This window comes from Cydia pomonella, chromosome 11 (genome assembly GCF_033807575.1).
Source record: "Cydia pomonella isolate Wapato2018A chromosome 11, ilCydPomo1, whole genome shotgun sequence".
Lineage (NCBI taxonomy): Eukaryota > Metazoa > Arthropoda > Insecta > Lepidoptera > Tortricidae > Cydia > Cydia pomonella.
Window position 1 is genome coordinate 15696878 of NC_084713.1, and position 288358 is coordinate 15985235.

Sequence of the window (288358 nt, forward strand, 5' to 3'; positions counted from 1 at the left end):
AGTGCTATTGCTAACCGTATGGTGGACATGACACGAGCTAACCGCGACAAAGTATTTACTAGGAAAGTCAAAATAGATCTGAAGACTCTCAAAGAGACTTCTCCAAGGAACCAACATCTTGCCAGACCCTTTGAGATGGACGAAATAATGAAAGCTGTAAAGTCCCTAAAAACTAACAAAGCTGCAGGCCCTGATAACATCTATAACGATTTCTTTCGGCACATGGGTCCTGTTGCAGTGAACTGGTTAACGACGCTATTCTCTTTCATTCTCAAACACAACCGACTTCCTAAGGAGTTTAAACTGGCGAAAGTGGTTGCAGTCCTTAAGCCGGGAAAGCCAGAAAATCAACCGGATAGTTATCGGCCAATAGCTCTTCTCAGCTGTACACTTAAGCTCCTTGAACGTGTTCTCTTGACAAGGATTGAACCGTTCATAGAAGCTATCACCCCTCCTGAACAAGCTGGATTTCGACCTGGAAGAAGTTGCACGGACCAAGTCCTAGCCCTCACGACCCACATCGAAACTGGATACCAAAAAGCGCTTAAGTCTACAGCAGTTTTCATTGACTTAACTGCTGCTTACGACACGGTGTGGAAACATGGTCTCATGAGCAAAGTTTTCAGCGCGATTCCGAGTAGAGAGGTGGCGGATCTTATAAATAGCATGTTGAGCGAGCGGGAATTTGAAGTTTTCCTGGGAAGCTCAAAAAGTAAAAGACGGAAGCTGAATAACGGCCTACCTCAAGGATCAGTATTGGCGCCGAAACTCTTCAATCTTTACATCCACGACCTACCACCAACGGAGGCAACAAAGTTCATATATGCCGACGATATAGCCCTGGTCGTACAAACCAAATCTTTCTCAGCGGGAGAAAATGCTCTAACTTCGGACCTTACAAAGCTGGCAGAATATTTTAAGTTCTGGCGCCTAATACCCAGCATAAGCAAGACAGAGGTATCATGTTTTCACCTTAGCAACCAAATGGCGAACTATCAACCAACTGTTTACTTCAACGGAGAAAAGCTCAGGTACAACAATTGCCCCAAATACCTAGGAGTCACCCTTGATAGATCCCTCACGTATAGGGAGCACCTCACCAAGCTATCACTTAAGCTTGCTTCGCGGAATAACATGATACACAGACTGTGTGGCACATCTTGGGGAGCATCCGCTGAATGCCTACGCACGACTGGCATCGCCTTAGTCTACTCAGCTGCAGAGTACTGTGCTCCCGTATGGTTGGAAAGCGCACACGTAGCTAAGGTGGATACTAAACTCAATGACACTATGCGATGCATAACTGGAACCATCAAATCTACCCCCACATACTGGCTGCCAACTCTGTGCCACATAGCCCCCCCACATCTGCGTAGGAAGCATGCATTGAGGAGGGAAACAGAGAAGATCATCTCAACTGGCTCCTTACCCATTCATAGAGATTTCTGTAACCCACCTCACCAGCGTCTGAAGTCCAGAAAACCCGCATATACCCAGAACCTCACAAGTTTTAACATTTCAGAGGCTTGGGAAAATGAATGGGCCGCCGCCAATGCAAACTCAAGAATTGAAAACCCTACACGTCGACTCCCAGGGTTTGACCTCCCGAGAAAACAATGGTGTCGGCTCAATAGACTAAGAACGGGACATGGCCGATGCAACTACTTTTTGCACAGGTGGGGGTGGAGGGACTCGGCTCTGTGTGATTGCGGCGAGGAGGACCAAACCATGGAACACATTATCCAGCGCTGCCCCCTGTATTCCTACCAGGGGCCACCAGAGGATCTGCTGCATCTCACACCCGACGCAGCTGCTTGGATCGGCATCCTGAACGTTGACGTTTAAATTACTTAATTTTAATGTAAATAATTGCCTATTTTTATATTTATGCCATACGATTAAATAAATAAATAGCTTTGTATATTGAAAAATATGTATTTTATTACATATATTATACGGACAATATTTGCTTATAGTACGGTCGAGGAAATTGATTCCTTAGCAGTTTACGGTTCACTTTACATTTTACTTGAACCGCAAATTATTAAAGATTCAATTTCCTCGATCTTAGTACTTACCTTAGGGAATTGCAAGCTTTGCTTCGGCAGCATAAAGTGCAAATTTAGAACCATTGCATTCCTCTATTTTCATTCCGAGGAGAGATCGTTCGTGTTCAGTTTGAGTCTTTAATCACAATATTTACCAACTATTCGAGTCAGTAAATGCAGCTGCTAGTCATTAAATCGCTTAGTTTGTGAGACAAACAACCATTGTATGTGCAAAATAAAAAAGCGATGTGTGTGTTTTTTTCTTAAGTATCTATAAAATAGTACCGTAGAATGGAATTATTTACTTTGATTCTTGGGTTTGCATTAATAAAGCCATTTTTTATCAAAGGAACTCCTTTCTATAAGCTTTTATTAACTTGCAATGTTTGTATGAGTATTGCAGCAAAAACGGAGAAGGGGAGTATACTAGATGGATCAAGTAAAAGAAAATTCAATATCGTACCGTATCAGGCTGTCAAGGAGAAGGTAGAGGACCGACATGCATGGAAAGCGCTCCGCCGACAAGAGTCTCTTAAACAAATGATGATGATATTGTACCGTCGAGCTGAACTAACGATTGACACGAGAGGTGGCCATAGGAACATAATAGGAACCCTGTGATAAAACAACGCAACCTAATTATGGTTGGGTTTGTTAGAATTGTCTCGATGAGTATTAGTTGCCTTGCCTATTGAATGAAAAGTACAGTCAGCAACAAAAGTAAGTAAAAAAATAATATATATTCTTTCTTGCACTACATACAAAACAAAATTAAAAAAAGGTTTACAATATAAATAAAGGAAGCAACAGGCGGTCTTATCGCTGTAACCAAGAGATCCAGTCAACTTTAGGGAAGCAGGATATGAAACAAAACACTTTTAAAACAGGTAGCGCACGAATAAATTAGATATTTTATAGAAAGAGAATAAATTAGAATTAGAGGAGTAAGAAAGTTACACACACACACACATTAAGTAAACAGTATAAATACATTTAAAAAAATATCTAAAAGCTTGTATCAAAAATGTCTTTTTTTTTACAAAAAACTTATCCAATCATAAATGGTTGGCTGCAATGAACCTTCCTTTTTGTGTGTGAAGGTCACATTCGTAGGATTAAGTACGAAACATTGATAAATAAAAAGCAATTTAAAATATGTACCTATGTAGGAATTAGTTTCATTAATTATTATTAATTAACTGAAATCAACTTTGAGAAATTATACAGACTCTGTAACTTAAGATTTTTTATATAATATAGCACCTGGGCTTCGTGCAATGTACATAACTGTTAATTTTACGTTGTTAGTAATTTGCGTGGTAGTTTATAATAATAGTAGTACGATACAAGTGCGGAAACAAGGACATTCGCAATGAGGAGTGATACATTTTTTTAATACCACGACGGTGGCAAACAAGCATACGGCCCGCCCGATGGTAAGCAGTAATCGTAGCTTATGATCGCCGGCAACTCCAGAGGTGTTATATACGTGTTGCCGACCCTTTAAAATTCCCTTCAAAATAAAGCACGACCGAAGGGAGTGATTTCAATATTTTAAATAGACACTAGTGCGCGAATAAGCACTTTCCGTGCCGATGTCGAAAGAGCCATATTGTGTACTGTAAAACGTTGTACGAAACACATGCGAATAAGTTGGTAATTCTTAACTCGTGCCAATTAACAAAAATGGTTTCGGTCGTGTTTTAATTTAACACTACTCGTGGGAATTTCATACTATCCGCACTTGTATCATAAAGTACTATTAAATAATACATGACACAATTTCGTAATTAAATATAAATACAAGTACTTTCTACTGTCTACAGGCAGAGAACTCCGTAGTCGAACAGCTTGAAAAGTTAAATAATTATTATCTGGGGGCAAGGTAGTGCCCCGCCAAGACTAGCCAAGCGAAGCGCAAGGGCACTACTTACAGTTTCTCGGAGCGCTTCGTCGTTTTTTTGATCCCTCATAACTTGGGTTTGGATTATCCCAGGTAACTAAGTTCTCGGGATATTATGTCAATAGTGAACCTGCGAGTATGAAACATAAAAAGTTTCAATTGCACAGCTTTTATACTTTAGATTTTATTCATATCTAAAAAACCCGATTTCGTCACTGACTCACTCACTCACTGATGATCATCAAAACCCTTGTGTGTAAGCTAGTGTTAGTACACAAACAACAAAAAAACTAAAACTTGGAATATATACCCCTCAACCCAGGGGTTCCCAATCTTTTTCAACATGCGGCACAGTTACAAGTTTAGTATTTTGCAACGGCGCCCTTGTAAATTTAAAATCACGGTCGAAAAAGAGTGACACGACGCTATATTATTTACCGATGCGAGCGCTCAAATAGGTACCCGCGAATATTTGTGGTTTCGGATAATGATAGAACTCACGGCGCCCCTCTTTACTTTCTACGGCGCACCAGGGCGCCGCGGCGCACACTTTGGGAACCCCTGCCTCAACCCCTTAAACTAGGGGATGAAAATTTGTATGAGGGTTCCGCAAATTTTGATTTTTGAGGTCTGAAAATTGATATATAGATTCCTCGTTATAAATAATAAAATACATATTTCAGGATTTTTAGTAAATAATCCCCCACCATTTAAATTAGGGGTAGGAAGATTGTTAAACCATTTTCATGTAATATTTTGCTAAGACGAAACCATAAGGCTTGCTCTAATAATTATCAGATCTCATGTAGGGCCAAGCTACTAATTCTACAAGCTCTAACTTCACAAACTTTACACCTTAGTTAAAATATGTGGCTTGGCCGTTTCGTTACTACAAGAACTATTGTATAATAGAAAAGTTATGAACAGTAAATACATTTTTAGCCATTGTATCTTATGATGTGACATGTATGTCTATTTGTTTAAATTTTTTTAATTATTTCGCAGATAAATTATGTAGGTCGAATAATAAGATATAGCATTACTTGCATCTTTTTGCAGATCTTCCACGCAGTACTTGTATTTAACCGTATTCCAAACAAATATGAGATGTTAAAAACTTATTTTTAATTCACCTATTTCTAAATGTAAAAACACTATTCTTTTCTGATGAATATTTTGAAACCAATGACATTGATTCAAAACCCCGATGTTTTGCCAAAAAAACATTCCAGTCTGGCACTCTTGACTATCTGATTTTACAATCTAAGCGAAAATGTGGCAATAAATAATAATGCGTTGGCGTTTATATTTGGAGCCGCGAGCGTGCCCGCCTCTCGCGCCGACAGTGAGCGCCCGCTTCGACGCGCGAGTACGTCGAACGACTCCCGCGCACCCTACGCCGTCGCCGCGGTGACGAATTCTTCATTACTAAAATGTACGTGTACAACCCTAAAATGGCGTTAATAGAAGTGGCCAAACGTACACATACCTTCAACAGTGGATTTAATATTTAACAAAATTTTGATAGGAGGGGTGACATTTTTGGCAATGAACAAAATAAAATATGATTTAGTATCGTAATTTGGTAGTAAAAATTTGAATTAAAAAAAAAGTTTTTATCACCTATTTGCAACGTTCCTAGTGTTAATGAAAAGATCTTTGTGTGAAATAAAAACCACATTAAAACCATTGTCAAATTTTTCATTCTGTACGTAGGAATAAATTTAACCGTTTTTAATGAAAACATACTCGTATTTTTATCTTTGAAACTAAGTAGTATTTTAAATATAAAAGTTTTATTTGTATGCATACCGCTTTCGCCACCTCATTCAAATGTTATTTTATCTATTAATTTATTATTGTGATGTATATTATGTGAGCAGGTAAATATTTTAATAGTGCAGTGTATTGGAATATTTGGAATGCTAAGTTTACCCACTCTTCATACGTAAGTGCGGTTATAAATATTGTAGATGCCAAATAACGGATAGTGAATAATCGTATCCCAAATATTTCTCACTGTTTACTATAACACCGTTGTATTGAACTATTTGAAACCCTGGAGGCTATTAAATTTGGAATAATGAAATTAATTTACTTTGAGTCTGATATCTCAATCTTGTAAAGGTTTATGGAATCGATTTGTTTCAACTTTGAAATAATATTCAAGTAGCGATTATAAAAGCTAATTGCCTACCTTAATTACAAATACTTAGCCCAAAGAGTTTCTAATACCTCGGTAACGTAACGTCACTGACCTCATATTTTCCCAAACTAAATACATTAAAAAATATTAATGTATGTATACCTATATTCTAAGAATAAAAAGATTAGCGCACTGAACTGATAGAAAAAAAAATAGGTCAAATTTTAAGTATAAAACGTCAACAAAATATCATAGCCGCAATAAAGAGTATTTGTATTGCATTGTATAACGGCTTCTAATTGCAAAGCGTTACAATGCATGTTTAGATCTTTTTGAGCACTTTGGTGGCTCCGAAATTTTGTCACTTCACCTTCCCTGTTCTCTTTTCAATCTGAAAACTGAAAAATCCATTTAAGTTCATATTTAATCATACCTCCGTGAAATAACTCTCGAGTAACCGACAAGACATGAGAAGCACATAATGTAAATCGGAACGGAAACCCATCAAACACGTTTATTTACGTACGTCGATAAAATTGGTATCGATCCATACGTTACGGTTGCCTCGACCAGGAAAACCTTATTACTCTACGGTACCTATCCGTAGAAATTACCGTCGCTTAATCCAAGGTTGATTACGAGTGAAAAAAACATTTATACTGTAGGTACGATTCGGTAAACGAGCATTACGTGTGTTTGTTTTGTACAGTTCCAAGGATTTTAATATAAATAAATGTTTCTTAGGTCTCAAAGTTTATTGTTTGATATATTCGTTGCGAAATGAGTTTCTTTTTAGGCTTACAATCAAATAAAAAAATTCAGATTATTCAACAAGCAACATTATATATATTGCTTTTTCTACATAACATACATAAGGCACAGACACACAAAGGAACGGAACGCCTAGTTTCCCAGAGATATTCGGTTCAACTGCGTCTTTTTACCGACAAAAAAGGAGAAGTTTGTTTTTTTTTTGTTCTCAATTCATCGAAAGCTTCATTATGTAAGTTCACCGATTACTCGGACACTATTAGAAATATTTCTAAATTTATTTATTTTTGTTTTTTAAAGTGTTTGGTTTCGAGTTGGTTCCATTCGTCTTCAAGTCATGATCTGATAACGGGATCGAGAGAACTCTTTAAATATGATGTGATGATAATATGGTACGGGTATAATTATTTTGGTAGTTTTTTTAAAGTAGCTCGTGCATTTGTTCTAGGAAAGCATCATTTTCTAAAGTGCTGGCTTTATAACCCGCTTTGTCAAGTCGGTATTTTTTTTTCAACCACTCCCGATATTTATTGTATTATATAATAGATATAACAGACATTCCATAGTTTTAGTAACCTACAGGATAACTTTTTGTTAGTAGCACTATACGTAAATAGGAACTTTTATAGAGATGTCATGTAACAACTTGATATATTTCTAGGTAAGTAAGTAAGTAAATATTCTTTATTGTGCACCATTACATTTACATTTAAAAATAGACAGGAAATGAAAAAACGCGTAAAAGTTAGGTAACAACAGGCGGTCTTATCGCTATGAAGCGATCTCTTCCAGACAACCTTTGGGTAGCAGGAAACTATGAACTTACAACATACATAACATACTTATGTCGTCTTAAGAGTTCAAATTATCTTTTTAACCAAAGATAGCTAGGTACATGGGCATGTTATAATCTTGGTAAAATTTCGTCCTTGTCCCGATATTTGTGATAGATTTATGACCGTTTAGTATACGGAGAAGCCAAATACAAATATAGTTGACTAAAATGAAACATAAATTTAAAAGCGAATGTGTGTGTAATTATTATAATATCGTACTGTAATTTAGTATTAAATTTATTATGGATTAATGTCCAAAATAAAAGCTTTTCATTTTTTTTGAACACATTACTTAAGAGGCATGTGGACGACCGCTCCTCCATACAAACGTAAATTATGTATATGCCTGTTAGTTCGATTTTTTCGATTAAAAAAAATCGATAATGTCAATATCCATTGAGAAATATGGGAACTAAGATTGTATGGAGAAGCAGTATTTAGTATCCTCTTAACAAGAAAGCTTTAAATATATTGAAATAAATATTAGATACGATATAGTTAATAGATATAGGTCGAAATCTTAAATCTTAAATTGTATTTGCGACATATTTAACATTTGGAGTAGGTAGTTAATGAACAAGGCCTAAAAGGATTTACTTATCAAAAGCGAACAGTGTGGTAGGAATTCGAGTTTATTTTTAGATCATGATTTTTTGTTTTATTTTTATTTATTTATTTTTTGCTTGAATGCTTTCACACTGAGATAAGATTGTTTGAATGTATTAACTTACCTAATAGTTCAAAGGTTTAAAATAGTAGATATAGTCAGTGAGAAGGATTTCACTGTAATAATATAACTACTGAGGAGCTCGTTACAGCCAGCGTGGGAGCCTCTGACAAGGCCACGAAACGCCCTGGGATAAATCACAATTACCCACAGGGATCTTATTCCTGCCACATACCAAAAATTCGCATCAAGTAAAGCAGTATATAAAAATAAATTTTCGTTTTTCGTTGACTTGCATGACATTTATATGTACTTCTGGTCTCCCGCGATACAGGCCTAGCCTAGTGCGGGGACTCCTGGAAACTCTGTTGTCAATCTAGTTATGCACCAACTCTTAAAAACAACCGCTGTATACTTTTTCTGTGTCCTTTCTTGTGCAATAAACATATTTTTTTATCTTTATCTTAGTATAATTCTACCTTTGAGATCCCTCTTTAATATGTTCATTATCATGTCAACCAGACGCGCTCCTGCTGCTGGGCATTCAGGGATTAGATAATCACCATACTAGGATCTTATTCGAAATTTTAAAAGGTCAGCATGATTATTTTGATTATTATTCTCAGTTCATCGTGCGTACTTTGCTATATAAGTAAGACTAAGACATATTGCGAGTATAATATTAGATTTGTAGATGCAGGTGGCTCCTGATCCCCTAACGCCCCACTCTCTCCAGGAGGCTAATTCAAACTTACATTGTGACATCAAAATGATTCGTAAATTATGTCAGTCGCGCGAGCATTTCGCTCGTCTGTACATGTAGGAACAAGCGACTAACATCATTTTTATATTCATGTCACAATGACCACAATATAAGTTTCAAGCAAGTGTCCTCCAGGAACAAGACATTTCAAACATTATCAGATCAGAGCTCACATATTAGACAAGTATCGCCTGAAGCAAATGTTTGTTAAGCTTTAAAAATAGCAAGTCAGTTCATGTTCAGTAGCTCACGCTAAACCTATTACTTACCTTCTTAAAGCATAAAAATACTTTTCAGTTATCACGGAGATAAAAAAATAAATGTACTTAAAGACTGAAAATAATGAGTCTGATTTCTTATGTTGATGTATTAAGGAGACCAATTCTGCCCCACCACGCAATACAGTGTAAGTAAACCCTAACGAAACATTCAAACACTCATTTAACTGACGTCGTTAAGCAGAATTATATAATTAAGTCGAATTTCAGAAAAAACGTTTGAATATAAGACACTAATAATTTTAACCAATATTTTCTTAGAGTACCAAACTAAAAGTTAACAAATATCGGATAATAATGAATGAATTCACACATGTCGACCCAGTTTCAAACCAAGGTTGAATAAATACACACACACAGAAATATCCCTAACTCACCCCATTACCAACTATCTGAGGATAAGCGTTCTTGGCTGTTTACTACATAGTTTAACTGCTTGTAGGATATAAAACCCGGAGTTATTTAAATGTAAGTTACATTAAAACATTTTGAACAAAATAATACTTTCAGTCAATCAGGTTCTGTTTCAGGAAAAAACCCTTTTGTATTTGTTGTGAGTACACGAATATCCGAGTTTATTTCATTTGTATTGATGTCTCTGGGAACAAATAGTGTTATATCCCCGAATGTCCAGTGGAGTGGGTTCGTGTGGGTGTGCCGAACTCCAAACGCGCATTATGCGGTCGGTCGTCCTACTTAGGATGAGATTGGCGATCCAATGCATCGCTCTCTTTCATTTAACCTTGAAGGAAAACCTGAGGGACTTCTATTCCAAATGGTACCTACTATTTTTGCGATATTCATTTATTTATTCTTCCGTTTGAAACTGCTAATACTAATACGTTCAATAGGAGTAAAGTATATTCAATTCAATTCAATTTTACGTAATCTAGACACATTTTATTAGTAACACTTAAGGGGTAAAACTAAGGGGTCAGAAAGTAAGTACAAGGGGACTTAAATTTAAAACAAAATAATAATACTGACTTAAGAATGCAATACCTCGCAGTGTGACAAGTAGGGATAGTCAACAGTCCGCTATCATTTAATTTTTATTAAATCTTAAAAAAAAAACTTATTTGGCACGAACAATTTTCCGAAGCCTATTTATTCCTATTCAAAAAATTAAGGGTTCTAAAAGGAGATTACAGATAAGTACAAATTGTATCTTTTATATGTAGTTTGAACTTGCTTGTGAAGCTTTTAAATTATTATTTGTTGACCGGCTGTTATGTATTTGTTGGTCTAACCATAATATGGATTTTCTGTTCTAAGAAGGCGATTGTGTTGGAGAGCGTGTGAATCATCTTATTTGTTTAGACTTTATTACACAATTTAAAGATGGATAATAGTGGACTTGTCATACATACTTGTGTGTATGTGTGTGTATTCTGTACTACTAAATCATACTAAATGCTTAATCAATTCGTACTAAATAAAGACAAATAATAAGTTCCCAGATGTAAGTACATAGTATTTATTTTAAACATCGTTAATTATAAGATGCTAAAACTGATCACGTTATTAGATACCGTTAATATTTCTTCGAATAGGGAAGAAAACAGAAAATAATGGAATTAATTAACGTTCCTTGTTTAATCTAATCAAATGAACGTTTAATAATATACCGGTGTGAAGTTAGCGGCCAAAAGTTGGCGGCCAAATGTTGGCACCAATCTGCCGCCAACATTTGGCCGCTAACTTCACACTAAAATTAACCTACCAAATTAAGAAGTCCATATAAAATCTCACGATACATAACACAAATGCTGGAACGTTACGTTACAGCAGTGTCTCGTTATATTAGGGCATTTGGCCTTAAAGAAAATAATTGAAGATCATTATTATATATTTTTTTTCTACAAAACGTATAGATCGATGATTATGGTCACTCTATATGTGTCTAATTAGGCATCTAGTAGGCTATTAAATACAGCTTTTAGAACAACAGTACCTAGTTCAATTTAGACGTTACGAATCAAGAGCCGAAATTTTTCTAAAAATTTGTGGAGAACTATTTAAGATTTCATATTGTTCACCTACCTTCTAGACCAAAGATTGAGGTTGCACGATAACCATCTAAAAGGTTATCCAAAGCAGGTTTTAGTAGAGCTGTACCTCGTTTAGTTTGGCCGTTATCACTCAGCAGTCGAACATTTCTGAACTTGTAGAGGACTATTTAAGTTTTTTTTTTTCACCAAATTTATAGACCGATGATTGGGGTCGCACTATATACGAGTAATAGAGCATATAAGAGGGTATTCAAAGCAGCTTTTAGTAGTGCTGTACCTCGTTTAGTTTGGAAATTATACTATCAGCCAAAATATTTCTAAAACGTTTGAGGAAAACTATTAAAGAATTCATTTTTTTCACCTAATTTCTAGATCGATGATTGGGGTTGCACTATATAAATGTCATTAGGCATCTTAAAGGAGATGCAAAGCAGTTGTTAGTAGAGCTGTACCTCGTTTAGTCTGGACGTTATTACTAAGCAGTCGTATATTTCTAAAAGGCTTTGAGGAAAACTATTAAAGATTTCTTTTTTTTTTTCACCTAACTTCTAGATCGATCATTGTGGTTGCACTATAAACGTCTTATTAAGCATCTAAAAGGCTATGCAAAACACGTTTAAGTAGAGCTGTACCTTGTTTAGTTTGGACGTTATGACTCAGCAGTCGAATAATTCTGAACTCGTAGAGAACTATTTAAGATTTAATTTTTTTCACCTAACTTCTAGATCGATGATTGGGGTCGCACTATATACGATTGATAAAGCATCAAAACGAGTATTCAAGGCAGCTTCTAGTAGAGCTGTACCTCGTTTAGTTTAGACGTTATAGCAGCAGCCGAAATAATTCTAAAAGGTTGGTGGAAAACTATAAAAGATTTCATTTTTTTCAACTATCTTCTAGATCGATGATTGGGGTTGCACTACATACGTCTCATTTGGCATCTAAAAGGCTATGCAAAGCAGGTTTTAGTAGAGCTGTATCTCGTTTAGTTTGAAAGTTATGACTTAGACGTCGAACATTTCTGAACTTAAAGACAAATACTTAAGATTTAATTTTTTTTTCACCAAACTTCCAGACCGATGATAAGGTTTGCACTATATACGAGTAATAAAACGTTTAAACGAGTATTCAAAACAGCTTTTGGTAGGGCTGTACCTCTTTTATTTTGGCCGTTATAACTCAGCAGTCGAACATTTCTGAACTTTTAGAAAACTATTTAAGATTTTTTTTTACCTACTTCTAGATTGATGATTGGGGTCCCAATCATCGATCTAGAAATTAGGTGCAAAAAATTAAATTGTTAGTAGTTTTTCAAAAAGATTTCATAAATATTTCGGCTGCTGATTCATAACGTCCAAACTAAACGAGGTACAGCTCTACCAAAAGCTGTTTTAAATACTCGTTTAAACGTTCTATTACTCGATTATAGTGCGAATCCAATCATCGATCTAGAAGTTAGGTGAAAAAAAAAAATCTTAAGTATTTCTCTTTACGGTAATAAAATGTTCGACTGCTGAGTCATAACGTCCAAACTAAACGAGGTACAGCTCTACTAAAACCTGCTCTGCATAGCCTTTTAGATGCCTAATAAGACGTATATAGTGCAACTCCAATCATCGATCTAGATGTTAGGTGTAAAAAAATAATACTTTAATAGTTTTCCAAAAACATTTTAGAAATATTTTGGCTGCTGATTCATAACGTCCAAACTAAACGAGGTACAGCTCTACCGAAAGCTATTTAAAAATTCGTTTAAACGTTCTATTCCTCGTATATTGTTTGAACCCAATCATCGATCTAGAAGTTAGGTGAAAAATTTCAATTTTGAATATGTCTCTTTACGGTAAGAAATGTTCGACTGCTGAGTCATAACGTCCAAACTAAACGAGGGACAGCTCTACTAAAACCTGCTTTGCGTAGCCTTTTAGATGCCTAATAAGACGTATACAGTGCAAATCATTGGATTTGAACTATATACGTCTTGTTCGATCGATAATTGTATCGATCTTGAAGTTAGGTGTAAAAATGAGAACTTTAATAGTTTTCCAAAAACATTTAAGAAATATTTTGGCTGCTGCTAAAACGTCCAAACTAAATGAGGGACAGATCTACCAAAGCTATTTTGAAAACTAGTTTAGACGCTTTTTATTTCGAATACAGTGCGACCCCACAACTTTTTAGAAATATATTGGCTGCTGGTATAACTTCCAAACTAAACGAGGTACAGCTCTACTAAAAGCTGATTTGAATACCCTCTTACATGCTCTATTACTCGTATATAATGCGACCCCAATCATCGATCTAGAAGTTAGGTGAAAAAAAAAAATCTTAAATATTTCTCTTTAAGGTAAGAAATGTTCGACTGCTGTGTCATAACGTCCAAACTAAACGAGGTACACCTCTACTAAAAATTGCTTTGCATAGCCTTTTAGATGCCTAATGAGATTTATATAGTGCAACTCCAATCATCGATCTAGAAGTTAGGTAAAAAAAAATTAAAACTTTAATAGTTTTCCTCAAACGTTTTAGAAATATATTGGCTGCTGGTATAACTTCCAAACTAAACGAGGTACAGCTCTACTAAAAGCTGATTTGAATACCCTCTTATATGCTCTATAACTCGTATATAGTGCGACCCCAATCATCGATCTAGAAGTTAGGTGAAAAAAATTAAATCTTGAATATTTCTCTACAAGTTCAGAAATGTTCGACTGCTAAGTCATAACGGCCAAACTAAAAGAGGTACAGCTTTACTAAAAATTGCTTTGCATAGCTTTTCAGATGCCTAATGAGATTTATATAGTGCAACTCCAATCATCGATCTAGAAAATAGGTAAAAAAAATTAAAACTTTAACAGTTTTCCTCAAACGTTTTAGAAATATTTTGGCTGCTGGTATAACTTCCAAACTAAACGAGGTACGGCTCTACTAAAAGCTGCTTTGAATACCCCCTTACATGCTCTATTACTCGTATATAGTGCGACCCCAATCATTGATCTAGAAGTTAGGTGAAAAAAATTAAATCTTGAATATTTCTCTACAAGTTCAGAAATGTTCGACTGCTGAGTCATAACGGCCAAACTAAATAAAGTACAGCTTTACTAAAAATTGCTTTACATAGCCTTTTAGATGCCTAATGAGATTTATATAGTGCAACCTCAATCATCGATCTAGATGTTAGGTAAAAAAAATGAAAATTTTAATAGTTTTCCTCAAACGTTTTAGAAATATTTTGGCTGCTGGTATAACTTCCAAACTAAACGAGGTACAGCTCTACTAAAAATTGATTTGAATACCCTCTTATATGCTCTATAACTCGTATATATTGCGAATCCAATCATCGATCTAGAAGTTAGGTGAAAAAAATTAAATCTTAAATATTTCTCTTTAAGGTAAGAAATGTTCGACTGCTGTGTCATAACGTCCAAACTAAACGAGGTACAGCTCTACTAAAAATTGCTTCGCATAGCCTTTTAGATACCTAATGAGATTTATATAGTGCAACCCCAATCATCAATCTAGAAGTTAGGTGAAAAAAAATGAAAACTTTAATAGTTTTCCTCAAACGTTTTAGAAATATTTTGGCTGCTGGTATAACTTCCAAACTAAACGAGGTACAGCTCTACTAAAAGCTGCTTTGAATACCTTCTTACATGCTCTATTACTCGTATATAGTGCGACCCCAATCATCGATCTAGAAGTTAGGTGAAAAAAATTAAATCTTAAATATTTCTCTTTAAGGTAAGAAATGTTTGACTGCTGTGTCATAACGTCCAAACTAAACGAGGTACAGCTCTACTAAAAATTGCTTTGCATAGCCTTTTAGATGCCTAATGAGATTTATATAGTGCAACCCCAATCATCGATCTAGAAGGTTGGTGAAAAAAAAATTAAAACTTTAATAGTTTTCCTCAAACGTTGTAGAAATATTTGGGCTGCTGGTATAACTTCCAAACTAAACGAGGCACAGCTCTACTAAAAGCTGCTTTGAATACCCTCTTACATGCTCTATTACTCGTTTATAGTGCGACCCCAATCATCGATCTAGAAGTTAGGTGAAAAAAATTAAAAATTGAATATTTCTCTACAAGTTCAGAAATGTTCGACTGCTGAGTCATAACGGCCAAACTAAAAGAGGTACAGCTTTACTAAAAAATGCTTTGCATAGTCTTTTAGATGCCTAATGAGATATATATGGTGCAACCTCAATCATCGATCTAGAAGTTAGGTGAAAAAAAATAAAAAATTTAATAGTTTTCCTCAAACGTTTTAGAAATACTTTGGCTGCTGGTATAACTTCCAAACTAAACGAGGTACAGCTCTACTAAAAGCTGTTTTGAATACCCTCTTACATGCTCTATAACTCATATATAGTGGGATCCCAATCATCGATCTAGAAGTTAGGTGAAAAAAATTAAATCTTGAATATTTCTCTACAAGTTCAGAAATGTTCGACTGCTAAGTCATAACGGCCAAACTAAAAGAGGTACAGCTTTACTAAAAATTGCTTTGCATAGCCTTTCAGATGCCTAATGAGATTTATATAGTGCAACTTCAATCATCGATCTAGAAGGTTGGTGAAAAAAAATTAAAACTTTAATAGTTTTCCTCAAACGTTTTAGAAATATTTTGGCTGCTGGTATAACTTCCAAACTAAACGAGGTACGGCTCCACTAAAAGCTGCTTTGAATACCCCCTTACATGCTCTATTACTCGTATATAGTGCGACCCCAATCATCGATCTAGAAGTTAGGTGAAAAAAATTAAAAATTGAATATTTCTCTACAAGTTCAGAAATGTTCGACTGCTGAGTCATAACGGCCAAACTAAAAGAGGTACAGCTTTACTAAAAATTGCTTTACATAGCCTTTTAGAAGCCTAATGAGATTTATATAGTGCAACCTCAATCATCGATCTAGAGGTTAGGTGAAAAAAAATGACAACCTTAATAGTTTTCCTTAAACGTTTTAGAAATATTTTGGCTGCTGGTATAACTTCCAAACTAAACGAGGTACAGCTCTACTAAAAGCTGTTTTGAATACCCTCTTACATGCTCTATTACTCGTTTATAGTGCGACCCCAATCATCGATCTAGAAGTTAGGTGAAAAAAATTAAATCTTGAATATTTCTCTACAAGTTCAGAAATGTTCGACTGCTGAGTCATAACGGCCAAACTAAATAAAGTACAGCTTTACTAAAAATTGCTTTACATAGCCTTTTAGATGCCTAATGAGATTTATATAGTGCAACCTCAATCATCGATCTAGAAGTTAGGTAAAAAAAATGAAAACTTTAACAGTTTTCCTCAAACGTTTTAGAAATATTTTGGCTGCTGGTATAACTATAAAAATGTAATGTATAGCTATAAAAAAATAATACTTTAATAGTTTTCCAAAAACATTTTAGAAATATTTTGGCTGCTGATTCATAACGTCCAAACTAAACGAGGTACAGCTCTACCGAAAGCTATTTAAAAATTCGTTTAAACGTTCTATTCCTCGTATATTGTTTGAACCCAATCATCGATCTAGAAGTTAGGTGAAAAATTTCAATTTTGAATATGTCTCTTTACGGTAAGAAATGTTCGACTGCTGAGTCATAACGTCCAAACTAAACGAGGGACAGCTCTACTAAAACCTGCTTTGCGTAGCCTTTTAGATGCCTAATAAGACGTATACAGTGCAAATCATTGGATTTGAACTATATACGTCTTGTTCGATCGATAATTGTATCGATCTTGAAGTTAGGTGTAAAAATGAAAACTTTAATAGTTTTCCAAAAACATTTAAGAAATATTTTGGCTGCTGCTAAAACGTCCAAACTAAATGAGGGACAGATCTACCAAAGCTATTTTGAAAACTAGTTTAGACGCTTTTTATTTCGAATACAGTGCGACCCCACAACTTTTTAGAAATATATTGGCTGCTGGTATAACTTCCAAACTAAACGAGGTACAGCTCTACTAAAAGCTGATTTGAATACCCTCTTACATGCTCTATTACTCGTATATAATGCGACCCCAATCATCGATCTAGAAGTTAGGTGAAAAAAAAAAATCTTAAATATTTCTCTTTAAGGTAAGAAATGTTCGACTGCTGTGTCATAACGTCCAAACTAAACGAGGTACACCTCTACTAAAAATTGCTTTGCATAGCCTTTTAGATGCCTAATGAGATTTATATAGTGCAACTCCAATCATCGATCTAGAAGTTAGGTAAAAAAAATTAAAACTTTAATAGTTTTCCTCAAACGTTTTAGAAATATATTGGCTGCTGGTATAACTTCCAAACTAAACGAGGTACAGCTCTACTAAAAGCTGATTTGAATACCCTCTTATATGCTCTATAACTCGTATATAGTGCGACCCCAATCATCGATCTAGAAGTTAGGTGAAAAAAATTAAATCTTGAATATTTCTCTACAAGTTCAGAAATGTTCGACTGCTAAGTCATAACGGCCAAACTAAAAGAGGTACAGCTTTACTAAAAATTGCTTTGCATAGCTTTTCAGATGCCTAATGAGATTTATATAGTGCAACTCCAATCATCGATCTAGAAAATAGGTAAAAAAATTAAAACTTTAACAGTTTTCCTCAAACGTTTTAGAAATATTTTGGCTGCTGGTATAACTTCCAAACTAAACGAGGTACGGCTCTACTAAAAGCTGCTTTGAATACCCCCTTACATGCTCTATTACTCGTATATAGTGCGACCCCAATCATTGATCTAGAAGTTAGGTGAAAAAAATTAAATCTTGAATATTTCTCTACAAGTTCAGAAATGTTCGACTGCTGAGTCATAACGGCCAAACTAAATAAAGTACAGCTTTACTAAAAATTGCTTTACATAGCCTTTTAGATGCCTAATGAGATTTATATAGTGCAACCTCAATCATCGATCTAGATGTTAGGTAAAAAAAATGAAAATTTTAATAGTTTTCCTCAAACGTTTTAGAAATATTTTGGCTGCTGGTATAACTTCCAAACTAAACGAGGTACAGCTCTACTAAAAATTGATTTGAATACCCTCTTATATGCTCTATAACTCGTATATAGTGCGAACCCAATCATCGATCTAGAAGTTAGGTGAAAAAAATTAAATCTTAAATATTTCTCTTTAAGGTAAGAAATGTTCGACTGCTGTGTCATAACGTCCAAACTAAACGAGGTACAGCTCTACTAAAAATTGCTTCGCATAGCCTTTTAGATACCTAATGAGATTTATATAGTGCAACCCCAATCATCAATCTAGAAGTTAGGTGAAAAAAAATGAAAACTTTAATAGTTTTCCTCAAACGTTTTAGAAATATTTTGGCTGCTGGTATAACTTCCAAACTAAACGAGGTACAGCTCTACTAAAAGCTGCTTTGAATACCTTCTTACATGCTCTATTACTCGTATATAGTGCGACCCCAATCATCGATCTAGAAGTTAGGTGAAAAAAATTAAATCTTAAATATTTCTCTTTAAGGTAAGAAATGTTTGACTGCTGTGTCATAACGTCCAAACTAAACGAGGTACAGCTCTACTAAAAATTGCTTTGCATAGCCTTTTAGATGCCTAATGAGATTTATATAGTGCAACCCCAATCATCGATCTAGAAGTTAGGTGAAAAAAAATGAAAACTTTAATAGTTTTCGTCAAACGTTTTAGAAATATATTGGCTACTGGTATAACTTTCAAACTAAACGAGGTACAGCTCTACTAAAAGCTGCTTTGAATACCCTCTACAGCTTTACTAAAAATTGCTTTGCATAGCCTTTCAGATGCCTAATGAGATTTATATAGTGCAACTTCAATCATCGATCTAGAAGGTTGGTGAAAAAAAAATTAAAACTTTAATAGTTTTCCTCAAACGTTTTAGAAATATTTTGGCTGCTGGTATAACTTCCAAACTAAACGAGGTACGGCTCCACTAAAAGCTGCTTTGAATACCCCCTTACATGCTCTATTACTCGTATATAGTGCGACCCCAATCATCGATCTAGAAGTTAGGTGAAAAAAAATTAAAAATTGAATATTTCTCTACAAGTTCAGAAATGTTCGACTGCTGAGTCATAACGGCCAAACTAAAAGAGGTACAGCTTTACTAAAAATTGCTTTACATAGCCTTTTAGAAGCCTAATGAGATTTATATAGTGCAACCTCAATCATCGATCTAGAGGTTAGGTGAAAAAAAATGAAAACCTTAATAGTTTTCCTTAAACGTTTTAGAAATATTTTGGCTGCTGGTATAACTTCCAAACTAAACGAGGTACAGCTCTACTAAAAGCTGTTTTGAATACCCTCTTACATGCTCTATTACTCGTTTATAGTGCGACCCCAATCATCGATCTAGAAGTTAGGTGAAAAAAATTAAATCTTGAATATTTCTCTACAAGTTCAGAAATGTTCGACTGCTGAGTCATAACGGCCAAACTAAATAAAGTACAGCTTTACTAAAAATTGCTTTACATAGCCTTTTAGATGCCTAATGAGATTTATATAGTGCAACCTCAATCATCGATCTAGAAGTTAGGTAAAAAAAATGAAAACTTTAACAGTTTTCCTCAAACGTTTTAGAAATATTTTGGCTGCTGGTATAACTTCCAAACTAAACGAGGTACGGCTCTACTAAAAGCTGCTTTGAATACCCCCTTACATGCTCTATTACTCGTATATAGTGCGAACCCAATCATCGATCTAGAAGTTAGGTGAAAAAATTAAATCTTAAATATTTCTCTTTAAGGTAAGAAATGTTCGACTGCTGTGTCATAACGTCCAAACTAAACGAGGTACAGCTCTACTAAAAATTGCTTCGCATAGCCTTTTAGATACTTAATGAGATTTATATAGTGCAACCCCAATCATCAATCTAGAAGTTAGGTGAAAAAAAATGAAAACTTTAATAGTTTTCCTCAAACGTTTTAGAAATATTTTGGCTGCTGGTATAACTTCCAAACTAAACGAGGTACAGCTCTACTAAAAGCTGCTTTGAATACCTTCTTACATGCTCTATTACTCGTATATAGTGCGACCCCAATCATCGATCTAGAAGTTAGGTGAAAAAAATTAAATCTTAAATATTTCTCTTTAAAGTAAGAAATGTTTGACTGCTGTGTCATAACGTCCAAACTAAACGAGGTACAGCTCTACTAAAAATTGCTTTGCATAGCCTTTTAGATGCCTAATGAGATTTATATAGTGCTACCCCAATCATCGATCTAGAAGTTATGTGAAAAAAAATGAAAACTTTAATAGTTTTCGTCAAACGTTTTAGAAATATATTGGCTACTGGTATAACTTTCAAACTAAACGAGGTACAGCTCTACTAAAAGCTGCTTTGAATACCCTCTTACATGCTCTATAACTCGTATATAGTGCGATCCCAATCATCGATCTAGAAGTTAGGTGAAAAAAATTAAATCTTGAATATTTCTCTACAAGTTCAGAAATGTTCGACTGCTAAGTCATAACGGCCAAACTAAAAGAGGTACAGCTTTACTAAAAATTGCTTTGCATAGCCTTTCAGATGCCTAATGAGATTTATATAGTGCAACTTCAATCATCGATCTAGAAGGTTGGTGAAAAAAAAATTAAAACTTTAATAGTTTTCCTCAAACGTTGTAGAAATATTTGGGCTGCTGGTATAACTTCCAAACTAAACGAGGCACAGCTCTACTAAAAGCTGCTTTGAATACCCTCTTACATGCTCTATTACTCGTTTATAGTGCGACCCCAATCATCGATCTAGAAGTTAGGTGAAAAAAATTAAAAATTGAATATTTCTCTACAAGTTCAGAAATGTTCGACTGCTGAGTCATAACGGCCAAACTAAAAGAGGTACAGCTTTACTAAAAAATGCTTTGCATAGTCTTTTAGATGCCTAATGAGATATATATGGTGCAACCTCAATCATCGATCTAGAAGTAAGGTGAAAAAAAATAAAAAATTTAATAGTTTTCCTCAAACGTTTTAGAAATACTTTGGCTGCTGGTATAACTTCCAAACTAAACGAGGTACAGCTCTACTAAAAGCTGCTTTGAATACCTTCTTACATGCTCTATTACTCGTATATAGTGCGATCCCAATCATCGATCTAGAAGTTAGGTGAAAAAAATTAAATCTTAAATATTTCTCGTTAAGTTAAGAAATGTTCGACTGCTGTGTCATAACGTCCAAACTAAACGAGGTACAGCTCTACTAAAAATTGCTTTGCATAGCCATTTAGATGCCTAATGAGATTTATATAGTGCGACCCCAATCATCGATCTAGAAGTAAGGTGAAAAAAAAGAAAACTTTAATAGTTTTCGTCAAACGTTTTAGAAATATATTGGCTACTGGTATAACTTCCAAACTAAACGAGGTACAGCTCTACTAAAAGCTGATTTGAATACCCTCTTATATGCTCTATAACTCGTATATAGTGCGATCCCAATCATCGATCTAGAAGTTAGGTGAAAAAAACTAAATCTTAAATATTTCTCTTTAAGGTAAGAAATGATCGACTGCTGTGTCATAACGTCCAAACTAAATGAGGTACAGCTCTACTAAAAATAGCTTTGCATAGCCTTTTAGATGCCTAATGAGATATATATGGTGCAACCTCAATCATCGATCTAAAAGTTAGGTGAAAAAAATGAAAACTTTAATAGTTTTCCTCAAACGTTTTAGAAATATTTTGGCTGCTGGTATAACTTCCAAACTAAACGAGGTACGGCTCTACTAAAAGCTGCTTTGAATACCCCCTTACATGCTCTATTATTCGTATATAGTGCGACCCCAATCATTGATCTAGAAGTTAGGTGAAAAAAATTAAATCTTGAATATTTCTCTACAAGTTCAGAAATGTTCGACTGCTGAGTCATAACGGCCAAACTAAAAGAGGTACAGCTTTACTAAAAATTGCTTTACATAGCCTTTTAGAAGCCTAATGAGATTTATATAGTGCAACCTCAATCATCGATCTAGAGGTTAGGTGAAAAAAAATGACAACCTTAATAGTTTTCCTTAAACGTTTTAGAAAAATTTTGGCTGCTGGTATAACTTCCAAACTAAACGAGGTACAGCTCTACTAAAAGCTGTTTTTAATACCCTCTTACATGCTCTATTACTCGTTTATAGTGCGACCCCAATCATCGATCTAGAAGATAGGTGAAAAAAATTAAATCTTAAATATTTTTCTTTAAGGTAAGAAATGTTCGACTGCTGTGTCATAACGTCCAAACTAAACGAGGTACAGCTCTACTAAAAATTGCTTCGCATAGCCTTTTAGATGCCTAATGAGATTTATATAGTGCAACCCCAATCATCAATCTAGAAGTTAGGTGAAAAAAAAATGAAAACTTTAATAGTTTTCCTCAAAAGTTTTAGAAATATTTAGGCTGCTGGTATAACTTCCAAACTAAACGAGGTACAGCTCTACTAAAAGCTGCTTTGAATACCTTCTTACATGCTCTTTTACTCGTATATAGTGCGACCCCAATCATCGATCTAGAAGTTAGGTGAAAAAAATTAAATCTTAAATATTTCTCTTTAAGGTAAGAAATGTTCGACTGCTGTGTCATAACGTCCAAACTAAACGAGGTACAGCTCTACTAAAAATTGCTTTGCATAGCCTTTTAGATGGCTAATGAGATTAATATAGTGCCACCCCAATCATCGATCAAGAAGTTAGGTGAAAAAAAATGAAAACTTTAATAGTTTTCGTCAAACGTTTTAGAAATATATTGGCTACTGGTATAAATTCCAAACTAAACGAGGTACAGCTCTACTAAAAGCTGCTTTGAATACCCTCTTACATGCTCTATAACTCGTATATAGTGCGATCCCAATCATCAATCTAGAAGTTAGGTGAAAAAAATTAAATCTTGAATATTTCTCTACAAGTTCAGAAATGTTCGACTGCTGAGTCATAACGGCCAAACTAAATAAAGTACAGCTTTACTAAAAATTGCTTTGCATAGCCTTTTAGATGCCTAATGATATTTAAATAATGCAACCTCAATTATCGATCTAGAAGGTTTGTGAAAAAAAATGAAAACTTTAATAGTTTTCGTCAAACGTTTTAGAAATATATTGGCTGCTGGTATAACTTCCAAACTAAACGAGGTACAGCTCTACTAAAAGCTGATTTGAATACCCTCTTATATGCTCTATAACTTTTATATAGTGCGATCCCAATCATCGATCTAGAAGTTAGGTGAAAAAAATTAAATCTTAAATATTTCTCGTTAAGTTAAGAAATGTTCGACTGCTGTGTCATAACGTCGAAACTAAACGAGGTACAGCTCTACTAAAAATTGCTTTGCATAGCCTTTTAGATGCCTAATGAGATTTATATAGTGCAACCCCAATCATCGATCTAGAAGTAAGGTGAAAAAAAATGAAAACTTTTATAGTTTTCGTCAAACGTTTTAGAAATATATTGGCTGCTGGTATAACTTCCAAACTAAACGAGGTACAGCTCTACTAAAAGCTGATTTGAATACCCTCTTATATGCTCTATAACTCGTATATAGTGCGATCCCAATCATCGATCTAGAAGTTAGGTGAAAAAAATTAAATCTTGAATATTTCTCTACAAGTTCAGAAATGTTCGACTGCTAGATGCCTAATGAGATTTATATAGTGCAACCCCAATCATCGATCTAGAAGTAAGGTGAAAAAAAATGAAAACTTTTATAGTTTTCGTCAAACGTTTTAGAAATATATTGGCTGCTGGTATAACTTCCAAACTAAACGAGGTACAGCTCTACTAAAAGCTGATTTGAATACCCTCTTATATGCTCTATAACTCGTATATAGTTCGATCCCAATCATCGATCTAGAAGTTAGGTGAAAAAAATTAAATCTTGAATATTTCTCTACAAGTTCAGAAATGTTCGACTGCTAAGTCATAACGGCCAAACTAAAAGAGGTACAGCTTTACTAAAAATTGCTTTGCATAGCCTTTCAGATGCCTAATGAGATTTATATAGTGCAACTTCAATCATCGATCTAGAAGGTTGGTGAAAAAAAAATGAAAACTTTAATAGTTTTCCTCAAACGTTGTAGAAATATTTGGGCTGCTGGTATAACTTCCAAACTAAACGAGACACAGCTCTACTAAAAGCTGCTTTGAATACCCTCTTACATGCTCTATTACTCGTTTTTAGTGCGACCCCAATCATCGATCTAGAAGTTAGGTGAAAAATTTAAAAATTGAATATTTCTCTACAAGTTCAGAAATGTTCGACTGCTGAGTCATAACGGCCAAACTAAAAGAGGTACAGCTTTACTAAAAATTGCTTTGCATAGTCTTTTAGATGCCTAATGAGATATATATGGTGCAACCTCAATCATCGATCTAGAAGTTAGGTGAAAAAAAAAAAAAATTAATAGTTTTCCTCAAACGTTTTAGAAATATTTTGGCTGCTGGTATAACTTCCAAACTAAACGAGGTACAGCTCTACTAAAAGCTGCTTTGAATACCTTCTTACATGCTCTATTACTCGTATATAGTGCGACCCCAATCATCGATCTAGAAGTTAGGTGAAAAAAATTAAATCTTAAATATTTCTCTTTAAGGTAAGAAATGTTCGACTGCTGTGTCATAACGTCCAAACTAAACGAGGTACGGCTCTACTAAAAATTGCTTTGCATAGCCTTTTACATGCCAAATGAGATTAATATAGTGCAACCCCAATCATCGATCTAGAAGTTAGGTGAAACAAAATGAAAACTTTAATAGTTTTCGTCAAATTTTTAGAAATATATTGGCTACTGGTATAACTTCCAAACTAAACGAGGTACAGCTCTACTAAAAGCTGATTTGAATACCCTCTTATATGCTCTATAACTCGCATATAGTGCGATCCCAATCATCGATCTAGAAGTTAGGTGAAAAAAATTAAATCTTAAATATTTCTCGTTAAGTTAAGAAATGTTCGACTGCTGTGTCATAACGTCCAAACTAAACGAGGTACAGCTCTACTAAAAATTGCTTTGCATAGCCGTTTAGATGCCTAATGAGATTTATATAGTGCAACTCCAATCATCGATCTAGAAGTTAGGTGAAAAAAAATGAAAACTTTAACAGTTTTCGTCAAACGTTTTAGAAATATATTGGCTACTGGTATAACTTCCAAACTAAACGAGGTACAGCTCTACTAAAAGCTGCTTTGAATACCCTCTTACATGCTCTATAACTCGTATATAGTGCGATCCCAATCATCGATCTAGAAGTTAGGTGAAAAAAATTAAATCTTGAATATTGCTCTACAAGTTCAGAAATGTTCGACTGCTGAGTCATAACGGCCAAACTAAATAAAGTACAGCTTTACTAAAAATTGCTTTGCATAGCCTTTTAGATGCCTAATGATATTAAAATAATGCAACCTCAATTATCGATCTAGAAGGTTTGTGAAAAAAAATGAAAACTTTAATAGTTTTCGTCAAACGTTTTAGAAATATATTGGCTGCTGGTATAACTTCCAAACTAAACGAGGTACAGCTCTACTAAAAGCTGATTTGAATACCCTCTTATATGCTCTATAACTTTTATATAGTGCGATCCCAATCATCGATCTAGAAGTTAGGTGAAAAAAATTAAATCTTAAATATTTCTCGTTAAGTTAAGAAATGTTCGACTGCTGTGTCATAACGTCGAAACTAAACGAGGTACAGCTCTACTAAAAATTGCTTTGCATAGCCTTTTAGATGCCTAATGAGATTTATATAGTGCAACCCCAATCATCGATCTAGAAGTAAGGTGAAAAAAAATGAAAACTTTTATAGTTTTCGTCAAACGTTTTAGAAATATATTGGCTGCTGGTATAACTTCCAAACTAAACGAGGTACAGCTCTACTAAAAGCTGATTTGAATACCCTCTTATATGCTCTATAACTCGTATATAGTGCGATCCCAATCATCGATCTAGAAGTTAGGTGAAAAAAATTAAATCTTGAATATTTCTCTACAAGTTCAGAAATGTTCGACTGCTAGATGCCTAATGAGATTTATATAGTGCAACCCCAATCATCGATCTAGAAGTAAGGTGAAAAAAAATGAAAACTTTTATAGTTTTCGTCAAACGTTTTAGAAATATATTGGCTGCTGGTATAACTTCCAAACTAAACGAGGTACAGCTCTACTAAAAGCTGCTTTGAATACCCTCTTACATGCTCTATAACTCGTATATAGTGCGATCCCAATCATCGATCTAGAAGTTAGGTGAAAAAAATTAAATCTTGAATATTGCTCTACAAGTTCAGAAATGTTCGACTGCTGAGTCATAACGGCCAAACTAAATAAAGTACAGCTTTACTAAAAATTGCTTTGCATAGCCTTTTAGATGCCTAATGATATTTAAATAATGCAACCTCAATTATCGATCTAGAAGGTTTGTGAAAAAAAATGAAAACTTTAATAGTTTTCGTCAAACGTTTTAGAAATATATTGGCTGCTGGTATAACTTCCAAACTAAACGAGGTACAGCTCTACTAAAAGCTGATTTGAATACCCTCTTATATGCTCTATAACTTTTATATAGTGCGATCCCAATCATCGATCTAGAAGTTAGGTGAAAAAAATTAAATCTTAAATATTTCTCGTTAAGTTAAGAAATGTTCGACTGCTGTGTCATAACGTCGAAACTAAACGAGGTACAGCTCTACTAAAAATTGCTTTGCATAGCCTTTTAGATGCCTAATGAGATTTATATAGTGCAACCCCAATCATCGATCTAGAAGTAAGGTGAAAAAAAATGAAAACTTTTATAGTTTTCGTCAAACGTTTTAGAAATATATTGGCTGCTGGTATAACTTCCAAACTAAACGAGGTACAGCTCTACTAAAAGCTGATTTGAATACCCTCTTATATGCTCTATAACTCGTATATAGTGCGATCCCAATCATCGATCTAGAAGTTAGGTGAAAAAAATTAAATCTTGAATATTTCTCTACAAGTTCAGAAATGTTCGACTGCTAGATGCCTAATGAGATTTATATAGTGCAACCCCAATCATCGATCTAGAAGTAAGGTGAAAAAAAATGAAAACTTTTATAGTTTTCGTCAAACGTTTTAGAAATATATTGGCTGCTGGTATAACTTCCAAACTAAACGAGGTACAGCTCTACTAAAAGCTGATTTGAATACCCTCTTATATGCTCTATAACTCGTATATAGTTCGATCCCAATCATCGATCTAGAAGTTAGGTGAAAAAAATTAAATCTTGAATATTTCTCTACAAGTTCAGAAATGTTCGACTGCTAAGTCATAACGGCCAAACTAAAAGAGGTACAGCTTTACTAAAAATTGCTTTGCATAGCCTTTCAGATGCCTAATGAGATTTATATAGTGCAACTTCATTCATCGATCTAGAAGGTTGGTGAAAAAAAAATGAAAACTTTAATAGTTTTCCTCAAACGTTGTAGAAATATTTGGGCTGCTGGTATAACTTCCAAACTAAACGAGACACAGCTCTACTAAAAGCTGCTTTGAATACCCTCTTACATGCTCTATTACTCGTTTTTAGTGCGACCCCAATCATCGATCTAGAAGTTAGGTGAAAAAATTTAAAAATTGAATATTTCTCTACAAGTTCAGAAATGTTCGACTGCTGAGTCATAACGGCCAAACTAAAAGAGGTACAGCATTACTAAAAATTGCTTTGCATAGTCTTTTAGATGCCGAATGAGATATATATGGTGCAACCTCAATCATCGATCTAGAAGTTAGGTGAAAAAAAAAAAAAATTAATAGTTTTCCTCAAACGTTTTAGAAATATTTTGGCTGCTGGTATAACTTCCAAACTAAACGAGGTACAGCTCTACTAAAAGCTGCTTTGAATACCTTCTTACATGCTCTATTACTCGTATATAGTGCGACCCCAATCATCGATCTAGAAGTTAGGTGAAAAAAATTAAATCTTAAATATTTCTCTTTAAGGTAAGAAATGTTCGACTGCTGTGTCATAACGTCCAAACTAAACGAGGTACGGCTCTACTAAAAATTGCTTTGCATAGCCTTTTACATGCCAAATGAGATTAATATAGTGCAACCCCAATCATCGATCTAGAAGTTAGGTGAAACAAAATGAAAACTTTAATAGTTTTCGTCAAATTTTTAGAAATATATTGGCTACTGGTATAACTTCCAAACTAAACGAGGTACAGCTCTACTAAAAGCTGATTTGAATACCCTCTTATATGCTCTATAACTCGCATATAGTGCGATCCCAATCATCGATCTAGAAGTTAGGTGAAAAAAATTAAATCTTAAATATTTCTCGTTAAGTTAAGAAATGTTCGACTGCTGTGTCATAACGTCCAAACTAAACGAGGTACAGCTCTACTAAAACATGCTTTGCATAGCCTTTTAGATGCCTAATGGGATTTATATGGTATAACCCCAATCATCGATCTAGAAGTAAGGTGAAAAAAAATGAAAACTTTAATAGTTTTCGTCAAACGTTTTAGAAATATATTGGCTGCTGGTATAACTTCCAAACTAAACGAGGTACAGCTCTACTAAAAGCTGCTTTGAATACCTTCTTACATGCTCTTTTACTCGTATATAGTGCGATCCCAATCATCGATCTAGAAGTTGGGTGAAAAAAATTAAATCTTGAATATTTCTCTACAAGTTCAGAAATGTTCGACTGCTAAGTCATAACGGCCAAACTAAAAGAGGTACAGCTTTACTAAAAATTGCTTTGCATAGCCTTTCAGATGCCTAATGAGATTTATATAGTGCAACTTCAATCATCGATCTAGAAGGTTGGTGAAAAAAAAATGAAAACTTTAATAGTTTTCCTCAAACGTTGTAGAAATATTTGGGCTGCTGGTATAACTTCCAAACTAAACGAGGCACAGCTCTACTAAAAGCTGCTTTGAATACCCTCTTACATGCTCTATTACTCGTTTATAGTGCGACCCCAATCATCGATCTAGAAGTTAGGTGAAAAAAATTAAATCTTGAATATTTCTCTACATGTTCAGAAATGTTCGACTGCTGAGTCATAACGGCCAAACTAAAAGAGGTACAGCTTTACTATAACTTCCAAACTAAACGAGGTACAGCTCTACTAAAAGCTGCTTTGAATACCTTCTTACATGCTCTATTACTCGTATATAGTGCGACCCCAATCATCGATCTAGAAGTTAGGTGAAAAAAATTAAATCTTAAATATTTCTCTTTAAGGTAAGAAATGTTCGACTGCTGTGTCATAACGTCCAAACTAAACGAGGTACAGTTCTACTAAAATCTCATTAGACATCTAAAAGGAGATGCAAAGCAGGTGTTAGTGGAGCTGTAACTCGTTTAGTTTGGACGTTATGACTAAGCAGTCTAACATTTCTGAACTTGTAGAGAACTATTTAAGATTTTTTTTTTCACCTACTTCTAGATTGATGATTGGGGTCGCACTGTATTCGAGTTAAAGAGCGTCTAAACGAGTATTCAAAACAGCTTTGGTAGATCTGTCCCTCTTTTAGTTTGGACGTTATAGCAGCAGCCAAAATATTTCTAAAATGTTTTTGGAAAACTATTAAAGTTTTCATTTTTACACCTAACTTCTAGAGCGATGATTGGAGTTGCACTATATAAATGTCATTAGGCATATAAAAGGCTATGCAAAGCAATTTTTAGTAGAGCTGTACCTCGTTTAGTTTGGACGTTATGACACAGCAGTCGAACATTTCTTACCTTAAAGAGAAATATTTAAGATTTAATTTTTTTCACCTATCTTCTAGATCGATGATTGGGGTCGCACTATAAACGAGTAATAGAGCATGTAAGAGGGTATTCAAAACAGCTTTTAGTAGAACTGTACCTCGTTTAGTTTGGAAGTTATACCAGCAGCCAAACTATTTCTGAAATGTTTTTGGAAAACTTAAAGAACTTATTTTTTTTACCTCACTTGTAGATCGATGATTGGGGTTGCACTATAAAAATCTCATTATGCATCTAAAAGGAGATGCAAAGCATGTGTTAGTAGAGCTGTACCTCTTGTAGGTTGGCCGTTATGACTCAGCAGTCGAACATTTCTGAACTTGTAGAGAACTATATAAGATTTTTTTTTTCACCTACTTCTAGATTGATGATTGGGGTCGCACTGTATTCGAAATAAAGAGCGTCTAAACGAGTATTGAAAACAGCTATTGGTAGAGCTGTCCCTCGTATAAGGGGTCTAACCATAATATTAAAACAACGGTAGGTGTGATCAAAATACATTTATATGGCACAATGAATATAACCTCTTCTAATCTAACTAACCACACGACAGTAGTGCGCTTAGACAAGCAATTATATTCTGAACTTGTAGAGAAATATTAAAGATTTAATTTTTTTCATCTTACTTCTAGATCGATGATTGGGGTTGCACTATATACGAGTATAAGAGCATATAAGGGGGTATTCAAAGCAGCTTTTAGTAGAGTTGTACCTCGTTTAGTTTGGAAGTTATACCAGCAGCCAAAATATTTCTAAAACGTTTGAGGAAAACTATTAAGGTTTTCATTTTTTTTCACCTAACCTCTAGATCGATGATTGAGGTTGCACTATATAAATCTCATTAGACATCTAAAAGGCTATGTAAAGCAATTTTTAGTAAAGCTGTACCTCTTTTAGTTTGGCAGTTATGACTCAGCAGTCGAACATTTCTGAACTTGTAGAGAAATATTCAAGATTTAATTTTTTTCACCTAACTTCTAGATCGATGATTGGGGTCGCACTATATACGACTTATAGAGCATATAAGAGGGTATTCAAATCGACTTTTAGTAGAGCTGTACCACGTTTAGTTTGGAAGTTATACCAGCAGCCAAAATATTTCTAAAACGTTTGAGAAAAACTATTAAAGTTTTCATTTTTTTTTTCACCTAACTTCTAGATCGATGATTGGGGTTGCACTATATAAATCTTATTAGGCATCTAAAAGACTATACAAAGCATTTTTTAGTAAAGCTGTACCTCTTTTAGTTTGGCCGTTATGACTCAGCAATCGAACATTTCTGAACTTGTAGAGATATATTCAAGATTTAATTTTTTTCACCTAACTTCTAGATCGATGATTGGGGTCGCACTATATACGAGTTATAGAACATATAAGAGGGTATTTAAATCAGATTTTTGTTGAGCTGTACCTCGTTTAGTTTGGAAGTTATACCAGCAGCCAATATATTTCTAAAACGTTTGACGAAAACTATTAAAGTTTTCATTTTTTTTCACCTAACTTCTAGATCGATGATTGGGGTTGCACTATATAAGTCTTATTAGGCATCTAAACGGCTATGCAAAGCAATTTTTAGTAGAGCTATACCTCTTTTAGTTTGGACGTTATGACACAGCAGTCGAACATTTCTTAACTTAACGAGAAATATTTAAGATTTAATTTTTTTCACCTAACTTCTAGATCGATGATTGGGATCGCACTATATAAAAGTTATAGAGCATATAAGAGGGTATTCAAATCAGCTTTTAGTAGAGCTGTACCTCGTTTAGTTTGGAAGTTATACCAGCAGCCAATATATTTCTAAAACGTTTGACGAAAACTATTAAAGTTTTCATTTTTTTTCACAAACCTTCTAGATCGATAATTGAGGTTGCATTATTTAAATATCATTAGGCATCTAAAAGGCTATGCAAAGCAATTTTTAGTAAAGCTGTACTTTATTTAGTTTGGCCGTTATGACTCAGCAGTCGAACATTTCTGAACTTGTAGAGAAATATTCAAGATTTAATTTTTTTCACCTAACTTCTACATTGATGATTGGGATCGCACTATATACGAGTTATAGAGCATGTAAGAGGGTATTCAAACAGCTTTTAGTAGAGCTGTACCTCGTTTAGTTTGGAATTTATACCAGTAGCCAATATATTTCTAAAACGTTTGACGAAAACTATTAAAGTTTTCATTTTTTTTCACCTAACTTCTTGATCGATGATTGGGGTTGCACTATATTAATCTCATTAGCCATCTAAAAGGCTATGCAAAGCAATTTTTAGTAGAGCTGTACCTCGTTTAGTTTGGACGTTATGACACAGCAGTCGAACATTTCTTACCTTAAAGAGAAATATTTAAGATTTAATTTTTTTCACCTAACTTCTAGATCGATGATTGGGGTCGCACTATATACGAGTAAAAGAGCATGTAAGAAGGTATTCAAAGCAGCTTTTAGTAGAGCTGTACCTCGTTTAGTTTGGAAGTTATACCAGCAGCCTAAATATTTCTAAAACTTTTGAGGAAAACTATTAAAGTTTTCATTTTTTTTTCACCTAACTTCTAGATTGATGATTGGGGTTGCACTATATAAATCTCATTAGGCATCTAAAAGGCTATGCGAAGCAATTTTTAGTAGAGCTGTACCTCGTTTAGTTTGGACGTTATGACACAGCAGTCGAACATTTCTTACCTTAAAGAAAAATATTTAAGATTTAATTTTTTTCACCTATCTTCTAGATCGATGATTGGGGTCGCACTATAAACGAGTAATAGAGCATGTAAGAGGGTATTAAAAACAGCTTTTAGTAGAGCTGTACCTCGTTTAGTTTGGAAGTTATACCAGCAGCCAAAATTTTTCTAAAACGTTTAAGGAAAACTATTAAGGTTGTCATTTTTTTTCACCTAACCTCTAGATCGATGATTGAGGTTGCACTATATAAATCTCATTAGGCTTCTAAAAGGCTATGTAAAGCAATTTTTAGTAAAGCTGTACCTCTTTTAGTTTGGCCGTTATGACTCAGCAGTCGAACATTTCTGAACTTGTAGAGAAATATTCAAGATTTAATTTTTTTCACCTAACTTCTAGATCAATGATTGGGGTCGCACTATATACGAATAATAGAGCATGTAAGGGGGTATTCAAAGCAGCTTTTAGTAGAGCCGTACCTCGTTTAGTTTGGAAGTTATACCAGCAGCCAAAATATTTCTAAAACGTTTGAGGAAAACTATTAAAGTTTTCATTTTTTTCACCTAACTTTTAGATCGATGATTGGGGTTGCACTATATAAATCTCATTAGGCATCTAAAAGGCTATGCAAAGCTATTTTTAGTAGAGCTGTACCTCATTTAGTTTGGACGTTATGACACAGCAGTCGATCATTTCTTACCTTAAAGAGAAATATTTAAGATTTACTTTTTTTCACCTAACTTCTAGATCGATGATTGGGATCGCACTATATACGAGTTATAGAGCATATAAGAGGGTATTCAAATCAGCTTTTAGTAGAGCTGTACCTCGTTTAGTTTGGAAGTTATACCAGTAGCCAATATATTTCTAAAACGTTTGACGAAAACTATTAAAGTTTTCTTTTTTTTCACCTTACTTCTAGATCGATGATTGGGGTCGCACTATATAAATCTCATTAGGCATCTAAATGGCTATGCAAAGCAATTTTTAGTAGAGCTGTACCTCGTTTAGTTTGGACGTTATGACACAGCAGTCGAACATTTCTTAACTTAACGAGAAATATTTAAGATTTAATTTTTTTCACCTAACTTCTAGATCGATGATTGGGATCGCACTATATACGAGTAATAGAGCATGTAAGAAGGTATTCAAAGCAGCTTTTAGTAGAGCTGTACCTCGTTTAGTTTGGAAGTTATACCAGCAGCCAAAGTATTTCTAAAACGTTTGAGGAAAACTATTAAATTTTTTATTTTTTTTCACCTTACTTCTAGATCGATGATTGAGGTTGCACCATATATATCTCATTAGGCATCTAAAAGACTATGCAAAGCATTTTTTAGTAAAGCTGTACCTCTTTTAGTTTGGCCGTTATGACTCAGCAGTCGAACATTTCTGAACTTGTAGAGAAATATTCAATTTTTAATTTTTTTCACCTAACTTCTAGATCGATGATTGGGGTCGCACTATAAACGAGTAATAGAGCATGTAAGAGGGTATTCAAAGCAGCTTTTAGTAGAGCTGTGCCTCGTTTAGTTTGGAAGTTATACCAGCAGCCCAAATATTTCTACAACGTTTGAGGAAAACTATTAAAGTTTTAATTTTTTTTTCACCAACCTTCTAGATCGATGATTGAAGTTGCACTATATAAATCTCATTAGGCATCTGAAAGGCTATGCAAAGCAATTTTTAGTAAAGCTGTACCTCTTTTAGTTTGGCCGTTATGACTTAGCAGTCGAACATTTCTGAACTTGTAGAGAAATATTCAAGATTTAATTTTTTTCACCTAACTTCTAGATCGATGATTGGGATCGCACTATATACGAGTTATAGAGCATGTAAGAGGGTATTCAAAGCAGCTTTTAGTAGAGCTGTACCTCGTTTAGTTTGAAAGTTATACCAGTAGCCAATATATTTCTAAAACGTTTGACGAAAACTATTAAAGTTTTCATTTTTTTTCACCTAACTTCTAGATCGATGATTGGGGTAGCACTATATAAATCTCATTAGGCATCTAAAAGGCTATGCAAAGCAATTTTTAGTAGAGCTGTACCTCGTTTAGTTTGGACGTTATGACACAGCAGTCAAACATTTCTTACCTTAAAGAGAAATATTTAAGATTTAATTTTTTTCACCTAACTTCTAGATCGATGATTGGGGTCGCACTATATACGAGTAATAGAGCATGTAAGAAGGTATTCAAAGCAGCTTTTAGTAGAGCTGTACCTCGTTTAGTTTGGAAGTTATACCAGCAGCCAAAATATTTCTAAAACGTTTGAGGAAAACTATTAAAGTTTTCATTTTTTTTCACCTAACTTCTAGATTGATGATTGGGGTTGCACTATATAAATCTCATTAAGTATCTAAAAGGCTATGCGAAGCAATTTTTAGTAGAGCTGTACCTCGTTTAGTTTGGACGTTATGACACAGCAGTCGAACATTTCTTACCTTAAAGAGAAATATTTAAGATTTAATTTTTTTCACCTAACTTCTAGATCGATGATTGGGTTCGCACTATATACGAGTTATAGAGCATATAAGAGGGTATTCAAATCAGCTTTTAGTAGAGCTGTACCTCGTTTAGTTTGGAAGTTATACCAGCAGCCAAAATATTTCTAAAACGTTTGAGGAAAACTATTAAAATTTTCATTTTTTTTACCTAACATCTAGATCGATGATTGAGGTTGCACTATATAAATCTCATTAGGCATCTAAAAGGCTATGTAAAGCAATTTTTAGTAAAGCTGTACTTTATTTAGTTTGGCCGTTATGACTCAGCAGTCGAACATTTCTGAACTTGTAGAGAAATATTCAAGATTTAATTTTTTTCACCTAACTTCTAGATCAATGATTGGGGTCGCACTATATACGAGTAATAGAGCATGTAAGGGGGTATTCAAAGCAGCTTTTAGTAGAGCCGTACCTCGTTTAGTTTGGAAGTTATACCAGCAGCCAAAATATTTCTAAAACGTTTGAGGAAAACTGTTAAAGTTTTCATTTTTTTTACCTAACTTCTAGATCGATGATTGAGGTTGCACTATATAAATCTCATTAGGCATCTAAAAGGCTATGTAAAGCAATTTTTAGTAAAGCTGTACTTTATTTAGTTTGGCCGTTATGACTCAGCAGTCGAACATTTCTGAACTTGTAGAGAAATATTCAAGATTTAATTTTTTTCACCTAACTTCTAGATCGATGATTGGGGTCGCACTATAAACGAGTAATAGAGCATGTAAGAGGGTATTCAAAACAGCTTTTAGTAGAGCTGTACCTCGTTTAGTTTGGAAGTTATACCAGCAGCCAAAATATTTCTAAAACGTTTAAGGAAAACTATTAAGGTTGTCATTTTTTTTCACCTAACCTCTAGATCGATGATTGAGGTTGCATTATATAAATCTCATTAGGCTTCTAAAAGGCTATGTAAAGCAATTTTTAGTAAAGCTGTACCTCTTTTAGTTTGGCCGTTATGACTCAGCAGTCGAACATTTCTGAACTTGTAGAGAAATATTCAATTTTTAATTTTTTTCACCTAACTTCTAGATCGATGATTGGGGTCGCACTATATACGAGTAATAGAGCATGTAAGGGGGTATTCAAAGCAGCTTTTAGTGGAGCCGTACCTCGTTTAGTTTGGAAGTTATACCAGCAGCCAAAATATTTCTAAAACGTTTGAGGAAAACTATTAAAGTTTTAATTTTTTTTTTCACCAACCTTCTAGATCGATGATTGAAGTTGCACTATATAAATCTCATTAGGCATCTGAAAGGCTATGCAAAGCAATTTTTAGTAAAGCTGTACCTCTTTTAGTTTGGCCGTTATGACTCAGCAGTCGAACATTTCTGAACTTGTAGAGAAATATTCAATTTTTAATTTTTTTCACCTAACTTCTAGATCGATGATTGGGGTCGCACTATAAACGAGTAATAGAGCATGTAAGAGGGTATTCAAAGCAGCTTTTAGTAGAGCTGTGCCTCGTTTAGTTTGGAAGTTATACCAGCAGCCCAAATATTTCTACAACGTTTGAGGAAAACTATTAAAGTTTTAATTTTTTTTTCACCAACCTTCTAGATCGATGATTGAAGTTGCACTATATAAATCTCATTAGGCATCTGAAAGGCTATGCAAAGCAATTTTTAGTAAAGCTGTACCTCTTTTAGTTTGGCCGTTATGACTTAGCAGTCGAACATTTCTGAACTTGTAGAGAAATATTCAAGATTTAATTTTTTCACCTAACTTCTAGATCGATGATTGGGATCGCACTATATACGAGTTATAGAGCATGTAAGAGGGTATTCAAAGCAGCTTTTAGTAGAGCTGTACCTCGTTTAGTTTGAAAGTTATACCAGTAGCCAATATATTTCTAAAACGTTTGACGAAAACTATTAAAGTTTTCATTTTTTTTCACCTAACTTCTAGATCGATGATTGGGGTTGCACTATATAAATCTCATTAGGCATCTAAAAGGCTATGCAAAGCAATTTTTAGTAGAGCTGTACCTCGTTTAGTTTGGACGTTATGACACAGCAGTCAAACATTTCTTACCTTAAAGAGAAATATTTAAGATTTAATTTTTTTCACCTAACTTCTAGATCGATGATTGGGGTCGCACTATATACGAGTAATAGAGCATGTAAGAAGGTATTCAAAGCAGCTTTTAGTAGAGCTGTACCTCGTTTAGTTTGGAAGTTATACCAGCAGCCAAAATATTTCTAAAACGTTTGAGGAAAACTATTAAAGTTTTCATTTTTTTTCACCTAACTTCTAGATTGATGATTGGGGTTGCACTATATAAATCTCATTAGGTATCTAAAAGGCTATGCGAAGCAATTTTTAGTAGAGCTGTACCTCGTTTAGTTTGGACGTTATGACACAGCAGTCGAACATTTCTTACCTTAAAGAGAAATATTTAAGATTTAATTTTTTTCACCTAACTTCTAGATCGATGATTGGGTTCGCACTATATACGAGTTATAGAGCATATAAGAGGGTATTCAAATCAATTTTTAGTAGAGCTGTACCTCGTTTAGTTTGGAAGTTATACCAGCAGCCAAAATATTTCTAAAACGTTTGAGGAAAACTATTAAAATTTTCATTTTTTTTACCTAACATCTAGATCGATGATTGAGGTTGCACTATATAAATCTCATTAGGCATCTAAAAGGCTATGTAAAGCAATTTTTAGTAAAGCTGTACTTTATTTAGTTTGGCCGTTATGACTCAGCAGTCGAACATTTCTGAACTTGTAGAGAAATATTCAAGATTTAATTTTTTTCACCTAACTTCTAGATCAATGATTGGGGTCGCACTATATACGAGTAATAGAGCATGTAAGGGGGTATTCAAAGCAGCTTTTAGTAGAGCCGTACCTCGTTTAGTTTGGAAGTTATACCAGCAGCCAAAATATTTCTAAAACGTTTGAGGAAAACTGTTAAAGTTTTAATTTTTTTTACCTATTTTCTAGATCGATGATTGGAGTTGCACTATATAAATCTCATTAGGCATCTGAAAAGCTATGCAAAGCAATTTTTAGTAAAGCTGTACCTCTTTTAGTTTGGCCGTTATGACTTAGCAGTCGAACATTTCTGAACTTGTAGAGAAATATTCAAGATTTAATTTTTTTCACCTAACTTCTAGATCGATGATTGGGGTCGCACTATATACGAGTTATAGAGCATATAAGAGGGTATTCAAATCAGCTTTTAGTAGAGCTGTACCTCGTTTAGTTTGGAAGTTATACCAGCAGCCAATATATTTCTAAAACGTTTGAGGAAAACTATTAAAGTTTTAATTTTTTTTACCTAACTTCTAGATCGATGATTGGAGTTGCACTATATAAATCTCATTAGGCATCTAAAAGGCTATGCAAAGCAATTTTTAGTAGAGGTGTACCTCGTTTAGTTTGGACGTTATGACACAGCAGTCGAACATTTCTTACCTTAAAGAGAAATATTTAAGATTTTTTTTTTTCACCTAACTTCTAGATCGATGATTGGGGTCGCACTATATACGAGTTATAGAGCATATAAGAGGGTATTCAAATCAGCTTTTAGTAGAGCTGTACCTCGTTTAGTTTGGAAGTTATACCAGCAGCCAATATATTTCTAAAACGTTTGAGGAAAACTATTAAAGTTTTCTTTTTTTTTCACCTAACTTCTAGATCGATGATTGAGGTTGCACCATATATATCTCATTAGGCATTTAAAAGACTATGCAAAGCAATTTTCAGTAAAGCTGTACCTCTTTTAGTTTGGCCGTTATGACTCAGCAGTCGAACATTTCTGAACTTGTAGAGAAATATTCAAGATTTAATTTTTTTCACCTAACTTCTAGATCGATGATTGGGGTCGCATTATATACGAGTAATAGAGCATGTAAGAGGGTATTCAAATCAGCTTTTAGTAGAGCTGTACCTCGTTTAGTTTGGAAGTTATACCAGCAGCCAATATATTTCTAAAAAGTTGTGGGGTCGCACTGTATTCGAAATAAAAAGCGTCTAAACTAGTTTTCAAAATAGCTTTGGTAGATCTGTCCCTCATTTAGTTTGGACGTTTTAGCAGCAGCCAAAATATTTCTTAAATGTTTTTGGAAAACTATTAAAGTTCTCATTTTTACACCTAACTTCAAGATCGATACAATTATCGATCGAACAAGACGTATATAGTTCAAATCCAATGATTTGCACTGTATACGTCTTATTAGGCATCTAAAAGGCTACGCAAAGCAGGTTTTAGTAGAGCTGTCCCTCGTTTAGTTTGGACGTTATGACTCAGCAGTCGAACATTTCTTACCGTAAAGAGACATATTCAAAATTGAAATTTTTCACCTAACTTCTAGATCGATGATTGGGTTCAAACAATATACGAGGAATAGAACGTTTAAACGAATTTTTAAATAGCTTTCGGTAGAGCTGTACCTCGTTTAGTTTGGACGTTATGAATCAGCAGCCAAAATATTTCTAAAATGTTTTTGGAAAACTATTAAAGTATTATTTTTTTACACCTAACATCTAGATCGATGATTGGAGTTGCACTATATACGTCTTATTAGGCATCTAAAAGGCTATGCAGAGCAGGTTTTAGTAGAGCTGTACCTCGTTTAGTTTGGACGTTATGACTCAGCAGTCGAACATTTTATTACCGTAAAGAGAAATACTTAAGATTTTTTTTTTTCACCTAACTTCTAGATCGATGATTGGATTCGCACTATAATCGAGTAATAGAACGTTTAAACGAGTATTTAAAACAGCTTTTGGTAGAGCTGTACCTCGTTTAGTTTGGACGTTATGAATCAGCAGCCGAAATATTTATGGAATCTTTTTGAAAAACTACTAACAATTTAATTTTTTGCACCTAATTTCTAGATCGATGATTGGGACCCCAATCATCAATCTAGAAGTAGGTAAAAAAAAATCTTAAATAGTTTTCTAAAAGTTCAGAAATGTTCGACTGCTGAGTTATAACGGCCAAAATAAAAGAGGTACAGCCCTACCAAAAGCTGTTTTGAATACTCGTTTAAACGTTTTATTACTCGTATATAGTGCAAACCTTATCATCGGTCTGGAAGTTTGGTGAAAAAAAAATTAAATCTTAAGTATTTGTCTTTAAGTTCAGAAATGTTCGACGTCTAAGTCATAACTTTCAAACTAAACGAGATACAGCTCTACTAACACCTGCTTTGCATAGCCTTTTAGATGCCAAATGAGACGTATGTAGTGCAACCCCAATCATCGATCTAGAAGATAGTTGAAAAAAATGAAATCTTTTATAGTTTTCCACCAACCTTTTAGAATTATTTCGGCTGCTGCTATAACGTCTAAACTAAACGAGGTACAGCTCTACTAGAAGCTGCCTTGAATACTCGTTTTGATGCTTTATCAATCGTATATAGTGCGACCCCAATCATCGATCTAGAAGTTAGGTGAAAAAAATTAAATCTTAAATAGTTCTCTACGAGTTCAGAATTATTCGACTGCTGAGTCATAACGTCCAAACTAAACAAGGTACAGCTCTACTTAAACGTGTTTTGCATAGCCTTTTAGATGCTTAATAAGACGTTTATAGTGCAACCACAATGATCGATCTAGAAGTTAGGTGAAAAAAAAAAAGAAATCTTTAATAGTTTTCCTCAAAGCCTTTTAGAAATATACGACTGCTTAGTAATAACGTCCAGACTAAACGAGGTACAGCTCTACTAACAACTGCTTTGCATCTCCTTTAAGATGCCTAATGACATTTATATAGTGCAACCCCAATCATCGATCTAGAAATTAGGTGAAAAAAATGAATTCTTTAATAGTTTTCCTCAAACGTTTTAGAAATATTTTGGCTGATAGTATAACTTCCAAACTAAACGAGGTACAGCACTACTAAAAGCTGCTTTGAATACCCTCTTATATGCTCTATTACTCGTATATAGTGCGACCCCAATCATCGGTCTATAAATTTGGTGAAAAAAAAAAACTTAAATAGTCCTCTACAAGTTCAGAAATGTTCGACTGCTGAGTGATAACGGCCAAACTAAACGAGGTACAGCTCTACTAAAACCTGCTTTGGATAACCTTTTAGATGGTTATCGTGCAACCTCAATCTTTGGTCTAGAAGGTAGGTGAACAATATGAAATCTTAAATAGTTCTCCACAAATTTTTAGAAAAATTTCGGCTCTTGATTCGTAACGTCTAAATTGAACTAGGTACTGTTGTTCTAAAAGCTGTATTTAATAGCCTACTAGATGCCTAATTAGACACATATAGAGTGACCATAATCATCGATCTATACGTTTTGTAGAAAAAAAATATATAATAATGATCTTCAATTATTTTCTTTAAGGCCAAATGCCCTAATATAACGAGACACTGCTGTAACGTAACGTTCCAGCATTTGTGTTATGTATCGTGAGATTTTATATGGACTTCTTAATTTGGTAGGTTAATTTTAGTGTGAAGTTAGCGGCCAAATGTTGGCGGCAGATTGGTGCCAACATTTGGCCGCCAACTTTTGGCCGCTAACTTCACACCGGTTAATAATATCAGCAATCTCTTTGCTGCGTCTGTATAAATTCGTGTTTGTAAATTATTATATAATTTAATCTTCTTATGAAACGTAGGCTCATGGATATCTGCATACTTCCAGTTCTCAGCCGCCGCATTACTGCCGCGCTCATGACGTCCAATCCGTCACTCATTTTATCAAGGAAATTGACAAATATAGATCAGATCAATCTAACCTTTAATATCATGACAATATGTGTAAACGCACGCGTCTTCGTGAATGACACGATCTATACACCGGCGGCATCAACGCCACAGCAGTAAATAAATCACCACCACATTCCATTGACCTTATTGGAATTTATTCGGCCCAGGAAATAATAAAATATTACCTGCACATTATTTATAGACATAACAACAACAGAATTAAAAATATATCACCACCACCTTCCATTACTCTTATTGGATTTGTTTCAGCCCGGGCAATAATCGGAACAATACCTTCAAATCATTTAAAGACAAACAATAACTGAAATAAAAACATAACACAACCGACTTCCATTGATGTTATTGGAATAGAGGTAAATCCAATTCAACTTTCGTATTTGGGAGAAACAACTTTTTAGCGTCACTCGTTGCCATGGTTACGATTAGTTGTCCAGGAGACAAAAGTTCATTGAAGTACTGATTTTATGGTACTTAAATGTATTAAACTTGCGTTTTTGTGGTAGTTATAACCAATGTCCATAATGGACCCCCTACTAAGCATGTTAATAGAACGGCATACAACGTCTCTTCAAACAAACTGTGCCACCGTTGTCCCTTGGACAACAGGACAGGATAACAAAACAAAAAAAATTGATTCACCTATGTATAAATCATAACATAATTGAAATACAGAATACAGATTTTTATTAGTAAAATAGAAGTACATTTTACAAGTAAAATAAAATACAAAGCTACAAGTAATAATTATAGATTCAACTAAAGAAATCAATAATGAAAAACAATAATAATTTTCTAAAAAGGTTTGAAGAGGGTTTGCCAAAGGGCCATGGAGCGCAACATGCTTGGGGTGAAAAGGATTGACCGGATCCGAAACACTACGTTGCGCACCAAAACAGGCATCGACGATGACGTTGATGACGTTGGGGTTAAGGCTGCCAGGCTGAAGTGGGACTGGGCAGGCCATGTACGACGTATGCACCCACAGAGGTGGGCTAAACTAGCCACGGAGTGGGTGCCACAACGTAAACGCTGGCATGGTCGGCCTAAGAGGAGATGGCGGGACGACCTGGACGCATTTCTCAGCAACTAGACGGATGCTGCAGTTAATCGGGAAGATTGGAAGTCTAGGAGGGAGGCCTTTGCCCAAAAGTGAGACACTAAGGATATAGGCTCGTTAAATATAATCGTTTCACACGGTGTTGGGTCAATGATCTTTGGTTAATGTTATACACATAAGCTCATCAATTGAGTATCATGCATTTTTTTTTAATTGAGTAACATCTAGTCCCTTAATGTAATCGGGAGTGAATTATACAGCTTTTGTCCGATGATAATAGATTATAAATGATGTATATGACTACTGTATAATCAAATTGGCTTGAGTGCATCTCGCCTTCACAAAAAAATTAAAACATAAAGTGAAGTTGGTTGACTGGTAGAGTGACTTATTGTGCAATCAAGATTATATCAATAAATAAATAAGTTGACATGACAACCTACTTTTTCTAAATCTGTTAATAATGTACACTGATTTTATTGAGATCACCTAGCCAAGGGACCTAGCCAAGATACCAGTCGATGATAGAAAACGCCTACGATAGATTTTGTTGAATTAAACTTGATACGGACTTCATTGCGTCTTAGAACTTTCTTTGTTTCGTGTTACTGATCCAAAATTTTAGCTTTCGTTTCGATAGTGTTAACAACTTAAATGAACTAAATAAAATGTGGAATCGTTTAGACACATTTAACCGAATGCGGAATTTGTGGATAAACTAAGAGTTAGTAAAAGTACGGAAAATGATCGGCAATAAAGTCCAAGCTAAAGAAGTCGTAGAGGTCATACGTTATCTCATATACAGAGGTAAATTCCTATAATAATCCAGAACAAAACAAAAAAAAAACAATTTAGTCTCAGTAAAGCGGTTTGTTTTATCTCACTAGCAGAGGTTTCAGTACTAAAGGGTCGGGGCGGCACCATAAGTTCCAACTATAGAGGTTTCCCACTTTATCCAGGTCCCAGTTAAACAAGTTTCACTGCATTAAGAAAACATGATTGTACTGTTTTAGTGGATGAGAAGTTCAGAAAATCCACTACTTACTGTTTTTTAACTTTAAAAATAAAACCGGACAAGTGCGAGTCGGACTCGCCCACCGAGGGTTCCGTACTTTTTAGTATTTGTCGTTATAGTGGCAACAGAAATACATCATCTGTGAAAATTTCAACTGTCTAGCTATCACGGTTCATGACATACAGCCAGGTGACAGACGGACGGACGGACGGACGGACGGACGGACGTACGGACAGCTGAATATTAGTAATAGGGTCGTTTTACCCTTTGGGTACGGAACCCTAACAATCATGTAGGTACATATTAACTGAGAAAAATCAATGCTAACAGAATATTTATTAAAGCCGCCGTATTTATTAAAGTCCACACTACAAAGTAAAGTATTATACGCACTCCGTTTCAAGCTATACCTATGACAAAGTGAGATAGGGAGATCAATGATCTACCTTAAAAGGATTAAAGTGGATTGCATCCATTTCGTTGATAATATTAAGGCCAAAAAGTGTAAATAAATAATATAAAAATAAAATAAAATATGATTCACACGGTGTTCCGTTATTGATCGAATACTACTATATGGTTTCAAGTGTTATGGATTCATATATCTTTTAACCAGTCATACAAGTGGGATGGTATCCCATGGTGATTAAAATAGGAAAACACAGTGTAAACTGGGCGTCTTTTGCCTGATTGAAAATAAGTACACACATACACACCTTAAAGACCTCTCTGATATATTGAATTTTGGTTATTTTGTGGATAGAATTTTTTGAAGTGAAAACTTCTTTAGCGGCGCTGTGCACTGTTTGTGATTGGGAAAAAATGTTAATCTCGCGACAAGTCACGTGACGTACAGATTCGTCAGATTGAAAATTCGTAAGACGGGCGCGTGACCTGAGGGCCTACCGCGAACCACGTTCGACGTGTTGTCTCTCTGTCGCACCTGTAAATTCATACGTAAGTGTAACAGGGAGGCAACACGACGAACGTGTTTCGCGGTAGGCCCTCTGATATGGATGGAAGTTGATTTTTCTGAGAAGTAAACTTTTTAATGTTAAATAATTGTAATAGTTCTGAAGTGTAAATTTTTTAATGTAATATAAATTGTCATGTTTGTGTACGATAGCGATAAATGAATATTGTATTTTATCACATAAATGATAGTACTTTTATACTGATAATTAAAGCAATTCGTGCAAAATTATTCCCTAACCATTCCAAAAAAAAACCACAACTATAATATTCAAGTTTTCACTTCTGCCGGCGGCACTCCCGGAGTGCAACCCGTTGTATTTTTGTTTTCTAAACTACGTCCAATTATTATTTTTATCTTGAATAAACATGGCAGTATGAGTTGTGGCTTAAAGTTATAAAAATTGAGGAGGGAAATTGTTTTTGATGTAAAAAGAAAGGTTAAATTCGGGCGATGCTGAATGCTTAAATAATTGATTTTACGTATTTCTTCGCTTGTTTGGAGCAAAGCACTATATTATAAGCTTCGACAAGAGTAGCTTTTCGGGCATTCGTCTTCTTTGTCGGCTTTGCATCGTTCGACAAAATCTAATCTCATCCACGAATTGCCTTTTCCCGGCCTCTGCAATAATGTACTATTAAATATTCAAAATATGCCGCTACCGCCGTCGCATCAACATGAAAGGTGAATAAGGATTTGTTAGTAACGTCCATAGTTACGTATAAACAATTAATACTACATAGTTATTTAATTTTGTAGAAGGGGGTAAAGTTGTTGCTTACACCCTCAAGTTAATCTATTATTGATATCCGGGTAAGCACAAGATTCCAAAAAATTTAATGTCGAAGAATTTTAGCGAATTTAAGCGAGAGTTTCAAGGCACTAGAGTTAAACAAACTTGGCCACAAAGTAAAACACTATATTTTTAACACACCAACGTGAGGAAAACACTAGCTGTGATACAAATATCTGATGTAATCAATATTTCTTTTTACTCGTACAATAAAGTGTTTACTTATTTACAAGAGGAAACAACTATAAATCTTTGCCACTCATTTGAACAAAGTGCAATTTTTGTAGCCGGCGAACTAAAGCGGTAAATGAAAACTAGGGTGTTTTTAGCTTAAGAGGTAAAAATAATGTAATAATAAAAATAAATAAAACTTAGTCAGTACGTGAGCCGTATGTAAGTAAAGGATAGTCACTGGCCTTGACGTCCGTAGATCTTGAGGTAACTCGGAATCGAACGAATATGGCTTCGAATGTTGCAAGCAATTCGCCAGAGAAAAGAAAATACGAGCGAAAAGGGCATATTTCTTTTTATCACCGGCCAATGCGCGGAGGCTTCACCATGCAGGTTTACCATGTTACACTTTGCTTTTTTTTAATAAAGAGCCATTACGAGCTGGTGTGGTGAAAAATGTATTATTGGTTCGTAACGGATACCCGATTACGTGTAAATAAATAAAATTAAAACAAATCCGTACTCGTAGGTAAAGTGCATAAATAAAGTTGAAATTCGTTGTGGGTGCGTGTGCGTTTGTACTAAAATACGACCATGATTACAATTGAGAAATAGTGCAATTAGAGTCAGACCAAGCTAACTCGGCAACTATTTTGACAGTACAGACTATCCAAGTGTTATTTTAAACGTCATAATTTCATAGAAGTTTGACTTTTAAAATAACACTTGAACAGTCTGTGCTGTCAGAATCACTGCAAAGTTAGCTTGGTTTGACTATATATTTTTAAAAGAACATCAATCAATTCATAAACGGTTAATGATAGAATTTTTAGGTCGGTCGCAGCGTGTATTCCAGAAATAACCGCGTCCGGGCGGTCACCGCGCGACATTTACATCGCGACTGTGCACTTTCTATTTGCGAACCGCACCGGCCGCCCAGGGATCCACTACAATAATAAATTACGTCATATCGTCAGGTGAAAGGTTATTTATATTTGTGCCGTGTTTTTTGTTACACTTAACACCATTATGTAGTGCATTAATTAGGTAGCTTTTGAGACTCTCTAGGGTTTAAGATGGTGCACTAAAGTCGATACGCACGATTTAGGCGGCCAAGATTATTTTATAGATAGTGTAAATCAATTCTAAAAAATATAAAAAAAAATGTTTTTTCTTAAAAGCCGTTTATATTATCTTAATCAAGTAAATACGTATAAAAAAACAGTGCTACTGAAACATTTGCCGCAAAGTATTAGCAAACAATACAGCTACATAAAGTGCAGAAATGGAAAATAATTTTAGCAAAATTTGTCATATTTGTTTATATGTAGATGTATAAATCAGTAACGTCAACAAAGTCGTAAAATTAAAACTAAAAAACTATTTTTTTATGGGAGCCAAGCCACTACACGAAAAGTGGGGATGTATTATTTTTTGTCACTTCAACCCTATAGTGTTGGGTGTCGTTGGATAGGTCTTTCATATCTTTTGAACCATGGGTCCAAGAAATCGTGAAAGTAAAACCTAGTACAGACTTTCAAGGAAATCTATAGCAAATCTGATCGGTCCAGCTGTTTGGAGTTTTTGCAAAAAGTATTTTTTGACCATACAAAAACCTACACTGAGCATGGCCTGACATAGGGTGCACTCCATTTTATATAATTAATGTTCATATATTATAGTTTGATATATCGTTATTTCGAATAACGTAATAAATGGCATAATACTTACCGTAATACCTAATTAACGGCATAGATTATGTTATAATTGGTATAATGGTCATCATGTATTTTTACACTTCATCTAAAATTATTATTATTATTATTATTTGGAGCCTGTCGTGTCCCACTGCTGGGCAAAGGCCTCCCCCCAATCTCTCCACTGATCTCTGTCGAGTGCTATGTCTGGCCACTCCTTCAAGAAGGAGTCCAGTTCATCCCGCCATCGCCGGTGAGGTCTGCCAGATCCTCGATTCGAGTTTTCGGGCTCCCACTCTGTAGTGACTTTGCCCCACAACTCAATCGGCACTCGGCAGACGTGACCAGCCCAATCCCATTTTAGCTTGGCCGCTTTCCGAGCTACATCGATGATTTGTGTCTTGGAGCGCAGCGTGGTGTTCCGGACTCGATCCACCAATTTGACACCTAATATGCTACGCTCCATAGCTCGTTGGCAAACTCCGAGTTTGGACTTCTGAGCTTTAGTCAAAGACCAAGTTGCCATAATTATTACATACTCTAAAGCATATTATTTGTTCTAACAAGTGATATCACACAATTATTTGTGTGGCATAATTAGTTGCATGACATAAATGGGTTAGGTTAGGTTGGAACTGCGACTCCGCACAAACGAATAACTACCTAGCAAAAGGAGGGTAAGGTTAGGTTAGAACTTTGATCCCCGTAGAATAAAATACCAAGAAAAAAGTGGATTAGGTAAGGTTTGAACTGAAAACATGAAGAAAATGAACATCAGGTCCTACTCGTTAAAAAATTGTGCAGATAGAACTTTTCGTTATCATTAAATGAAATATTACAATAGATGTTATAAAATATATGTATTTATACTTGATAAAATTGTATGGATTATTATGTTATACAAAAATATCATATAACAAAAGTCATTATAAAACATGTATATATACAACTTAAAAACTATATTACAATGTATCAAGGACAATTTAGAGGAAATAACAATATAACAACAGAAACGTATAATAAAAATTACATCATAGCAATATAACATGGCATTATAACAAATTAAAAAAAAAACAAATTTTAATTTATTATATAAATTTAATGTATAATAGTTTTTTTTTTGTATAATTATATTAGGCAATACACACCCCGCGACATACTCTTGGCCGGTTTCATGAGCACTGAATTACCAAACTACTTCATATTAGTGGTTTATACAGGTGTGGTGGTTTGCATACGCAACGCTCGGTTACCAAATACCATTGTTATAATTTTCGTTTAAAATAGGGTATAACTTGATTTCATTATTATAGCTTGATGTAGGTTACCTCTTTCAAAGTTTTACCTGTCGATATGCGACTCTCATCATTATTCATAAACTCGTGAATTTTTATACGGGATTTAGTTAAAATCGTGCTTCTGTGTAAATATGCATATCACGTTGTTGGAATATTTACTTTGACAGTGCTTTAGGATGTTGTTATTTCTGCGGGTATATCGTTCATCAAATTTGTCTTAAAGGGTAAAGTTGTTTACGTTCTAAAAATGAGTCAGGATTAGTAAATAGTCATGTGTAGAATACATGCATTCTTAGCCGAGCGGTAAAGAGCACGGCTTCTATATCGGAGGTAGGGGGTTCGAACTGTGGCGCTTATTAATGAACTTCTCGGAATTATAAGTCTGTCTAAGCTAATTCTATCTATGAGGTGGCAAAGTGAGGAAGTGCCAGTATAATCGTCATATTTTCATAGAATATTGACGTTTATGTTGACACTTTATCATTGCAAGGTTTCTCTAGTTAATAGCTTGGTTCGAATCTATCCACTTACGAAATGTCATTAACCCCCGACGCAAAAAGAGGAGTGTTATATGTTCAACGCCAATATCTGTCTGTCTATCTGTCTGTCTGTCTGTGTTATTTCTGCCTGTCTCTCTGTCTGTGGCATCGTAGCTCTCCAACGGATGCGCCGATTTCGATGCATAATGGCGGGTTTTCCTGCGGTGATTCTTAGCAATGTTTCATAGAAATCGATACAGTAGTTTGAAGAGTATCAACTCTTTTCCAAAATGATATCAGGTATTTTTGGCATGAAATGGATTTTGTTGGCATATATTTATTACTAATTGCTATTCTGTCAAGGAAAACGTCGTGAAGACATCTGTATGCTTATCACTCAGCCCACAAAATGAACTAATTGTCACATCTCTCATCAAAATTTGATAATGTAGTAGCCGACGCTCCGGTAGAACACACAAAAGGATACAAACATATCCACAGCCACATATTATAACTGCTACAATTAATTACTGTTACTTTCTTTGCCGAAGTCGGGTTAAAAATTCATACAATTGTCTTAAATCTCACTCAGTGTAACGCGAGGTCGTGAATTACTGAGCTTTATTATTTATTATTCTTATTGTTAACAAGAGCAGGCTAGCGTCCACCTCATCCGACCCATTGTAAGTAGATTTGATATGAACTTGATCTTGAACTTTAGTTTTGATTCTTGAGTCTTTTGAAAAATATACTTATTACTCATTATGGAACTCGTGCATACCTTACGCACATACGTCAAAATGTTTATCGTAAGAAATAGCTGCGTTATTTTTAAAAAATCTGCGTGAAAATGAACACAAACCAAAAAAAACATACCTTCACGAATACATTTTATGGTGGGAGCTTATTGGCCCGAGGCAATAGCTCTCCCTTGCTCAGTAATCGATTGCAAACAGCCCGGTCTTGATATTAAGGAGATTACACCGCGGCCTTCAAAAGGCAGGGCATTGCAATCCGCAGGGAGAGCGAGATAATATTGTTTTTCCTATGACGACTAATGTTCTGGAAACGTTCATTGTTGACCTCGGTAAAATTAAAATAAAAACCTTTTATTTTTCAGTTTAGCCTTATCACAATGCTTAAGCCTACTTATGAATGTCTAACTAACATCGGCTCTAATACAAACGACTTGTTTGTGATCAATTCAAAGGATATATTACCTAATAGGTTAATCAAATTAGATCCATAAAAACCGTTTTGAAGAATCAATTCCCAGCAAGCTGGAAATCGTTTTAATGCCTTCACTTGGTCTTAAATGCGTGTAATCCGAGTTTGCGAAATCCCAGGAGGTGTACATAAATTTTGAGAGTCTTAGGAGATAAATGTTCCCTTGGATTGCCAAACCATTCGATGTAGAAGGAACCCACCATTAATTACAATGTCACTACAATGTTTTCGGATTTTATTATGATCATACCAAAAATAAAGAAATTCTAAATGGCTGCCATATTTTACAACTTTGACGACGAATTCATATTAAAGTATCTTTCGGATCCTCAGGTATCAATTTTCATAATAATTAGTACAAGATTTCCGTCGGACGTACCGTTTTCGATATAAAAACTGAAAAAAGGCAAAAAATTATGCACACAAATATCTAAAAAATACTTCGGTAGAATGCTGAGCTCCGAAGCAGAGTAGCTGAGGATGCAACGCTACGCTGAGAGTGAGAGAGAGTGATTTTTCAGTGATAAATAGATATGTTTTTATTTTATTTGTTTCATGCTAACAGAGAGTACTCTTAACATTATCCCAACAATATATTTTTAATTAATTATCCTGTCTCATATTCATTCTAGTTAGCTACTATATTTATTCAATATAAAATGTTTTGTTCTCAAGATTTATTTACTCACTCGATAAAATAACGGAGGTACTAATATTTACCTCATTCTTTGTTCTCTTACTACATTCTTGAAAATGAAATATAAATTAACCATCTTTCTTATAGCCTTTTTGAAGACCATTATATCTTCTTTCGGATTCACCTAAAAATAAATCTGTACATAATAAAGGAAACTCCAGCCGAAATAAATACCGTTCACTTGAATATAAAGCTTTATCAAGCAATGAAGTTTCTTTGCGAGATCAAAAAACCGCTTAATAACTGCAGAGCTTTATTTGAAACTACAACAAAGCAACGTCGCATTCCTATATCCATCGCAGACGTCTCTCCAGAGACGAGCGGAATTGTGGAATAATGTAATAGATCATTGTGCAGTAAGGGAGGTTTGGGCCAATTGTCAACGAAAGTCGATAAAAACACGATGCGCAGAGTGTTTTTATATATAGCAGAGTGGTTACTCAGAAATATACAAAGTAGAGTAGTTGACATAATATATTTAAAAGCATTTTATACAAACTAAAATGAAAGAATATTTAAGCTGTCAAGAAAATTTATTATGAATATTGTACTAATACGCAGGGCACATTAAACCATAATAACCATTAGGTACATGAGACGTAATATTTAGGTGAAGGGCGGGTAAATATCGGTCAGAAATAACAACGCCCTAATTTCTTAGGATCTTGACACAACTGTTCATCTTTTTGATAGGTATACTTATACTGACAAATCTAGCTCGTATGTCAGACATTACAAATGGATATTAAAACAAAAAAAAACTTGCCCCTACAGTTAAGTGCTTGTAAAATATTTTTTCTACCTAATATCTCTCTTCTATAAATATAGACAAAAACACATGCATGTTTATGTTAATTCCATACTATTAGTAGGACTGTTGCAATCCCTTGACGTCACTTCTTTTTACCATTTAGTATCAAGCTATTTGAGCGCTCTATATATTTCTTTAACGTAGTCCTATTGAAATTATGATCCTTAAAAAAGGCTGTTGACACCATGAAAAAGTAATGTATATTTATTATATTTTCCTCTTTATTTGCAGAGTGACGTGGTAGAGCCAGCAGCATGGTGGCGGGTGACGTGACGAGGCGCGCGTCGCTCACGGCGCCGTCTATGCACCGCCGGCCCTCGGTGCGCCGCGGCTCACTCATCAAAGGCTCTCAGTCTCAATCCCAGGTACGTAGAAGTAGGAAGATGCCAGCACACCTCGAATAGAGCTGATTTTCTGAGTTAAATTGCGTCAGACGACAGTTACAACGAAAGCTAAAGTAGGCAGTATTTAGCGGGCGTAGGCAGGTAGAAGCAGAGCGGGGCAGCTTCCCTCCCCGGAGCTCAAATTTTACATACAATGTTTATCAACTTGCCTCTCCAAGTTTGAAGTCGTATAAAAAAGAAGCATAAAGCATAAATCAGTGCCTTTGCGTTAATGTCGAATGTGCCTAAGTATGGTAATTATGACGTGATAAACGCTTCCCTCGACTCGAGCGAAGTTTATTCGAGTTTATTCAGCAAGATTTGCCGCGCAGTAACTTCATCGACACAATCGTCCAATCTCACGAACTTGTCCCATGCCGAAGTGCCACACGAAGTTTGGAAGTAATTAAAGCACTCGCAAAGTAGGAAGTGTCAGTGACCTTCAGCGCAAGGCTATGTAGTTAGTAATTTGTTTGTGAATTTACTTGGGAAGAGTGGAAAGACAAAAGATGTTGAGCTAGAAAATTATCCGGACACTGGCACTAAGCTAAGGTACGTCTTTGTGCTTATTTGCCACTTTTCTGAACCTAAATAAAGAAACTGGGTTTCGCTTAGCAACCCAATTAAATCAAATAGCGCAGGGACTCGTACTAGTTTATGATGAAAGCAACTAGCATCTGACCTATTAACTCACTGTGGAAACCAGGCCTTATTGAGTTAAGTCCGGTTTCCTCTCGATGTTCACCGACTTGAAACTAATTAATGTGCGTTTCTTTTTTTTGCCACTTTTGTGTTATTTCTAGTCAGGGTCGCGAGCCCTTTACATCCTTATAGGAGAAAAAGTTGTCTCAAAATGTCCATACATTTTTCAAAGTTTCTTATTTGTTACCACCATAAAAAGAATATGGGGAAATGGTAACACAGTAGGAAAATAACACTGCGACATTTTTTATCCCATTAAAATCGAAGAGGTAGAGATTCTGAGTAGAAAAAACATAACATTTATAAAAAAAATACACAATTAAAGAAAATGGCATTTTTTTAAAGAAACGCACAAATAGCAAATCGTATTGATAAAATAGTGAACTTAACCTTTCTAGAAACCTGTTAAAAACGTATCGTTCTTGTTTCACAGTTCAAAACGAAGACTAAGAACAACGTGGTCGTGCTTATCATGGTCCTTTTCCAAATAATTATGTTTGAGAAATCTAGAATGTTATTGCACTCGAAAAGTAGAAAAATCAGTTCCAGTTTAAGAAATTCCGTATAAAATTAAAATATATACAAAAATAAATGACATTATTACACTTTACCAAGTCCCGCATTAAGCTTAATAAGCCTTGTGTTGTGGGTTTTATATACACTATTTATATTTACTTGTTTGAAACTATTATTGCATACATACATACGTATTAAAATCTCTGATTAAATACTTTTCTCAAAGGCTTTTTTGATTCGCAATCCGTTCGGCATTAGTGAATATAGTTTTATGTAAATAAGCTTTCGTTAAATTAGTTCTAAAGTATATAAAAAAACTGTTATTTTCTGAATATCTTTGCATTCGTTATTATCTATTGAAGATTAAAGGGGCTATAGTAGGTAAAGCTCCAAAGAACTTTTAATCAAATGAAAGTCGCATAATTTCGTTGAGTGGGAGTAGTAGGTATGTACTGTTTTAGAAGTGGTAGGATTGCGTTTCTATTTCTCGAAGACTTTGTTCCCATGTTTTTATGAGTAGGAGTGATTTTTATACGCGTTTACTAGGCTTCAATCCGTTTATTTGTGTACTGTTTATACCTATATTTATTTAATGCGAATCTTATGAACCATTTCAAGTGTCTGATTGAGCTAAAATTTGCTAACTTCCGTACCTAGTACCTGGGTAACTTACATGACTATTAGGTTGAAAAAACTCTCGACATGTTTCGGTCCTGTTTTCGAGGATCTTCTTCATGGAGCACCGTATACATATATGTCGTGATCTGATGCTGCATTCAGAAGTTGACCAAAGGAAATCCTCGACAAAAAAGTATTTCACGTATAGCTTAGGCCTTTGGGCTAATTTAAAACTGATAGAAGTACAAAGGACATGAGATGAAGTAAGCCATATTTTATAAGCGAATAGCTTATATTTATTAGCAAAAAATGACTAAGTCTCACAAATCGTATGACAAAAATAGATTTGTATTCTAATGTTTCATTTCTAAGAGAAAGTTCTCAGCTTAGTACGTCTAAATATTTCGTGGAAATAAAAACAGGACTCTAGAAATAATTAACCTTCAAAGACATCCAGAAAAAGTTATTTTTAATTTATTTGTCTTATAATCTTATTAATACTGTGCGCAATATTAAATTTTCCTGCTTTGAAAATTTAATATTGCTCGAGCCCAGGAAGGAGTGATTCAGTTGTATATTTGGTGTCGTCCACGATGACGTGCAGATTTGTCAAATCTAACCTTTAATAACATGGCATTACGAGTCAACGTGCCTCGTTGTGAATTGCACGATCTATAGGTTCCTAACTAATATCGCATAAGTATTTAATTGTATTTGGTGATTAAAAGACACTTATTGGTAGCAAAATATAGTATTTTATAAAAATCGTGGGAATCGTGACATAATATAGAAGTTTGTACGAGATTTAAAAGCTTGATTATATCACTATTGTATACCATATTTTTTCTAAGAGTCACCTAAAATAAAACTTTTTTTTTACTATAAAACCTAAATAATTCATAGAAAAAAATGTGGTACAAAAGACATAACCCCGCGACTCCTCTTGCGCGCGCCCCTTTAGTATTTTATATGGGAGCGCGGCGGCACGTGATTGGTCAAGTTTTTTATAGTTGACTACAGCGTATCGAAATGAATCGTATAGTTGAGTTGGGAGCTCATACATGCAAAAGTACGCTATTATAGTTAGGTATACGAAATCGTAATTCAACTATTACAGTCGACGAGTAGAAAAATACATTAACTACTGATGGGAGTACGGCTTAAGAGTCACACAAACCTAGCCTCCGCAATACAATCGAAGTTACGCTCTTATTCTGAAACGACATTTGGAAATAACATGAAATTTGACATTCAAGTAACTAGTTTTTGTTCCTAAAAATTGTAATACAAAGAAATTAGAGCGAGTAGAATTTTATACACAAAACTTCTACCTGCTCTAGTTTAGTGCGCTAGTTTTTTTGCCACAGATTTAATTTTTGGTACAAGCTTTTATCCCTGACTATTTTTAACTATTTGAACAGGCAACTAATACTCATCGAGACAATTTTACTCTTACAAAGTCAAATAAAATAAAATTAGGTTGCGTCGTCTTATCACAGAGTTCCTATGGCCACCTCCCTGTCTCCTGTCCATCATCAGATCAGCTAGATGGTACCATAATATTGCATTTTCACCCAACTTACATATTATGTATGTCAAGTTTCCGGTCAATCGAATCACGGTAAGCAGGTCTAATTTAGTTTGCAATATTTGACCTCAACATACAGGCTGTTTCACAAAAGCTTGCATGAATGGAATGAACGAAACGTTGATTGTATGAGTGACACATGACTGTATCGGTAGGTATAAAATCAGAGCCGCCATTTTGTTGGTTAATTTCTCACATACATAGATATTTTCATTCTCTCATTCGTTCCATTCGTGCCACTGCCAGTTCTTGTGAATTGACAAGGTAAACATATTTATGGCACATTGACTGGAAATTTCTGTAAATTTCAATGTAAACATAATGTCATCAAAAATATAACTTGTTAAAAAACAAAGTCACGCAACTCAGTTCTTCTACCGTAAAACGTAGTGAGATCCATGTAATATCAAGTCAGTTAATTTATTCAGTCCCTACTTAAGGGACCTTCAATCTTAATAAGCTATTACGTAATTAGCTAACCTAACAACATCTTATAGTGACCATATCAATCTTAAAAATCTTTTATGTTTTAAATAAATAGATTGACTTGGCAATTGCACTAAACAATCGAATTTCATGTAATATTTAATACTTGTGAGAAACATTGTGTTTTCATGCGATGGCCAAGTCATTTAACATAAGACAGAAGGTCCCTTAGGTAGGGACTGAATAAATTAACCAACTTGGTATTACATGGATCTCACTACTTTTTTACGGTAAAAGAACTGAGTTGCGAGACTTGTTTTTTTTTTACAATTTATATTTTTGATGGCATTATTTTAGTTTACATTGAAATTTACAGAAATTTCCAGTCAATGTGCCATAAATATGTTTACCTTACCTGTGTCGCTGTATAGAAAACTGCGCAGTCGAATGCTACACACGCTCCGTTTACCTGTGCAGTTGATAAAACTGACACACTGGCCACTGGCCATACGCCAGCATCAGCGTTTTCAACCTTGCTATAGTGCAGTATTCGGGTCCTTAGAAATGTTTTAGTAGTCGGAGTCTTATTTAGTTATTTTCGTGGTCATAAACGTATTTGATATTACAGGAGGTGCCGTGGGACATCATCGACCGGTGCGCGCTGCCGATCGTGCTGTGCCACGCGTTGGCCGTGGTGCTCTCAACCGTGCTCAATGCTCTGCATCTGAGCAGCATCTCTGTGTTCACGTTATTCCTCTGGTTCGCCATCTCCGTCACTGGCTCACTCTGGTTCTACCACAACCTGCAGGTAAGTCTCTCACTGCATCCAACTTAGAAAGGCGCTGTTTGGCCCTTTGGTTGACTGGTAGATGACATTTTGAGGCATTAAGTCGAAAAAACCATGTCTCTCTTTAAAAAATGTAAGAATACCATATATTATTACTTGCAGTGAGAAGGCTACGGAATAAATATTTCTCTCCCTAATTAAAAGCATTTTTATCAATATTATGTTAGTCTATTCAGTTTATAATGGAATAGAAAGTTTTTTCATATTTTCAATTTTCGTGTTACATTTAGTATGTCCGTAAGTGGTGTGTGTAATACGAGTAATATGAGTAATGAGTAATATGACATATATAGATTTATAATATACATATATATATATATATATATATATATATATGACATAAAATATATAAATATTTTATGTCCTGGATACAATTTATAGCTCATAGACACGTGTTGTAAGGGTATGCCGTTTGCGCTTCAAACGCGTTACCAACGATGGCGTTTACCACGTAATAACGTGATACAGCAGGATACAACATCCATCTCAATATTTATTTCTTAAACTTTATTGTATAATATCAAAAATATATATATATAGCGGCCTACACGACTAGACTTGATACTGATACGAGTATTTAACTTAAACAAAATTCATCAATTTTGCATTGTTTTATAAAATCTGCAATATCTCGAAAACAGTAACCAGCAATTTGGTACCTTTTTATTGAAAATGACACAAACGTCAAGCGAACTTGTAAGCAATTTTGCATAACACCGTTATGACCCCGAACCCAACTAGAACTTAAAAAAATCCCTTTAAATATGAATTTGTCAGTACTCGCTGTCCAGCTCACTAGTATTTTTCACTTAGCTTGGGTATAGTGACAGCTGTCACCTCAATAGAATTTTGCATGTTAAGGTTATAAATCACCTATCAATCAATCAATCACGTACAACTATCACCGTACCCAACATAGTTAATAAACTATTATACCGTCATCGATGGCGATTACATTTAACTATGTAACCAACCCCGAAATCACCAAAAATTGGCTGTACTGTTCAGCTGGTCCGATGTTGATATTTTCTATGAGAGAGTCAATTTTTTTTCGCGATATCAGGGTTGGTCCCTTAGTTAAAGATCATCATCAATGACTAAAGTAGAAAAATTGGTTCCTGATCACCGATTACAATTCATCATGTATGCTGTGAATATTGTCAAATTAACATCAAATTATTAAAGTTCGTTTGCCGTTTCTGAGGTTGATTAGCGGCAGGCACGCCGCAGGTGACACAATTTAAACAGGAGATTACAGAATTACATTCCCCATATCAAGCACATTTCCACCAACTTCATCGCGTATGAACTCTCTCAGATGTGAATTAAAACGGGACGCGGTTTTTAAATTAAGTCTACTTTTAAGATAAAAGAGCTCTCTCTGATTCTTCCTTTTAAATAATTTGGCTCTCCGTAATTGAGTTTATGTTTAAATTTACATTTAATGAATTATTATAACCTAATATAATAATATGTTCTTAGACCAAAATTACGGGTCTTTAAATTTTAAATTAACGGGTTTTGAATAATTAATTTTTATGAGACTTGCACGCAATAAGTATAAGTATACCAGCCGCGGTATCATGGTCGCATTTTTATCACTTGTCATGGCATGCGTCACTTTCGCACTTACATACTTGTTAGAAAGTGACAGTTATGGTGACAAATGATAAAAAGCCGATCATCTTAGCCCTACAGGAGTATCCAATATTTTTAGTTAAGTATGCACTACACCGAGTCATATAGTTGACACAAGGTTATTATTTCGATTGGTTTGTAAATCAAGCTATTAATAAGTCTTTATTTAATCATTCTTATTTAATTCAATTCATTTATTTGTGCTTATGTAATTAAATTAAGGCACACTGTGGACGCCCTCTGCCCCATCTAGGGGGCATAGGACAATAATTCAAGTCATATAATTCAATTATGAGTAGCTTTAGAATTTGAGTTAGCTGTTTGAAATGTTTTGAAACTAATCCCAATTATGACTATACGTACAAGAAATAAGTTACATAATTTTTTCACTCTTCACGTCAAAAAGTAAGAAAATAGCTACAACACAACACCAAATCTGTCCATTTTATTGTGATTGACATGTATTTTCATTTCTATTTCCCAGCTGTGACACAAAACGTTGTGTGTGTAGGTAACATAAGCCACTTTTGGGCATAAAGAACTCTTCGACTTTAGAATGTAGGTACCTACTATTATATATATTTTATGATTGTACAAAAAAAATAATTCCATGAGATTCAAAATACTTTAGTTTTGTGTAACAAAAAAATGTATTAGCAATTTGCTCAAATCCTGGGAGTTTATATTCATATTTGATTCACATTCAGCCCGCGAATTGCTTGTAAATGTATTGTAACTTTATCGAAGCTATTACAACTTTGACGGTCGGCATGCATTAGCTATCAGTATTCGAAGGGTGAGGGTTTCCACGGCATTTTCCTTGTGTATTGGCTTTTATTGTTTGATACTTCAACTTAGTTATAATACGATGCACCTATGCTTGGGAGATTAATTTAATTAGAAACTCGATTCTGCTCTTACCGGCACCAATACTTGAATGTGAGATCCCGTTTCGTGGTTTCCGATTACGCTGGAATTTATCATACTTATGCAAGTAGGACATCTAGGTGATTTTGTGACATTACAAAGTGATAAGTACCATCAAGCTGATATGATCATAAAGGCAGTAACTAAAGGCAGTAATCGGGCAACTTGATAAGTGTTTAAAGAAAAATCAAGTCGGCGCACAAAGTTTATATCGAAAATGTTTTTCGATGATAGGTACTAGTTTTTTATGTACTGTAGTGATGACGACACGAAATCGGAGTCGATCAAACAATGTTTCGCATAATTTTGGTGTATAGTTTCGGCAACGTTCCAGCAATGCGTGGGCAGGGAAACGCTGACTAACCCATTGTGCGGAATTATGTCAAGCGACATTTTTCATTATGGCTCAAATGTGGGTGTTCCCCTGCAGATTCATTTCCATATTCAGTTGTTTTTTTTACAATAAAATACTCATTTTTCGTGACTCACTATTTGAATTCAAAATATAAGTAGATAGACAAACAATAAAATGAAATAAAAGTCACTCTTACAAATATTTAAGACAATTAATGATAACATTTGATATAGTTAAATTTTTTCACCTTTTAGGGCCGCAACACCTGCCATAAGAATGAACTCACGTAGTTAGGTATGCATGAAAATAAGTAAATAAATTAATTTGTACGCAGGTACGCTCGTAAATCATTACATAATCCCCTTCTTAGCCAGGACACATAATTTGCAAGTTGCACTTAAGTATTACACTGTATTACAGTGTGGTGCCCTGTTACGAACCCCTTCGGTATTTTTCATTACAAAATATAATACATGTACTGTGCCAACAAATATTTAATAAGGGGTGTAAATAAATATAAATAAATAAATATATTATTCGACATTCTTACTCAAATTGACTAAGCCCCACAGTAAGCTCAAGAAGGCTTGTGCTGCGGGTACTCAAACAACGATAAATGTAATATATAAATTAATAAAAAAAAATCTGTTTATTTCATTAAAAAAAAATGCATTTTTACAAACTAACTACTAATCTTAAATTAAAAAGATTGAATACTTAAATTAATTATTTTTACTTTATTACTTAAATACATAGAAAACACCCATGACTCAGGACTAAATAAAATGTAATGGTGTACAACTTGTAATGAAAATTAGACGTATTTTGTGTTTTTTTTTTCTATCGAGCTGACTTGACATAACACATAACATTAAATAAAAACTAGTTTCCATGTGATATTTTAGTGACATTTTATCTCAATTAAATAATAATAATAATAAAAACGTTTAGGCCAAGAGCCCATAAAATTGTTACATACATTTAAAATAAAAACAAGTAAAATTAAATTATACAATGAACATTAAATAACAATAAAAATAATTAAAATTAGAATTAAATTACACAATTAGCATTACATAAGATTACTTATCAATAATTATTAGAGCCCAAGCATTATTGTCCTCCATTTATTGTAAATAGGGCAGTCAAATTTACAGGTTAACACCTTTAGGATGCCGTTGCAGCTGCTACGGGCGCGATAGAGCAATGAGTCAACTTTTTTACGAATGATTGCTTCAAAACCATCCGTGCGCGCTTCAGCAAACATTCCTGACGCACTGCAAAATCGGGGCAACCGCATCAGCATCCTAAAGATGTTATTATACTGGACTCGCAACGCATTGACGGCCTTCCGAGTATATGACACCCACAGACTGCTGGCATAAAACGACTGGCAGTAAGCTTTAAAAAGCGTTATCTTTACCTGTCCGGAGCATCGAGCAAATCTGCGAGCAATCATATTTCCTCTAACCGCCAGTGCCCTGTGCTCTTTTTCTATATCATTGTCGTCATTCAGCTCATCAGTGACTATGTGACCTAAGTAGTTAAACTTTGTCACCACCTTAAGCTCTAACCCGTTCAGCATAAAAGGCAAAACACGCGCGGGTCTGGCTTTATCACACTTAAAGAAAAGTACTTCACTCTTGCCTGAGTTATACCGCAGCCCATGTTCCGCCGCATAAGCTTCACAAATGGAGACAAGCTTTCTGATAGACCCCACCTGAATTAAAGCGAGCAACAATTTACTTAATATAAAATAATTTTGCGTTCATCCCCTCTTAAGGCTAGCTATAGTTCGTATTTTTAGCACTAGAAAATAGGTAAACAATCTTGAAATGTATTTTTATTGAAAAGGTTTTTTTAAAAATCAATAACTATTATTTATGAAAGCAAAATAACGTAAATGATTTATATTATATTTATTTTTCAAACGTGTTTTTTAATAAGTCACGTCAAAATCGCTTAGTTTCTTTCTAATGTTAAAAAAACGGACTATAGTTGAACGATTACCTACATAAAAGATGACTTACGCTAGACCGGGCTGGGCCCGAGCCGAGGCGTCCGACACGTCATTTTCTATGATGGCTGATCGGTGATCACGTGGTGCTTCCATAGAAAACGAAGGTCGGAAGCTCCGGCCCGGCACCGGTCCAGTCTAGCATGAGTCATCCTAAAACTACGTTCCTGTCTTCTTGTTTTCAAATTTTGATTAATTTGTTGTTATGAAACTTTCTGCTTGTTTTCAAATGTATAACTATTAAAGTAAAGCCATCGTGCTTAGAAAATCTATATACATAATGAGATCAAATAGGCATCTATGAACTACTTATACATTAACCCCCTTATTCATGAACGTGTACTAAAGTTACGATGCTGCTGATCATCATTTGTCTCTTTCCGACGTATTGGTATGATGGATAGGGACAAACGATGATCAGCGGCATCGTAGCTTTAGAACACGTTTATGAATAAGGGGGTAACTAAACTAAATCAGTATTAAATAACTCATCCAAGCTATAAAAGCAACCTCTTTACAAACAGCATTTAATTTTTGCCTTAAGATAGTAGAGTATATACTTTGAAATAGATTTAAATGCTTGCAGTTTATTAAATGACTTAACAGCCTGATGTCTCACACTATTTCATTTCATAATAGTATTATTTAATTTAGTTAGTTTTATTTATTTTCAAATGAATATTCTCTAAAAATGTAGGTACATCATTATCATAGAGCAAACTAGAGCATTTCACTAGTTACACAAGTCCATACAAGACCCTCGTTTAATGAGGGTCCGGGTCAAGTCATTTTCAAATAATAATTCGGGCGCACTTTTACTTACTTACTTACTTACTTTTTTACTTTAATTCCCTTAAATTATCAGAATTTAATAGGAATATTCGTTCACTTTTTTAATATTGGCGGGTGTTACTTTAAAGTGAAAAAACAAGACAAATTCATGAATTAGAATTCAATAAAAACTTTACAGCAGGTGCTCGGACTGCAAGGTGCTGCGTAGCAAGTCTCGTCTCCTGGTCTTCTCTTATTGCGTTACATCTTCCTCCAATCCAATCATTCAATCAATGCAATCCTCTCTATCAGCTGTTCCATTGTCTCGGGTACGTCTACGTACACTCGTTGTTTCAGGCTACCCCTCAAATAATAATGTAGTAGGGTCAAGTCCGGGGAACGCGGCGGCCATGCGATATCTCCCCCACGACCATCAACGCAGCGCTGAAACTACAAAAGCTAGGAAGTTGAAATTTTGCACATTAAGTTGCATAGTTTATAAGAGAAATAAAAAGCGATTTGAATAACTCATCCCGTAGGGGGTTAAAAAGGGGTTTGTCAGGAAGTCATTAGCACGAGACATAGGCAGGTCCACACAGAGCGAGCATACGCGCGAGGAAATTTCCTCGCTCAGTGTGGACCCGTCTATTGATTACGAAACGTAAGGGCCGCGGTGCGTTGGCGCGCTTCTACTGAGTCTGGCCTGACGTTCGTGCACGACCGGTGGTAGGACTGCAGGTATAAAACCAGTATTTGGCGTGGTGTTGTTTTTATTATAAACGAAAAAAAATTGAATGTTTCATCTTGCTCGCACCTACTCCGCTCACTATGGCTAACAACGAGTTCAATATACCTGATCGTCCGTCAGAGTAAATTTTTTGTATGTGGTACAATTAGGTCTCTATTGTTTCCCATAAAGTTTTAAGTCATAATGTATTATTTGTCAGCATTTTCATTAGCCATAATTAGGTTTTTCTCAAACACGCGTATCTTTTCAGGATTGCCATAAAACAAACCTAACTTTTCTATAGGATAACCTAAGGAAATTCCTGAAAAGTTAACGGTTTCAGAGTTATGACTAATGATTGTATGACTATCATTACATTATGACTTTCAATAATTATGTCAAACAAAGCGATCCGGGTACAAATTTTATTATGTTAAGCTAGGAACCTGAAATTTTGTACAATATTTTATTAAAATACAAGCTAACTGACTTCCGCGTTTTTGACAATTCATCTCCTAAAGTGTTGAAAAGGGGTCGAGCACAATCTTTTATGAGGCAGGGGCTGGCAACTACGTAGAAAAACACAATATTAAAAATAAGAAAAGTAATTTCAGGGTTATTGAAAGTTCGTTCTCTTTGGGCACTAACAATGGGTTGAAAAATATTTTTTCAAATAAGAAACTAAAAACTAAACGACCTAATCCGCAGAGCACTCGGTACCGTCTCCATACCAGCAACCCTGGAGCCAGTTGGTTTATCAGCGGCAGATGGCAAAAGGCCCGACGGCTGCTCGCTCGTACCTTGGTTCCTGGGGCGGCCCCTGGCGTGGGATGTAACATGCGTTGATACGCTGGCCCCATCTCATGTCCGGCGCTCTGCCAGGAAGCCGGGGACGGCAGCAGACGACGCCCAAATTGCCAAGTGTCGCAAATATGCATTTTTAAAAAGTAATTATGTATTTGCGGCACTTGCGATTGAAACTTTCGGTCCTTGGTCGTCCGACACCAAGAAACTAGTAAAAGAAATTTCTACTAAACTAGTCTGGGTGTCTGGCGACCTACGAGCTGGCGCTTTTTTCGCACAAAAACTTAGCCTCACTGTGCAGAGAGGGAACGCGGCCAGTGTCCTGGGAACAATGCCTCAGGCTAATTTAGGCTTAGTTTTTTGATAATATAGCTATTGTAATTGATTATGTAAATATATATTTTATAACATTTTTCAGAATAAACTGGAAAAGAAACTAAAATAAGAAACTTGAAACTTCGTAAAAAGGCAAATTTTCCCATAAGCGTGTAAGCTTGAGGTTGAAAGTTTGTATCGAGAACATGTTTTTACAAGCTTTTTATTAACTTGCAGTGTACCTATGTATGTACGGGTCAAATCTTGCAAGTTAAATTTGAACCACTTCCCGGTTACCGATGAAGATGAATATTTGCATACATATATGTAAGTCGGGTGACAATGCAATATTATCGTACCATAGAGTAGACGTGATGATAGAGACAGGAGGAGGCCATAGGAACTCTGTGATAAAAAAATGCAACCTAATTGTGTTTGGGGTTTTTAGAAGTGTCTCGATGAGTATTAGTTGCCTGTAGAAAGAAAAATACAGTCAGCGATAAAAGCTTGTACCAAAAATGAACCAATATAAAAATCCACGCGAACGAAGTCGTGGGCAACACCTTTTATATTCACACACACAATATTTTATATTCGGGTGTATGTTGAAATTGTTATTACCCACAACATACAAGCTTTTTGAATAAGGTATAAAGTGTAGGTATATACTGTATAGCGATTGCTTACCAAATCTGAAATATTTGTTACCTCTACGTTGAACTTAAAATGTCAAACATTTGCTTAATGTGCTACGTGTAAAAGTATTTTAGCTTCACCTTTTCTAAAAATATCACCCATCTAACTTAATGTGTCTATAAAAGGTCATGCATATATTAATAAGAAGTAAAACTCTTATAATCATGTACAGATATTTGTTTATTTACAGTCTTATTTAGTAGTCTTATTTATATTATAAGATAGTGTTCAACTAGAAAATCGAAAGTTTACTTTTAATTTATGTTAAAAATGTTAGATCAAACCCTAATACCCAAATATCTGTAAAAAATATTCCTTTAATCACACGCTTACAACCTATTGCAGTACCAATCCTTCCAAATAAAAACTAATTGAGTGCGCAGATAACAACAGCACTTTGATGTATTACCAACGCGCGGAGGTGATTAATTGCTTCATTACAGCTAAAACATTTAGTAGATACACTGTAACGCAGTTATAGATAGAGGTACAGTCGCAGATCACACACCTACTTACAAGATGGAGCATAATTTATACATAACATTTGTTACACATTGGCGTTACTTTACTAATCTGGCACGAGAGCACGATCACAAATTTCAGCTACGTTTGCATTTACAACCAGGACCAGTATTTAAATTTTATAATCTAGCTTGGTTTTGATACGATCCGATGGCTTGCGCTTTTTGCTGCGCGTGAAATGCATTTCGTGTCGTATCAACCTTTAAATAATAAGAAGAAGGTTATTTTTTTTATTTCTTTTTTTTTATGAATATTGAAAAAAGTGTTTTTTAGGAGTGAATATTCTTAAAATGTTGTTTACCGTGTCTCGCAAACAATTAAGACGCGACACGCGAGCCTCTTAGCGCCGCTGTGTACACAACGATTTAGGTTTATTTATTTCATAATATTGAACTAAAACATAAATTATTCTACACTATTCTATACGAATGCGTGATGACATCGCCTCTTAAACGCGGTCTTCTTATACGCTATATAAAACGGAGTTCATGGATGGTAGTCTATGGGTACAATATGTATATCCACGGCTTTGGAAGACACCCAATCGCCCACGCGCGTCAAATGGCGGATCTCTGGAGCATAGAAACCTCTCAAGAATAGCTACGCTTATTTATTTTTATTAGTAAATTTTTTATATGTATACGAGTACAAATGCTATTTTAATATCAATAGAGAGCAATACATAAACGTTTCTATTGATCGTTAGATTAGCTGTACAGTCATTATTGTTATTATTGATGAGGCCCGGAAACTGCAATTCGTAATTAATGAATAGGTACATAGATGAATACGTGTATAAGACAACTCCTCAATTTTTTGCAATTCCTAAAATGCTTTAAGAGAGAGTTACTATGGTCATTGGTCATGGTAATAAGTCACCTCTCACACTCGCAGCTCACCTCCCGAATTACTGTAATAATTAAAGTATTTTAAACTGATTGACATATAACGGGTCAAACGATTAAAAGCAGAAAATCGAAAACAATTTCGACAAACATAAATAAGTCTTTGTTGTTTCATGTTTCCGTTTCTAAGGTTCCATTCCACAGCTCAAAGAGAATTTACTTTATTTTAAGTATAAAGCGAATGATTCATTATAAGGTGAAACACCTTTATATTCTGTTGAAATAATATTTTATTAGATATACCCTTTGACGTAAAGTTTCGTTTAGGTATTATTAGATATTCGCAAACTAAGTATATTCATCTAAGATACTGTTTTTTAAACAACAAGGGTATTTTAATGCACTACATTAAAATGCAAGACAATTTGAATGTGAAATAAAAAGCCGGGAAAGTTTCAGCTATGAAATGATATATATAATTATATATTACAAGTTGTTGCTCACGACTTCTTTCGCGTGAATTTTGATAATGGTTGTTTTTATTTCTTCATGAACGTTGTGCAGCAAAAAATAGCAGTTGGGTTCATATGTAGATACTACGTATTATTCGTCTGTCACAATGTCTTCCTACGGAGTCCCAAGTCCCTCTTAAAGACCTATAAATTTAACCGATTTGCTAGACCGAAGTGTACCCATAAGTGCTCCGTGCTCCGTAAACAAAGTTTTGTCCTGAGTATTAAAAACATTTGATCTCGATACAAACTTTCAACCCATGTTTAACCGCTTTAGGAAATGAATATAAAAAAACCGCTGGAATCACTTTTCTGCTTTTCAGATATAGTAAATTTTTACGAAGTTTCATGTCCCTCACTAAAATATAGTACATTTAAATGCAAGTGTGTCATTATTTACGACTCCCGACATCTCTTTTATGAGCCATTGGCGAATTAAAGACACGGGACAAGTAAATAGTGACACTTACTCACGTACATTAAACGACGTTTTTTAATGCATTTGCGAAAAAATTGCAATAAAACAAATATTGGTTACATAAGTATTACACTTACAGACCTTACAGCAACAAATTTTCCCTTGGACTTTAATAATATTGTTAATTCAGCACTATACACTACGTACAGCGATGATTTTCATTGCAAAAAATAATCCCAACAATTCATTTCATACAAAAACACTCTCACAGTTGCAATTTAAGTTGAATTATTTTGATACAACTAAATTTTAAGTGAAGTGAAAATACTGAAAATAGCGGGCGCCGGTTTTACTTTTTAATCTTTCTTTTTTTCTGTTCACCACAGTCAACGTGGCAATGATAGTTTCATTCAGCCAGTAATAAAAAAATGTTTTAGAGAAATATCGTAATATATAACATTTTATTTATACAAAAACAAATAAATATTTAATGTATATGGTGTAGTAATAATATTTTTGGTCATAATAAACGTGTAATAGTGAAATAAATATATATATAAAGTGTTTGGTCATCCAATCTCTTTGGTGTGGTCGTATGGATTACGGTCAGAAATAAATTTAAAAGAGTTGCAAAAATAAAAAACACTAGTTCACAAAAACCATTTTTGCTTACGCTAAATAGTTAAGTAAAGTAGCACGTTTTGAGCATAATAAACGTGTAATAGTGAAATAAATATATATATATAAAGTGTTTGGTCATCCAATCTCTTTGGTGTGGTCGTATGGATTACGGTCAGAAATAAATTTAAAAGAGTTGCAAAAATAAAAAACACTAGTTCACAAAAACCATTTTTGCTTACGCTAAATAGTTAAGTAAAGTAGCACGTTTTGAGCAACTCTATTAAAAAATATTGTTTTTAAAACAATCTTTTAACTCCCTTTTAACCACTTTGGAGGATGAATTTCCAAAAACGCTGTAATTACTTTTCTTGTATTTTAATAAAATATCTTTTCACGAAGTTTCAAATTGTTGGCTTAAAATAAAATTTATTTTACGAAAAAACTTTCATCCCCAGCGGGGTTAAGTTTACCAAAATTGTTTCTTATTTGTCTTGTACACATAAAAAATTTACATTTGAATCACATTTGCTCGAAAAAGATCTTATTTCATGCAGGTATACAGGGTGTACTGAAGGACAAAGGCCTATACTGATCCCGGGGGACTTATGTATTGTGAAAAAAAAGCTATAATTCCCTCGGGAGTTACAGATTTTTTTTTATGCCAGTAACTTAGGAACCAAGTTGGTAGATGTCAGTTTTACTTTTAAAATACAAACGTTTATAAATTATTTGATTAATTTTATACCCGTTTCATTTGTGCAACGGGGGGGGGGGGGGGGGGGTAAGTGAAATTTTGCAAACGAGTTACACACAATGATTTTCATCACACTTGCGAAGAAAAAGTTTAATTTTAAGCGAATTTATTATTAAATTCAGTGATATTTTAAAACTTCGTTCTCAATTTTGTCATTCTTTCACGGGTTAGGCATTAAAGGCACAGACTTATCCGGCATTTAACCACGATTAAAAATTCTGTAAAAATATTTTAACCGGCTATTAACTTCATCCAATTAGATATTTTTTTACCATAAACACCAAAAATAAATTATAAACGTCAGTATTTTAAAAGTAAAACTAATTTATACCTACTTGGTTCGTATAAGTTAGTAATGCAATTAAAACAATCTTCAACTCCATATATCCTAAGTCTTAGTACCGACTTCTATCATATCATTTACTAATACATACGTATAAAAGGAATGATATTTTGCATTCCTTTTTGAAAGCCGATTTTAACGTCAGTTTTTTTATCCGTTTGATGCACTGGTATATGCAGCCCTATCTCCATCTATTTGTGTCTGTGAACTAGACGTGTCCGACGATTTTTCCACGCCCCCGCCGCCGATAAATTTGATCGGCGTACAATCGGCGTGGAAATTATTGATACTTATTGCATGTTACATAATGAGTAGATAGTGTCAAAGGTATAATTTAAAGATGCTTATGCTTTTTCACTTATTATTTGCCAGTGAAATAAATTGGCATCATTTTTGTCGTTGCGATGGTAGCTGCGATAAAGATTTACAGTTAATTAAAACAAGATCTAGTTTTTGGATTACATGTTATTATTTGATATTTTATTTGACGACCGGTTTGGCCTAGTGGGTAGTGACCCTGCCTACGAAGCTGATGGTCCCGGGTTCAAATCCTGGTAAGGGCATTTATTCGTGTGATAAGCATGGATATTTGTTCCTGAGTCATGGGTGTTTTCTATGTATTTAAGTATTTATAAATATTTATATATTATATATATCGTTGTCTAAGTACCCTCAACACAAGCCTTAAATATTGAGCTTACTGTGGGACTTAGTCAATTTGTGTAATAATGTCTTCTAATATTTATTTATTTATTGTACGGCTTTTTTATATATAGCATTTTGTTTTACGTTAATAATCTCTTGATAGTCAGTTTCATCAGTAAAGTGTCGTCAAAGAAAATAGCAGGTTTATGTCAACAAATAAAGAGCTTATTGACATAAACATGCTATTTTCTTCTTAGAAACTCCAGCCACGATTTTAAACGTGTGTTTTATGAATTTTCTGTGACATTGGTGACACGCATAAGGGTAATTGTATATTTTGTGATGTGTAAATTATATATATCATTGATATATATTATATGATTTACTTATCACACAATATACAATTATACGTAATATTACACATTTCATAGGAATTTATATGGTGATAATCAGTTTGTTTTATTTCGCATTAATATAAAAAGTTACACTTAGTGACAATCAAAATTATTAAAGTCAGCTTAAAGCATCATATCATAATAAATAATAGAAACAATTAGAAAATAAAATCGGCAAGAACAGGTAACGGGTTATTATTGAGCTTCCAAATAAATAAACAGAATTGAGCATTTATGTCACATAAGTTCACCACGAGAGGGGCTTAACTTTGAGGGGTACTTTTATGGATTACCGTAAAATGGTCCCACTTTCCTCCAATATTTGCTCCAAATGAAGGAAAATCAATTATTAAATTTATTCTTATGAATTGATATTAATGAAGCAGGAGGTCCCGGGTTCAAATTCTTGTAAGGGCATTTATTTGTGTGTTGATCACTGATATTTGTGTCTGAGTTATGGATTTTATTTATATATAAGATTAGGATAGCTAAAGTTACAGAAAATGTGTGTTACTCTAGGCTAAGTCGAAAATCGTACAATTTCCTTCGTACAAAAATCGCATTTGGCAGTTGACATAGAATAGAGTAACAGCTCCAAACGTCCGGCAGTGCCGTTCTCACAACTATTATTGGGCTCAAATCAAATGTATTAAAAGAGAAAAACGAAACAGCCAAAAAACATTAACGATTCCAGCAGGTGGTGATGGGCTTATGCAGGCAAATATGAAAAATGGGGCCGTAAAAAGCCGCCACTGAATGCGCTAGGAAGAAGCTGCCTATCACTCCAACAGAAATAGTAATAAATAAATATACTTACAATTATCGAAACTAAAATTGGAGTTATTCTAAATACCTTAGTTTGTTCTAAATCGCATCAGTTTTATTAATTTAAAGTTTACAGTTTTTTTTTCGGTACACCCCTTACCTACATATTTGGGTTGCCTCTATTTATTTTGGCCAAAAATAGGCAGCAATTACGGTGAAGTAATAAGGGACCATAGAGCTGTCCTAATATATACTCAAAAGATGTATTAGACCCGCGTATGTGGCCTTTGTACATAAAAAAACGGACGACCTATATAGTTGCCAGTTTATGACTTCATATTGTCGGGTGAGAATACGTTCGTGGCATACAGTACTTACATTATTATGCAGGAGAGCGAAAAAAAGCAAAAAAAAATATTGTTGTGAAACAAATTGTGACATGCCACAAAGTTTTGGATATATCACTTTTTTTTAAATTTTCTGTTATCAGAGTGTATTATCCAATAGTAAAACGAGGCTATAATCAACTAGGAACCCTTATAGTTTCACCATGTCCGTCTCTCCCCCCTCTCTAACTTTTGAACCATAGGTCTAAAAAATATGAAAAAATCATAGAAGTAGAGCTTAAGAAAGACATTAAATGAAGACTATAGCGGACTTTAACAGTTTAGCTGTTCTTGAGTTATCGCAATGTCTCCTTCATAGTAAAAAGACGTCCATCCACAGTTAAACGTTATTAAGACATTAAATGGGTTGTTAAAGTTATTTGGCATTATTCATGTAAATAAACTAAAATTGAAGATAATTGCTTATTTTACCCATTCTACTTTTTTGTAATATTTAATTTATCTAAAACAGTTTCATTGGCTGTATGAGTAATGCCTATAGAGTGTGGATTTAAGAGGAGAGAAATCTCTTATGATAGAACTGTTGCAAAAGTGTCCAGCTGTCAGCTATAAATAATAGTTCCAAATCTCTCCAGAGTAGCGCTAGAGTAGCTTAGATTAGGCGTTATTGACGGAGTGAAGTGCGCTGTCTATGATTTGATTTTTTGTTCAAGTACTCTAGGTATTGTAGCGCCACCTATTTAAGGTTTTTTGATGACACTTTTTGGTATATGGAGATTTCTTTCCTTACCTCCACCTTCCATAGTAATGCCATTGACTATTGGCAGTTTTTAGGACGAAAGAATAAAAAAATATAAATAAGAGGCAATCCTGCTAATTTTATATTCATATTCATATTCGTTTATTGGACTCATGTACAATGCATTATTGCTATACTTTACTTTTTCATACTTTAATGAACAAAATCATTTAATAGTTTTTCGCTATTGGATATTTATCTACGGACATGAAAATCTCCGATTACAAGTAAGTCCAAAGGAAAAAATCATGGCCATACGTCTATTACTTTAATTAGGTACTGATTATGCAAATTTTTCTATTTGTTTAACTGGGGTGAAAGGTACAATTTCATCCCTTGGTTAACAATCTACTATACTAATAGCTCCAGTTTAGCTTATTGTGACGGAAGGGTAACTACGGATCCCTACACTGTGCATGACCCAATATGCTTTTGGCCGGTTTTTCGTGTTCTGAATATGCTTTTACGATTGGCGTGCACTAACCGAAAAATAGCATAATTCCGGCGGGTGCATTTTCAGCGACTCCTGTCGCCTTAGGCAAATTGTGACATATTGCCTTCCTTCTTCGCTCCATTCTGGAATACGGGTCACTTTTAATGACATTACTGTTATATTTATTGTGTCCATATCATATCACGGACCGAGTTTGTTGCTGGAAAAATAATTTACAAACAAGGCAGCTTAGGTTGGCAAGTTGCGTACTGACTAAACTTTATCTATGAATGAACTATAGCATTCATTAGGTATTCCATTTTGAATATATATAAAAAAAATCTTACTTATCTAAATAATAAACTGGAATACTATACGGAGAAAGTGACCAAGGTAATACCTAACTAATATCTTTAATTATTGTATTATTGCACAGCCAATGTTCAATATTATATTTACTTTTTTTGCCTTGTTATACATATAGGGGAAAGGTACAAAAGTGTAGACATATCCTTGACGTCGACTTAACTACCTTGCCAAGGATCAATTTAAACTTCGTAATTCATTTAGCATTCAATCCGGAGGTCGCGGGTTCTAATCCTGGCTCATACCACTGAGTTTGTCGGAAATTATGTACGAAATGTCATTTGATATTTACCACTAGCTTTTCGGTGAATAAAAACATCGTGAGGAAACCTGCATATATCTCCTAAGGAATTCAAAGGTGTATGCGAAGTCCCCAATACGCATTGGGCTAGCGTGGGGACTATAACCCGAACCACGCCCGAACCCTCTCGCGCATGAGAGGAGGTCTTTGTCCAGCAGTGGGACGTATATAGGCTGAATTATTATAATTATGTCCGTCTTTTACAAATTCTCGGGACCATGGGGTCGCGGGCATTTGGAAGGCGTGCGTGGGGCCGAAGCCAACACGTAGAGGCCCCTTGTAATAAGACAATTTACTCTAAATGTAACTTGACACAAACCGACGATTATCCCTGTTCACACTATAGCAGTGCACCCAAGGACATAAGCCCCGGTTAGTGTAGGACTATTGTAAAAAAAGGGTACCAAAATAAACCGGGCTATTGGGTTGAGTTGCAAGTGGACTGGTAACCGGGACTATGGAGAATACTATGGCACCTGCCCTGATCATATGTCTTTAAAAACACGACAAAATGGGCAGGTGGTGACTTGCCAACTCACAATATGGGTCCCCGAAAACGGCCGCTCGCACGGAGCGACAAGGGGACAACATTGCGTGAGCGGCTCAGGGTGTGGAGAGGTGTACGCCGCTTTCTACCCAGTGTCTGTAAGCAGCCACTGTGCCAACTCGCGTCTTATGCAAATTTCACTTCCACCCTGCGAGCATATAGCTCTGTCACCCCACTCTGGACGGCCGGTAAAGGCAAGCCAGAGGTGAGAGTCCTGCGGCCCCTGCTCAGTGTTCACTCCAGCCGACCAATCAAGGCAAGCCGGAGAGAGGGGCCTGACCGACTCTCAGGGGTATGGGACCCAAGGGACGTCACTTCCCATTCAGCTCGCCACAAGCTGCCCTGGGGGCTTATTATTATTATTATTCATTTAGCAATGATGATTTGATGAAAAATTGTCTTAGAGGCACCTATGAAATAATGCGACGTTAACACGGCTATATCTGTCAATTTATTTCCAATGACCCTAACAGGTATAACGGCCAATCAAATTAGATAAAAAAAAAGCGTTTTGAGGAATTATTTTCCAACAAGCTGCGATTAGGCTACGCGCATCACACCTTAGTAGGTATGTATGTTTATATATATCTGACAAGCATGTCTAGTATAACTATAAGCCCCTCTCAAAATAGCTGCGCATAGGACCGGGTAAGTGCTGCCTTGTAAGTATGTCAGAACAATTGATTCAGTGGGTGGGTACTACCCCTGATATTCTTGAAATTAAATGCATGGCCTTCGGCGAGCGTGCAACCTTTTACCTTTCTAGGACGGGTCTCTGCCATTTTACAGGCATGACAAGATATTGTACTATGCATATATAAAAGATAATGAAGCCTTAAGATTATATTTATAAGGGATTTTTAAAATAAACTTCGTGAATAATTTTGAACTTAACTTGACCTTTTTGCTTTGTCAAGTTCATTTGTTTTTAGTTGAAGGTATATTTGGGTCAACTCCGTAGATTGCGTAGTTTATGAGGTTTAGTTAAACTTCTAATTTTTACTGCAATGTATGTGACTATTACACCGACACGGTTTCCACGACCAGTCTGGCGTAGTGACCCTGCCTATGAAGCCGATGGTCCTGGGTTCGAATCCCAGTAAGGGCATTTATTTGTGTGATGAGCACAGATATTAAATATTAGTTCCTGAGTCATGGGTGTTTTCTATGTATTTAAGTATTTGTATACATATTACATATATTATATCGTTGTCTGAGTACACACAAGCTTTTTGAACTTACCGTGGGACTGAGTCAATTTGTGTAATAATGACCTATAATATTTATTTCTTTTATTTATTATATCTACTTTATTTCGTTTACTTCATGTATTTTATTAACTTTGTTTATTTTATTTATTTTACTTACTTTATTTCATTTATAATCTTCATTTAATTATTTATGTATTTATTTATTCATTCAATATTATTTATTTATATAAGTATGACGGGTAATTTATCTAGATATTGTAAGGTGACATTTGGATGGCAACTGCAGCTGCATTACTGATACGACATTACTGCTGCTGCTTTGACGCGGCAGCTGCATCTGTCAATTTCCTTAATGAAGATTAGGGACAGATTGATTGATCATAATCAATTAAATTGAGAGATACAGAAACAGAAATTGTCACAACAGTAATGCAGCTGCAGTTGCCATCCGAAAGTCACCCTAATAGTTAAACCCTAACAGTGGCCTTACTAAAGAGCTAAACTAAGTTAGCCGTGTGGATTTCAAAACCAGACGTCATGGGTCAAAACCCCAGTTTGTACGGTTTCACTTAACGTACGAAATACAGGCGCAACTGCACTTCGGCAAATGAAAATATTGTTATGTAACTGCAGGAATAATGTAATAAGATCTAGTTTAGGTAAAGAGCTTAGATGGCAATTCTAGGAATTAGGTTGCCACGAAAAATTGCAGACCCCAGACTTCTTTTGAATGCAACCGAGATGTTCGGTGTAATTCCTCGGTGAAACGCTTTGTATCTCTGTATCACTCTAACATATCAGTGCAACAGTGACAGTTACGGTTGGTTCGCTACGGAGCGTAAGCGATTGACATGTTGGCTACACACCAGAGGCAACACGTCGAACGTGGTACGCGGTAGGTCCTCAGAGGGCATACCGCGAACCACGTTCGACGTGTTGCCTCTCAGTCGCACTTGTACATTTGTACGTAAGTGTGACAGGGAGGCAACACGTCGAACGTGGTTCGCGGTAGGCCCTCTGGTATCGTAACGATACGCGTCAAACTTCAGGGCGTAGTACGTATGTATGTACGTACGATTGTACTATACATATATCACATTAATATCTCAAACGATCACCTAGCGTAACGCTCAGACCAAGATTACACCCCTCAGGAGACTTCACTGGCTTCTTTATTATTTTTAACATCAGAAAGTCGACTGTTGCGGTAAGGAGCTTGTCTTTTTACTACCATAAAACGGTTTTATAAATACACCAAGATTACGAGAGTTGGCACCAAAAATATTTATATAAGTGTTAAAGAATTATTTAAAAAAATGTGTCAGCTTCCACTTTGCTTTTTCACAATTCAAATTCAAAGGAATAACGAAATGTTACGTAAAGTGGTTGTGTGCTAAAAAAAATTGGCATTTTATAATGCACTTAACGTACGACGGTTATCCGTCGGATAAAAATGAAATACTTACGACTGTTATGTATTTATAAAATGAAGACCTATTTGATCCCACGCACATCATGAACATGCGGTAAATTCGATTAAAACACAGATTGTACGGAGCACTAAATATTGAAAGATTCATAAATTTTTAACAAAAAAAAGTGCCTTAGTGCAGGAATATTCAGCTTTTTAATAATATTTGGAAAGTTCTTCTTAATTCAGAGCACATATGCGAAAGTAATTCTCTCTCTTTCTGTATGTCACTTACTTATTTCAATAAGTTTAAAGGCCTTGTGTTCGTTTAGTAGATCGGATATTCTACAATATTATTAATATAGTCACCCTGCATAGGCTGAAGCGACTTACATGAGGTAAAATAAATATATAATGTAATTACTGTTTAAAAGCTTCAACTCGAGAAAAGTGAGCTCCACCTTCTTGTTCCCGTATAGTATGGTTGGCAAATTCTCCTCTCCTTGGAATTTTAAATAATAGTGCAGTGCCCAACAGGGTTCACAAAGACCTAGCTTATAAGTTTACCACCCGTACAACTTTGTGAATTTGCAATAAAATATTGAGTATGTTGGGTATGGTGGAAATCATTCATAATACCATTTTCGTAATGAGAATTAATCATTTGTTGCTGTGTATTTACAGTGTGTATAACTAGCGCAGGAACAGCGCATATTTGAGCATATATGCGTATTTAATTCAGAAAATCCCAGGTTAGATATGTGACGTTCCCGAAGCCTGCCAATTTCAACCCTCCCACGCTCAGTACTTATTAAAATTGTTACTGTATTTAATGTCGCAATTTATATCAATAAACCTGCTTCTGTTTATTATATTTGTCTCCTATCTTTACTATACCACTTCCAATTAAGTGCTACAATTAAATTGTAATGGTTATTGTTTATTCAGGCACCACTTATATATAATTACAATCTTTATTGCACAAAAGAACGCCTTAATAATGAAAAAAGCAACCTTTAACAGAGAACGTAATCTCTTTGTGAGTCATTGCTTCTATATTTGGCGGTCTAAAATTATTTCATATTTTATTTACGTCCATAGAGGTAGTTAGTTATACTAATTATCGATAGTTTTCAGAATTACAAGGTGTACAGTGCTTAGTGGAAATTGCCTCGTATGAATTTATATAGCTTTTTTATTTGTTAATATGTGTGTAAAGAAAACAATATTTATTTTCTATCCTAAATCCATGATGGATACAAACATCTACCTATGATCGGAATTCAGGCATCTTTGCATCTGACTGTACTGACATTTTTCTCGAGGTAGAGTAGGTCATTCTCTTAGGAGGCCACTTTCGAGTTAAGCCTCGTTCTGACGTCACTTTCGAAGTCACTTTCTGAGTTCGTCACTTTCTGAGCTCGTCACTTTCTGAGTTAATGACTTTTTTTGGCAACCAGATTCGCTACTCTGGTTGCTGGTCCATTGTTTGTGCAAGTACATATACGGTTAAATCTTACTCTGCCAAAAAGTGACGAACTCGGAAACCAGATGACATACGATCGCTTTTATGTCCGACATACTTTTTTTTTGTGGACATTTAAGGGAAATCCGTATCTACAAACGATATAGAAAAATTGTCTCGGAATCCCTTATTTTGTATGGATTCTGGAGATCTCTAATGATAAATCTGAGGTCAAAATGTAATAACCGGCCAAGAGCATGTCGGGCCACGCTCAGTGTAGGGTTCCGTAGTTACTCTTCCGTCACAATAAGCTAAACTGGAGCTTAAAGTATAGTAAATTGTTAACCAAGGGATGAAACGGTACCTTTCACCCGAGTTAAACAAATAGGCAAATTTGCATAATCAGTACCTAATTAAAGTAAGTCTTTTTACTATGAAGGGAAAACTTTTTGCGATAACTCAAAAACAGCTAAACTGATCATGTCCGCTATAGTTTTCATTTAATGTCTTTCTTAAGCTCTACTTCCACGATTTTTTTCATATTTTTGGACCTATGGTTCAAAAGTTAGAGGGGGGGGGGACACAATTTTTTTTTCTTTCGGAGCGATTATCTTTGAATATATTCACTTTATCAAAAATGTTTCTTGAAAACCCCTATTACTTTTAAAAGACCTTTCCAACGATACCCCACACTCTAGGGTTGAAGCGAAAAAAAAAAATCACCCCCACTTTACGTGTAGGGGAGGTACCCTAAAAAAAATTAAATTTTTAGATTTTATTGTACGACTTTGTCGGCTTTATTGATTTATATATCCATGCCAAATTTCAGCTTTCTAGCACTAACGACCACGGAGCAAAGCCTCGGACAGACAGACAGACAGACAGACAGACAGACAGACAGACAGACAGACAGACAGACAGACAGACAGACGGACATGGCGAAACTATAAGGGTTCCGTTTTATGCCATTTGGCTACGGAACCCTAAAAAACGGCCATCATCTTGAATTTATGCATTTTTAGTACCTAGACGAAGAGCCACAATACCCATAAATATTAACGCTTCAACTGTCCCTCGCTTTCGCTACTGGGGGCCTACCGCGAAAACTGAAATTCGCAAATAGCGGGGATCTTTTTCTTTTACTCTCACTAAGACGCAATTGCAGCGACAGAAAAAAATGCCCGCAATTGACGATCTTCGGTTTTCGCGGTTATAGCCCGCCTGACATGATCGATAAATCCGTGCATGACAGGTAATGCAAAAATGTATAGAGCCATCCATTTCCAACGTCGTCGCGTAGACGTGACAGAGTTAGGTTGATGGTGTATGTCATGTACTCGTAATGCACCGACAGTAAAAGTGTTAATAGGCTTTAATTACAATGTGATTACAAGTTTGCCAGTTCAAAATTAGTTCCTCTACTGAAGCTACATACGTATGTCTCTTTATAATTAATTGGTCAAATTATTGATGTGTTAATAATAATGCCCCGTGACCTTTCATTGATTTAGACCAAGGCACGCAGAGTTATCCCATGTTAACTATCGGTATTCGTAATCGTGTAAGCTTGTGACCTTTTCAGATACCTTTTATCGAGGTTATCGAAATTTGTTCCAATCCGACTAATTTTTCAATGACTTTTTTAGGATTCCATACCTCAAGAAGAAAAAAATGGTCAAGTGCGAGTTCCGAGGGTATCGTACAAAATTTCGAATATCTCACACGTATCTCATGATAAGGAGAAAAGATTGTTGAAGTACATATACTAAGCATAATTGTGTCATCTATCGGCCAATTGCCTAACTAATTTGAGCGACGTGTATGTATGTTGGTTTTGAAGGATAATTCTTTATCATTTGAACCGATTTCAACATTTTAAGTGTAATCACAAAGAAATCCCAATTTAAAAAAAACACCCGCAAAGGGGGTTCAAATCAAATTGGAAAATTGTTTTTGTTAATTATAAAAAAGTTGTCAAGGTAAAGGTGTGATTATATTTTTCCTGTAATATTGATAATAGTTTTTTTTTTTTTTATCTATGTTAATGTTATGTAAAAATTTCACAACTTTTCGTCAAAAATGTTTTGAAATATTACATTCGAGCTCTTTCAAATGATACCCCACATGACTAGACTTCCGTCTTCCGTCTTAGACTTTGAAATTTTGCCCCCAAATTAGAAAATAAACAAAAAAGTGCTAACTGTAACGTGTGATGCAGTCGTGATGTGATGTACAAGACGCCAAGTTGTTAAACGTTGAGTGATTTTCTATCGGCCTAAGCGACTAATTAGCTGGCCAACTAACTAGATAGGTGCGTCATATATATTATGTATAAATTATTGGTAATTTTAAAGTTATTTAAGAAAATATGCGAAAACTGACCATCTCGCCCCTGTCCCTTCTCATTATCTGCTAAACTGCAAGTCAAACATGACATCCTAAAGAAACAAAATATTTGTTAAAAGAATTGTGTGATTACGGAACCTTTGAACCGCGAGACCTATACTCAAAATTTCCCGTGTTTTTTTGCAGCCCGTCGACACGCGTAGCAGTACCTATCAGCAATTATCATTAGAGTAATTGTTTCAGTTCAGGCCTTAAATAGGTTAAATTTAATAGACTCGGCAGTTTTTCCAGCTAATGATCTAATGAATTGGGTAATTCCAGTTGCAAAAGGGTAGGCAAATAAAACTGTCAACACATCAGCTGTTAATAAAAATTAGTTTTATTATATTACAGTGAATTACTTGGGACAATAAGTAGATTTTTTTTAATGTCAACTTAACATCTATACCTACCAGCAGTTATCTCCATTCACAATTCACTGATAAAATTTCTCCACTTCAGTCAAGATTAACATAACCTAAAAGTCAACACAAAATGGAATCTGTCAAGCAGTCTATAGATGAAATGACAAAGAACTTCAATGAGCAGATGGCGACCTTCCAGAACCAGCTTGAGAAGAATGCTCCGACGAATCCCACAGTTTCATCGCTGGCGGCAGAGTTCAATGCCTTTAAAAATTTCACAATAAAAGCACTGGAAGCACTACAGTCACAGGTAAAGCTGCTGGCTAAGCAGGTAGACCAGCAGGAAATGAGGACCCGTCGTAAAATGCTCCTTTTCCATGGCGTCACCGAAGCCAAAGATGAGAACACATCGGAACGGGTGCTTGAACTACTCAGGAAGCACTTGAAGTCCGACCTGGCTCTGAAGGATATTGCCCGCAGTCATCGCATGGGCCGGCCGCGAGGCAATCAATCTCGGTGCATTCTTGTGAAGTTTCGTGACCTCTCTGATCGTGACACTGTGTGGTATGCCAAAACTGCACTGAAGGGAACGGGCATTACGCTATCAGAATTCCTAACGAAGCCCCGGCATGATGTGTTTATGGCGGCCCGAGATCGTTTTGGAGTGCGTGGCTGCTTCACTCGTGATGGAAGTGTTTTTGTTATCGGTGCGAACAACGAACGCCGCTGCGTAGCATCTCTCGAGGACGTTAATAAAATCCAAGTGGACGCTGATGCTAATAAGGTTGAGCCCGGGACTTCTTCAAACCAGTCGGACAAAGAGGCTAAAAGGCTCCGAAGGCAAGCGGCGAAGTTGCGCACTTAGTACTTATTATAGAATCATATTACTTTCTTTTTTTTGATATTTTTAAATCCGGACAAAGCTTCTATTGATTAATTTTAGTGTGACTTTCATCCATAGTCGTATAATGTAGTTGTTTTCGTACCCACTTTTCTCTATAATGTAATTACTTGCGTATTACTCATTTCATGTTGTTATTGTTAAATTAAGGTATTTTATGGCTCGAATTTGGCACTTGGCAGTGACAGTACTGACCTTTCTTTTTAAGTTTTATAATGTTGCCAGGGTTTAAAGTAACGTTACGTTACAAATAACGTTATCTAGATCGTTTTTCTGTAATTTTATTTTTGTGTTGAAATGTTTTAACATTATGAATTGTATTACTGCTGGCGGGTAGTAGAATGAAATTTAGTCTTATTTTTATTTTTGTACGTAGTCATTTTATATTTTAATCATATTCATATTTTTATACATATATATAACTATATAATTTAATTTTTATGACACAACCTAGTTTAGCTTGCGACAGTGATAGTGGTGATGAGTTTATTTCTTTGTCGTCTGGTGAAGGTGACGACAGTTTCCACAGCCTTCCGCCCTCCCTTCATGACATACTTAACAGACAACTAATCGACTTGCCTAAAAACTTTAATGTTGTACATATCAACGCCCAGAGTATTCCCGCCCACTATAATGACCTTTTATTAACCTTTGATTTAAATAACATACATGCCATTCTTGTTTCTGAATCATGGTTCAAACCTTGTTTGCCGTCCACTTCATATTCCCTGCCAGGATTCCAGTTGGTGCGGAATGACCGCTCTGGTAGAGGCGGTGGTGGGGTTGCCATCTATCTTCGATCTCACATTCCCTTTTCTATTATTAGTATGTCACCCGCTTGTTCCAACGAAGCAGAGTATCTATTTCTTGACGTTTCCTTGTCCCATTCAAAGGTTCTTCTTGGTGTTTTTTATTCTCCTTCTATGCATATCAATTATTTTTCTTCACTTGAAAAACTCCTCGAAGACCTTATGCCTTCATTCAATCATCATATTATTATGGGTGATTTTAATACATGTTTATTAAAAAATGATTTCCGAGCCAAATCATTAAAATCCTTAGCTAGCGCTTGCGACTTAGCTATTCTCCCTTCTGGTCCTACTCACCATTTTCCCAATTGTTCTCCATCTTTACTGGATCTTACTCTTGTTTCCTCTTCAAGTCATGTTACTAAATACGAGCAATACCCGGCAGTAGAATTCTCTTATCATGATTTGCTTCTCTTATCTTATAAAATTCGACCGCATAAATCTAAACCTAGAATCCTATTACAGCGCAGTTTTGGTAGAATGAGCATTGAGCAGTTGTGTGATGATGCTCTTCAGATTGATTGGAGCGTCATATCTGAGGCTAGTGATGTCAATGACAAACTTCTTTTATTTAACTCTCTCCTATCACAGCTTTATGATACTCATGCTCCAATCCGCCCAGTTAAAATTAAGCACCTTCCGGCTCCCTGGCTAACCGATAGCACACGATCTTTGATTGCTAAGAGAAACGTAGCAAAAGTAAAATACAGGATAAATCCATCAGACAGAAATAAGGAAAAATACCATACGTTGCGTAACAGATGTAACACTGTTTGCCGTGATGCCCAGAGACGCCACATCCACTCTTCCATTGAAAATGGCGATCCTACTAAGACCTGGAAATTCCTTAAGACATTAGGAGTAGGTAGATCTCAGCAATCCCCTGTAAATAACGATGTAGATCTTGATTTACTCAACCAGCATTTCTCCGCTTCTGCTACTTTTAGTGGACCAGCCAAAACTCAGACTCTCAACAATCTCTCTAATTTCACAACTTCTGCCTATTCTCATTTTTCTTTCTCAAAATTTTCCGAATGTGACGTTAAGAAGAACATACTATCGGTATCCTCTAACGCTGTTGGCGTAGACAATGTAAGCCGTAATATGATCCTTCCGCTCCTTGATCTCCTTGTTCCTATCATTACCCACATCCTTAATAGCTCCATTTCGTCCGGTGTTTTCCCAACGCTTTGGAAAGAAGCTCACATAATCCCTTTACCTAAAAAGTCTAAACCTTCTTCTTTTTCTGACTACCGTCCTATTTCCATTCTTCCCTTTCTTTCCAAGGTTCTAGAGCGTTTAGTCCATCAACAACTAACCTCTTATTTAAATAGATATAGCCTCATGAACCCTTTCCAATCCGGTTTCCGTTCCGGTCATAGCACGGTTACATCGCTTATTAAAATCACTGATGACATCCGAGCGGGAATGGATAAAAGGATGGTAACGGTATTAACGTTGTTGGATTTTAGTAACGCATTTAATACCGTAGATTTTGACATTCTCATTGCAGTATTATGTTCCCTTAATCTATCACCTCCGGTTCTTCAATGGTTTAGAAGTTACCTTGTTGGCCGTCGGCAGAGAATTAAGGTGGAAGATTCTCATTCCTCTTGGTGCAACACTCTTGCCGGCGTTCCGCAGGGTGGCGTTCTATCACCACTTCTCTTCTCGGTTTTTATTAATTCAATCACTAGTAACATTGTCTCTTCTTATCACTTGTATGCTGATGATTTACAAATTTATTCTCAGGGTGTGCTTGATGATCTACCATCCGTTATTAATACTACAAATAATGATTTGGAAAATATTTTAGACTGGAGTCATCGCCATGGTCTCATTGTCAATCCGTCTAAATCGCAAACAATCATTATAGGTAGTTCAAAATTAATCTCCCGAATAGATTTTTCCAACTTACCTACGATTTTATTTAACGGCACACAGATCCCTTATTCTTTTCAAGTTAAAAATTTAGGCATCATTATGGACCGTACTCTATCTTGGGTTCCTCAGATCAATGAGGTTAGTAGGAAAATGTTTGCTGCAATAGGATCGCTACGGCGGCTTCGTAACTTTTTACCGCTCGCTACCAAAGCTGCGCTTGCTCATGCTCTGCTTCTCCCCATTTTAGATTATGCGGATATCAGTTATCCCGATCTTACTGAAGAACAACTAAATAAACTCGAACGTCTTCAAAATCTATGCATCCGGTTCATTTATGGCTTGCGAAAATATGATCATGTCTCCTATTACCGTTCGCAGCTCAAGTGGCTTCCCATACGTTTGCGACGCAATTCGCATATTCTTGCTCACCTGTACGGTATTTTATTCAACCCCTCTACCCCACTCTACTTGAAGGAGCGCTTCAAATACCTCTCTTCTTTGAGATGCTCCCAAAATTATATGCTTGCCCAAATTTCTTCTTCTTCAAAATTCTATAACGATTCTTTTACCTTCAAAGCGATTCGGTTATGGAATGCCCTGCCGTCTGAGATAAGACATGCTAAATCGCTCCCCATTTTTAAGGCTCAACTCAAAATACACTATCTGTCCCTTCCTCAAACTCGTTAATCATTCGATTCAGTCTCTTTGATTCTGTGTTGTGTGAAATATGTATGTATATGTTTATATATATATATATATCATATTTATGTATATATTTATATGTTATACATATATTTGTGCTGTTTTATTTTTTTCCTCTGTTCTGGTTCTCCATTTATATTTGCTACCCTTATACATATTTCTTCCTTACAGTAATTTCTACTACCTGAAGGTTGTCTGGAAGAGATCGCTTTTTAGCGATAAGACCGCCTGTTGTTGCTTAGTTTTTTATGTTAATTACTGTATTTAATCATGTTTTCGTTGTGCACAATAAAGAATATTATTATTATTATTATTATTATAATTCCACCCAATCTAGCTTAGTGCTTTGGATTCATCACTACATAGTCCTGCCATAAATCCTTTCTTAAAGTTAATTCTCTCTAAAGATTATGATTTGAAAGTTAGTTAATTGAGTTTTATACTCTTAAGAAAGGAAATAATAACGACCATTAAATATAACTTAATTTTAAACTGTCGCGTTTTGTACACATATTTAATGTCATTAACGATTTTATCCGACGTTTCAGCTGTAGTCACTGTGATAGCTGTGGTGTGATGGCTGGCTGAAACGTCGGATAAAAGATAAAATAATTAAATTTAATCGCGTTAGACCCGTAAATGATATTAAATACAAAGATCAAAAGCCTAATAATGACTCAATGATATTGCCCTCGCCTCAATACCTCTTGTTAAAGAGCAAGCGATTCGTCCCTCGCCATGGGCCAATAGTTGCCTGAAAATAATGAAACATGTTTTGTTCAGCAATATGACATTCGTATTTTTGTAATTTTTTATTAAGTTACCCATATTTGTGCCATCGTTCATACATTTTTTGTCTGCATAAAAAGCTAAAAAAGCGGCAGAAGTAGTTCACAAAGTTCTATAAGGCTGTCATCCCCGTTTAGCTATTTTATGGTTTTGTGAGAAAACCACGATGAAAGGGTAAATTGAACCCTGGGAAAAAGTGTTCCTGCCAGAATGTTAAAAAATACCTTATCAAACGCTTATGTTTAAAAAATTTATCACATCTTATTCCAAGATTAAAATTGGACATTTAAATGAAGGTCATATCGAGAATACGAAAATCCTACTCTTCCAACCTAATGATATCATATCATATATCCAAAGTTTATTGGGGCAATTCACATGATCCCGGCAAGCCAATATTACATTCTCTGGATAAAAAGTATCATGTACTTGTAAGGATCTTAGAGAACAAGGTCTGTTTTACGCGACACATATAGGTATTAAGTAGTTTGTTATAAAAATCTTTAAAGGCTAGAAATTTCCGACGGAAGTGGTGAAAAAGTTGTTCCTACGTGTTTTTGAGGCGTGTCGCTCGATCGCTCGCAGAAGATGGCAATATCGCAGAATCATTAGGTATTTTTTAATTTATTAAATACGTGAGTGACCCGTTGTAACATTTAATATGTTTGTATCTCATGAAAGTTTTGTTATTTTTTATTTTACTTATCAAATAATTTACTTGATATGTACAATTGGATTCAATAACTTGTATTTGATAATTTTTCTGTACAGTTCACGGAGGGACATTTATGGTTAGACTAGGTAAACAATAGGTTACGTAAATTAAATTAACCTCTAAGCCATTTTACATATGTGAAGACACACCGTGGCGTTATTTATTACTACATGTGGTCAAGATTGCCGAACGAGATTTTAAAATGTATTTATTATATCAACCGGCAAGCACAAAGCGCTTAATGCGGAGAAGGTTTTCTATCAAACCGTTACAGTAGTTACTTTTTTATTGTAATCCGAGAATATATGGACCGCGAGCCATGGCCAACTCGTCAAGTACTTTTAAGGGAGATGCATCACAAAGCCGTCGTGTCAACGACCAACGTGATACTTATAAATTAGCAAGAGTTTATTTATACAGCTTATAAGATAGTCACTTTCCATCTGGCTTGCCGACCGAACGACGTACAGTCAATTGTAAAAATATGGAGGCACATAAGTTGTCGGTAAGTGGTCGGTCGTATGTCGGTGAATTAAGATCTATGGGACATATTTTTGAGCAAGTTGTGTGGACCCATATTTTACACTTGACTGTACATTAAATATAAGAATAATTCCAGGCTGTTCTTATCGTGCGAGTTCAGAAAAGTAATTTTCGCGGGAGTTTAATCTCTAGCTACATCAATATTTTGTCTCCGTAAACATCTATAACATAAATGCCATCAAAATCGTTGGAGCCGCCTGTAACTCGAAAAATACATTTACAAAATACATTTTACAAAAAAAAACTCCTTATTAAATCGAACATCAAACGATGGCCGTTTTCTGTTTTATCATAAAGCGAGGGTTATTTTTATAAAAAGTAAAAAAAAAATTATCCATGAGATCTATATAGGTGCCAATGACACGTTTTAGTTCACTTGGTATGTAATTAAGGTTATGATTTGCACTGGGTAGTTTTTACGTATCTACAGGCTATTTTATATTTGTTTATGTTACTCTTCTAGTATTAAGATTGTTGGTATAAGAACTAGCCAAGACAAATCCTAAACTTTAATTACATAGGTACCAAGTGAGCTAGAACTAGGCATCCATATTAGATCTTAGAAATAATCTGAATAGACCTCAGCGTAACCCAGTAGATAAATAGCTAAGAAGGCTATTAAAAGTTGGCTCGATATAAAAACATCACACTGCATACCTTGGCATCTGACGAGCAAAATTTAAAACATACGTACCTAAGTATATTTTCACAGTAATTGAGATAAAATTTCACGTGGTTCGCCATATCTTTTGTTCCCTTGTATTTTCCTGGTTTTAAGACCCCCTCCTCAAAGACATCTTACAGAGAACGGTAATTAATCTAGGTATGCTAGTAAAACAATGCAGCAGATTAAGAACTAACTTCTGCATGTAATAAAAAATATTTATTTAAATTTGAACTTTATTAGCTGTCAATAGAGTTGAATATCATATCAGCATGTATGGTTTTGTATGCGGTAAAGGGTTAAGATCGCGGTCATGGAATAGTTTAACCTCTAACGTTCCCGCGTCACGCATTACATCAAATGCCGTATAAAATATTCATTCAGCAGTTACCGGGAGGTCGATTCTCGAATAACAATTACGGCCCGATTCGAACTTTAAGATACGTCAAATATTAGGTCTAGATACGATATGGATCGGATATGTCAGTGTCACTTTTGACATCGACATATCCGTTTCGTCGTTTCTTCAAACAAAAACGTCACTTTTTACACTGACATATCTGATTCATATCGTGTCTAGACACGGTCTAGGTCTAGACCTAATATCTGATGTATCTTAAAATCCAAATCGGACCGTTAGGCTTATATTAATTTCTGCAGGACTGAAACCGCAAGAAATTAATCGCAATGCGTTCTAAGACTTAAAGGGATTGGCATCCGATTGGGTTCGCTTTAGATCGTTGGTGCGCATCGTTTCAGCTATTTCCGCGTTCTAATTGAAACGTCAAACGGCAGAAATGTCAGACCAACTATAAGATAGCTCGAAAGTGTTTGGAGATCTGAACAAGGATTCTTGTTTTGTCAAGGGACAATATAGGCTTCTTAAGATATTTGTACGCACCTTTTAGTTGTCGACTGCACCAAAAACGTTAGCCGGTACTGTTCCGTAAACTTTATTTTCGTGTTTAAGTAAATCTGTTATTAGATGCAACGTAACCTCGATCAATTCGATCGATTTTATGTGGCATTTTGCTGTCGACACAATGATGTCGATGTTTTGTCTTCGGAGGGTATACAAATCGTTATTTTTATAATCATAATTTTTTCTATAATTTGCTAGAATCTAGAACTGCTATTGGCTTATTATGTGTTACCTGTAGACATAAGAGAGGACGGTAAAAACCCGCGCGACGGCAATATTTTCTGTCGTAAGTTTCGCGCGTCATCATTTGTTTCCTTCTTATTTCCTGTCAGTTCACCCTTAAGAGTGTTGCTGTTAGTAAATAAATCGCTTTAATTGTTATGCAGGTGACAGCAGCCGGTAAAGCGGTGTTGGTGACAGGCTGCGACAACGTCCTAGGCAACGCCGTGGCGAGAAGACTGGACGACCTGGGCTACCACGTGTTCGCCGGCTTCCAGAGCAAGGCTGGGAATATCGACGCGGACATGCTGAAGGAAGACTGCTCCGGGCGGCTGCATACTCTGCAGTTAGACATCACTTCTGAGACCCAGGTATTTACCCCGGCCATCCAACAGCAATTGCTAACAGCTGTGAGATGCCGCTTCTATCGCTTTCAATTCCACTTCGGCCTGCTGTCTTACATACTCGATTTTCTGTACCTTTCTAGGGTTTTCTATATGTCTACTGCTTTCATGTCTAACTGAGACGATTGAAAAGAAGTTATTTTATTAGGCCAGCTGCGGACATGTAGAAGGGATGAAGTTGATTTGAATTCGCTATCGCTTTCAATTCCACTTCGGCCTGCTGTCTTACATACTCGATTTTCTGTACCTTTCTAGGGTTTTCTATATGTCTACTGCTTTCATGTCTAACTGAGACGATTGAAAAGAAGTAATTTTATTAGGCCAGCTGCGGACATGTAGAAGGGATGAAGTTGATTTGAATTATGTTAAGTATTAAAGCTAAAGAATCTTTAGTAAAGATTAGCTTTAGCCAAAACGAGTCTACATCTTTTCTGAAGACTTTGAAGAAATGTTGTATATGATAGTTCGCAAACGAGCAGACAACCCGCCTGATTGCAAGCGGTGATCGTCACCCATGGATATAAGCAACATGACAGGAGCCACTTAAGCGTTGCTGACCCTTGAGAACCCTAAATATCCGCTTAAGTTGCACTCAATCGCTTGAGATAAGAAATTGACAATTAATTACGGGGTCATACTTAAGTGTAACTTATAAAAACTTCTTAATTAACGATTACATGGATAGATTCTATATCCGGTTTAATTGATCGCGAGTATTGGATTAACACACTCTATAAGATATTAATGTCTGGATTTCTAAGGGATAGACGTCATCTGCGAGCGTAAGTGCGAACGTCTTGAATTAGAACAGGGTGATGTACGCCAAATATACCTTCCCCAGCCACGAAATATTACATTACAAGTAATCAATTCAGACTAAACTAAGCCTTATCCTCAATTATAATCTTCATCGTCATAGCGCTATTACGTCACAATCTATACGCTTTAAAACTACTGACTTCCCATCTTTATTTTATTATATTTTATTAGGTATACTGAACAGATATCATATAATATCACGAGAAACATACAATTGCATATCATGGCTTAAAAACTAGCACGAGATCTAAAACGAAATGTTACAAATTAATTGAACACCATATCATAGCTACAGTGAAAAATATCAGAGAACAAATAACTATCTAAACATTCCAATATAAGAGAGTAATAAACTTTACATTATAGAGATTAAACCTCACAAATGAGACAAACTTAGAGAGTCAATGCAGATGTCATCAGTCAATGAGAGCAGAGAAGAAGAGGATGTCAGCCAAGCATTTCTTAAACCTAGCAATGTGGGGGTCAAAAATATCAAAGCCCCTACCGCCCTAATCCGGCTATTAAATCATTATATTGGCGACATATTCTTGTATTGTATTATAGAATGAAGTATTGATTTTATATACTCTAAGACCGAAAAGTTTAGTGTTACGATCTCTAAATGTAAGTGAGTTAAAGGTAATGGATGATAACAGTGCTGCCAAATCAATTCTAGAGTGTATAATTTACATCGTACTTAGTTACACGATTATTCGTTTTAGTTAAAAGGTTACTCTGCTACTTTTATATGAATGTCAATCGAGATATATACAACTTTGGGCTTAATGCGCCTATTTCGATATTTCTCTAATACGATTGGTCGGAACGCCCGCTTTATTACGTTCTGTTCTCCAAGATCGCTATATCCAAGTAGCTCAGGCTTTTATCACTAGATGACGGGAACTCTTGTAATTCACGTTGTTAAAAGAAAGACGCAACATAACGTGCCTTCCAATTTGCGGAAGTGATCTCTTAGTAATCTCACTGCACTATTGTATGATATTTTTACTCTGGTCACGTTTCTTTACTTTTGTTTTGTGACTTAAAGGAGGCTACTGTAGTAACTTACTTCAGCCATAGAATAAATAACAGTACTACCATACAGAAAGGAAACTTCCTACAAAACCAAAGTTTGACAGCGATTCAGGGCCGAAACATGTTGTCCCATTCTAATGTATGGATCTATCCCTTTCGGCTAATTAGGGTTGTCAAAGTTCATGTAATTATCTTATCTGTGGTTGTGCACGCAAAGGAATGTCAATAGTCACTGGACGGCAAATGTATAAGACTTTGTAAGGAGGAAATTCAAGGGGTTGGTGATGAAAACGGCACTACTTTTCATCCCTCATCATCAAGTTTCTTGAATCCTAGGAGAACCACTACAAGAATCGGATGATACTGAAGTCAAACTGCGGCTTAATAATTATACATATAGAATTTTTCTAGAGAATTTCGTCTATATTATAAGAGAAACGAAAAATATATTATACAAGCCTAGCTAGCCCCACAGTATAAGCTCAATAAGGCCTCTGTTATGGCCACTAGACGACGACATAGTTATATATAATACTTATAAACATAGAAAACATCCATAACTCAGGAACAAATATTTATGATAACACACACAAATAAGTAAATGCTCTTAGTTTACACTAACCACCAGCCACCACTCAGGCCTTACACTTACTCGTTGCTCCTGCTTCGTAGGCAGGGTCACAACTGCGACTAGGAGGCCGTTTAAAAGAGTATCGTCATCAGAAACTAAAACAGAGTTCGAATTTTGAATTAATTACGCTAGAACACGATAAACAATTGAATGAGTTTCCTAATGGCAATAACAATTACAGCCGTTATGCATGGTAGAAAGGTAGAAAAGGCTGGGATGCTATGCTATTTCAGCTCATATTATTTTTCACTATTTTAAGCTTAGAAATGTGGCCGTGGTCGATACTTTAAATTTAAAGCTGTCTTGAGCCACACTAACACTAAATAAATCATACGGTTTAACTCGCGTATTTTTATTAACTTCCGTGACATGATTTAGAGAGCCTAGTTCTCCCTTTTAAGAATAGAATCGAATAGTATAGAATTAAAAATCACGAACATAGGTCTAAACAGTACCTTGAAACTTGTATAAAAAAAACTCCTATAAATGCCCAGTTTTATTTTTTTAACTCATTGATTACTTTTTTTGTTAAAACTCACTAAAAACATAAATTTAAAAACAGGCACGCACTCTCGCTGACGCTCACACTCACTTATCACTGAGAGACAAACCTGAACCTACGAGGCCTTAAATTGATTGAATTGATCAATTACTATGAAATTAACATGAGACTCACGCTATGACGTCACAAAATGTTATGATAATATCCCCTTATTTTGAGTTGAAGTTTTGATTATATTCTGGATGGATGACACACATCTCTAGAAACTCATAAATAGGAAATATAATAAAAACTCCAACTCAAAATAAGGGGATATTATCGAGTAAATATTGAGTATTTACTCGGTAATTACTGAAAGTACCCGATAAATACCCGTATTGACTCTTTTAGGTGGGTAAAATCGATTGCTAATATAATATTTAAACACATGAGATTTAAGAACTAAATTGATTTTTATAAAGGTGCAAAATTCAAATTTTCTATGGGACAATAACCCTTTGCACCTACATTTTTAAATTTGCCGCTTTTTTCTACTAGCGGAAATGGCTTGATAGACTATAAAAAGCATATAGGATGCTTAATTTTTGGAAAAAAATGTTTTTGGAAAACTTGTTATAATGCGTAGTTATCAATTTTATTTATTAATAAGAAGGTATTTACTTTAAAAATATGGGACTTAAGCTATATCGATCTTCTCGATAGCTGTATTCGCTATGTGCACGACTGTCGCGCAACCTAGCGTCCGCAAGTCTAGGGGAAAACGTCAATGCACTACATCTTATAAAACTACTCCAAAACTAAAAACTACTGAACGGATTTTCATACGACTTTCATCTATCAATAGAGTGATTCTTGAGGAAGGCTTAAGTATATAACTTGTTAAGGTTTTGTGTTAATTGATTGAAATATAACGATGTTGTTCTAAGTATTTTTAGGGCTCTATTCTAAAGCTAATTTCCCGATATTTTTTCATATTTTTAGGGTTCCGTACCAAAAAGGTAGAAAAGGAACCCTTATGGTGCGACTCTGTCCGTCCGTCTGTCACATTGCTAAATATCTCGAGAAGTACTTAAGCTATCGATGTGAAATTTTGAATGGTAATGAATAACGTTAACCCAAACATATTGGATGTGTAATTTTTTTATTTTTTAAGTTCCCAATATAAGGAGGGGGCAAAATTTTAAAGTTTAGTTACTAGGTCAAGTGGGGTATCATTTGAAAGAGCTCAAATTGAACATTACAAAACAATTTTTTTTTCATAGTGAAAAAAAATTTACTTATGAAGGAAAATGTTAAAAAAAATACCATTCCCCCCTTATCTCCGAAGTTTACGAATTATGAAATTTTACATAATAATAACATTATCATAAAGATTGTAGGAAAAATAAAATCAGACCTCTATCTTGATAACTTTTTTTTATTAAGAAAATAACATTTTGTAATTTAGTTTGCTACTTAATCCCATTTGCGGGTGTTTATTATACCTAGTTGATGAGATTACACTAAAGGCACCATCTTTCAAATAAAATAAAAATTATTGAAATCGGTTCACATGATAAACAATTATGCCTGAAAAACCAACATACATAGAGATCGCACAAATTAGTTAGCCAATTCGCCCATAGATGGCGCTGTACACAATTATATTAGTAGTATACTTCTGGTCAAAACTCTTTCATGAGAAAATTGAAAGTTTGTACGGAACCGGTGCGCGAGGTAAACGAACTCGTACTTGACTAGTTTTTTTTTTAACTTTGGTTCGAAAGCTATAGAGGGATAAACATTATTTCGGCCTTTAAAAACGGTTTTATTCCAAATATATTCAATTTACTACCGGACTGGCGGGATCTTGCTCAGCACAGGGAGGATTGGAAAGCTAGAGGGGAGGCCTTTGCCCAGCAGTGGGACACACAAATAGGCTAATAAAAAAATATATATATTCAATTTATTCAAAAAAGTTTTTAGAAAGATTTAAGTTATTTTTAAAGACGTGCAACACGTTGGTGGTTTCTGATTTTTTTTTTGTGACATTTAGTTACATGTGCCCCCCTTAAAAATATATTTCTTACAATTTTGAGTACTTAATTCAGTAGCGGCTTACAAAATACACCTTTATTTCAAATGTATATGCCCCTTTCAGCACTTTAAATAGTTTATACCTGGGTATAAACGAGTAAATACTAATTTGGGCATAAACGATATTGGGTATTTACTGGGTATTTACTCGGTAAACGGGTAAGTACCCGTGAGTATTTATTCATTACCCATCATCGATGATTGATTGTGTGTCATGATTGAATGTGGTATAAATAGTATAGGTATAGTTAGAGCTGTAGTATGTAATGTAGCTGTGAGAAAGGAGCCAGTTTATTCGAGCAGTAGTAAACGGACCATTCTTTACCCCTCACCTCATGTTAATAATTATAGGCAATGTTTTTTTTTTCAATAACCTTGGTAGTAAGTCTTGAGGCATTAAGTCGGCCATATGTGCAGTTTTATATCGTACAATTAAGTTTATATAAATAAAAGGAAAGAAAGTAGGAAGTGTAATTTCTGTACGGTAGTACTATTATTTATTCTGTGATGATGCCTTCAAAATCTGTAAATAATAGCCAACATTACGATAAACAGTTTTGTTACTATAAATAAAATTTCCTCGCTATATTGTTGACAGTCGCTACAGAAGCTGCCAGCTCTTCGATCTCCTGTGGCGTCTTACCCCCTTATTCATAAAATTTAACGGGCCTGGTTTAGTTAAATTATGTTTTATCCCTTTCTGATAAATACAGAAGTCAAAATAACAGACAAGACAAACGATTCATAGCTAATTCAGGCCAGCAACGCGTTCATGAATAACGCCGTAAGTCTTTTCGAAAGATATTTGGAGAGGCTCAGAGCGCCAGGGCCCCGTATTTTTCTACCCTGCGCTCTCCGCCGGCTCTGCCGCTGCCGCTGTATACACACGTTGAATCTCAAACCAGCACCGGTCCCATACTCTACGGTACATCCCATCCGGTCTCTTGCTGTCCGTTCTTGATTGTTCTGATCCTAAAGGGGCCTGAGGCCCGGAACTATAACTTCAAGTTCCGGGCCTCAGGCCCCTTTAGGATGCAAAGCGCTAAGTTAATCTTATAAATAATTTTAAAACCATAAGAGATAACGTTTGTATTTTTATTAGTTCAATTGGTAATATTAACCTTAATAGGTACCGATAATACGATCTTTAACAACACTTTCTCAGGAATAGTATAAATCAATACATCACCATCAGATACGATTCAAATTCAGAAAACACTCCTTATGCCAAAGGTCATCTGCGCCAACACAAGCGTTTCATTCGTATTAATCTCCCACGCAGTTTAAGGGGAGGGCTGACGCAAAATTGAAGTTTTTATATTAAATTGTTAACCATGAAAAAAGTCACAATAATCTAGACTATACTTGAAAGGGCAGACTCTAATCAAAACCTTAAAATTGTCTCGATAGAAGAAAAACACGATATTACGTCTAATTTTCGTTTATTTTGAATTGTATATCGTTACCCTGCATTCCAAAGCAATATAGTTTTAGTATAAAATATCTAGTGATATAGCTGAGGAATTTAACTATCAAAATATTAAACAGAAGCATACTTTAGAAGTTATTAAGGTAAAACATTAAAACCCGCGCGATCACCAAATCTTCCGTCTCAAGTTTTGCGCGGCGAATATGTTTTGTTTCTTTCAATATCCTGGCATTACGCCCCTTCTTGATTCTTGATTCTATTTGCATCCCTACTCGATGCGTCGAATGTCTGCACAAAGTCTTAAATTTTTGGCATATAGTCTTCCAAGGATGTCCACAACGAGCGGTTTCGTGCCGCCCTACTCAATAACGGCTATTCACGTCAGCGGCAGCACACAAACTACTGCCTTTCCTATCTTATTTATTTCAATAGGTATAGGTATAGCCTGTCCGATTTGTAAGATCAAGTTCGCCACACATTTACTATGGCGTACTTGATCTAAGAAAAACGGACAGACTATACGTCAAAATGGGGCCGGTACAGCCGTGTCTTGCACACGAATCGAGCCAATAGTGCAGTCTAACGCCACAAAGGTTGATAAAAGCGACCGGGCCGTTATCCCCTTCGATGGGTTTTTGAAGGGGTATTTCGTAAGGCTTTGCTTACCAAAGCCGTTGCTAACTAAAACTCTTTTATTTGGCTAAGCGCTGCATAATACGGGTAAGCTGATACCCGTTCCTAAGCGCTAACCCGTTGAAAGGGTATTGATTATAAATTATAACGCTGATGGCATTTTCAACTTTCTCTTGATAAAAATATAATCATCAAATATTGCTTATTTATTTTTAAAGACTAGGATTAGGTGTCTAGGGCGTTGACAGCACAGGCGTCATATATTTTGAATTAGGAAAGGCGATTCCTATTCATTTAGCGGTATCTCTGAAAGGAAAATCCCTTCCTAGAGCTAAATCAAATGAACGGGTAAGCCATTCAACGGGAAAGCCAATCGTTGGGGCTATTCGATGAACGGCTAAGCCATTTAAAGGCTTTTTCTGGGAAGCGGTGGACGGGTCCCTGATTGATGAGTTAGTATCACGCGCGTGATGGTCGCAACTAGTTTTTTTTTTAATACTACGTCGGTGGCAAACAAGCATACGGCCCGCCTGATGGTAAGCAGCCTCCGTAGCCTATTTACGCCTGCAACTCCAGAGGAGTTACATGCGCGTTGCCGACCCTAAACCCGCCCCCCCTCATTGAGCTCTGGCAACCTTACTCACCGGCAGGAACACAACACTATGAGTAGGGTCTAGTGTTATTTGGCTGCTGTTTTTTGTAAGGTGGAGGTACTTCTCCAGTTGGGCTCTGCTCTAGATCTGGAATGACATCCACTGGCTGTGCCCTACCTCACAAAGCGAGATGACATTCACAATGCCCATACCTCTCTTAAAAGAGTTGCGTTAGACTGCGCGATTGGCTCGAATTCGTTAGTGACACCACTGAACTAGTACCATTCTTAAATAGTGCCCGTAAGGTCAGTCTCTAAATATATGTCAATGGTTTCCGCTACAACTAAGCCCTCTCATTATTCCTTTTTAAAGTCAAAGATTTACGACACCTTGACAGCAGGTCAACGCGCTAGACACACAGTGCTTCATTTTAAACATAAATTTGCAATGTTAATCCTTTTTTTATGGATAGAAAAATCTAAATGGCATAAACTTTGTAAGGTGCACCCCTTCAAGAGGCTGCCTTTAAGAAACGGTTTTTAAGCGATCAGGAGGAACGGGTATTAGACATTCGAAAAAAGAACTGCTTATCCGTAAGAAGCGCTTTAAAAGCTAAATGAAAGGGTTTTAGAAAGCAACGGCTGTGATAAGTAAAGCCTTACGAAAAACCCTTTCCAAAACCCTCGGAGGGGATACCGGACCGGTCCCTGCTTTTATACAAACACTACAATAGGTATTAAGCTAAAAGGTGAGCAGTTAAACAGTATTGTCAGAGATTACACAAGAGCAGATATAGCAGTTTCGAAAACTTGAGATAACCAAAGAGTGGCTATCAATTATACACTGGCAAACCCACTTTGCCAGTAGAAAAAAGAGTGAAATTCAATTTTTTTAAGCAAAAACCTTCCTTCCTAAAAAAATTTCGTGCTTCGCGCCTACATTCTTTTTCATTTTCAGCCGTTTTTTGCTGACGGAAATGGCTTGGTAAACTGTATAATTATTGTTATTTATTCCTCATGACACTAAACTGTCAGACCTCTCATCTTAACGTTTAACCGGTTGCATCCCCAGCTTACTGCTTCTGAGGCACATACCACGCACAAACAGGTTCAGCATCTTCTGTTGTGAAAAGATTTAGCCTTCACTTCTTTTGAGGTTCACTCTTGTTTTTCAGGTTTGAGGTTTTGATGACCGGTCTGACCTTGGTCTTGGTGGGTAGTGACCTTGCCTATGAAGCCGATGGTCCGGGGTTTTGTGTGATGAGCACAAATAATTGTTCCTGAATCATGGGTGTTTATATATTATACATATCGTTGTCTGCGTACCCACAACACAAGCCTTCTTGAGTTTACTGTGTGGCTTAGTCAATCTGTGTAAGAAGGTCCAGTAATATTTATTTATTTATTTATTATTCTCCGTTTTGGCAAAGTGTTCCTCAGATAGCTTATTAATGAATGAGAAGGAAGGAGAATTCATGTCCATGCTGTAACATACCTTCTGTTGCTGTTGATGCTAATGGAAGCTTTAATAAAATGTAACGATAGTTTACTCGACGTAAAAGACTGTTCGCAAATCAAACCCCATGATATGGAGTAGGTACTGCTGTTGTCTGCGGCAACTGAATACCAATTAAGCCCATGTTCGCCGATTGGCGACAAACAAACTAACAAGCGATGCGTGTTCTATTTCTTGTTTTTAAATGCCTCGTACAGTCGCCATCAGATATATCGGAGTGGCCAAGGTGCTCACGAATATTTGAACATGTCTCTATTGTCAAGGCGTTAGAGAAAATTAGCTAACGTTTCAATCGTTTGCGCTCCGTAGCGAACGAAACGCAACTGTCTCCGTCGCATTAATATGAAAGAGTGATAGTGAGAGATCACTACGCTACGCTACGGAACGTAAACGATTATCACGCAACGGCGAATCTACATTTCATAAAGTTTAATCTGTAATTTTGTATACAACACAGAGGCTTTGATCTTAATAATTCTGCCGAGAGCGCGGCACAAATTTATCTCATTTAGTTGCGCCAATTTGAAACCTTCCATCTTTGTGTTGGTTCTTTATTGTAATATAGACATTAAAGCGTTTGTCCCTGGCTTTGAACTTCTGTTAAATAACTGAGTTTACGCAAATGTCAATGTACGAAAAATAGCTTGACTTATTTTACCATTTTATACCACTTGCGACTTCGTTTCTATTATAGAAAAATTTCATCATGTAATATTATCTTGAATAGGATTTAAATATGTAGGTATTTTAGGAAATATTTTTTTAAATAAACTGTATAATGTTTCTCATAGCGATAACAAAGTTATTTAGAGTACGTAGTGCTATAATTAGAAGAAGCGAAGACTTAACTTAGAAATTAGGCATATACCTACGAACTCAACAATATTTAGAATTGAGTGGCAAAGTTATGCATGTCGAAGATTTAATTGGTTCTTGGTAACACTAGTTAAATATATTGGTAAAGTTTTACAAGGAAACACAGTACCAATAAGTAATATAAGTAATAAAAATCAAAACAGAAGTTACATACTTATTTACTAAGAAATTAACGATTTACGATTTAGAACAGTTTAACAGAAATGTGCTGTTTTTATAGTCCGGGAGCTAGCCGCTCCAAACCCTACCTTATCGTATTACCGGCAATAAGGATTTTACAGATAAAGTAGACCATTAGTGGTCCTAAAATAAATTGGTTTGCCGTGGCGCAACCAGGCACGTTTTGAACAAGATTTTTTTTAACACCCTTTTTTTATAAAATATTTTACACACTTACCGAATAAAACTAATATGCTGAGATAGAGACTATTAAGTAGAACGTTAATCAGCAAGTCTGCCACGTCAAATACTGGCGGGTGTTGCAGGCAGACCACATTTAGCAGTCAGCTGACAGCCATATGGCCCCTAAAGATTCTTAGGTATTCAAAAACTTACGGTATATAAGTAATTGACAAAACCGCTCATATGAAAAACTGCCAGGCTGCGTGCTGGCAGACCAAAATTTATGTATGCAGTTTTACTTGATCCAATGTAAAAAATTGGTTTCACTCGGTCGTCGATAAGGTAAAATATGGCTGTCAGGAGACTGCTAAATGTGGGCTGCCTGCAACACCCGCCAACATTTGACGAGGCAGACTTGCTGATTCACGTTCTACTTAATAGTCTCTATCTCTGCATATGAGTTTTATTCGGTAAAACTCTGCTTAAAAAAAATCTTGTTCAAAACGTGCCAGGTTGCACCACGGCAGACCAATTTATTTTAGGACCACTAATGGTCTACTTTATCTGCAAAATCCTTATTGCCGGTAATACGATGAGTTAGGGTTTGGAGCGGCCAGCTTCCGATCTATCACATAAAAGGGCACATTTCTGCTTAAATGGTATATAATAGTTATGCTATATTTGTTAATTGTACAAAGGGACTGATAGTATGGAATCATTTATTCGTGGTAATTTGGTACTAACAGGTCATGCTTTGACTTCAAACTGATAATTATAATGATACTGGAATCATATCAGTTAGCTTCAATTCGCGCGGGCGTCTCGCTTGCACGAATACTTGTACGGAACGGTTTAATGTCAGTGCACGTTCGAATTGGCCAGTATATCTGTAAAAAAAATTGAAAAAATTTCCTTTTCATTTCATTAAATAAATATTATTGGTACCGCATCGCATTCCTGACAAGTAACTCTACTATACGAGCAATTTCAGCTCATGGGCTAAGGTCAAATTCCCTGTCCCGTATTCCGATTTGTTGAAATTGGATCTGTAATAAATTTAATTATGAAGGTTGATGTTATTATTTTGCCGTCGTAACGCACCCTATGAGCGGAACCTCTGTTCTTCAGATCCTGTCTGCGTCGCTGTACATCGTGGACCACCTACCAGAGGGCGCGCAGGGCCTGTGGGCGATCGTGAACTGCGAGTCGTGGTGCGCGCTTGGCGAGCTCGAGTGGGTGCCGTTCTCGGTCATCCGGCGCGCGATGGAGGTGAATCTGTTAGGTGAGTAAGCTACGCTAGGTGGTTGCTGATGTGATTACTTGCGGAGAGATGGCGCTAGTAACAATATTTTTATATTACCCATGATAGAAAACACGAAAAATCGGCATGACATGGCTATTTCCATCGTTCTTAGTTTCCAAGATACACTAATAAAAAACCTTATTTTAAGTTTTTGTACGCTTTTCACTCAGGTTTTAGGCATAAAGAAAGAGATCAAATTTCGTTTTTTACATACTCATGCTTCACATTTTCAGCTATTTCGTAGTTAGCAGAAAAAACGTTCGCTTCACATCTGCGAAAACTTATGAATAATAAAATCTGAAGCCACTTAACATTGCGTGAAAATAATGTGCAAAAAACGTTAATATTATAAAATAAACGCTGGGCACAGTAAAAGCCGCCCTCTTTTACCCGCCAGAATGTCATCAATCTAATTTAATTTTCCTCATAATTTCCCAACTAGCGGTGTTGACATCGCACGCACGATTTTGTAATCGCGGCCAAGAATTAAAATATGATTAGATCTGAACACGCTACGTATAGCGATTTTGTTCTTCAGGATTCGTTGACAATCGTTATTAATTTTATTTTTGCATACTTCATTAATTTTAAGAACAAAAACCACTTAGCAGTATTATTATATTACAGTTTCCCAATGAAATAATATATCCAGAACCTTAATATTCGCGGTGTTCAGTTTAAAATAATGTAGTGCAACAGTATGTCGGTTTCACAAAACTTTAGAAATAAATGAGTTTTAATGATTGCTGATTTTTTATAATATCACAATATGTTTGACGACTGTTTGATGTTATTCGTGTAAAATTAAATGTTTATTTGAGCTGTCTGCGTGTTTTAGATGATGTCACGGTCGGTTTAAATTCTCGAAAACGACTACTTAGCTTTTATGACAATGTGCAATAAAGAAAATATTTTGACGGGTTTTATGTCGTCAAATAAATAAGTATAGATAACGATGAGACCAGACCTCGTATGAATATTTAGGGTTTTCAGATTCCCGCAATATTTTAATTCCGAGTGCCGCAATTGAGCTCTTCAGAAAATTGAAGACACTAGAGTCAATAATTATCTGGTTTACTATACTTACTTAGTCCTACAGTCACGTTAAATTATCAATTATAATGTAGATGTCGTAACAAGGATTCCACATAACGGATACATATTCGAGGATAGATCGCACAAACGAGCAGTATAATACTTTTATAGGCTTTACTATTTTAAATTTTGATGTTGATCTCATGATTATAGAGATCTGGTAGCTTTCTGTACTATTTTCTTTATATGGTTATCAAATAGAAGCTTTGGGTAATCAAATTGAACAACTAAATCTCTGGTTGAATATGAATTGACGATGCCAGTTAAGTTAAGTGTGTATTTGATTAAGATTGGGTTGGGTTTACGAGTAAACAACATGGAATGACACTTTTCAACATTAAGGTCTAATCTGTTTTCGACTCAGTATTTAGAGAATCTATTTACGAGTAGGTTATCCTATAATAAAAAACAGTCGTTAACATTCTTAACAGCTCTATATATTTTAGTGTCATCAGCATAAAGAGAAAAATTAGAGTGTTTAAAAATACAGTGGATATCGTTGATGAAAATGGCAAATAGCAAAGGACCTAACAAAGATCCTTGCGGCACACCGAAAGGAATGCCAACCAAGATGAAGTAAAACCGTTAACTGCAAGCGCTTCAGATTGTATTGATCCTAAATAGGCATATAACCGCTTCAAGTCTGCCGACGATTGTTTTTGTAAGTTAGGTTGTCTCATAAATGCCAAGTGATTTTAAATTTATAATAGAATAAAGGAACCTTGAGCGGTTTATAAGCAAGCCTTTAATTTTGTCTTTGAGTACTTAAATATTAAAAATAAGAATAAAACATTTTTTTTATATTGATACCAAATTACAGAAAAACAATACTGTATATTAAAAGAAGGTAAAAATGCCCATTATTCTTGTTTGTAATATTTATGTATAAGGTACTCAGAAACAAAATTAAAGCATCATTTATAAACTCGTCAAGGTTCTTGAACTTGATTACATACTTAAAATACGTCAATAAAACCATGAATGACTTTTGAAATTTTATTGCTAATGTCGACTCCATAGCATGCTAACGTCTTACCATGCGATAAAATTCCGATGCCTAAACATCATAGTTAAGTCAACCAAACAATTGAAAACATGCCATATCAACATCATTTCGAACATCGATCATACAAATTACGCAAATGTATATACTAAACACTAATCAAATGTAAAAAGGCCCTCAGGCAAATGCACACGCTCGTAAAATCCTTTGCAGATAAAAATAAATTATTGATTAGTATCAAAATGGAGTTAATTAAAATGCCGGTGTCTACGAGAAAGTAACGTAATTTAACTATATTTAGGGTTCCGTAGCCAAATGGAAAAAAAACGGAACCATTATAGATTCGTCATGTCCGTCTGTCTGTCCGTTTATGTCACAGCCACTTTTTTCCGAAACTATAAGAGCTATACTGTTCAAACATGGTAAGTAGATGTATTCTAGGAACCGCATTAAGATTTTTACACAAAAATGGAAAAAAAAACAATAAATTTTGGGGGTTCCCCATACTTAGAACTGAAACTCAAAAAATTTTTTTTCATCAAACCCATACGTGTGGGGTATTTATAGATAGGTCTTCAAAAATGACATTGAGGTTTCTAATATCATTTTTTTCTAAACTGATAAGTTTGCGCGAGAGACACTTCCAAAGTGGTAAAATGTGTTTTTTTTTAACTTTAAAATATAAAATATGTGTACCACAAAACCAAATATTCGCCAAACTGCGAGACAGTTTGTTGGCGATGAGCTCGCTCGTTATACTTATAAAAAGGTACATGATTTTGCACTGTCCTACCGTCCCGGCATGGCCAATTTTTATGTAGGTATTACAATTATGAAGTAGGTAAACGTAGGATTGGTGACTCAAAACTGGTGGCGCGGGCACGGGACAGGAGCACAGCGGTGCTTAAAAAAATTACCTTAACGCTAATTACTACGTTTGGTTACAAACTAACAACTCGTTACATTTTTACAACACAAGTGGCAAGAGGCACTACACTAGTTGATTTATATGAAGTTATTTTATGATACTAATATTAATGTTAGGTATTTAATTTACTATTCATGCTTTATGGAGTTATCGAATGTGTCTATTAATATTTCTTTCAATTTTTCTTTCAGGCTACCTATTTTTAATTTAGGGATATCTAGCAATATTGGGTATTGGGGAATCCAATGTGTGTCCCCCCCCCCCCCTGTAACTTCTAAAATAAGAGAATGATAAACCTAAAAAAAATATGATGTACATTACCATGCAAACTACCACCGAAAATTGGTTTGAACGAGATCTAGTAAGTAGTTTTTTTTTATACGCTATAAAATTAAAAAAATATATATCTTTTCATCAAACCCATACGTGTGGTAGTAGGTAGTAAGTAGTTTTTTTTTTTACGCTATAAAATTAAAAAATTATATATATATTCATCAAACCCATACGTGTGGTAGTAGGTAGTAAGTAGTTTTTTTTATACGCTATATAATTAAAAAAATATATATATTTTCATCAAACCCATACGTGTGGGGTATCTATGGATAGGTCTTCAAAAATGATATTTAGGTATCTAGTATCATTTTTTTCTTAACTGAATAGTTTGCGCGAGAGACACTTCCAAAGTGGTAAAGTAGCAAGTCTTGTGGCTATGACGATATGTCAACGATTTTACTTAAGAACAATTCTTATGTTGTCCCATGGCACACTTGATAAATCTGTCATTTGTTCAAGGATTTTTTCCTGAACAGCTTATGTTTTCTATTGTAAAACCACTTTTCAAGAAAGGAGACGGGAAAGACCCAAATGATTATAGACCCATTACTTTGGTCCCTGTTATGTCTAAGGTTGTTGAGAAAGCTATGTTTGTAAGACTAATTGATTATTTAACTTTACATAACATACTATTGCCTGAACAATTTGGATTTCGAAAGTCACGCTCTACTGAACTGGCTTGTTTTGATTTTATTAAGGAAATATCAGAGGTGTTAATGACAAACTACCAGTGGCATCAATATTTCTTGACATGAGTAAAGCTTTTGACTGTGTTAACCACTCGAAGCTCCTTTCCAAACTTAGTGGCTATGGCATTAGGGGTAATGCCCATGATTGGATAAGAAGTTACTTAGCCAACCGAATCCAATGTACTGAAATCTCAAGAACGGTTACTAAGGATAATAAACTTATAAGGGAGAAGTTCAGGTCTCAGGGTCGTGTCAATGGGTCAGGGGTACCGCAAGGGAGTAATTTAGGCCCTTTATTGTTCTTGCTATACATCAATGATCTTCCGCAAGCAACATCGCAAAGGTGTATACTTTTCGCAGACGACACAACATTCATAATAAAAGGAACTGACAAAACCATGTATGAGTCGAGCGTAAATAATGCACTGACCGACGTTAACACATGGATAGAAAATAATGACCTTAAAATTAATATAAACAAGACTTCATTTCTACAATTTCATTCATATAACTCAAATCTAGTACATTGTTGACCTGGTATGTTCCAAGCTATCGAGGTTTGTTTTTGCCTTAAGAAGTCTAAGAAATTCAATTTCTATTCGGGCCGCGTTAACTGCTTATCATGGGTATGTGTCGTCCACTCTCAATTACGGACTCTTACACTGGGGCAATTCTGTTGACGTTCAGAGGGCATTTATAATTCAGAAAAAATGTTTGCGTGAATTAGGTGGGGTTAGATTTGACGATAGTTGCAGACCTCTATTCCAAAAGTTTAAAATTCTCCCCTTAGCCTGTATGTACATTTGAAAGGCATGCCTATTTACTAAAAGCCACCCAGGATATTTTAAAAAGCGAGAAGACATGTTTGCAAGAGAGCTACGAGCCCAGTATAAAAATATGATATACCAGCCAGCATGTAAAAGCGATATCTATAGGAAAAATGCGTATAACATGTGTATTGTTTTGTATAATAAGCTCCCTCAAGAATTGTGAATGTTGCGTGGAAATGAATTTAGGATAAAACTGACTAAATGGCTACAAGACAATTGCTAATAATAATAATAAATATTTAGGTTTCTAACATAATTTTTTTCTAAACTGAATAGTTTACGCGAGAGACACTTCCAAAGTGGAAAAATGTGTTTCCCCCCCCCCCCCCCCCTGTAACTTCTAAAATAACAGAAAGAAAAATCTAAAAAAATATATAATATACATTACCATGCAAACTTCCACCGAAAATTGGTTTGAACGAGATCTAGAAGTAGTTGTTTTTAATACGTCATAAATGGTACGGAACCCTTCATGGGCGAGTCTGAGTCGCACTTGGCCGCTTTTTTTTTTTATAATGGATGGCCCATTTTCTATCCATTTAGTTAAATTTTGTTATAATACATGTGTCAAGTACCCAATTGTAAGTTTTTAGCGAACTGTCATTGACTCCAGGTCCGTCCCGGCTGGTGCAGGTGATGCTTCCGCTGGTGCGGCGCGCGCGCGGGCGCGTGGTGCTGGCGTCGTCGATCCTCACGCACGTGGCGGCGCCGGTGCGCGGCGTGCACGCCGCCTCGCTCGCCGCGCTCGACGCGCTGGCCGCCTGCCTCCGCCGCGAGCTCAAGCCGCGCGGAGTGGACGTAGTCAGTTCATACAGCTACTATTATTAAATCGTTTCCAGGTCTACCGTTGAAATGAGGCGGTCTGTAAGAAGTTATTGTGATCAGCTACGGATTGGTTGAGGGCTTGGCTGCGTGAAGCTTATTTGTATTATGTTAAGTGAGTAAACATTTTATATATTTATACATATAATATAGTTTATAAACTAGTCCTAAAACTCAGCTACTTTCTACTAGAAAATTACCGCTTAATTTATTTACCAACCGTCTGAGATAAGTAGACCTAAGTAAAGTAGTTCGTATTGGCATGTACTTATAGTTACGCCGTTCGTCGTAAAAAGCATAGCGTCAAGGTGCTTTTTTATACTACGTCGGTGGCATACGATCGGCACCTTAACTGAAGTAACCAAGTATCCATACTAGTTATATAGAAAAGTGGATACTTATGTTAAGGAACCGACTGATTGACAGCGTGGTAGTTATTATTTATAAGCCATATCAAACAAGTTATTTAAAAAAAAGAGCGATTCTTATTTTTGCTTATTAAAAAATTAAGCGCGCAATGTATCACAACAAATGCGATTTCAAACTTAGGACAAGTGATGATAGCAATGAGTGCACTGAAACGGGCTTCTATGTGACGGTACTTGTGTACAAATCGTAATGAAATAAAATCAACAGAATTTTTTTACAAAGGCCCAAAGACAACCTAAAATAAATTACAGACACACAATGCTAGAATGTGACGTAACCTCGTGCGTGATATTAAATAATTCGCAGAAACGTCGGAATTCGACTCCCTCCGGTCAAGACTTTTCTTTGTAAAATGAAAATAGCCTTTCAAGCATTTCACATCGTCCCTTGGGAAAACACGCTACAGTTGCACTCGTTGCTATGTTTCACTATATAAAGTATCATCCTTTTACCTGACAATATTAATATCACTGAACCGCAAGAGCTGCAATAACTCTAGTCTCTAAGGTACAAACAAAGTTTAAAACGATATTTTGAAATAGAGCGTTCGACCGAGAGAGGTTATTTTTTGTTTTTATTTTATGCACCCCGAGACACCGGTAGAGAAAATTGCACTATTTTGAAATGTCTCACTTGGGATGGAAAACACAGTTGTGAATAAAAAAGGAGAGCGTGAACAGTTCCTGCTGTGCAATGAAAAGGCTTTAGACCAGGAGTTTCCAAATAATGGACAAAGGTTTTATTTTAGAATAATACGTATTATAAAATGTATTAGGTATGCCTCGTATAAGTATTAGATATACGAGTAAAAACTTACATTTCGTTCCTGCAAAAGTACTCACGGCTACACGCCGGAGGTAATAAATTACGGAGTCTAAGGAATTAAAAACTTAACAAAGATATGAAAAGCATTTATTGTGGGCATGTTTATTTATTATGGCTCCTCTACACGATGGCCCAGCGCAGGCCAGTCCAAGGGACGCATTTATGTGTTAGAGGGAGTAAGTGATATTGCTATCTCATTCCACCGCATAGCTGCGTCCCCTAGACTGGCCTACGCTGGGCCATCGAGTAGAGGAGCCCTTATTTGTACCCTGCAAGGGCGCAGCGAGCAAGCATATTAAATATTTAACGACATACAACATAATATAAATGCTACTGTATAAATAATCTAGCATAGTTTTATTACATCATGATAGCCTATTTATTGTACAGTGTGTTTTCTTATTTGCAATAAAGATTAAATAAATAAATAAAATAGCCCTAATAAACCTACACTTTATGGAAAATACCTAAATGAAAATGTGAGGTGCAATAAAATACGAAATGTTATATCAACTCATAAAAATTCAAACATGTGCCACATCGGCCGTTCACTACACACGTACCTCTGTCTTGACTACTCGTTTACCTACATATTTGAATGGGAGTTTCACATATATCTTTTTTAACAAAATACTGTGAAGGTGAAGGTGCAGATAACTGGCAACAGTTATAGATTTCGCCCTGCCAGATGAATAAAGATCTGCAAACGAGCATTCGGAAGGTGGCAACCATCAAGAGTAATCTTGCTGATTGAAGATAAAATATATAATATCAGAAATCTACGTCTGCATTTATATTCTCCACCACAACCTAGCCGCATTTCCTTTTTACATAGTGGAGGATGCTACAATTAGCGTAAAGATTCCGCCAGTTACGCGTTATAGATAAAGCGTGACGAATAACGCTAGAAGAGCCCCGACCTCTAATCGGACGAATAATGCATTCCTACATACTTAAAACAATAAGTACTTCTTCCCTAGTTTTAGCTAACATATGGGATAAAATCATTGCAGATGGGTGTACTATATATACCTATTCTATATAAGGTATTATTATAGTTATGTGCTACACATATTTCATTAATTACCAATACATATTATATAAACATATTTTGACCTACAACATCTACGTTCGACACTCAATTAGGAATGTTCGAATAGCATTTCAACAATTTAGGTCAGTGGCTCTAATTTGAGGCATTGTTTAGTGAAACGTGAAGCCAGAACGCCAATGAAGATAATGTAGTGGTGAACCTTTGCTATTATCACGTTATTAAATTTTCTCCAAATATGTATGTGCCTCATAAATCCCATAATAGGTATTTATTTTACAAACACTTAGGAGATTATCTGCTACATATTTGTTGGTTACATACCTACATTTTCATGGAAATAGCCTCAAGTCCCAAAAAAGGACAAATTGGACATTTTTTATTTAACTCAAATAAAGGTTTTTTTAAGCATATAAATAATAAGTATTTACTAACGGAGAAACTAATTAATGGTACACGCCAATAACTGATGGTAGGCACAGTCAAGGTAATATCGACACGGCCAAAGACCCAAAAATATGCAGGCATCTTGTTAAGTTAGCCAGCTAATTAGTCGCCTAGGCCGATAGAAAATCAACGTCAAATCAACTCGACGTTTGACAACTTGGCATATTAAAAGTGAGCTCTTTGAAAAAGACTGGTTTACTCAGCCAAGTAAAATGTAACGTAAAAAACTTAAAGAATTGAAATAACATAAGATAAAATAAATTCGGAACCCTAAAAAGTATAATACAATAAAAAACAACTAAATGACTACACAACGTTCAGCCATCTGGTTAAACATTGCGATCAGTGACTTGGCTGGTTGTTCTTTAACCAGTTAATTAGCTGGCGAATATAACGCGGCGGCGACATACATATACTCGACCTTATTACCCATGTCGGCGGCTGATCGTAAATTCTCTAGACTCAGGTCCTCCACAAAAAGCTCCGTCGACTCAGGAAATGAGATATTTTGACGATTTTCACGTTTCACGATATGCTTTGTGCACTAATTTCATGATGTGCCGGATTTTACGATCGGCTGCCGACGAAGTCTAGTGACTAGGTCAAGTGGGGTATCATTTGAAAGAGCTCAAATTGAACATTCCAAATCAATTTTTTAATGTACATTTTATAAGGAAAATATAATCAGATCTCTTTTTTTAATAACAAAAAACATTTCCAAATTCAGTTTACAATTTAACCAACTTTATGTGTGTTGAAATTTCTATGAGATTACATTAAAGACCTTTCAAATAAAAGATCAATTTTTGAAATAGGTTCACATGACAGAGAAATATCTTTGAAAAACCAACATACGCGCAAATTACTAAGCCAATTTGCCGATAGATGGCGCTGGACACAATAATACTTAGTATAGGTACTTCTGATCAAAAGTCTTTCGCCTGTATTCTTATTTGTTCGCCTACACGAGATAATTCGAAGTTTGTTCGGAACCCTCGGTGCGCGAGTAAAACGAACTCGAACTTGGCCCGTTTTTAATAACATTAATAATGTGTTGCCGATTGAGAGACTTTTTGTTGGATTAAACCGTTGTATTCTGTTAGTGAATTTATGAGTGATTATAGATTTTGACGATCCCCCGCAGGATTACCAAACCACCACATTATTTTGAAATCTTATTATTTTGTAATTATTTAATATTTAAATTGATATTTTATCGTTAACGTTTTTGTAACATCCTTGTATTGAGCATCATAATATGAATAATTGTAGATTGACATACCTGCAATTTATAATGTAATCTGTATTATGTAATAAATAAATCTATCTTAATTTTCTACCAATTTAAGATACATATCGATAAATCGATAACAGTTCTTCATTGTATCAAACCCTCGTTTTAGCCAGAAAAAAATATATGTACAATTATAACTTATAACAAGCATCCCGACTAGAATATACTTCTAGTGAACAATAACATAATATTAATTTCACGCAAACGAAGTTGCGGGTGTAAGTTAGGCCGTGGGTATAATAATTACATTATGGCACTGAACAAAAGGATCAAACGTGACTCCGTCGACTAACGGTGCTCCCACGTTGGCTTTATATTATATAAATAAATATTATAGGACATTATTACACAAATTGACTAAGTCTCACAGTAAGCTCAATAAGGGTGTTGTGGGTACTTAGACAACGATATTAATGATATTAGGTATATAATATATAAATACATAGAAAATACCCAAGACTCAGGAACAAACATCCGTGCTCATCACACAAATAAATGCCCTTACCAGGATTTGAACCCGTGATCATCGGCTTCATAAACAGGGTCACTATCCACTAGGCCAGACAGGTCATCGGATGTAATAAAATGTTATATAAATTTGTGTAACAGAGCCAACATAATAAAACACACAACATTTTATAACAGCGAATGTGGGAACTTCCTTCTTCCTCGCGTTGTCCCGGCATTTTGCCACGGCTCATGGTAACCTGGGGTCCGCTTGACAACAAATCCCCAGAATTGGCGTAGGCACTAGTTTTTACGAAAGCGACTGCCATCTGACCTTCCAACCCAGAGGGTAAACTAGGCCTTAGATTAGATTAGATTAGATTTATTTATTTCTTAAAGTAAAAGACACAGTATTTTACACAAAATGATAAAACAAAGGCTTTCACTAAAAGATCGTCAACTTAACATTAAAACAAAAAATATAAAAATTTAAAATAATAAATAAAGAAATGTTACGACAAAAAAGAAAATGTCAATGTATACATAGCTAGGGACAACCTAGGTATTTTCGACAATACCGTAATACATCGTACGTATCGAATCGTACATAAGTTCTGAAAAACTTATTGGTACGAGCCGGGGTTTGAACCGGGGTTTGAATCCGGATTGCAAGTCGCACGCTCTTATCACTAGGTCACCAGCGCCACAACAGCGAATGTGAGAACACCATAAGTAAATAAAGTTGCCAAAAAATGGGAGTCTAAATACAGCTCAGCCCTTGATTAAATGTCAAAGGTAGTTAACAAGTCCCTAGAGGCGAGGGCGTGGGCCAGTGTCTGGATATTGCTTAGAAACTCAGGAATGGTAATTAAATTTAATCACAAGACAACTGGGCAGCTAGTGCCGGAGGTAATCAACATCGAAACTAACACTTTCAATGTTTAAGTAATAGGCAATAGCAATCACGGTTTTAATTTGTGAAAATATACGTCATCAATGAGCTAACATATTTTGGCATTATATCCGCTTTTCATGTAGATAGATAGATATATAGAATACTCTTTATCGGCACACCTTAGTGAAAGATACAACAACAACAATTAGTTTTTATTTTTAATTTATGTATGTACTTGCCTAGTCCACGCAGAATTGCAAATTATATATACTTACTTAGTGAAGTTAAGGACATAGACGCTATTGCTGCATGGAGTGAGAACAACCGCTTACAATTTAACGTCTCTCAATGTGTCTATATCACTTTCTCCAGACTCTGAACGCCGATTCCCACCACCGCATGACACGCCCCTACTTCAAACTGACGAAATACGTGACTTAGGACTATATTTGGACAAACAACTTGACTTCAGAGTCTTCAGACATTATATAACGATAAGATAAAGATAAAGATAATTTATTATTCAAGTAGGCATATTACAATGTGCTTATGAACGTCAAATAAAGCTACACCGGCTCTAACCCTACACCTCTGACCCGAGAAGATATAAATCCCCCCTTAATTGGAGGAGGGTATCCCAATATGGACCGGCAAGAAACTCGGCGGGACACATCTTTTCAAAACATTACATTTTATAATTAACATGCTTTAAATAAGAAAAAAAAATACAATTTAGATTACTATAGAAATCATGCAATTACATACAGTACCTAGTTTTCATTATAGAATATGATACAAAAAATAATAATATGTCATATCAAATCGTACAAATACGCTTTCAGACAACATATCGAATTCTTACAAAGGGAAAAGAAAAATAAAATTAATAAAGAAATGAGAATATACATTATACGAGTATATAGTAAATCTGACAGATTGCATATCTACAAAAAATATTTGATGTGCTTTCTTACCAGGGGGCTGATTTTTGAATTTCGATTGATCGAATTCGTCACTCGAAAATCTGTGGAAAACGACGAATTGATATTTTAGAAATACGAGCAATAGAAATTGGGAATCTAGGGGTATTGACCAGTCGTTTTCAATTGTATTAGTAGAATTTAAATGCCTAGTAGAGGAGATAAATTGAAGGGAATTACACGAAATCGAGCACACGAAATTCAAAAATTGGCCCCCTGAGCTGTGTCACCTATACAATGATTTTACATATACACATAATACAATGATTTTAATTGCTACTTGTTTTTACAGTTTCTGGTTTGGACCATGCATGTTTGTCTGTCAAGTAGTCCTTGACTCTGTAATAAGCCTTCAACATCAATGACTTTTTTAAGTAATTCTTAAGAGCTGGCAAGGTTAATCTTAAAGCATCGTCAGGTAACTTGTTATAAAAATGAATGCATAGTCCAACGAATGACTTTTGTACTTTGCGGACACGAAACTTTCTGATAGAAAGCTTATTTTTATTTCTAGTTCTGTAGTTATGGACATCTGAATTCTTAGTGAAGGAGTCTAGATTCTTAACAACATAAATAATACTATCATAGATGTATTGGGAAGCTACAGTTAAAATATTAATTTCTTTGAAAAGTTCACTTAATGATTCACGTTCTTTTAAGTTATATATAGAACGAATGGCTCTCTTTTGTAAAACAAATATAGTCTGTATGTCAGCTGCTTTACCCCAAACCAGAATACTATATGACATTACATTATGAAAATAACTATTTCCTACTCCTCTACTGTTATCTGTCATTTATGCATTCATTAACACGAATATAAGAACATACATAAAAGATTTCAAGAAAAGTCTATATTGTCTATTCCTCATAAAAGCTCTTGTGCTTTTATAAGCTATAATGTTACTGCGATTAATGGCTACCAACCTAACAAAACCAAAACGAATACAGTTTTAAACTAAGTGCATTGCTGCCAACTTACAAAATATTCATTTGGTTGCATAGTAAAAATAATTACTTCATAAGTCAGAAACCCGCATGTGACACCCATAATATAGCAACACCCATAGACTACGAAGACCGCTTAGCGTTGCTTGTTAGTCTCCGTAGGCTACGGTGGCCAAAATTGAGAAAAAACTGACCAAAAAATTAATTTAGCAAGTAGCAAGTACCAGGGCCTCATGAGTTACGAGGAGGTGTCACCGACCGGCCGGCCGCGGCCCGGGGCGGGCCGGGCGCGTAACAAGATATACTCGCACGTCTTGGCTATATACTTTTGCTGTAATTTGTTTACCTAAATTAAGATTTATTTTAGTTGATTCGTAGGAAAAATATTGTATGCAACGTTGTATAAGTAGGTCAAAAAATTCTCGTGGCGTATTCCTTTACAATGTTCGCCTACGCCTTCGGCTCCGGCTCACATTGTAACTCACGCCACTCGCCTTTTTTGACCCTTCTTATACAACTGTTGCATAAAATACTATAATAGACAAGGCGAGCTCTCTCAACATTGGTCAATTGCCTGATTCTCCTAACAGCGTAAGCGGCCGAACTTAATTTTTTAGCTAGCATTCTTATATGAGGACTCCATTGTAAACCAAGAAATAGTGCTTTATCTACCAGCTCTAAGCATTCATTATTCAAAAGTATCTTAATCTCGACTGTTTATTTATAGGTAGAATTGCTTCACAGTTTGCTAACATTAAGGTGGCTATCATGCTTTACAACGACTTCGAATGTAGGCGGCTTGAATTCGGTGCTGCAGTATGGGATCCCTATAAGACTAAATATATCACGATCTTGAAAAGAGGGCAAAAAAAAAATTCAAGGCATATTTACAAACGTCTTTATGGATATTATCCATACATGTATCCGTCTCTATTTATAAGGGCACTGTTATTCTCATGTATAGGGTGACAGTTCAGTTTAGTATGAAAAATTTAGTTCCGAAGAAATTCGGCAATATGGCGCGTGATCATATATTACTGGTCAGGCTTAATATATTTTTCATATTTAATATTACTCAAAGTAATTGGTTGGATGGCGTACGGAGATAAAATCGTTAGATACTTTAACGTTGTAATGAAATATGAAAAAGCTTTTTGTTAAGTACATCGGGATCAAGATTGGAATAAAATATGAATAACAGGAAAACCTTTTATTCCAATACCTTTAGCAAAGTATCTGCTCAAAACAGGTAAACACGTGGATCATCTTGTCATATCAAGGCCGTCAATTTCATATCTTTTGTCAGGTTATCGAAGGTATTATTTACAGCCAGGCCCTGACAACGCAGTATGTTAGGTATATACTTTTTCTCAAACATGCGTGAAAATATCGTTATTACTTTTATAATAGTAGGCAAGCTTGAGTCTTAGCCTGAACGCATGCGATAACGGAATGTAGGGAAAATGACAATGCGCTTACCGCTGCGTTTACCTCTTAAAACAATATACGGTCATTAGATTATCTGGTTTAAAATGGGTGTGCGGCAAATGCTACGTTTATGGCAAAAACAACCGCGCGCTTTAATGTTCAATATTTTGATTAGCCAATATTGTTGACAGGTAGTTGTGGCTGCTGGGGAATATACGACGGGTAGTGCCTGGTTGTCAGAGGAGAAATTGCTGGAGCAGGCCAGGGACATGTGGAAGCGGCTCAGCGACGAGCAGAAGGGTGCCTACGGCGAGGACTACTTCGAGAACGCGCTCCGCAGCCTGGAGAAATACACCAAGAGCGCTGTAAGTAACACGAATGAATTCAATTAGGTAGTGTCCTGGGAATACATTAGTCCGTCAAACTACCAAAAATTTTCGTACACGTTTTTTTTTTTTTATCTACAAAGAAAATAGCAAATCACGTCCTTCTAAAAAGTGTAGCACGGTGCTAAGTCGCCCGGAACTTTAACAGGCTATAAATAAAATAGCCCGATATAATATATAGATACATATGTATGTGTGGTTGGTTATCGTATAGATATATTATGTAGTACCTAGCTCTCTCTTCAAAGATATTATATTCATCATTTGTGATGATAGGCATTCTTTTTTATTTTTAAATGACGGACTGATTATATTTTTAAGACCTCGTACCTACCTCGTTTTTTTAGCATTAGAAAAGACTACCCGATTTTGACGGGTCTTTTTATTGAAATACGCTTAAAAAAATGTTAGTATTACCAATAGGTAAGTAATAACTTATGAAACCAAAAGAATGTAAATGAACATAATTATTTATTTGATTTATAATGGTTAGGTACGTATTTGTGATAAATGCTATGAATTATTTTTTGAAGAGACATGTCAAGATCGTGTAGTCCTTATTCTAATGCTAAAAAACGAAGTATAAATAGCCTATCCGATTTTATTAAGTAGGTATGTCACGGTTTGGTACATAAACTGCTCGTGAGCGGGAAACAAAACGTACAAACCGATGTGATTCTAATCTAATCTTTATACGTCAGCGCTTTCTCGAACTAAACTCCAGACTTTTGGCATACGGAGCGCCTACGCCTGATAAAGATGCCTGTCTTTGGCAGCTTTCTGATTATTATATCACGTTTAACCTTTACATAACAGATTTTTTTTCTTATTAAATATGGGCGACTAGACGAACACGTGATATATTCGTATTGCCGAAAAAACATAAACCGACAATCGCTTACTGTCTGAACCTAAATTAAAATTATTGCAAGCTCAGCTAACGACGTGACAGAATGACCTCTCATATTTCAAAGTGCTTAATATTAATCCAGACTACCAGCCGACGGACAAAGGTTGGGCTGGTTTAGCTCGATGTTATTTAGATTGGAGTTAATTACGAAATGAAATAATCCGTTTACGGAAATTACCATACTGTGACTTTGATCTTCAATTTAGTACTGGTTTATAGTTCTGGTAGAGTTAGATCAAAATAACTCTGCAACGAGTTTGACAGCAAGTGTGCAAGTGTTGTTTATAAGTCATAGTTTCATAGAATTTGACGTTTAAAATAACACTTGTCCAGACTGTGGCTATCAAAATCGCTGCAGACTTATCTTGGTCTAACTCTACCGCCGTACGATATTACAAATGGCTTAGGCTCCTAATAACATAGGATTTGTAGATTCATTCATTAGGATATTTACAAAATTTATTTAGAAATGTAAGATTTACGTAATAAAAATACGGTAAAAACATATTTCTTCAATTATTTTTTGATAAAACCCATCCAAACGCGACTTGAAGGAACTATCACAGGGATCATCATGTTTTTAGGGTTCCGTACCAAAAAGGTACAAAAGGAGCCCTTATGGTGCGACTCTGTCCGTCTATCCGTCCGTCTGTTACATCGCTAAATATCTCGAGAACCACTTAAGCTATCGATTTAAAATTTGTAACAGTTATGAACAACGCTAACCCAGACAATTCGAAAGTATTTTTTTATTAACTATGGAAAATGCTCAAAATAAAGAGGGAGCAAAATTTCAGTTACTAGGTCAAGTAGGTATCATTTGAAAGAGCTTTAATTGTACATTCCAAAACATTTTTTCTTTTTTTTTCGTAGTGAAAAAAAAAGATTATTGGAGGAAAAAGTGAAAAAAAATACCATTCCCCCCTTACGTTTTTACGGTTTTCATTACATCGCGCAAATTAGCAGACAATTTTCCGATGGAAGGCTCTGTACACAATTATGCTTAGTATAGGTAGATAATTCAAAGTTTGTACGGAACCCTCGGTGCGCGAGTAAAATGAACTCGCACTTGACCGGTTTTTTTTTGTAAACACAGCCTGCAAGAGAGGCATGAGTTAGGTTTTTTAACACTTTTTTAACAATGTTGAGTTTTTAATCTCAAACGTCAATCATTTCTGGAATAAAGCCCGGGGGCTGTTTTCATGTAGCGCAGTAGTAATGTGCGAGTGCTAGCTAGAATATAATATACACACAAACTCTTATTTATATTATATCACTTTAATATTTTATTAATCTGAATTCACCTTCGTAGTGCCTTACAGTGCTATTTTATTCAATGGTTCGATGTGTTCGGCTCACGACTGCTCCGAGCAGTCATGAAGGCACAGAAAGTGAAAAAGAAAACGCGTCATGCGGCTACTGCGTTAGAGAGGGACAAGGAAATTCTCTCTAAACCCGTTTGGCGCTAATCACGACACATTGTCATTTCCGCTACATACCGGGATGTTATCGGCTACGACGTAGCGCTGCCACCGTAGCTCAGCGGTGAATGTGTTAAACATTGGTTTTATTAGAAAGTGAGATTTCTGCACGTAGTATGATACTATTCATTGCGTTTAGATTGTTATTATTGTATCTCCTTGGATTTCACGGGCCTATAAATCTCGGTCTTTTGATAAGCTTGCAGCTTTTGAGAGATCCAAGACGTAGAGGCCCCTTGGAGAGCTTTAATGTCATGTAGAACGCCTGCTAGAACCCTGAAAAGCTGGAAAGCAATAGACACCCATTAACCGGTCGCAGCAGGCATTGGGAGTATTGTAGAAATAGTAATCAGTATAATGGTTTATGGATTGAAGTTTGGGTGGACGATGAGACACGGTTATTGCAAAGACGTCCGGACACCTGCCATAACAATATTTTCACTAGTTATCAAGGCAGGCGGTGACTCACCGCCCACTAGATGGGCCCCAGAAACTGCCGTCGTGAAGACGACCAGGAGCAACACAGGTGTGAGCGGCTCAGGGGTGTCGAGAGGTGTACGCCGCTTTCTACCCAGAGGCTCATCTCTGGACGGCCAATAAAAGCAAGCCAGAGCTGAGAGTCCTGCGGGTCCCCTTGGGGTCCCCAACTGACGAAGACATGCCGGAGACGGAGACCCTAGCCGACTCTCGGGTGTACTCGGGTCCGTGGGGTCGTAATCCCCAACAGCTCGCCACAAGTTGCCCTGCGGATAGAGATTGTTATTATTATTACACTAGGCAATTCATTTCGTAGCATATTAAATGCCCACATCCCGTGTGTACAAAAAACTCTTCGTAGCGTTTTGACATTGTGGTTACGTAATGAGAATATTTTGACTTCAAAAGTAGCATTAAGCTAACGTTTTAATGGCATGCCATAACTTTGAATAAAAAATTGTGATTCGTCGGAAAATCCTGAAGTATTTCGGGGGACCAACGCTGGAGCTGTTGTTGTCTTGTGACGTTGCAGTAAAAGGCTTGGTAATGGAATTATGAGCAGCGACGAAGTTGCCGATGAAAATTGGCTGTATCATCACTCCCGCCCTACCTACAAACCCTACCTTTCAGGCCATTTCAAAACGTAAATAGATTATGTACCTGTAAGTTACATAGAGGTTCTGTTGTGATAAAAATCAGTCGTTTGGGCGTTGTCGAAAATTATGATCTCGTTTCTTCCCCCACTTTATTTTATCCTTTATTTTATTTTAATATTTTGTTTGAAACATTCCCTCGGCACGTTAGTCGTGGGCAGAGAGTAGAGACTAACTATAAGTAAATTACATTACAGACATTATTTGAAAATTGTACAATTCGTATATTGTCTGCATTAAGAAGGCAGGTGTGAGGAATGGAACGTTTTTCCCCTCTCGGAACGACGTCGACTGAATTGTAATCTTGTTCCAAAAATATCGTTGTTAAATAAAGCCAATGAATTAATTTGGGCTATTGTTTCAATATATAATAGGAGGTAAAATTATGCAAACGTATTGTACCTATGTAGGCACGAGATACTCTTGGCTGTGTCCTCCATGATTTCATAACGGGCGGTTAATTAAAAAGCAGATCGGAGGCTTACACAGGGTTTTTACGATGTTTCACCAGAAGATTAATGCCAAAAGCAGTAAAGGTATCATCATATATTACAGTTTCGCTTGGGATTTAATAATTTCAACAGTTTAATTACATGGTTATACCCGGCTTAAAAAAAGTAAAATACTTGAAATAATTATGAAGAGTATTCTAGCCAATCTTGGAGTTATTAAATATCATAATTTTTACACTATTTTAAACGAACGATGCTGACTTTACTATGCTTTTAAATGTGAAGGTAAAATATATACCTTTTTTTTTTATGTTTGTTCTCTAAGGTCGATGTTTTTATTTTTTGTCTCACCTGATTGCATCATCAAACTTAAAAGTTATGAATCGCTTTTTCAGAATGTATTCCTAAATATGTAAATAAAAAAATAGGTATATCAACTCATCGCATATATTTTTGATAAAATTAAGTAATTACGAGGTACCTGCTTTTTAATCCTGTCAACCACACGACAGGGGTAATAATAACAACAAAATATATTATGCTTATACTTACACCATTTGATATCACTACCTATCAGGGCCTCGCCATCGCCTCCCACAGAGTAGAATATAGACATTATAGACATGTCCCTAGACTCATCTATCAGACACTGATTGTGACATTAACATGTGATTTTCGTTCACGACTGATACAGAATGGTTGTAATAGTCATCGAAAAAAAAATTATATTTTATTCCTTGCTTCTAGATGAAAGAATGTGAATAAATGAGAATTCTTGACATTAGTATTTGTCGATAGACTGTCATTTTGTATGTAGTATGCTGATATTATATTGACATAAAAATTGTGAGTATGCGTGCCTCGTTACGTTGACCTCGAATCCTACAGTCCGACGTTCACGCAATTGCAGGGTTCTAAAGTTCCGGAATTACGGATTTAGATTCTAAGGGTCCCACATTCTTGTAGTCCCGGTCCAAAATTCTGGAAAATAAAACAGCTGTATTTTAATTTTAACTTGTTTGATTTATCGTAATTTAAACAAAACAAAACACATTTTCCTTTTTTACTTTCACACTCGTTTGTAATATTATCCAACGAACTTCACACTCATACTTTTCAGTTTCGTCGCGCATAAACATCGGTGATCTAATTTCAAAGCTCAGAGGCAGCTCATTCAAAAGCGACTTTGCCAAGTTTGTCTTTTTCACCCTCTTCAGGAATACTAGAAGAGTTTTATATTTATATTCCTGCAATATGGAACACGACGACTTGACTTAAATAACACAACGCCACAATATCTATCTTTCATAAATTAAGAAATCCTATTCGTCGTTGACGACACTCTGTTGTTTTACTCGTAGTTAAGAGCAGTAAAGATATTAATACTTTACTTCTATCGATCAGCTTCAACTTCAACTTTAACATTTATTCAGCAAATAGGCCACAATAGGCTATAAAATCATTTACAGTGTAGTACGCCTTACTTAACAAGGAGCGCTTAATATGTGACTTAAACTTGTTAATTCACTATATCAGTGGGGACTATATTATAAAAACGCTTCAAACGCAAAAACGCAGCTTCTTTAGATTCCGATTTAACACAAATGATAAACCTACATTAAAAAACGCGGTACTAAATTGTAAAATAATCTTTTATCCAACATCTAAAACAGATTGTTTTAGTCTACTAAGTTATATGTGTGTGAAATTATCCCTAGTCAGGGCCGAACCCCGTCTAGACAGTGCTCCTTAGGGCGTCCAGGACAGGTATTTATATTCTTTAGAGAGCTTTCAGACCATCAAATTATCGGGGTTGTACCAGGTGGAAATAATCTCATCGTTCCGCACGCTTTTTTTACTTTTAAGTAGTTTTATATTTTCTTAATGGACTCCGTCTTATTTTGCGTACACTCGCATACCAGTATTAAAGTATTAAAAAAGAAAATATTACGTTATTTGCGATTACAGCTTATAATTGCGCCGCTCTTTCTGAGACACATCTACGTTACGTTTAAACGCACACACACAAAACGCTGATAGTCTGATATGTCTGAATGCGCACTTATCGAGCACGATATGGGTCCTTACTCAACTTTGTAGGTCTTTGTTAAACCGCTGTATGTTTTTTTACACTGTGATAATATTATGAACTGTGAAACTACATCAATGTTGGTGTAATCTTGTGGCATCTTTTATTCAATGCGGTATATTTGAGGGAATACATTTATATGGATTGGAGTTTTTTGAAGTATACTTTTCTTGGTTGTTTTCGGTTTTTAGTCGTATATTGATTCTATGTGGTTTTAAATAGGTGGGTAATTTAAATTAAAGACATTATTAAGCTATAATGGGACTTCATTGCATAGGTATACCTTTATTTATTATTTTTCCTGTAGTTTCCAGAGTAACATTATGTTGTAGTCAAGTGTAAAAATATGGTTACATTCAACTTACTTAAGAATACGTCCCATAGTTCTTAATTCACCGATATATATCGCCGGCTAAGGGACATATTTTTGAGTAAGATGTGTGCACCCATATTTGTACACTGACTGTACCATCATTTTCTAGCAGCGTGCAATGAGTTTTTTTTTTTTTCAATTACCAGGTTTCGAATTTGTGGGCAGTGGTCGGTTTCCTCTTGATTTCATATGTTTGTTAGTTTAAAATAGCATGTTATTTCCAGGATGCTGACTTGACGGCGGTGACCCGCGCCCTAAGCGACGGCGTGACGCGCACCTTCCCGCTGGCCCGCTACACGCCCGTGTCCCCGCGCGAGAAGCTCAAGTCCATCCTGGCCGAGCACCTCCCGCGCTCCCTCTACGAAGGGCTCTACACCGACTAAGCTAGATCACTGCTCTCCACCTGGCTCGCATTTCGCTTTCCGATATTTTTCTTACCATCCTATTCATTATTCATTACAGGTATCTGAATACAAGATATACTTATTTATGTAACGCTGCCGCCACTTTTAGCAAAGTGTGCAAAGTGACCATTTACAACTACATACGTAAGGTCTAAGTATAAGCATGTTGCTACTATATTACTACATAGCATATTTCACAACTGTAGGTACCTATATAAACAACTGTGAACATTGGTTGACCTTTCGGTACGTTTTATTCAAGAGACCGATACAAGCTCAAACCGTCTCTATTGTATTCTGATATCTATATAATGCCATTATCTTCGAACGAGCGAAATTATAAAATGTCCCTGAAATTTCCTTTGTAAACAAAATTCATAGCCCAAAATTATGGCGCCGTTGTGTCTACACAAAATGCAAATAACCGAATACGGAAATTAATATGAAATCCATCAGCCCTGATAATAAGTTAGGTGAAGTTGGTCGTGCCAAAATGAGGCCATATAAAGCTCGACTCGGGCTTGCATAAGCTAGAAAGTTGGAGCAACTTCGTTGGTCATTTAACCAGCATCTACTATCCACTTAAACACGTTCGCGGAACTCCAACACGAATTGAAACGAGTTTTCTATTAAACTCGAAATTTCCGTTTAAATACAGCTAAGTAAATTTCACTTTTTCTTACTTGTAAAAGTGAAAATGTAAATTAGTGTATTTCCGATTAAGTCGAGTTATGTTCGATAGAATCATTTAGCTAAATACTTGATCAGGTGCACAGTCTAATATTTTTTCGTAAATCATTTGAATAAAAGACCCTCGTCAAATACAGTGTGTGTCTTTCATAACGACATTGGTTTTAAGTAACGATAGTTTAAAGTGCTGTTAACAGTTTTATCAAAAGAATATAACGATTGCCTTTTATAGTTAAGAGTAATTAATTTAAAAAAAAATCTCGAGCAGCAATGTAATGCAAACATTTATTTGACGTTTCAGAGAGGAAGAGCTAGTTTCGTTTCCATTTAAATTCGATCAAAACATTAAGTAACTCGGAACTGTTGCCCACGTTAACTTATTTACTGAATTATTCACTACTAGAAAACACTGCAATTTAAAACATACGCGATTTTGACCACACTAGCACAACAAATTTACATCAACAAATCTTTCTGTGTCTTATTGTTAGCCACCACATTTATGAATCGCATTATTCACCGAACTAGACTGATACCAAAAATCACTGCACATACATTTATTATCACCTCTTAGAAATCACATTACCTAGTTCAAACATGCTTATTAAATTTTTTAGGAATGTCTGTGTTGATCAACAAACTCGATGTTATCTTGACACTTCAACCCAATCAATGTGAAGTTATCAATCGGTACTTAAACGAAACAATTATCTGAATCCGCCTTCTTAGTTAACACAAAGTTACCTACTTACACCAATCTTTTGACTGCACTGGCTGGTATGACAGGATGCAGGTAGGTTGATGTAAAATATTTAGGTGACTTTTTTCATGAAATTGTCATGTCATAATTATCTTTCCAAAATGCCACGACCATCGCCTTATACCTCGCAAGAATTAGCGGATATGATTATAAAGTATGGCGAAGCTATGCAAGATGCTAGACTAGCGTTAACATTATATCGGGAGCAATTTCCAAATCGTCGAATTCCGCAAAACCCCAGAGTCATAGTCGGTGCATTGCAGCGTGTCCGGGAAGACATGCCCATTACTGGGAGAATCCAACCGTTGGCAAATGGACCCCGTCTTCATGTTCGTAATGAAGAAATTATACTGGAACATTTTGCTGAAAATCCAGAATGCAGTACAAGAAATGCCGGGCGTCATTTTCAAATGAAGCACAAAACAGTTCACAGGATTCTAAAAAAAAACTTGCAGCATCCTTACAAATTTTTGAAGGCACACGCAATATTGCCTAGGGATTTGCTGCCACGTTTAACATTTAGTCGCTGGCTATTGAACAAACACAATACCGACCACCAATTTACCTCAAGAGTAATATGGACTGATGAAAGTACTTTTACTCGGAACGGCGTGTGGAATCAGAGAAATACACACTTTTGGGCAAGAGTAAATCCTCGTGTACTAAGAGAGACCGGTCATCAATACCGATGGGCTGTAAACGTCTGGGCAGCCATTCATGGTGACCGTATAATAGGTCCAGTATTTATCGACGGAAATCTCAATGGCGAAAAATTCCTGGAATTGCTTAGTGGTCCATTGACTAATTATTTCAATTCGTTGCCAGAAGAAGCACGGGAGCTGACTTGGTTGCAAATGGACGGAGCTCCGGCACATTCAGCAGTTCGCGTGCGTAATCATTTGAACTTAATGTTTGAAAACCACTGGCTCGGTAGATTTGGGCCTCGACGTTGGCCGGCCCGTTCACCGGACCTCACGATGTTAGATTTTTTTTTATGGGGGGCCATAAAAAACGAAGTGTATTCGAAACCACAAATATCTGTTGAAGATCTTCGGAACAGAATAACTGACGCGTTTCAAAAACTTCAGCAGAACACTAATTTTGAAAGCGTACATCAGTCTCTCATACGCCGATGCAACACTTGCATCGAAAGGCAAGGACGTCACATCGAACATCTTCGACGAGTGAATCGCAGAGATTGATTTTATTTTTTGAATAAATAAAAACTTTTTAATCTTTTTTTATTTTTAATCGAACTTTGACCAAGAAACACTGCGTAGTTTCTCCTCAAGCAACTTTTGTGAGTGAGAAAGAGAGGAGAAACTTCGCAAAGTGTTTCGCGATAGCAGGGCGGTTAAGTCCTTTTTTTACGAACAAGGTCTCTTGTCATGATTTTTGACGGTCTTGTCAATCAAAAGTGTCACCGACATGTAAGATGTAGGTAATTGTGATAGGTGTCAGGATGTCACTAAGAGCGAAATTTCAATGAAATCACATGACAATTGTTAAGTTTAATTTATTACTGATACATTGCGTGCCCAATTAATTTGTATGAAAAATTTTATTTTTTATTTTTTAACTAAATATGCTAATTTCAGTTCATTAGGACTTATACTTTCAGCCCTTGAAATTAGTGTCGTTATGAAAGACACACACTGTATATCAGATTACAAACGACTGTGGCTGACAGCTTCTAATTACGAAGGTCTGTAATATTTTTGTGGTCAGAATAAGTAGTTGTACTTTCCCATCATCCAACGTAATTTTTTCTCCGAATAACGTTAATTTCTCTTGATAATTCCTTAGATCTTAATATCGATACAGTACCGGCCAAAAATATATGACCTTCAGCTTTTACGGCAAAACTGTTTCTAACTAATGCGGTCAATGAGATAACCTGGCCACATATAATGGCAATGTCGTAGTTTTTTCTTGTTTTGTCACATACTTCATCGCAATATTAATTGATTTATAAGTAAATGTGAAACTGTCACTAAAAACTTGAATATTAATATAAACTTGTATATTAATAAACAAAGTATGTTGAAGCTTCATGGATGAAAGAACTCGGACCCCAGTCAATAGAAAGCTATTTTTGTTGGCCATTAACTGGGGCGTACCCATGAATGATACTTAAAGTCAACATGAGTTCGTTGTGGTGTGGTTGTTTTAAGTAATATAATGGGTCCACTGTCTACCCACATTGTTTCATTAAAATATTATTTATACAATTGGTAAACCAATGAGAATATAGGAATAGGCATACATACAATCTAACCAATATTTATAACCATAAACATTATAAACCAAAAAAAACACAAAAGTATAATATATTTTTGCCCGATAGTGTATACAAAAGCAATGCTTAAAAGTTCATTTTAGTATTGATCTGAATATATACATGTATATCTAGAATTTACTATTACTTATTCTTGGAAACAATATTATTACACTCTGGAGTCTACAAACACACAAGAAGTTATTTCCCACGACCTAACATTGTTATTTCCCCTAAGTAATAGATACTTCCAGCTATGAATATCTATTACAGTAGCGAAGTAATTTCTGTTTAATAAGTTGGTCGGTATTTCACTGCGAAAGCTCGACGCTAAATGATTGCTTCCTTTTCCAACTTGCAACTGAAGCCTAACTCACGCTTTGTGACTATGGTAGAGCATATTTTACTATACGTATGTTTTTTGCTTTATTTCTGTAGAGTATTCGTTTGTAGTATTTTTATACTAGGTGTCTGGATTCATGATTAATTGCGAACTGCAAGCTACGGCCCGCGTTCGATTTTGACTTCATAATTAGCTCTCGATCAATGTCAGCGGCATATGTTTCGTAAAATTTTGCACTTAAAAAGCGTTGAATTTTAATTTTGCCGCCTTTGCCATAAATATTTAAAGCAACAACGAATTCTAATAAAACTATCACACTTAATATGAAAGCGTCATAAAATAACTTGCTAGCGCGTTTTAGACCACTTAGTCGCGTCGCAGATGCACAGAAGGCTAGTTTTCAAACTTCTTTGTGCTAAAACTTAATGTATAAGGGTATATTACACCTTTTACCATATTTTATAATTATAGAGACTAGTCACACCAGTCTTGAAAGAACAAAATTACCACCGTTTACGTATACACCGTTTAGCAAAAAAGTCTTATCCCGACGTATACGTTTCGGAGTGGTCGGTCCTAATTATTACTAATATATTACTTAACATGTATATAGCTACATTTTTATACCCGCTTTAGGCGAGGCAGCGTCAATCAAGCATATTGTAACCAAAAAATGTTGATTATTATGTTTATACCTTGAATACTCGTAACAAGGCGCAGGTACAACATATACCTACAACACCAACGAAAATAACCTAAAATTGAAATTATGTAAATTTGCCTGTTTGTGTTACACACTGTTCGCCGCCTCGCCTGCGACTGCAGTGTAGGTAGAAAACCAATTTCGTTATGTATTCACTTTTATGTGGTCATCAAATTTTATGTCGTTGAATTTGTTGATTGATTATGTTGTTTTTTAGAGTTTATGTATATAATTTTAGTATAACGACTTAGTAATCTACACTTAAGAACAGTGAAAAGTTTTCACTAAAACTTTGTATGAAAGTTCAATACTAATATTTGCCCGTGTTGGTTATTCTTGAATATAGATGTTGCATTTGTTATCTTATCCTAATATAAACATAGCTTATGTATTGTTTGTTTCCTCTTTTTTGTGCGAATATGTCTATTGTAAATGCCTAAATATAGCTACAAATGCAACAGAAACTTCTGTTGTTTTCCATTAACTTCAATATAGATTTGTGTAATGTTAATATATTTATAACATCTAAGTAGAAGTACATTATGAATGTCTAACTTGGGCATTGTGTGTGTCGCATGACATGTAACAGAGTAAAATTGATGAAGAGGTCATCAGAAGAACTAGAACATTACGGTATTACATTTGACAGTAAACGGTTGTTCATTGACATATTTTACTTTGCGTAGCATAAACACAACGCCAAAGTTGTTTTACGTGGCACACCGTTGAGTTAATCCTGATACATGTCTTAAAAGTAAAGATTCATTGATTTTATTAGATGTGAAAAATATGACGCTTGATTAGTTGTAACCACTAACTGTTATCAAATTCTAAGCACGAATCCATCTGTCTTTACACAACTATTACAATCAACGAATCTTTGGTTAAAATTAAATTCGCTGTTAAAACCACTTAAAGACCCTTTGGTTTGAAGTTTCTATTAAAAGTTTTTCTTTTTAACTAAGTATGTCGACACATAACGAGCCGTCTCACGAGGAAACTGCCACGCGAACGACGCGAGGCAGCTAGATCTGGGCAAGGAAATGCAGACCGAATATCCGAATAATAAATAAGACCGAACTATTTCGCGCGGCAATTACCTCGCGAGGCATCTCGTTCAATGTGGACCTCTATTGTAATTTTCTCTTACTAGAAAACCTATTACCAGTCAAGTAGATTATAGTTGTAGAGCCTATGTATATTAGCAGCTTCAGTAGCTGAACGGGCGAGGTGTTCAATACATCTTCACCCGCTCTTATTATCATAACATTAAAGTTTTATTGAGATAAGTTTGAACACCTCACTCTAATACCACTGTTGCTGACTGTAGTTTGCTCTGTTTGTATTTATAAATTAAAATGGAATTATAACAAAGAGCGTGAAAGAATTTCGTCATCCAGCCAAATCCATTTGGATGACTGCAGCATTTAACTTCCGAGAGAGCAATTGACAAGAGTTGATAGTTTTACGTGTGGATATATTTCGAATTATTGTGTTTGTATTTTTAATAAAATAATAAAGCTTAATAAAATGGTTTCTTTTGACACTTAAACACTAAAACGTAATAGGTCTCAGTAACTTCCCTGGGTGTATTAACAAAAATCAGGTAGCTGATGAGTCGCTTAACTCCTTTAATATCAAAGACCATGTTGTTAATAGTTTTCCAACATTTTGTGATTTGATTGTCAATGTTGTTAATAAAGGAGAGCGTCGATTTTGGACTCATCGCATATATCTTACAGACTATATAGGTAAAATACAAACGCAATTTATTACGGGAATAGATGTAGTATTGGGGGTAAATTAAACGGGAATTAAAAATAGGTACATAATGAAAAGACTAAAGAGTTTAATTCTCTTTGCACTAATCTTTACGGTGCTTTGTTTGCTTGCATTACATTTCTTTATAAGACGTCCATAGTATATTGCATACAAATTATTTATTATGTTTATCAAGCTGTGTCTTTGGCTTTGTGATTTTCGAATCGTACAAACTAGGGCTCCCGGTATACGTGTTACACGCCGAAACGAATACCCGTTTTCTTAAGCCCGGTGGTACTAAGAACACGGTTTACACACGATCCGTAAACGTGCCCAAGAAACATTTCTCAGAAACGTATCCCCGTTTACAAGGGTACTTAACTCCAGCCCAAACGAAACAGAATCGACGGTCTCTTTCCCATCAACGATGTGGTCGACAAATATCATCAGACTGGACAAGGGTTAATGGATTCTCAATCGAAATACGCTTTTAACGGTTTTACACTCTGCATTCCAATTCAGTTTGATAAACCCGCTGAATATCATTTCCATGGTATTATCTTAGTTTTCTTCCATTAAACGCCAATAATATCCACACTTCCCGATTTGGTGCCCGAAATCTGTTCCGATTTCGGGCCTAATAATCGTTTTCGTTTCAAAATATCAGCACATCGTTAAAAATATTCGAAATGTAAAAAATATTTTGTCTCTAATTGCCAAAAATGTTCAATGTTTGATATTTCTGCATGTGAACCCTGCGAACAAGTCCCGCTGACGTCCGTACCTGCAGATGTCGGACGGCTCTGGACCGAAAGCGATATCTGCTCGCCATCATTCACCACTATGCGACCTGCTCATCTCGCTAAACGGGCTCCTGTGTACCGATCCCCAAGTGGATATTTTTACTGACTGCCATCCATATACCTCACTTACTCCGAGACAGTGTGAAGAATGTGTGTTTTATATTATTTATACGCTTTAATTGTAATTGTCAGTACAAGTGTGTACAAAGCTACAAAGCCGTTCTTGTACATAAATCATTTACAATTCCGAGCGCTTCGTGGCGTAAAATATCTACCTACGTTATTCTTCCTTAAAGTTCCATACCAAAATGTTACCAGGAACCTACCACACAGAAACAAGAATATATGTATGTATGTATTTAAGTAAACTAACATGGTAAATATATTCACCACTCGTATCAGTCGAGCTCAACATCGAAGCATACATAGAACATGATTCCGTTAGAAACCCCAACTTTCCGAAGTGGAAACGGCCTACTTAAGAAGGCTGGATATTTTCGACTCGAGCAAGGCCTCGTATATCGTTGCCAAAAATATTACATACCTACTTGTATTAGGTAAATATTATACGATCCATATTTACGAGCAGTTTTTCAGAGGAATATCTAATCGAACTAGTTGTTAGAACGAATAGTTTCAACTATGCGAGAAAGTTATTTCAGGAAGATAATACTTAAAAGTATTGTATGTACTTAAGTAAAGAGAATTAAGTAAGTACCATAAAAAAACCATCAATGGAATATTGAATTTCTAGTTTCCTCCATATTTCAATTTTATTTGAGAGGAAGTACCATTCGTTTATTAATCATTCCGTCCCCTTTTATATTACAAGGCTTAATTGGTTAATTGAGTCAACTCGTGACATAAATAGGTACTTCTTACGGTTATTTAATGCACGCGCAAACAAGTACTAGGTCAGTAAATACAAGTGCGAAAATTAGGAAAATCGCTACGAGTGGCGATAAATTACTTAAAACACTACCGAAGGTAGTGTTTTAAATCGACACGAATTGCGAATCACCTATTCAAACATGTATCTTACGTTTTACAGTACTAGGCACGTAAAGTGCTGATTACCGCACTAGGGTGGTAAAATAGCACCATATGTAAGAATAGGATGCAAGGTATGCGAAACCCATCGCTGCATCTGCGGGACGATGGTCGAGACTAATGGGCACCAAGGCTTAATACCCAGACATAACGCCATCAACGAGCTGATCCGACGTGCCATGGTCTCGGCCAATATACCTTGTATCCTGGAGCCTCAGGGCTTAAGCCACACAGACAGAATGCATTTTGGACCTACGTTTCAAATAAAGCCCTAACTTTAAATTAAAGTTAAATAGAATTAAGATTACTTAATCACTCGTAGACAACATTTAAATACAAGTAAGTATGTACAGTATTTTATTTTATTTAATCCAAACTTAAATACTACGTGGTACTACATAGTTTAGTCGGTCCGCTATGCTTAGTGACAACATTATATTCCCGTATTGGATTTCTTTTGTCTTCTAGTTGCCTGTTATAGAAAGTAACACGAAACCAGCTCGTTAGTGCCGGCTCGCTTTCAGTAGCTACCAGGACGGAAATAACTGAGACTGAGTTACGGACTACTCAATAATATAAGCAACAATAAGTTTGTATTGATTATATAATCAATACATACTTAAGCTACATACAATACATACTTAATTAATATATATTAAACGCAGTCTCTTAGGACATAAAACTGTGTCAAAGTCTAGTCAAAGATCCCAGTTTGTCGCTAGCAAGCGTCAAACTGAGACTTTTTGCTTGGAATGACACAAATATTAGTAAGTTGATATTTGTACAGCAAGAAACTAGTAGAAAATTTTGGCATTATAGAAATAAAGACTTTGATATACAATTCTGAATGGTGAAAATCTAATTGATATGTTTTCTATAGCAGTATATTTATTTGATAGTGGTGTGCCTGCTATAGACTTATGGAATCTGTATCAGAGCACAGACTTGTTTTTAACAAACTTACCTAGCCATAAGTATCGAGTTTGGGTTTATTAGGTAAAAACGGCTCAAGGAGTAACTGAGTTACAATGGACGTGACAGTCAGAAATTATCCATGTAGAAACTTATCCAAGTCTCTGAATAAGTGAAATAAAGCTTGTAATTAAATGAGTTTTCAGATACACCTCGTTGTTATGGTTAAGTATTGCGGCAATGCTCTGATAACGAACGTAACTTTTCCCTACTGGTGTGCTACTAGCGAACTTGATAGAACTGTCTCTCTAAGCGCAGAATTGAGATAAATGACTGTACTTAAGAACATTTACAAGTTTATCTTAATGTACTCGGTAGACTAACTTAATCTATTTATTACTTTAAAAACCTATTTTAGTTTCCTCTCTTTACAAGTACAAATAATTCAAAATTTGGATTAGATAATTTGCTTATTAGCAGTAACAACAACTTGACGACATTTTACGTGTAATGTTTTGTCAGATTCATCTCAGACTTTTCTTGCTCGGTCTATTATCTACTTTCACAAGTTTTACATCTGACACTTCTATAGGACTTTATAGCTATCAACGGCGATGCGACCCCATAAACCCACAAGCGCTGCAAGAAACATCTACAACAGATGATGTGGCCAATGATGATGACACCTGACCGCTTAACATGACTTGCGTTGACGCGCGCGACTTCACACGTGAAGTCGATAATAAAATGAGTACCGAGGAGGCGGAGGAGTATATCCGGTTGTCCGGCTATTCTCCTCTACATGTCGCAATTTCCAACGATTCTTGAGAAATTTGGTGAGCAGGTTCGATAATTATAGAGGTGGAATATTTTATCAATTCTGTTTTTGGATTTATTCTAAATGGCGGAGGTTCGAGAGGTCCACTGCCTTGCACAGAGAGTTTTTTATTAAATTGGTTGCCTTTTCCCATTAAATACAAGTCTAATATAATTAAGAAATTATACCACAACCTAACTCATAATACACGCCAAACTTCTTTTGAAAAGGATCGTTTTGTTAACAAAGAACACAATAGATACCATTGTTTTGTTATACCAGCGGAGAAAGGCAAAGTCCATTTTAAATAATTTAGACCACCTTTAAAGACGGTTTACTGGATAAATACAATTAAAGCAGGATGTTTCAGACGGTAAACTTCTAAGATATTTTAGCGAATTACGAATCGTAAACATTTCATTATTTGATCCAACTTTGTCAGAACTTTTAGAATCACTTAAGAAGTAACATTACCTGAGCCTATTTAGAAAAGGTAAAGTATTTGAATAGGTATTGAATATATTTTTGTCGCACCGTAGTATATATTAAGCTTTACTCAAAAGAAAAAACCGATAGCTTTCATATTGAACTGGTTTAAAAAATATATTCAAATGTTAAAAATCATACAAGAAATAAATAGGCGACAACGTGTGTATGGAAATACGACTACTGTTTGCCCCTAAATAGATAATTTTTATCAAAGTGAATCTACAATTCAGGCAACTTTGTCATATAATATTAAATTTTTAACGGGAAAACTTTTGCAATATTTTCTCGTTTTCAGTTGAATGTGGGCCATAAGTGAGTTGAGCACAGACATACCTACATGATCTATATAGATCCATCCACCGCCATCCTACCGGGTATAGGCCAAAGGTAATGGCGCCATCGCTCGAAACGATGCCGAGATCGATCTATAGATGGCGCCACTTTTTGATATTTAACAAATTTAACATATATCAGTGAAAGAACAAGGATCAAAGTGAAATGGCGTTCTAAAAGTTTTAATCATGTGTCGAAAGATGGCAGTAAATTTATTGTGGCTACAAAGTTTTCTTTGACAATCCACCTCTATTTCAAATTCAGACTTAACGACCTTAATAGGCTCTGACCACGCTAACTTTGCACCAACATGGCAGTAACAATGCATACACATCCCTTACATAAGCTTGACTTAGCATGAAAACTTATCGTGGCCCGACTTTAACAGTTATACGACTATAAGTTTTTTTTTTTGTTCACTTTCCATAATATTATTCCAATAATTAGATGAACGATGATTCTATATTTTCCTTGTCCTCTTTTAGTGTCAAAATTCCTTAATAAATGAATAATGATGGATGCCTTGAAGGCAGCGGTGTTGGCCATGGAATTCGCGTCCCTGGGGTCAAATAGTAAGTACCTATATTAAAATAATCATGAAATCTCCATTACGATTGAGAATAATAACATGCAACTCCACAGTCAATGAATATCTAAGTATTTTTATAAGCAATGTAATTAGTAATTATTCTTCCTATTTTTATAAATAGGTACCGTAATATGTGCCTAAACTTACTCCAAAATTCGAAATATAATTTAAACTTTAAAATTATTATATTGTAGTATATTTATTCATATATATAATATAACCGTCCATATTGTAGTGTGAATGTTGTGATATATTTTTTTATATACAAAGCGTTAGACCACAATTACCCAGTGGGAAGCAAAGCAGGCACAATTTACGGTACTAATAATTTTTTTCAATGATGGTGTAATATAATAACTATGCGACTTCTATGTAGATAATTCGATAAATGTCTTTGTGTTGACTTTACATGAGGTGAGATAAAATATGATGCACTCCGCTGGGGGTCGTGTGGGCGAGTGCTGGAGCCGGCCTCGGCTAGAGTTGTAATAATCGGCCAAGAGCATGTCGGGCCCGGCTCATTATAGGGTTCCGTAGTTACCATTCTTTCAGAATAGGCTAAATGGGGGCTATTAGTAAGTACATTATCATTACAAGCATAAAGGAGTACCTTCGCAGTGCTTTGTACGTCTTTTCACTAAGACTTTTGCAATAACCCAAAAACGGCTGGACCGATCAAGTCCGATAGTTTTTGATTGAAAGTATTTATTAAGATTTTTTTTGTTTTTTGGACCCGTTTAAAAGTTAGAAGGTGGAACACATTTTTTTCCTTTTGGAGCGATTATTTCCGAAAATATTCACTCTATCAAAGAATGGTTGTTGAAGCCCCGTATTCGGTTTGAAACACACTACCAACCACCTTTCCAACGAAACCCCACACCGTTGGGTTAACGCGTATGTTTTTTTCCAAAAAAATACACTTGATGCTAATATGGGAGTACCCTAAAAAGATTTTCTTCCATTATATCATGCATGATTTATGTATCCACGCTAAATTACCACCAACTACCTTTCCAAACAGAAATGCAACTCCTTATTAGATGAACTTCAGGATAAAAGTAAATATTGGGAATGTCACCGTTCCTTTCAGGCGTTTGCTTGCAAGAGTGACAGCCTACGATTCATATATCATCATCCATCACAAAATTCGACAGATTAACATATCACTAATGTACGATTCCCACCGACTGGCTGGAGTCGGGCTCGGGCCGTGCCGGAGCGCATTTCACAATGTTCTACATATACATTATGTATAACAGACGCGATGGAATCCGTCTGCAGCTATCCGCGTCCGTGAGGAGCCGACCGGCTTGCGGTCGTACAAATGTGAAATACGCTCCGACGCAGCCCGGTCGGTAGTAATCGTACATTAGAAAACCTTTTTTGCGGCAGAAAAGATTAAGGTATGAAAAATTACATTTAAAAAAATCGTGAAACGTCTGGTTGACGTAACTGGTGACCGAAGAGCTGGCGGCTTCCTCGCACAACGTATCACTATTGTGATACAACGAGCAAATGCCGCCAGCATCCTATTTTAGATTTAAGCTATAGTAATCCTCTGTATATATCCTTTATGTGTAAATAAATATGTCACCTGTAGAGTAGAAAAAAAAAAGTCAAATAAAATAGTACCTACTTACCGTACTGTAGTACTGATACTAAGAATTAAGTTTTATTGCGCACTAAATCCACCCCGGCTCGGCACGGGTTAACGAATTATATACCTCCCTTAAGAGTCACTCTATTGATAGGAGAAAACCGCATGAAAATCCGTTTAGTTTTTCAGTATATCGAGAATATACCATACATACATAGACAGACGCGGAGGTGACCTTGTTTTATAAGGTGTCTCTTCTTCTTTCCATCCTGTTACCCCCTGCTGGGGTGTAGGGCTCGAACCATTTTCTTCCACTGACTCCGGTCCTGGGCAGCTTGGGTAACCTCCTCCCACCCCATCCCGTATACACCCAACTCTTGCTCCACGGAACGGCGCCAAGTACCTAAATTTAGGGCGACCATTTTTCCGTTTTCCGGGCATCTTCCAGGTCAGGGCCACTTTGGATAGGTGGGTGTCAGGCTTCCTGAGGATATGCCCAATCCAATGCCATTTGCACGTTTGCATCTCCTCGTGTACGGTTGCTTGTCCGGTAATTATAAGGTGTACTCGTGTTGATATTGAGGTAATACGCTAAATACGTCGGTACGCAATACGCAATTCTCTACCAAAGTACTATATATGAGAGAATTACTAGCTACGGCGTAGCACGTTTATAAAGCTACGCTTTGAAAAAGCAACAAGTTGAAAGCAGAATACAAAGAAAAACCGTTTAGTTTATAACAACACCGCGCATTGTTTGCAACGTTATCGAGGACTGACCTCGACCTACATCCGCGCCGAAGGTCACTGCAGCGGCTGCGGCAGCCCAGCTCCTCGCTCTACACCGGCGATCATTTCATAATTAAACTTCGCAAAACTTCTAGCATTTAGGTGAAACTACTAAAATCGCCACTATTTTGTTATTGTGTTTGTGAAACGTTTTTGTTAATAAATATATGTATTCAAATAAAGTACCTGCGCCAAAGAAGGCCCCTCGTTATTTTTGTTTTGTCTTTTTATCTGTTCAGCGGTTTAAGCCTTATTTATTTTCCTGATCCCACAGGCCTAAAAATAAAAACAGATCTAATTAACTCATTTTTGTTTTATTTAAAGATAAGTTGACCCCCCACCACTGTAGCTGTATATAGCTTATTTATTACTATACCGGAGGTAAAGGAAATTGAATCAACTCTTATTTTACAAGGCATGGCGAACATATACGATTTCTCTGATAATTCTAGTGATCAAATTATACTTTGTATTTAAGAAAATTCTGCCTTCTGGGAAATATGTCTCAGTTGAGTACATTTTCTATAAGTATCCAACGTCCACTTAACGTCACACTTTAAAATTGGCAGGAACAATTGGAAAGTTAGTATGAAATATCGCATAAAATAAACAACAAAATTCGAGTACCTACTACCTATTATATTGCTGCTATTACAGTAGGTATTATATCTAAACATATATAACGAGACCACGCGTTTCTAATCAATTTCATCTTTGGTGTTTAACTTTTCTTAATTTTAAAGTGCTTTGGGGCAAAATAACGAGAAAACTTGATTAATTACGAGTGGAAAGCGAAAGGAATGAAGAAACATCACGTACATTGGTTAGGCTCTTTGGCTGAGGAAATAAATAGCACGCCACGTTCTCGCCAATTGGGAAAACGGGTAAAGCTAAAAAAAGTACAACAAGTAACGTATCGACGACAGCTCGCTTAAATATGCGAAGGTATATGAACAATCAGAGGGTCTTTCGCAAACCACTTAGTTCTTTCGTTCATCTATTTGCCTCTTCCTATATGAGGTCATCATAATTTTAAGAGCCTGGCTCTTGTCGGTGGAGTAATGTACATTCCGTTCTTCTCTCTGGCTCTGTTTTGAGCTCCTGATATGTCACTACGTTGACTTTCTCTTTAGCTTGGTCCAGAAATGCACGTCTCGATCCTCCTCTGCCTCTCCTTTCCTATTGCACACCATGCTATAAATTATAACAAAATTAGATAATATATTTTTATGATGAAAACGCTATCTTGTGACGTTTTTAGAGGTCGACAATGGTTTGTTCATTTATACAAGCTGAGCTTACGCCAAAAATGTATAAATAAGAATTGTGGTAATTAGGTTAGTAAACACTTCAGGACCACAGGAGGAAAGGTTATTCCCACTAGTTACCACCAAGTTGTTACCAGTGGTAACTACTGGGATTTTTTTTCCCACCTTTTACCAGTGGTAACTACAGGGAAAAAAATCCCACTAGTTACCACTGGTAACAACTTGGTGGTAACTAGTGGGAATAACCCAATGGAAACGAGATCGAGTAAACAGGCTATTATTAAACATAGCTTCATCGTATTAGGCTCTCTATCGTCACATTTCATTCACACATGCAATTTGACTTCATTGTGTAAGGAAAGAGTTGGGTATTGAATATATAAATGTTTTGCTAACTTCAAACTCAGATAAATCCATTCGGACAATATCTACCCTATTACCTTTTCTTAAGAGCCTCAGGAAATATCTACCCTATTACCTTTTCTTAAGAGGGAAGTATACCACGTGCCGTCCATATAAAACTAAGTTTATAGGTTTTCCTTTTTTTTTCAAAATTTGTAAAACAACAATTTTTTTTTTCAAAAATGTGATCATTCCTGGAATTTATTACTCTGAAGCGATCGACATCAAAATCAAAATGATTTGTTATGATTTAGTTAGTGGAAACCCCGCTTCACCCGAAGTGGAATTTCATAGAAAAGTTACCGTTATTTCGTTAGATTCGAAAAGCTATTCTTCCCTCTTAATACCAAAATCGTAAAAGCTGACAGATGGATTTATCTGAGTTTGAAGTTAAGCGACTCAAATATTCTGCCTAATTTAAGAAAAAATGTGCATCCGAGTTTGACAACTGATCTAAATAATATACATACATAAGGCGCTTAATATTTTGTTGTAACCAACGTCAACTTTTGACAATCCGAGTTACCGTATACTACACCGTACACGGAGCCGTACAGCACGTATTCGAAGCACGTATTTATCGTATACTTTACACATTTAATTGATTCAATGAATCTTTCCTGTAACTAAGCAACACGTCTAGTCTTGAAAAATATTAAATAAATATTATTTACTACGAGAATAGACCAACTGATCTAGAGTTAGCGGTAACTTAACATGAATTAATCCCATTCGGAAGTAGGTCATTCATGCATATCTAAAACCACTTGGGCTGTTTCATTTTCTAAATGGAACACGTTTTCAATATTACTTCGAATTGTTGTGTTTACCAAGTAGGGATATTGAAATACAGAATCGAAATATACCGGTAATTTTAATATTCTTTGTTCTGATCAATTTACGTATTCGTTCTTCTTATTCACGTTGTTTATACCTATAATTATTTTAATTCGTGTTAACTTTTGTGTTAATAGTTAGCCTTGAATTTTTTACGTCGATGACAAAGGCATCTTGCCTACCTAAAATAATTTTGTGTAGCTTTACCTTTGAGGTACCTAAGTAGCAGCACGTGTCTCATTTTTTTAAGAAATCAGAACATTCACAACCATGATCACAACCAAAATGTTCAGTAACAAATCGGAAAAGTTTACGTATTCGTTCTTCTTATTCACGTTGTTTATACCTATAACTTTATATGGATACCTACAGTTACGTGGATAAACTACATCTTGTCCGTGACGACGCTTGGAACAAGGTTAGAGTTCTCGTATATGAAGAAATGTATAAACAAACCTCTGATAGAATGTAAAGCAAATATTTGGGATGCTATTTAGCTACCCATGAAATAATTATGTTTATAAAGTAACTTTCAAGGGAGTCGTCCTGTAACTTCTGTAAGAAGCGACAGAGCATACACGTGGCCACATTGAAGGTCATATTTCTGCTCCTTGAAATCCAGCAAATTCTTTCAGTCATTTGCAGACCGTTTTCGTGACACTACATCGAATCTATGAACTTGGCTATTAGCTAGAATTTTCCTTGCCTTTCTTTGTTCTTTATTTTCAGTACCTAGATTAAAGGTAAATAGAATTCAGTGGCAGCGGGTGTACTGCGGTCTCGCGGGACGGGATGTTTATTTCAGCGGGTATTGCAGATGCGTCGTTTGTTCTGGCCTGACCTTTAATAATGCAGGGGTTAATTCCAGCGGACGAGTGTGACAGCTTTCCTGCCATGAATACGTACACATAATATAATATGTATATGCAAAGTTGCAGCGACTCAAAGATTAGTAAATATTAAAGACTTAATTTCCTTACTTATTTAGTTGCAATCCAAAATGAAAAGTTTGTTTTAGGCGAGATCTTAATCTTCACTGTGAAGGGACAACGTTTTGTTCTGCTGGCGATGCTTTGCAGAGTTACATTATATATATAGTAGCATCATAATTTAAGAGACTGGCTCATCTTGCCGTTCTTTAGGTTCCTGTAAAACGCAACATTTGCTTTTCCTTTTAGTTATTGTGCTTGCTCGCTGTTTTCCTCTTCCCCTTCCAGCTTCGATCTTGCCTTTTAATATGGTTAATTAGGACAAAATACTTACCTAATAAACCTAAACCATGCGGTATGCGCTGCCAGCTATTTCACCACCTGACATTGACAAATTCATTTTCACCACACCAACTGGTAAAGACCTCTTGATTCTTCAAAAAGTAATTAATGAGAAAGGTGCATTTTATCCACATGTGGGGCAAAGTAATCAGGGCCCTTATTCGACATGCTAAAAGTGACGTTTCGTGTTGATTTCCATTTGATGTGAGAAATATTGTGACTTGTCGAATTGCTATTATCACCACCTGTCAGTGAACAATATCCACACTAGAGGCGGGGCGTTGTACCGGAATAGTTTTTGGAACAGGTTATTTGTAATAGACTACTTTTAGCTTGTCGAGTATTTAAAAGTACGGACTTTGATTTTTGAAATAAAACAAATATGAAACTTTTATCACCTCGTACCTCCATTCTTACCGTTACTTTAGGTAAAATAAAATTTTGTTAACAGATGGTCGTCTGGGTGTCTGTTGTATCTAAAAATAATGTAATAATATATAACAAAAATATGACAATAGATTCATAGCCTTCACTCAAAACGTCACCATATTTCCGACCCTTACCGAAATAATAAGTCGATATTTGTATAAATAATCCTTATTTGTAAGACGCCTAAGCACGGCAAATACGTAAACTGCCTATTGGGGGTCATACTCGTAAAACTGGTATTTTAGACGTACTTTTGGTACGAGTAACAGAGACGTACTTTTGGTACGCAGTCCCAGCTCTAGTCAGGATTCTAGTTGTCAAATATAAGCGTGTCGAATACGTATTAGTTAACTGTCAAATCAAATTAGATCAACGGTAGACTTTTTTGTCGATGGGTATGGCTGCCATGTTTGGATTTATGACATTTAAAAGGGGATCCTAAGGCAGAGAGCAGTTTTTTCTGTACGATTTTGATTCTTCTACTGGACGCAAGATGGAGTTAGCTGCCAAATTCCGATCATTCTGACGCAACTAGGAAGAAAAAAGTTTTGTATGGAATTTGTTTCGCAAATCATTGCCAACGAAGAAAAAGAAAACGTCAGTGCTATTTATTCTGTCAAGTTTACATCAAGTCTACTGTCAGCCTAATTGCTTTGTTTGTTTTGAAGGCTTCAATGTTTTGTTCGTGTATTTCGTGTAATTTCTTTATTATTTCGTGAAAAAATCGAAATAGTCAACCGTGATCAGAGTAAAGAGCGAGTTTGTTACAATGCCAGCGAGAAAACGGTTTACTAAATGTGAAATATGTGGCAAGCGAGCCACTCGAGAAAATCACGTAAAAAGGGATTTTATGGCGAAATTTCCCTTGGATGAAGACACTGGTAAGTATTGCTTTAGATACTTTTGACCTTATTTTGGGTCAGCAGGCTATAAACACATCGAAAATTAGATATTTTACATTATTTTTCGTTGTGAACTAGGGATGTACTATAACTATCGATAACTGTAGTTTTATTTGTATATCAGTGTAAATAATTAAATTAAATATGTGAAATTTCCTTAGAACTAGCATGCAATATGACCATAATTAATTCGTCAAAGATTAATAATGCATAAATTATCTATTACTTATGCATTAATGGTCATTAGTTAACATATTTTTTTTATCTAGTGATTATTTAATATATTAACCTAAAATGTAAGAAAATTAATCTCTGTTTTTATGATAAATAAAGAAATATTATAGGACATTATTACACAAACTGACTTAGTACTAAAGTATGAATGGCATGTGTTGTGGGTACTTAGACAACAATATATATATATATATACCCACAACACATGCCATTCATACTTTAGTACTAAGTCAGTTTGTGTAATAATGTATATATATATGTACATAGACCTAATTTATAAGTATTTATAAATACATAGAAAATACCCATGTCTCAGGAACAAATATTCATGCTCATCACACTAATAAATGCCCGTTCCAGGATTTGAACCTGGGACCATCGGCTTCATAGGCAGGGTCGCTGCCAACAAAGCCAGACCCGTTCTCATGATTAACAGACATATAAATACATAAAAAGTTAAAGCATTGATAAAGGGTTGTTGATAACTGGATGCCGAAAAACATGATTTATAGATGCATATTAGCGCGAAATAATCAGTTGATCATCTCATTAGCAAACACATGGAATATAAACTGTAGATAAAGTCATGTTTTTCCAAGGCTGTATGTTTTCAGATGCAGGCAGTGGGCCAAATTTGTTGGGAACGAAGACCTGATACATCTTCCCATAGAAAAGTTACATTTATTCAAACATGTATGTGCACATCATTATGAAAATCAAGCATTTAATAAAATAAAAAAACACGACTTAAAAACTGTATTAAAATAATTCGGGTCCACATTAAGCCCGACCAGATAGTAGTCCAATTAAGAACTATCCACTATATAACATACAACTTAAATGTGGACACGATGCTAACCTGATTTCGAGTACAAAATTTGTAGACAGGAGCCTATGTTTCAACCCTCCCCATTTTATCGATATCGATAAGAATCGTAAGCGTGTAGCGTACTACACTATTTAAATCGCTTATGTTGGTACTATGGTTCTTTGACAGTTCTTTGTCGTACATTTTGGTAATGATTTGCGAAACAAACTGATTCCACTCGCTAGTATGGAAATCCCGTCTCTTAAAACGTAGTGATTATATGCTCTTTGACAATGACATGCAGTTGCGTCGATGTAGATCTATCATAAAAACGTACATGTGACGCATGTGACAATTGTCCAGGATTAAAAAAATATCTTGACAATTAACATAAAGCAATACAATACCACAAAATGTCAACAAGAAAACAGATTTATTATAAAAATACAAATTATATACTAAGCTTCATTTTAAAACCAATGGTCGTGGGTTCTAACCCCGGCTCTTAACAATGTGCATCTTGTAACATGTACCGATTGCTTTTCAGTAAAGTAAAATATATTATCATGAGGAAGATGGAGTATCCCCAATAAGGTATATTTTCCCCTCTGGGTTAGAAGGTCAGATAGTAATGAGACAGGGAGATATAGTGAAGAATGCGGAAAAACAAGCATTTATTGTGTTGTTAGGCTAGTTTTTTTTTTTCAAAATTTGAAAACGAACGCAACAGCATGCTCAAAGCCCCCTGTGAGTCAGAATCTGTTAAATTTAGGCTTAAGACGAAACAGGAGGTGAGCCCGTACACAAATTTGAGATTTTTAGGTAAAAGGTAAAAAATATCGCCGTCGCGCTGACGAGTGTGGCACCCCGTACCTAGCTAGAGACTATCCCTTGTGTGTGTACCAACAAACCAAATTTTAGACAAATATGATACGTCTTCTTCTTCTTTGTCGTTGTACTCTTTGCAGAGCGTCGTGGTCAACTGCTGATATCTGGCGCAGATGTTGCTTGCCGTACGATTTCTCGCCATTTTTCGCGGTTGGGGGCCATTCTGGCAAATGCGTTCAGGGGACCCTTCATGGCAGATTTGATTTGGTCAGTCAATCGCATAGGTGGCCTTTTGCGCGGTCTTTTTCCGTTTGCTCTACCCTGCACCACTAGACGCTCTATGGAGTCGTTGTTCCTAATCGAGACGTGACCGAAAAAAATGAGTATGCGGGTCTTTACGAGAGTCGGAAGGCGCTGCTTGATACGGAGTTCTTTAAGGATGGAGACATTAGTCCGAAACTCGGTCCAGGATATCCCCAGCATTTTCCTCCAGCACCATATTTCTAGGCCGTCTATCGTCTTCTCCTCTGTCTTTCGGATAGTCCAGGTCTCCGCAGCGTATAAGAATATAGGAAAAACGAGGGCCCATACAAGCCGAACCTTCGTGGTGTTTGTGACGTTTCGGTGATACGTAGCCTATACGTAAAAACTAGCCAAGACAAATCCTTTATAATTTCAGGATTTTCTACACAGCACAGAACATGGCACCCATATAGATCTCAATTCCGTTGTCGGCGAGTCAACAACGACACATATTCTTAATATTGAACTTAATTGGTTCTCATTTCACATTTATGTTTTAAATTAATTATAGGCATAGACATACCATATCCTATTGTAAGTACAAAGTTTCAGAGCAATCTAGCTAGCCGATTTAAAATGAGAGGGAAACTACATTTGTATGGAGAACCGAATTTGCTGCGGACGCACAATGTAGCATAATCGGATTAGGACCAACCTCGAAATCTCTGTAACAGTCATGAAATTTATTATGTATATAAATTAAAGGCCCCATTTTTCATGCCCAAACCATTTAACATTTGGGGACCTCGAGGAATCCGAGCCATCTTGGAAAATGTGTACCATCAACACAACAGTCACCATTAAAACTTATTAAATTCTACACAAAAAAGTCCTCGATATCTTTGCGGAACAATACATCTTGTTATAGAGAATACTTGCTGAATCTAAGTTTAACGCTTATACACTTCCAGGGGACATTCTCTTAAAAGGAAACTCGGAGGAATATGAATTCTATTTTTAACTATACATTTGTACGTGGTCTACCCCAATATTAACATTTTACTCTACTGCGACTAAACCAGAAAGAAGGGTTATGGGTATAAGTACTGATGTTTCAGTACACCCAGTAGCTAGGTATTAGGATACTGGACGGATTTTTTTAAATGACATATCGTTAGATTCCTCTTGCCATTCACAACCTACTTTTACTTGTTCTATTAAAGAAAAATCAATACAGCCGCCTTGAGAGGACTCCGAATATTAAATCATATTTTTTCTTCTAACGCCTAAACTATTGAGCGGAGTACAGTAAAACAGACATCAGTAGATCCACAGTTAGTATACAAGTGCTATGCAATACAAAGTTACTAAAATTAACGGAAGAAAAAAGTTTATGGCTAAATAATACGTCATTTAAAAATCCGTCCAGTATCCTAAGCTACAGGCTGTCCTGAATCCTCAGTACTTATACCCATAACCCTATTTTCTGGTTAAGTTGCAGTCAAGTAAAATATTGATATTGGGGTAGATTATGTACAAATGTATAGTTAAAAGTGGAATTTTTATTCTTCCAAGTTTCCTATTAAGAGAATATCCCATGAAAGGGTATAAGGGCTAAATCTGGGTTTAGCAAGTATTTTTTAAAGCAAGATCATTTTTTTTTCGCAAAGATGTCTAAAACTATTTTATGTAGAATTTTATAAGCTTGAATGTTGCCTTACACGATTATTGAATAAAGAACGTAGATTTAGAGTAAAACGCGAATTTCTCCTGGATGTTCCACATTTTCCAAGATGGCTGCGGTTCCTCGAGGTCCCCAAATGTCAAATGGTGTGGGCATGAAAAAGGGGCCTTTAACGTATATACATACCAAATTTCATGACTGTTCAGACATTTCGAGTTTGGTCCTAATCCGACTGTGCTAATGCCACTATGTACGTAAACTGTAACTGTACTGCGGACTCAACCTTCTCGTTATATTTTTTTAAGTATTAACGTTGACATAGTAACGAAAATAATAAACACGTCAATTGAAGTAAACAATATTATTATATGCAAGAAAATTTTGCAAAATAGGTACATTAATGATTAATATGTAAAACACCATTAATTATTGAATTAAAATTATGATTTTGTGTTAAAAAATATGAGACCAATGATACAGCCCGATTACACGGGCTACATATTAAAAATGATTATCATGGAAACAGTAAATATACACAGGTGAACAAAGTTATAGTAAAATAGGTGCATAATTTCAGAGCTTGCCTGGCCCACCTGTACCACCTACCATGACCACGGCCGTCTCCTACTATTATTTTTTTCTAATACCTATGGCCTTACTAGCGAACAGTATTCCATGTTCTTTATCCAGAACTTAAACCCTTAACTACATATTTGTGGCACTTGGGGTTGAATTTGAAACTCTAGGGCAATAGCTTTAGCGTGGCTCTATGAGAGCGCCTTATATAGGCTTCTGGTGACCAGAGGATCAGCATTGTTAACCAGCGCGGAAATGCACCCAGTCTTCTGAGCACCTTACCGAGCGACCAGAATATAGGGCAAATATTTTATGTATACGTTTTTGACTTAAGTGTTTTTATCAGTTTTATATTTAAGCTTACAGATGTCGAACTACCAGCAAAGTTTTTGAAGAGGTGTAGTTTTTATATTTCCTAGTACCAAACTGATACAGGAAATTGGAACATCAGTAAATAATCTACACCGAAGACAATGAAATATAGTCACATAATACTTTAATGTTTTATTTTATTAAAGAAATCGGTAAAAAAATGTGTTAACTGAAAAAGATAGATTTTATTTTATTTGTAGTTGAATAACTAAATATGTATTTAATCTCCTTTTAACATAGGAATTCTCTTTGTGTAGGTACATATAAATAATAGGTACTTAGGTCTTGGTAAGTAATATAGACAGTACAGTAGGTCTTATCTTAATAATTTGAGATCTCATACATGCGTTCCGATATATCTGATGGCGACTGTACATACAATGGGGTCGCGTATACGAGTACAAAGAACATTAAAATAGTTGTTGATAGACCAAGTGAGCGAGCTACTATGGTACCTATCTTTATATCAATTTTATGTATTATGTAATAGCGCAATACAGATTTTTTTTTTGACAAGTGTAGTATTATTTTTATAGTAATAAAGGTTATTCATGAACCATCTCGTAATTTAAAAAAAACGGTGTTTATCTCTAAATCATATGCCTTATATTTACAGATGTGTTAGGTTACAACTTGGTTCGTGAACGTGGTTTTAGAAGCAACTTGAGACTGGGTGCGGAGTAAATTGCATCAATTTTTTTTACAATTTTGAGCGTTTATAGGAGAATATGTGGAGCGAGCATTATTCGACGTGTAGGTGTGGGTTCAACAAAAAGATCGCATGTCAATAGTTCTTTATTGTCGTTAAAATTCAATTAATAATCGCCTTTATCGACCATCAACTGTGTGGTCACTTTTTAATTGATTGACGTTGTCAGGTACAGTTTCACTACTCGCCGCCGCATTGTTCATAGCGCATTACTTATCCTATCGAATACAAGATGTCGCTGATTCCTGTAAACTTATGTTTAAAAAAAAAAGACGCTTTACTCTATGCCATATATTGTAGGAAAGGAAGGGTATTCCCTGTCGTACGTCAAAAAATCCAAGATGGTGCCCAAGCCCATGGACAAAAAAGTCTAGCAATAAAATCAACACTTGTCAAAATTTGACATTAGCAATCCACAGTCAGGTGACAATCAAATCAAACCGAACCACTTCGAGTTCAGAGCCATTTCAAACTATATAGTAGTAATAAACAAAGTTGATTTTTGTTTGATTATTTTTTCTATGAATGAGTTTTGATTGTTCCAAGTGTTGATTTGATGTGGACGCGAAATTTGACAGTTGTGCATCTCGAATAAGGCCCCTGATGCAAAGTTTGAGTTTTTTCTTATGTTAGCTGGTAGAGTTGACTTTAAAATAATGATAATGCTTTTTTTAATACGTTCATTTGGATTTGATTTTTTTGGGATTTCATAGTTAGTTTTATCCTCGCGTCGTTATGGTGAAAAAAAAATGTGTTTCACTCGGATGCAAAGTTTGTTCAACTCTCGTGCCTTGCAACCCTCGTAACGCTCAATATTCTACGCTCGTGGTTCAATTTTGGAATTTCAGCACGAGCCCCCCCCCCCCCCCCCCCATTGTAAAACAAAGCGTCAATACATACTTACTTTACTCTTTGGTCAATACATATCTTAGTTATTTACGATACAAGTGCGAAAAATAGGAATATAAGATTTTGAATATAGGATTTGTATGCCCGTTAGCTGGCTGAATACACTGTTCTTTGAAATGTATTTGATAACAGCCACTTGACTGTATTCTAACAAATAAATGATTTGATTAATTGATTGATTGACTATATATTTCTAAGCCTCTGGGTAGCTTACCCGCCATCAGGAACACACCTATTGAGCTGTGAGTGCTTTAGACTGTGTGCATATGCTGGTCTTCTGTTATGAAAGCGGAATAGCTTTTCCAGATACATTTTAGCTAAAACAGAGACAAGAGCTAAAGGTGCTTAGAGTACCTACCACAGCTAAAGAGCTTTTAGCCGAATAAGTATTTACAAGTCTTTGTTATTACCCTGCCTCCGGTATACCGTCGTGTCAGTGACGAGGCCGCACACCAGAACAGCGAACACTGCAACATATATTGCGAACATCAATCACAATGTCGATTTGTGAAATGCAGCCGGCGCTCCGCTTTGATGCACTCTGTAATTTCAGTAATTTGTGCACTGCAAATCCGGGGATAATTGATCTAAATGGAAAGCATCGTTCCACTGTTTGTGACAAACAAGGGAATGGAAGCCGTATTCGGTAAATGCGAATGAAACGAATGTGTTACATTAAAACAACGTGTTGACGGTTTTGACCATTTTCGCTGGTGATAAAGTCAATCAAGAGCGCACTTACCCCAGTGGCTACGATACATAAAGCTGTAAATAACGGACCTTATACCGCGGCAAACCTTTCCCTTTCTTTACTGGGTAAAGAGCGTTCACGAAGTAAAGCCAGTTTACCCAGGAAAGAAAAGGAAAGGTATGTATGGGGAGTAGGTACAGTTGCCATTGAGTATACATAATTATTGTTTTTTGTGGCATCTCTGTCAAAATACAATGTGTCCATAGGTTTATATGAATAACAAGTATGTATGTAATTATTAGCATCTAAATATACACAAGCAGCAAATCTTACATATATCAGCAACCTGCAATATTGTTGGTTAAATTGTAAACATCTACAACGTTTTGCATTGCAATGAAACAAAACATAAAGGTTGATTCTCAAAGAAACTTTTCATCGACAACAGTGCAAAATGAGAAATATCCTCTCCGGTATCTCCACGAAGCTATAGTTCGGTAACAGAGGAAGTTTTTCACTTTTTTGCGGCGCGCTGCCGTTGCTGCATAAAAGCCCGTAGTCCTTTAGAAGTGCAACTAATCTCTTGAAGGTACTACTATAACAAACAATGCTTTGAAAATACTCAGTTTTACAATTATTACCGCACTTTCCACTAACAAACCATGGCATTCTTATGAGTACGTAGTTCAAATAAGTTATTTTTGTAGATGGCACATAGTAGGCATTAAAATGCCTCATATAATTAGTTAATTAGGTAGGTACCTACCTAAAACAAGGATAAAGATTTAGGCGGATGAAGTCATGGGTGGATGCTAATCTAAGCTAAAGCCCCCACAGGTACAAGGTACGATTAATCTCTTCGATCAATCTGACGAGAATCGTGAAGGGGTTTGTGGCGACAGATATTTTTATTGTTAATATATTAATAAATAATATTAATGTTATTATATTCAAACGCCATTACGGTTCCGCGCGACGCGAGCGCGGTGAACAAGAACTTGCCTTATCGCTCGGTTCGCTTCGCCGTAGATCGGCGGCCCGAGCGTGCATTCGTGCGCGCTCGGAAATCCTAGTTAGTCGGCAGATATCCACTCTCGAGGCTGGACGCATGCGCTTGCGCCGCCCGAGTAACGGTTAATGCTTACGCACCGACTCGCTTACATTTGGACTTATATTCGGTTTGCGCTGCGCGCCGAATAGCGCTTATAGTTTTAGTTTCTTTTTATGTACGCTATCCTTATGTGCTTTTTCTATCTCCTGTGCTTACTTTAAGTTTCTCTTCAACTAAACTGTGCTGTGCTTTGTACTCTTATTTCTTTTCTTTGTGCTTGTGACTCTTGTGTGCCGTTATACGATATCACGTCGGGGTCACCAATTATGTGGTGAACTAGCCTAATGAGAGAAGTAAAACCAGCTAGTTTCCACACTAAGTAAATATATATATTGTCAATAACGGCACACAAGAGCCGTTCACGTCGATCTAATTGGCCCTATGCCTGTGTCGAACGGTTTTAAATACTGTCTCACGGCTGTAGATAGGTTTACGCGTTGGCCTGAGGCAGTACCGTTGTACGATATCACGGCGGAAAGTGTTGCCAAAGCTTTCATTTCGACGTGGGCAGTACCGTTGTACGATATCACGGCGGAAAGTGTTGCCAAAGCTTTCATTTTGACGTGGGTGGCACGTTTTGGCTGTCCTCAAAATGTTACTACTGACCGAGGCAGGCAATTCGACTCCAATTTATTCCGGCAGATAGCAACAATGACTGGGTCTCGTCACTTGCAAACTACTGCGTATCATCCGGCCGCGAATGGAATCGTGGAGAGGTTCCATCGCCAGCTCAAGGCTGCCATTATGTGCCACGCAGATGAATGTTGGACTGAAACCCTTCCACTAGTACTTTTAGGAATACGTAGTGCATGGAAGGAAGATCTGTCTGCTTCGACCGCCGAGTTAGTTTACGGCGAGCCGTTAAGACTTCCCAGCGATTTATTGCAACCGACACCTGACCAACTGACGGACTATACCGATTTCTTGTCACGTTTGCGTCAGCATATGAAAAAGTTGCAACCGACAACGGTTACACGTCATGGCTCTGCCAAATTTTTTATTTATAAGGACTTGGCAACTGCAACTCACGTTTTTGTGAGACAAGATTTTGTTCGTAGGTCGCTGCAGCCACCGTATGCTGGCCCCTACAGAGTAATCGATAGGTCGGATAAGTATTATAGGGTTGACATCGCCGGTAATGAGGTTTCTATTTCTATTGATAGGTTAAAACCTGCCTACATTTTGACCGAAACGTCTGGCCCTACCAAAACGTCATCGACCGTCTTGCCTAGCTCAGTTGCCATTCCTTCTGAACCTAAAGTGTCTCGTTCTGGTCGCCATATACGTTTCCCCGATTATTATCGACCGTAAAGGTCTCGGGGGGGCTGATGTGGCGACAGATATTTTTATTGTTAATATATTAATAAATAATATTAATGTTATTATATTCAAACGCCATTACGGTTCCGCGCGACGCGAGCGCGGTGAACAAGAACTTGCCTTATCGCTCGGTTCGCTTCGCCGTAGATCGGCGGCCCGAGCGTGCATTCGTGCACGCTCGGAAATCCTAGTTAGTCGGCAGATATCCACTCTCGAGGCTGGACGCATGCGCTCGCGCCGCCCGAGTAACGGTTAATGCTTACGCACCGACTCGCTTACATTTGGATTATATTCGGTTTGCGCTGCGCGCCGAATAGCGCTTATAGTTTTAGTTTCTTTTTATGTACGCTATCCTTATGTGCTTTTTCTATCTCCTGTGCTTACTTTAAGTTTCTCTTCAACTATACTGTGCTGTGCTTTGTACTCTTATTTCTTCTCTTTGTGCTTGTGACTCTTGTGTGCCGTTATTGACAATATATATATTTACTTAGTGTGGAAACTAGCTGGTTTTACTTCTCTCATTAGGCTAGTTCACCACAGGTTCACAGCGGTAAACACTAGCTTCCTGGTAAGCCAGCTGATGTGGTCACCAACTTCACGCGTCGTCTCTATTCACTTTAATACTTAATTTACTGTCACAGTTTTGATCTCTTCAAGCCCGAACGACTAAATATTTACGTGTTGTTAGCAACCACAGTATTGTCAGACTAGATATAATTTTGATATAAACCTTCACGACACGATCCAATCCGAGTTAAGTTGGTATCGGATCAGTCATGGCGAGAGGGCCTTTAAGTCTAATAAACAGTAACAATAAACAGATGAGGCTAGAAATTAGTAATAACGGATGCGGCACTGTAAAGGGGTTCACTCGTTTCGATCAATCTGACAAGAATTGTGATGATCAGGTGCTTCAAAATTGCCAGCCATACACGGAGCAATTTGTTGTTACGATCGGTGCGCCATTGAGGGATGCAGCGCTCATACACGGAGCAACTAGCCAAGGTGACAATCACTATCGCTACGACAACGAAACGCTTTATGTCTCTGTATCACTCTTCCATATTAGTGTGACTATATTGGAGCGAAAGCGATTTGCATGATGGCTACGCGGCCTGGTCATTTACTACGATCGATGCACGATCGATGGATGCAGCGCGTGCGGTGCCTGCGTCAAGAATGGAACAAAAATCAAATCTTTGATCGCAAAAATTGCACGGATTTTTGTTGCAATCTCCGATATCGTCTTCGGCTAAGTAAATTGATAAAGATGATTATTACTTTTCGTATGTTAATACATATGTGTGGTCGCTTCCTCACAGTTCCGCGCAGCTCCAGCTGTTTGTTCGTTTGTAGATGATCAATAGCTTAGTTATTATACCAGCAACATTTAACACTTTAATTAAATAAGTGCTGCGTGATAGCCGAAATATATACTTATTTATACACTTTTCATGTCGCTGTACCTATACCTATAGGAGGTATAACTATTTTATTTAAAGTCCTAAACTAAGGGATGGTTCGACCACGAAGAATATATACTTAAATTATAGAGGTGCCCATAAACCAACGATAAAACCTCTTCTTCACGTTTAGGTAGGTACTAAAGCTACGTCTTAAAAGGATAGTCTTTTCATAGTAGGCCGTACCTAATTTCTCGGGAACGTTCGTATTTGTCATGCTACTTTAGTCAACCTCAGTACTTTTTGTACCTACTAAGACTAGCTGAAATAGCATAAAATGTTCGTGCGTTTCCGTGAAAATACGATGGTTAAGGATTATACACTACATATGTATCCCTGCATGATATCTGGGTGCGTAGTCAACGTGCCGATCGTTAACGCTCAGTAGCGAACGAAACGCAACTGTCACTGTCGCACTAATATGGAAGAGTGAAAGAGAGAGATGACTACGCTATGCTTCGGAGCGTTAACGATTGTAACGTGGCATCGCGGACTGGTTAAAGTACTGCAACTTTGATCATAACGACGGTGTCGCTAAAACGATCAAACATGATCCGGTAATTAATTTAGGTATACTCCGAGAGTACGATTCGCTTTGCTTTGTTATTAGAATGTTGGTGGCAACAGCGCAGTCAGCGAAAAAATGGTTCGTGTTATATTCTTTTCAATGAAACAGGTTTCTTAGACAGTGATATGTTACTACCATACTTCGTTGGTGCTACGGCACAATAGCCTTCCTTTTGCAGAATCCTTAGGTGCAACGCGCGCTAGGCTTCAAAAAAGTGTTCTGCATCTTTTATACTCTTTTCATAAAGGAAGAGGGAATACTGAATATTAACACTGGTTCTAAAAGCAGTTGGCATAGAATTTAAATAGCTATATAGCGTGTATTTTTAATACAACCGCAAAATGTAACGAGTCATAGTAGGTTTTAGTGGTATGAAACGAGATCTTTTTTTTATTTAGCCTTAATTAAAAGAGTGTAGTTATTTTTTAATTATTTACTGAGCGTAGTTTTTAGGGTTCCGTAGCCAAATGGCAAAAAACGGAACCCTTATAGATTCGTCATGTCCGTCTGTCTGTCCGTGTCCGTTTATGTCACAGTCACTTTTTTCCGAAACTATAAGAGCTATACTGTTCAAACTTGGTAAGTAGATGTATTCTATGAACCGCATTAAGATTTTCACACAAAAATAGAAAAAAAAAAACGATAAATTTTGGGGGTTCCCCATACTTAGAACTGAAACTCAAAACAATTCATGTAACATCAAACCCATTTCATGTAACTTCTAAAATCAGAGAATGATAAACCTAAAAATAATATATGATGTACATTACTATGCAAACTTCCACCGAAAATTGGTTTGAACGAGATATAGTAAGTAGTTTTTTTTAACACGTCATAAAATTTAAAAAAAAAAATCATCAAACCGTACAAACCCATACGTGTGGAGTATCTATGGATAGGTCTTCAAAAATGATATTTAGGTTTCTAATATTTTTTTTTTCTAAACTGAATAGTTTGTGCGAGAGACACTTCCAAATTGGTAAAATGTGTCCCCCCCCCCTGTAACTTCTAAAATAAGAGAATGATAAACCTAAAAAAAATATATGATGTACATTACTATGCAAACTTCCACCGAAAATTGGTTTGAACGAGATCTAGTAAGTAGTTTTTTTTTAATACGTCATTAAATTTAAAAAAAAATTATCAAACCCATACGTGTGGAGTATCTATGGATAGGTCTTCAAAAATGATATTTAGGTTTCTAATATCATTTTTTTCTAAACTGAATAGTTTGCGCGAGAGACACTTCCAAATTGGTAAAATGTGTGTCCCCCCCTGTAACTTCTAAAATAAGAGAATGATAAACCTAAAAAAAATATATGATGTACATTACTATGCAAACTTCCACCGAAAATTGGTTTGAACGAGATCTAGTAAGTAGTTTTTTTTAATACGTCATAAATGGTACGGAACCCTTCATGGGCGACTCGGACTCGCACTTGGCCGCTTTTTAGTTTTTATTTGCCGCCGAGTATAGTTTACTGGTAAACACAACTTGTCAGTCAGTAAGAACCAGGAAAATTATAGTCATACCTTTCTTTTGGGTACTAATACTACCGTAAGACAAAAACAGTATGATTCTCTCTTGTCTATGTTTGAAATTAGACATTCCTGGGCCAATCTGTAGATATTGCGTAGTAGTTTTGAATAAAAACCAAGTAGTGATGATACAATTCGAGCTAAATTATTCTCGTAACGGTAAGGCATGCAATAGGTAAATATTCGTCTAGCTACTAGAAGATATTTATTACCTATTGCATCCCATGCATTTACTCTGGACCCATTTACAATTGCAACCAGTGTACTCGTATGTACGTTTATGATCACTTTACGACAAAAATCTTTCTAATTCTAGAGTCCATTAACAAACAGAGTGGACACGTAAGAACAAAAATATCTCTACTGTTCCCGGCATTTAAGGACGTTGGAGGCGTATCTCTGATTGTAACCTATATTAACCAAGACCGAACCCGATATTGTTTCAGATAGTTCAAAAATTGTGAGCATTTGTCGCCCTCAACTTTCATAATTTTCAGAAACAACAAAGAGAAACAAAACCTTATATCTGTGTACATACGACCCGAACGTTATAATAGTAATGGCTAGATAACCTATAAATAGAAAGTACTAGTTTGCGAAAACACAAAAATCGTTGGGACATCCATTGCGACAACTTTTAGCAACATCGTTTACTATAATGTCTGCACTTAAGTACCAGAAAAACATTAGTAGTAGGTGCCTAAGTCTGTAATACATTTTCCATCTTAACTATACAAGCGTTATTCTTTATTTTTCCCAGAGCATTATTCATTCATGACCTAAAACTGCCCTAAGTGAGTATCATAAAAGCCGAGCAAGGTAAAGGATAAGATAAGTTTAAAGATAAAATAATGGTCGGGTGAAAGTAGAGCAGGTGAGATACGTTGCAAATTGCATTCTAGTTTAAGAAAATGGTGGGATGGTTGGGGGGGAGCCCTTGGGGGTAGTCTATTGATCCCCGCCCGTCGCGCCGCGCTCTGACCGGTCGTGACCCCCGCCGCCCTTGTACGACTCGCATCGTACGACCGTCCGAGACCGCGAATCTCTCATTTAAATTTGTCCAGCTGTATTTCCAATTTGAGGCTGAATAAATGATGTCGTAGGTAATAGCCGTAATTGATGTTCCGCGTCAGAGCTCTGTGATGAGACATGTGGAAATATTTATCTCTGGACTGCGGGCGACTGTTTAAATTTGGATTATTGAATTGAACTTTTATTAACGATCTTCTGAAAACTTTATAACATCTGTGTGGCATTTGGAGTCGAGACACTAGGGCCGTGGGGTCCAAGCGCCAAGGTACTATTTAAGGAATTAAGTAAAAAGCTGATCGATTCTACCGGTGACCAGAGAGCTGGCAGCTTTCTCTCGAAGCGCATAAGTATTGCCATTCAGCGAGGGAATGCTGCCAGCATCTTTGGCACAATGCCGCAGGGGCCTTATTTAAATATGTTTTAATTTAGATTAGTTTTTAATTTTAATATAAGTAGTTATTTTATATGATTGTATATACCATGCAATAATTATACCGTCTGTGTCTGGTGAAAATAAACATTACAACCCATCAAGATTGTAGGTTAAGGATAATTGGTTCTCATTGGATCTCGTGGTAGTTGGTGCAACTATAGGTGCTTTTCAAGGTCATGTACTATAAACCATACAGGTTCCCAACCGATAAGCTGTATGAAGTAAGTGACCTCCTATCGGTAAGAAAACTGTATGTGTGGAATGTGACTTTACGGAGACATAAAAATACTAGGTACTGTCGAGAGGATACGTCAACAAGGTCCACAAGGAAAAGGAAACGAAATGTTATCCCCATTCCAACAAAGTCTGCATATGCTAGAAGACAGTATATCGCTCTATCTGCAAAACTATATAACCTTATAGATAATGCCATTGACTTATATTCCTCTACAAATAAAGAATGTAAAAATAAAATATTAAACTGGCTTAAAACTAAGAACTACACAGAAATAGAAGATTTATTAGTTAAAATCACGTAATATTTCGCCAATTCTTTCACCCACACGCACGCACACACACACACACACACACACACACACACACACACATGTGGCTTCAATTAGTTATTTAGCTGCTTTCTATTTAATAAAATTCAAAGTTCCTGTAACGTTAAATGTAACTTAATTTAACTGTAGGCTGTACTCCTCAAACTGACCAACATAATTCACATAATTGCACCAAAGCGTGCTGGGCTTGTGGGCACTTATTCGTTCATTGAAGTAAGCTACCAACACATTTTCCAGAAAGACTGGACGTTTTTGGTGATTTTCCATTGAATAAAGGTTTCATATCCCGCCAATTATTTTTCACCCGATTTTGATGGTAAAAGGCTATTATTGTTCTTGCCTCTATTAGTATTACAGGCAGCGTCAATTTTATGTGTTCTTAATTTTCAATGCTTGAAAATGACATTTTCGTCAATATATAAATAAAATAGTACATTACGATACAAGTGCGAAAAATAGGAAATTCGAAACGAGTGGCGATAAATTAAAACACGACCGAAGGGAGTGTTTTAAATCGACACGAGTTGCGAATTACCTATTCGCACATGTATCGTACAACGTTTTACAGTACATATGGCCCTTTAAATGTTCGACACAGTAACATAATATGCTACTTCTCGCACTAGTGCTATAAAGTAGCCCCATATGTACTGTAAAACATGTAAAACTATTCCAATTTTATGACAAATACGGAAAATGGCTGGCGCGTTATTTGTTTTTTTTTATTTAAGGCGCGAACAAAATCGACAAACAGCCAATTAAAAATAATAATAAAGCTAATATTTTGGTATTTCTATTCGACGGATGGAAATCAAAATAGATAAAATGTTATGTCAATTCGGTAATGTAATTTACGAGATAATTTAATCTATAAATTATGTTTGGTGTGATAAAACCTCTTTGAACTAACATTATTTTGAAACCTTGGAGTTGGTTAAAAAAATGTATTACTCGACTAAATTATGAAGGCTCCGTTTCTATGCATACATATTATTAGCAATCAGTTACCTTCTTAACTCAGTCGGATACTCGGATAATATAATGAAAATCGGCCAAGAGCATGTCGGGCCATGCTCAGAGTAGGGTTCCGTAGTTACTCTTCCGTCACAATAAGCTAAACTGGAGTTTAAAGTATGGTAGATTGTTAACCAAGGGATGAACTCTGGGTGTACGTCTTTTTACTATGAAGGGGAAACTTTTTGCGATAACTCAAAAACAGCTAAACTGATCATATCCGCTATAGTTTTCATTTAATGTCTTTCTTAAGCTCTACTTCCAAGATTAATTTCATATGTTTTGGACCCATGGTTCAAAAGTTAGAGGGGGGGGACACATTTTTTTTTCTTTCGCAGCAATTATCTCCGAATATATTCACTTTATCAAGAAATGTTTGTTGAAGACCCCTATTAGTTTTGAAAGCCCTTTCCAACGGTATCCCACACTGTAGGGTTGAAGCAAAAAAAAATGTTCACCCCCACTTTACGTGTAGGGGAGAAACCCTAAAAAAAATTAAATTTTTAGATTTTATTGTACGACTTTGTCGGCTTTATTGATTTATATATCCATGCCAAATTTCAGCTTTCTAGCACTAACGACCACGGAGCAAAGCCTCGGACAGACAGACAGACAGACGGACATGGCGAAACTATAAGGGTTGACTACGGAACCCTAAAAAGCACGAGTTTTATAATATATAATAAATAGAGAATGCCTCATTGCATTAAGTTTGCCTTTTGTATATGAAGTTTTTCTTTTGTACCTACACACAATAAAGTTTAATTAATAGACATTATAGAAACTATCGTCTCGGATATAAAATTAAGCAGCTTAAGTACCCATACTTACTTGCCTACTAGAAAATTGATGTAAGATTGATTTACCGAGGTTGAAACATAGAAACAATTATTGGAACATAGATCCTAGTGATCTCAGAAGACTACGCGTATAACATACCTCTCTGGTTACAATGTGGCTACAATTTTTTTTATGGGTGGTGGTAAATTTTTGGATCTTACAAAAGCAAATTAATTATACCTAATAAATTAGAACTTCAGTTAGCAGGCGAGACTTTGAAAGTTAGCGTCATGGACTGTCATGAGACTCATGAGTAACTACCAAATTACCTACCTAGAGTACCTAGAGAGTCTATCTCTGCTTATTCAGGTGATTCGTTGAAGGGGCGGGGCGGTGCGGAGTGAGGCGGGCGTGAGATACACGGCAGACGCAGAGTAATGTTCGTCGGAGTCGCGTTTTTACGAGCATATCCTTCAGTCGTCTCCATGAAAATCTTTACTATTTCTTAAAAAAATATTTTTTTTACTAATATTTTAAAACTTTTTAGGGCATTTGGTGAATTATCGTTTTTATTTCAATAACAGAATTTGTTGCAGTGTATTTATGTATACTGGCAACATTTTAAAAACGTCAAATCAGTTCATTATTTGATTCTATCACGGTAGTTATATTAATGCTGATCATTCATAAAATAAATCTAAGAAAATTAAATTGTATTTAAAAAGTGAATATAAACAATATTATTTCAGTAAGAGAATAAATTGTTCTTACTTTCTTAAAATAAGTCGAAAGCCATGGAGAACGATATCAACAAACCATACAAAATATGTGATGTGAACCGAGACAAAAAGAAGGGTACGGTAGCATCGTCGTTAGAAGATTTACTCAGTAAAGTGCCCGAAAAGCTAGGACTGCCAGCAGAGAACTTGACTGTGGTGCTTGAGTCCGACGGAACTGAGGTGGACGATGAGGAGTATTTTTCGACATTAGAGCCTGACACATCTTTGATGATTCTCCACGGGACCGAGAAATGGACGCCGAACATGCCGAAGTGCCAGGTGTCATTAGATCAGACGGACGACGTGGCGCTAGGAGAGAAGGGGCAGGTGGCGAGCCTGGTGGGGCGACTGCAGCACAACCTGTGCCACATCTCACTGCTGGGCGGCCAAGACCTGGAGCTGCTGTCCGATATGGACCCGGACAGTCTCGCGGATATTGTCACGGATCGTGATAACAGAATTATACTGGAGCACATCAAGGAAGCCTCTGGAAGGTATGTAAGCATTGCTTACAATATTTATCTGTATTTAACATCTTGTGTAAAATAGAAGTTGAACTATTAATGTGAGGTGCTCAAATGCTTCTTTAGCCCCTTGTTGACCTGAGCCACAATGACAATTTGTAACTAGTATTGTTGGCAAAATTGGCAGCATAGTTAGTTGTCACTGTGGCTCTCCGTAAATTTGTATTGCTAAGATTTCAAGTAAGCAGGAGATGTGCCACAAGTTAGATCAAATTATTATGTAGATATTGGTATGTTTCTTAAAATAAAGCAATAATGAGATACCATATATTGATTCTGTGACAAGTAGCGGAATACACGGGAAGCCTTTGCCTAGCGGTGGGATGAAATATAGGTGATATAAAAAATATATATCAAAGTAATAATTATTATTGCAAGGCTACATTCTCTGACATTGCATGTTCTTATGATTTTGCAGCTGTAAATATAACCCATCAGCATTGTAAATATGTAATTCTTTATTATTAATATAATTTACACTAATATCTAGTAACTATTTCATGTAAAAAAAATTGTAAACAATTGTTTTTGTACAGAATATGAATAAGATCAATTTTTTTTGCAAAATAAATAGATTTTAGTGCTTCAACAGAGTAGAACAAATAAGTAAATATAATTATTGCATTTTATACTTTATTTACTAAAGAGCAATGAAAATGGGTCACTATGTATATTTACTGTCATAATCCTGTTAATTACACTCTGCAACTGTCAAATCAAATGAGACTAATATCTTTGATAAAATAAAATGCTAACATGTTCATTCTATCTATTTCAGGATCTTATTGGAGAAGCGCCAAGCACAGGACGCCATGGAGCTGTTGAAACTGTACCACCAAAGTGTTGCCAACGGCTCTGAGGATGTGTCACCGCCCAAACAGGAGAGGGTGTAGGGCACAACACATCCTTGTATGATACCTGTAACCCTTCATTCATTTGCATTTGGAATGGTAATGCTCAAAAGTTTACAAACTCACTTTTGTTCCTCATTGCCATGTTTCAAACATTTTCATGAAACATATAATCATTTAGTTAGAAATTAATTAACATATTGAATACACCAAATGAAAGAGGCCTTTTTTTCTATTAGAATTAAAATAATTTTGATGCTGTATTTAGTTGTTTTTCAATATGCAAGTAGCATTTGTCTTTTAAAACATTGCCTCAGTAATGATTTGCAAATAAATATCATGTAAATCAAGAAACAGTCATAGTTGATCAAAGTTAAGGTATGCAGGTACTTGGGTAGTTATAATATAATACGCTAATCTTATGAATATGAGCTGATACGGAATATGAGATGATATACATAACCACATTCTAAATATTGTATGTATCTAGTTGTAACCCTTAAGCAGTACATCCATTGTAGATATCTTGAGTTGAATTTATATTTTATAAATGTATGGAAAATTAAGAAAAGACTTCAGAACATTATTGACTTGATCTCTGCCATGATTAACATATTCCCTGCATGTAAACAAAAAAAAATTGGTTGTCCATGTTCTCTCTTTCATAAGAATAAAGGTAAGGTACAATTCAATAATTCAAATGCTCATTTGGTGTTAGGCATGGCAAAGATATCAAGAATGTTTTATTTTCGGTTATTTATATTTTCTTTAAGTATTACACATTACTATATTTTTTCACGCCTTCAATATGTTGCCAATAATTACTGACAAGATATTTTGGTAGCTGTATAGTAAAAGATCTGACAATAGATATGCTAGAACTTAAGCATGTATACCCTCTAGATTGTTAAGGTTTCTTTTTTGTAAACTTTTGAGAGACAAATTGCCACGAGGTTGACAAGTCAACATCAATTTAAAAGACTGATAGTTGTTAATTTTTTTTGAATATTATATTTTACCCCTAGAATAAGAATTATTTGTTTAACTCCAAATTGCTCAAAAGGTTTCGAATATTATACCTATAAGTTTCCATTTGTTATTCCACTGCCAAATGTCAAAAGCATGCTCATATTGTGGTAAGTTAGAATGTGTAGGGAATGTATGGTCTGAATAGGTGTGGTAGAATAATTCTTTGTTGTCACTTACAGAATCCATTTACATAGTTTTCTTTGGCAATCCATACTTAATAATCCGGAATCATTTATATAATATCATATAAATGTAGTTGAAAGAATCTATATAGTCATGTTTGTGGAAACTTTAACAGCGATTTAGAGGGCTTGTCATACATCTCAGTCATAATTATGTAGCTTATTGTAATATCTAATGAATAAAATAGTGCACCTATTATTAATACTATTGTGTAACACCTTTGACATTGGGCACTACCTCTGCTACAGGAAATCGAGATAATTCTGAATACTAGGGTGATATATAATTTGATTAAGTTATTTATACATTTTTATATTATTAAATTCAGTGATTGCTTATAAAATTACACTCCAACATTAACCAATGTCACCCAAATATTCAAAGTTACCAGTATTAACTGTATCTGTAGGAATTTTATCTAAATAATGATCACAGATAAATATATATAACATATGTATGTCTGGTAGATTTGAGCATCATGTGCAAAAAAAGATTGAATTCATGTCTATGTTTCAAAATTGTTTACGAATAGCGAATTATTTAATTGATTGACCAACAAGAACTAGTCATTATAATGGAAGTAACACCACAATTGCAACAGTTAATTTAAAATGTTCCTGTACCTCAGGGTAGTATTATACATGTCTAATATCTTGGTCCAATGTTTAGTGCATCTCACACTCTTATTAAGCAAAACGTGAGACGCAAATACACATTGGACCAAGATATTGGAGAGATGGAATCCCCATTCCTAGTGTGTCAAATAATGTCAGGTAGGCAAGTGCGCCTACTCATTCTAAAATACATGTTCCGAGATGAATGTCGGCGTTACTTCCTTACTTGACTAAGAGGGGGAACGGGGAATTTTCCACCCTCTATTTAAACAATAACTTGGTACTTAACTTCATGTTTGTTGAACGTTTAAAAGTTTATGTTGCAGTATGTTGATATCTTTTCAGAAGATAATTCGTGCTAGTATAAACCGAACCGTCTATTCCATTCTTTTTCATGACGGGGACCCCATTAGTACGTACAAAATGTTTCTCTCATGTATTGTCTCAAGGTTGGTAGAGGCTTCACGACCCCCCGGGGGGTCGCCCACAGTTGGAAAAACACTGGTCTAAGTATTCTAATGTGCAATCCAGTAAACTGTTTAAATGCGACCATTCGTCTTTGATTTTAACCAATTGTGACGGTGTATAGTGGCATGTGATGTTTTATTCCATAGTATGCTATGCTATATGTACTGAGTGCTGTGAATATTGTGTTTAACATTAGGAATTGTTGGGAGTTTGATTCCTATAGTGGAATTGAGTAGTAGGTTACTTCTTTTTACTGCACACTAATAATAGTAATAAACCATTTAGAAAATTATGTCGTTTTATTTTACTTCGATAATGTTGGATCACAAATTATATTGACCTAGGCCTCTAGGGGTACAGTCAGCATTGAATAGATAATGACATTAATGACAGCTAAAGTTGCAATATCCTTAAGTATGTACGTATCTATTCCTTTTTGTAACAAATGTGTGCCAATGTTTAGCCACTTTGATTCACTATGTAAACTTCGCAATAAATAATAAATAATACCTACCCAGATAAGGTACCTAAGGTCATGTAGGGTAAGAGACAGTATGAGGATTCCTTACAAGTGTTTCTCACTCCCATTCCAGTCTTATCCGATCTAACCTTACTATAACTACCCATTATAGTTAGTAACTAGAAATACTATGACTTGAGACCCCACAAGTATTAATGTTATAATTTTTGCCAGCTTAAGTAAACCATATTTTATTTTATAAACTTATCATATCTCACTAAATGACAGAAAATATTATGTCAAAATAAAGAATTTCTAAAAATAATCTGCTCATTGGCAATAGCACAGCAATAGTAAAGTTGGTAAATAGCAGTTTAAATGTTGATAATGTACTTCTGTTCGGTTTTGGATTGCTTTTATTGCCTTCTGATCAAAAACCATATCATATATGATAAATTATCATATATGATATATATAATTATTGTTACATACCTATTAGCTGCAACTTATTTTTCAATTAAATAGACATGTCAAGATTGCTTTCTAATGCAAAAAAAAACGAAGTATAAGAGTTTGGAGTTGTTGTATTTATTAATTGAAAGTTGTTAGCAGTTAGTTAACACATTCACTGCCGGGAAGTACCTGGTGGGCGCTCGTGAACTTTGTTCAGATGCTGGACAATCCGCTGGGCGGGTTGTTTTGTACGCAGCTATAGACCACCGGTTTCTGGGGTAGTGCGCCGTTTTTTGTCTGGCAGTGAATGTGTTAATCTTTATTATTGCTAAAAGGTTTCGGAAATGACACAATACAAAACGAATCATTTTTAAAATATATTTATGACCATAAGAGACAGTGATTTACATTATCTGAAGTACAAAATTGTTTTGCAAGCATAAAATCTGTTTTATGATGGATTAGAAACATAGTTAACACGTACCACTTGAACTTAAACAAATAGTTGAAACATGTAGATCAAGAACTTAGCTTTGATGAGGATAAGATTCAACATATTTCCAAGTTACATGTAAAATACTTTTTTAAAGAACAGTGCAAGAGCTTTTTTCGCGAAAAGGATTGACTTTTTGACTCGAGAAGCCGACGAGCAGGCAGTCCTCCTGCTCGTGCTCGTTGATGTACCGCACGATGTCGGCCACCGCCGACGACACGGGGATTCGCTTTATAGCTGCTTCCCTCCGCAGCTGCTCAGTCACAGCTCGCTGTTGTTGCAGTGTCGATACCATCATGTCCATAACGGCGGTGTCTGATAGGCCTATGTTGAAGGCAAATTAAACAATCCACAACAGAAATTTGGGCGTAGCCTCGCTACTTGAGAAGTGTCACCTGACTGAAACAACAATACGACTTTTGTTACGATTCTAATGTTCCTAAGAGAACTCACTGATATCTTGCTTGTACAAAAAATACTTACAATAAAATAGTTTATTCAAATGGATAATATTACGAATTTAGTAATAATATTTTGCAAATAATAAAATGGTGGCTGGAGATAATTTCACTTGCATGTGACGTATATTGACAAGTTTGACAATTATCATTCAACTCATCCTACGCTCGATTCACGTTCCAATACCAATTTGTACAAACAGGAACTAAATTAGGAAATAAATTTAAATGTATATTAATACAAAACAATTTTTGATATTTTGTACAACTCATGAAAATTATTAGTTTCTTGCCGGTTCCATATTGGGATAACCTCCTACAATTTAGGAGGGATTTAAATTTCGGATCCCGAAAACCAAAATTCGCAAATTGCAAGGATCTTTCTCTTTTACTCCCACTAAGACGTATTTAGTGACAGAGATAAATTCCCGCAATTTACGAACTTCGATTATCGCGGTTATAGCCCACGGGTGGAGTCTGCGGAAAGAGAAGAGTCGTGGAATGTATGGAGCCCAATCATAAAGGTTTATATTAAAGTGGAGAGCGCAATGACTTTTTTTGCTATACTAAATTGAACCTTATCACCGAGCCAGAAAGGTGTTCATGCCAGACTAAAGAAAAACCCACTCCACTTGAGATAGCAAAACCAGAGCCCTGTGTCTCACTCGCACATGCTGCCAATGTTAAAAAGATACCATTGTGGTAGTAATTACATCAATTTACTACTGAAATTAATAATCTGTGGCCCTAGTGAAAAAGGGTACAAGTCTCTGGCAGCGCAGGTGTAAAGGGGTGTAAGTTCCACGTAACACTTATGCCCTTATACACCTAAACTGCCAGAGACTTGTACCCTTTTTCACTTTACCTTCTTATGCTATTTTAGTGCTGTATTCAAATTACGTTTCTGATATATTTTAAGTAATTTCTTAATAATCGGGTAGATTATCTTAATGAGTTTGTGAAGGTTTATTTAAATAGTGCGGGGAAAAATAACATCCGTGTGCTGCTTGCGCCACTAGCTACTTGCGCGACAAATAGGTAGGTACACGTGAGTAGCAACAGCTACGAAGACATTTAGATCATTTTTCTCAGTTTGATAATGATAACTAGCTCAAGAAAATTAATAAGTCAGGAGAACCAATGTTGTAGGAAATTTTATGTACAAACTTTTGATCGATGTAGTTATAATGCTATTTGTACAGACATTTTTGCTCATTCGACATATGAGCCAAAATCAGAAAAAAGCCACAACCCCCGAGTACTTTAAGTATGTCCAACTGGACACCACAAGGTATTTATAACTGTACCAATTTACAAAAATAAACGAATTATTTCCCCTGGTTGCCCATAATTACGGCTTAATTTGACGTGGCTAAACCACTAAAGTGGAGTTCAATTGAGAAAATTACAAATAATGTAAACAATCCAATTTACCTTCATTACTTCGTAATCTCTCAAACTTTTAGGAAAATCGTGATCCTATCAACAGTTTATACACCTTATTATTTTATTTAGGTATATATCATTTTCTGGCTAAAATATATGATAATTATGAATATTTCTTAGAAAAATAGCCTTCGTAAAAAAATTAAGTTATATGTCAAATGCTAACAAAATCAGCATATTTGTTTACATCATTAGTAATTTCTATTGAACTCCACTTAACTAAAACTTTCTAGTAAACTATGGACGGTAGAAAATGGACGACAATCTCTTATGGCAGAACTGTTGCCAAAGTGACCAGCTTTCATCTTTATAACCAAAGGGCATATAATCACTACGTTTTATAACATGGAGATATGATATAGATATAATCTTATAAGTCCGTGCTTTATAATAATAATAAGTAGTTCCTAATCTCTCCGGTGGCGCTAGGTATGCTCATGAAGTTGAGCTTTTCTTACATAAGTACAGATTTTGCTTCTTTTTCTACACTCCATATAGTAAGCCAAATATTCATAGACCTCTGCCAATATACCTACTTAAATAACTCTTTGGATGTCTTTTAGGTTATGCAAATGACAACCAACTTTGAAGTACCTATCAAGTACCTATGCAAGAAATAAGGGGAATATTATGACTGCAGTCTGAATTGGTGATTTTCAAAACAATAACCGAATATTCAATTCAAACAATGTAACCTTAATATCAATATGATAGGATAGGATTAGGAGTAATGAACTTAATTAAATTTCTCTAACAAAAATGGACGACCACTAGTAAGTACTTTATTTATATTGACGAAATATAATTTGCACCAATTGGTCATAAAACGTTATCTTTACGAATATAAAAGGACAAAATAGCGGCGAATCAGCCCCGCCCATATAGTGGGAATAACTAGTTACGATACTTTGTGTTTCTAGGATAAAATCCATACCTATTATGTAAATGAAACTTTTCCGATCCAATTCATATTTACTTTGGACTTCATGTTTCTTTAGATTTATCATTTATTTAATTCAACAACAGACTATGAATTGAACAGTTGGAATACCTACGAGGAAAAGTATTTAGGATCAAGATTGTTTATCTCAAATATACTTTAAGCAGAGCCTAGTGCTAATTGTTTTATTACCCTGTAAAACAGCCATTAGCGATAACATTTATCGGTGCAAATAATATTTCTTCAACTATACGAAGCATATGCGAAATATCTATAATAACCACCTAAGTACTATTTTTCGGCACAGGCGAAAATGTAGGTACAATCCATGGTCTTTGAAATCGATCTTCCCTAATATTGTATGTTTATCTATTCTGTAATTTATGTAGTCTAAATGGGTCGATTGATTTTAACAAGTGAGATGACATACCCCCTAGCATGACTTATTGAGTTGTCGCGCGTGACTGCATATACCTTCTTGAAGTCGCGCTAGGGATCAGATGTCGTTCGATTATCTATTGCGAAGTGGGGTAGGTACATTTATGTGATTACACTGATTACTGATAATTACCTAACATGTATTTTTTCTTCTCAGGTAATACCTATAAAGCAAATTATTTAAAACTTACCTAAACGATAGTTTGTTAAATCTAAATATGCTGAACAGAAACGATCATACTCGTGATAACGCTCTCTTTTACTTTTCCTGAAACTCTTAACATTTTAAGTTCAAGCTAAAGAAGAAATTGCTTGTAATTTATATTAATTATTTTCTAATATCATACATCAGCTGATGTTTAAAATGGACACATTTAGTACTGAGATCATTAGCAAAAGCTATTCTAGTCTCACTGGCCAGAACAAGTACGAATTGAACAGAATGGATTATTATAGTATTACTAAAAATAATAGCAGTGAAATCGAACTATTTAACGAAAAAGACATCAATTCTACTAAAAGCGCATCTAACCCCACTATCGGACAACTAAGTGCACAGGTCATGAATCTACCATACAATAGATACGAAGAAGTTATTACGGACGAAGAATTTGAAAGCCCTATGAAATTTTCCTTAAAAGAATATGATATCTTAAAACGTATAAAAGAAGCATATGATGCGTGCTCTTGCAGAATTTGCAGGTGTCTTATGGGGCCAACGCTAACACCTCGTGAAGAATATTGTGATTGTGAGCCTTGCAAATGTAAAGACTGCACACTAAATAACCTAAAGTACAATACTATTAACGTACAGCCACGTTCAGGAAATGAGTTTCTCTATATAGATAACGTAAAAGAAACAAGTTGCGATTGTAAGCCTTGTAACTGTATGGAATGTGCCCACAGTTGTTATTTGAGAAGTAAACCTGTTAATTATTTAGGGAATAAGATGGACGCAGCAAGAAATGAGTTAACGAACTCAACTGCGAAAAAAATCAGTCTACAAAAAAAATACCCAACGCATGACATACCTGTTGGAATCAATAAACTTTCGGATCGTCCTATAACCACAAATAACGATCATGCTAATAATAAATGTGCATGCAGTAAATGCGAATGCGTCATATGTGAATCCCAAGGAAATGCTTTGACTTGTTACTCATCGTTGCGGTATGGCGATAAACCATTTCACAAATTGACACGTCCTAAAGTCTGTAAATGTGCAACATGTAAAGACCAACCTACCTTACAATCAATTGATTATGCCAATTGTGGAAGAAATATGTGTCATTTTGTACAATGTGAACGGAGCTCTGAACCTCGAAACCATTTAAACAAACTAAATCCGGATAACAATCATGGAGGCTCAAACAAACCCTTTATAGATCGTATAATGCGCGAACATCCATTAGCATATGAATGCAATGAATACGAGCATGATACATTTAGACGTGGTAATATATTTTACGTAAACAATGTGAAAACACACGATCCCTCTAAGATCATATTACGACCGGAACAAGCTAGAATAAAAGAAAATAAACTTGGCTTGCCTCTTCCCAAGGATAATAACCAAAATTCTAAGAACAAGAGTCAGAGGAAATTGACTCTGTTTAATAAGGATAATACTGTATTAACTGCAGTTTTTAAAACAAATTCCCTTGTACCCAAAAACTCACTTAACAATATTTCAGCTGTTTTTTATCCGTGTTTAAATGTACTTGAAGATTTACCAATGAATAATGTGCACAAGACAAGTTCATATTCATTTTCGTCGGGATTCAGCTCTACACGGACAATCACAGCATCGGTATTATCATATCAAAACAAAGGATGCAGCAAACGCACTATTTCCTTACCTGATACAAATATTTTTGATAACCTCACGGAAATTGATTCAAATTCCAATGCTACTGAAGTTCGAAAATATGTTATATCTAATTATACAAATCAGCATAATATTTACCATTGCTCTAATATCGAATCAGATTTTAACAAAATCAATGGCGTTGGTGTCAAGTTAGTACGTAAGCTACACCATAAATATCCAAATGGTATCGAAAACAGAGTTGCAGGTAATGTGTTATTTGATCATTTAAACCAGTTTTTTACAAAAAGATGTTATGTAGAGGAAACTAATACAGTCAATTATAATAGTATATATAAAACAGTGCTGAATGCGAAGCAGTTTACTATTAATTTGACTAAGATTTTACATAAATACGAAAAAGCAAATTTAGAATTTAAAAGCGATTCCAAAAAACTGAAAAAGTCGCTGTATATGATTTTAAATGGTTTGAGCAGTAGTAACTGTGACTGTGTTATAAAACAAGCTGCTGATGATGGAGAAAACAGCAGGACAGCAAAGGCGAGTAAAGAAAACGAAGCAGACGCAGAGCGTTTTGAAGTTGTTAACCAATCTAAATTCAAAAATTTAAAAGGAGAAAATAAATCTGTTGAAGACAAAACGGTAAAAAACGTTAACATTGATTCACTTAGGAATTATAATAAGCATTTATATCAACCAAAACATGTGTTAAAAATAATATCAAATGTTAAAAATGAATCACAAAATTATATAGAAAAAATGTGTGATGAAACTGATGATACGATAAATAGAAAGCGTGAAATTAAAAACGCTCTTGTGGATAAATCACAAGTGCACGGCATTACAGGACAGGAACCTGTAGCTAGTGAGGTAAACTTTTTGATTCCTCCATATCTGAGGTGAAAACCTACGACGCCTACGTAGCTTAGGTGGGGCCTTTTGTTTAAAGTTTGTCATATTATAATTTTTCCTTTACCGTTTTTCATAGACTTGGAATCGGTAACGGGATGGAAGGATCAAATAAATTATAGAAACTTGGAGACTTTATACATATAACTTTATACAACATAACATGAGATTGTTCTATTAGGATAGAACAATCTCATGTTTCTGAATAGAAATAACATAAAATTTTCCTAATTGAAAAAAAAGTATAGCATACAACTTCAAATAATTGGCCCAGGTATACTGTATCTACCTATTTCATCATCACTATCCTAGCGAGCTCCCGGCTTTTCCCACGGCATGGTACCCTGGGAACTTAATCCCAAGTTTTGACGTAGTATCTACTCGACCTTCCGGCCCAGAGGAAACACTAGGTCTTACATGGATTAGTCCGATTTCCTCACAATGTTTTCCATCACCGAAAAGCGATTGGTAAATATCACATGATATTTCTTACATACGTTTCGAAAAACTCGTTGGGTTCAAGCTAATTTGATTGTCAATGCTAATGGTAAGAAATGTCCAATGTAAAGTAAGCCCTATATGGCTCAACAATTAAAGTCCGTGACTATACTAATGATAATGTAATATTACTTATTTTTAGGTAGAACTCCTAAGAGCGGAGAAAATACGTTATATTTTGAAACAAGATGTGATGCTAGATCTTTTTACAGAATAAGCCAATCACGAATGAACATGGCCATGATACAAATTGTGCAATTTTACGTAAATACTTCGTGAATAAAATTATATGTACCTATTTTACGTTCAATACTATTAAACATTTTATAGCTACCTAAGTATTTTACATTTTTGAAAGACCACATCATCACTAGACGGAACCCTAGTAGTAGTAGTAAGGACTTGAAACAATCATCATCATCATCATTCTATTTTTTTTATATTATTTCATTGCAAGTTTGAGAAAAGCACTATACAAATCTCGGCGAGAAACGGGGTTGCCGGCCGCGTATCCCTATCCGGCCGCGTATCCCTATCCGTCCTCGCTACGCTCGGCCGTCTATATCTACTTGGCCTGCAACCCTTCGTTTCCCATCCTCTATAGTAATCTTATACCTTTAAACGAGCAATTCTTGTATATATATATGTATATAATATATTTCTGTGATCTCGGAAACGGCTCTAACGATTTCGCTGAAATTTGGTATATGGGGGTTTTTGGGGGTATACAATCGATCTAGATTAGTCTTATGTTTGGGAAAACGCGTGTTTTCGAGTTTTTATGCGTTTTTCTTTTGACGCAAATATGGTCGCTAATTTCGTGCTGCCGGCTACCGTCCGTCTGGTCCAGCAGGTTAAGACGCGGACAGCTAGAAACGAGTGTTACGGGTTCGAATCTCGCCCGGTGACTAACTTTTGTTTTTTTTTATATGTTCAAGTTTATATATATTTTTTCAATTTTTATTGTTTTAGACAAGTTAAATTTAGTAAAAAAATGTATTATTTAAGATTATCACCTATACACGACCATATTACAATAAATAGTTAGAACCGAGCAAAGCTCGGTCGCCCAGGTACTGTACTATTAACAAACACAAAAAGGAAAAAAAAACACAAAAAGACAATAAAAAGAAAAAAAAACATAACGGCAGAAATTTGCTTATAGGTTTTTATGGTTGAATGCCAAGACGAACCATAATTTACAGGCCTAGGTGTGTAAGGCTGTATGAAATTCCTTTACATATCTTCACTCATCGCACCTGATATGTAGTATTTCCGGACCTAATTTGAAGTAAGTTATGTCAACATTTCATTACAAGTTTGAGAAAAAGTATATTTCGACTCTCTCAAGGGAATCTAAATTTATAGGGTAAGTACCCCGTTGACCTCGAACTATGAAATTTGTTAAGTAATATCGTCTTATACTACAAGTACTGGGAAAAATCATCATCATCATCATCATCGTCTCAGCCGAAAGACATCCACTGCTGGACAAAGGCCTCCTCCAAGTATCTCCACAACGAACGGTTATTCGCTGCCCTCAAACAACGGTTTTCCGCGACTTTAACCAGATCGTCGGTCCATCTAGTCTGGGGCCTTCCCACGCTGCGTCTTCCGATATGTGGTCACCACTCGAGAAATATTTATTATCTTTTCCAGTTTTAGTTTATTTACACTTAGGTTTCTTATCGGGGAAACAACTCTTGTTTGGAAAATCGCCAAAGAAAAGCATTATTTGCCTACGTTGCCTGGTTGTCTGTTTTTTTGTTTTACTACGTCGGTGACAAACAAGCATACAGCCCGCCTGATGGCAAGCAATCTCCGTAGCCTATGAACGCCTGCAACTCCAGAGGTGTTACTTGCGCGGTGCCGACCCTAACACACCGCACCTCATTGAGCTCTGGCTACCTGTTTCTTTCGCAGTCATGGTACGTAAGCCATTCTTTTGCACAATTCAATTATAAACCAATAAACCAACTCTTTGCACAAATTCGAATCGTAAATATCATAATAATGTGACAATTTAAACTCTGGTCTTGACGATCTGACAAGTAAAATGACAATTTTGGAATAAAACGTAAAAAATACAAGAACATCCTTTCAGAATCTAAATAATATGTGAAAATTACAGATTTCATTGAAAATCTACCCCATACTAAAAGCTCCCATGTAGGGGGGACAAAGCAAGAATAAATTAATCTTATGAGGAACTCATCTCGAGTTCCTCATAAGATAAGGACTTTACCGTAAATCTGGACAATCCCGTGTGACTATTTAAAGGTATTTAGTAATAATGCGTTCTTAAGTACTTGTACCAACGGCCAACTATTCATACAACATAATTACTTCAAGCGTAGGTATATGTTATCTTAAAATACTATTCGTTTTTAATTTACAGAAATTTGATCACCTAAGTTATTTGATTGAGCTATGAGGACCTTCAAACAAGAAACTAAACCTATAACTCTTAAATTAACGCATACTAAGAATTTTTATAGTAAAGAAGTGAATGAATTAAAAAAACTATGACACCGCTTTTTATATGTGAATGCGGGATCTGAGGTCAGTCTTCTGCATTTTTTAGTATTGGGTCATGATCCAAACTTCTCGCATTTTATTCAGCAGAAAAGCATATCAAGAGATTCACGCTATTGTGTATCTAAATATCAATAAATGGTCCAAGGAAATTCACAATTAGATTACTAGGTTGCAGCGATATTTCTCCTGTAGTGATAGCTCAGGCTCGATAATGAATTTGTCATCAAAATCAGAGGAATTTCATACATATAATATTATTACAATGATATCAGCAATTTGTAACGCGTGCGTGTGTACAATATGTAAATATTTGTCTAGGCGTTCAGTGCCTACGTTGGCTGATCCCTGCAACTGTAAGCCCTGTAATTGCGAGCAGTGCACTATGTTTGCCAAAAACTACGATTGCAAAAGCATTGAACATCGCTTGCAATGCGAAAATAAATCACACGATGATTTAATATTCAATCATCTTACTAAATCTATCATTTATGACGGAGAGAATCCAGCAACCATAACTCTTTTTGGAGATGTCGGTCATTCAGACAACCAGTATTCCCCTTGCTCATGTACTAACTGCATACAGCATTGCCTTAGTTTACCGCTAGTGAACCAAACACTTGCTGTCAAACCTGGAATTAAAATGTTGAATAGTCCGCACAAGTGTTGCTTAAGCAACTCCTGCAGTCTTAGATGCGTATCCGGTGGTGATATGGTCGGAAAACCAACCGAGGAATATCATAACTTTTACACCGCTATAGTAGAAAACCATCAAGTGATACCACAGAATGTGGATTTTACGGACTCTGCAGTATGCAAGTGTTCGTTTTGTGAGTGTTCGTCATGTCCTTATCGAGAGCAAGCCGGAAATCAGGAAAGTTGTAAAACTATTAGTCTTTTAAAAAAATATATTGAAGATGAGTGGAAACGAAAGTTAAGTAAGTTGCGTTCTTGGTTCATAATTTGAATTTGAGTGTCTATCATTACCATTAGTATATAAATATGTCAGCAGCGATCGTAAAATCAGGGAGATCATGAAATTCCTGATATCGAGCATATCGTGAATTATGAAAATCATCGTTTTATGATTCGAAGGAGCCCCGCAATTTCTGGGTAATTTGCCCTTAGGGTATCTGAAGCAACCTAACAAACCTATCCAACCTATCTATTGGTTTAATGTGCCTGATCTTACGATCGGCCGCCAACATATAGATATCGAAAAGAGTTCAGGGAAAACGATGTCAGTCAATTTTACAATATCAAGACATTGTAAACGCCATAAGTACTAATTAATAACTACATACTGTACCACAACTTTTAAATGTAAAATTATTGAGTATAGTTGTTAGCTTTGTAGCTGGCCCGCAACGGCTTATCCTTTGTCTATTGTTGACTAAAACCGCGCGTGCCACTTATATGCAAAAAAAGGGGCCGGATAACTTTAAGCGGTTACCGTGAATACTAAGGGAAACCAAATCGTTTTCCTACTAGAATCTTCGTATTTACCATGTATTTAAGACCAATAATTTAATTTGTTACCTCATAATTTGACTAAATTTAGTTTTACACTTACTCTGTCCAACGATACCACGAATACTTTTAAAATTATATTTCTAATTAACAGGAAGTAGAACTCAAGATTATAATTATGACTACGGGCTTCATGGAGGTGGTCCAAAAAGTACAATCAGCAAAGTTGGTGTCATTAAAAGTTCAGAAAATTGTAGTAGGTGTATATCAGACCCTAATGCACGCGCGAGACCTTGTCATTGCTCTATAAAAGAAATGCTAAATAATCTATACGAGCACGAAATTGAAATTGATGGACGTGATAATAAATTACTGAACGAACAACTCTATAAAAATAATTATGTAAGTACAGTAGCAAATGTTGAAACTAATACTGAATATATCACAACCGACAAAAGTACTGAAACTGACAATCAGCGGTGCTTAGAAAATAAAGTAAAAAATTATGAATATACATTAAAAATTGATATTACTGCACCCGACCTTGATAATATATCTAGGTATGGTACTAAACAAAAGATAAAGAAAATATCTAAAAACAAAATAAAGGAACAGACGCAGAAAGTGATGAATGATATTATAAACGATATTTCAAGAAATTCTCAAATGGAACAAACAAACCAAACGTCATTTACGGACCTTAAAAATCATAAGGTAAGGATCCATCTTTCAAATACCTAATCATATTCATAAGTCATAAGTCATTTATTCATAAAGTTAATTTACACGTTATAAAAATGGAACATATTTAAATATGCCGTTAACAAATAAACAAAATTAATTAAAGATACATACAATATCACATTCTTTCTAACAATATCAAAATAAGAATTACTTGACATCCTTTTTGTGAAAATTTAGGTATTCATCATAAGCTGGTAAAAGTTAATGTCAATTCTTTAGCAAGGTTTTAGATATTTTGTTATTGCCTATATTTAAACATAAATATATATGTGTCGGGAATCGTGGGCGTATCATACTAGAGACAGTACATCAGAGCCTTCAATAGTAGATGACGAGATGATGACGATGGCTTTAGAATTGCGATGATGTTGAGGCTAGAATTGAGGTTTTTTTTCAGTCTTGCCTTGGTTAAAGTTCTATGTTTTCTGAAAGAGTTACGTATTTGTATGATTTGATGTAAATATATATTTTTTAATCAAATTTATATAAAGAAAAGTAGCTACTGAACGTAATTGCATGATTTCTATAGTAATCTAAATAGTATTTTTTTCTTATTTAATGCATGTTAATTCTTCTTCTTCTTCCTCCTGCCCACCCCACGTTATGTGGGGTCGGCACAACATGTTCTTCTCTTCCATTCTCCTCTATCTTTCGTCACCTCAGCACTCACTCCTTTCTTTCTCATATCCTTTAATGCATGTTAATTATAAGATGTAATGTTTTGAAAAGATGTGTCTCGCCGAGTTTCTTGCCGGTCCATATTGGGATACCCTCCTTCAATTAAGAGGGTATTTAAATTTTTTCGGGTCAGAGGTGTAGTGTTAGAGCTTTATTTCACGTTCATAAGCGCATTGTAATATGCCTACTTAGATAATAAACTATCTTTATCTTTATGGAAATCGTCATCTCGTTGAAAAGCTTTATCTTGGAAAAAATATTTGGTCTACCTACAGAGACAATTCATGTCTCGTATTCTAGCAAATTTAATTTACTTTAAAAATGCCCTAAAAAGGTACTATCAAATACTAGTCCGTTAGGACTATAATCTCCCAAATTCAGATTTGGGAGATTATATTTGGTCTTATAAAGACCGAAATTTTCGGGTTGTTTTTTCGATTTTTGAGAAAGTGGCGTTCATTGCTCGAGGTCACAAACTTATATATTTATTGGGCATCATAAACAAATCTGCAAAAAATCATAACCAGATTTGACGCAAAGTCTAATGAATAAAGTTACTGTATTAAAATATAACACTCGCAAAAAAACTTCGTCTCCCGTTTAGGCGACGCAAAATAGAACGTCTACCACTCAGTTCTCATCTACTCAAAGGTTAACTGGAAGAAATCCCGTATTCGCCTTTGTACTGCCTATCCTGTGCCATATTTATGTTTTGTGTTGTGAGCTAGGCTAGTTTTTACGTACAGGCTATATTATGTTTGTCTATGTTGCTTTTGTGAAATTTAGTTTGTTGGTATAAACTATCCTAAACTTACATCTCAAGTGAACTAGAATTTGGCATCCATATAGATCTCAATTAGTTTGAATAGAATAGAAAACGAAAAGTTTGCCGGCGAAGTCAACAACGACGCATATTCTTAATATTGAACTTGGCTCTCATTTCACCTTTAAGGTTTTTATGGGATATAATTGCTTTTTGCAAAGAAGTTAGGGATTAGTATTCATCAAAAACGGTTTTTTGATGAATACTAATACCTAATCTGACCGACGTAGTCTTTCTTGAATATATTACCTTAGCCGATTACTCCGAAATCGCATTTGGCCGCTTAGCCAACATGCCAATCGCTTACGCTCCGTAGCGATCGAAACTCAACTGTCACTGTCGCACTAATATGGAAGAGTGATAGAGAGACACAAAGCGTTTCGTTGTTGAAGCGATAGCGATTGTCACCTTGGCTAGGCCGGCAGATTAGGTACAAATAAGATTTACTTTTTTCAGGTGGATGATTTTATAATTGGCTGCATTACCCCAATTCATAATGGCATAGGCCATAGTATTGTAAAAGTTGCAGGAGTAAGCGAGTCTGAATTACCGTCCAAAGATGGCTCCTTTCTGTTTCAGGTATTTATTGCTCATTTATGATATCTACTAAAATATCAGTATTTTAATAGTGTAGAACTATTTGTGAACCCCAGGCTTCCATGAGCTGCTTCATAAAGCATTTTTTAGCTTTACAAAGCTAAAAAAATATACAACAATATTGTTTCTAACTTTATATTCTATATGTTCGAGTTTCACGGGAGATCTCCCGTAAGACTCGAACATATTAGAATCATTGGGTACATTATCATTAGGTTTGATAGGATAGGCGGATAATGACTTTCGATTTTTCAACGTTTGCTATGCCCTCTGGTTTTTCACACGGAATTGAAACTGCCACTTTGGAGCAATTAAGTATATGAAAAATATCGTAAATTGCCCGTTTTTTATTGCACTTGAATGCATTATGCCTTCTTTTTTTCAGAATGAAACATTCAGTCCAACATCACCAGAAGAAATCTCAAAGACCGTCTCAATAATAGATTCGGTAAGATAACAACTGTTAGATCTCAATGATATCTGCGTCTAAAAGAGTCTGGCCAAGTTCATTTTGCACAGACTTTCACATTCCCTCCAGATTTTCTCATCTTTTACTTCTAATTCTAATTACTTTCTAAACGCTACGCATCTAGCTTTATCGTGCGAACGGCTAAGGAGTGGAATTCACTTCCTGCAAATCTATTCCCAGTCCACTATAATTTGGATCTTTTTAAATCGAGATAAAGATGTATATTCGACATCTTTTAAGTAAGCATGTTCCATCCTAGACTGCATCGGCACTTACCATCAGGTGAGATTGAGGTCAAGCGCTTACCTTTTCCTAATAAAAAAAAATCTAAATCCGTAATTGCTTCCATGACTTATTGACAGGAAATGGGAAGTTATTTGGATGAGCTCAGAGTCCAAGAACCGTGCGCTAGAAGAGTGTCACATCATACAGTTAGTCTCAAGTGGAAGCTGCCCAAAGCAATCGAAGGAATAATGGGATACGAAGTAAGTTTCACGGTCATTATTGTACAGAGGACCAAGGTTTTTTTTTTTTAATAAATTTGTATTCTACCTAATCTTAAGATTCGATAAGAAGAAGGCGGCCAAGCGGGCCCGGGCTTTTTTCGCAGGAGTAGGAAGAGGGGGGATTAAACAAGCTGCATGCAAAACGAAAATACTTTTATAGAGTAACTAATAGTTCCAAATTAAAAACAAAACTGTTCATGGGTCTAAAGAGGTAAAACTGTTAAAAATGTCCATTATGATTTCATCAGATGGATTATCGTGACTAAACTCGAATTGGCGAAACTTCTGCGACAACATATCCACAGTCACTCAAGCAAACAGAACAAGGAAAATCCTTGCAGACCAACCAAGACAACTACTGGGTACCCTGAGGAGACCAGATAATAGTACCACTAGCAGCCCAGCTGAGACAGAAAGGCTACTGGTGGAGACTCACTTCCCAGGATGCAAAGTAGTAAATGAGCAAGACCCAGAACAGGATACAATGAACTATAATCCAACTGAAAGCGAATGGAGAACAGCAAAATGTATAACAGAATATAACAAAACGACCTGGGCGGTAAATAGTTTTGATAACTTTAAATCGCCGGGAACGGACGGAATTTACCCAGCCCTACTAAAATGGGGTGGACATACATTAATCAAACACCTATCCAATCTACTGTGCAGCTGTATAGCCTTTAGATATATACCACATAAATGGAGGGAAGTGAAAGTGATTTTCCTCCCAAAGCCAGGCAAAACCGATTACTCGGACCCCAAGTCTTTCAGACCAATCAGCCTTACATCCTTCATGCTAAAAACACTAGAAAGACTATGTGACAGAGAACTGAAGGACACGGCCCTAAAAAACATAGAAATCCATCCAAACCAACACGCCTACAGTCAAGGGAAATCAACTGACTCAGCTCTCCATGCTGTAGTAAGCAACATAGAGAATGCGCTAGCAAGGAAGAATTCATGCCTAGGCACCTTCATCGACATAGAAGGAGCCTTTGACAAGACAAACTTTAGCAGCATTCAGCAAGCATTACAAAGACATAGAACCAATCCACTCGTAACCGAATGGATAATGAATATGTTAAGACAGAGAATAATAAAACTATCCGAAAACCAAACTCATCAAGCACTAGTCATGAGAGGATGCCCCCAGGGAGGAGTACTCTCACCACTGCTATGGAACCTGGTGGTGAACGAATTGATAACAAAATTAAACAACAAATATTTTATGACTATAGGGTACGCAGATGACTTAGTAATACTAATCAGCGGCCTAGTAATAAACACACTGTGTGATCTCACACAGACAGCACTGAAAATAGTAGAGAAATGGTGCAAGGAGAATGACCTATCGGTAAACCCAAAAAAGACCGACACAATTCTCTTCACACACAAACGAAAACTGGGTACATACGAACTGCCAACCCTTTTTGGCACAAGATTGACACTTTCAAAGGATGTAAAATACCTAGGCATAATCCTGGATGATAGACTGAACTGGAACAAACACCTGGACAATAAACTAAACAAAGCAACAGTAGCCTTTTGGCAATGCCGGAGGATGGTGGGCAAGAGATGGGGACTTGCTCCTCACATCAAACTGTGGCTATACAAAATGGTAATAATGCCAATGATCAGCTATGGCTCGGTCGTATGGTGGCCCCGCACCCAGCTAACCACGGTAATAGACAAACTAAACAAAACACAAAGACTAGCATGTGTGGCTGCGACGGGCTGTATGAGAACTACTCCGACTGCGGCGCTAGAAATAATGCTAGGACTCCTACCATTACACATATATATACAAAAAGAAGCGGCTGCCACGGCTCTTCGGTTGAAAAAGCTAAACCTATGGACATCCCTCAGCTCATCGCACAAGAAGATCTATGAAAATATGATCTCAAAACTACCCATGCTGGAGGCGCCCATCGACAAAACACCAAAAACTATGATCTTCTGGAAAGAATACGCCATATCATTAACAGAAGATCCTAAAGAAGGACTAGACCAAACAAACCTAAGAATATTCACAGACGGCTCAAAAACATTTGAAGGGACAGGATGTGGTGTCTTCTCGGAGGACCTGAACATACACATCTCAAAACCCCTGGGAGAACATAACACGGTATTCCAAGCTGAATGTGTGGGAATAATAGAAGCTTGCAATGCTATAACAAGACGACAGGCGAAACACGAAAATATACTAATACTGTCAGACAGTAAATCAGTACTACAAGCGCTATGCAGCGACAAACTTAATTCAGAACTCATACTCGAATGTCATCGAAGCCTCACGGAAGTGAGCAAAGAAGGCAACAAAGTGACAATTCAATGGATAAAGGGGCATAGTGGATCAAGAGGAAACGATGCAGCGGACGAACTGGCCAGGAAAGGCTCAGAAACGCCGGCATATGGACCCGAGCCCATCATACCCCTACCAATATCCTATATACACAACCAGCTAGACCTACATCACAGACAACTGCACAATAAATACTGGAAGGAAATGGACACATGCAGGCAGACCAAGGATTTTCTACCGGAACTGAACCACAAACTCACCAAAATACTACTGAAAACACCTAGACATCAACTACGTAAATTAGTAGGATTAATTACAGGACATAACACACTTAACAAACACCTACACAATATGGGTAAAACAGACAGCCCCATGTGCAGAGCGTGCATGGAAGAAGAAGAAACAACAAAACATATTCTCCTAGACTGCAAACAGGTAGAAGTATACAGGAACAAATACCTAGGGAATCCGTGCACACTAGGAGAGGCAATTAGCAACCTGAAAACTTTGCTAGGTTTCGTGGAGGAGCTGGGGTGGTTAGAGTAGCGCTACCTCGTTTCACGCAAAATAGGCACAATGGTTGTCGATTTGCGGAAAATGCCCAGAAGCACTAACTAACTAACTAACTATCGTGACTAAATTACCACAGTTACAGTTTGGTTGTTTGTATGTTAGCATATTAGTAGACGGTACAAGATGAGAAATGAATTTGAAATAAATATGCCATGTTTATTTTATTTTTGGCAGTCATGCTGTAACTGAGTAGGTAATATTAGAGCCCCTCTTGTATGTAGTCGGAATTTAGTCTAGAAGCGAGGAAACGCAATAAGCAAGTAAGTACAAATTCTGCGTAATAAAACTGGCAGGCAGAAACGTGTGTAGTGAAATGCAGATAAATACTTCAAAATGTCATGTATCTATGAGCGGTTTTTTTGGCTCTCCCATAAAAAACATCGACATTTGCTCAGCCAAAATGTATGCTTATTTTTCGGGGTTGGTCCGACCCATAAGTCATATTCACCTCGCAAAAATAGCCAAGGGTTAAAAATACCCTGTATAACGTACGTAAATAAATATCATAAATTCAAATTAACTTCTTTTTTAGATACTGGTGGACGGCAAATCTATTGAGAGGATAAGTAATCCAAGGCGTTGCATGGCGGTAATCAGCTGCCTCCCTCCCGTCCAGCGACTTCTGATCACTATCCGGACCATCACCAAAACCGCAGATCAAGGGTTCCTCCCTTGCACCACTATCGGATATCACCCACGTGATAATAAATTTATATGCGTTTAAAAGTTAACTGCTAATTATGACACTATTTATTTTCCGAATCTCTAATGTTAGAATAGAAGCGGTTGTTACATTTACCGTTACACCGCACCGATCTGTGCTTCGAAAATTTATGAAGAACGAAAACGTATCGTCACTCACAGGGTTAAAAGGGGTTATTACGAACGGATAGACTTACGATAGGATCAGACTGCGGTAGTAGTTGCAACGGTAAATGAAATTACCGCTTAAGTCAAGCCCTTTCTTACCTTAATTATTTAAAATTTGTATCCTTGTCTTATATTTACATAAAATAGTTAAAACTTGTCTTATTATTATGTCAGTGAAAAATAAAGTTAAAATTGAACTGTAACAATCTTGTATGCATTTTGAGCTAATTTACCGCGTGATGTGATTCCATGGAATTTAGTAAGAGCGCAGTAAACATAAGCATGAAGAAGTACGGGTTTATGGCAAGTTTAGCGCCACTAGTTAACCGGTTAAACATGGCAGCGATTTTGATAGCCATAGATCAGCAAGTGATTACCATCAGGTGATCCGTCTGCTCGTTTGCCTCCTGTGTCATAAAAAAAAGTGTTAAGCAAACGTCATAATTTCATAGAAGTTTGACATTTAAAATTATAACTATGGAAGGTAGAGGCAAGGAACGAAATATCCATATACCAAAAAGTGTCCGACAAAAAACCATAAATAGGTGGCGCTACAATACCTATAGGTAAAAAACTTAAGTCACCTGTTGTATATAGTTGTGAAGTGTTCGAATAGACAATACATGTTTAAAAGACACACACAAACAAAACAAATGTCTATTCGAACGCGTCACAACTACATACAACAGGTGACTTAAGTTTTTTACCTATAGAATACTTGAGAGGAGTTTCTGTTCCTTGCCTCTACCTTCCATAATTATAACATTTGCACTATGGAAGGTAGAGGCAAGGAACAGAAACTCCTTAGGTAGAATTGTTGCAAAAGTGTCCAGCTGTCACCTATAAATAATGGTTCCAAATCTTTCCAGAGTAGCGCTAGAGTAGCTAGGAACCTAGGCGTTATTGACGGAGTGAAGTGCGCTGTCTATGATTAGATTTTTTTCTCAAGTATACTAGGCAATTGTAGCGCCACCTATTTATGGTTTTTTGTCGGAAACTTTTTGGTATATGGAGATTTTGTTCCTTGCCTCTACCTTCCATAATTTGTACTGTCTGGGCTGCCAAAGTCACTACCAACTTATCTTAGTGTGACTCTAGTCATATATCGCATGCTATTTGTTGCTAGGTTTATGGAGCCCTATTTGAGTTTGCATTTAAGGACAGCCCAGACGAGATGATCAAACGACCGATTTGATCAGAAAATAAATAGGCGACTAGAGTCAGACCAAGATAAGTTGGCAACGATTTTGACAGCCCATACAGTGCAGGTGTTATTTTAAACGTCAAATTTATATGAAATTATGACGTTTGCACAGGCTATCAAAATCGCTGCTGATTTAGATTGGTCCGACTCTATCTCTAATGTAATCATCAATTTTATACTTATTTGAGGGCTCTTAATTAAAAAATAATTATATATTAGTATTCTTGCATTTTATCGTAATATCTGTCATAATCGGCAATTTAATCAGATTGGCGAATAATTGTTCCCGTCTGGACCGGCCTTACATGGGCCTTACATTGTGTCACTTTTGTTTACCAAACAAAAGAAAGATCAGGAGTATCCGAACGCAAACTGTCAATGTCAATGTGATACTGAGACGAGTGAGATCTGCGAGATGCAGCGTTGCCAGATGGTCACAAAAGTCACATTTTTCGTGACTTTTCGCCTTCTTGTGTGACATGTGCGTGACTTACGATTTTGAGGCAATTTTTGTGACTTTTTAAGCTAGCCGATTTTTGGATAAGTTTAGTTTTGCAATTCGTATTATTTAAGATCGCACCCAAGTTTACTAGCCCTTGAACCCGTGTCCAGACAAGACAATTTTTCGCCAATCTGATGAAATTGTCCGATCTAATCAGGGCTATAACCGCGAAAATCGAAGTTCGTTAATTGCAGCCATTTTTCTCTGTCACTCTAATTAAGTCTTAATGATTTTGGTTGTCGCGGCAGGCCCCAGGCCGTGCGGACGCAAATGCCAATTTGGCTGCCAAATTCAACCACCGATTATTACCGATAATATGGAGGTGTGGACGCAAGAATACAAATTGGTGACGCTAGTTCTTGAGCATTTTTGAAGTGAAAACTTCTTTAGCGGCGCTGTGCACTATTTGTGATGGGGAAAAAATGTTAAACTCGCGACAGGTCACGTGACCGACAGATTCGTGACCTGATCGAAAAACTGTTACAATGTCATTGAAGCCAGTAGACCGCTGGCGCAACTTAAATATTAACGTTGTGCAAGTTACACACAAGTGCAGTTAAATAATTGTAATAGTTCTGAAGTGTTAAATTTTTAATGTAATATAAATTGTCATGTTTGTGTACGACAGCGCAATAAATGAATATTGTTTTTTACCACATAAATGATTGTACTTTTATACTGATAATTAAAGCAATTCGTGCAAAATTATTCCCTAACCATTCCAAAATATCAAAAATGCACAACGTTATTATTCAAGTTTTCACTTCTGCCGGCACTTGTTGTTGTTGTTGTTTTTTTTATTTTACAACGCTCAAATCTTCCTCGCATTGTCCCGGCATTTTGCCACGGCTCATGGGAGCCTGGGGCCCGCTTGGGGAGCTGGGGACAACTAATCTCAAGGTTTGGCGTAGGCACTAGTTTTTACGAAAGCGACTGCCATCTGATCTTTCAACCCAGAAGGTAAACTAGGCCTTGGTAGGATTAGTCCGGTTTCCTCACGATGTTTTCCGTCACCGAAAAGCGACTGGTAAATATTAAATGATATTTCGTACATAAGTTCCGAAAAACTCATTGGTACGAGCCGGGGTTTGAACCCGCGACCTCCGGATTGCAAGTCACACGCTCTTACCGCTAGGCCACCAGCGCTTTTTAGGGTTCCGTAGCCAAATGGCAAAAACGTCATAAAATTTAAACAAAACAAACATGGGGGGGGGGGGGGGATATCTATGGATAGGTCTTCAAAAATGATATTGAAGTTTCAAATATCATTTTTTTTCTAAACTGAATAGTTTGCGCGAGAGACTTCCAAACTGGTAAAATGTGTGTCTCCCCCCTGTAACTTCTAAAATAAGAGAATGATAAAACTAAAAAAAATATATGATGTACATTACCATGCAAACTTCCACCGCAAATTGGTTTGAATGAGATCTAGTAAGTAGTTTTTTTTTAATACATCATAAATGGTAGGGAACCCTTCATGGACGAGTCCGACTCGCACTTGGCCGCTTTTTTTTCAAATATCACCACGTATCGTTTTACAGCGTTCAAATATCACCATAAAACTAACATTGGAGTATGATGCCAGGTTATTTTCTGATCGAATCGGTCGATTTGATCATCCCGTCTGGGTGCCTCCATTATATGGGTGTTTACTATACTATAAAAACCGGTTAAAGTGCCAATTACATCCAAACTTTATCAGGACCCGATTTCGGGCCCGAAAAAGAATATTTTTCCGTTTCACGGAATATCAGCACATCGTTAACAATATTTGAAATGTTAAAATAATTTGTCTCTAATTGCCAAAAATGTTCAACGTTTGATATTTTTGCATATGAACCATTTTTTTACATTTCAAATATTGTAAATGATGTGCTGATATTTAGTGAAACGGAAAAATATTCTTTTTCGGGCCCGAAAACGATTATCATGCCCGAAATCGGGACTGATTTCGGACCCGAAATCGGGAACAGGAATGTAATTGGCGCTTAAGTGCAAGTCAGACTCGCCCACGAAGGGTGGGCAGCCTGGTGACAGACAGATAGACGGACAGTGGAGTATTAGTAATAGTTTTTACGTTTACGGTACGTTTTTACCCTTTGGGTACGGAATCCTAAAAATGTGACTTAAGCAGCAAAAATGTGACTTTTAGGGAAACGAAACGTAACTTATGACTCCAGAGCCCTGGCAACACTGGCGAGATGTCAAAGTCAAATCGATTTAGTTTGGTATGCTGTTGCTGCTGCAGCTTTTGTGATGATCGAAGTTCTATTCTATTGAAGTGTGTATTAAATGTTGACTGACCTGAATAATTTACACTCGTTATATATAATTTGTATCACAATGAGCAAGTGTGCTGTAATTGGATGTAAATCAGAACACAATCCTTTTAATAGCGGTGTAACATTTCATCGGTAATTAATAATAATATTCGGTATTAAGTACTATTTGTTTCAACAATGTCTTTTATTCGATAAAATAATGATATATTTTATGATTATGCCATAATTATTGCAGTGTTACAAGAAACAAGAAATATTTGCCGCTATGGGAAAGAGTCGTAAAAATAAAACCGAAATCAGTACATGCCAAGATATGCAGTCTGCATTTCAAAGAGAAGGATTTTGTTGAAGGCAGAGGAAGCCGTGTGCTCAAACCTGGTGCTGTGCCGTCTGTAAATATTGTTAATAAGGTATTTTTTCCTACACATTAATACATAAAAAAATCCTGGTGGTTATATTCCTGAAAATTCACACGATACAATAACATTCTAACATGGAGCTGTTGACAATGCAGTCACAAGGTAGTGAACAGTACTCCTCGTTGGAAAACCACAAACACAACGAGTTTAGGCTCATTAGATGGGTCTTGAGAAGTTCTTGATAGACATACTTGATGACCTGTCTGGCCTAGTGGGTAGTTACCCGGCCTATGAAGCCGATGGTCCCAGATTCAAATCCTGGTAAGGGCATATATGGGGGTTTTCAGAAAAAAATGAAACCATTTTGCCTTGATTTTCCATACAAAATTTAGTAGTCTGTGTTTCAAAAGTGACAATTAAAAGCGGGACACTTTTTTTATTGTTTAAATTGATAGTGCTTGTGATTCGACGTAGAAACAACCCAAAATTTGTTAGGTTTAAAAAAAGTACTGGGTACACTTGTTTCTGAAAATGCCCATATTTGTGTAATGTGCATGGATATTTGTTCCTAAGTTATGGGTGTTTTCTATGTCTGAAATACATAAATATTATATATCTCTGCTTTGCCTAAAGGTTGACTGGTAGAGAATGCCTCATGGCATTAAGTCCGCCTTGTGTACTATAAGGTTGTCTTTTGTGCATTAAAGATTAAATATATAAATATACATATATATACTATCATTCTCTAAGCACCCTCAACATAAACCTCAGCTTACAGTGACTTAGTCAATATGTGTACGGTGTAGGTAATTCCTATAATATTTATTTATTATTTAATTATACTAATGAGTTCAGTCAGCAATAAATGTAATGAAAAACTTATTTAACAGTTACTTGTTAATCTCATTAAAATTTACTCAGGACAGTTCAACAGATGATGATGATGACAATGAAAAGTTGTCTTTACTGAAGAGGGCACTTTCAAGAAGCAAGGGAGATTCTACTACCACTGGACGTGCGGAGAAAACAACTCGGTCAGATTCTGATGAATATGATCAGAACCCCAATTTACCTCAGAAGTTTCAAATGGTAGGTATTTTTGTGACTACACAAATAATATCTAAGTAGAAATATATATCATTACCTAAGCATGCTGAATTAGGTACTGCCTGTTCGCTTTACATTGGCCTCCCAACCCGCTTCCCCGCGCTACCCCCCATGACGCCTTATCCACTCGGCTACCACAGCTTTACAACTACTTTTATTACATACATTATATTAATACAAAAATTATTAATGAAGCAAGTGTTAAAAAATAAAGTAGGAAATTATTTTTTGTCAACAGTACTTCTACATACCTGTGATGTTCTCATGTAACAGTCTATGACTAAATAATTATATCTCTATAATAACCTCTGCATATTAGTACAACATTGTAATGTAACATTGCAATGCCACCCTGACACCCACAATACACACTGGATTAGGCGGGCGGGTCCACACAGAGCCAGCATACGCGCGAGGCAATCTCGGCCGAAGCACGTCTACACTGGCCGTTTTGTGCGCGAGGAGATTGCCTGCTCGCCGTGTGCATGTGGACCCGTTTATTCAATTATAGATCGCAGTTGAAATTTAAATGATGTATGTAATTTTGATGACACTGCAATGTCATGGTATCATCAGGCTGGCCTAATGAAACATACAGGCCAATTCGAGTTTAGTTATTAAATCTCATTCCAACATGATACTGATATGATACCCCTAGTATAAATTTATTCGACAGCGGAACGTGACGTACGCGTTTGCGTTAAGTCTTATTTTGTATGGGATTTTGAGTTTCTAAAACGTCCTGTTTTAAAACCCCATATAAAATGAGACTTAACGCAAACGCGTACGTCACACTATCGAATAAATTTACACTAGGGGTTCTGATCTAGGTATCAGTGTCAAAAGTGTCGTTTTAGTATTCAAGTTTTAGTTATTAGATCCTATTCCAACATTATTAACATTGTTTCAATATGATACTGATCTGTCAGTGTTAAAAGTGACGTTTTTGGTTGAAGGTTGACATAATGCGCACTTCAGCAGGTCCTCTAACTAGAGGAGATTGGAACCATCACATCACATATAGGAATGATGTCATATCACATTATATTGTTGAAAGTGGCCAGGGCTCTGTGTTAAAAAAGTAGCATAATTTTTTTATTTTTATTTTATTTTATTTATTCATTTTAATTAACACAGTATAACAGTTAAAACTAAAGCACTGTGAAATTACATATTGAACCTAGACAATCTAGACATGTATAATTGGAAAGAGTTGACATGAAACATCAAAATACTAATTAGAATACAGGTGACACTTATAACACAGAGGAGGGACGAATATCCATCATCTCGCTGAACCTCAGACATTCATCACGCACTGACATCCATCTACTTGCAAACACATCACATTCAGGCGCTGATGCGAGGAGTGAATTCAAGCTGCGTAAAGCTCGAACAAAAGGAGCGTTCCTGCGCGACACAGTTCGGGAACCCGGCACAGATAAAAGACAGCGATTACGAGGCCGAAACTCAAATCTAGAAGGTGTTGGGACAAACAGACGCACTACTTGTGTTGTTAACTCGACACAGTCAGAGTCACCGCGTAAGATATTACAGATTGTAGTGAGAAGTGCTGAGCTGCGTCTTACCTCTAGGGAGTTAAATCCCATCATTCCCAACAAAAACTTGGTAGGATAAAGGAATGGGTAATACCCGTACATTTTTTTGTATAGGAAGCGCAAGAACACTTTCTGTACTTTTTCCAGTTGTAAGACATATGTTGTCTCGTAGGGACACCAAACGACAGAGGCCGTCTCAAGCTTACTCCTCACTAAGGCATTGTAGAGCAGTTTTATTGTTCTTGAGTCAGTAAAATCCCTGGCATTTCGAATGACAAATCCCAACCTCTTGTAACAATTACGGGTCAATGCATTCAGGTGCTCATGGAAATTGAGACGAGAGTCTAGAATGACACCGAGATCGCGGATGGAGCTAACACGAACTATTGCGTCTGAACCCAAAATATATGTGTAGTTAAGTGGATTTCGTGCCTTGCTAAAACTTATAACCGCACATTTAGAGACATTAAAGGATAGTCTATTTTTTACGCTCCACTCGCGCAGTTGGTCAAGATCCTTTTGAAGAGATTCACAATCTGAGATTCCTTGTACTCCATAGATCAACTTCAAGTCATCGGCATAAAGAAGGCATCTAGCGAAACTCGGAACGGATGCCAAGTCATTAATCATTATACCGAAGAGCAAAGGGCCCAGTACCGATCCCTGACTGACGCCAGACCTAGTCTGATAAGTGTTCGATATAAAGCAGCCATGTTGCACATATTGACTCCTATCGCGGAGATAACTAGCGAAGAAACGGAGTAGTTGCGGGGAAAAACCGATATCGCACAACTTGCTCAATAGCACATCGTTATCCACGCGATCGAATGCTTTTTGGAAGTCGAAGTATAACACGTCTACTTGTATACCCTTGTCCATATGATCGGAAACCGAGTCCACCAAAGTTAGAAGATTCGACTCCACTGAACGCCGAGGCCTAAAACCGTGCTGGGAATCGCTAAGAAAGGGCTTAATTTGAGGAGCTACGAGCCTATTTACAATGCTCTCAAATACCTTGGCAATCGACGAAAGAATGGCTATAGGTCGATAGTCTTCCACGCGAGTTGAGTTACAAGTTTTAGGAATAGGTCTCACTCGTGTGACTTTCCACTGATGCGGGTAAACTCCAGTACACAATGATATGTTCAAAATGTGGCATAAAGGTTGTATAAGCCACTCACTACACCCTTTTAAAATATAGGCCGGGACATTATCAGGTCCAGGGGAGCTACGTGGTTTTAATCGTTTTATTGAGGCTTCTATGTCTTGCGGAGATATTTGGTTAACGTGAACGTAATTAGAATTACAAGACAAATCCTCGCGAACAATTTGTTCAAAGTCAAGATTTGGAACATTTGACAAAAAGACAGATGAAAAGAAATCTGCGAAGGCCTGGGCTGCCTCTGTCCCCTCAAACTCTGCCCCCTGGAAGGTAACTTGAGACTCGAACCCTCCTTTAGCTTTTAAGTTTCCAATATGCTGCCAAAACGCTTGAGGGTTGGACGCAAGCTTGACTTGCAAGTTATTAATGTAGTCATCGTATGCACTTGATATACGAAGCTACTTAATAATGACTGTGTAACCCTTTGAACGCCACACCTATCGTGTGCGGTGCGTCATCGTGGACCTTGTGGCAATGCACGACGGTTGATATTGGACTGTAGCCAAGCGCGTCAATGTACATCTTTGGCGATCAAAGGGTTTAAGTTGAAAATGTATGATGATGATGATGCGATCCTGTTATCCCTGTCCGAGTCCGACTGTTGTAGCTCCAGGTAGTAGGTACATTGTGGGCGACCTTGCCCCCCTTTTCCGAGAATTTTCAAAGTCAGCCCTTGCTTGGATAGGTGATGGCTTGGCTTTCGTAAAACATGAAATGAAGTATCTCCTTAGCTAAAGGGCTTTGTCCGGTCAATTCCCATAATTTAGTATTGGAGATGGTCCGTGGCTAGTAGACTCCTACGACACGCCGAAAACACTTGTTTACAAACTCCTGGAGTCTACTGTGTCTTGTTTGACGCGCCATGATTCGCACTCTAACATGTTGGAAATTTATTGATAATGCAATTTTCTCAAAAGGTTTTTACTAATTACAGGTGGTGCCATGCACATGTTGCAATTCAGTCCAGTCTTCAAGCTCATTCCCAAAACAAACTAGCAACATGGGAGTACAAACCAAAATAAAAACAAATAAGGAAATATCACTACAAGCAAAAGTGAAACTCCTCGAGTTGAGACTCAGAAGGAGAGATGCAAAAATCAGCTACATGCAAACAGTTTTAAACATGATCAAGAAACATACTAAAGGTACAGATATGGAATACAAGTTATGTTGTGAACTCCAGAATATTTCCCAGTTTTCAGAGACAATAGACAGTAGTCATAAGAATAAAAGAAAAAGTAATCGAAGCAAAACTAGCTATGGTATGATTGAAAGTCCTGTTAGCGAAGTATCAAGTGGGGATGAAGATGCCTGCACATTTTATGAAGTCGTACATAGTCCTAATCTAAAGACCTTCAATGGTTTTAGTTGAAATCTGATTAGTTACGAATTCAAGGGCGTAGCCTGCCAGTGAACTAGGGGGGGGGGGGGGGGGGTCAAGTTGATAGCGCCGGAGATCTAGGAAGGCAGACGCGTGCAGCTTCCCCCAGTCCCCCCCCCCCCCCCCCGCCCGTACCGGCCCATGGTTACAATTCTTATAGTGTAGTTTTATAAGAGACTGTAGTTGGACAACAATCCCTTTCCTCCCGGTCAAGTGTTTTAGGAAATGTACTTATCGTCAGTGTTAACAGTTAAATGCTTCACATACCTTACTTTAGTCGTCCTAATAGGCATCCTAAAAATTGTGCCTAATTACCTAGTGCCTATGCATACTTTTACTAAATGCGGCTGTATCTTTACGATTTAGGATTCTGCATTAAGTAAAATGTGTGAAGCGCTTTAGTGATTTATTCATACGAGATCACATGTAAAAGGTCATTTCTTTCGCGAGGGGAAACAGTAGATTTTAGTAGCTTTATCACCGACGGCCAGACGGCTGCCTTTAACACTGCCTTAGTTCACAATGCACGATGGCGTCCAGCTCTAAGTTACAGCTGGGATGCAGTCGGGTTACAGTCATGTTCGTAAAAAATTATGAATACCTATCGCCAATTGATAGGGATCGAAGAGGAAAAATCCGCCGACAGCACACGATGAAGCCTGAAGCCGAGAGCTCCGAATATTGCCGGAATTTACTGATTACCCTAGAGTATCATACAGGGTTAGTATGTGCTAGGTTGTTAGTAAAAACACGTAAGTAGTTAAATTTTAAAACAATTAGCTGGTTAGTAAGAGGTCACGTTGCCTCGAGACGTTGAGTTGAAAGCGAGGCGAGCGCGCTGCGAGTTCTCCGCGGGCGTACGGGTGCGCCTTGAGCGCGTAACGATCTCGCCGCGAGCGCGTAACGGTATCGCCGCGAGCGCGTAACGGTATCGCCGCGAGCGCGCAACGCAACAAATTTTCAAAGAATCCCAGTTTCTTTCTACGCAGCGAAATCGTTACGCACTCGAAGCGGGTCTAGCGCTAGCGGCGCCTTCGCCTCGCTTCCAAATTGCCTGCAATTTATTTGGACTGACTCTGTATATAGAAATAAAACAATGACTCCGATCTCCATACTTTATTTACTCTTTTTAAATGCAGATGAATGCATAAGGCGGAGATGAGAGGAGACGTGCGCATAAACCAATAGCATTGGTTGTAATGTAATCTACATTTGTGACCGCGTATTCGTATAAAGATACAAGCAAATCTCGTCCTTATGGCAAGCAAATCAATGCAAATGGTTGATTCCCGCAGTTATCCTCTCATCTCCGTTCATCGTTCTTATATTCAAGAACGCAGGCATAAAATATACCCATGAGAATTATATCTCTAAGTAAGTGAGGACTTATGCCAAAGTAGGTTTTTTTATTCTTCATCTTGATTGTTTTTCATGCTGGCAAAGGGTTTTTTAATCTCATCTATCGGTTCAGTTTCATTCGCGTTTAAATCCACATTGTTCTTTAATCTTGAAGTGGTATCCAAGTTTTTAGGAAGATAGTAGGCACCTATAAAGCATAGGTAGGACTTGCAAGCCAAGTTGGATTATTTATACAGGCCATATTTTAGAAATATTTATAGGTATTGCACAGAAGTTTAGGATAAGTAATCAATGATTCAAATGTTGCTTGAATTACCGTGGGGCTTCAGATCTGCTGAAATTGTTTTACTGAATTGATTTTTTAAAATTACTTCATGCCATATTTGGTTACGACTATGTCGAGAATAACGCTCAATGATATTATTTAGCTATTTTGCTTGTAAAATTTTCAGTGGTTATGTTTATCTCTAATGTACATGTCAAGAAGACAAGAGGAGTTACATTCTCTTTGGATGTCAATTGAGTTTGGTCGAAAGGGTTCATAAGTTCCATACCTACCAAAGAGCACATAATCACATACCTACCTACAAAAGCTCTTGCACATGGCGCATGTAACCTTTGTATATGAAGGTGCGAGGTAGGTTAAGCGCCAAATTACATCCACACTTCTCGATATCGGGCTCGAAAACATACAGTATTAATAACTAGTAGCTCTGTGAGCTGTAGACCTCGCGAGCATAGCTTATGGCTCCTCTACACGATGGCCCAGCGTAGGCACTTGCCTAGGGGCGCATTTATGCGTTAGAGCAGCGGTTCCTAACTTGGGGGTAATTACCCCCGTAGTGATAAATCTGGTATTTTACGGAAATTAGACCTGTAAGAAAGAATATTGATATTTATTGGGAGTAGGGGTAAAATCGGTTCCCTAGTTAGTCATAGGGGTGGCAGAACTGACAAGGTTAGGAACCACTGCGTTAGAGGGAACAAGTGACATTGCTATCTCATTTCACCGCATAGCTGCGTCCCTTAGATTGGCCTACGCTGGGCCATCGTGTAGAGGAGCCCTTAAAACTGAATAAATGTATGGCTCCGCTGTTTAGAAGAATTTATAAAAACTAAATTGACAAAAAAACAAAATTATCGAATAGGATGGTCCAACTTTGTATGTAGAAAAAAGTTGAAAGGATTTTATTTTCACATGGCTCCCTTTATATAACAGTAATCTATGTGCCAAATTTGAACTCATTTGCGAATTATTAGGTGGTCGCTATGATTTTGTGATTTTCAATATCCTCATACAAATAAAAAAATGCAAAGTTACCTATAACAAAAAAAAAACGATTGCCATCTTTTTTAGCATACTTATAAATAATAAATAAAACGAATAAAGAGCCCTTAAAGACATTTCCAAAGCAGAATTATTGATGGGTCAATTTATTTTCATACTATTTTGTATAGCAGTATTGTTTCATTTATAGCGACCTCTAAATAATTATAATTGCTCTTAATTTTTTATAGATACTTTTTCGTATATCAGAATTTAAAAAGCCCGCACGGAAAAGGAATTTTCAGTAAATTTACTGCCATCTTTGGACACATAATTAAAACTTTTGGAACGTTATGGTGCCATCGCTCGAAACGATGAAACATTTGGCCTTTTATCTATTAGATGGCGCCACTTTTAGGTCTTTAACAATTCTAACATATATTAGTAAACGAATAAGGATCAAAAAGATCATCAAGGAAAGGAAAGTAAATGGCGTTCTACAAATGTTTATCATGTGTCGAAAGATATAGCAGCAATTTTACTGTAGCAACAAAATTTTGTTTGACAATCCACCTCCATTTCAAATGCTCTTTGCCAACGCCTACAAAATGGGAAGGAAAGAGAAAATACTCCCTTTCCAAACGCCCACAGTTAGTCGGTCATCCACTGAATGGTAAAAGTAGAACCACCTCCATCTTCGTCGGCAGAAGAAAGGCCATCAGAGCTTCACTCTGTAGTGTTTTATCTCTATAGGATTTGGCAATTTAATCCGCTAAAACATCATTTTGCTACATCGAATACCTTGACTAAAATATCAACCGAAGATATATAATAAATCTTCGGAACACTGTTTTCCTGCAAATTTGTGCCCTGAATTTTTGTAGACAAGATTATAGCAAGCATCGCTGGCTCTTAGTAATCTATATGCACCAACATTTTCAAAAGAATGCCACGAACCGTACCGAAACTTTCTGCGGCGACTGCACGCAGGAAATATGTTAGAAAACCGTTTCCCTCTTTAGCTATTTAATTATTAATTAATTTCATTTATTGAGAGACCAACTGAGATCAATTATTGTTAGTAAAAAATGTATATTTTAAAATATATGATTAGTACTATACACAATAATGGGAATGTCAATAAATTAATGATGATTAGAATAAATAAATTAATTGAAATTGAAAAGAAGTGAAACTAAATCAAACAAAATACAATAAAAACAAAATTCGATCAAATAAAAATAAATACAAATAAAATTAATTTTAAAATGTTTCATTCAATATAGCTATTAATTAGTACAGATGTCAAATTTAAATATATGCTATGATATATTTAAAAAAAAATAAAGCAATATAACATACATTTACGTTTAAACTTCTATTCCTAATATAATATCAATATTCCAACCTATAACTCTCTCTCTCTAGCAAAGCCAAAATTGATAAATTAATCTAAATGCAAAAACTGCGTTTTCGCCTGCGCAACTGTCCGTCTCCTTTAACGGCTGTAAAAAAGTTCAGACAATAAAACTGAAACGAATACGCTTTGCTCGCGCTTCGTGCTCGCTTGATCAATAATACGAAATTTAAATACAAAATGTTACAATTCAGGGAATAGATCCAGGGTCCTCTTCTCTCTCCCTGTTACAAAGCTTAGTCAATAAAAAATAGGAAATTAAAGTGCCAAAAAAAAACAAAAATGATATCATTGTTCGGGATTTGAGCCCGGAACCTCATGATTGTAAAGCTAGTGTATTCCAATTGAGCCACGAATGGATATATGTGACATGGTGAAATTAGGCTACTTATTCTCGAGTAAAACTTTAAATATCTAAATACCCCCTAAACCAGCGTTCTAAAATATCTGAATTTTTCGTAAATCACTCTGTAACCATGTCCCACAAGGAGGAAACTCTTATGATATCGATACGGCTATTTGTTTAGGCGCGACGTACCATGACTCCGCCATTTTGAAAAAATTCCAAAAACTGGATCGACAAAAAAATTCTATTTGATCATAGAATATGGTCGCAAAATTTCACGCGAATCGGTTGAGAATTGCGACCTGTAGAGGAAAACATCCGGACATACGAAAGCAGATTGCGCGAGTCAAAACGTAGACCTACGCTACGCTTCGGTCAATTATCAAATTAAATACGCTAGTTATATTAAGTATTGCATACAGATTACAATGGTCCCTTATGCCGCATACAATTTAAATAAATATTTCAGGAGTAATCGTAAATTAAAGTTTCATTTCGAGCCATATAACTTGTACGTAATGTTAGACGCTATCCGCAGTTAGTTCTAGTTTTTACCACCTTGTGCGCTGGGATCGCTATACTTACCCCCACTATGCACTTCGCACGTAGCCAAAATACGTATGTATATCGTCGCCTAGTACCCATATATTGGAACCGTTATTTTTTCGATTCGTACTAGTTATATGGCTCGAAATGAAACTTTAATTTACGATTACTCCTGAAATATTCATTTAAATTTTATGGTGTAAGGGACCATTGTAATCTGTATGAAATGCTTAATATAACTAACGTATTTAATTTGATAATTATTAATACTGTATCCGTGTAAATAGCGTTGCAAATGCCACATATTATGTGATCTTTTTCTAGAAGTTAAGAAAGGGTATAGTAAGTTATCCTTAAAAGGTAGACATTCAACATCGCGGACTTTTTTGTAGACCCAGCATGAAAGAGAGACAACCCCACCATACATTGTGCTGTTATAGCTCAAACGGATTAGGCAGCGTTTTCGATGGAAGCTCCTAGCCACTGTGATTTTTCCGACAACATCAACATTTTACATTTCAACCAATTTACACAAAACCTTAACAAGTTTACCTAAACCTACCTCAAGACTCACTCTACTGATAGATGAGTCGTATGAAAATCCGTTCAGTAGTTTTTAGTTTTGGAGTACTTAGTTTTATAAGGTGTAGTGTAGTGAATTGACGTTTTCCCCTAGACTTGCGAACGCTAGGTTGCGTGACAGCTTAGTCGTGCACATCATAGGAAATAAATAGTACAAGCTTTTCTTAGTTTGGGCAAAGAGAATTTGAAATAGAAGTGGATTTCTATAGAAAATTTTGTAGCCACAGTAAATTTACTGCCATCTTTCGACACATGATTGAGACTTTCGGAACGCCATTTGACTTTGATCCTTATTCTTTCAGTGATACGTGTTAAATTTGTTAAATATCAAAAACTGTCGCCATCTAATAATAATCAAAGGCCAAAGGTATGGCGGCATCGTTTCGAGCAATGGGGCCACAACCTTTAGCCGATGCCCGGTAAGATGGCGCCACTTTTTGATTTTTAAATTTTTTTACACATTAGTGAAAGAATGAGGATCAAAGTCAAATGGCGTTCTAAAAGTTTCAATCATGTGTTTCGTTTGGAGCTAGATCGATCTGTGTAAGAATGCCCCCATTTTTAGGGTTCCGTAGCCAAATGGCAAAAAACGGAACCCTTATAGATTCGTCATGTCCGTCTGTCTGTCCGATTATGTCACAGCCACTTTTTTCCGAAACTATAAGAGCTATACTGTTCAAACTTGGTAAGTAGATGTATTCTATGAACCGCATTAAGATTTTTACACAAAAATAGAAAAAAAGCGGCCAAGTGCGAGTCGGACTCGCGCATGAAGGGTTCCGTACAATTTAAGACGTATTAAAAAAAAATCTTCTTACTAGATCTTGTTCAACATTTTACCACTTTGGACACACATTTTACCACTTTGGAAGTGTCTCTCGCGCAAACTATTCAGTTTAGAAAAAATGATATTAGGAACCTAAATATCATTTTTAAAGATCTATCCATAGATACTGCGCGAGAGACACTTCCAAAGTGGTAAAATGTGTGTCCCCCCCACTGTAACTTCTAAAATAACAGAATGAAAAATCTAAAAAAAAATGTATGATATATATTGACATGCAAACTTCTACCGAAAATTGGTTTGAACGAGATCTAGTAAGTAGTTTTTTTAATACGTCATAAATGGTACGGAACCCTTCATGGGCGAGTCCGACTCGCACTTGGCCGCTTTTTATGTTATTTTAAATATTTATTTTTTAAGGTGTAGTTATGTCGTGTGGTTTAACCGGAGTTCGAGTCGCTATAATCAATATGTAAATCGGACTTAAGGGCATATTTGTGACTACGGAACGTAATAAAAATGCAAGAATGGTTTTTAGCTTATGTATTTTTAATTTATTAATACGATGTAACTAAACTTCTGACAAATATGTACAACAGGTTATAATTGGTAACGAACAATATTTTTTTATGGAATCTTAGTTTCAGTAGTTGCATTGAGCTAAAGTGGTCAAAATGATCTCTAGGCACAATTTTATTCTTAAGAATAAGAACGTGTGTAGACTGCTGCTGACAAATCATTTTATTACTTACAGAAGTAGGTGGCGCTGTATGGCGTCATATTACGTTTTCTGGTAATTCTAATTTGGTTGTCTAGCACTAACACTTAATCATCCAGTTATTTACCTACTTACAGCAAAGGTATGACGCCAAAGAGCGTCATCTACTTTAGCCATTCTTTGTCTATGTCTATGGTATAATTAACTGAGACATTAATGTATAAGGCCGCAATTAGACTATCATATAAATATTGACATATATATCTAAGGACGGGCCTTACGGACAATAAGAATGGGGCCAGTACAAGCGGTGTCACCCACACGAATTCGAGCCAATCGTGCAGTCTAACGCCGCAACGCGATTGGTTGATGAGTTCGCATCACGCGCGCGATTGGTCGCTACTAGTTCCGTTAGACTGCACGATTGGCTCGAATTCGTGAGTGACACCACTGAACTAGCACCATTCTTAGTGCCCGTAAGGCCCGTCCTTAGATATATATGTCAATGCATATAAAATATCATATATATGGGATCCTATTTACTTATCATCATATACGCCTAATTTGTTAAAATTGTTGTTACTCAATTAACCTATGATGATGAAATAATAAAAAATTTAACAAATTACGCGTATATGATGCTTTCCAATAGGATCCCATATATGTATATGATAATTCCTATTATAGTCTAAGTGTGGCGTTAGTTGTAGGTGGTAAAACTGAACTTTCATTTGTTTTCAAACTTCAGCCTCCCGCATCAACTCGTTTATCAAACTGTTCGACAGCACACACTTCGCATCATTCACTTCATCTCTACATTTCACCGTTCTTCTATTAATCCCGTAAACACTCGACTCGCATTTTTTCAGAATCAAATCTTTAATTTCTTGTAGTTCTGCTTTCGATAAGAGATTGGTGTTCGAATAGTCGTAGTTGACAGGTGGGCTCTCTCGTTTAGCCATCTCGTACAAACACATGAGGTCCAATGTTGGTCGTCTCTTTTTGTTTTCGAGTGCCTGCTTCCGTCTCAGCACTCGCTTGAGGTCCTCGAGTAAGGACCTGTTTTCAGGTATCTCATTGTCTATGATTTCTATTTCTTTCTTGTTCAGTTTCTGAAGGTCTCCGTCGTCTAAGTTGAAGTTGCGTTTTACACCAGATGGGATCGAAGGTATATTTTCTGTAAAAGATAATCACGGTAGGAATCAAACAGAAGTGATCAAGAGACAACACAATTCTAGAAAAGTCTCGAGGAAAAACCTGATCAGTAATTTAGTAAGCTTCGCTAAGTTATCTCGTCTCGTCAGAATGTCAGATGTATTTCACTGGTTCCTATCATTTCCCCAAATGTCCCTCTCTGCTAAACGCACTAGGTTGGCTGTAAGAATTGTAAGATGCCCATGTACGTCATGTAACCCACTATCGTCAACTGAGCAAAGTGAACACACTGCGGATTCTAGGAAACTGAAACTCACTAACCGTCAGAATTTACTTGTCTTACTTAAATTTGCCAAGATGAAGATTCGTAAAATATAACTATCAATTTTTTTGGACAAATCTTTATAAATAAATAGGTATACCTTTGTTGTTATCGCTTCCAAAATCTTTCATTTTTATGGAGAAAAATGCCCTCATTTTCTGCGTCGGCACCGCAGGGTCGGCCGCGTTCAAGTCGAAAATATCGTACTCCAGGCAAACCACTCTCTCTTCAAGTTTGCGGACCTCAACGTTATTCTTTTTGAACTTCGCGAACTTCTCCGCGATCCGCTTTACGTGAGGTGTTTCCGATATACGAATATTACTACGAACCGATGGGGTACGCTTTTTATCTGAAAACCGCAAATACCTATAGCGTTTTTTTTATAATTTATAGTTATAATCATCATGGACCTAACCGTATGGGACTTGATCTGCGGGATAATATAACGACCAATGAAATATCTATATAGGTATTACCTATTCGATTTAAGGCACGATTCATAAAACTGGATACTAATGGTTGAATTTAAACTCTCTCACCAAGTTTTAGATTGGTAAGTAACGAAGTAATTGGTCTGTCTCTAGACCATCAATAGTTCAATACACAAACACACCTTTCGGCACCTCCTCGATCTGCTCTGGGCTCGGCACTCTCGAAAGAAACAAGTCCGCGTCGCTGACGCTGTCGATGGTTTGCCACTGCACGTCGTCCATCTAATAACAAAGGGTTCAACATTATAGATGCTGCAGACGTATGATGGATAACGTTGTCTACGTGATAAAAAAAATGTTTCACACAACAGTGCAATTGAAAGTGACATAGGTACACTGTCATTATCATTTTGTCGCGTAGGTAGACAACTACGACCATCAGATGAGGCAAATAGTAGGTACCTACTTTTAGACGAAAATTAAACCAACCAGGTCCGCCATCACGTGTTCGTCTAGTTTGAGAACGCTGGCCGGCTCCACGAATGCCGAACAGGTCTGGACCATGGATCCTTCGCAGGCATTCTTCATCTCCGCTTTTATCGTGTCTGGCGTGGACTCGTTGCAGATTTCTTGAAGAAGGTTCTTGTAATACTGATGAATAGTATGTCTTATTTAGTAATGCTACAATGCTACCTACCTTTCATATGAATAGGGAAATGGGAAGGAACATTTTTCCTAGTAAATAAAACAAAATATGTTTGCAGATGGTTTGTCCCATTTAAGACCGATAGAAGGGAAAGTGATTTGCGCGCTTTGGGTAGCCTCAACAGTGCCTGCCAATCCTACCATGTCAAATATTTTACTTTACTGCTTGCTTGCTTAGCCTTAGAAAATATTTTTTATCAAACTAGGTGGAGAATTACTGTTTTTATTAAGGTTCTTTATATGGTTCATTAGGCAAAATGACAATAAATTGAACTATATCCATTCAAACCACTTTGTCAGTAGAAAAAGGCGCGAGATTAATATTTTCTATGGGATGATAACCCTTCACGTCTACATTTTTGACTCACATCATTCGGAGGCAAAGCCATGTCCGTCAGCTGCCCGAAGTCTTCATTGCTGGGTCTGTAGAAAGTGCAACGATGTGATTTGCTTCTTGCAAAGGGATTTTCGCGCCCAATAGCAGCAACTTCCACCTTTGTTAGAACAAACATAAAACCGTATAGCTCATGGCACCGCGATGTAATCTGGTTTCAGGTGCTTTTAATGCACCCATAAACAAGGGCATCGCCAGGCGGCGTTCTGGCACTTCTGGCTGGCAGGGAGCTGCTGCCCTGATTAAAATTTGTAACTAAAAGCGAGATGATGCACTTAGCGGGGACATGTAGTTAGGTACTAAAATATAAAACGGGTGGACAGTTAGTACTGTTAGCTGGGCCGGATTAGGTTTCTAACCATAATAGGGGAATTGTGAGCACGCGGGGCACCTATGTATAGGCCTAGGCCTACTCTGTCCAATGGTTAATCCGGCCCTGACGATTACGTACGTACATCTTCGTCGCATCTTTCCTTAGGAGGTGGAAACACCTCCTCAACCTCGGGCGAGAGAAGTGCTATCTTATTGATGTTTCGATTGATCTCATATTTCTCAAACTTCTTAGGGGGACTGCGACCCGGCCTCCGTTTAACCCTCTTCATCTTTGATATCACCGGAACATTTCAATTACATCGTATTGTGCTTTTTATAAAAATCTACTAGAATTTTGCGCTATTCTTTTAGTTGGGCCAGACACGACTGATTTTTATTCTATTTGACAGTTGACAATTCCATTTTTTTGCAACGCAACGTACGGCCTGTGTTTTGAACTAGCGTTTTATTTAACCGAACTTTATTGTGAACCTGCGAAACAGCGTTGTCTGCTGTCCTGTCCAACTGCTGTCGTCAGGCGTGCACCAAGCGTGCACTCAGTGCGCGAGCGATTCGCATCTTTGTGCTCTAGCGACACATTCACCAGACGTTGCGAAATTAACTTTTAGAAGAGTTGCTATAAACTCTGTAGAATCTGCCTAAGTTAACTCTGCTGCTAAAGCTGGTGCAATGTTAGCTCGTTCCAATTCTTCCCACTTTGGAACGAATATTCCATGTACTCGTGCTACCTAACCTTGATATATAATCTCCACTGATACTTCGATACATAGAAAAGATGGTCCTACAATGCTGGTAATATTGTAATACATAAGCAGTCTTTAATACTTGACACCTATATACTTATTTTACTCTTTGCTTGACACCTTAATGACACCAAAGAGATCGATTATTTCTTAGAAATAAAAGGTAATTTCGCAAAAAATATATTTATTTCAACATTATTAGTGGAGTGTTGCGATATGAGTAGTTAGGCCAAGATAAATCTGCAACGATTTTGAAAGTACACGCAGTGCAAGTGTTATTTATACGTCATAATTTCGTAGAAGCACAGATCATATAGGGACCGTGCGCGTTGGAGGGTCTGCCATCTTGTGTCCTGAATCGGAGCCATAAACGTGTACATTTACACGTCACGTGTTTTCTTGTGCATAGTAGGTTCTGCCATCTTGTAGGCTACATCGGAACAATAAACATCACATTTACGCCTCGCGCCAAAAATCTGACGGCTCCAGTGCTGCCTCCTATAGTTTATGCACGCTCCCTATAATACTAGTGTAGAAGTTTGACGTTTAAAATAATACTTGCGCTGCGTGTGCTATCAAAATCGTTGCAGGCTTACCTTGGTCTCACTCTATAAACTTTATTCATTATAAGTAATACTAATGACTAAACAAAACTAATTAACACGTATGGATCCTAAAGAGTTGCCACTCTTGTTGGCAGTATATAACGAAGAATGACGTAGGTAAACTTGGACTATAACACAATGGTCAATAAAAAACTCTACTGTATAAAATTTCATAGACAATTGTTAGACCTTATTTCGTTGAAACAAGGTTCACTTTGGTTAGTTTGCACTTTACAGTCAATGATGTCTTGATGCTTGAAAATTATTGCCATTTGAACAGTAGGTATCGCCATGAGGTAGTGTCAATTATAAAAGTCATATTTTCAAAATTAAATTTTCGTGATACATTAATGATGATATCGACACTTTGGGCTTGTGCACAAATCACGCGAGATTCGATAGGGGGGGGGGGGGGGGGGGGGTCACGAAAAAATCACGATAGATCACGTTGGGGGAGGGGGGGGGGGGATATGGAGACCTGACCAAATATCACCAAGGGGGAGGCGGGGTCAAAAAAGTAGTAGAAAAAAGCAGTAGCGTGATTTGTGCATAAGCCCTTTGTCAGTGCAAATGCCATGCAGAGATATCTTGGTTCGACTCTAGTGCAGATCAGATATTTTTGCTGTTTGTATCACGCTATTGCTTGCGAGCATGATAGTGGCGCCGCCAGCCTAAAAAAGGCAATCATTAATTTTGAACAGTTTTCGGACCCGTGAACCCGCACAATCTTACTAAGAAATACACGCAGGTGATCATTCGTCTGACCTGACCTTTAGACCTTTGGATTGATATGAATGATACACTATTTTTCAAACACGATGAGTCATGTCCATACAATTTATAACTTTAAAACGCCAAATCTCGCAAAATTGTAATAAGATGAAGATGATGTGATAAGCTGTCTGTTTTATGTTAACCTGTTTATGTGAAATAAAGTGACATACATACATACATACATGAAGTCTGTTAGCGTACTCTTCCTGTTTGAAAAATACTATAGCCGGATGCTGTTACACAGTTCTTTCACCAACGAACATTTCGCACATACTAGTAACCAATCAATAGTTTCCTTAGTTAGCAGGTTTGTTCTGGGCTTCAGGGTTGAACGCAGGATCCAGGCCGAGTTTCTTCATCTCCACCGCCATCTCGAACAAGTAGTCGTAGCACTCTGTCCTGGAATCCGGAAAAGACTACTTAGCAACGGTCTTGTCCCAAGGCACCCCAGAGGTGCAGAGGGCCTTCACAAGCTCGCGCCACGCCTTCCTGTCTATACTAGCGACGGTCTGCTGCAAATTATTTTTTACGTTATGTCTAATTTAAATGAAGTTCTGGCTCATACCTCGTCCAGCAAATATTGCTGGCAGTTCAGCGCGAAAATGCGGCAAGTTCATTTGAATCTTTTGCACCGGGTACGTGTCGTCTCGGGGATGAACGTGAAGGCGTAGGTAGTGTTAGGTTGTTGGACAAAGCTCGTTGCGGATTTTATCTTGTACATTTTCGATGAAACCTGTGGCGGATTATCACTAATGTAAATTGGGGGAAGTTTTGTGGATGCGCCGTTTACGTTTTGTTGCGGATTACACTTTGGCTTGTATTTTAGTTATGTTTATGTTTTCGTTTATTAAAAATAGTTGAGGTTACGTTAAGTTGAAGTGCTTCGACTGGTACTCGTATTTAAGAATGACACTAGTAGCAGAACGGAAAGCCGTGCGGCATTTAAACCTTGACCTTTTTTTGACGACCGGTTTGGCCTAGTGGGTATAGTGACCCTGCCTACGAAGCTGATGGTCCCGGGTTCAAATCCTGGTAAGGGCATTTATTCGTGTGATGAGCATGCATATTTGTTCCCGAGTCATGGGTGTTTTCTATGTATTTAAGTATTTATACATATTTATATATTATATATATCGTTGTCTAAGTACCCTCAACACAAGCCTTATTGGGCTTACTGTGGGACTTAGTCAATTTGTGTAATAATGTCCTATAATATTTATTTATTTATATACCTATGCGTGCGGTGGAGTGTCACGTGTCCTATAAGAATCCATACACTAACCCACTTACATCGTGCACGTCTAGGAATCGGCGGCCGATCATTTGATCAGGCAGATCTTAATGTTCCTGAGTAATGTTTTGACGGTAGTCACATTAAACCAACAGATAGGTAGGACAAGTTAAAACACGCAGGGAACGAGATAACGATTTTCACGTTTCACGATCTGCGTTTCACGATCGGCCGCCGACATATGCCAATGCATCCAGTGTAAAGAATGTGATGTTGAATAAATGTATTTTCTCTCTAAATCCACCTTGAAATGATACTTACATAGTCTTTGCTTGCTGCCAAGTATCCCCCCACACATAGACGCCATGTCTCCGAACCAGCACAGCACTGGTACCAGGGTACTGCCTCAGAGCCTCGCCGAGACTGCCGGCCAGGTCTCGCTCGAAAGGTGTGTTCTCAATGATGGGGACGATTAGCTTTTCATCGTAGCGCAAAAACCGACCTAGTTTGGCGTCTTTTATTCCCTGAAATAAAGAAATTGTTCCTTAAATATGTGTTTCCAAACTTGAAATTTAAATATGTAGTTAGTTGTTTCTTGCCCCCTTCAGCAATGGTGTGCTTCGTTTCATCGAATTGATTGGATGAAGCATTTTACAACAGATAATCTAATGAACATACATTTTTTTACGCGGTAAACGCAGCGGTAATAAGCGCAATGTCATTTTTCCTACATCCGTATTCCGTTGATCGCATGCGTTCAACGCTACGTTTATCGCATGAAACAACCATGCGCTTAACTGCGCTCGATGGTATATCATTAGCGGATATGTATATCGCAGTAGTTGTTTATAGTCAACAACAGCAAACACGGCAGAAGATAATGCTGACTATAAATCATACTTCTACTTTCTTGGCCAGTCAATCGTGTGAGATGTTTGTACGTATTAGCAAAAACAAGTTATAGGTAGTTAACCTTATTACGTTGGCATAAGGTACACGAGAGGTCATGCTACTGTGTTTTAATGATGGCACGTACTTTCAGCGCAACAGGTGTGTATGTCCCGTCACTATTTAAGAGATTTTGATGGTTGGCTTGTAATTATAATAGTAATTTCGCACATGTATCTCCTCGGGAGTTGTAGGCGTACATAGGCTATGGAGACTGCTTACCATTGATTGTTTGTCACCGACATAGTCATGTGATTCTGGAATGGCAGAAGGTGGCCATGCAGGCCATGTGATTCTGTGATGAAACAATTCAGCCTTATTGAGCTTTGGTGCTTTAGGATCGTAGTTGGGCTGATTATAGAGAAGTACCATAGACGAAAAAATAACTTTTTCTCCACAGTAAAATGTGAACTGATTCAATTAACTGATCTGATCATCTCCTGGTGGGTGATCGTGAACTCCTTATCATACAGCAGCGTGCAGCGACGGCGTGCAACGAGTGCCTGTGTTTGTATGACTGTCATACCTTAATCATCTCCTGGTGGGTGATGGTGAACTCCTTGTCATAGAGTAGCGTGCAGCGAACGGCATGTGGCGAGTGCGTGTGAATGACGGCGCCTGCGCCGCGCTCCTTATACGCCAGCATGAATAGAGGCGTGCACTGACTCTTCTTCAACCTGTAAAGATTATGTCTTTTATATAACTTTTAAGCCACGGCTAGACTAGGGACAATTGTCCCACGATGCGTGTCGTAGGCCAAATTTCACCCGACGTCGCTGGGTGAAATTTGGCCTACGCTGTAAAAAAATACTGTTTAGAAGTTAATTTGAAAGAAGCTATAAGTTTACTTTTAGTGTAGGTATGCGAGTACATTTATTGCGTTGAAGACGTTTTTGACTGTGGGTTTTCTCTTATTTTGGATATTGGATATACATGGTACAGTTGCCATCAGATATATCAGAGAGGCCAAGAGTGTGTACTTCAGATATTTGTGAACACCTAGGCTGCTCCAATATATCTGTTGGATGGTGACTGTAGCATTTATTGCAATAACTTTTATTATATGAAAACTTAAGTATTATGAACTTTATTGCACTCCCATAACTATCTTCTTCTAGCAAGACACTGCACAGAAGCGGGATCAGTGGCCAGCAGTCGAGTTGGAGGCCAAGACACACTTTGGGTCGCTGTGCCAGAGGAGTAAGTAAGTATAGGTTCACTTACTGTTTCTCTGGAGGGGGGAGTTCCAGATCTTCATCATTGATTGTCTGCACAAACAGGTCATCTGACTTCATCCGTTCCTTTTGTACCCCTGATGGTGCTATGTAGATCTTTTCCCTGAAACCGATTAAACATAAAGTTAAATTGTGGGCATGAAAATAATTTTAACTTTTTGACTTATCCTCTTAAGGCTACCGGTCCTATATATAGGACTACTTCTGTTCAATTTTAAAAGAAAACAAAATCAACTTTTTTTCTTAGACTGTAGATTCAAATTTCCCTGTCAAATGTTTGGTTTTTCCTTGTATGGCTGGGTCTTAGGAGGTTAACAACTTCTGTGTAAGTAATGAAGACAAGACTTTATCTTTGAGCTTACAAGTATTATGTAGTATTATGTTATTAAATTAAATATGTATATTAATTTATATGCAATCGGTTTTCATGGGCTAATGGCCAACAACAGACAAAGTGAACCATAGATCATACAAAATCAAGACAAATGGGGGGACTCATTTGAAAACACTTATAACTACATAATCATATACGGAAACAGCTACTAAATATAAAAATGAAATCACTATTTTAATCTGTTGTTAAATTTGTAATTGCTTTTCATTTGATACTTGTCCACTCTCAACAGCCTTAAGTTGTTTGGACTTGGAATGTTTGGTTTAAAGTAGTTATTATTCTTTAAACAAGAATTTCACTGTTTTAACATGAAAATCTTATTTAATAATTTCATATCTAGTAATAAGTTAACTTACCCATCTTTAATGGAGATGCCACCGCCAGTTCCCGTCACCCATCCTAAATGATAGAACTGATTGCACAGCTCTGGGATAAGGTTACGAGGATGCTCCTGGAACATATTATATTAAAACGTTAAGTTTATTAGAACCGCAGGCTCCAAAACCTATATGCCATTTAGCTGAGATGTTCTTAGATTATCAGAGAAAATCTGTGTCTTATCAGTTAGGTATCTCCAAAGTAACAATTTGCATTCTAATAAGGAATAAACTTACTGGTCCGTACGCTGACATTGTTACCGAGGTACTGAACTAAACGTTATCTTATCTCTTATTTTATTTAACAATGTAGACTAAACATTACGAACGGTCAGATACAGCAAATAAAACAAATAGATACAGTGAAATATACAATGCGATGAGGTTATATTATTAATATTATTATCAATCAAAACGTCAACGTCAGTGTCAAAATTATCAAAATTCAAACGTCAGAAAAGGCACGTTCGAAATCCACGTAATTTGCAACAGTGTGTTCTAAATGTTATTATTCCTATATACTTACTTTACTCTTTGTTTGCACCCCACGCCACTTCGACCAAAGAATATAATACTCACTAGGATAATAATAATATAATATAATACTTCGACTCAACACGACTGTAAATATAATTACTTGGTGAAGTTGTTCTTTGTACTGGCCACTAAGATCTGCTTGGAACCTGACTATGGAAGGTAGAGGCAAGGAATAGAAACTCCATAGGCAGAACTGTTGCAAAGGTGTCCAGCTGTCAGCTATAAATAATAGTTCCAAATCTCTCTAGAGTAGCGCTAGAGTAGCTAAGAACCTAGGCGTTATTGACGGAGTGAAGTGCGCTGTCTATGATTAGAATTTTTCATCACACTTGCTCGAAAAAGATCTTATTTCATGCAGGTGTGCTGAAGGACAAAGGCCTATTTTGTTCCCGCGGGAGTTATGGATTGTGAAAAAAAGTTATAACCCCCTGGGGAGTTATGGCTTTTTTTTTAATTATGTCACTTATTCATACAAACCAAGTGGTATAAATGAGTTTTACGTTTAAAATACTGACGTTTATAATTGAATATTTTTGTTTTTGTTTAAAATCATTGAATTTGATTAATTTAACAGCCGATTAAAATATTTTTACACAATTTTCAATCTTGGCCGAATGCCGAGTAGGTCTGTGCTTTCGATGCCTCACCTGCTAAGAAATTACAAAATGGCGGACAAATATTTGATATGCCACCATATTTAAGAATTATTTCGCTTAAAATTTTGTTTTTTTCATTGTGTGTAACTCCGGCGGTAAGAATATTGCAAACTCGGGTCTTTAATTCCCTCGTATCCAAAATTTCACTTACCCCCCTTGTTGCATAATGTACTATTTCTCAAGTAGGTATTCTAAGTGTTGTATCGCCACCTATTTATGGTTTTTTGTCGGACACTTTTTGGTATATGGAGATTCTATTCCTTAACTCTACCTTCCATAAACCTGACGATGGGGAGACAAATGGTGTCACTCTTGTGTCACCTTTTATTAAGCAATTTTGGCAACCAAAGTAAAAATTATTTCAAGTGTTTAAAGAGCATGACAACAAATTAAAAACTTTAAGTATTTTTTGCACTCTAGACTTCGCTATATTTTTTAAGTTGCACATAAGTTTTAAATGCAAAGACGTGTTCAAACCTAAAATACCTACACAATTAAAAGTTTTGTATGTAATCATAAAATTTCGCATTATATTTCATCGTCTCTTCTCTTTATCAGTATTTCAAGCCTTGAAAAAATAATTTGAAAGTAAGAAAACTTTAGATAACATAACTTCTGTATCTTATTAAATATGGTGTACCTACCTACTTGACCGCTCGTCAATAAGACCCTTGTCCGCTTGATTGTTGTAGGTACGGAGCAACGGAGCTGTTAAGCTGATTTGTTTCTTAGGCTATAATAAGTATAATATATAGGTAACCTATATTTTCATAATTATATATAATATTTTCATTTCTAAATTACAGCGTAAATTCGAACCAATACAATTAGGGTTCGGGACAAGAGGGGGGTGCGAAGCAGCAGTTCATGCGCTTCGTACCTTCCTTAGCAATAACGATTGCCAAGTTCTTATAAAAATCGATGTAAAAAACGCTTTAAATTCCGTAAACAGAGATACCCTGCTGGCTGAAATTCGAAATAATACTCCGGAGCTTTACAATTACCTACTACATTGCTACGCAGACCCCTCCAAATTTGGTTGCCAGCAGGGTGATTCCCTCGGGCCGGCTATTTTCAGCCTAGCAATAAACCCTATCATACAAAATTTACGATCAAAATTTAACGTTTGGAATTTGGACGACGGCACCCTAGGAGGAAACATAGACACTGTACTTTAAAACAAAATTTAGACCCTGAAAACAAAATTTGAATCCATTGGCCTAGATCTAAATTATAACAAATGTGAACTTTATATTCACGATACATCCATTAACCATTTAGATATTACCAATAAATTTAATCTCTTAGCACCAAATATAAAACATGTTACAAAAGAGATTCTTAGCCTCCTAGGGACACCAATTTTTGATGATTCTTTTCCTGACTTTATTAACAATATCATAGCTAAATTCGAAAATTGCGCCGATCGTCTACTAGAAATTAGCCCCCATTCGGCCTTTTTTTATCCTTAAGTTCTGTCTTTTCGTGCCAAAATTAACATACAAGCTTCGGTGCAGCCCCTTCTGGAAACATCCAAATTTACTGACGCCTATCGACTCCTTAGTTCAAACCCACTTGGAAATTATATTAAATTTAAAGCTCACCGAACAATCTTGGCTCCAAGCATCCCTGCCCGTCCGATACGGCGGGCTCGGAGTGCGCAAAATTTCGAGTGTTTCGCTGCCCGCATTTCTATCGTCTGTCCACACCTCTACTGGTCTCGTAGGAAGAATCATAAGGGCTCCGCCCACAAACTACGAGATCTCAGGCTTGGCTGACGCTAGAAATGCCTGGCTGTCTGCCTGCCCGGGGCAAAACATTCCACACAACCCATGTTCATAAAGGGGGTGGGACGATGTTGTAAACAAATTAACATATACCTCCTTCCTAAATAGCAGTGCAGGAGCTGAACGAGCCCGGTTGTTGGCTGTCGGCTGCAGAGAGGCAGGCCACTGGCTGAATGCCTACCCATCGCCCAATATTGGTACCCACCTAGACTCCGAAACACTCCGATTGGCAATGGGGCTACGCTTAGGGGCCCCAATCTGCGCACCGCACAAATGCTCCTGTGGCTTTGAGGTGGACCCACTGGGACGCCACGGACTTGCTTGCCAACGTAGCGCGGGTCACTTGCCACCGTCAACGTTCCGGCTATACTGGAGCCTGCCGGTATTGCCAGAGACGATGGCAAGAAACCAGACGGGATGTCTTTGATTCCGTGGAGGATGGGACGTGTGCTCGTGTGGGACGCAACTTGTGTTGACACGCTGGCACCTTCCCACCTCCACGGTACTACACACAAAGCCGGCGGGGTGGCGGAAGCGGCAGAGACCCTCAAAAAGCGCAAATACGGGAGTCTCGACACCAACTACAACTTTGTTGCATTTGGAGTCGAGACTCTTGGTCCGTGGGGCCCCGCAGCACAGGGCCTATACCGGCAATTGGCGAAACGGCTGGTGGATGGGACCGGGGATAAGAGCAGCATAAGCATAGCGATCCAGCGAGGAAATGCTGCCAGCATCCTCGGTATCTTGCCACGGGGGCCCATTTTAGATTTAGATTTTTAGTTTTATATAGTAGTTTAGTTAATTGTATTACTTATATAATTTTTTTTATTAACTTGTCTATAAAATTGTATATGTTATTCCAATAAAAAATCTCATATATAATATTGAACGTATCAGGTAATCATGCGGCAAGTCCCAGAGTGTTTCGAGCGTCGCTACCAAGCCATGGATGCGCTGGTTAAAGACCTGAGTTCGGTGACAAACCAGTCCAACGAGACAAACGAGGGCGACCCTGACGCCAAAGACGACTACGGTTTCAAACTCATGTGCAAGTTTTGGAATATTCTGAAAGAAGATCCCGTCTGTGATTTGCAGGTAAACTTTATAAGAGGTCCAATTGCTATTTCTTTTTAAGTTGTAGTAGGTTCAGAAAACGACAAATGATGAATGAGACTAAAGAAGACTATGACGTCTATGACGAAAAAATAGTAAGATATATTATGAGAAAGATTACTTAAAGAATATGGTGACAAAGAGCGAACAAGACGATTAAAGAACGAGTGACGATTACAGAATGATACGAAATAATAAAATCAACGAGAATCGAATGAGACAAGTGATGCTGATACCATTTATTTTATATTAATACTTATTTTGGTTGAATTTAAAACAGTTGATAATTTTATACGAGAATATTTAAAATTACCTGTAAACGTTAACCATTTCAGAAAAAATACAGAGAAAAAGTCCAACAGTTAACCACCTTTTTATGCATATCTTTCTTTTTTACACCCTCAAATTTCTGATAACCAATCAACTTTCTTTTTAGAATATAATTCAGCAAAGGACGTATCTATCAACAAGAAATAGTGGCATATTTGGGTCACAGAAGATCTCGTGCTACCAAATGGGTAATGACCCAAGGTAAGGTTTGTGATTTTGCGTTACATTCCAATTATGTCAATGTAAGATCGCAAGCATATGTATACGTTTCCATGCGTTGGCCACATAGGTACATTGTCATCTTATAGAGGCAGCATCAAATATATAGTAATGTTAATCTATTTGATGCTTACTGAACAACCGATCGCATTTTGTTGAAGGCCAAAATTGTAGAAAACCGAAGAAGTCTCAATATGGTAATAGTCCCCTAGTTTCTCCTCAGGGTAGAAGGTCAGATGGCACTGATGGCAGTCGCTTTCGTAAAAATTAGTGTTTATGTCTATTCTTGGGATAAGGTCACTGAGCGCACTCCAGGTTCCTTAACCTTTTGAACAACAAGAACACCTAAAGGCGTCGTAACTAGTCGTGCCCACAGCGCCAAGGACAACAATAGGTGTTATAGCGGACGCTGTCAAAGTAACTTTCACAGTTTCGAGTAAGGTTTACATTAGCTCCCTTGCGCTTGAAATATTGGCGTTTGAATGATGTTTATGTTTATGACATAAAGCGTTCAAAGGGTTAAGTGAACCGTGGCAAAATTCCGGGACATCGCTACCAATAATACCTATCTGCTACAAAAAAATTAAAGGTTTTATTTCGAACTTTTGCTCGCACAGAGATGAGATTTTGGTCCCGTTTTATAAAACTAAAATTTGCAATTTCGCTGACATACTTACAGACAATGTGGTAAAGGTTCCTGTGCAAAAACCATCGATCTTGAATCTAAAGCATCAGGCAGTTCGTGTTGTGATAGACAACCTAAGCCGCAGAGATCGCCTCAAGGGACGTGTTGTTCCAAACATGGCACTGAGCCAGTGACGCCTCTTTCGCAGGCGCTTGAGAACATGAAGCGGGTAAACGATGTGTTCAATATATGTATATCTTTTATGTTGCTAGAAGCTTCTCTATACCGTGTTAACGAAACCAATGGCATTGCTAGCTAGGGCAAATGGTTTCTATTTCACCTACTTGACAATTATCATTGCTAACAAGTAAAGAAAGATGCCCGGTGGCAAACATCAGTCGATAACAGGGAACACAACACACAACAGGGAACAGGGGAAACGGAGCCGGAGAACGGCCGCCCTGTAATGATATGTACGTTGGACAGCTGATAGAACGTCTAGTTAGAAGCGCCTGAATGCCACTGGATTGCTTAATCCTTAAAAAACGTCACCGTCCGTGGAATACATATCTAATAGGGAAAGCTAGCCTGGCTGGTCGACAAATTGAACGAAATATCTTATCCTAGATGCTTTTTCTCGTGGAAGTTTTCCCCTTGCATATGTTTTTCATTGGAAAAAGTATAAAGGTTATCGAAAAATGGAATCATAGTTTTAGCATGGCAGACTAAAATCAACCCGTATATTGGCGTAATTATTTAAATTTATATGATGTTATTAATTTAAATTAGGCTGCTTCAACTGAGAAAAAGTGTTACGAGAAAGCAACAGAGCTTTTGACAGTTCAAGAACAATTGAAGGAGCAAATCGCTCAGTTAGAACAAAGAGAACAGGATGAAATTAAACTATTGAAAGAGGCTGATTCCATTTGGAAGGCGATGGAGAACGAATACAAGCAAAAGCTGGAAGAGTCAAAGAGAAGACAAGAGGAACTTCTAAGAGAGGTAGGTAATCTATTAATGTAATATGAAAAAAATTAAACATGCATTGTAAGTATTAATTTAGTTATTTAGTTATAGGACTTATAGGTTAGTTATAATTATATTGTACGTCCATGGATAAACTGTTGGTTCTTAATTGTATTATTGTCAACATTTTTGTACACAGTTAAACAATAAATCTTAAAAAAAATTGCAACAGAATGGTAAAATAAAAACTAATTTTTTTTCACCCTACCTCCCGTCGAAAAAGAAATTATTTTTTAAGTTTTATTCATTGCTTTGACCCAATAGTGTGGGATATCGTTAGGTCTTCAAAAACAAAAAAAAATAATGTTTTCGGAAATAATCGCTCCGAGAGAAAAAAAATGTGTCCTCCCCTCTAACACTTTTGAACGACGGATTCGAAAAATATGAAAAAAATCGTGAAACAAAAGCTTGATAAATATTTTCACTGAAAACTATAGCGAACATGATGGGTCTAGTCGTTTTTGAGTTATTGCAAAAAATCTTCTCTTTTTAGTAAAAAGACGTAAAAAGCGCTGCAAAGCTAATAGCCCCCGTTTGGCCTATTTTGACAGAATAGTAAATACGAATACCATACACATGGCTCGACATGCTCTTGGCCGATTTTTATAATTTTGATACTAGTGAAGTCCACAAGCTTAGTTAGGCTCAGTTTTTGAGTTATGTATTTGATTCTCTTAAATCATATTTTAATGGAAACATCAGCCTTAAAATAGTATTTTATTTCAAACAAATTTATTGTCCAACGTCCCAGCTAACCGAAGTCGAATTGAGTGCAAGTAAGTGGAAGAAAAATAAAAAAAATCTTGAAGAGCAGATGTCAACAGTCGATAAATGTATACAAGAAATGAGAGAAATATGCAGAAAGAAAACAAATGACCTTAAAACCATACAAGCCGAGACGGCTGATTTAGAAAAAAAACTTGCGTGCAATACGAATGACATAATGAACACATCGGAAACTCTTGAAGCCAAAAGAAAGTGTCATGATGTAAGTTGTTGTATAATTTTTGTTATTAAGTACCTAGCAAAACGAATAAACGAGTATTGTTTGCTTTTAGGATTGCATGAAGAAATTGTCAGAAGAGTCAAAAAAGTTGCAGCTTTGCAAAAAACATGAAGAGCAACTAAAAAAAGAAAAAATTGAGAAAGGTGGCGAATGTGTTAAAGAAGCGAGAGAAGAATTGGCTGTAATTTGCAGAGTTTTATTGAAAAAGAATCTGGAGAATGAAGATCTTCGAGCAGAGGTTTGTAGAGTGTACCTTTAGTTGTAGTTTTAGATATAATCTTATGTAAAAGCTATGTCAGCATTTAGGGATCCTGCTATTTTACCGAAATATTTTGAACGAAATTTCATTTTCCAACATATATTTTCCAACTGTACATTTGTCAATCAGAGATTTCCTATATAATTATTTGCCAGATTAGAATTTAGCCTTTGCCACTATGATATTTATGTATTATGATACTTATGATATTTACTTATTTTTTAAGATACTTTTATCATTTCCCAAACAATAATTCACACAAACTTCATTAGACCAACTGTTTTTTGCCAATGTCAAGCATATTACTTTACAAACGATTTTTTATCCATACTAAGTAGTGTTTCTCTTGCTAGAAACGTTGGTTAGATTAGAATTGTGATCCCCAGAAAGTAAAACCGCTAGAAAAGTAGGTTAGGTTAGATATGGTTAAAACTAGCAACCCCCCATAGCAACAGATTGATACTAGAAAAGCAGATTAGATTAGGTAAGAACTGCGACCCTCACAATAACGAGCTCTTGCTAGAAAAGCAGGTTAGGTTAGAACTGAGACCTCATGAAAGTCGGATCGCTAGAAATATATATATATATAGTCCTCCTCATCGATTTCGATGATGGCGACCTCAGCAATTACGGATTACGCCGATTATGGGCCCTAATGTGGCTGGCCAGGTCGAACTTGGTCTTAAAGACTCTTTTACAGGTGTTACAATATAGTTGACCAGACGCGTTGTATGTATCATTTATGTGTAAGAGGGCTTCGGTCTCTCTTTACGTTGTTGGCGTTTGGTATCTAAGGCATTGAGGCGGTTTTCAGGTGTCGTTTGAGCACGTCCTTGTAACGCAGATGCTGACCGCCGTGCTTGCGTTTGCCTTCCACCAATTCAGAGTAGAATACGGTTTTGGGCAACCGGCGGTCATCCATGCGGAGGACATGTCCACACCACCTTAGCTGTCGCTTCATTAGTAGAGCCTCCATACCATAGAGGCATAGAGGGTAGAAAAATAGATTAGGTTCTAACTGCGATCCCACAAAAACGGATTGATGCTAGAGAAGCAGGTTAGGTTAGATTAGAACTGCGATGCCCACAAAGACAAACTGTTGCCAGAAATGCCGGTTAGGTTATGTTAGAACGGCGACCCCTATAAAATAATTACTAGGCATTTATGTTTTTGGTATAAATTGGTTGGAAAATGAAAGTGCCAAAAAATCTTTCGGTAATCCATTAGTAATACAAATATATATGCTATTAATTGCCATTAGATTCACTTAGACAGGTCTCTAAGACACTAACTAGGTCAGGACTTAATCAGGATTCTATACTGTATTTTTCGTTTAATATTTGCAGGCAAAAGCCCTTGCGGAAGAAATAGATTTACTTCAAACATCATGCGACACCTGTGGCGAAAAATGCAAAAACAAGGAGCAGTCTTTGAAATCGGAACTCGAAGAGTGTGAATGTGAAATTAAAAAATTCAAATTGAAGTGTACCAAGTGTCACGTATCATGTGATACAGATAATTTAAGAAAACACTGTACTGATTGCCCTAGGTGTAAAGAAGAAATGGAATCTTGTGCATACAGTGCTGACACATGTGAAGGACCTGCAAAACCATGTGTCTGCGTGAAGATTAAGACCCAGTTTATGAACAATGTGTTTGACAATATGCAGACAGTATTAGAAAGGCAAATTAATACGAGACCTGGTAAAGTTGTGGCATCACAAGTCTTGCAATGTTTGAAAAATAGCACTAATGGAAAGTTGGATTGCGTAACTAGGAAAAAATTGCAGGAATTCATTTTAGCAACAGTGAAAACTAATTTGAATCTAACTATTATTGGCGGTGCTGTCAAAACGCGATGCGAAGTGAGTACGGTACCCCTAGTTGTAAATTTATTCGATAGCGAAACGTGACGTATGCGTTTATTGTATGGGATTTTGAGTTTCCTAAGCGTCCCGCTTGGTGCGCTGTTTCTAAATCCCATACAAAATGAGACTTAACATAGACTTAACGCAAACGCGTACGTCACGTTTCGCTATCGAATAAATTTACACTAGGGGCTCAGTATATTAGGATTTTCATAAATGTCATAATACATTATTCTAATTTACACCATTACTATGAATGGATATACTTTAATAGATGGATCCTGCCACATACAAAGAGTTGTTGAAGTGTTTAACTACAGTCAAGGCTAAAAAACCAGAAAAAGCTGATAAAGGAACTGATTCAAGAAAGGTAATTTTTGACAAATATTAGGTACCTACTTTTATGAAAATACTGGCTATGGGGCTTTAAATACAGGGTTCGTTTCTATTCGCTAAACTGAGCTCCTTTTCTTCTTATCGTGTAAAGGTGATCCAATTTCCTAAATTATGTTCGTCCAATGTTTAGCCACTTGTATTCCTCGGGGAGTTGCTTTAAGGAGATCATCGGTAGTGCAGGTGACAGGGCATAGAGGGCACATTGTCATTTGCTGTATCGTCTGATATGATCCGCAAGAACATTCGGCGCTTGAATTCTCGGGTAAGATTCCCCATTTTATGAGATTTTCCTTTGATCGACCGACTCCCACCCGTAGACGGTTCAAGGCCCGCCAAATTTTCCACGTTTCAGTTCCTCCAGGGGGTAAGCGTTCGTTTGGGGTCATAAAAGCTGGCGAGCAACCGTGCCACTGGTTCCAGGCGGTGATTCTGGCTTCTTTTGGAGTTTGATTGTCGAGTGGCAGGTTGGTAACAAAGCTTTTCCTAAATTTGAGACGTCTCCGAGCTGGACTGTTTTTTTCGTTCTATTGCAGTTGCCACTTCTCTCCTCACTGCCGGTGGAGCTATTCCTGCAAGGCAGTAAAATTTCTTGATTGGGGTAGGTTTTAAACACCCAGTCACTAGACGACAGGTTTCATTTAAAGCAGTATCTACCTGGTGGGCGTGAGAAAAGTTCTTCCAGGCAGGGCACGCATATTCTGCCGCCGAGTAACAGAGCGCAAGGCCAGTTGTGCGTAGTGTGTGCGGGTGAGCACCCCATGTGCTACCCGTCATTCGTCGTAGGATGTTGTTTCTGGCTGCTACCTTCTGCTTGGTATCCTCGCAGTGCTTCTTAAACGTGAGAGCCCGATCAATTGTTACTCCAAGGTACTTGGGTGTAAATGTGTGGCCTAGGCGGTTGCCTTCCCATATGATGTTTAACTCCCTCATTGCGTTCTTGTTTCGGAGATGGAAGGCGGTGACTTGGGTTTTTGTGGGGTTTGGTTTTAATTGGTTCTCAGCATAGTAAAGAGAAAGATTTCCTAAAGCTTTAGATAGGTTTTCTTCCAATATTTCAAATGATTTACCCTGTGAAGTTAACGCCAGGTCATCTGCAAATAGAAAATGTCGGTGGTCCTCCAGGATAGGTTGGTCATTTGTATAAACATTAAAGAGAATTGGGGCTAAGACACTGCCTTGAGGGAGGCCATTTCTTTGATTACACCATCTGCTTTTATGTCTTTGAAAGGACACGTAAAACCTACGATTCGACATGAGCTCGGATACCATGCTCGACAAACGGTAATCTTTTGTCATGCGGTATAATTTGAACAAGAGTCTTTTGTGATTAACAGTGTCGTAAGCTGCTGTAAGGTCGACGAATACCGCTCCTGTGATCTGGCCTTTTTCGTACCCATCCTCAATATGTTGCGTTAAGTTGAGGAGTTGTGCGGTGCAGGATTTTCCTGGCCTAAAGCCTGCTTGCTGTTCTATGAGCTTCTTTTCCAGTGTTGGCAAGATGCGTTCCAGTATTAGGCGCTCAAACATCTTTAGGGTGTGGCAAAGGAGTGATATTGGTCTGTAACTTTTTGGATCAGATGGGTTTTTACCTGGTTTTAGTAGAGCAACTACATGTGACTTTCTCCAGATTTTTGGTATGTTCAATTTAGTGATGCACGCGTTGAACATAGTTAGGATCCATAATTTTGCTACCGGACCAAATTTTTTGATCTTTTCAACCCTTATGTCGTTCAATCCGGCTGCTTTACCATCTTTCAGTTTTGATAGCGCTTTCTCGAGCTCCGAGTATGAAAATGGAAGCCTCATGTGATCATGTTCCACGGATGGGGTACGCATCATTTTCAGTGGTTCGCGGTTCTTTGGGGTTTTGCCGTTCAGGAGGAGTTGATGTGCTATTTGATCCGCCGTGACGTTTGAGTGGGCAATATCAACATGGGGGTCGTTTTGCAGCTTTCTTACTAGATTCCAAGCTTTTTTACTACTATGTGTCATGTCGACGCTCCTTTTAATATGGAACGATGTTTTCTATGGAAAAGCACTTTTGCCAAAAAAATCACTATTTCGGGGTTGGTCCCATCGTATCTCGGTTTAGAGAGTAGAATCGAAGCCTGCATTGAAAGCCCATGATAGGAGACACACTATTTGGATAGGGTTAAGCCCATTTCCATAGGCATGGGGAAAAGTTTTTAGCTTTATATCAAATTGGTATAAAGAATCGTTCTTTATAAATTATTGTAGCAGGCTTAAAGTATGTGACAACAAGGAAAATTTGCTAAGTATTTAGACTAACTGCATTTAAAGATGTAGTTGCCATACAAATAATTGTCCATTCAAATGTAATAAATTGATTGGTACATATTTTTCCACTTTGGGAGTAATAAAACTTATCTCGTGTGTTTTTTCATTATTTCACCCCTTTGTCAGCTTGTCCATTAGCTTCTTTTCTTTAATTTTGTAGGAGCCCTGTGCCCGGTGGGGTGGTCCTAACGAATGCAATTGCCCGAAAGGACCTAAGAACTGTATATGTCTGAAAAAGGCTCCAAAGCCTGCTTCTGACCCAGAGCCTTGTGGGCAACTTGAAGAAGATAAAAAAGATATTGTAAGTTCATATTATTTATAAGAAATTAACCTCCTTGAAATTGGAGTCGGTTAAAAATGGCTTTAGTGACTGAACGCAGCATATTATTATGTTCCGAGTAAACTTTATTCATAAGAAGGTAGTAGTTACATTTAATATAAGTAGTAAATTTTATGCTAGAAGCGCTGGTAGCCCAGTGGTGAGCACGTGCAACTTTCAATCTGGAGGTCGACGGTTCAAAATGTTCAAATACCGGCTCGTACCAATGAGTTTTTCGGAACTTATGTCCGAAATACCATTTAATATTTACCAGTCGCTTTTCGGTGAAAGAAAACATCGTGAGGAAACCTGACTAATCCCAATAAGGCCTAGTTTAATTCCTGGGTTGGAAGGTCAGATGGCAGTCGCTTTCGTAAAAACTAGAGCATACGCTAATTCTAGGGATTATTTGCCGATCGGACCCCAGGCTCCCATGAGCCGTGGCAAAATTGCCGGGACAGCGCGAGGAAGTACATTTTATTCTAGTATGCCTTAAATTAACAGAAAATATTTAAAATCTAAATTTGTCATCATAATTAATGTTGAACAGCAGTAGCAGTAGAATCTTCTATGTATAGGTAATTCTTGTTGTTGTGTTTAATTGTAATTTTCGTTCATTGTACTGCCAAAAGTGGTCAAGACATATACACACTGGAGCTTTTTTTCATGTAACCATTGCTTTGCCTCACAAATGATGGATTTAATGTCTTTGGTAAGAGGACACTGCTTAAACCACACGAGTTATGACCTTTTGTGGCTTGAAATTTATTCATCTTGACGACATAACCTGTTTTTCCCAGGGCCAGCTGTCAATTTGTCCTCACAAGGATAATACCCCGTGCGGTCCCTTGTGTGGCAACTCTCCGGACATAGCCAAAACGCTGGCGAAGTCTTACAAACCCAAACCTTGCTGCGGCGAAAAATGCACGTTTAATAGTAATATGAGAGCAGCTCAGTGTACGCTGGGTAGCGATTGTATCGACAACAAAGTAATTGGTACCAAAGGATGCAAGACTAATACTCCTATAATTCAAGTTCCTTTTGAACAAGATCAGGTTGGTTGAAGCTTGATTGAGTAAGATTTTATAATATTATGTTTAGGGCCTATTTTGATTTTGCTAGATTTTGTTAAACATTTCACGATAATGTCCTAAAAAATCTTACTCTGAGTCAAAACAACGTATGTTTTATTTGTAGCTCAACCTTAGAGCATTTAACAACTGGAGACGCCTTGTCTGTAATTTTCTGTACAAAACAGTCTGATAATTTTTGCGGCGGAGGGGCACGTCAAATGTATGGCTATTAACATTATTATTGTCAGATAAACTTCAGTCCATACAATAAATATGACCATTGGACGAGGTTTTCGACAGAAGGGTAAGCTCTTAAAGGCAACTCCTGTTGTTAAATACTCTAAGAGCTCAACTTAAAATTACATAATTATTTATTCGGGATAAGTTTTGATTTCATGTACTAGAATACTCCTTTTAGACCTCCTAGTACTTCAAACTAGCTAAATTTCATCCACATGTAACCAAATAAATCGGACAAAAATTGCATCGTTATTTATAATAATATCGTTAATTTACAGATGCCGTGCGATTGCAGTACTGTATATAAAACCTGCCATTGTTGCGAAAGTAAGTAGTACCTAATACACGTAAGATCGAGCGCAGACATTCATATCATAATTCGGGCCAAAACATGTAAAGTGAAGTTCAATATAAATTGCGAATAATGTTTTCCTACATTTACCAAGAATTAATAAAATAGTGGATATGAAATGACAGTTTTTTTAGTATGTAATGTAAACCAGTGTCGCCAAACTAAAGGGGCACTCTGATTAACAGTCCGCTGGACGGTATTATCGACTTGTCAGTTAGAACATGAAGTTGACAGTTCCGAACTATTACTGTCAGGCCGATAGCGTCCGGCGGACACACATTCATAGTTAAGTTACTTACACGACATACATTAGTGGTAACTTTCCATTTACGGAAGGTAAAGGCAAGGAACAGAATCTCCATATACCAAAAAGTGTCCGACAAAAAAACATAAATAGGTGGCGCTACAATACCTAGAATACTTGAGAAAAAAATCTAATCATGGACAGCGTACTTCACTTCGTCAATAACGCCGAGGTTGTTAGCTACTCTAGCGCTACTCTGGAGAGATTTGGAACTATTATTTATAGCTGACAGCTGGACACTTTTGCAACAATTCTGACTAAGGAGTTTCTGTTCCTTGCCTCTATCTTCCGTATTTCCATTCCAATAGGGTAGGTACATACCAGTTGACATTTCTAGAATAAATATCAACTGTATGTACGGTCACGTCTGAAAATATCTTTACGAAAAAAGTGCCAAAAATATCTATACACGACTTTATTGCCCATATATTAAGGTAAATGTATACATCTTTTTTACAACACATTAACATGTACCACGATCTGAAATATAATGTCAAATTTATGAGAATATTCTAGATAAACTTATTCCTTCAAGTGGTATACGTCACTTTTCAGTAGTATTTATTTTATATTAATTATAATTAGTCAAATTTCAAATTTAAATAACGTAAAGTACGATCCGGCGTCCTGCCACTTGAACGGATAAAGAATGCTAACAAAAGACAATGAACTCTAAGTACTAAGAAATAAAATTGAATTTTACTAACGTACATACGTAAATAATGCCAAATAAATTGTTTTTCTTTGTATTTTGCAGATTAAATTAAAAAAATATTGTTATTGTTATTTGAATTACCTCCACGTGAAAGATTTTGTATACTTACTTACTCCGTTGGCTCAGCGACCCAAAATGAGACTTGGCCTCCGACACAAGACAGCGCCACTTTTCTCGGTCCTGTGCGACCTCTCGCCAATTGTCGACTCGAAGCTCGCGCAGATCCGCCTCCACCATGTCGCTCCAGCGATATCTAGGGCGTCCGATAGGACGTCCTCCTGCTAGGCGACCCAGGTACGCTCTTTTTACGTTCCGATCTTCGTCCATTCTCTCAAGGTGGCCTAACCATCGGAGTCTGTGGGCTTTACTTTCTCCCATGATGTTAGGTTCAGCCACTAGGTCTTCAATCTCACGGTTCTTAAGGACTGTCCAACTTCCATCCGGTCTTCGTTTGGGGCCCAATATTTTACGGAGGATTTTCCTCTCGGCAACTAGCAGCATGTTTTCTTCCTTGAGTGTTAGTGTCCATGCTTCGCATCCGTAGGTTAGGATTGGGCGAATCACGGTCTTATAGATTCGGATCTTGGTGCGTCTGCTTAGAAGCTTGGACACTAACACCTTGTGAAGGGCTGCACTGCATCGCAATGTATTCTGGATCCTAATCTTTATGTCCTCGTCACGATTGTTGGTATCAGTAACGGTGCAGCCTAAGTATTTAAATTTGGACACGCCTTTGTACACTATATCTCCTACATTTAGGTTTTGGGGTGGAACACGGGTATTTTTATAGCGTCGCATGTGGAGATACTCAGTCTTTTCGTGTGATATACTTAGGCCGACCTTTTTAGCTTCCGTTGTCAGAACACTGACGCAATGCCGCACCTCGTCTACAGAGGCACCAAGTAGGGCTATGTCATCCGCGTAGCATATCACCTTATGGCTTCCATTTAGCTCTAGTCCCCCTTCCAGTAACAAAACTTTTTTTAGGACGTACTCCAGAACCAAATTAAAAAGCATGGGTGACAGTGCGTCGCCCTGTTTCAGCCCCGTAATCACTGCGAATTCCTCTGTCAATTCTCCATCAACTTTGACCAACATTTTACTGTCCTTCGTGGCGACTTCAATCATGCTTACCAGTTTTTGGGGAATCCTAAAGTATCTTAAAATGTTAAAAAGACTGTTCCGGTCAATACTGTCGTACGCTTTAGAAAAATCCACGAACACTGAGTGAATACTCTGAGCATACTCCCACTTTTTCTCCATCAACTGCTTCAGAAGAAAGATTTGGTCAACGGTGCTACGGTTTCGTCGAAAGCCGCACTGGTAGTCTCCTAAGATTTTCTCCGCATACGGTTCCAATCTCCTGAGTAGCACGTATGACAAAACTTTGTACGCAGTCGGCAGCAAGGCAATTCCGCGGTAGTTCGTTCGCTTTTTATGGACGGGGCATAAAACTCCTATATTCCATTGCCCTGGTTGCTGTTCTCCATCCCAGATTTCGCGCAGGAGTACATACAATTGGCTCTGTATTGCGCTCCCACCATATTTCCACACTTCTGATGGAAGGCCATCTACCCCTGGAGCCTTATTGTTTTTTAAGGACATCACTGCCGTACGGATTTCTTCAAATGTAAGAGGTTCTGTTTCTTCCTCGTTACAGCTGGCAGTGCATGGAACTGATTCGCCTAGTGCGCGGCAGTTAAGGAGCTGCTGAAAGTAGTCATGCCACATTTTTTTGATCTCGTCGCTATCAGTTACTAGCGTGCCAGTTTCATCTTCCAGCACTTGGGCGGTGGGCTGGTATCCTTTTTTAAAAGATCGCACCTCCTGATAGAAGTTTCTAGTGAAGTTCGTTCTTATGAGCGTGTCCATTTCCTGCACCAATCTATTTAGGTGTTGACGCTTCGCATTCTTTACAGCTGTTCTGGCTCTGGTTTTGATTTCCATATATTTGGCGTTCCAGCGAGAATCTTGTTCTGCTAGTACTTTATATCTCCTTCTTTCATTGACTAAACGTTCACACTCATTATTCCACCACTTCTTCCTTTTCTTCTTTTTCTTCCGCCCAAGTACCTTAAATGCCACCTCCTTTACATTATCTCTGATGCTCTCCCAGTGCTCGTCTACGTTATCACCTAGTGGTAGACCTTGAAATCTATTTCTTAATTCAAATTCAAATTTTTCTGCAATTACTTTATCTTTAAGGCTGTCCGTGTTTATTTGAGGTTTGCTATGGCGTTTAAATTTGCCGTTTACTTTAATTTTCGCCTTCACCTTTACGCCTAGCAGATAATGATCGCTATCACAATCGGCCCCTCTGAATGCTCGAACATTCTGAATTGAACTTTTATGGCGGTCATCAATAAGGACATGGTCAATTTGGTTGATTGTTACGCCATCCGGGGACTTCCAAGTACCTTTGAAGATATCCTTATGCGGGTACATAGTACTTTTAATCACCATAGCTTTAGACGCAGCAAAGCTGATGAGTCTCAGACCATTGTCGTTGGATATGTCGTGCTTGCTGTGTCTTCCTATTGTCGGTATAAAGATATCCTCTCGTCCCACTTTCGCATTGAAATCACCTAACACTATCTTAACATCAAAGCTCGGTATTTGCTCGTATACCATTTCAAGTTGTTCGTAAAATTCGTCCTTTGCAATGTCCTCCGCTAATTCAGTTGGTGCGTATGCATTTAGTATTGAGATGTTAAAGAGCTTTGATTTGACCCGAAGTACACATAGTCTATCTGAAATGGCATCAAATCGGATCACGTTCCCCATCACCTTCTTTGAAACCATAAATCCAACTCCTTTTCTATGTTGTCCGTTGTCAGGACCGCAGTAAAATAGTACAACTTCATTATCTACACTACATTCTCCCGTACCCAGCCACCGAACTTCCTGGAGGGCTGCTACCCCAATGTTATATCTCTGCAGCTCATTTTTGACTTGGTATACGGCGCCAGGTCTATAGAGAGAGCGCACATTCCACGAAGCTAGTCGGAAGTCCATTAGTCCATGCCTATAGTTGTTGGTTTTTGGATCAGATCGGTTCTTTTCTTGTGTCGGTTTCGTAACGATAATATTTTTCCGTGGGAGGGGTGTTAACCCGCCGCACAACCCCCATAATGCTGGAGGACCACACCCTACGTTGGTTAGCGAGTCCATCGGACTTGGCCGAGTAGTGTAGCTAGGCTGTACTACCGACCATTCCCCTATCCACCACCCAGGGGACGCTCCACTACGCCGTGAGGGCCAGCGCGTGGAAAGATTTTGTATAGGTACAAATATTATTTTGGTGGTTCGATTTTCATACAAAAAACAATCGCTATTTATTAATTAATTACACAATATTATTACATAAATTGTTGCGCATCTATCTACTTTCGAATATTCATTTGCGCTAAATTAATAGAAAAACTTTGTTTCATACAGAAATCATGCAATAATCAACGTTATATTTTTATAAATTTTACTCATGTGTGTGTGACAAATGTCGTGTACAAATACATTGCGACGTTGCCACTCCATGCCTCGGGCGGCCATCGGCGCGACGTTGCGATGTTTGACGCGTTTTTTTTTTAGCTGACTCTGTCGACACTGACACTCAGTGTGACCAGGCGTACGATAATTGTCGTACATGTACGATAATTTGGGCCCCGGTTTGACGTAATGATCCAAAGAGCATTATCGTACACTAAAGTACTATAATTTCAGCCCTTGGATGATGCCACCTTAAAAGTCTAGTAATTTGAAGCAAAATATGACACTTTCTCTCAGAAATAGGCTAAAATTAGTATCTTTTGGGTGTTCGGCTCCTTGGTGTAAGTTTAAAGTTTAAAATGTCACAATTTCCTGTATACCGTTTGAGTCTATCCCAAAAATACACAAACAAACAGATTTTTTGCGCAATTTAGACGAAAATTGTATTTTTTTTATTATTAATTCGAAATTTAAGCTTATTTTGCTAGACATTTTTAGGGGCTGCCTTTTTGATTGGCGTACGATATTTTTTTCAACGGTACAATAATATTGACACTCAAGTACGATAATTCTCTTCCGCTCACCTGGCAACACTGCTGAAACTTGACAGGACCTGGGGGCCTACCGCGAAAACCGAAATTCGCAAATTGCGGGGATCTTTCTCTTTTACTCTCACTAAGACGTAATTAGAGTGACAGAGAAAAATGCCCGAAATTGACGAATTTCGATTTTCCCGGTAGCCGCCCTGGTGCTTGAGGTACTTGATAGAAAACAGCGCTGCCGCATGTTCTGAATTGTGATTTTATGTGTTTTTGGTTTGAAAATGATAGCAACGTCTAAATCAAGTTACAAAAATCATCGATATTCTGGTCCGCGAAAAACCAAGAAAAGTGTAACTGTAATTGGAGTCTACAAACATGACCAATTCATAGAAAATATGACCTAGAAACTAGTTCACTTTTATAAAACTCAATTTTGCCCGAGATTGTACTTAGGCGAATACCTAAGGGAGCTAAGTGTATTGATCTTGAATAATTAGTTGGCTAATACATATATGACTCCAACATGATATGGACATTTACATCATAACTATTATACCTAGTTGGTTACTAAGTTCTGTTACTCGATTTCTTTCTTTCTTCCTAGCGTTGTCCCAGCATATTGCCACGGCTCAATGGAGCTTGGGGTCCGCTTTGACAACTAATCCCAAGATTTGGCGTAGGCACTAGTTTTTACGAAAGCCACTGCCATCTTTCAACCCAGAGGGTAAAACTAAGCCTTGTTGGGATTAGTCCAGTTTCCTCACGATGTTTTCCTTCACCGAAAAGCGACTGGTAAATATCAAATGATGTTCTGTTCTGTTCTGTTCTGAAGTTCTGTTACTCGATTTGCAACCTCTTTATTTCCGTTAAAACAAATGCTACCGAAAAATTAAAAAATTACATAATGTGGTGGATTTGTGAGCTATAATTATATACCACACATAACGCTTATCTCGTCGTATCTATAATGAATTGGGGCCTAAAAGAGAATCGTATTCCAATTTTTTGAAACGCTTGTATTACTTTCTATATTAACTAAAAGTTGCCTTAAAATTCAGCTTTTATACTAAAAACGGCTTTAAATATGTTAAATTAACAAAATATATTTTGACAGATGCTTTCGCGCCCAAAACGCTCTTTGAAAATTGTATGACGTCACAGTTTACGGTTTGACACATAACTACATACACACGTAGAAGATACGAACTGTCAACTGACATTTGTTGTTTAACGCCTAACTGTCAACAGTGTATGTTAATCCGAGAGTTGTGACGTCATCAGAATCTTCAAAGACGTTTCGAGTTTGGTCACGTGACGTGTGCCAAAATATATTTTAAATTCAATGTTTACAAAAATATGGTCATTACAGGTCCCCTAAAAGTAATTTAACATGTTCTTATAATCCAAAAGAATTTATTGGGATACAATTATGCCCTAAGATTTGTAGATGGAAACAACCCTAAAATTGCGATACACAAATGTGGGCACCCGCCAAACATGATTTTGGGTGTGTCATTCTCAGGGCTAACACAGATTCATTTCTGTGAAAAAGGTGTGAAAACCGGAAACTGGAAACCGTTCTCGAACCAATAGTGAAGCCCTTAAGCCACACCCTATTTCAAAACCAGCCATGGATCTTTGAACAGGACTCAGCTCCTGCACATAAGGCAAGAACTACTCAAGCCTGGTTTCGAAGGAACAAAATTGACTTTATTGCCCACGAAGACTGGCCGTCCTCCAGCCCGGACCTTAACCCCCTGGATTATGCCATATAGCAGGTTATTGAGGAGAAAGCCTGTGCTAAACCCCACACAAATCTTAACTCCCTCAAGCGGGCCATAGTTAAGACAGTGACGGAATTAGACATGACAATCGTGCGTGCCGCTATTGATGACTGGCCTCGTCGTTTGAGGGCCTGTGTCAAAGCCAGAGGAGGCGATTTTGAATGATATTGTCATATGTAATTCCTGATTTTGTGTACTTCATTTTAATATATACTTTATTAAACTTTCGTTGGTATATTTTATGTAGATAAAGATTATTGCAGTAACAGAATTTAATAACCAACTAGGTAGAAAACAATGCAATACATAAACACATAAATTGGATATGATGTGATCCGTTGAATGAAATTGACAATAAATAAAATAAATAAATAATTTTCTATCTCTAGGCATTGTGTGAAACTTCTAGTTGTGTCAAAATATCGGGAAATCAATAATATAAACAAACATGGTACCTAAATATCTCATTTCTTTTTATAATGGTTATAAATAGAAGGCCATGCAATTTTGTAACTCACTGTAATTTAATTAAATGTATCGTAAATATTTTTTTTATTCTACTGTAAATTAGTACCTACTTTTTTAAAGGCTGGGCAGTAAGTGATTGCTTTAATTTTAGAACAAAACAGCGTTTTTTTTTTAAAAATACCGGAAAATCTGACTTACTAATTTGGACTTTCTTAGGTTCATTCTACTTAGAATCTTCTCCACCCTAGCATTACAAAAAGATATCCTAAAATATCCATACCATTACGTCACATTTTAGTGTGAAAGAAATTTTAGCGTAAAACTAAAATTTCAATACAAATTTTCGGGTTTTTTTAGCACGAGGATTGATTATGCTAGTGATTCTGAGTTGGAAGAACCCAAAAATATCATGATGTGTGAGAATCAGATTTTTAATATTTTTATGGAAAACGCTCAGATTTCTCATAAAATAATTTATTAATAATAGGTACTTGATAATACTGATAAAAAAAAAAAAATATGAGTCTCGAACCCACATCCTCTTGCATGTATTTCCACGTACATACCGCAACGCTATTGAAGCCTACTCACGCTGTGCCAAATTGTCTACTACAAGGATCCCAGTAAGACTGTTTGAATGTGTGAGTGATACTTAGAAATAGAGTCAAGAAACATACTGTCGACATTAAGGGGTAGTTTATGTACAATGAAGTGTTCAATGTTTGTTGTAATAGTTCAATATTTATTTAAAGAGTGCGCTAAACATAATTTACAGTATAGAAATACCAAGACTACTCCACAAAAAAATTAAAACTCAAAATTTGCAATTGTGGCGCCATCTAGTGAGGTTTAAGCTTTGGGTAACCTAGTCGAACCACCTTAAGGCGAAGGGTAGGGTAAGCTCTTTCCATACAAACTTTGTGTGCGTTTTTCTTCGTTTGTGTTTGCGCTACAGTTACCTATTACTTTTGGTAAATATGCTTATTTTTCTGTTAGCTAGGGCTTGATGTATTATTTTTTTTGTATTTTAGTATTTTTATTTTTTTAAATAAAGAAAAATTTCTACATCAAGTTCTGCGTATATCCAAAATATACAAGCAAAAATTAAATTAAATGCTATAGTGCCAAAACTAACGAATAAAACTTATGTATGGAGAATGCCTTGCCCTACCCTGCGCCTTAAAAGTGCACAATACAGCAATTTTAATTTAATAAACAATATTTGTTACACGAGCATTCGAGCCACATAAACGTTATTACTGGATATATGTAGTTTATAAAACAACTGTTCATAGTGTGTGCATAAAGTGAGTCGGCCGCTACTGAACTTCCACTTGCCATCTCCATCCTACTCCGTGATAAAATATTTACCAGCACATTTTTACCTCCATTTATAATTATACATACTAACTATACTTATACATACTTTTTTATTTACAATAACAATATGCATACATTGATATATATAGAGGATTACTATAACTGGCTTAAATCTAAAATAGGCCCTTGAGGCATTGTTCCAAGGATGCTGGTGGCATTTCCTCGTGGTATCGCAATGCTGATACTTTGTGCGAGGAAACCGCCAGCTCTTTGGTCACCAGTTACGTCAACCAGATGTTACGTGATTACTGCAGAAAACTTGTGTGCGCTGGGACCCCATGGACCTAGAGTTTCAATTTCATACTTAATTCCTACTTAAATTATTTCAGTAAAAACAAAAGTTTGTCAAATTTTAACAAAACCTTACATAGTTGTTTACATTTATTGCATTTTCTATTGAACTCCACTTTAAACAATAATAATAAGACAGTTTAAGTTCATATATTTATGACCCCATTTTTGCTTAGAAAATTGTAACGTTGTAGACAAAAAATACGTGGGAGTACAAGTAAATTTTAGTTGTTACGTGTTGTGAACGATCTTTGGTTATTTTAGGTGTCCATCCTCTTCGTAATGAATTGATCGAAGCAGTGTATCGACCCATGAGGTAAAAGCATGAGGTAATTGTAATTTCTTCACGCCTTGCAGCTCCTTAATTCGTCAATAAGAAACATATAATTATTCCTATAGTAAAAAATAACAACGTGTGTAGTAAAAAATAACGTCTATAATTTTAAACTTGTTAAAAATCCATATTAAGGTTATACAAATTGGCATATTTTTTAAATATGGCGCCTTGATCTTAATTTGCCATAATATATTATTTTATTAAATGATATTTCGCCAAAATTATGCGCAGCGAGATATTCAAAATAATAAAGTATCATTATCAAAAGTATGTTGATATCATTTTTTACTTCATATTGCACGTGTAAAATCTAGATAATTAAAGGATTAACTAATTTGATGTTAGTAAGTTTTACGATTATATTGAATTCTTCTTCTGTACTCCCACGTTTAACTACATTTTTTTATATTAGGCCCAGTAATTTACTAAAAGTGTACCTACAGTTACAGACAGAAAAATGAACAGAAAACGGGGATTCCAACAAGAAGTCACATTGCCATCCGAAGCAGAATTTAAGGAAATGTTCTATCATAACAATACGACTCTTCCGGTAACAATTTTGGGTCAAAATGGAACATCAGCAGATTTTAACGCAGAACTGGTAAGAACATATTCTGGACACATGACTTTGGATGTTAGAAGATTGTCCGATTATGGTGAAATTGCAAGCCCATTTACAGAATATCCCGTATCATTATACAAAACTAGTTCAAGTTTCAAGTTGTTGATTAATCAAAATAATAAACATTCGAATGCAGTATTAAAGAGAGGTTCTGCAGGGGAAATGAACGTGGTATTCAAAGACGTTCATGTGTGTTCAAATAATAATTTTGGAACATTAAAACAACAAGAAAAACTGTTCCATGTAACAGTAAAAAATAAGGAAGCAAAATATTCTAAAAATACTTTTTTAAGAGTAACTCCTTCTGGAAACTATGAATTTGTTTTAGAAAAGGAATTTGAAAAATTGCAAAAAGAAATAGTAAATGATTTTCTGGGTGACATAAACGAATGCCCGGCTAACTTGTCTAGAACCATGTCTGGAACCTTCGTCATATATTTTGATGAAGATAGTAACTGTAACCCAAATGATTATAAAGCATTATTAAAGAAGTCGGATTCAGGAAGTGTGAAGTTATTAGTCAACGTTCCTGACACAAAAAGCAGTAAAAAACATAAATTATTAACTAACATAAATCGTACACTATTTGAAAGTTTATATGAAAAATTATTATCTTTCTCGACAGACCTTGTTAAGGAATCACCTGAACAAAAAGATTTGGGTAGAAATCTAGAATGTGGGTTAAAATTAGATACAACTATAAGAATTAACATCCAAGATCAGAGCCATTTTGTAGCTAAGCTTTTTGTCTGCCTAAATAAAATGTCTCCAGGACAGTACTTTGTTATTTTCGAGAATAAAACTGAAGAATTGTTTATTGGTAATTTGTTGACCACATGGCTCGGTCGTTTGCCTATTCAGAAGTCGACGGCGAAAGAACTCACCGTATACTTAAATCACTCCGGTGAAGTTAAAAATCAATATGGTTGGTTAAAGATGTCTTCGAACGGTAAAATACTTGTGGTGGTTGACAAACCTTCAGAAAGTGTCCAAACTGATTCCGCAGGGTGTGAAAAAGGGATGACTACTACTTGCTATCTCAATAACGATTGTTGAGACTGTATACGTCTACCTATATATTATTGTGATACAATGAAGTAAATGAAGACTTGATCTATAAGATAAAGAACACAAGAAATTAGGTCATAAAATGTAAATTTCGTTTACAAGTTTTACAACATTATTATGTAGATTAAATTGTCTTTGTAGTTAAACTTAATAATATATTTCGCGACTGTGTCTTTGTTGATGTTGTTTATTGGAAGAGGTCATTTAAAAATAAACTGTTTTGAATGTAATAGAAATAAATAGTCTATTCTCGATATTTAATATAGCGATAATGGCTTGATTTTATTCATAAACTTACTTCTTTCCAAGGAAAATTTTAGTGCCTAACAAGTTTATCATAAAATATAAGAATCATGTTCCCGAGTTCAAAACTAGTAGGGTGCTCAGTTCAAACTTGTCTTGATGAATGCTCCTACATGTCTCCACAATTTTTGACAGTTGCTATATTTTGCACGAGTAACAAACTAAAAGTTGAAGCTGGATAAATGGGCAAAGTTGTCACAATAACAATCGTATCTGAAACATTTATTATAATAAATTGGCTCAGTAGTCGTGGTGGTCGTCATCGAGATAAAAAATATATATTAAAAACAAGGAAGATGATAAAACGGTGTAACTTCGCATCCAGGTTTTGCAATACGATATAGAATTCACCCACACACGGTGTTTTTTTTTAACTCCGTTAACTTAGTTGTATGGCATTTAAGGAAACTGAACGGAATAGATTTATTTATCGTAAAAAGTATTTAATAGCGTTGTTGTAACGCGGACATTATATTTAAATCCATCAAACAACTAAACACTATGACATTTCGAATTTCGATCGTCTGCGATAATAGTACTTGCGTTTAGTAGCAAATGTATACCTATACTCATACTAAAAACTAATAAATATGTAAACAACCCTTAAGGCAAGTGTACATGCTCGTAGGGGCTTCATCCGATAAAAATAATAATAGATTATCTCCAAAGTCGAGTTAATTAGAATACCGGTTTCTTTGTGAAAGTTACTTAATTTAAGCTCAGGAATACATCCTTGAAATTAACGGACTTTAAAGGCTACTCGTGAGATCCAGAAGCATTGTTTCGTTTTTTTTTAATTTGGAACTCTTTAGTTACTTAATAAAAGTTCAGATTGGATTGTGAAATATGTACCAAAATGTGTACGGTCCCCATCCTAGGAGGATAGAGATAATTGGAAATACATTTAATGTAACTTAAACTTTATATTGACTACATGTTACGTACTTATAGGTACTTATGTATGTTACGTACATTTTCATGCCGTTTCAAGTAATCTTTTTTTTTATACCACGTCGGTGGCAAACAAGCATACGGCCCGCCTGATGGTACGCAGTTACCGTAGCATGGCGGTTTAAAATAAGGGCGTAACATCGATTGTATGGGAGCGGTTTTTTGGCGGCGGGTTCGTGACTGGAACATGTTTTTGAGTAAATTGTCGGTAAGTACCCATATTTTTACACTTGACTGAACGCTTCGGCCGAAAGTGTGGCTGAATACCGATTAGTTCCCGATTCGCTGGATTCTTCTTTCGTCGGATGTCTCGTAAGCCGGATTGTGACATACTAAAATAAATCCTGTGAAACAGGAATCCGGCAAAGCAAGAACCTTGGGATACGGGTAAATAGGGGTGGCATCAGTACATTCCCTACTTATAATATTCTTGATGTAGGCAAAATCTAGGGATTCTGGTTTCTCGACCTTTTTTATTTCTCAACGCACGAGAATTCTCGACCAGGATTTCTCGAGTTTATCGAGTATCTCTTGAAATTTTGAAAATTTCATTAATCACCATATTTTGATTTTTTTTTTGAATATCCGATTCATAGGAGTCGTAGGTGAGATCTATATTCATACAAATGGATTGCACTTAATAATCAAAAAATCAACAATAAAAAAATAGGTGTGATATGCTATAGTGGTGATATACAATATGGTATTTTATTAGGCAAAAATATACAAGTCATTTCATCTAACTCGATGTGACAAACATACAGAAGTTTTACTACGTAATATTACTTAATACCTGCTCAACGTAACAATGAAGCTGCTTAAATTGTGCTATTTTAGAATACATCAGGATGATTTGATTTATCAATAATAATTTAGTTTTGTAATATTTGTTGTTACATGGCCTTGTAATTAATTTTTTTTAGCATTAGTAAGAAGATAAGTGATCTTGACGTCTCTTTACATTGAAAAATATGTCGCGGCAAAAATGTAACAATTATTAATCAAAATTCATATACGATCATTTACATCGATTTGCTTTCGTAAGTACTAGTTACTAATTTTTTAAAAGCGTTTTTCAATAATAAGACACGTCAAGAGTGTTTACCTTTTTTCTAATGCTAAAAAATAGAGTATAGTACTGAACCTAAATCGAAACGAATTCTCTACTCATTTGAAATTGGTTGAATGATAGTGGACGGATCAAGGCAATTTTTTATTTGGTTGGTTGACTTATAAATGTTTGTGATACTTATCTGAAAATGTAAAAAAGAAAAAAATGGTTTTTACATTTGTTTAACTGCCTAATGAAATACAATATAGACACATCACGTGTTCTTTTTACTTATCAAGAGATTTATTTCTCGAGTTCTCGAGGCATTGAGTTTTTTTTCCCGCCTCGACGAAAGACAAATTTCTCGAGCTTTCTCGCCTCAAAAATTCTCGAGCAGAAACCCTAGCAATATCTCGTTAAGCTTTGTGAATAATGGCGCAGTAGTGCACGTAAGCGAGTGCAGGATGAATGCGTAATGCCTGTCGCATTAGTTCAAACAACTCATTTTTATTCACCGAGGCAGCCGATTGCACGCGGTGTGCCAAACTTAAATGTCTTTTTAATGTTTCCTAAATTGCAGTTCGGGCTGGGTCATGAGTTGGTCATGAGTAACTAATACTTGGTACCTACCGTAAGTTTTCTAACTGCAGGGCACCATTTCTCGAACCATATAGTCTAATATTATAAGTTTGTTGTCATGGAAACCCATACGATTTCATCGACAGTCTCTGGACTAATAATATTAGTCTAATAACGTTCGAGAAATGGGCCCCAACTAGATGACTGGGGCCCTTGCCCTTGCTAAGGCATTGTTTTGGAAGCGTTGCATTTTATATTATGGACATATATTTTCCTTTAGTGGACTACAAATATATTCATTCAGACGTATCCATCTGGATATAGTTATGCCTGTAAATAGACATATGTCTACAATACATATATATTACATCTGGGGGAATCTTATGAAGTTATGACCTTATGACATACTTTATCGTTCAATTTTGTAAGTTACCCAATTAGGTGATCTTAGTGGATATTGTGAAATAATTGAATGAAATTTTATATCGAAGATGGTAAAATAACGATATTTAATTAAACTTTTAAAAACCGGTCAAGAGCATGTTAGGCCATGCTCGGTGTAGGGTTCGGCAGTTACCCGTCCGTCAAAATAGACTCAAAACCGGCAGCATCGATCAGGTTCGCTATAGTTTTCTTTGAAAGTCTTTACTAAGCTTTACTTTTATTATTATTTTCATATTTTTCATATTGGACCCATGGTTCAAAAGTTAAAGGAATTTATTTCTGACCCATATTCATTCGTCGACCTATCCAACGATATCCCAAACCACACTATAGGGTTGAAGCGAAAAAAGAAATCATCCCCTCTTTCGGTGTATCTTAAAAAAAAAAACAGTTTTCTAGTTTTTTTTACACGACTTTGTTGGCGTAACTAATTTATATATTCGTGCCATATTTCAGCTGTTTAGCACTAACAATCACGGAGCAAAGCCGCGGACGGACAGACGGGCAGACGGACATGGACATGGCGAAACTATAAGGGTGCCTAGTTGATAGCGATAAAAATTACACAAAAATACATGTATCTTTCAAACGCCCTTGTATTTGCGGATCTTCGGTTGAATGTTGCGCATGTTTAAATTTTTTACGTGTAAAATACAATGTATTTCTCGCATTTTATTAAAGTTACATGTAATTGATAGGAATGATACAAAGTTTCGAAAGAAACAACATGAATCTTTCGCCATTTTCATCGCTACTAGTAGTTGACTACGGAACCCTAAAAAAGTACCAGAAACATTTTTGTTTTTTAAACAACGGCCTATGTTTTCTTTTTATTCAAAAGCCGCCTACAAATTGCTAGTTTCTTTGCAACGGAACACTGACAAGGGCTCTCATCTGTAGTCGGGCTGTAGTCCGTGTCCGATTACTCGTTTGATACACCTTCATAATCGGCATCGCATTCGATTCGCAGCCAACAAAGCCCTTTGGAAGAGTCGGGTTTCTTTGATATTCCTTTTGCTAAGGCTAGAAATTGGGTGGATCGGGTTCGAGATTGCTTGGAAAATCCTGTCTCTCTTTATTTAAGTTAAAGGCAATATTATTTCATAAGAAAAGCCTAGATAACTTTGTTGCAGGTCATTGAGTTATTACGAGTATTACTGTAGAGAAGCCATACCAAACAATGAAATTGTCATAATAACAACTTGTACCACGCGAACAAAACGTCGTAAGTGCAGTGGATGGCGCTTACACGTTTAGGTCGCGTGATTCACGCTCCACTCCTATCGTTTGTTGTCAAAACAACAACTCATGGCGAAAAATACTGGTTCTCTGTGCCGGTTCTATACGTAGTAATAAGTGTTTAATATTGCAGCTAGGAAACACTCAATAAGGATGTAATGGAGTAAGGAGGATGGCATTTTGTGTTGGGTATTTTCGGTTCTTAACCTAAGTCCCAGAACCATTCTTGCAGTAGTTGCAGTTTTGAATTGCAAATTTAGAAACTTTTATTGCATATTAATTAATTTTAGTTGACACCGCCTGCGCTGGCAGCTGGAACCATTCTTGTTGCCCGTAAGTCCCTTCTTTACTAATAATTATAATAAGTCAATATGTCTAGATGTTTGTTTCTCAACATGCGAAAAAACAGCTCAATTTACTCGAAAATAGCGAGAGGGTAGATAAATGGAGAAATTTGTTAAGGCTATTAAATGATTCTATGCAGTCGAAGACGCGGGTCGAGGCTAGAGTCAAATACTTAAATGTATTTATTAAGCGCGCGCACGGCGCGAAGTTGTTTTATATGATAAACGCAGCGGTAGGTGCGATGCGTTCGCGGCACACCCATTTTATATCAGAGGGCCTACCGCGAAAATTCGCAAATTGCGGGGATCTTTCTCTTTTACTCCAGTGAAAACGTAATAATTAGAGTGACAGATAAAGCTGTCCGCATTTTGCGAACTTTGATTGTCGCTGTTAATATAGCCCACATAATAGCCCACATAATCTAATGATACTTCCTACGAGTACATTGTTTTACGCGGTAAACGCATTGCCTTTTTTTATACATTCCGGTGACCTATGCGTTCAACGCTGCGTTTATGGCATAAAACGACCGCGTGGTTTAGTCATTAAGTATGGTACAAAGGTATCGCTTTATTATATAAAACAAAAAGTGGTTTTTTGTACAACCTAATTGCAAAATAAATTCAAAGCGAACTTTTTATTTTACTGTCGTTATAATATCGACTTATTTAGACACTTAATCTATATAACTATAAACGGGTAGGTAAAGCTCCAGTAAAGGTGGATGGGTTCATTCCCGTCTCTCAATACGTTGTACATAAAATTGGCAACGCAGCAATATCTCCCGCCTTCCCCGCGGAGGCCTTATTGAATACAAATTGTTTCTTTATCGCGAGTTTGCGGGTCGTGGGTTGCGAATGTTAGCTAAAAACGAGTGCTTCTGCCATAGTCGCGATAGACAAGTATCAAAACTATAAATCGTGCTAAAATATACATAATCATTAATTATGATGTATGCGATGTATGCATCGCACTCGAGAAGCATTTTGCGGGCACGTCAGTTAGTAATGTTTGCAAATAAGTCAATACATTTCCGAGATATCATAATGATGCATGTTGTAGACAGTCGCAGACTCACGCAGTCGGGTAAAAATATATCTTTGGAACTTTTGCTCACGTTACGTTGTAAACGAACGTTATATCCATGTGAAAATCTGGTTTTGTAAAATTTCAATTGGGTTAATATAGATCAAATTGCGTAAAAATTACTTTCTATAATGTTAATATCCAGAGAGGAAAATGGGGACTACGTTTGTATGGAAACGCGGTCATGTGACGTCGTCTCTTTTCATCTTAAAAAGAAAATTGCAATAAAAGCATAAATAAATACCAACGAATATTTTATTATTCCTTATTCTACTTAATCCGAGCTTAGAAAACATCGCCAAGAAATCCAAACAATCGGACTGAGGTCCTCTCGGCCGCAATTTTTCGGCCTAGTATCGGGGGATGTTTTTATAACCCCCCCGATGCCTTGTCTGATTGATTTATGAGCAACGGCTATCTCTCAGATGTTTTCTGACCCGGAATGTACGTGATCATAATGTGTTTAAAGTTGTTCCTGATTTGTTCACCATGTTCATACTACACATCAGTTCAGTGCATCAGAGCATGTGCGATAGCTGAATAAAGTCAGACCAAGCTATCTCTACAGCGATTTTGATAGCACAAACAGTGCAAGAGTTAAGTATTTTAAACGTCAAACTTACCTATATGAAATTATGACGTTTAAAATAACACTTGCACAATCTGTGCTATCAAAATTTAACTCTAAGTAATTATACAATAGGATGGATTTTTTTAATGGGGCACTGATGCCACTGATGACAGCAACCAGATCCAATCAGGATTGAGTTCAATACTAAATAAATAAATAAATAAAATAAATATTATAGGACATTATTACACAAATTGACTAAGTAAATTGAGTAAGTAAGTAGTTAAATTGATTAATACTATATGGAGACATTACAATTAAAACATTAGAAATGTCAAAAAACGGAAAAGATAGAATTGGAAGAAGGAAAAGTGTGGAAAATAAATAATTATGCTATTACTAGATAGCGTTATTGACGTGAGAAAGAACATGTGTTTTTTTTTGTTTCACACTAGGTAAATGTATGAAAAACAATTTTCTTCTTTTGTGGCCTTCCTAGTGCTCTAAACAAGGTTGGTCTCTAGGAAGTTCATGATCCTTTGGCGCTGACAATTTTTTTTTTCCACAATTTGTAATTACTTTTGATCAAAAGGTTAGAGAAGGTCTTCTTAGACCATTTTGGCGTAGCAGCACGAAATCTGGTATCTGCCTTAAGATCCCATTTAATAAATTCACCTGTATATATATTCAGCAATCTAAGCGCGTGTGGTGGGGGAACTAGAAGCGACAATGATGGCACGACATGATAATAATGCAAAATAATGAGGGGGGGCGGGCGGGTTTAGGGTCGGCAACGCGCATGTAACTCCTCTGGAGTTGCAGGCGTACATAGGCTACGGAGACTGCTTACCATCAGGCGGGCCGTATGCTTGTTTGCCACCGACGTAGTGTAAAAAAAAGAATTGGTAAGGCCGAGTAATGAATGATCTTGCAAAATAACAACAAGGTGCCTACGAGGATTTAAACAACGAATTTCTGACCCCAAAAGAAGGAAAATATATTATATGACTAAGTAAATTTTGCCAAAAACGGTTTTTTTTGTTACATTTTCTTCATGTATTTGTACATAAAAAGTAAATTTAATTGGTGATAATTTTACCAAAACCTAAAATTAATCGAAACTTTTTTTTGGTAAAACCTAGTTTTGCAAAGTTTTACTTGTTGTTTTTTGATATCTATCAAAGAGGATATTTAGATTAGGCCCCATAGTGGCAAAGCGTTTTGCACTATTAGTACTTAACAGTATTTTTTAGGGTTCCGTAGCCAAATGGCATAAAACGGAACCCTTATAGTTTCGCCATGTCCGTCTGTCTGTCTGTCTGTCTGTCCGAGGCTTTGCTCCGTGGTCGTTAGTGCTAGAATGCTGAAATTTGGCATGGATATATAAATCAATAAAGCCGACAAAGTCGTACAATAAAATCTAAAAAGTTAATTTTTTTTAGGGTACCTCCCCTACACGTAAAGTGGGGGTGAATTTTTTTTTTCGCTTCAACCCTAGAGTGTGGGATATCGTTGGAAAGGTCTTTCAAAACTAATAGGGGTTTTCAAGAAACATTTTTTGATAAAGTGAATATATTCGGAGATAATCGCTCCGAAAGAAAAAAAAATGTGTCCCCCCCCCCTCTAACTTTTGAACCATAGGTCCAAAAAATATGAAAAAAATCGTGGAAGTAGAACTTAAGAAAGACATTAAATGAAAACTATAGCGGACATGATCAGTTTAGCTCTTTTTGAGTTATCGCAAAAAGTTTTCCCTTCATAGTAAAAAGCCTTATTTTAATTAGGTACTGATTATGCAAATTTGCGTATTTGTTTAACTCAGGTGAAAGGTAACGTTTCATCCCTTGGTTAACAATTTACTATACTTTAAGCTCCAGTTTAGCTTATTGTGACGGAAGAGTAACTACGGAACCCTACACTGAGCGTGGCCCGACATGCTCTTGGCCGGTTTTATTTTTAATGGTACTACTGACTCTGAAACTAGGGTATGTCCTTAAACTACGTCCAAAAGAGAGGTATGGGCAATGTGAATGTCATCTCGCCTTGTGTGGTAGGGCACAGCACAGCAGATGTCATTCCAGATCTAGAGCAGAGCCCAACTGGGGAAGTACCTCCACCTTACAAAAAACCGCAGCCAAATAACACTTGACCCTACTCATAGTGTTGTGTTCCTGTCGGTGAGTAAGGTTGCCAGAGCTCAACGAGGGGGGTGGGGTTAGGGTCGGCAACGCGCATGTAACTCCTCTGGAGTTGCAGGTGTACATAGGCTACGGAGACTGCTTACCATCAGGCAGGCCGTATGCTTGTTTGCCACCGACGTAGTATAAAAATAAAAAAAAAAACATTTATAGGACATTTTTAAACATGATCAGGAATAATACACTGAGCAAATTGTATATGTATACTTATACATGCATACCTATGCAGTGTCTAAAAGTGTAGACCGGTAAACTTTCGAGACTCAAGAAAAAGCTATCGTCTATAAAACCGGTACGGTCCACTGCCCTTAGAGCACTAGGACTTGGTTCTTCGATTGCAAAAACTGAGTCAATTTGTCAATCCATCCTCCCGAACACTTAAAATGGGCTGTAAAACTTTTAACATCCGACCTTAGACGGTTCCCAGCAGTAAAATGGAATGGCTGAATATAAAAGGAAAGGTTGGGACAGTAAAACTAGCCTGTACGGAAAAAAAAGCGTTTCCTGGGGCGTCCGGTCCGCATGTCGACTAGTTTCGATACATGTTCCGGGAAAGTAAGGGTGATGTAATACAAGGACTGGTCCGGACAAATTGTGGATTTGAAAATTGTTTTATACCCCTGAATACCTACGTTTGTGAATGTGTCATTATAGTATTTTATACAATCGTGATAGAATAATAAAGCGCTTTTCAGTCGAGTATCGTGGAATGGTATTATTTCATATTTTTCTTCATAAAAATTTTTTTCACTATGATAAAAAAAAATTGGAATGAATGAACAATTTAAGCTCTTTCAAATGATACCCCACTTGACCTAGTCACTAGACTTTGAAAATGTGCCCCTCTTCATATTGGGCATTTTCCATAATTATAAGAAAAAATAAATAACTTTCAAATTTAATTAATAGAAAAAAAAATAACAACAACTAACGTGTCCGGGTTAGCGTTGTTCTTAACTATTCCAAATTTCAAATCGATAGCTTAAGTGGTTCTCGAGATATTCAGAGATGTGACAGACAGACAGACAGATAGGCGGACAGATTCGTACCATAAGGGTTTTAAATACCTTTATACCTTTTAAATACGGAACCCTAAAAAGAAATGGCCAACTGTAGGGTGAGCAGGTAGCACTCTAACCCAATATCAACAATACTTTTTATTGACTAAGATACTTAATTAGGTGCATACCAAAGAGCATATAATCACTACGTTGTGCATACATTTATCGAGTTCATACGAAACTGGTTACTTCCTAGCTAAATTTATAACGAGAAGTAGACGGCAAGGTTGGGCACGCCTACTCCCGTCGGAGCAATGAGCCAAGGGAATCGAGAACCCATCGCCAAGGCACTAGCTAATACGGGACGTTAGGGAGAAGACAAATGTCAATGTGCTGGCAAAATGGGCATTTTGACAGAGAAGTCCTAAAAAAAAGCGGCCAGTCGTCCAGCGGACTGTTAATCAGAGTGCCCCTTTAGTTTGGCGACACTGGTTTACATTACATACGAAAAAAGCGGCCAAGAGCGAGTCGGACTCGCCCATGAAGGGTTCCGTACCATTTATGACGTATTAAAAAAAACTACTTACTAGATCTCGTTCAAACCAATTTTCGGTGGAAGTTTGCATGGCAATGTATATCATTTTTTTTTTTGATTTTTCATTCTGTTATTTTAGAAGTTACGGGGGGGGGGGGGGGGACACATTTTACCATTTTGGAAGTGTCTCTCACGCAAACTATTCAGCTTAGAAAAAAATGAAATTAGAAACCTCAATATGATTTTTTTATTACCTATCCATAGATACCCCCACACGTATGGGTTTGATGAAAAAAGATTTTTTGAGTTTCAGTTTTAAGTATGGGGAACCCCCAAAATTTATTGTTTTTTTTTCTATTTTTGTGTAAACATCCTAATGCGGTTCATAGAATACATCTACTTACCAAGTTTGAACAGTATAGCTCTTATAGTTTCGGAAAAAAGTGGCGGTGACATAATCGGACAGACAGACGGACATGACGAATCTATAAGGGTTCCGTTTTTTGCCATTTGGCTACGGAACCCTAAAAACACGTCATCCGCTTAGCTATTTCTGCTGCTGACTGTACACATAATATCAACTTCATGAGAATTCGAACAAGTAAATCATAATTGGAAAAGAATTTCCTTTTCGACTAAATAAGTATCGCAGACACAAAAGGACAAAGTTATCGATCCATCACTTAAGCATAAATTTCGTTACCGCAGCAAGTCTATTGGACGGATTTGTATTCAATCGCAGTACATTCAAATCAGTCATTGTTATTTGGTAAAGGGCCCGTGACTGAATATTTTCGTGAGGGATGGAGATCGTGCTGTACCTAACTCGTCATGCTACTACTTTGGTAAAAGTAAAATTTCGTCGCGTTTATGCAACGCGGATTAACATGTAGATTTGAAAAAAAAAAACAGGATGCCTGGTTGATACTTCTCATTTAAGCGGTTCACCGGTTCCAATTTAATGGGCCCTGCGTGATTTTCTTTCCTTTACAGTATAATATAAAACGTTTAATATACATATATGAAAGCCTTTTGGTTTCAGCCATAGACCTATATAAGACTGGCCTTACGAGCACTACGAATGGGGCCAATACATGGGTGTCAAAATCACATTTAGTTACACCGCTGCGCTCAGTCGTCTGCAGCGCGTCACGTAATGCCATTGCCATTTTTTTTAAATGCCTAATTGTGTTGTGAAATTGTGTAAAAACTATTACAGAAAAATCAAATACACATACGAGATTTCATATCATCGGTAAATCATTTCTAATTACATTAATTTCTTGCTTAAAACAAATTTTAAACGATAATTTTGTTTCATATTGACCTTGCACGGCGCGAGACGCAGTGAGGCAGTACACAGACACATATTAAAGTAGACTGCACTCTCGCCTCCAAAAATCGTGCCGAGCGAGATAGTTCGAGGGAAATCTCTGCTATTACCATATTTATTAAAATAAATGTCATTTTTATTGGTTAGGGAGGTTAGGCTACTTTATTGACTCGCTTAAGAATCGTCCTTGTAAATGTTAACATTTAGTGAAAATCAAGCTTCTTTGGTTATGAACTTATGAAGTATCTTGTATGTAATTAAAAAATAATGTATTTATCTAACACATTTTAATATGTTTTAACTCCCACTTATTCCTACTTAATATTTTAAGTGAAGTTAATAAATAAATAATTTATTTCAGACCAAGTTGATCTATAGCTACAGAGTATCTTAATAAGTACCTATGGTAAGTTGAACAATGCAAAAACTAAAAATAAAATATTGACAGAGGCAAGCAAGGCAAACAATCTGCTTTACTTGGCCCTGCCAATCACCACTTCAATTCAACCCAGTAGCGAGTGAGAGGAGAGTCGAGGCGCTCCGCCAACGCTCACAGAAGGTGGTAGTGAACTACATGGCTTGTTTAGCTGTGGCAACAATGATAACATGTATTCAATTGTCACTTCATTGTCACGCTAAAGTAAAGGGACTAAAGCGCCAATTACATCTACACTTCCCGATAACGGGCCCGAAATCAGTCCCGATTTCGGACCTGATAATTGTTTCCTGTTTTACAGAATATCAGTACGATATTTGAAATGTAAACAACACTTTGTCTCTAATTGCGAAAAATGTTCAATGTTTGATATTTTTGCATACGGACCATTTTTTGACATTTCAAATATTGTAAACGATGTGTTGATATTTGGTGAAACGGAAAAATGTTCTTTCTCGGCCCCGAAATCGGGTCTGATATCAGGCCTGATAAAGTGTGGATGTAATTGGCACTTAAAGTCTACCTCGAGCCTTTATTCTAGACACGTTTTTTGGAGGCGAGAGTGCAGTCTACTTTCGCGTATATCTCTGGCCAAAGAGACTTGATTGTATCTTTGCTCTGAAAATCGGCCACGTAGTTTATGCAGTATACATCAGATGGCGCTGTGTTTTGATTTACTAGACATTTCGGTCGGAATTGTTTTCATGGGCTTATCCTTTCTTTTTTAGATCTATGGTTTCAGCATTAAAGAAGAAACTATGTAGATAGATTTTGGAAATACCAATTTTTCGGAAATTAAATATCAAATTAATTCATTGGGACAAACTAAAATTGTTTTATGTTATTGATGTTATTATATAAATCACGTCTAAATTGAAAATGCTACCGTGCTATATGGAAGTGTATTTTGTACTGATCAGTGCCCCTAGTGTAAATTTAGTCAATAGCGAAACGTGACGTACGCGTTTGCGTTTAGTCTCATTTTGTATGGGTTTTTGAACAGCGCGCCAAGCGGGACGTTTTGGAAAGTCAAAAATTTTATTGCAAAATGTTCATATCGTACCAAAAATTGTAAGTATATCCAGAAACTTCTAACTTTGTATAATTTTAAAGGAAAGCTTAGGTATTAAAAAAACAATATTTATGTTACATCCCTTCCAAACCGATAAGAAATCGGATAATAATAATAATAATCTACATGACATTAAAGCTCTCCAAGGGGCCTCTACGTGTTGGATCTATATTCCCACGCAAGCCTATCAAAAGACCGGGATTTATAGGCCCGTGAAAGCCAAGGAGATACAATAATAATTATTAAAAAATGCTAAAAATGTACAACACAACAGCCGTGAGGGAATGTTAACTTTTTGACCGCCATTTGTCACATACAAAAATATCACGCACATGCCAACATGATTGGTACGAACCAGCAAAATTTCTTTCTGTACGCACATGACTCCAGTTTTATCGTCTATCACGTCAAGCTATCAAGGTATCATGGTTCCATTTTTATCACTTGTCACTATGCCCGTCACTTTCGCGCTTACATACTTGTTAGAACGTGACAGGTATGGTGACAAATGATAAAGAGCCGACCATCTTAGCCCTACTGGGCGCTATGTAATAAACAAAGCAAGAAAACGTATCTATCATCGTATCGTATCGTACGTTCTTAGCGTTTATAGGGTTAAGATGAAAACCGTCTTTGAACAAATGAATAGAGTCAGGCATTACTTTGCGAAAATCCATACAAATTAAAGCGTTACATTGCTAATCCGCGAAAAGATGATGTGCTGTCAATCAGCTCGTAACCCGTTAAACCCGTTATAGGTACTTACTTGCGTATTTTTTGTATGTGAAAATACGCAAGTAAGGAAGTATAACGGGTTAGCACTGATTGACTAGCACGTTATCTTTTCGCGGTTTAGCAAAATAATATTTTTTTAAACTCAAATAAATGTCATATACTAAGAAAAAGTGACCAAGGCCTCCAGTGCCCCAGGCTGGAACAAACCAACGTCCTCTGGAAGGAAGGTGCCTGAGTCACTCGGCCACCGGGGTCACAGCGGCATTGGTCGAATTTAATATTTTTTTCTATTCGTCAACTGTAATGGTTGAATTAAGATTTCTTATACCAAACTATAATTGCGTACTTTTCTTGTATGGGTTCCCACTCAACTATAAGATTCATTTCGATACGCTGTAGTCGACTATAAAAAAAATTGACCAATCACGTGCCGTCGCATGTGGAAGCGTCCATAGAAAATAAACGGGCGCAGGGCGCGGGGCGCGCGGCGGGAGTCGCGCGTTTATGTTTACAATTTTGTCTACTGAGATACTTACCAATATTCATTAATTATTTAGGTTTTATAGCAATAAAACCGGCCAATTGCGAGTCGGACTCGCGCACCGAGGGTTCCGTACAAACCTGTATGTATATAAGTTTTAGTAAACCCATCACGACAATCGAGTCATATACATTATTTTTTTATTATATGATGTAACTAAAGTTTTACGGTTTTCGCAATTTTTCCTTTATCTGTGCTATAAGACGTTGCATCGTACCAAATTTCAAGATTCTGAGTTCACGGGAAGTACCCCGTAGGTTTTGATTCCCTTGCGAGTGTCGAAAAATTGCGGCATAAAAGGCTGTATTTTTTGATTGCTTAGAAGTTTAATTTTTTCACATATCCAAGGGACAGTAGACTTGAGTATTTGATATAAATTACAGCTTGATACCTCCACGCATTCCTGAGAAAAAGGGTCTTGACAGACAGACAGATGGACGGACGGACATCAAAGTGATTCCGTTTTTTCCTTTCGAGGTACAGAACCCTAAAAAACATTATTTTAGATGACTCGTAGAAAAAGTAGTGTATGAATAGTGATATAATTAAGGTTTTCAATTTCGTACCTTACTTAGGCAACTCAGCGAGCTTTGTTGCCTAAACACGGTACCCGACTGAAAAGCTCTATTATATTGCGATTGTATAAGATACTATTGCTTTACTTTCATCTTTTAACTGAAATCCTTCCTGCAATAGGAACATTCCTACACGACATTACGAGTACAGCGCATTTTATAATTCTTGTTACACCGAGTGGAAAATTATTTTAATGAACTATTCTCTAAATGGGGCGGTAAATCAACCTAATTACTCGCTGTAATTAGTTTAAGCTCTGATTCATGACTCAAATGAGCAATCGTGTGTAGAAAATAGGGATTTAGATTAGATTCGATTACTCTGACTGGCAAAAATTGTAATGACGGTTTTGCGAATTATGGGTTTAATTTCCTATGCGAAAACTGCATGATGAGTATTTCAATGATTCCCCCAGATTTAAAAAAGGACTTCTGTATTAGTTGCATTCAGAATTAGGTCAAACGTACCTATCGTGTATGAAAAAAAACTTATTTTTAACATTTGTATGATAATGTTTATATATATGCTGCTGAAGTGGTGGAGTATGTACACCAGAAGACCGGCTAAACGCTGAGGGTGTTCCAGCTTCGATCGCGCCACTACGTGCATTTCAACTCTTTTGACCATCGAATGCGCCGACTTCTGGCCGAAGGGTGTCGTGTTTCGGAGGTTCCGGGGCAAACTGCCGAATCCGACACAAGAGCAGCCGATTCAAAGGAGCCACGCCGTTTTGTCGCCTAAATAGTGTTTAGTTGTAATTTTATAAAATGTATATGTATGTTAGTCTGTAAGGTATTTGTAATATGGGCCTTGTTGCCTGAATCAAATTTTAAATAAATAAATATAAAGTACAGACACAAATAAATGATGTAACGTTAGAATAGTTTAAAGGTAAAAGCTTTAATTTACTTAAACGTATTACCAAATATCTCCCAAACGGAATATGCAATATGACTCAAAATCACTATCGTATGGTAGTAGGTAGTAGTCAATAAAAACAAACATTCTTTCGAAAACTTAGTTACAATTACATTTAAAGAAAATTCCAACCACTATTTTATGGCTTCATTCAACCAAACATTTCCCCAATTCCAGGTAATCGAGGCAATGTAAAGCTAGTTACTGTTTATGATCTCAGAATTCTCAGATAGATTTGGTCCAAGTTCTCTCAAAAATATCAATCACTAGATTCGTGGGTCGGATCTGAAATCAATCATGCTCGAATCGGTTGGCAACGGGTAGCCTCTAATGTATTGGAAAATTGGATCCCGTCGCTGTAAGTTGTTTAAGCGTTCCTGTTTATTTGCTAACAGATTTCGGAAAAATTCAAAGTGGCTACGTGTTGGTACCGAACGGGACTGACTTAAGGGTTGTGTAAATTGTGTTAGAGTTGTGTACTAGAACAAGTCTGAACAAACATAAATTTTTGATAAGTACACGCCGACCAACTTTTTTTTTAGCTACGCGTCAGAAATGTTTAAACGTGTTTTTAATTTTGTCCCATTGCGTACGTTCTGCCCCTCAAGTAGGTATGTAGCCAAAAACCTATTAATACTTTAATATGACTTGTAACGAAATCATAAGTTGACCAAAAGATATCTCAGAAAAAGTAGAACGTTAGTTTATGATAAATAAACATGCTGCCAGTTTAAAATATCCTTACATTCATAATAATCATAATGTACCAACTGAGGGATTCCACTGATGAGTACATCATTGAAATTCGATATTCAAATATCTCCAGAAATAGATACATTACCTAACAATAACCAGGCCTGATTGTTTGCAGGCCTAAGGCTAGGCATGCAGTGTGATTAATTCTTGCGGTGTCAGTCTAATTTCTTGCGGTTTCAGTCTTGCAAGTGCGTGCGCTAATGAAGCATGCCGTACGTTAAACATGTTACACTTTTCATTTGCACTTTGCACGGCCTGATTTGCACTTAATGTGATATGTCAAAAATTAGAAGAACCTTCGACGTCGCGTTCGCGAATGTAGTCCCATAAAAATATATGAATATATGAAATGCTCTATGTAACTAACGTATTTAATTTAATAATGTTAATACTGTATCCGTGTAAACAACTTTTCACACTGAGTTATTTTTTTTAGAAGTTGAATATGGGTATAGTGAGTAATTCTTAAAAGATAGACATATACCATATACCATCGCGGATTTTTTTGTACAACAATAAAAAAGAAGTCCACTAAGTATACACTATTATTTATTTATTTAATATTTACACAGAATTACAGTTTAAAACTAATACACTGTGAAATGACAATTCCATACTATACGTATGTACAACTATCATTGAATTAAAGCACTAGTTTCCCTTTTATACATCTTTTATACTATGTTGTAATATCTCAAACGGAATGGGAGGCGTTTACGATTAAAGCTCCTAGCTAACGTATTTTTTTCCAGCGTCATTAGTAGAAATTGACAATTATACACTTTAACCTCTCTTAAGAATCACTTTATTTTTATATGACGACCGGTCTGGCCTAGTGGGTTCCGGTCCCGGGTTCAAATCCTGGTAAGGGCATTTATTCGTGTGATGAGCATGGATATTTGTTCCTGAGTGTTGTGGCGTTTTCTATGTATTTAAGTATTTATAAATATTTATAGATAGATTAATTATATTATATATATCGTTGTCTAAGTACCCTCAACACAAGCCTTATTGAGCTTACTGTGGGACTTAGTCAATTTGTGTAATAATGTCCTATAATATTTATTTATTTATACGCAAAACAGCATGAAAATTTGTTCAGTAGTTTTTGAGTTTAACGCGAACATACAGACAGACATATAGACAGACGCAAGGGGACTTGTTTTATAAGATGTAGGATTGTATTCCCTGAAGTGTGAAGAAATCTTTTCAGACAGCTTTTAGGAGTTATGAAATTTTCTCATGTAGAAATTGTTGTTTAGCAAAAATAATCAGTAAAGAAATAAAATAAATATCGTTGTTTTGAAACAAGACATTTTTTAAATTAAACCTTGTTACATTTTGACTTAAATATGTATGTTGTATAATTTAATAAATAATTCCAAGGTGTTAAACCGTAGTCAATATATTGCCACTATCTACTGATCATTATTCCATCAATAGTATTTAAATTAATATGCCTATAAACTAATAAAATTTATTGTTAACACACACAATTTATTGTTGCACAGTTAACGTTCACGACAAAACTTAATTTCCTCGTTTCGACGTTTCCTCTTTGTGCGTCTCTAAGGTCCGAAAATGGATAGGTACGTCAGAAAAGCGGAACACTTTTCTCGCATTGCTGTGCCAAAATCATTCGGTTTACGATATCGGAAAAATATTTCTCTTCCGTTCCCCGGATTAGGCACAGGTTGAAGTGATACCGTTTTGGATACGTTCTCAATAGCTTTCGAATATTTTCGCGAGGTAACTACTACGTTGCGCAATATGTTTTGTTTCGATAGAAATGATATGTTGCCGCCAAAATATTTTCTTTTACTTCTAGTGAAAAAAGGGACTGACTATATCAATTTATATATTTTTTTGTGAGATAGTTACGTTCTGCACAATTTGGCACAGTGAAGCTCATAATATAATTAATTAATTATACATTTACCTATAATTGACCGACAACGCACAGCCTAAGCCGTTGCCGTTGATGATAGGACCTTAAATTTGAAGCATAATTATGTTCCGTTAATGTTGAAAATATAAGGATTTTTGTAAATACCTCTAAGATAGTGAAAATTTAACATTATTGAGGATTTCTACGTGGACCATGTCACGTGTCATGATTTATCGCGCGTCGACTGTACCAATCTACTGCCAGTGACCTTCTACCTCCACTCAACCTCAACAATAAACTCGTGGCATTTGGCGGCGCGTCATCTGTGCGCGCGTTCAGTATGAGAGACCATGAGAGACACTCCATTGGTGTTTCCGATCGGGCGCACACGAGAGGAATTTTCTAGAGCTGCATGTGCATGAAAATCTATTTTACGATTCTGATAAAATAAATCACAATCATAACAGTATATATATTTTAATATTCAGTAAAACATTATAGTCAACAATATAGACACAGAATACACATTTCATAAATTCAAATTCTTGTCAGCCAGAATGTAACATTACATCACATTAGCAACTATGAAGGTTTTAACAGATTCCGGTTATACACTTTCCGTATATGACTGTAAAGTGTTGTAGTTTAGAATGCAATTACACTGGATTGTTTACCTAAAGCGGTTACTGAGTCAACATATGGGGTAGACCGACCATTATTTGATGCGGCAAACGACCCAAAATCGACGTAGTGCAATTGCGCCATTATTGTTGGGTTTAAATACCGTAATAAACCATCAATGTCAGACTTTATTCGATACACTGCTTGTTCTTGAAACCAGGTTTTTTTCCTTTTATTAATCTTCTGTTTTTCTTTGGAACAAATATTCATGTTCTCCTGGTCGATGAGACAAAATCAAAAGAAATAGTTAAAACCTAATTGATCTATCAAGTTTTATCAGCTCTATATAATACACCCGGGAGCATAGAAATCGAATCACATACTCCTTGATTTTGAGAAGATCACATCTCGAATACAAATGAGCTGCGGATCGATGCCATCGCCAGTGAGATTTTACTGCGAGCAGGAGGATAATCGAAAAAATACGCCGACACATGTCTGTTATGGACAAGAGACGAATAAAAAAAGGTGAAAGTTTATGGACCTGAAAATTGTATAATTTTTGTCGTCTCAGTGCTGTTTTTTATAGCTTCTTTAAGTAGTCATCGATTCTTCATCAGGGCGGGAACCCACTGTTTTCATATTTTCGGTGTTTGTTTGATTAATAACAAACTATCGTGTCTATAGTGGATTGCGCACATATATAATAACAGGTGTACTAAATACTACGGTAGATTTAACAGTTACTCTGTCATTTTCGTTTCTTTAATTATTTAGACGCCAAATAATAATCATGCTCATAGAAGAACCAGATAAGTGTATTTCACACGATGTCATTGTATAAGTAATTTTCATGCATTCAACGTGAGAAAGGACTACGTGGCCACAGGGGTATTTTGTACGTTTGTATCAATCATTTTCAGTGCATGTGTGAAGTGTTTAGTTTTGAGAAAATAAGGTGAAAATTGATCACTTATCATTTGACGCCTAATTGCTTAGAATTTTATTCGTGGCGTAGTTTTACTAGGTGGTGAATAAAAACGAACATACGATAGCCTGATCCTAAGCGGAACCATTTCACGCTCGTCGGCGCTTATAAGTCCATAGGTTCAAGCTGACAACCCTTTATTAGGTATAAAAGGATTTAAGCACTGTTTTGACATCTCAAGGGACAAAACGTGACCCTATAAATAATTACTATTAACAGCCAAAAAGAAAGGAAAATAAAATAGGTTTTTTCCACACAAAATTGAACCACTTTAATGCACAGACAAGAATTAACGAGCTAATTCGACGACGAATTCGTACTGAATGATTCAAGTGTTTTAATATTTAATTCATAATCTCGCGCACGCCACCGTTTTATCGTCGCGGACCGCTATAAAAGTTCTATCCCTTTACGACTGTCCTTGGTTTACCTTATGTGATTAAATTATTTATTCCTGCGTACCCACTTACTTAGCTACAGGGACTACCCTAGGTGTTCGTTTGGTCTCCCTTTGACCATTGGACACTCTATTCACATGTAGGTACTTACTTATTATATATTTATATGTTTGTTTTCTGGAGGGTTGGGCAGAGATTATGACAATTGATACGATTCTGATACAAATGTGCCCTTTATTTTAGGGTAGGAGAAATTTTAAGTTGCAACGAAATATAAATCAAAATGTTATAACGTTGATATCTGGCACCCACCCACTCGCCAATTCATATTCCTTTAAATATCCTGTATTTAAAATTATATTATCCAATCCAATGATGAAGCATGTTGTTGATATGCATCTGTGGCCACATGGCGAAGCCTGCTTGGCGGATAATTTACATGCTAAGTGGATTCTTTTTAAAGTGGTAATAAATAAAGTTGATTTGTTCCAATTCATATTTAATTGCAATAAGTTTTTAAAATAAGATACGTAAAAGCTATATCAAAATCACATTTTTTTTATACATGAATCCTACCAAAATATTGCATTTTAGAACAAGAATTAACGCGACCGCAATGTTGTCGCTCCTTCAGAGGGGGACAGTCGCGGCCCTCGTTCTGTCTCGCTCGCACAACCGTTCTCGTCCGGAACTTGTCGCCGTAGCCGCAGGTTGTCGAACATGGTGTCCATTCGCTCCAGCTGGATACTAGGCAGTCGTCAGCTGAAATAATTCAGTAATTTATTAAAACAAAGGATTATGGAATGGAATAAAGTTTGTGGAATATCGCCCAGCCCAAAAGCATCCGGGCGGACATGTTTAGTATAGGCAAAGAGTATTTGAAATAGAGATGGATTGTCAAGTTTTAGAACGACATTTGACTTTGATCCTTATTCTTTCACTGATATGTGTTAAATTTGTTAAATATGAAAAACTGGTGTCATCTTACCGGGCATCGGCTTAAGGTTGTGCCGTCATCGGTCGAAACGATGCCGCCATACCGTTGACCTTTGATCTATTAGATGATGCCACTTTTTGGTATCTAACAAATTTAACACATATCAGTGAAAGAATAATGATCAAAGTCAAATGGCGATCTAAAAGTTTGAATCATGTGTCGAAAGATCGCAGTAAATTTACTGTGGCTACAAAGTTTTCTTTTACAATCCACCTGTTTTTCTAATTCTCTTTAGTATAGGGTTAGCAGTTGCTCATAGAGTACGCGCGGAAAGAGAAGAGTCGTGGAATATATGGGGCTCAACTCAATACTTCCTACGACTCTTCTCTTTCTGAACAGACTCATTCAATCATTGTTTTACCTAACTCCATAAACATAAAAAATAAGTACCTACATGTAGTCTACACCTTACTTTCTACTTTCCTCTTACCATCTGTATGGAAGCAGATTTAAAGTTCACGTCCAAAACTTTAGGCACTACCACATCATCCTTGAGATTGCTGCCTTCTGTTGTTGTAAGTTCTTCCAATAAATATACTTACGTTGTATCTTGTTAACTGCGTGGTGCAGACGAGACCTGAAGTGACGGGGCAAACGCTTGCCCAGTCCCATCCTGTGGCCTTGAGCTACGGCCAGCACCACATCGTCCATGTTCCTAAGGTCGCTACTGAACTCTGCTTCTGTTGTCGTGGTTCTGAAAATATAGGTATGTTTTAGGGCATTTTCATATACGTGTAATCTACTGGTATTGTTGTTATAGCGAGAGTGTTACGCAATAGTGTATGGTGCTATGAATATCCCATGTACTTGGCACATTATTGCTTAACAGTATCCTATTATAGGTGTAAGTAGGTAACCGTATTGAAACGAAATATTACGAAACTCCTTTTAGAATATACCGATTTAGAAAACTACCCAATGGTTTACACGTTTCATTCTGTCGAGTTATCGAGCCTTTGATCTAAGAGAACAAGTCAAGATATGTATTTGTCTTGATATAACTGGGTAAAAACAATACCAAAATGCTCTGTGTAGTCGTACAGTTCCACTTAAGTTATCATAACAGTAAAGACATTTATTAAGAGATAAATATTATTTATGATTACTTACGTAGTTGGTGCTTGAGTTACAACGACAACATGATTCTCGGGCAAGTCAGGTGCTGGTGTACCAAACGGCTCTTCTTCTAAATCCATAAGTTCCTCCACTGAGCTCTTTGTCGTCATTTCTTCTGACTCTGCAATGAATGCCCTGAGTCTTGGGTGCCCTTTACGATCGTTCTTCTTACGTAATTTATTGATTAGTTCCTTTCGTACTAAGTTGTTTATATCGATCGTTGAATATGCTTTAATCTGAAATAATAGTAACGAGAAATTAATGATACATTATTCGGTTAAGGTGGTTCGACTAGGTTACCCAAAGCTTAAACCTCACTAGATGGCGCCACAATTGCAAATTTTGAGTTTTAATTTTTTTGTGGAGTAGTCTTGGTATTTCTATACTGTAAATTATGTTTAGCGCACTCTTTAAATAAATATTGAACTATTACAACAAACATTGAACACTTCATTGTACAAAAACTACCCCTTAATGTCGACAGAATGTTTCTTGACTCTATTTCTAAGTATCACTCACACATTCAAACAGTCTTACTGGGATCCTTGTAGTAGACAATTTGGCACAGCGTGAGTAGGCTTCAATAGCGTTGCGGTATGTACGTGGAAATACATGCAAGAGGATGTGGGTTCGAGACTCATTAATTATTTTTTGTTATCAGTATTATGAAGTACCTATTATTAATAAATTATTTTATGAGAAATCTGAGCGTTTTCCATAAAAATATTATAAATCTGATTCTCACACATCATGATATTTTTGGGTTCTTCCAACTCAGAATCACTAGCATAATCAATCCTCGTGCTAAAAAAACCCGAAAATTTGTATTGAAATTTTAGTTTTACACTGAAATTTCTTTCACACTAAAATGTGACGTAATGGTATGGATATTTTAGGATATCTTTTTTTAATGCTAGGGTGGAGAAGATTCTAAGTAGAATGAACCTAAGAAAGTCCAAATTTGTAAGTCAGATTTTCCGGTATTTTTTTCAAAAAAAAAAGGCTTTTTGTTCTAAAATTAAAGCAATCACTTGCTGCCCAGCCTTTAAAAAAGTAGGTACTTTTTTACAGTAGAATAAAAAAAAATTACGATACATTTAATTAAATTACAGTGAGTTACAAAATTGCATGGCCTTCTATTTATAACCATTATAAAAAGAAATGAGATATTTACCATGTTTGTTTATAATATTGATTTCCCGATATTTTGACACAACTAGAAGTTTCACACAATGCCTAGAGATAGAAAATTATTTATTTATTTTATTTATTGTCAATTTCATTCAACGGATCACATCATATCCAATTTATGTGTTTATGTATTGCATTGTTTTCTGCCTAGTAGGTTATTAAATTCTGTTACTGCAATAATCTTTATCTACATAAAATATACAAACGAAAGTTTAATAAAGTATATATTAAAATGAAGTACACAAAATCAGGAATTACATATGACAATATCATTCAAAATCGCCTCCTCTGGCTTTGACACAGGCCCTCAAACGACGAGGCCAGTCATCAATAGCGGCACGCACGATTGTCATGTCTAATTCCGTCACTGTCTTAACTATGGCCCGCTTGAGGGAGTTAAGATTTGTGTGGGGTTTAGCACAGGCTTTCTCCTCAATAACCTGCTATATGGCATAATCCAGGGGGTTAAGGTCCGGGCTGGAGGACGGCCAGTCTTCGTGGGCAATAAAGTCAATTTTGTTCCTTCGAAACATGGCTTGAGTTGTTCTTGCCTTATGTGCAGGAGCTGAGTCCTGTTCAAAGATCCATGGCTGGTTTTGAAATAGGGTGTGGCTTAAGGGCTTCACTATTGGTTCGAGAACGGTTTCCAGTTTCCGGTTTTCACACCTTTTTCACAGAAATGAATCTGTGTTAGCCCTGAGTATGACACACCCAAAATCATGTTTGGCGGGTGCCCACATTTGTGCATCGCAATAGGGTTGTTTCCATCTACAAATCTTAGGGCATAATTGTATCCCAATAAATTCTTTTGGATTATAAGAACATGTTAAACTACTTTTAGGGGACCTGTAATGACCATATTTTTGTAAATATTGAATTTAAAATATCTTTTGGCACACGTCACGTGACCAAACTCGAAACGTCATTGAAGATTCTGATGACGTCACAACTCTCGGATTGACACTGTTGACAGTTAGGCGATTAACAACAAATGACAAATATCAGTTGACAGTTCGTATCTTCTACGTGTGTATGTAGTTATGTGTCAAACCATAAACTGTGACGTCACACAATTTTTGGGCGCGAAAGCATCTGTCAAAATATATTTTGTTAATTTAACATATTTAAAGCCGTTTTTAGTATAAAAGCTGAATTTTAAGGCAACTTTTAGTTAATATAGAAAGTAATACAAGCGTTTCAAAAAATTGGAATACGATTCTCTTTTAGGCCCCAATTCATTATAGATACGACGAGATAAGCGTTATGTGTGGTATATAATTATAGCTCACAAATCCACCACATTATGTCATTTTTTATTTTTTTCGGTAGCATTTGTTTTAACGGAAATAAAGAGGTTGCAAATCGAGTAACAGAACTTCAGAACAGTACCCCTAGTGTAACTTTGATCGACATCATAACGTGACGAACGCGTTTGCGTTAAGTCTCATTTTGTATAGGATTTTGAGGTTCCAAAACGTCCCGCTTGGCGCGCTCTTTCGAAATCCAATACAAAATGAGACTAAACGCAAACGCGTACGTCACGTTTGGAAATCGAATTTTATTACACTAGGGGTACTGATATCATTTGATATTTACCAGTCGCTTTTCGGTGAAGGAAAACATCGTGAGGAAACTGGACTAATCCCAACAAGGCTTAGTTTTACCCTCTGGGTTGGAAGGTCAGATGGCAGTGGCTTTCGTAAAAACTAGTGCCTACGCCAAATCTTGGGATTAGTTGTCAAAGCGGACCCCAAGCTCCATTGAGCCGTGGCAATATGCTGGGACAACGCTAGGAAGAAAGAAAGAAATCGAGTAACAGAACTTAGTAACCAACTAGGTATAATAGTTATGATGTAAATGTCCATATCATGTTGGAGTCATATTATATGTATTAGCCAACTAATTATTCAAGATCAATACACTTAGCTCCCTTAGGTATTCGCCTAAGTACAATCTCGGGCAAAATTGAGTTTTATAAAAGTGAACTAGTTTCTAGGTCATATTTTCTATGAATTGGTCATTTTTGTAGACTCCAATTACAGTTACACTTTTCTTGGTTTTTCGCGGACCAGAATATCGATGATTTTTGTAACTTGATTTAGACGTTGCTATCATTTTCAAACCAAAAACACATAAAATCACAATTCAGAACATGCGGCAGCGTTGTTTTCTATCAAGTACCTCAAGCACCAGGGCGGCTACCGGGAAAATCGAAATTCGTCAATTTCGGGCATTTTTCTCTGTCACTCTAATTACGTTTTAGTGAGAGTAAAACAGAAAGATCCCGCAATTTGCGAGTTTCGGTTTTCGCGGTAGGCCCCCAGGTCCTGTCAAGTTTCAGCAGTGTTGCCAGGTGAGCGGAAGAGAATTATCGTACTTGAGTGTCAATATTATTGTACCGTTGAAAAAAATATCGTACGCCAATCAAAAAGGCAGCCCCTAAAAATGTCTAGCAAAATAAGCTTAAATTTCGAATTAATAATAAAAAAATACAATTTTCGTCTAAATTGCGCAAAAAATCTGTTCATGTTTGTGTATTTTTGGGATAGACTCAAACGGTATACAGGAAATTGTGACATTTTAAACTTTAAACTTACACCAAGGAGCCGAACACCCAAAAGATACTAATTTTAGCCTATTTCTGAGAGAAAGTGTCATATTTTGCTTCAAATTACTAGACTTTTAAGGTGGCATCATCCAAGGGCTGAAATTATAGTACTTTAGTGTACGAGAATGCTCTTTGGAACATTACGTCATACCGGGGCCCAAATTATCGTACATGTACGACAATTATCGTACGCCTGGTCACACTGAGTGTCAGTGTCGACAGAGTCAGCTAAAAACGCGTCAAACATCGCAACGTCGCGCCGATGGCCGCTCGAGACATGGAGTGGCAACGTCGCAATGTATTTGTACACGACATTTGTCACACACACATGAGTAAAATTTATAAAAATATAACGTTGATTATTGCATGATTTCTGTATGAAACAAAGTGTTTCTATTAATTTAGCGCAAATGAATATTCGAAAGTAGATAGATGCGCAACTATTTATGTAATAATATTGCGTAATTAATTAATAAATAGCGATTGTTTTTTGTATGAAAATCGAACCACCTTAAGGAGGCAAACTATTGAAGAACAATGAATGAAGACAGTGTATTTCTCAAGTTACCTAAAGTATTCTGAAAGTCGGGAGTAAATCTGTTGTAACTTACTAGTACATTCTGCAAAATATTCGAATTGACAGGCCCAATTGAGCTAAGTAAATATATTAGATTATGTCGATCTTCATTTCAGATTTACTGTCGAGACCTAAATAAAGTTATTTTAGTTGTTACTGCTAATGGACCTAAGCCGCACGCCTCAAGAGATAGTTTTAGATTCACCTCGACAGTTTCGATCTCTGATTAGGTGTTTATATTATTAAGACTCTCTTGATGAGTCTCGCTAGGACCTTGTCTTATTTTCCATTATCAAGCTGTAATGCGAACCCAACAATTATTGAAATCTTCTTGATAGATGGGTAACGTTGTATCTAGAATGAACGATGTTTTCCTAGAACTGTCCTTTATACCTTATTAAATTTGACTTTAGCGATAGCAGGCAGTTCCCTTAGTGACGGGTAGTAGAAACCAGATGCCGGATGGTTGGGGTAGCGGGGCCTGTGCTTGAAGACAGGCTCTGGAGGGTCGTTGTCCCAGCGAGGAGCGGTGAACGTCAGGCCCTGTGCTGCTCCGGCGTCCAATGGGTATAGCTGTTATGATACAATATCTACATTAACACTTTCTCGCCAATTTCATTGTATGTAATAATCTTTTTTATTCCATGAACTTTGCATCTAAAAGTCTCTTTGAATTTAAATAGTAAGATCAAAGACGATTTTTGCATTCCTCAAATATGTATCTTCAATGGCAATTTTATCAGCTTGGTGTTGATAGCTACCTATTAAATATTTATCTTCATAGGTGTCTGCATCTGACTTCGACTAATGATGATTTCCGAGACTCTAATCTAAACGAGACTCTCAAAATTTCGTCTAAACCGGTACAGCGATTTTTTTAAGCGTGCGGTGTATAATGTACTCACATCTAAGGTGATTTGGTCTACCCATGATGAGTCGACACAGAGGTTGAGGCTGTCTACTCCAATGAACCAGTCTGGAGACGGTATAATACGGGACATCAACGAAACCTGAAACAAATGAACGTATCTTTTACTTGGTAGCAACCTACAACGATGGGTTTTTAAATTAATGTAGAGTGTGTGGAAAGAGAAGAGTCGTGGAATGTATTTAATTGAGCCCCACACATTCCACGACTCTTCTCTTTCCGAACAGACTGTAGCCCGAATTTTAATGATTATGACAACCTTCAATTAAGTGTTTACTTCACAGATAAAGAATATCCATAATGCTTTATATTTTATCTATGGTTTACCCTTTATTAATTGAATTTGCTTGTCCTTCTTCTGAAAATTGAATTGATTGTCATGACAGTGTCATTGTGTTTGAAAATGTTTTTTCCTTTGACTTTATGATTAATACTATAATTCCGTGTTGTTGTGTTTATTTCTTTAACGAGTGTAAACGTTTTTGAATGCTATTTATGAAGCTGCAAGCAACTGCAAGTGTTTTACTTAACGAATCTGATCTAAGTGGACAATTTTTAAATAACACGATGTGCTAAACAGTCGTACAGCCCGTAAACCCTTGCAGCTTCAGTGTACCAAATGTTAAGGAGTTGAGTACTGTTGATTTGCGTAAACATAATTGATGGTTCATGAGTTTTGTGAAAAATGCAGTTATTCCAATGTCACTCCATATCGAGTTGCCTGAGGAGTTCAAGGTGAGTAATAAACCTTTTTGTTAAATACCTAGTTACAGTAGCGGCAAATAATTTAACATATTTCAGATATATTTTCGTTATTTTTTTTTGGTAATTTCTCAAAAACGGTTTCGATGTAATTTAAAATATAGGGACGTATGAAAACGATAATTCGATCAACCCAAAAATACCCTAGTTTTTTTTTAATAATTAGTTATCTGAGTTTTCTCAGTAGACCGGTGGGTATAAAATTGTAAATGTAAAAATATATTTTTGCGTTTTAAGGTTATACATTGCATGTAAATTACAGGTACCTATCCAAGCTATGTGAAAATAATTATACCTAGTAACATAGTTCAGAACCACGAAAATATTCGACTCCAAATAATACTTTGCATTAAACCACTGAAGAGTAATAGAAGTCCCCTTGGGAATAATAAAAATCACAGTATTTTATACTACAGAGACCCAGTAAATTAACGCCACACTATCTCCATATCCCAGTAGGCGAGACCTCAAACTTGTTGGCATAATTATTTATGTAAATTACAAGCGAGTCAAACTATCAGTACTTACGTGAACCCATGTCAGGGTTCGAAGGAAAGGCTAAGTGAGGCCGAAGTCTAATTAACATTGGTGTACACAGATATAGGACTTAAGCGCCATGTATAAAGCTACAAAGATGTTATTCAGAAGACGTATTATGGATGGCGTTATTCACGTGATAAAATAACCATCACTTTCTAACATCACGGGATTGAAAGTGACGGACACCGTTTTATCACGCTGTATTGAATGTCTATCTTTTAACTTATCCTTAAAAGATAGACATTCAACATCGCGGACTTTCTTGTAGACCCATGAAAGAGAGACAACCCCACCATGCGTTGTATTGTTATAGCTCAAACGGTTTTTTTTTTCCTGGCTTTCCCCTTTTGTGTTTTGGCAGGAGGGATTTTGCCAATGACGACGTTTTAAGACGTACCACGCACGATAAGCATGTTCGGTGTATGATAAATTTTGGTTTGGTAAAAGGACTTATGGTAGGTACCTAAAACAAAAAACATTTATTGTTATGGACATCACAGACAACACAGGACATGTACAGTTTATTAGAAAAAGAGCGGGAAAGGTAACAGTTTTGACAATTAGAAGGCATACCAACATAAGGAGAGATAAGAAATGGACAATAGACATAAGATAAGATGATTTTACTAGAAAATGTAGAGCCGTTTAAGTTTTATATTATTTTCTTGTATGTGTTTAAGAAGAATTCCAGTGATGGGAGGATCCATGACTCAAACGGATTAGGCAGCGTTTTCGATTAAAGCTTGCGTTGCGTTTTCGATTAAAGCCAGCGTGATTTTTTCTGACAACATTATCGTATTTCTACCAATTTACACAAAACCTTAACAAATTATACACCTAAATCTTCCTCAAGAATCACTCTATTGATAGGTGAAAGTCGTAAGAAAATCTGTTCAGTAGTGTTTAGTTTTGGAGTAGTTTTAAAAGATGTAGTGCATTGACGTTTTCCCCTAGACTTGCGGACGCTAGGTTGCGTGGCAGTCGTGCACATAGCGAATAGAACAACATGCTTAAAATAGGGTCACCTCTCTCTGCATCTGACTGTACCTCTTCTTTTGGCCTCCCCTGTTTCCTCTTTTCTTCACAACTCCCTTATAAAACGCTTTTGATAAATTCGTCGTATACTTATTTATATACTTCCACATAAATATGATAAGGTATCTAAAGCAAATTTTATTATTAGGAGGACTTAGGAAGACGAGGGTGGCTTTCTTTGGCAGATTTAGTTATTGTACACGTTCCTCTGTAATACCTAGCCATTTGAGAAACCCTTTTCATCTGTCTGGCGTTGTATTACAAACTTAATTATACCGGTTAGCCCGTCATACGGGTAAAACTAACATGTCTGCTGCTGTTAAGCTTGCCTTTTCAATTCTATTCCATATATTAGGTAAATGATACAAAATAGTACATTACGATACAAGTGCGAAAAATAGGAAATTCGAAACGAGTGGCGATAAATTAAAACACGACCGAAGGGAGTGTTTTAAATCGACACGAGTTGCGAATTACCTATTCGCACATGTATCGTACAACGTTTTACAGTACATATGACCCTTTAAATGTTCGACACAGTAACGTAATATGCTACTTCTCGCACTAGTGCTATAAAGTAGCCCCATATGTACTGTAAATATTATTTTACCACACCAGCTCGCAAAAGTCCAAAAACTGATGAGAAAGTTGCATTTTATTCATAAGAGTGGAAAAGTTATAATTTAATCACTATTAAAACTAACTATATTCTTTATTTTTCAATCATGTAACTTTTACTATGTAGGTACAACAAAATACAACACAAAGTCAAGGGAGTTTTCTTAATAGTGTTTATACATCAGTCCGTAAGTCGTATTCCTAAAAATAATGTTTACCTTCTTATATTAAGGTACCTGCGCCAAAGACGGGCCATCGTTGTTTTATATCTTATGTTTAATATGAATTTGCAGTTTTGTCTATGGCACTAACGAACATGGACGCATGTTATAAAAGTCTGAAATTTTGAAAGTAGGCTAGCTTCAGACCGGGATTCTTTGGCGCAGGTACAGTGAATCACATGGAGAAATTATGAATGAATTCATTGATAAAGTCGCCATGCACTTATACGACTGATGCATGATGGCACCTTACTTCTGTAAATCGGTTTGTTTTTCGATAAATAAACAGTCTAATTTCAGGGGAGATCAATACAGACAGACATAGTCCAGCAGTGTTCAGGATTATTTCAAATTAAGTTTTTTTAGCCCACGTGGGTAACAAACAAGCATACGGCCCGCCCGATGGAAAGTGATGAGGGCCGGTATACTAACCAGATGGCTTGACGGCCTCCTAGCCTAGTCAGTAGTGACCCTGTTTACGAAGCAGGTTCCGGGTTTGAATCCCGATAAGGGCATTTATTTATGTGATGTACATGGATGTTTGTTCATTAGTCATGGGTGTTTTCTTTGTATTTAAGTACCTATGTATTTACGTGGGACTGGGTCGATTTGTGTAAAATTGTCCTATAATATTTATTTATTTTTATTTACTAACCATACTGTGTTCAGCGTCCACAAACACCGTGTTCTCAGTCTCGCCTACGCCGGCCGCTATTCTCGGGGACGAGAACTGGTCGTACACTCGCGGTTCGTCGTCGCCTTCCTCGACCAGTGCGTCTAGTTTGCCGAACTGGGCGAACTGGCGAACTGAAGGGCGGGCGGTGTCGCCTATACGGAATAGGGCGTAGGGCGCGCTGTGGGATTGACCTGGAACACGGAAAATTACAAGGAAATTAAGTCTGGACTTTGATAAAAATATTCGAGAAGAATATAAACGAATAGAAAAGATGTATCAGTATGAAAGATGATACGAAAAGTCACATGACTATTTCCATTCATTACTTAAGTTCCGATTGGCGTTTTTTTATCAATAACTTGTCATATTGTCCTGTTGTTAGATTGTCGCGCGCTAGGCTCTCCGAAACATGTCACGCGAGTGACTAAAAAACACGTGAATGAAGTCGTAAAATTATCTTAACTTACAAAATGCATATCTTATGTCCCATTGAATATGTTTTTACTCTTTTTTGTAAGCTATTGTAATGCAGGAAAAGTTAGTAAACTACGCTTATCCAGCTCACCTTAGCTTTTACCGAGCTTGAGACCACTGCGCCGGGAGTTATGCAAATCAAGCCATTTCTTGGCTTTTATGACCGCAGTCCGCTCTATCCTAATTATGGAGCGATGTTCGCGTAAGGCTTAGTGGGTATAACCTTAATTAAAACAATTTAAAATTAAGAGCATAAAAATCATACTAAGCTTAAGTGGGACTGGGCTGGACATGTCTGCCGCATGCACCTTGAAAGGTGGGTCAAAATGGTTACCAAGTGGGACCCACGGAACACCATAGATGGTGCTGGCCGGGGTGCAGGCAGGCCGAAAAGGAGACGGCGGGACGACTTGGACGTATTTTATCCGAATTGGTGGGAAACTACAAAATACAGGGTTGAGTGGAGTGGGACACTAAATTAGGCTAATAAAAAAAATATATACTACCCGTTTTTGATTATTGGGACGATGACTACATGTTGATTTTTATAACAAGTTCTATTTACTATACAATTTACCACAACAAATTGAACATTAAAAATATACAGGGCGCTGCAAGACTATGGGACATCAAGGGAAAGTACCTTAAATATCGTAGATGGGATATTTTGTTGAAAGTAGACTTTATATTATTTTTAAAAGTCAGTAATTCTGCATTTTCTAAGAATTACTTGCTTCGAGCATTTAGTTAATTAATTTACAAAAAAATACTTAATTGACTTAGGCAGTTTCATGTATGTTACTGTACTTTGATTAAAATTATTAATTTCACGTTGCTCCTTTCTTTTAAGATACTATGTTACTTAAGAAGATTTATTATTTTTTGTCCATTCTTCCGATTGGAATCATAAAAGTAGGGGAGATTTTTTTCACATTTAAGTCGGTTCGATTCCCAGACGAAGCAAGTAATTCTTAGATAATCTTTAAATGCAGAATTACTGGCTTTTAAAAATAACATAAAGTCTTCTTTCAGCAAAATATCCTATCTACGATATTTAAGGTACTTCCCCTTGATGTCCCATAGTCTTGGGACGCCCTGTATAGAAATAATAAAAATATCTCCATATTTCCATATAACATAACTAACTTTTATTACCTTTACTTATACTGACTCAACTGTCAACTATATATGACAATAGCCCTTCGTAAATTGTATTACAACTTTGCATCCATTAAAATTCAATTATAAAATTACGAGTCTTACCACATTTCAAGAATGCCACAGAATATTAATAAAGCTCAGAGGAATTTAATTATTCTGTAATTTTGCTATAAAATAACTGTATAATATTAAAGTTTTCTAGATTAACATTTTTGAGCTAATTCTCTTATATTCACGTAAAATGTGTCTTTTTATTAAGTATTAATTTGGCTGTAGTAATGTAATTTGCCAGTCATATTATAATTTTATTACAAGTTGCTAACTGATAATAAAACTAGTTAGGTAATTTCAAGCTTGTGTTGTACTCGTATTGTACTGTCGTGAAAAAGTTAAACCAATTTGAACCTGATTCGTCAATACCTAAGTCTATTGAATTGCTTCGTCATACAATGCTACATACGAATATTGTGAATATCAAGAACCGTAAAGGAAACCAATTGAAGATAAGCTTTTAGGTAATATTATTGTGTACTATACCTATCGTTGTTATTAATGATATTATATACCAATTAAAGAGAGTTAGTGTATTTTATACAATGCTAATTAGTTGAAATTGATGAAGATTATCAGGCTGATTGATATCATGCTCTCTTTGTAAATAATTAATAAACCCAAAAGAACACGTTCATTTGGGCTTTCAATGACAAATTTAATTTAGTATATTCAGACATACAAAATGAAAAGCTTCTTGGCTGATATTTCTTTTCTAACAGAGCCAAGAGTTAAGTTGACAACCCTAAAAGCAAAAACCCATTAATAATTTCGTAAAAACCCCAAAAGCTCCGTACACCCCTGCAGTCCCCTATGAAATGTAATTTATTTACTTTACAATATACCAGATTCCTTCTAAATCCTTACAAGTCTCTCCACCCCCGAGTGTTTACACAAAAATGACGTCGGCGCACAAAACAAATTATATTTGTGTGTAGCATACAACTATTTCCTATGGCAAATCCATTTGATCTTGTTCTGTCTACACGTTAGGGCTGTCACAAACTTTTTATTGTATTCTACTTGAGTCTCGGGGAAGTCAAAGTGAAAATAAATAGTATTAAATATGTCTTAATATCATAATCTACTTTTATTTTAATGGCGAGTTATTTGATGTTGTGAAAATATTATTTTATAATGAACAGTAATTAAACTATACTGACCTATGTAAACATAATATACGAGTATTTATAATTCAGATTTATTTATTATTATGTATTTGTTATTCATTATGATTGAATTGTTAACATTCTGTAATTTTCAGTAAAATAAGTCACCCCAAAACTTATTTTACAGTATTTATTTGTAAAATAAAACAGTTGCTTTTTTGTAGATAGAAAAACTGTAACCGATATAAGCTGTTTGAATCCAGTATTTTATTTTTCATAAAAGGAATTTAATGCCCTCTAAGTAACGTGCCATCCCTGGCTCCCTCTTTTTGATTGAAAACAGACAAAAGACGTTTTTTGCCTCGAAAAGAACAAAATGCCTTTCAAATGCCCGCGCTGGAGATTTATATCCGGAGATAATTCAATATCGCCTTTCATAAAATAATGGAGACGGCATCGTTTCGGCTTAAAAAGACGTTTCATATTTTTTAGGTGTTTTTTGTGGAGTTTATTAATGAAATATCTTTGTCTTGTGGCGTTTATCTTTGTTTATCCGTAGATAGTACACTGTTGTATTATACAGATTAAACTCACTGAAATTATTGTGCAAAAATATCACGAAAAAAATTGGCTGTTTCATATATTTTGGCTGTATGACCTTGACATTTTCTATGGGAGAGTAAACTTTTTTGCGCGATTTCGTTGTTGGTCCCATAGTAAAAGTTGCATAGTATGACTTACATATATATTCACCCCGTAAATTATTGCAGGAGACTAAATAAACAGCCTGTATAAACATCTTGTTTTGTGAGATATCATTGCACAATAATTTCAGTGAGTTTAAATTAAAAAAAAAAAAATCTGATACGCACTGAGTCGGAGTAAGCTAGTTGTCGTGCATTTTCAATAACAAAGTGTACAGATGTCATCATTATTGTCAATTTTCTATGAAAATATGATGTTTTTAATTGATCTATTCAAATCAGTGTAAAGTTAGTTAAGGCGGACTCTAATAATATAGTAGGCACAAAGTATTCTTAGAATTGTGCTTAAACGTATTTAGACTTCCCAAAAGTCGAAAGGTTTGCTTTTTTTCCGCATTAAGTTTACAATCAGGTCATCAGATAGCGCTCTGTAGAGGTAGGAACAAATAAATACAGTCTTATCTTAACGCCACCAAATGTCTCTTGAGTGCTTCAAGCAAACGTTACAAAGTTACATTTGCGGTTAAGGTCGTCTTTATATCGGATGGGGATTCATACGCTTAAAATTTCATGATGATTGACTTACAACTATCGATCTATCTAATAAGAAATGTACCAAAGATATACACCGTGGGCTGGTAAAATCCGACAGATTTCAACCACTCATTCCTGAGGTCATAAAGAGCAAAACATGTTACATGATTTTTGTCAAATTCCGCATATTTTTTTTGCGTTTTCTGCATACGAGATGTTAAGTATTTATTTTTACATCTTGGCCAAAAAAAAAACAATGAATAAGTAAAGATTTTCTATGTTAACATATAAAATTTTCGATTTTTCTTTAAAACGAGTTTTATTATGTCTGTTAGTAGGTATGTGTAAACCAACGTTGTAGTCAAAAAGTGGCAGCGTTGTAGCCAAAAAGGCGTTTTCACTATGTTACCTATTAGGGCCTACGCTAGCTGACGCGGACGCCCGCCGCGTGCGCACGCACGCGGGTGCTATTTGTAGGTGAAATCCGCCGCACGCGTCCGCTTCAGTTAGCGTCGCTCATACTATTTTTCGTTAACCCGCTCGTCCGCTCCGTGCACCCGCGCCAGCTAGCGGAGGCCCTTACAGATACAATTTTTTCACAAGAGTTGACATTATTTAGCTCCAAAACAAGATCGATTAAAAAAAAACATGACATTTTAGTCTCTAAATGCGGTCAAGAACCTTCAAAATCTGCCGGGTTTTACCAGCCCACGGTGTACATGTCACCTGTCAAATAATTAATGTATCCCATTACCATCGTATATATGCCAGTTTTGTTAATGATTGGCGCTGTGTCCAGTGTAAAGGGTACTTAACAGGAAACTTGGTATTTTTACCACCCGGTCGCCATATTGGATTGTTTCATTAATTACGTTGAATGAAAATACGACACACGGAGTGGGCCAATTGGATTTTATCTGTGGACTGCGATCTTTCAGCTATTTTCGAAGAATTTCTTTAGTAGCCATTTATTGTTGTCGAAACAAAGACGTTTTTATTATAGTAATTGGTTGGGACAAGGTTTTACCGCTATTTCCGAGTTAATTTACTCTGCGGAAAAAGACGAAAAACACATTTTGTCCTATTGAAATGACTTGCATGTTTTTTTGAATGCAAAAAAACTTATTTTTTTGTTGTTCTCTCCCGTAAGAAAGAAAGCAAGCAGATGTTTAATAGTTATTTGTTTTATAAGGGGGCAAAGTTATTGTTTAACCGCGCGTGCTAATATTGCTACCCGAGCAAGTGAACGATTCCAAAATTTAACCACGAGCGTAGTGAGTGGTTCGAGAAGTAGAATCTTGAGCGTTGCGAGGGTTTCAAGGCATTAGGGTTCAACAAACTTTACCTCCGAGTGAAACACAAAAAATTTCAGGACACCAACGCAAGGAAAATACGAACTATGAGATACCAAAAAAAAATTAAACCAAACCAAAATATCATTTAAAAGTCAATTTTACCAACTAACATAAGGAAACAACTGAAAAATTGCATTTGATTACTTTGCCCCACATGTGGATAAAATGCGTCTTTCTCATGAGTTTTTGAACAATTAAGAGGGCCTTAACCCAGTTGGTGCGGTAAAAAAAAATGGTTTAACACTAATTAACCTGATTAGACTAATTAACTGGTTTCATGATTATTTCAAACATGATTAAGTGATGCAATGAAATCTTATAAATCACTGAAAAATCTTGTGATATTGTACCTATACCCGAAATGAGTTGCCGTTGTGATTGTATGTGTTAAACATTGTATTCCATCTTATTGTACAAATGTACACGGTAAAACTATAAGTGATTTCTGTTCTATTCTATTCTACAGGTTCAACTAGTACATGTAGTGGCTCAAAAAGAGTGGTTAGGTACCACAAACATGCTTATTTGATGCAATGAACTCATATACAATCACAGTTGCAACCAATAGAGTTAATCAGGTATCAAAAAAAAGTTTATTCACTTATATCAAAAATAATTTGAAATAGAGGTGGATTGTCAAAGAAAACTTTGTAGCAACAGCAAATTTATTCGTGTGTCGAAAGATAGCAGTAAATTTACGTGACAATATACCTCTTAATTTCAAATTGTCTTTGCTAATATAAATGAAATTATCTTGTAATCTTCTATTGTAATATGTTCATTTATATTCTAGCCATAGAATGGGAATATAACTAAAAATCAATTCGTTTATTTGATTTCCGTTTTTAAATCATTCGCATAGGCTGGTAACGTAATAGCGCATTTTAAGCCACATATATTTTTATAGCTTTTTTTATTTTTTATTAGCCTATTTTGTGTCCCACTGCTGGGCAAAGGCCTTCCCTGTCTTCCGTCACTCGTCACGGCTTTGTGTATGCTCCCGCCAGTCGCCACGAAATGAGTCCAGGTCGTTTCGCCATCTCATTTTTTTGCCTGCCTCTGCCTCGGGTGCTCTGTGGTGCCCATTCGGTCACTATTTTGGCGCATCTGTCCGGGTGCATCCTACAGATGTGTCCCGCCCAATCCCATTTGAGCTCGGCGGCCTTCACACCCACATCTGCGATACCAGTTTTGGAGCGCAGCTCTGTGTTCCTTATCCGATCGATTCTGTGGACTCCAATACTTTTTATAGCTATGGATAATAAATGACGCGCAGATGTGCATCAGCAGAAAAGTAACGCGAACATTTGGAACATTCGCGATAAGAGGTGTCAGCTAAATAAAAGTAGGGTAGAGCGGGGCATGTTGGGCAGTCACTTCAATTGAGCAATTAAAAAATCTTGGACTCAATACACGCCAGGCTGGAACACTAAATCACAAAAAGATAGGATTGGTGAAATTCATACATTGACCCATCGCAAGTTCAATGATTTAGATTTTTTTGAACTTATTGAGCTTCAGTATAATTTCTCTTAGATTTGCGATTATAAATGCCACAGGGACCTTTGATATGTACATTATTTATTGAGCTTAGAATAAATTTAAAAGTGGAAAAATTACTGCCTTGGGTGAGACTTGAACTCACGGCCTCTGGATCTGAATCTGGAGTTCAAGTCTCACCCAAGGCAGTAATTTTTCCACTTTTAAATTTATTCTAAGCTTAATAGCATCGTTCGCAGACGTTTCTGCTAGTTAAAAAATAATTTATTATTTATTGATTTAAAACACCAAATTGAACACAGATCTTTTGTACCTGTTTAATAAGAATGTATTTTGCAACTTTCGATTTGAACTTACCTCACTAACTATGAGCATATCTGAGTTTTATTACTTGAGAAAATTTTGCTGTTGTGTTGTGTTTATTTATACGTACAATAAGAATTGTGTCTGATGAGGTTTTGTCCTAAATAAATTCTAATTCTATCAAATTCAGACAATTTGACTTTTTCAAGACCCAATGTTCACTGTGTTAAGTCATTACAAAGAGGTGATCTAAAATGTGCTCAACATGTCCCGCTCTACCCTATACTAATTATTTACCGCGTCTATACGATTTACAAATAAAGATTGATAATGAAGTGACAATGGATTTATGACTTAAAACATCATACAAGATAATTTAAACTAATATTAAGGCGTAGATTCTAAATCCATTTATGTGAATCATCGTGAAAGCTTGTTTTTTTAAAACCCTTGTCGGTGGATAGAGAATATTAAAAAAAAATCTCTCCCTCTCTATTCTCTAACATAAATAAATATATACGACATACCTACATCTACATATATTATAGATCAAATGACGATGTTGATGGTCTGCAGAGGTCTTGTAGTTATTTTGCATAGCATATTAGTATTAACTGACTTCAATCAAAATAGTGACCGAGTATAATAATAAAAGTGTGCTGGACATAGTCATTAAAAAAAATAGAAACCCTTTGCTTACCAAACACGGGAGACCATTGCGCCTTAGGCCAGTTGTCGGGAAAGTCCTTAGGAAATGTCTCCTCGCTCCACAGGGTACGAACGGTCACTCTATACGCAGCCACATCGTCGTCATCACAAGCCGAACAAGCACAGATAAAAAGCAAAATGGCCGCCGCGTGCCGGCTGGTTCCCATTTTGAAAAAGTTTCAGTTATAAGGCGTGTCGTTGTTCTTTTGTTTACCTATGCTTATTTAGAAAAACCGCATGTTGCCGGTCGTTACAGCACGTTTCCGCACCGGCGCGTGCGGCTGCGATGGGCGGGCGCAGTTGACTTTTCTATTTTGGAATCACGTCGTTCGTGGACGGAAATAAACACGGGCAACGTACGAATATTATTTTGAATTATTTGGAATCTGAATGTATGTTGGTTCTACGGGAAGTTTGTAATAAAAATGTAAGTAGGTAATTAAATTTTACCTATAAATCAAAATAATATTTACAGTACAAATGGTGCTATATTACCGCCCTAGTGCGGTAGTTGGCACTATAAGCGCCTATGTTGAAAATTTAAAGGGCCATATGTACTGTAAATCGTTGTACGCATCACTTGCGAATTGGTAATTCGCAACTCGTGCCGATTTAAAACAGTTTCTTCGGTCGTGTTTTAATTTATCGCCACTCGTTGCGAATCTCCTACTTTTCGCACTTGTATCGTAGTCTATTGTCAAACATGACGAGGCCCTTATTCTTTTTATAACAGAATATTTAAGGACCCAGTTTGTTTTCCGCTATAACTTCAAAATTTCATTTTCTAGTTTTGTTCTACGTAAGATAATAAAACTACTTCGCAAGCAAAGTGGCCTCTAAAAATATACCCCAATAAAACCTAAATCCAATATTGATATCATTCCTTCCACTTACGTAATGCTAGGCCTATAACAATAATTTTCTTACCTTTAATAATTCAGTATCGAGTGGTGTCAGGTGCGGTTTTTCCAATAATTTCACCCTTAAATAAGGGTGTTTTTCTGAACCCTTCCACGTCCGGGCCTGATTGATTGATAGTAGTTTAAGATAAGATGGAATCTGGGACTGAAAGGAGTTTTAGTTGCGCGGAAATTAGATTGTCTCGGTAAGGTCTTTTGGATACCTATAGGAAAAGTACTTAAATTTGATGTTCGTTTGTATAGTTTTGTACACAAAAGAAAATGTACAAAAGGCGGACTTAATGCTACGAGGCATTCTCTACTAGTCAACCTTAGTTGTAAGCGGTGCAACAATCATATTTTAATTATAAAACAAAGTAGGTACTTTTACACAACTCATACAACTAAATAAATACAAGTAATATACATAAGTAAACAACATCTCACACATCTCTTGCTCCACGGAACCGAACGCTGACAAGTAACTTCAGTCATTCGATATTCAAATAGGTTTTTATTTGTACGTATAATTATTATTATTATCGGCCCCAAAAGTTGTTTTGAACAGCGCGCCGGCAATATTCAGTAAATTATGTTTGTTTTCGTATCGGTTTCCCATTATCATTTGTCCGACGACATTATTTTAATTGTGGTACTTTGTTTCATCGCAGTTCTGAGTTTTCAGTTTCAGGAAATCTGATGTCAAATTATGAAAATTTCATTGTCCTCTAAGTTGATAATCATAAAATACTGTTATATATAGCATGATACCACGACTTACTTTCTGGTTTTAGGCACCAGTCCGAAAGGGCGTGGGTTCGTATCCCACCGCTGTCACCATGTAGTAAAACACGCGAGCTAGTTCAACACTGATTTATTATCTAAAATGCAGGGAGGTACAGTATCTTACAAATACCCTTAACTAATATACTACAGAGACAATTTTATCAAGTTAAATATGTAGGTCGTACTAAATAACTTTTACCATAGGATGTTCATTTAAATCGCGAAAGCTCGCGACTGTCCCGTATTGGATTTGTTTAATTACTTGTAAGATATAACTAATTTTAAAAGTAACCATTCACTTAAAATTTGAATTTGCAACCTCATTATGTACGACATATACGGATATTGCGTATTGAAATGTGTTTATGTACGAGTATCTTAAATAATGCTGGCCATCATATTTCAAGGAAATTTTGAAAGCGAATTTGACCCATGAAGACCCTTGAGGACCCTCAAGATTACCTAAATCAAACTTAAAGTGCGTGTGAGACCGCGGCAAGTCATTAGAGTGGTCCATACGCTGTGATGTTACCCGGACATGTCTCGACCCGTCCTCGAAGTGATTGAGATTGATGGTCACTCTACACTTAAAGGTGTCTCCACTTGGTTACACTTCAACTGTTTGAGTGATGCTGCTCTAAAGGGTTTTGTTTTTGTTGCGTCGGGGAATTCAGTGTAGTATCAATTCCAACTTCCTCAAAAATAGCCACGTCTTAATCTATACCAGTGTTTTCATCACACTCGCTCATAAAGTGTGGTATTCCACTCAGACGGAGCAGGAGTTAACCCATGTTTTTTCCTAGGGACTTATGGGCTGACTGTTAAAATACCTAATGTAAAAATATTTTTTACACTATTTTCTGTCGTATGCAAAAATGGGTTTCTACCTTTCTTACCTTTCTTACTAACGGAACGTAATAAGTTTTTGGCAAAATTTTCATTTTTGGCACAAACTTTTATTGCTGACTGTACTTTTCTTTCCACAGTCTACTAATACTCATCGAACTAAATTACTTTGTGTTGTTTAATCACAGAGTTTCCATGGTCACCTCCTGTCTCCATCATCAGATCAGCTAAATGTCATCATAATATTGCATTGTCATCCGATTTACATATGTATGCAAAATTTTAGCTGAGGCAGAAATCGGGAAGTGGGTCAAATTTAGATTCCAAGATTTGACCCACGACCCACGTTTTTGTTTGAAGATACGTCACTTTTGACACTGACATATCCGATCCACATAGTATCTAGACCTAATATTTGACGTATTTTAAAGTTCGAATCCCCACACTAACATAAAAGCCTATAACAACGTCCGCCGCCGTAGGTACCCGTCGAGTCGAATACACCCTGCCGGTTGCTATACTTCGTACACAAAAATAAAGCTGTATGTGTTGGCGGAGCGTATACTTTATAAATGTTATAGAAAAGGTAAAATATGTTCCAATGTGGATTGCCCTTAGGAAGCTCTGGCGTCATTTAGGTATTTTGACGTGTCGGACCGTACGTACCGAGTAGTTTAAGGCAAGGGGTTCAATGAAAGGAAGGATGCACTTAGGCAATCTGACATGATGTATATATTACTTTACCAGATTAAAGATTATAATTTTGATAGAATATACCTAATATTTAATTTATGGGTGAGTAACTTTCACAGTAATAACTATTAAATTAAAAGAAATCAAAACCCTACACTATGTGCCAACAAAATCTATTTTATGCCAAAAATGCCTTCCATCATTTTGGAAAAGAGCTGGTACTTTTCAAACTGCTGGATCGATTTCTATGAAACATAGGTAAGGACCTCCGCAAGAAAACTAGTTTACACGTAATAAAACCGCATCGTAATCGGACGATCCGCAGATGGACAGACGGTCAGACAGACGGACAGACATTGGCGTCAAAAAAATTTTTCGCGTAAAAATAATTTTCTTCTACTAATCAGAACACGGTACTGAATATGCCCTTAAACATATTCCTACTATTTATGTTACACCTTGTATATATATTTATAATTTTTCCTGTTTGAATACACCCCTAGATAAACTAACCCTGAAAGAACTTGAAGTGTTATATCCACGAAGCGAGAGCACTGAAGACCGTAATAAAAACTTCAAAATTATACACTCGAAACTTTAAACTACTGAATGCCAGCATTGAATTGAATACGAATAAAACTCCAACTGTATCGAACTAGCAGCAATAACGCAAATGATTCGAACGCATCAGTACAGCTGAACTAAAGCTAACCCGTCCTGAAAGAACTTTTATTACCGACGCATAGAACCTAATTTACTGAGGCGCTTTAGTTTATCAACTGCAATCTGGAACTGTCCGTCAAATATACCTTTATCTTCAAATTAGGGAAATATAGAGTTTATCGCATTTAAAATAAGGGTGATTTGAGTTGGATTTTGAGTTTGTACGTGACTCAATGCAGGGCAAAGTTAGGCAAAGTTTCCGCGAGACAGGCGGCAGGGATCGAGTTGTAGGCGATTAACTCGATTCATCGATTGAACTTAATTTATAGCCATTTAAAGTTAGAATTTTAAAACGGTATTTTATGCTAATGAGAACGTTGAGTTGACATTTGATAAAGTACTCTGTAATTAGAGAAAAGTTTGCACAGAACGAACTTTCTGGAAATAGTAATTTATTATTAATACAAAGTGGGGGTTTGGCGCGAGTTTTATTAAAAATCAAGCAAGTAAAAACGACAACAAAAAGTTCAGGCACGGTAGGTAACTATTTCTATGTTGTTTCACGTACAGCCTACACCTCCTTTTAACCTTTTTGACGGCAATGACGGTTATATCTGCACTGTAGGTGCAACGCCAAACACGGATTAATCCGTCACAGACCAGTCAGACCACATAGCAACATACTCGTATATCTACGTGCATATGAATCAAGTTCGATTTCAGTTTTGACACCTCGGTGACGTGGCGTCCGAGTGTCAATTTTTGTGTTAGACACGTCGTCGAAAAAAGGATAAGCATGTCCTATCTGACTGGAATTTCCAAAAACTGAAACTACGTACAATTTCCGTAAGTAAGTACTTAAACTTATTGAAAAAGCTCAAAAATACGAGAACTGGTTGAGAAATGCGACATGTAGAAGAGACAAATCTATGAACATGACCCATTTTAACCAAAACGTCGTCGTATTATTGGAAACCACATCATCAGCCGTAATTTTCGCTAGCAGAAATAATATATTACACTTTTAGATACATAAACAATACACACCTGGCCGAATTGGTGATTTGAAGTATGATTTACCACCACTATAACTATAGGTTGTTTATTTTAAAGAAAGTGGTCATGCACCCTTCAAATTGCTTTCTATTTTCAAGTACAACGCTTGCCCGTAGTTGCATCTGGGAGTATTTCTTGTATGTGAAAGGTATATAGGTATTATTTCAGTTTGGCGAGCTGAAGTTGAAGTGAAGCCGTGCTATTGTTTCCATTTGTAGTTACTGGCAAAAATTTGAAATTCAACCAGCGAGAGAAAGATTTTTCATTCCGTTAAACAACAATGCAGCTGGCAGAACACAGAACACAAGTTTGCGCATTCACTTGCATCCATGCCGACTTACTCAGGCGTCTTGCTATGAGGCCATCATTCGAAGCATTCTTCAAACTTTTTTAATATCAAAGCTAACCTTTGTTGTTGTTTTTCGTGTTCCAATAATTCTAGAAACTAGTGTGGTGGAAGTGAATTGGAAATTCTCGTAGTTTTCGCTTTGTTTGTACAGAATTAAGTTTTGTGTTTGAATTATGTACAGATAAAGTGAAGGTATTTATTCCTTAGATGATGAAATCGTGGGTTTCTTAGTCGTAATACAATGCTCGGAATGTTTGAATAGTTAAAACATGGGTCGGCAAACTTTGCGTGACTGCTTTGTGCGACCCATGAGCCGCATGCGTCTTTTTTGATGTACAGTCGCCATCATATTCACGAGGAACCCGAAAGATTTTAACTGCGTATTCCTGTACCCCTAGTGTAAATTTATACGATAGTGTTAAGTCTAATTTTGTATGAGATTTTGAGTTTCCAAAACGTCCCGCTTGGCGCGCTGTTTCTAAATCCCATACAAAATGAGACTTAACGCAAATTCGTACGTCACGTCAAATGTACACTAGGGGTTCTGTACCCCTAGTGTAAATTTATTAGATGGCGTAACGTGACGTACGCGATTGTGTTAAGTCTCATTTTCTATGGGATTTTGAGTTTCCAAAACGTTCCACTTGGCGCGCTGTTTCTAAATCCCATACAAAATGAGACTTAACGCGAACGCGTACGTCGCGTCTCGATATCGAATAAATGTACACTAGGGTTTCTGATCACATTTAAATACAAAAATGTTTAATAAACTTTTCCGGGATTCATCTAGTTTCAGAGTTAAAACCAATTAAATATAAAATATCTTTTTATTGTTACATTTTAGTGCAAAACGTCTTTTTGATGGCGATGTTACCACTAAGGAACCTAGTCTAAATATCCGTATTGGTATATGTCAAAACGTGACAGTTAACACTTTGCAAATACTAGATTTTAGGGAAAAGAAAGTGATAGCAAACATACATGGGGTATATTCTGATAGCCCACAACGTGAGCAATCTAAAAAAAAATTGTAGACGTCAAGGTTTGGACCAGCCTGTGTACATCTAATGGCGACTTGAAAATGTTTGACTTTTATTGGTGTCTTAATAAAATATAAAATTCATAAGGACCTTATAAAGAATTCGATTTATTAGAGTTCAAAAGACAGACTGAAAGCTTAAATTAGATACCTAATATTAATTTACGTGAAATATATACGTCTATCAAATATGACATCATCACAACGGATGCCATATTAATTTACACAATCGTTAATCTTGGTAAAAACTAGTGCCTACGCCAAATCTTGGGATTAGTTGTCAAAGCGGACCCCAGGCTCCCTTGAGCCGTGGCAATATGCCGGGACAACGCTAGGAAGAAAAAAAAAAAAAAAAAAGTTAATCTTGGTCACAGGTGCGTGACACGGGTTTAACCCTAAACGGGTTTAACCCCACATTTTGCAAACGATCTACGAGGAATCCATCACACTATGGCCATGACGTGCATGCTGGAACTAGCGAAGTGATAATGAAGTTTAACGGTGTAAGTTTCAATTTAATAGATTCATATCAAAGGTATAATCTTATACCTTTAAACGAGCAATTCTTGTATATATATATATATATACAGGGCGGAAAAATCGAATGCCACATGGATGGCAACTACCTTAAATATTGTAAATAGCGCATTTTGTGTAAGGGAGACTTTTGTAAGGGAGACTTTCCTTTGTTTTTAAAAACAATAAATACTGCATTTAAGGATTTATGAAAAATCGCTTGCGTCAGTCGGGACTCGAACCGGTCAAAAAAAAAAAAGGTTTCGTGCAGGAGCTGGGGTGGTTAGAGTAGCGCTACCTCGTTTCACTCAAAATAGGCACAATGGATGTCGATTTGCGGAAAATGGCCAGCAAAACTAACTATCTATCTATTTAAGGCTTAAAAAGTGATTTGCACGCAGTCTGTTGTTATATTTAGGTATTAATAATACGTATCGTTTTATTACTATGTACGCAAGTAAATTTCTGTAAAGTAATACAACAATATATCAAGTACCACTGATTTATACTCTCGAAAGATAATACGTCGACGACTGTCATCAGGCCTTAGAGACAGTCAACGTTAAAACAACTATGGTGCGTGTAAAGTTCGATCAATAGTTTCAGTACTTTCTTTTAGATTTAGTCGTTGATCGCCTGGAGCTATAATAAATGAGATCTTGGCTATTGTTAGCCAAATATTCGTATCCACTTACTTGAAATGTTTCTCGGTTGTCTTCCACTGAAAACGCGGTTAGGCAAAAAAAAAACCAGTACGAGCAACACACACTTTATTGTTAGTTGAGTTGACGTCTACAAATGCAACAATATTTTTAAATAAAAGTTGTACAGTAAGTAGTTTTGTATAATAGAAACGATTTTATGTATGCAAGTTGGCTGGTAGCTGACTGGTAGTTATCACGGAAATAATAAAATATAGTTATTCTTGTAATTGCGCTTTGCTTCAAAATTGCTTGTGTATTTTAAAAACTGCAGTAGTTCGGTACCTAATAATGTTTTCGTTATGCTATTTTCTATAATTATAAAAACTATAGGAGTAGATGCAACTGCAAAAAATAAAAGGCCGTATGATCCCCATCACGCATTTCACAGCGATTGATCTAAGTATACAGTTGCCATCAATCTGTACACTCAAAAGATGACACGTTGACAACTGTCATCGAGAGCCCTCCGGTACCCGATGGGACACTTAACGTCAAACACCGATTGCTGAGGCGCGAGTATTTGATCATTTGTTTCAGTGCTTTCTTCAAGATGGCCTGCTCCGTATATTATTACTAATCTCTCTGATTCATTGGAGCTATACCAAACGAGATCGCTTGGCTGTTGTCGCTCGCCGGAACTTCGAATCCTCTTGTACCATTTTTGGTAGTTTCGTTTGCAATGGTTCGGCCGTCCACCGCAAACGCGGGTGGTCCAAAAAGTTTTAAAACTAGTACGAGCAATACGGCACACTTCATTGTTAGTCGAGTACACTTTGACAATTGCAACATACTTTGTAAATAGAAGCTGTAGAGTAGTTTATGATGGAAACGATTATAGCTATGCAATTTTTGCTGGCATTCATTGTATCACGGAAATATTGCGGTCAGCTTCAAAATTGTTTATGCATTGTAAAAACTGCAGTCGTTCGGTACCTAATTTTGATCTCGTTATATTATTTTCTGTACTTATCTAAACTAGTGTTAAAATACATACTAGAAACAACTGCAAACAAATAAAAGTTCTCATGTTATATTTTGCCAACGAGATCAGTGCGCAGAGTTGGGACGTTTAGGCTGGTGAACTGGTGATGGTGATGGTACTGAAAAAAAAAACATGACAGCTTTTTTTTAAATACACACTCGCCTTAGAGTAGCATTTTTAAACGCGCGGTTACAACATTTTGTAAATAAATTAAATTTGTTTTCTGCCCATGTGGGTGGGTTGTGATTATGTGATATTTACACAACATAATTGGGAAATTAGTATTGCTTCGTTTCCAACCCTTAAAATTGTGTTTCGTAATATGAAAGAATCCAGGTGCTCATTTTGGTACCTACTCAACTCTATTGGGCATATTACGGTAATCAGTCGTTACCATTGATTTACAGAAATAAATCGATAGGAATATAATTTTATTATTTTACTAACAATTTTTTTTTTCAAAATGTCATATTACACAGTCAAAATATGACACTTTTACGGCTATCATCGATTGCTCTTCTGTACCCCGCGGAACAATCGCCGTTGAACACTCATCCAAACGTTTCATTGCGTCCTTCTAGACATGCTGTTGCGTGAATTATAACTAATCTTGGATTAAATTCTTGGCCCGGAGCTATTTCAATCAAAACAGTTTGACTATCTCCGCTAGTCGACCCTTCATTTGTCTCATTTTGGGAATTAGAGTCCGTTGAGCTTTGGGCGTACACGGTGAACTCGTTTGGTTCAAATGAAAAGAAGTACAAGCAATATGGCGCACTTCATATTTGATGACGGATAGGTTTGAATATGCGCGAGAACCTTTATATAAAAGTTACTACATGTAGAAAAGTTGTGTATACCACGAACGACGTTACGTGACGTTGTTTTGGCGTTACGAGCTTACAAGCGCATTACATTCCCTAGATTTGGTAGGTATATACGAGCTTAGACGCTCGTACTCGTACGCTCGTATAACCGCTAGTCTGAAACCACTCTTATGTCAGCCTTTAATGTCGTAGCAAGCAAAATCATTTTGCTATTGCACTGTGCGTCAATATTATGGTTCTGAAATTCATTTTGATACTGACTTGTTACGTCAGTAACTAATATTGCTCTCATTATGGTATTACCTTTGATTTTCTGAAATACTGCTGTAATAACGGAGGTAACTGGCAGGTTTTATTTAGTATAAGTATAAAAGATAACATAGCGATACATCTGTACCTACACAGCTAAGTTTCCTTTGAAAATATTCGGACTCTTAAAACGAGACACCAAATAATTTAAATAATAGTTATTTGTAGAAAAGTTTACATAGGTATAATATAAACAAAGATCCATTGATTGAGTAAGATTTGTAAAATCTAAACAACTTCGTGCTACGAATTTGAGAGGTAAATGAGATGGCGGTGTACAACATCATACATTTTGCAGTAACACTGATTTTTAAAAATTGACGTTTGACAATTCAGTGACCGCAAAACATATGGCGCCATCAGTTATGGATGTCAAACTAAGGGGCACGTTTTTTTCTTAGACTCTACCTCTAATACAATCGATTATCTTTGATATAAGGTAAATACTGTTCGAGCCCTGATTTCACCCTAGTCGTAATCAAAAAACCTAATAAATAAAAAATCCGTAATTGAAAATCAATTTTTAATTAACATCAAACAAACATACAAGTCACCCCCATCGATCCCACGTTAATCCCCGCGACCCCAACAACGATCAAAAGAGCTAATTGCCAATCAAATTATGTTTACAATGCCGTTGTGTGGCAGCGGACCAATTATGTCTTGCAATTAATCCGTGCATGCGGACTGTCAAATAAATTAGGCCCCGTGATTGGCTAGATCTGGATATGACTGACGAGTGGATCCTATCAAGCAAAATAAAGGATTACCCGATTATAATGAACAAACATCATAAAATATTCACGCTTTGGGAATTATCAGTAGAACATTCTGTAGGATGGCAACAAAGCATGTCTTGAATATTCCTCAAAATTTGTTTAAAAAAGAATCAAGACAAGTAATGAGTTTGGGTATTTTGTTATATATATAGCTAAAGCTACAATTTTAAAACGGGACTAAATAGGAAGAAGATGCAGCAGGCTTTTATCTTCAATCATGGAAATATAACAGAAAAAAGTCAATTTTATAAGAGATGTGCGTGAACAAAGCTTAAATAATAATAATTACTAGGTATTTAAGATGGAATAGATCTTGTTATTCTCAGATCTCGTTAGATACGTAAGTCCATTAAGTTCAGTAAGTAAGTTTATGCGAAATAGTTTTTAAGATTTAGGTAGAATTTTGTATAGGTATAACTGGAGTAAGAATTTTTCTTTGTGATAATAATACTTGATCATGTATTATTATCAAAAAGTATCATATTATCAAAATATGCAACCGAGCGGCACGTGACGATATTTCGGGCTCCAACAAAAACAAAAATGGCAGCCTAATCCGTCAAATGCTCGTTAAGGATCAAGATGTAATGGACGACAAACATTGACACTTCCGAGACGTGACGGCACAGCTTATGAAAGGATCAAAACCTTTTTCTCTCAGCCCCTTTTTGTACCTGCCTAGAGCACTCCATTAATTCGATACCTCTATTAATTCAGCAAGCTTCTTGTTCTAAATGCGGTTTATACAAACTGTGATAATATATTGTTTTGTTTCCTTTAAGGTACTCAATAAAAATATATTTCCTTCTTAACATTTTTTATAGATTTGGATTTCTTTATGTCATGATAAAAATTACACTATAAATTTGCATCATATCCAAATTACATATGTTTCTCTTCAAGATCATGAAAAAATGTGGCTCCTAATAAGCCAGGGATCGTCATGTATAAAGAAAATGTATCAATCAATTAAATATAAAACAAGTTATATTTAAAGTAGACATTATTTAACCAGAATTTATACGAGTACCTGTAACTAGAGCAGGAGAATAAGGAAGTAAACGTAAATTTAAAACACTTTTGCTCTCTTATTTTTCCGTCCTGGAATAATTACAGGTATGTTACCTAGTTGCCTACAAATAAATTAGTAATAACACTATCTGGACAAAGGTACAGACGCGACACAGCCATCCAAATTTTAACTAAGCTACTTAATCAAATGTATTCATAACAAAATTACTAACGCATCAAGTAGCCAAAATGGAAGATCGCTGAGGGCCCTCCAAGATAGTTGGAAAGTTCGAGCGTAGTTGCGAACTCTTGTTCATTTGATAAAAGGTCATAACAAGCCTGAATATTACAAGTGACATACGTCATTTCGGACATTGTTGCGAACTTTCGACCTACAAGTTCCATCGTTAACCCTATAAACTGTCCTCGGCCAAGTGGTGATATGAGATGCGATTACATCCAAGTGGACTGTAAGTTGGATAAGATAATCTGCGCAGATGACGTGGCCTGATAAAAGTTTAGTAGTGTTACGAAAGTGCTACGACTACTACGTTTGAGTAGTTTAGCAGAGTTGGTTATGCTCCACATGGCGGCTTTGGGTGGAAATTATAAATATTTGCGAAACAAATTAAAGACCAGTGGTCGAATAAATCACCATCATCATAGGTGCCATTGGCATATGAGAAATCTGTCTCAATATCAGTGCGGGTTGTGTACTTCACATTTATTTGATTTTCTTCGCAAATATACACGGCATCGCTTTCAGGGGCCCATTTCTCGAACGGTATTAGACCAAAGGCCACTTGCACCATTCCACGAATTCGGGGTTAACCGGATAAAACGTTAATCCACTGTCAAATTGTGCTGGGAACCATGGTAATTCCAGGTTTAACTGGTTAACCCCGGGTCAGTGATTAGTGCAAGTAGCCCAAATACCATTAGTCCACGGACTGTCGAGTCGTAATATGGGTTACCATGGCAACACGCGAAAAATATTTTAATACCGTTCGAGAAATGGGCTCCTGTGGGTACGGATCAAACAAAGGCCAATGAAAGAAGATTATGATCGACAGATTTAACCCCATGTTTGCTCAGCCAATATAAAAAAATGTGAGAATATCAAAGGTTGAGGGTACCTATGTGCTTACACGTATGTATATAAATTCTCGCACATTTTGGCTGGGTTTCTATAGCCTTTTATATGCTTGAGGAGGATTAAGAATCCCGATATACCTAGTTTGTTTTCCTCACACATATGCCACATCTACGAAAGTTTACTGGCTGTGTGGTTGTTTGAGTAGGGCCGACACCGCATTATCTCCGCTACACGTAGGATTTATAACGTAATGAGCGGCTTTGAGGAGCGGTTTCACTGCTAATGTATTATAGTCGCTGTTATAATAGTTAATTTTGGTTTAAAATTCCTATACAGGGTGACAATGATTTAAGTGAAATAAGTTTATCTACCTACATGAAGCAGTTAGTTCGACTAATCCACGATTAAGCGCAGATTTGTCAAATCTAACCTTTACTAACATGACAATGCGAGTCAAGGTACGCGTCCTCGTGAATGACACGACCTATATCCGCTTTGTTTATACGCCTTTTTTTCCAAGCATTTTATTTTCTTTTTATTTCGAATGTTTCTAATTCTAAAAATTTAACTCCATTGCATTTTCAATTGACGAATGAGCAACGTCTTTAGAAATTGCTATGATGACCGATGAATTTTATACGGAATCCTCGATACGCGAGTCTGACTCGCAAAACACTTGATGCCAAAGATATGTTTACATTTGTCGCCTTATCACCAAACTTTATTATCAATTTTGCAGCTCATTGAAAATAAGGGTTGGCAAAACTATATATATCGTGGAGAACTCTAGCTTCACTTTTGGTACCCAGCTTTGCCCAAGTAGAATAATAATTATACAAAAAGAATAAAAATTCTAGTTTATCTTAACTTTGTCACCCGTACTCAACTACGCCGTATAGTTATAGGTATATAATATATATAGCGACAGCACATCAGAACCTTCAATAGTGGCAAGGCAAGACAGATTACAAATCATAGCACACATTACACTCCTTATCTTAAGCAAGCCAGTGGGTTAATAGACCCAGGAACCTCAAGATTTTTTGTCGCTATTTCAGGGTTACTTAAATAAATAATACAAATTGTTTGCTTTTGCATTGCTTAGTTTATATCGGGCGCAACAGTTCATTGTTACCGCTCACTAAAAGTAACTTTATAAATTTTTATTGGACTAGGCGACAAAGTATTCCACTCCATAACTTTCAGCAATAAGTAGGTATAGGTAACTAACATTGTCTTATTTTTCACGTATTCCCAGCTTCAATCGCGCCACTACCTGCACTTCAACTCTTTTGCGGTGCGGTGCGCATGCCGCGACCGTTGCAGGGGACTATCGAGTGCGCCAATTTCTGGCCGAAGGGTGTCGTGTTTCGGAGGTTCAAACTTGCTACGGAACCTCCGAAACGAAACAAGAGCAGACGATTGAACAGAGCCACACCGTTCTATTGCCAAAATAGTATTTAGTTTTTAAGTTTATGAAGTTTATATGTCTAACATACATATACTATAAGGTATTATGTAATATGGGCCTTGTTGTCTAAATCAAAATTTGAAATAATTAAATATCAAAACCAATTCAACACCATTGTTATATCTGAATAGGGCTCTTAGTCATTGTGAGTTAAATAATAAAATGAAATTGTGGTAGGTAATTAGAATAGAGGTTCTGCCCCGTGCGGTAATGTTCGATTAATAATGCAACAGTTGCCCTTTGTGAGGTCACATTATGCGACGCGTTTGAATTTTGTTATGTCCCCTTTGCGCCCTTGGGGTTTTAAACAAAATTAACGGGGCAATTAACCTTGAAATTGATATATTAAGTACCGCAGTAGTAAATCCTTTGCAATGCGTATTAGAATAAAAAAATCGCATATTCATATTATTTTTGAAAATGAAAAAAATGGTCTATCTGAGGTGTACTCAA

The 288358-nt window shown here is 36.4% G+C and overlaps 10 protein-coding genes and 1 long non-coding RNA gene across 11 annotated transcripts in view; 7 read left to right on the plus strand and 4 right to left on the minus strand.

Moving 5' to 3' along the window:
* The first annotated feature begins 5283 nt into the window (after window positions 1–5283).
* Window positions 5284–123800, plus strand: LOC133522976 (D-beta-hydroxybutyrate dehydrogenase, mitochondrial). Its single transcript, XM_061858478.1, has 8 exons — window positions 5284–5386; window positions 52459–52592; window positions 57089–57268; window positions 89323–89526; window positions 101139–101292; window positions 106805–106992; window positions 115949–116122; window positions 122803–123800. Exons 2-8 carry the CDS (start codon window positions 52482–52484, stop codon window positions 122959–122961), a joined length of 1170 nt encoding a protein of 389 aa, XP_061714462.1. The 5' UTR covers window positions 5284–5386; window positions 52459–52481; the 3' UTR covers window positions 122962–123800.
* LOC133523100 (uncharacterized) lies at window positions 81111–81872 on the plus strand. Its single transcript, XM_061858609.1, has one exon. The coding sequence runs from the start codon at window positions 81138–81140 to the stop codon at window positions 81870–81872; it is 735 nt and encodes a 244-aa protein (XP_061714593.1). The 5' UTR covers window positions 81111–81137.
* Window positions 123801–159581: 35781 nt separating the features above from the next.
* On the plus strand, window positions 159582–163622 carry LOC133522980 (DNA fragmentation factor subunit alpha-like). The gene is made up of 2 exons (XM_061858479.1): window positions 159582–160158; window positions 160967–163622. Exons 1-2 carry the CDS (start codon window positions 159680–159682, stop codon window positions 161079–161081), a joined length of 594 nt encoding a protein of 197 aa, XP_061714463.1. The 5' UTR covers window positions 159582–159679; the 3' UTR covers window positions 161082–163622.
* Window positions 163623–164610: 988 nt separating this feature from the next.
* On the minus strand, window positions 164611–165368 carry LOC133522981 (guanine nucleotide-binding protein subunit gamma-1-like). The gene is made up of 2 exons (XM_061858480.1): window positions 165223–165368; window positions 164611–165138 (listed from the first exon to the last, which is right to left on the minus strand). Exon 2 carries the CDS (start codon window positions 165041–165043, stop codon window positions 164831–164833), a length of 213 nt encoding a protein of 70 aa, XP_061714464.1. The 5' UTR covers window positions 165044–165138; window positions 165223–165368; the 3' UTR covers window positions 164611–164830.
* Window positions 165369–170500: 5132 nt separating this feature from the next.
* LOC133522982 (uncharacterized) lies at window positions 170501–171589 on the plus strand. Its single transcript, XR_009800170.1, has 2 exons — window positions 170501–170719; window positions 171399–171589. It is a non-coding gene; the product is annotated as an uncharacterized LOC133522982 (long non-coding RNA).
* A 1702-nt stretch (window positions 171590–173291) lies between these two features.
* Window positions 173292–183029, plus strand: LOC133522983 (uncharacterized). The gene is made up of 7 exons (XM_061858482.1): window positions 173292–173536; window positions 173655–174729; window positions 175416–175975; window positions 177963–178085; window positions 178489–178551; window positions 178935–179057; window positions 182486–183029. The coding sequence occupies exons 2-7, from the start codon at window positions 174006–174008 to the stop codon at window positions 182675–182677; spliced, it is 1785 nt and encodes a 594-aa protein (XP_061714466.1). The 5' UTR covers window positions 173292–173536; window positions 173655–174005; the 3' UTR covers window positions 182678–183029.
* A 3736-nt stretch (window positions 183030–186765) lies between these two features.
* On the plus strand, window positions 186766–192496 carry LOC133522550 (uncharacterized). The gene is made up of 4 exons (XM_061857906.1): window positions 186766–186810; window positions 187047–187221; window positions 188092–188259; window positions 191933–192496. Exons 3-4 carry the CDS (start codon window positions 188257–188259, stop codon window positions 192368–192370), a joined length of 441 nt encoding a protein of 146 aa, XP_061713890.1. The 5' UTR covers window positions 186766–186810; window positions 187047–187221; window positions 188092–188256; the 3' UTR covers window positions 192371–192496.
* A 6712-nt stretch (window positions 192497–199208) lies between these two features.
* LOC133522984 (uncharacterized) lies at window positions 199209–203272 on the minus strand. Its single transcript, XM_061858483.1, has 6 exons — window positions 202861–203272; window positions 202380–202505; window positions 201796–201957; window positions 201489–201588; window positions 200976–201224; window positions 199209–200575 (listed from the first exon to the last, which is right to left on the minus strand). The coding sequence occupies exons 1-6, from the start codon at window positions 203005–203007 to the stop codon at window positions 200136–200138; spliced, it is 1224 nt and encodes a 407-aa protein (XP_061714467.1). The 5' UTR covers window positions 203008–203272; the 3' UTR covers window positions 199209–200135.
* Window positions 203273–204839: 1567 nt separating this feature from the next.
* Window positions 204840–209598, minus strand: LOC133522990 (probable methylthioribulose-1-phosphate dehydratase). The gene is made up of 6 exons (XM_061858488.1): window positions 209283–209598; window positions 209025–209119; window positions 208264–208377; window positions 207566–207716; window positions 206413–206615; window positions 204840–205259 (listed from the first exon to the last, which is right to left on the minus strand). Exons 1-6 carry the CDS (start codon window positions 209298–209300, stop codon window positions 205157–205159), a joined length of 684 nt encoding a protein of 227 aa, XP_061714472.1. The 5' UTR covers window positions 209301–209598; the 3' UTR covers window positions 204840–205156.
* Window positions 209599–209696: 98 nt separating this feature from the next.
* The window catches only part of LOC133522988 (uncharacterized), a 172687-nt gene continuing 94025 nt past the window's right edge, over window positions 209697–288358 (plus strand). The window contains exons 1-14 of the mRNA XM_061858487.1: window positions 209697–210826; window positions 210931–210993; window positions 212923–213120; window positions 213575–213669; window positions 214367–214541; window positions 215102–215314; window positions 216090–216326; window positions 216397–216582; window positions 217950–218468; window positions 218746–218841; window positions 221326–221466; window positions 222285–222539; window positions 223076–223124; window positions 232900–233057. Of these exons, the coding sequence (XP_061714471.1) occupies window positions 212929–213120; window positions 213575–213669; window positions 214367–214541; window positions 215102–215314; window positions 216090–216326; window positions 216397–216582; window positions 217950–218468; window positions 218746–218841; window positions 221326–221466; window positions 222285–222539; window positions 223076–223124; window positions 232900–233057 (2316 nt within the window). The 5' untranslated portion in view covers window positions 209697–210826; window positions 210931–210993; window positions 212923–212928. The remainder of the gene's footprint in view (window positions 210827–210930; window positions 210994–212922; window positions 213121–213574; window positions 213670–214366; window positions 214542–215101; window positions 215315–216089; window positions 216327–216396; window positions 216583–217949; window positions 218469–218745; window positions 218842–221325; window positions 221467–222284; window positions 222540–223075; window positions 223125–232899; window positions 233058–288358) is intronic.
* LOC133522985 (uncharacterized) lies at window positions 255194–274235 on the minus strand. The gene is made up of 7 exons (XM_061858484.1): window positions 273872–274235; window positions 265960–266171; window positions 262106–262210; window positions 261594–261773; window positions 256819–257060; window positions 256251–256402; window positions 255194–255473 (listed from the first exon to the last, which is right to left on the minus strand). Exons 1-7 carry the CDS (start codon window positions 274044–274046, stop codon window positions 255271–255273), a joined length of 1269 nt encoding a protein of 422 aa, XP_061714468.1. The 5' UTR covers window positions 274047–274235; the 3' UTR covers window positions 255194–255270.

What these genes read in the sequence shown, in the direction of transcription:
- LOC133522976 (XM_061858478.1), top strand. Translation starts at nt 52,482, where the DNA reads ATGGTGGCGGGTGACGTGACGAGGCGCGCGTCGCTCACGGCGCCGTCT. An exon ending in GCTCTCAGTCTCAATCCCAG is followed by an intron (nt 52,593 to 57,088) that starts GTACGTAGAAGT and finishes TTGATATTACAG; the next exon opens with GAGGTGCCGTGGGACATCAT. An exon ending in GGTTCTACCACAACCTGCAG is followed by an intron (nt 57,269 to 89,322) that starts GTAAGTCTCTCA and finishes ATTGTTATGCAG; the next exon opens with GTGACAGCAGCCGGTAAAGC.
- LOC133523100 (XM_061858609.1), top strand. Translation starts at nt 81,138, where the DNA reads ATGGAATCTGTCAAGCAGTCTATAGATGAAATGACAAAGAACTTCAAT.
- LOC133522980 (XM_061858479.1), top strand. Translation starts at nt 159,680, where the DNA reads ATGGAGAACGATATCAACAAACCATACAAAATATGTGATGTGAACCGA. An exon ending in ATCAAGGAAGCCTCTGGAAG is followed by an intron (nt 160,159 to 160,966) that starts GTATGTAAGCAT and finishes TATCTATTTCAG; the next exon opens with GATCTTATTGGAGAAGCGCC.
- LOC133522981 (XM_061858480.1), bottom strand. Translation starts at nt 165,043, where the DNA reads ATGGACATGATGGTATCGACACTGCAACAACAGCGAGCTGTGACTGAG.
- LOC133522983 (XM_061858482.1), top strand. Translation starts at nt 174,006, where the DNA reads ATGAATTTGTCATCAAAATCAGAGGAATTTCATACATATAATATTATT. An exon ending in TGAGTGGAAACGAAAGTTAA is followed by an intron (nt 174,730 to 175,415) that starts GTAAGTTGCGTT and finishes TCTAATTAACAG; the next exon opens with GAAGTAGAACTCAAGATTAT. An exon ending in AAGGAATAATGGGATACGAA is followed by an intron (nt 179,058 to 182,485) that starts GTAAGTTTCACG and finishes CTTCTTTTTTAG; the next exon opens with ATACTGGTGGACGGCAAATC.
- LOC133522984 (XM_061858483.1), bottom strand. Translation starts at nt 203,007, where the DNA reads ATGAAGAGGGTTAAACGGAGGCCGGGTCGCAGTCCCCCTAAGAAGTTT. An exon ending in TGGCTTTGCCTCCGAATGAT is followed by an intron (nt 201,958 to 202,379) that starts GTGAGTCAAAAA and finishes ACTATTCATCAG; the next exon opens with TATTACAAGAACCTTCTTCA. An exon ending in AACACGTGATGGCGGACCTG is followed by an intron (nt 201,589 to 201,795) that starts GTTGGTTTAATT and finishes CTTTGTTATTAG; the next exon opens with ATGGACGACGTGCAGTGGCA.
- LOC133522990 (XM_061858488.1), bottom strand. An exon ending in GGCATCTCCATTAAAGATGG is followed by an intron (nt 208,378 to 209,024) that starts GTAAGTTAACTT and finishes AATCGGTTTCAG; the next exon opens with GGAAAAGATCTACATAGCAC. An exon ending in CCCACCAGGAGATGATTAAG is followed by an intron (nt 206,616 to 207,565) that starts GTATGACAGTCA and finishes TCTTTATTTCAG; the next exon opens with GGAATAAAAGACGCCAAACT.
- LOC133522985 (XM_061858484.1), bottom strand. Translation starts at nt 274,046, where the DNA reads ATGGGAACCAGCCGGCACGCGGCGGCCATTTTGCTTTTTATCTGTGCT. An exon ending in GCAATGGTCTCCCGTGTTTG is followed by an intron (nt 266,172 to 273,871) that starts GTAAGCAAAGGG and finishes TCCGTGTTCCAG; the next exon opens with GTCAATCCCACAGCGCGCCC. An exon ending in CTAAAGTCAAATTTAATAAG is followed by an intron (nt 257,061 to 261,593) that starts GTATAAAGGACA and finishes CTATTATTTCAG; the next exon opens with ATTAAAGCATATTCAACGAT.